The sequence below is a fragment of the Rhinatrema bivittatum genome, chromosome 6 (assembly GCF_901001135.1).
Source record: "Rhinatrema bivittatum chromosome 6, aRhiBiv1.1, whole genome shotgun sequence".
In the NCBI taxonomy this organism is placed as follows: Eukaryota; Metazoa; Chordata; class Amphibia; order Gymnophiona; family Rhinatrematidae; genus Rhinatrema; species Rhinatrema bivittatum.
Genome location: NC_042620.1, coordinates 109,118,294 through 109,372,676, shown reverse-complemented (window position 1 = coordinate 109,372,676; position 254,383 = coordinate 109,118,294). Strand labels below are relative to the sequence as shown.

The window sequence follows — 254,383 nt, the reverse complement described above, 5'->3', positions numbered from 1 at the left end:
AGTTATTATTGCCATGCGTAGTTCTGAAATACTGCATGAAAGAGAAGTTAATATTTTCTATTAACACTGTACACAATTAAATATATCATCTTTTCCTTGTGAACCAAAAGTTCACTGAAGACGAGAAAATGGTTTGCGGTCTACAATTTATTCCCATTGTTTTCTTCAAGAGACTGATTTCGTCTCTCGTTAGTTCTGGAAATTCGTTCTTCTGGGAGTCCAATACCCGATAAACTCAGGGCGTTTGGCATCTTTCTTGGATCTAGAATTCATTTAAAGCTCATGGACTAAAAACACAAAACAAATTGGCCACATTTTTATGCGATCTTTAAAGATAATAAATGCACACCCCAGTATTCAGCTAGTATAAGGCTTCCCAAGCCTATCCTGGGACTCCCACAGCCAGTTAGGTTTTCAGAATGTCAACAATGAATATGCATGAGATAAATTTGCATATACTGAGTCTCCATGTCTGAAAACCTGACTGGCTGTGGGGTCAGGATAGGTTTGGGAAGTCAAATAACAAGCCCTCGGTAAGCTGAAGTTGGAAAATCCCAGAAGCTCGAAGACATGACTTCAGCACCTTGGACAAAGAAAGTTGTGCGAAGCCAGAGAAGTAATATGTTTCTCAATTCAGTCAGAAACGCAATTCTTAAAATAAATTTCTCTCTCATCAGAAAAGCTGGAACAAGGCATTTTTTGCACCCTAGGCAAAGTTTAAAAATTTCATCCCCCCAACCTCCACCCAATATATAAGTACACAATTTTATTACTCAAAACAGTAATTTATTTATAATGTAGAAAATTACAAATTGTCATTGGTTGTGCTCCTGAACGTGCTGACTCACCTACTCCTTGTCCCAGCTTTGCTCATCACCTTTTCCAGATTTTGACTATATAATAAAAGCTAGTTTCTGTCTGTCATGCTCCCGCATAAAAGTAATGTGGTACTGTGCCCCAGGAATCTTACCCATACACACAGCTTCTCCCTGTCACCTAAACACACACACACACACACATGCACATACTCCCTCCCTATCTCACTCACCTAACCTCCCTCTTTCACTTCAACACACACATACATTTTCCCTCTTTCTCTATCATACCCATGCTCCTATGGTCAGGATGAGATGCCAGAAATGATTTGAACTAGGATCAATTAGAGGGAAAGGGCAGAAACCTTAGCTACTAGACCAACTGACTTTACAAGGCCAGCTGGAACTGCAGGGGCAAAGGCTGAGTCAGATAACTAGGTGGCCACTCCCCTATGGCACTGGGATTGACTGAAGATGGGTAAAAGGGGTTGATGAAAAGCAGGAAATGTTTCAGGCAACCAGAAAGCTAACCAGCTCTCATGCAGTGAACCCTCAGCATTTGGCTTGTATTAACTCTATCCAGCTTTGCTCCAGCTAGTTCCAGCTTCAGGAAATATTGTTATGATTGTGGACCCTTGAGCCATAGCGAGCGGTAATGACCACTGAGGGATTGCCCCTGATGGAACTCGTCTCCAGGAGGCGGAGATGGAGAAGAGAAGCACTTAACAGGAATGGTTCCAAAAGATCAGGCGGGATGGCCCTCCGAGGAGCAGAGAGCCTATGAATGCAGGAGAGCCCCCGAGGAGTGGATGCTCAGAGCATTCACCCAGCGAGTCAGGAACCAGGAACCGAAGCTCCACGGAGAAGTGGAATGGAGTCCAGGCAGAAGATCTGGGGCAGGCAGTGAAGAAGCGGAATGGAGTCACAGGCCAAGGGTCAGGACGGGCAGCAGACAATCAGAGACGAGAAGACAAGCCAAGGTCAAACCTGGAGATCAAGCTGAGGTCTGGGTACAGGAATGGAGGCAGGCACTGGATCAGGGCAGGAACCTGGAGCCATAGTAAGGCAGGGACTCGGAGGCAAGGCAAGGCAAGGCAAGAATTCGGAGGCAGCCAAGCAGCAACAGAAAAGACCTGTTGCAAAGGCAAGTTGGTTTAAATACCCCTCCTACTGGCATCATCTTCCAGTTAGCTGGGATGATTCTCCCACCATGGCCCCTTTAAGAGGTGGGGCCTCCCGTGCGTGTGTCAGGGGAGGCCCCGATGCTGCCTGGGATGATGCTGCCTGGTTTGCATGGCTGTGAGCATTCAGCCTCCCGTGGAGGGAGGGCCACCGCACCGGGCAGATGGAAGAGGTAGGTGGGCCTGGCTGGGGGCTGCCATGGCCAGGCGCCACAACAGGAAAAAGGACCAATGTATCTGGGTGCCAGTCACATGGATGGGACCCGAAGGTGGATGTGATGGGTCCTGAGCCAGACCCGGTCCCCCGAGTTAATGAGGGGAGCCGGATGGAGATGCTTGTCAGAAGTGAGTTTGGCAGAGTCAGCGGCCTTTTTCAAGTTGACATTGGTGGTCTCCCATAGGTCATGCATCTGGTCAGCAGTGAGTTGTGCTGCAGAAGAAGGCACCAACAGTGGCAGCAGTAGTGGAGGCCTAGGATGCCTCCCATAGACCACAAGGAACAGGGACAATCCAGTAGCAGAATGGATGTGTGAATTGTGTGAAAACTCTGCCCAAAGTAACAGGGAAGACCAACCATCTTGGCGGCTTCCCACGAAGGATCGGAGAAAGGTCTTCTACCCTCAATTAAGCTGTTCAGCTTGTCCATTCCCTTGTGGGTGAAAGGCCGTACTGAAATCCAAGCATACCCCAAATTTCCTGCATAAGGCACACCAGTACTTGGCTGTAAATTGAGGACCCCGATCGGATGCAATGTGCCGGGGAAGGCCATGCAGACGAAATATGTGCAGTGTAAACAGTCGTGCTAGTTCAGGGGCCAAGGGTAGTTTAGGTAGAGGAATAAAATGTGCCGTTTTAGAGAACCTGTCGATCATGACCCAGATCACATGATTAACAGCTGAGGCAGGTAAGTCGACCTCGAAATCAGTGGAGATACGTATCCAAGGCTCTTGAGGAGCAGGGAGAGGCTGTAGAAGTCCCCAGGGCTGACCAGGCAATGGCTTCTGCTGTGCACAAGTTGAGCAGGCATCAACATAGGATTTCATGTCTTGAGTCATCTGAGGCCACCAATAATACCGGGACAATAACTCCAATGTTCGGGCTCTGTCCAGGTGCCTGGCAGTAAGGGACTGTCTTTCCTCGAGTTGCAGTGTTGGTAGCTGCTAGGAGAACCTTGGCAGGGTCCAAGATGTATTGAGGTAACTCCAGTGAATTGTCAGCCTCGTGTAGTCTGGAAAGGGCATCTGCTCATGCGTTCTTAGCTGTGGGACGATAGCATAGTGTGAAATCAAACTGGCTGAAGAAGAGTGACCAGCGGGCCTGGCATGGGTTCAGACGTTGAGCCTTATTGAGGAATTCAAGGTTTTTATGATCAATGTAAACTGTAACAGGGTGCTGCGCCCGCTCAAGCCATTGTCACCACTCTTCAAAGGCCATTTTGATAGCCAGTCTCCGATTCCATAATTCCTCTCCGCAGAGGAAAATTTGTGGAAGAAGAAGGAGCAGGGGAGAAGAGTCCCTTGAGGAGAGTGTTGGCTGAGTATTGCCCCTACTGCGAAGTCAGTGGCACCCACTTCAATGATGAACAGGCGAGTTGGATCTGGATGATGAAGACAAGGGTCCTGCAGAAATGCTCTTTTTAATTCTTCAAAGGCATGGAGTGCCTCAGCAGGCCAATGCTTAGTATCTGCTCCTTTTAGTTAATGCTGTCAAGGGTGCTATGATGTGAGAATAGTAAGGAATAAAATTCCTGTAATAATTGGCGAAGCCAAGGAAGCATTGGAGTGAATGAAGACCCACAGGCCGTGGCCACTCCCAGATGCTGGTTAACTTGTCTGGATCCATTTGGAAGCTGGTGGTGGACACGATGAAGCCCAAAAAAGGCAGGGACTCCTGTTCAAAGAGACATTTCTCTAGTTTCACAAATAAGTGGTGTTCTCTAAGGCGTTGGAGAACCAGACGAACATCTGAGCGATGCGTGTTCAGGTCCTTGAAATAAATTAGGATGTCGACAAGGTAGACAATTATCCCCTTATGAAGCATGTCCCGGAAGATCTCATTCATTAAATTTTGGAACACCACAGGTGCATTGTATAGTCCAAATGGCATTACGAGGTATTTGTAATGACCATCACTCATATTAAACGCGGTTTCCACTCATCAACCACATTGTAGGCCCCACAAAGGTCCAATTTAGAGAACACCTTGGCTCTATGAAAACGGTCCAATAGTTTAGGAATCAATGGAAGTGGATAACGAACTCTTTGAGTGATCACATTGAGCCCCCTATAGTCTATACACAGTCTTAGAGACCTATCCTTCTTGGCTACAAAGAAGAAGCCTGCACCCGCTGGAGAGGAAGATGGGCGAATAAAGCACCTGTCAAGGTTTTCCTTTATGTATTTAGACATTGCCTGTGTCTCAGGTAGGGAAAGCGGATACACCCATCCACGGGGTGGAACTGTGCTGGGTAGCAGGTCAATGGCGTAGTCAAAGGACCTATGCTCCGGAAGGGTCTCCGCCTCCTCCTTGAAAAACACGGCGTATTTGCTGTACTGAGGAGGTAACTGAAGGGTAGTGCTAGCAAGTACCAACTGTGGTTGAGGTCTTTGTTGAAGGCAGGTAGAAAAGCAGTCTGAACTCCAAGCCGTGATCTGTAAGGTCTTCCAATCAATGGTGGGTGAATGCTTCTGTAACCAAGGAAGCCCTAGGACCACGTGATGAATAGATTTCTCGAGGATAAAGAAGGAAACCTCTTCCTTATGGAGAACCCCAGTTTGAAGTGTCACGGGAGCAGTGCAACGAGGAACCTGTCCCGGGAGAGGGTCTCTTTGGATGGACGAGATCAATAACGGTGGTGTATGAGACATCACGGGTAGCTGTAGTTGGTGAACTAGCTCGGATAGGATAAAGTTCCTGCCGGAACCAGAGTCGACCAGGGCTAGTGTTGTAAAGGATCCTCTGGAAAATTGCAATGTAACCGGAACCATACATGGAGGAGTGGGATTGATGCAGCCTAGGGTCACCCCCCCTGTGAGACCTAGGCCCAAGAGTTTTCCAGACGTTCAGGACATTGAGCCAACAGGTGTCCCTTGCTACTGCAGTAGAGACACAATCCAAGCCTCCTTCAGCGCTGTTTCTCCTCAGCTGTCAGGTGGCTCCGGCCTAGGTGCATAGGCTCCTCCCTGCATTCCGGCGAAGCCTCAGAAGCTGTTGGGGTAACCATTGGGCGAGAGAAGGAAGGAGCCAGGGGAATCATGCACCGGTGTGGCTTTAATTCCTTAGCGTGCTGCTGTAATCGCCAATCGATCCGACCTGCCAATTCAATAAGCGTCTCGAGATCATCTGGAAGCTCGCGAGCAGCTAACTCATCTTTAATGCAGGATGACAATCCTTCAAGGAAGATACCACGCCATCCCAGCTTGGATGCCAACATGCAGAATTCCACTGTGAAGTCGGCCAGCATGCGTGAGCCCTGGTGGAGGTTGAGCAGATCAGAGGTAGCAGTAGACTGGCAACCCAGCTCATCAAACACTTGGTGGAATGTCCGGATGAACCGAGGCAGGTCCCCCAAAATGGAGTCTCCGTGCTCCCAAAGTGAAGATGCCCAGGCTAGGGCTTTACCATCCAGCAAGGAGAGGATGAAAGACATCTTAACTCGGTCCGTCGGAAACTGCTGTTCCTGCAGGGAGAACCTTATGAAGCAGTAATTAGGGAATCCTCAGCACTGCTTGGATTCTCCAGCAAACCGAGGTGGGGCAGGCATATGGGTCACAGAAATCGAAGCTACTGGAACCACCTGAGGAGAGGTGGCAGCCTCGGGCCCAGAAGCGGACTCCAGGCAAGTCGCCAAGCCCTCTACTGTGGCGGACAAGATCTCAAGGCATTGCTGCTGCTGCTATAGTCATTGAGCCAGGCCCGGAATAGCCTGGAGGCCAGACAAGTCCACCAGGTCCATGGCCTTTGCAAACTGTTATGATTGTGGACCCTTGAGCCGGAGCGAGTGGTAATGACCAATTAGGGATTGCCCCCAATGGAACTCGACTTCGGGAGGTGAAGCTGGAGAAGAGAAGCAGTTCACAGGAATGGTTCCAAGAGATCAGGCAGAACGGCCCTCTGAGGAGCGGATAGCCTATGAACACGGGAGAGCCCCCGAGGAGGATTGCTCAGAGCATTCACCCAGCGAGTCAGGAACCAGGAACCGAAGCTCCACGGAAAAATGGAATGGAGTCCAGGCAGAAGATCCAGGGCAGGCAGCGAAGAAGCAGAATGGAGTCACAGGTCAAGGGTCAGGACGGGCAGCAGACGATCAGAGATGAGAAGACAAGCCGAGGTCAAACCTGGAGATCAAGCTGAGGACTGGGTGCAGGAACGGAGGCAGGCACTGTATCAGGGCAGGAACCTGAAGCCGAGGCAAGGCAGGGACTCGGAAGCAAGGCAAGGCAGGGCAAGAACTCGGAGGCAGCCAAGGAGCAACAGAGAAGACCTGTTGCAAAGCAAGTTGGTTAGCAGCTGTGGGGTTTAAATACCCCTCCTACTGGCATCATCTTCCGGGGCCGGGCTGATTCTCCTGCCGCAGCCCCTTTAAGAGGCGGGGCCTCCCGCGCACACGCGTCAGGGGAGGCCCCGATGTTGCCTGGGATGACGCTGCCCGGTTCATGTGGCTGTGAGCGTTCGGCCTCCCGCAGAGGGAGGGCCGCAGCGCCGGGCAGACAGAATAGGTACAGGGGCCTGGCTGGGGGCTGCCACAGCCTGGCGCCACAACAAATATTGTATTCCAGTCTTGCTTTGCTCCAGTTTATTTCAGTTCCTGGACTCACTACATTCCAGCCCTGCTTTTCTCCAGCTTGTGCCAGCTCAAGAACTCATTGCATTCCAGCCTTGCTCCAATCTGATTTGCTCTAGCTCATATTTTTGACTCCACCCCAGCCTCCTACCAGGTCCCTTCCTTACTAGTACTTCCCCATACCATGAATACCCTTACAGCAGGGAACCTGACAATTTGCCAGTAAACTTACCTTGTCCTAGGGTACCTGGGTTATAGCATTATGGAAGAACTCAGTACCACCAAGGCAACTGAATCAAGGACAGGTGACAAAACTGGCCATGAAAAATCAGATCTTGTAGCAGCAAGATGCACAAAAAGAATACCACTCTCTGCCAAGGCCCAATGCTACTAGCTGTGAAACCCTCTATTAGGGGTGTGCATTCGGATTGACCGCATTAGTGAAACGCAACTCATTTTTTTTTTTTACTTAAAAAATTGATTCGACATAAACGATCGGATTTCCCACATATCGAACATAGATATGTTCGATATGTGGGAAATCGCGATTGTTGAGCCAAAATAAAAATATAAACCCCCTCACCCTCCTTAATCCCCCCCCCCCGACTTACCACAACTCCATGGTGATGGAGCGGAGTGAGGACGCCATTTCTGCAATCCTTGGCGAGAAGCATGTGACGTCGGCGGCACGTTGAGTGACGCCGGCGTCACGTGATTCCCGGCTCGTTCGCGCCGGACGGCTCGTTCGGCCCAAAAAGAACTTTTGGCCAGCTTGGGGGGGCCTCCTGACCCCCTCAAGCTGGCCAAAAGTTCTTTTTGGGCCGAACGAGCCGTCCGGCGCGAACGAGCCGGGAATCACGTGGCGCCGCGTCACTCAGACGCGACGTCACGTGATTCCCGGCAAGTTCGCGCCGGACGGCTCGTTCGGCCCAAAAAGAACTTTTGGCCAGCTTGAGGGGGTCAGGAGGCCCCCCCAAGCTGGCCAAAAGTTCTTTTTGGGCCGAATGAGCCGTCCGGCGCGAACTTGCCGGGAATCACGTGACGTCGGCGTCACGTGATTGCCGGGAATCACGTGACGTCGCGTCTGAGTGACGCGGCGCCACGTGATTCCCGGCTCGTTCGCGCCGGACGGCTCGTTCGGCCCAAAAAGAACTTTTGGCCAGCTTGAGGGGGTCAGGAGGCCCCCCCCAAGCTGGCCAAAAGTTCTTTTTGGGCCGAACGAGCCGTCCGGCGCGAACTCGCCGGGAATCACGTGACGCCGCGTCACTCGACGTGCCGCCGACGTCACATGCTTCTCGCCAAGGATTGCAGAAATGACGTCCTCACTCCTCGCTCGATCACCAGGGAGTTGTGGTAAGTCTGGGGGGGGGATTAAGGAGGGTGAGGGGGTTTAAATTTTTTTTTTGCACATATGTACATATACCCAACTCATTGGATTTTTTTTATGTCCATATTGGCCGCAAGTGGGACCCCCTTTCGGACATAAAAAATATGAACATAAAATTTTGCTCTGCACATCCCTACCCTCTATTCTCCTATTGCCAGATGTTTTGATGGGAAACCCAGTGCTTACAAGAATTCCTAAACCAGCACCAACTTCATTTCTGTCTGTAACTACAGGAATTCCCCATTGATGAGGTGAAAATGGGATTGATAATCAGTCTACTCATACGGAAGGCTCTGAACAGGTCTTCCCCTTTGCTGGAGCATAATAACCCCCTTTTGGAAACTGAGAGGCTTTCCTTTGGTCCTTCTGCAGGACATTGACAACTCACATCTGGTCTGCAAGGCCAAAGCAGTGATAAGGCACTATGATATCCTACCCCTCCTGTTTCTGGCTACTATCTGCAAATACATTTTGGAATAAGTCTGCTTAATGGTACTAATTCAGAAGAAATCAGAGATGAGTTGGCTTGACTTGATCCCCTAAAGGGATTTATGCTTTCATTGACTTATATATCAAATTCATACCCACTTGTCCGAGAGAAGACAGGAAAAGAGGAAACAAAGAGGCAACCTTTTCCTGGCTAACCCAACACTGTGGGAATATGCCTTATAAGAACTCGTACAGATTGCTGCAGGATGATAGCTCCTTTCTGTGGGAAAGAGATGACAACCACATTTATGCTTATACTGAGGAGGGTTTGGGCTCTATACTAATTGTTGCCTTCAGAAACAACCAGTGGGAAATGAACTGGCCTGAGACAGTATAGGGTGAGCAGACTGGACCCACACCAGGAAGATGTCCTAAGCAGCTTCTTTCATAATCAGAAGTAGGACTCTGGGTGGCTCATTTTCTAGCCCTAGAAGTTGTCCTTTGTGTCTCTGCCACATCCTAAGAGAATTTAGTGGGCCATAATTGATTCAGGCACTAGTGCAAACTTTATGGACATGACTATAGCAGAGAAATTACAAATTCTTCTGTAGACCAAGGCAATTATTGTGCTGGTGGAGACATTTATGGGTCTGAGCTGAAGTCTGAGTTAATAACCCATAAGACCCTGCAGCTAGAAATGTGCTTCAAGGCCCACTGAGAGCTCATAACATGGGTCGTCATACGGGGACCAGAAACCCCTTTAAAAAGCCCGCGCCAGCTGCAGGCGTCGCGCGCCGGGCGTCGTGCGCCGAAGGAGCGCAACTAAGGGGCCTGCCCCTTTGTGCGCCCCTTTGTGCGCCATCGTGGAACCTACTCCTCAGAAGCCTTGTAGCCCACTGTTGCCTCTCCTACGATTGACTTCCTGTCCTCGACCCTCTCTGCGCATCGATCTCAATTCTGACCCGTCAAAGTCATTTCTACCTGCCTCTGCCCACAGCAAGAAACGCAACTCTCTTGCAATAAATAATATACCAGTAATCACCTATGTCTGAGAGACTTACCCACATTACACTCGGTGTCGCAGTAATTACATGTATTAATTATCAATCTGCATTTTGTTTACTTAGCTCCGTCTTTTGCTTTGTAGTTCAACTAGCACTGTCTTTTGCCTATCTGGTTTATTTAACCTTGCTCTTTAGCTGATCCAGCTTTAGTTTTTTAACTTATTACTTGTACTGTTACCTGTAGTAGTTAACGTTATTACGCGCCTATAAAAATTATTGTTCAGCTTCCCTTGCAGTTCTCCTGCACCCCTCCCCTCCCCCTACATTTCAGCTCCATTTTTAACTGACATGTGCTGCCTGACTATACCTACCCTGCATCACCCCTCCCTATGCAAAACCTACCCAGCACACCCTCATCCCTCAATCACTCGCAAATCATTAGTGCCCATCATGATCTCACCCCTCACCCAATTTCTAGGCCTAGCCACACTAGCCATCTACTTAGTCAATGCACAATCCATCCTTAAAAAAGCCCCCATCCTCCATGACCTGCTCACAGATCACAATCCTGATATCTGCGCTATCACTGAGTCCTGGCTAAAGGATTCAGATCATGTCTTCCTTAACCAATTCCCCCTACAGGCCTACGACATCTTCTCCATACCGAGACCCCAAAAAAGAGGTGGAGGGTTATTCCTGGCCGCCAGAAAACATCTCAACCTCAAACTCCAAACTACCCCCCCCCCCCAAATTAGAAATTGGGCTTTTTAAATCTAACACTCTGCAGGTCTGTCTCATCTATGCCCCCCCCCAGACCTACTCGAATATGACCCTTCCCCTATCATTGAATATATCACAGACAATCTTAAATCAGACACCCCGGCAATTATTCTCGGAGACTTCAATCTCCATATGGATGCCCTCCCTGCTACACCTGCATCTGAAATCCTTCTTGACACCTTCAAGGCCTTGGGTTTCAAACAGATCATCTCTGTGCCAACACATAAAGCAGGTCATACTCTCGACCTCCTCTTCGTTAACTCCCACTTTATTGTAACTACCACCCCTGTAGCCACCCCCATCCCGTGGTCCGACTACTTCCTCATTAACGCCCAACTTACCACGAATACCTCCCTTCCGGCTCACAAACTCATAGTAAGACAATATCCTTCCGTAAACCCTGTTCTTCAGAGGACCTTACACTAGCTTTTGATAATGTAGCCAAGATCCTTGACCTTAACAATCCAGATGCTGTGCTACACTCCTGGAATACCATCACCACCATGATAGCCGATGAAATCTGCCCCATAGTCCATAAAGAAATACCACTTTCACGAACTGATAGAAAACCATGGTACACCACTGAACTAAAAAAAAATAAAACAGGACCTCAGATCAAAAGAACGCACCTGGCATAGACAACCCTCCCCCACACACAAAGCAGCTTATAAACATACACTGCACACTTACCGACAAGCCACACTCCAAGCCAAATGAGATTTCTACTCAGCCAAAATCCATGATTATCAATTCAATTCTAATGCCCTCTTTTCCTATGTTGCAGATCTCACAAAGTCCACCCTCCCTACCGCCCGCAAAGAAAACATTGGCGATAAATGTGAGAAGCTAGCAAAGTACTTCCAGAGCAAAATCGCCAACATTCTCCTTCGCCTCCCCTCCAATCCTTCCCCCACCTCCCTGCGCCCTAATAACAACGAATTCAATATCAGGTCCCTTGACCTCACAACTACCCTGGAGATTGAAACCATCTTGAAAAAGATAAAACCCGTCACCCATATCTCAGACATAATCCCCTCGAAAACCCTCCTCTCTATCCCTACTGCCATCGCAAAACCTATTGCTGATATAATCAACTGCTCCCTCACATTCGGTAAAGTCCCAGACTCTCTTAAACTTGCTGTCGTCAAGCCCCTCCTAAAAAAACTTAACCTCGACCCCACTGACCCAGCAAATTACCGGCCTATCTCCAACCTGCCTTTCATCTCCAAAATCCTCGAAAAGGTAGTCAATATGCAACTCACTGATTTCCTCGAAGACCATAGTATCCTACATCCACAACAATTTGGTTTCCGTAAAGGTCGCAATACTGAAAATCTCCTTATAGCAATTACTGACACCATCCTCATAGGCATGGACCAAGGTAAACTGTAAATCCTTGCCCTCCTAGATATATCAGCAGCCTTTGATACTGTCAACCACCAAATCCTCATTTCCCGTCTGGCAGAGATAGGTATCTCCAACACATGGTTCACCTCCTATCTCACCCACAGAGAATACTTAGTAAAAATTGATGTCTGAATCTTCACACATTCCCCTCACTCAAGGTGTCCCCCAAGGATCCTCCCTATCCCCCACCCTATTCAACATTTATCTCCTGCCTCTCTGCAACCTATTCTCTGACCTAGGCCTGAAATTTTTCCTGTATGCTGACGATGTGCAAATCCTTATTCCTATTCAAAAAACACTAAAGGATTCCCTTCAATTCTGGGAAGACTGCCTTATCTCTATCAATTCCCTTTTATCCAACCTCCACCTTGCACTAAACACTTCAAAAACGGAACTCCTCATCATCTCTGATCAACCAGAACACACAAGACTTTCCACTCTCATAACTCTGCCTTAGTCCTTACCCCTCTGCACTCTGTAAGACTTAGGCGTCTCATTAGATCCCCACCTAAATTTCAAACCCTACATCAAGTCTCTTCTAAAGGGGGGCTTCTACAAATTCCATGTCCTGAAGAAACTTAAGCCCATCCTCCACACTCAGGACTTCCGTCTAGTTCTGCAGACAACCATCCTATCTAAATTGGACTACTGCAACTCCCTTCTTTTAGGCCTCCCTTCATCCACTATTAAACTCCTACAGATACTGCAAAATGCCATGGTGAGAATCATAACCAACACCCGTAAAAGGGACCACATTATCCCCATACTAAAGGATTTGCATTGGCTTCCCATTCCTTTCCGCATTCAATACAAAACGCTTACCATCCTACACAACACTCTCTACAAAGACAATCACTCCTGGCTCGAGGAAATGCCACATTTCTGTACCTTGAACCGCCCGCTAGAACCTCCCTTGTGGGCACCCTTCACATCCCATCCCTTAAAACTGCACATCTTACCCTCATAAGAGAAAGAGCCTTCTCCATTGCTGGCCCGACTCTCTGGAACTCCCTTCCCACTGATCTCCGTCTTGAACCGTCTTTACGCAATTTCAAAAAAGGTATCAAGACATGGCTCTTCAAGCAAGCCTACCCAGATGCTAACCAAATCTAGACAGTGCCATGCCTACCCAGAAGCCTACCAGACCTAGACAGTTCCGCTTTGCCCTCCCAGAACTCTCCATGCTTTATAGTTGTACCTCCAGCTATCTTATGTGCTCCTCCCATATAGTGTTATTAGTTAGAGTATTTAGTTATTTTTGGTTACTATCCGCTATTTTCTTCTTTCCTATAGTTACTTTGGTTACTTTCTGATCTTCCCTCTTACCTTCGACCCATTTTTCCTTCACTCCAACTCTTAGCTTCCGGCCCATATCCCCTTCCCCTGTTCTTGCCTGCTCCACTCTCCCCGATCCTTGTTCAATGTCACTTTCCTTTCCTTGAGTTAATTGTAAACTGGCGTGATGTGTTCTACGAATGTCGGTATATTAAAAGTTCATAAATAAATAAATAAAATAAAATAAATAATACCTATTTCTATAGTGCTACTGGATATATACAACACTTTTCAATAGTGATGTGTTCAGGTACAATAAGTCCCTATCCCAAAAAGCTTACAATCTAAATGGCTATCTAAGGCAATGGGAGATAAAGTGACTTGACCTAGATCTTAAGGGCTGTCAATGGCAGAGGTGGGATTTGAACCCTGACTTCTTTAGTTTTCAGTCTATTGCTTTAATCACTAGGACATGCCTTCTCCTCATTTCCCACATCTACCTCTAATCATTGTTCTCCTATGATGAGGACACAATTCCCTTAATAAGGGAAAGAAAGGAGGAGGCATGGCATTATATATAAAGAACAGTATAAAAGCAACAGCATTACTGGGCTTACGAGGTAAGCAGGAGGCACTGTGGGTTAACTATTATTATTTATTTATTTTGATGAATCATATTTCTTACATATGTATATCAATGTGATGTACATAATCAAAAACAAACATACCATACATTAAAGCTAATTTGAATAGAACAAATTAAAAATTCAGAATTTTAAAACTAAAATAAAATTAATCTGGAAATAGGGAATGGGACATCTGTTTATACTGGTGTAATATACAGACTTCCATCACAGACAGAGGAGATGTATAGTGAATTAATGTAGGATATTCACAGGATTGCAGTGAACGGGAAGGTGCTGCTGCTAGGGGATTTTAATCTTTCAGATGTTGATTGGAACAACCCAATTGCAGTATCTTCTAGAAGCAGGGAGATCCCGGATTCTCTGCAAACAGAACTATTCTGTCAACTGGTATCAGAACCTAGATAGGATAAGGCAATATTGGACCTGGTGCTTCTCAACGGGGACAGTATTTCTGATGTCATAGTGGTTTATTATTTGGGAACCAGTGACCAGTGGATGGTGTGGTTCAATATTAGGATGCAAGAGATGAAAGTTCATTTTAAGGTGAGGGTCCTAAACTTCAAGAAAACTAACTTTCTCAAAATGGGGCAGTACCTCCAGGAATCGTTAGCTGAATGGGAAATTCTAGGGGAAGTAGAAGGGCAGTGGGTAAAACTTAAAGGAGATATTATAAAGGCAATTAATCTTTTTGTTAGGAATGCAAATAAAAGGAAGAGGAAAAAGAGACCATTATGGTTTTCTAAAGAAGTAGCTGAAAAGGTAAGGGAGAACATAAGAACATAAGAACATGCCATACTGGGTCAGACCAAGGTTCCATCAAGCCCAGCATCCTGTTTCCAACAGTGGCCAATACAGGCCATAAGAGCCTGGCAACTTAGTACCTAAAATTAAGTCTGCTTCATGTTACTGTTGCTAGTAGCAGTAGCTATTTTCTAAGTCAACCTAATTAATAGGCAGGTAATGGAAGTCTCCTCCAAGAACTTATCCAATCCTTTTTTAAACACAGTTACACTAACGCACTAACCACATCCTCTGGCAACAAATTCCAGAGTTTAATTGTGCATTGAGTGAAAAAGAACATTCTCCGATTAGTTTTAAATGTGCCATGTTCTAACTTCATGGAATGCCCCCTAGTCTTTCTATTATCCGAAAGAGTAAATAACTGATTCACATTTACCTGTTCTAGACCTCTCATGATTTTAAACACCTCTATCATATCCCCCCTCAGCCGTCTCTTCTCCAAGCTGAAAAGTCCTAACCTCTTTAGTCTTTCCTCATAGATGAGTTGTTCCATTCCCTTTATCATTTTGGTCGCCCTTCTCTGTACCTTCTCCATCGCAACTATATCTTTTTTGAGATGCTGCGACCAGAATTGTACACAGTATTCAGGTGCGGTCTCACCACTGGGTGATACAGAGGCATTTTGACATTTTCTGTTTTATTCACCATTCCCTTTCTAATAGTTCCCAGCATTCTGTTTGCTTTTTTGACTGCATTCGCAGACTACAAGAGATCACAGGAGGAAGACAGGTGACAATATCTGGGAAAATTAAGAGAAGTTGGGAAAGTAGTCTGGAATATAAAAATTCAAATAGAAGAAAAAATAGAGAATACAATAAAATGGAGAGATGACTTCTTTTTAGATATGTTAGTGATAGAAGGAAGTGCAAAAGTGGCATTGTGAGACTCAAAGGTGAAGAGGAGGAATATGTAGAGACTGATGAGGAAAAAGTAAAATTGCTTAACACATATTTCTGTTCAGTGTTTACTGTGGAAGGGTCTGGAACAGGATCACATAAAACAAACACAAATAAGATTTGAAGTGAGGTAAAAGCCCAACTGATTTTCAGAACAGTATATTCATGAGGAGCTAACTAAACTTAAACTGGATAAGGCAATGGGGCTGGATGGTATATATCAGAGAGTACTATGAGATGTCCTAGCAGCTCTGCTGCCTGACCTTTTCAATAGTTCTTTAGAGTCTGGAGTAGTTCCGAAGGACTGGAAAAGGGCGGATGTGGTTCCTATTCATCAAAGTATGGAAGAAGCTGGGAACTATAGGCCAGTTAGTTTGACCTCTGTGGTGAGCAAATTAATGGAATTGCTACCAAAACTGAGGATAGTGCAATTTTTGGAATCCAATGGATTGCAAGATCTGAGGCAGCATGGTTTTACAAGAGGTAAATCTTGTCAGATGAATCTGATCAATTTCTTTGACTGGGTGACCAGAGAGTTGTATCAAGGGAGAGCACTAGACATTTCAGCAAGGCCTTTGACACAGTTCAACACAGAAGATATATAAATAAATCCATCCTTAGTATGGATCCTAGAGTGATTGACTAGGTTAGAAACTGGCTGAGTGGGAGGCAACAAAGGGTAGTGGTAAATGGAGATTTGTCTGAGGAGGGAGTTGTTACATTTCAACATTTTGTGAGCAATATAACGGAAGGGTTGTCAGGAAAGGTTAGATTTTTGTCTGTAACAGGGAGAACAGCAAGGAAGGAGTGGAAAACATGAGGAGGGATCTAGTGAAGCTCAAGGAATGTCTAATGTCTGGCACCTAGATTTAATGCTAAAGAATGCTGATGTTTGTCCTTTGACTGGGAATGGTGAACTGCCACAGGATATAATAAAATGAATCAGGGTTGTTTAGGCACTTACGGCGAGAAATAGCAGAGGCAGACATGATCTGAAGGAAAGGAAATAAGTACGTATGTAAATAAAAAAAATAAATTCTGCCAACTCCTTGTATACAGACAAGAACTCGGACTACACTTCGAATACGATTCGCTATATAGAGCAGCACACAACCTCTTACCACACTGTCTCATGTGTAACTGAATAGCCTAGACAAGTATGAACCTGTCGCTAGTGTCCAAGGTCATCCCCCACCCCTCCCCACTCGAGGGAGGTTTGCTCTCAGCCAATAGGAGAGCACTAGTGCTTCCCTCGATCCAGGCTCGAACCAGCCTAGAGTGGTCACATTAAGGGGTTCATTTATCAAAGTGCTATATGGATAACATCAAGCTAGGTTGAGAGAACATTGCACAAATCTCATCTTTGGGTTAATTTCCTCACTCCGAAGGTCATCAAATCTTCACAAGAGTGCACTGTTCTGTTCGTACGTCGCACTCTGAATGTCAAAGTGGCCCCTAACCCCTACACTAATACCTAAACCTCACCTCGAGTAACTAGGTGGGCCTTCTATAGAGGTGTAAATACCTACCTAGTATGAGGGCCTTATAGCTAATCAGTCTCTCTCTCTCTCTCTCTCTCTCTCTCTCTCCCTCCTCAGTGGTCATAGGTAGGAATTACAACAATTCTGGCACTTACCACAAAGTGCAAAAAAGTTATTGCAGTTTGCAGTAATACCTATATGAAGCACTAAGAACATGCCCCTTTTCCTATCGCATGCGATATATACTGCATTTTGATAAAGATAGGCTGTAGAGAAAAAACTTGACGTGATAGAAGAAAACTAACTGCAGTTTTGAAATCAGCATGCCTATTTAAGTCTAAAACAGCTGAAAAATCAAACTCAACAGGAATTATGCTAAAAATTGTTCCCCAGTAATTGTACTATAATAAGTAAAGGCCTCTATCCCTTACTATATGAGGGTGGCTTAAAAATAAAAACAGAGGAAGATGACAATCTTCAATGAGTTTGAAAATTACTACCCCTGGGGTTTTTTCTGGGAAAGTGATAGTGGAGCAAAAGCATGGACAAAATTGGTAATGTAGCCTTGGAATTCATAACACCCCAATTCTTCCATTTCCCAATACTTAACTTTTTCCACCTCCACTTAGACAGCTGCAACCTTCTTACACAACCACATCATAATGCCAATCCTCTGGCTGAAAGATCCATTGAATTTCATAGTTTTTGAGAGTCCTGTTTCCCCAATTAGGTGTAGCTGAACTAGAGCCACCATAAATAATATCTCAGCCAAAGTAGAAACCCTGACTAATGAAACTACTAATGGGATAGTGGAAGTATTTCTTCACGGAAAGGGTGGTGGATGCCTGGAATGCCCTTCCGGAGGAAGTGGTGAAGTCTAAAACTGTGAAGGACTTCAAAGGGGCGTGGGATAAACACTGTGGATCCATCAAGTCTAGAGGGTGTGAATAAAGAGGAGGCAGCAAAACACTGCACGGAGCGGCAGTAGCCACAGAGGCATTCACGGAGCGGGATGCCAGTGGTTGGTGTTCCACCTTCACGGAGCGGAAGGATGGAGGGCTGCCATCTCCAAAAAAACCCCAAACAAACAAAAAAAAAACAGGGGTGGGTAAGAGTATGGGGCAGGGGTGTGGCCTGCTTGTTACAGCGGTTGCTACCCCTAATTGAGCTGGATGTTCACTTGGATGCAGATACGGCGCTGCTCTCTACATTGGTGGTGGGGTGGAGGGGAATTAGGGCTGGAGGGTACTTGAAGCCAATAGTAACAGGTGGGAGAGAGAAAAAGGGGAAAAAAATGGATAAAGTGCGTAGCTTGCTGGGCAGACTGGATGGGCCGTTTGGTCTTCTTCTGCTGTCATTTCTATGTTTCTATGTTTCTATGAGAGTTTACAAACAGAAATAAAGTCCATATCCAGAGTAGTCTTATATCCATGCCCTTGTTGTGAGCCAGTACTGGAAGCCTATCCATTTCTCACAAATACTTACATTAATCTAATTGCACTCTACTTTGAATCATACTAATTTAATGCAATGTGGACAAATGACATCTGAGCAAAGAATGTATTCCTTGAGCAATACATTTTTGTCATTGTGGAGATCCTGGGGGAAGAGCCAAGATAGCTGCATAATTCAGCCATGATGTCCTGCTGTGTCTTAATTTATGTATACCCATTTCCTTTTGCTGTGATATCTTCCAAACAGATAGGGAAAGTGCACATTTCTCCCTCTGAAGCCAGTTTTTCCATGGCCAATGGTTCATCACAGACTTCATGGTTGCAGCTCCTGCAGAAAGGGACTGTTGCAACTGTCCCTTCCCGACGGCTTCACTCCGCCTACCTTTCTTTCTTTGCACCTCCTCTCACTATGGATGGACGCCTGGCTGCTGCGGCGTCTGCCTGCCGTCCTTAACAGGTCATTCATCATCAACAATCAAGGACAAGAGGGGTAAGCATAAAGTGTTGGGGAGAACTAATTTGAGTGGCATCTAAACCAGAGCCTTACCTTCAGCAAAGAGGCAGAAGGCATTAATTAAATTGCCACTGTGAGAACGCTGGTGAATGACCAAAAAGGTAGAACTAAAAGGAGCGGGGTAATATGGAGAATTTGAGTGCAAATCAAAACTGATTGAAAAAATAAAAAATAAAAAATCGGGTGTACAATTGGGAACAAGGTACCCACTATTGAACAAAAAGGCATCCGGTAATGAAAGAGCATAAGCAATCGGAAAGAAAAAAAGAAAAAAAGAAGCAATTATACAGCATAAATGGATGAGTTCACTTTTACGTCCGCAGCATAGAGGGCGGAGATGATACCATAAAGTAGAAAGCGCTCAATAGGTCTCTACCAGGTCCGCTGGAAATCCCGCAAAAAAAACAAAATAACAAAACAACAAAAATAGAGAAGAAAGATTTAATAGCATATAACAAGCAGAAAGACATCTAAAAAATAATTTCACAGTTAGAAGGGGATAGATGCAGGATACTTAGACAATATCATCATAAGGTAACGATGATTAATCTGTTATAATACCATGTGTGAGGGCAGTGCCCCTAGTTTCCCCTATTTACCTCTGCAGGACCAGATTAGATGCCTGCTCTATCTTAAATTCCTTAAGGAGAATATGCTCTTTGGGAGGGATCCTGTGGGGCAGGTGAGGCTCAGAGGATGTAACTACAGACTGGGGAATAAGAGCTGGGATCCAGGTGGGGATAATGAGACCAGGCCCAGGTCTCCAGGAGGAAGGCAACTCCTGTAACTTAACACAGTCCAAATACTGAGCTGACACGAAGCTGAGGTGTTCTTAAATACACTGTTCTGAAGGGAAGACAGTCTACTGTTATGTGATTGTGAAGCTGTAATAAAGACAAGTGTTTTAAGACAGGCTGGAATCAGACTAGTTTGTATCCAGACCTGTGGGAATCAACGCTTGTTCCCACGCCATGATTATAAGGGAAAGAGTAGCTCTTACAAGAAAAGTGGAGTTCATTGAGAATAATTTTGAGACATTTACATTTTCTTAATTTTCCTAAAGTGATTGGGGAGTTGCCATGAATTACATTGAGGAATTATTTAACTGAAGTTTTTGCATATTTCCTCTACGCCGACGATATTCAACTTCTAGTTCCCATCCAAAATTCGATCGAAGACCACCTACAAGAAAATCTCGACTCTACTTATTCAATTAAACATCTCCTAAATTCTCTGAAGCTCATAATCACATAGACAAAACTGAAATAATACTCATGGACAAAAAACCCAATCCAACTCCGCCACCACTGCCTTTACTTGACAAACAAATGAACTCTATACTCCCCACCACCCACACCAGGAACCTTGGAATTATCATCGATAAAGACATTCATTTAAGAACCACATATCAAATAAAACTAAAGAAGGATATCACAGACTTCTAACCCTAAGACATTTAAAACCGCTTCTTAAAACCTTATGATTTCAGAACGGTCTTACAACTGCTTATTTATTTTCTCCACCTTCGACTACTGCAACTCCTTACTAATTGGGAATACCTTATTCAAACCTCAAACCGCTCCAGATTCTGCAGAACTCAGCAGCCAGAGTTCTGACAGGAACAAAAGAAATGAACACATAACGCCCATATTGATCTCACTTCATTGGCTCCCAATTAAAGCATGCATCGAACACAAATCAATGACCATCATTCATAAAATTCTAAACAATGATCATCAAGGACTAAATGGCTTAAACATAACCCCCCAGAATCCTCAAAGAAACCTACGTTCAAACAACTCAGGATGCTTAAATATCCCCCCCCTCCCATCAGAGATGCACATCTAACAACAACAAGAGAAAGAGCCTTTTCCATTGCCTCCCCTAAATTTTGGAACTCCCTACCTAAAGATCTGAGAACCCAACCCAACCTCAAAACATTAAAAAAAAAGACCTAAAAACATTGTTGTTTCGCAAATTCTACACTGACCTTCATACTTCTGGACATCCTAACTCCCAATCGAACTTTCATCCAAAAATCTCAAAATAACTTCTCTCCAACCAGAACAAACAATCCCTCCTCCTCCCACATAATGATACTTTCTGGACTTGAAATGTTTAACCTCTGTTTAATATGAACATTGTTATACTTTTTCCACAATTGTTAAGAGAGTTACAATTTAAATTTTGTAAACCGTTATGATGGCTCTACCGAATGACGGTATATAAAACTCAACAAATAAATAAAATAAATATTTATTCAGAAAATATTCCTTCTTTTAATAAAGTATATTTTCTGACCTTCTCCCACTCTGGGGGGGAGGAGGGCAATCCCCTCAGATTTTGTAAATCTAACTGCTTTTTTGAAATCTTCCACCTTAAAGATATCTGAAAGGGCAATGTTGCTTGTTTCTTTTGTTTCTGAGCAAGATCTTAATCTTGTTCTAAGATGTTACTTTCAAAATATGAATGTGACTTTTCTGGGCCAGGTTGTATGGATTTTTCCAGATTTTGCCAGGGCTACTCAAGAAAGAAGAAAGGGCTTTTTAGCCCTGTATCAGGAAGCTTGGTCTTTAGATGTATGTTTTTGTTGAGATATCTATGTAAATGTGTTTTTAAATGGAATGCTGATTGTTTTATATTTTTTGTTCCAGAGCAGCTGGCAGCAACTCATAGTACCACTTCCAGGCCTCTACATAGGCTACTGAGGCTCTATGCTTATTTATCTTAATGTCCAATCATTCCAGCTGCATAAAGCTGGTCATTTTATTTTGCCAAAGAATCTTGGTAGGGGGTGATTTCTCTCTCTATAAATTCAAAATACTCTTGCATGCCAGATGTAATCCCACATATAGGAACAGATTTGTGTCCCTATTATGTTTCTGTGCAAAGTCTTGCTTTGTATTTATGATAAATAGTTAATAAATATAAAGTGAAAAAAATTGTCACATGGCAGCATAGATTTTTGTCCACTATTATCAAGCAATATTGGGAGTCCTTAGATTTTGGCATATGCATAGCATCTATTTGCAGTTGCACAAAGGGGACCCCCAATCTATTGAGGAATTCTGGCACTTGATAAAATGTTATGTTATGTTATGTACATATGTTTTGTACAAACTTTACGAAAAGCATTTTCTTCCTTCAGCAACATGTGCCATTTCTTGAAAAGGCAAAAGAAATTAGAGTAGTAAAGGGTGATCATGCATTATCAGAACACATATTACAATCTCTTGCAGGCTAATAGCAGCTTATATAGTAAAAAAGATATTTAATGAATTTGAAAGTGTTTGGGTTAGCATAAGTGTTTCTCTGGATGGTACATTTAACAATGCCAACCACAGCAGGTAACAAAACTGTGTCCAAAAGGAATAGTACTGAAAAACTATAAGTGAAATAAAATATGATTATGAAATTAAAACAGAAATGTCCAGTGCTCAAATAAATCATAAAACAGGAAAACATAATCATTCTGCAAAATTCAATATATTTGTTCACCTCCCAAGATTTTTATGCAAATAAAAATGATTTAAAACATTTGAAATAATTACGTCACTTAAAAAAAAAAAAAAAGAAGTGAGTGTCATTAACAATTGAATGTGTCCCATATTCATATATATTATTGGTAGATTGAAATTAGTGATACTGAATTTTTATCCAATCTTGGTAATGAACAATAATACCTTTTGATTTTTTCCCTAAAAATGTATCTTAAAGATTATATGGACATAAAGATAGGTAAATGATATTTTCTAATATTTCCAGCACCTCCTTGTAACTCTGACTTAACAACACAAAGTTCAAGAAAAACTACAAGAATCAGCCCTTGTAAAATACCTGGTTGTACATATGAAGATGTGTTAAAAACATACAGTATGTTATACAGTACATTTGCATATTGATGAATGTTTATGTAATATCCATGTTGGCATTTAAAATGTTTGAATATTGTTACCAATTTGTACATTTTCAATTTTTCAGCACTGTGCAACTTGTATTTTATTAAGAGCAATTTGGGGCAGATTTTAAAAGTTACGCACGTGGCCTACATTTGTGTGCACTACCCGGCGTGTACAAATGTACGCTCGATTTTATAACATGCACGCGCAGCCACGCGCATGTTACAAAATCAGGGGTCGGCGCATGCAAGGGGGTGCACACTAATGCACCTTGCACATGCCGAGCCCTCGGGGAGACCAGCTGGCTTTCCTCGTTCCCTCCACCTTCCCCTCCCTTCCCCTACCTGTCCCTTCCCCAGCCCAAACCCCCCCCCCCGTACCTTTTTCAGAGGCAGGTGTAACTTGCACACACCAGCCGACTGCTGGCGCACAATCCCTCAGCCCAGCGGCCTTGCAGAAGCCTCTCGCCATTCCTCCGCCCCGCCCCTGGACTGCCCATTTTTTGAAGCCTCAGGACTTACACACATCCCGGGGCTTTATGCACACCGCCGGGCCTTTTGAAAATAGGCCCGGCGCGCATAACCTCCCTACGCGCGTAAATCTTCCTGGATTTACGCGCGTGTGGCTTTTAAAATCTGCCCCTTTATGAATAGATGGAATGATTGTCACACTGTCATGTTCTGAAAATAGAAGTATCCAGATGTGAACATTGTCTTTTTAGAGCCCCTACTTAAGTTATTGCTATAAGATAATACAAGCAACATTAAATAATAGGGATGTGCAGACCAAAAGTTTAAGTTCATAAGTCCATAAGTCGAATGGGGGTCCCATTTGCGGTCAATATGGACTTATGGAGAATTCCATAAGTTGAGTCTATGTCCATATGTGCAAATAAAAATTTAAACCCCTCACCCGCCTTAATCCCCCCCCCCAAAGACTTACCAAAACTCCCTGGTGGTCCAGCGGGGTCAGGACGCCATTCCTGAACTCCTTTGCAAGGAGGGCGGCGGATTGTCAAAGAACCTTTAGTCTAAATTAGAGTAAAGGGAAATTATGTAACTTGCCCAGGTTAAGAAGGTGAGTGGTAAAGCTAGCATTTATTTATTTATTTATTTATTTATTTATTTATTTAACATTTCTTTTATACCGATATCCGTTCGCACATCGTATCGGTTCACAGTGAACAAAAAACCATTGGGCAGTGCCCGTACATATAACAGATAACATAATATAATATGATGAACTAGGCAACATATAAATAATTTTTGGGAGGAGCCCTTACATATAACAGGCATCAATGGGTAGATGCTATGGAATATAACTATAACTATATACATGATAAGGGAAAAGTGGCATAGACAGACAAGGCAGAAAAGCAAGGAGCAGAATAGATGGGACAGCATTTCTACCTAGGTCTAGAACTTTGACGTCTCTGTTTGTTGATTTGCTGTATATATCACTTGCATCTGTAATGTTGTGGACGTGGACACTTAGGCTGAGGCAGGATTGATGCAACCTATAGGAAGGAGCCCTGTACGTCTCCATCATCAGCAGGTGGACCTGGATGAGGCAGAAGCTCAACTGGAGCTTTGTCTTTACCATCCCATGTTCCTCTTGGGTTGAGCCCTTGAGTGCTGGGGCCAGCAGGTCTTAGGAGAGGATCTCTGTGGATGGCAGAGATTCATCGTATGTAGCTGGGTCAGAGCGGACTGAGACCAGGCATAACCAGTAGCAGGCTATGGGTCAAATGGCAGGTGGCAGTCAAGGGTATCCAGGCAGTGGGTCAGTGGCAGACAGAGGTCAAGCAGGTCCAAGATCAGGCCGAGGTCAATAACGGGTATCCATCCTAAGGGAAAAGTGGCATAGACAGACAAGGCAGAAAAGCAAGGAGCAGAACAGATGGGACAGCAAGGAAGACTTAGATGAAGTGAAGAACTGAAGTCAACGATGCTGGAACTGAAGAACTGAATCATGATGCTGCATGCAGACACAGGAATCGAAGACAAGACACTAGGCAACTCGCACTACCAATGAAGCAGATGGACCTGTTGCTGAGGCATTGAAGCAGGCTAGCAAGGCTTTTATAGGCCAGCACGCTTGATGCCATCCAGGGGTGCTGGGGGGCTTTTCCTGCTGCAGGCCCTTTAAATTATATGTCACACACACCTAAGAACCACTGGACAAGTGCAGGAGTAGCAGCACCTGCTGTGCATCGGCAGCATCTCAATGTGTTGAGGGGCGGCTGACTCAGCTGGGATCACTAGCGGTGTCCTGCCACATGCCTCCAGGACCGGGTCTGAAGGTAGGAATGGCAATCCACTGGGCAACCCCCGCAGACCCCTGATCATAAAATGTAGGTAAGTCCAATGTTTTGAAATCGTAAGCTATCCAATAATGCACTAAACATTGCCTAGCATCCAAACGTTATGGAGCTAAATAATTATGCTTCCATCTCTTGCAAAGGTTTTGTTAGACAAGTTTCTTTCCATTTGTCTATGGGAAGGAAATGAAAGGGAAAGCTCCCAGCCTATATTGCTCCAGCCAGAGGTCCGATGGATCGACCTATTCTCAACCATAGTTATCAGCACCTTTGTGCACTTCAGTGGAGGGCTCAACTTCATCGGAGGCCTCACTAAGCTCTGGTTTCAACCTTCCTCCGTTTCAGCCTAAAACTATTAGAACCTGGCAATCCTCCTCAATAAGATGAGTCTTCTCAAAATAAATTAGAGGTGGTAGAGAGAATGGATATAATGCCGTCAGAGGCTTCTGTGGAGCCCGCAATCCAGGATGAAGTAAATGTGAGTAAAGGTCTTGTTAATAATCTGACTTCTTTGAAGTTACTGTAGTAGGGAGCCACTTTAGTTTCCTCTTTCTCACAATATCTTGCTAGATCTACAAAAAGAGTCCCTAATACCTAATAATGTGTCATTAACTAATATATGGAATGTTATCTATAGGACAGAGAGAGCTGTGTCCTCAATTGAATCTCCAAATGCAAAAGATGTCTGAGGACTCTAATAAAAAATATTTGTATAAAGATTTATCATGCAGTTCCTCTTCTATGAATAACTTGATAGAAAAAAAAACCAATGCCTTAACTTGTAAGTGTAACCAAATAGAACTAACAGAAAAGTTTCCAGCAGGTGGCGCTACATCTCAACTTCTGTTTGTAAAAGTTAAAAAAAAAAAAATCCATAGGGAAATGCCACTATTCAGTTACAGGAATACTTCAAAGTAAAGCTTGAAAGTTTTACTGTTTGTAATCTAGTACATCTCCCAAACAAAACGATTTCCAGATGCATAATATACCTATTGTATTTGTCACTATTTAGAAACACACCGTGATTTATCTAATAAAGCACAATATAGCTAATGTGCATGGTAATGTTCATGAAATTGCATTTAATGCACGTATATTAATGTTGAATTAACATTAGCGGTGTTAATACCCCAAACTCACCTGCATTAAAAATAATGCAATTGCATTACCTGTTATCATGGCCACCAATTTAAATATGAAAATGCCATAGTAATAAGCCTAATTGCTGCAGTATTTGCTAGGGTGCATTACATTTACCTTGGTCACTTTGCTGAGATAAATATACATATGCCCATGGACCAGGTCAGCATGCTAGCAGTTAACCAGGGGAATGTGGTGTCCTGAGCTTTCTCCTAGCAGAAACCCCTAAAAATCAAAGCTTTTTCTCCATATCTCCAAAGTAAGACAAAACTAACTCCCCCTCTGAAGTAATGGAGACCTACATGCCTTCCCCATGTTTCCAGGATTAAGAAAGCATCAGGAGGAGGAGGAGAGTAGCCTACCTTGTTCCGTCACTTTTCAGGTCCTTTCCTAAATGCAGTAAGACCAGAATGTGCATGCAACATGAGTATCAAACTGCAAGGCGGCAAAATAACCATTTGGGTGAGGACCAGCAAAACGGCAGGAGTGAAGAAGTCTGCTTTTACTCCTCTTTCTCCTCCACTTGACACTTTTATGTGATGGGAGTGGTGGAGAAGGCACAGTGGGTATCGGTTACTTTGGAGAAATGGGTCAAGGACTTATACAGGTAGGGGGACACAGGTTTGACACTTGATTTAGAGGAGAAGTGGAGGTTCACATAACTCTAGTAGGAGGTGGGCAGAGAGCCCAAATGTTGGTGACCAGCCTCTTGTCCACGCTGAATCCCTTGCAGACCCTGCAGCTGGCCTATATTTACAGACCAGTTAGCTCATCCTTGATTCCATTCTGTTGCGCCGGAGGTGGACCCTGGACCGAGGTGGGTTTGCGCTTCCCGCAGGGCAAGCCCTACGGGTCCCCACCATCGGTAGGTGCAGCTGGCTGATTGACAGAGCTGGCTGGAGATTCGCCCATTACCAATCCTCCATTCCCCACAGGTTGAGCCCTTGGGTACCAGGGCCGGCTGATCTTAGGTAGGCCTCTCCATCCGAGGTCTTCCCGGAGGTGATGAGTGGGTCACCAGGGGCCAGCAGCGGTGACTGAGAACGGAGAACAGGTCCAAACAAGGCTGAGTTCAGGTGACCCAGGCGCCAAAGGAAACTCAGACAGACAGGGGGGCATCTGAGTAATAACAAGGCCGGAGCCTGAAAGGCCAAGTCCAGAGTAGAGTCAGCAGAGGCATCGTAGAGCAGACTGGAATCAGGGCAGGCAGCAGGCAAGGAAATGTGGGCAAACAAACACGAGTCAAACCGGAGTCAAGCACAGGATGGTCAGGGCAAGGCAAAGGTCAGTCCAGGAGTCAAGCATGAACATAATCAGAAGAAGCAGAGGTCAAGCCAAGTATCAATCAGAAGTGTAGTCAGATGAAGCAGGGGTCAAGTCAGCTATCAAACAGAAGCGTAGACAGATGAAGCAGAGGTCAAGTCCGGTATCAATCAGAAGTGTAGACAAACAAGGGAGACGCGGGACTCAGGAGCAGGAACAGGTACCAGGAACAAGGTGGGATCAGGAATCAGGAACACAGACGAAGCAGGAACAAACCAGGAACACAGAGGAACACAGGAACAAGCAACTAAGCACAACGACAAAACGTGGAGACCTGTGCCAAGGCAGGGAAAGACTGGCTGGGCCTGGCCTTATATTCCGGGACCCAGTGACGTCATCACCCGGGGCCGCAGGGTGGTTTCCCGCCGCGGCCTACCTTTAAAAGGTAGCCTGGTTGAGCCCCGCACGCTTCTAGGGAGAGGCATGGCATGAGATGGCGGCGTCTCCCCGTGGACCACACAGGGAAGCCTGCTTGCAGAGCTGGAACATCCGCGGTGGAGCTGGGAGCAACAGGAGCATCCCGAGCATGAGCGGCTACCCACAGCCGGAAGAGAGGTGGAACCAGGCACTGGAGCAGGCAAACGGGGGTAAGTGGGCCCAACCGTGGGCCTGCTGCGGTTGGCACACGCAACACATTCTTCAGTAGTTTGTGTGATTTTCACACCCCACATGTATTGTTGTGATTCTTGAATGCTGATTTAATAAAGGTGAACACAGGAGCAAAGGAGAAATTTTAAAACTATTTTTCCTCAGGAATTACATAAATATCAGAATGAAAAGAGGGACATTAATGATTTTGCTGGATGAGACTACCATTACCAAGCATTTCCTAATACTATTTCTTTAAAATAATATATATTTTTTCTTTATATAACCCTAGTTCCACCATGGCTCACTTTCCCAGTCTTGGGGATCAGTGGTGCTGCACCCCAATGTGGGCGAAAAAAATCTCTGGGGCCGTGGGCTGAGGACAGGATAATCTGAAGGGCCAGAATTGGGCCAAGGACACTCCGAACTAATAAACCAATGTCCATGTAATATGTGTACTCCAACATAAAAATAATTTGCTACAGTCTATTCAGAATAAAACATGGTAAAACAGCTCATGAAATAACAGTAGCCAAAAGAAATCTCAGTTCCTAATCAAGTCTTCTCCCACAACCCTGGCCCAAATTGGTTACTTACAATCAGGCCGATACAGTGCTCCGGCAGAACGCACGGTTAGCCCGCGTTTGGCCACGCGTTTTCGATGCACTAATTTTACCCCTTATACAGTAAGAGGTAATAGCGCGTCGAAAACGCGCGGCCAACCCCCCCGAAACTAATAGCACCCGCAATAACAAAAGTAAAATGTGCAGCCAAGCCACACATTTTACTTTCAGAAATTAATGTCTGCCCAAAGGTAGGCGTTAATTTCTGCTGGCACCGGGAAAGTGTACAGAAAAGCAGAAAAAACTGCTTTTCTGTACACCCTCCAACTTAATATCATAGCGATATTAAGTCAGAGGCCCCAAAATTAAAAAAAAAAAAGTAAATCGGCCGGCGGCCTGCGGGTCGGAAGACAGACGCTCAGTTATGCCGGCGTCTATTTTCCGAACCCGTGGCTGTCAGCGGGTTTGAGAACCGACGCCGGTAAAATTGAGCCTCAGCTGTCAAACCCACCGACAGCCGCCGCTCCTGTCAAAAAGGAGGTGCTAGTGTCCCTAGCGCCTCCTTTTACCGCGGGCCCTAATTTGCATAGGCCACCCTCCCAGTGCCAGTGCAAGGAGATTAGGCGCCCTAGGCGAGCCTTCTCCCTTGCGCCCCTGGTCTTGGCCCCAACTCCTACATCATTCTTGATCACGCCCAACGACTGTGTGGTTTTCTGGGTCGCGAGCAGGTTGAGCAGTGCTCGCGGCCCGCCAAATCACCACTCCTCTTTGCCGCCACTTGCGGCCCATATGGTTCGCACCTAGTGGCGCACCAGGGTCTCCAGCACCCGGGGGCTAATACATTTGTGTGCCTCTCCAGCATCCCCCTCTTAATCCTTCTTGTACTAATCTTAAGTACAAACAGAAAATCAGTGGCATCTCTAGACAGAAGAATTTTTTTTTTGGGGGGGGGGGGGGAGCCAAAATGACATTTCTTCATCACACCCACCTCTATAGCATGGATCCTGCTTTAAAATTGGTTCAAAAAAAAGTGTTAATAAAAAGTCCCAAGGGTCTTCTGCGTAACTTAAAAAAGCTGGCCAGGTTATCACCCTTCTAGTAAACGACTATAAAAATTGTTTGATAGCCTCATTCAACTAATTCTAATCATGGCTATGAGAGTTAAGTCTGGAATATATAGGAAGGGACAGAATGTCAATATAAATCTGCACCTCCAGTTCTCTAACTCTGTGCATCCACTGAAATTCCCCTAAACAATGAGCTTGGATGTTTCCCTACAGCCATCATACTAAAAGATATTTTCAAATTCTGGGTGTCACCTCACAGTAACGCAGTACAAAACAGCTTCCACTGCCAGCACATTGTGAACTAACAACAAAAACCTTGCAAAAAAAAAGACACTCAAAATCTTATACTGCAAATCCCATCGTAACATAACAGTAATAACACCAAGGACTCAAACAACAATAACCCTACCTGTGAATAAGCAAGGATAAATATTACACTGGGTCCTAGAATACCAATACACCACCTACTGAGGAAACAAAACAAACCCGATTGCTATAGATCCCTATACAGACACTACATGCTAGCAGAATCTCTCATCATGTTCACACACACAGAGCAGAAACAGACCCTCACCAAATACAGAATACAAAATAAAGGAGCACAAATTAGAAAAAACTGAAATGGAAACCCCAAGAAGCCAGACTCTGTGTATTAACAATGGAAAAACAGAACCACTATTCCTCATAAAACAAATAAAATCAAGAAACATAAAGCATCATGTATAATAGTAAAACCATAATAAAAAAATATTTTAAAACTACTGATAAATAGAATTTCTATTAATTAAAATCATATACATTTTTTACAATTTCCCAAACACCATTAAAATATTTCAAAACAGCACATATATCAAATAACATCCAATAATTAAAACTAATAAGGATTTTAAAAAGCCCCTGCTGTCCCCTTCTGTGGGAGCTCTTGATTTCCAGTCACCCTGATATTGTCAAGGATTAGGAGGTTATCCTCTCTCTCTCACACATACTCACATGTCCATTCTCTCTCACACATACACTGTCACATACATACACATTCATGCTCTTATATCCCACCATAACTTTCTCACTCTCACAGACACTGACACACTCTCAGGCTCTAAGACACCTCGCTCCCCTCCACACACACACACATCCCCCACACAACTCTCACTTCCCTGGATTTTCTCATACATACTCAAGCTCTCACACTCACTGGCTCCTCATATACACACAACACACACACCCAGGCAAGCTCCCAGGTCAAGTCTCACACACACAAACACACACACACTGACCCCCCAGGGCAGGCTCCCATTCATTTTCACACCACACTGACCCCCAGGCAGGCTCCCATTCATTTTCAACACCACTCCCTCCCATCCCCCAGGCATGCACACATTCATCTTCTCACACCACACAGACCCCCCAGGCAGGCACCCATGCATTCACACACATACACCCTCAGGCAGAGTCCCATTCATACACATGCACACACTAAAGGCAGACCCCCCTCTCTTTCTTTTGCCAGTAATCTCAGAACCTCTCTCATTCCTCTGCTGCCGCTGTCACTGCTGCCGCATGGCTATTGGGGAGGCGGCGATTGCTGCTACTGACACTGAAGCCCATTCTGCTGCCTCCTCTGTGCAAGCCCCGTGGGCTTCCACTTCCTCCATGCTGATCTTGTACATTGTGAGATCCGCATAGAGAAAGTGCTACTCTTGCACATTCCCAAAGATTACATGTGCCAATCACTAAAAAGTAATTTTTTTTTTTACCTTTGCTGTCTGATATTAGTTTTCTAATCGGTTGGTCACAGGCTTTTTTTCCCACCTTCCCTTTCTTATTTTTTTGCCAATTCCTTTTATATTGTCTTTTTTTCTATTTCTTTTTTGTCATCTTCCCTCAAACACACAGTCAGGTTCTCATTCTCACATGCTTTCTCTCTCTCTCACACACACACAGGCTCTCATTCTCACATGGTCTCTCTCATACAATCATTCATACACACAGTCTCTCACTGGCACATGCTGTCTGAGTCTCACACACACAGACTCTCTCTCACTCCCACATGCTGTCTTGCTGAAGCACAGGCTCTCACTGTCACATGCTGTCTCTCTCACACACACAGAGGCTCTCACATGCTGTCTCTGCAAACATTCAGGTCCTCACTCCCACACACAGTCTCTCAACTCACTCTCACACACACACAATCTCTCAACTCATCTCATACACACACACACACACAGGCCCTCAGCCTCACTCTCACCTCTGGGCCTCCTCTTCACTGGTCACCGCAGGATGGGCTCTGCAGCGGCCCTGCTACCGGGCCTCTTCCTCTTCTTGGGCCGCTGCGACTTGGGATTCGCGGCGGCCCGTAATCACTGCTCCTCTTCTGCATGCGCTGATGCTCCTCCTCCTTCCTGCCCGTGCAGCTCCGGCAACATTTTCTTCCAGGGCCTGGCAGGAAGGAGGAAGAGCACCTGCACGTTTAGATGCGATCTTCGGGCCGTGCTCCACCATGGCCCTGCCGATCTTCTTGCTGTGTGTATCCGGCACACAGCACAGCACGCGGCTGATGCTCCCTCCTCCTTCCTGCCCGCGCGGCTCTGGCAATGTTTTCTTCCCGGGCCGCGCGGGCAGGAAGGAGGAGGAGCACCTGCACATTTAAATGCGACTTTTTTCTTCGGGTCGTGTGACGTGAGCTCCACCATGGCCCTGCCAATCTGCCTGCTATGTGTCGCTGCTCAGCTGCCAGTGGGATGAGGTCCACCGGCGGCCGCATGAGCCTCCCTGCGCCCGGGGGCATTGGCCTAGTGCTTCCACCGGCCCTGCACCCTCCTGGAGGAGAGTGGCCTGGGCGCACGTTGGGAGAGCGGGTGCTCTCCTCGGAGCACCGGCTCTCCTGCGAATTTTACTGTATCGTCCCGAATGTGCTGATAACCTCAAGGAAGAAGTCTCTCTGTTTTGCAGACAGGAATCCTCCGAGCCTCATAGCAAGCCCCTGCTGGCACAGTTTGCCTTTTGGACCAAGCAAATTCCCCACCACAGTTAAAGTACACTTTTCTTTCAATCTTCAAAATAGCATCACAATATCTTAAGGTCTTGCCTTTAGGCTTCCTGAGATTCTAGGAGAGAATCTCTGCCTGAACTCCTGCTTCTCCCTTTCTAACCCCTGAGAGAGGGTCATAAGAACATAGGAAGTTGCCATATTGGGTCAGACCGAGGATTCGTGAAGCCCAGCATCCTGTTTCCAACAGTGGCCAATCCAGGTTGCAAGCACCTGGCAAGTACCCAAATATTAAATAGATTTGATGCTACCAAAGCTGGAAATAAGTAGTGGCTATTCCCTAAGTCAAATTAATTAATAGCAGTTTGTAGACTTCTCCAGGAATTTATCCAAACCTTTTTTAAACCTAGTTATGCTAACCGCCTTTACCACGTCCTCTGACAATGAATTCTAGAACATAATTGTGCATTGAGTTAAAAAGAATTTTCTCCTATTTATTTTAATTGTGCTACTTGAGAAATTCATGGAGTGCCCATTAGTCCTTGTATTATCTGAAAGAGGAAATGATCAATTCACATTTACCTGTTCAAATCCATTCATAATTTTATAGACTTCTATCAAATCTCCCTAACCTCTTTAGCCTTTCCTCATAGGGGAGCTGTTCCATCCTATTTACCATTTTGGTTCCCCTTTTCTGTACCTTCTCCAGTGCAACTATATCTTTTTGAAATGCAGTGACCAGAATTGCACACTGTATTCAAGCTGCAATCTCATCATGGAGCAATAACGAAGGTGTTGCACTTGAGGTGGACCCTTGACCTGGTGCAGGATTGGTACGGCCCTCCGGTCAGACCTGGAGAGCGCCTTCCACCAGGAGGCGGAGCACAGGAGGAGACAGAGGCTAGCTGGAGCTTCGCCAATAGCAACCTGGGGTTCCCTCAGGTTGAGCCCTTGGTTACCTGAGCCGCCTGGTCTTAGGTGGACCTCGTAGGGTCTCCTAGAGAGAAAGTTCAGAGGAGTGCCCACCACAAACAAGGGTGCGTGGTTGGTGTCCAAATAGGGAAGTCCAGAGGTCGCAGGAGGCCAGAAGAGAGTGTCCGAGTGTATAGCGAGGATTAAGGCCAGAGTATCAGTTCAGAATGGTCAGCCAAAGCAGGGGTCAATATCAGAAGTCAATCTGGGCACAGTCAGGTCAGGCAGAGGTCAAGTTCCAGGCAGCGATCAAGAGTAGTTGGAGTACAGGCAGAGGTCAGGTCAGGCAGCAATCAGGAGTAGTCAGAGAACAGGCAAAGGTCAGTACCGTGAGATCAGTCCAAAGGGTACTACCAAGAATGGAGAGACGAAGGAATAGGCTACGTTGGAACATGAGACACAGGAGATGCTGGAACAGGAGATGCTGGAACGGGAGACACGGGAGACGCTGGAACAGGAGACGCTGGAACAGGAGACACTGGAACAAGAGACTCTGGAAGGCAAACTAGTAACACTGGAGTGTATGACCCGATTGCCAAGGCCATGAGCTAGGGGTTGAGCTGTAGCTTAAATACCCTGCTCATGTGACGTCAGACTTGGGTGCCGCCCAAGCTTTTCCCACGCTTGGCCCTTTAACTTGGGAAGAGCTCTGCGCCCGCGCTCTAGGGGGCAGGGCCAATGCCTTCAAAGCAGCGAGAAACGCTCTCACACAACGGACCATACTCACGTGTCACAAAAACGTCATCTTTGAAGGCTTTGATTATAAGCTACATAAGGAGATTTACGGTGAGATTCTACTTAAATTTAGATTGAAAGTGGTATATACAGGTCATATCCTGTGATTTTGCAATATGTCCCTGAGGAAGCCCAGTCTTGGGTGAAACAAGGATCCGTTGTTGGACTAGATATGCAGATGATGGAAGAAAAGGACAGTTTCGTCTTTTTTGCGTGAATTGAGAAGCAGTGAAGATTTATAAAACCAACATTGGGAATACATAGTACCCTGATTAAAATATTGGAAACTCTATGAAAAAAAGTGTTCCTATATTATAAAAGTTTTGAGGCATTTGTGCACTTTAAGGTGAAAAATTGTATAAGTTATATTGTGTCATCAGTGTGTTGGTTTTAAGGTATGAATGATGGAGTGATTGTTTTTTGCTGATTTTAATTGTGTAATTGTTTACATGTTGAATAATAAATAATATTGCACATCAATTGTACATGTTATATATTTCTCTATGTGTATGTATAGAACATTATTCTCAAGGCATACAAGGAATATGACGGTTGGGCATGGCTCAATTATGACAAACACTTCAGGGTCAAAATGAAGGAGAATCGGTTCATGTCCTGGGGAACTCAAGATATTGGCTTATGGCTCAAACAGATGGTCAAGAAGGCTTCAGATGCAGGGACGCACACAAGGCCCCTTTTGAAAGGTTGTCAGCAGCCAGCTCAGGGAGCGGGACAAGCAGTGGTGCACAATAACAGTAATACGTGCTGGAGATTTAATAAATCATCATGTACTTTCCAGGATTGCAGGTTCAAGTACATCTGCTTCACCTGTTCAGCTTCACATCCCACTATTAGGTGCCCAAAGAAAAGCATTTCTGGGAGTTCTGCTAAAGCAAAATGCATCCGCCGAATTTCTGAGTGCCAGTGAAGATTGAGGTGATGCAGTCCTGGCTGTATATTTATCTGAAGAGGCAGGAGGCGCAGAGGCTGGAGGATGGTTTCAAGGAAGGTTTCAACATCCCCTTCCAGTGTCCAATTAATTCCATCGATGTCAGCAATGTCCCATCAGTGGTGCGGCAAGCACACATTGTGCAACTAAAGCTGGAGCAAGAGTTGGCCTTGGGAAGGATGGCAGTTTCATTTGGTCATCCACCATTTATGGAAATGATGCTATCACCATTGGCTGTCGTCCCTAAGAAGGAGCCAGGCAAATTTCGGCTGATACAGAACTTGTTGCATCTACATGAATCTTCCGTAAATGATAGCTTGCCAGCAGAAGAATGCAAGGCTCAATAAGCTTCATTCGATAGCGCAATAACCTTATTTTGGGAGTGCAGGCAAGGCATGCAGATGGCAAAAACCCACAAGACTTGCCAAAATTCCCTGGTGGTCCAGCGGGGGTTCGGGAGAGATCTCCTGTACTCAGGCCGTTGGCTGCCAGTGACTCCCACAAGACTTTCAAAAGTCCCTGGTGGTCCAGCGGGGGTCCGCGAGCAATCTCCTGCATTCGGGCCGTCGGCTGCCAGTAATCAAAATGGCGCCTATAGCCTTTGCCCTTACTATGTCACAGGGGCTATCGGCGCCATTTTGAATACCGGCAGCCGAAGGCGTGAGTGCAGTAGATGGCTCTCGGACCCCCGCTGGACCACCAGGGAGTTTTGGCAAGTCTTAGGTGGTGGGGGGGGGGGGTCAGGAGGGTGGGGGTTTTGTTTAAATTTGCTCCTTTAGACAGCCGAATAATTCGGTGAAGATTCGTTGTATTCGTGGGAATCGCGATACGTTTCACTTCCCCACGAATACAACGAATTTGGGCCTATACATTGCGGATTGCTGATACGTTGCAAATGAATGCACATCCCTAGCAGCCACCAGTGCAGTTCAAGTGGACTTGATCACAGATACTATTCAAAGAATCGGACGGTAGAAGTCATCTGCAGTGAATACTTATATCAGATTAGGTCGTGTTTAACCTCATTAACGAGCTTTTGTTTCAGATGTGCTCCAGGGGGGAAGGATGGTCTGGATTGTAGGACACTTGTGGGTGGCGAAAAGGGCAAATGCCCGGGTTTACCATCCGCACTCGGATTTGGCCAATCATGGGGTACTTATTACATGGATCGGCAAATGAGGAATGTGATTGGAGCAGCTTCTACCTATGCTGAGGCGCCGAAGGGACAGTACAGCAAGACTGGACACTATAATAATACATCTCAGCAGTAACAACCTTGGATCATTATCCTGCATACAACTGATCCAAAGCATAAAATCTGACATGGTCCAGCTGACTTCTTTATTCCCGCAAACTGTTTTGTTTTGGTCTGACATTCAATGCAGCAAATGGCATGACAGGAAATTATGGGGTCGTAGCCATATAAATGTGAACTGCCAGGCTGGCATATGGGCCCAAAGGCTGGGAGGGCAACAGTTCTGGCGCGAATGGGAAGATTGTTTTTCAGAGAGTCTGTATCAAGCGGATAGAATACACCTGTCTGACATCGGTTATGGCCTTTTTAATAATGCATTGCAAAGCACTATAGAGAGAATGCTTTGTTAGTTGCTAAGGCTACAGCTTGGTATGGGAGCATGAGGCACTATCTCATGCCAGTGGCAGGTTCTCGAGCCAGTGGGCTGTCGGTACTGTGGCACGGGTGGCCCCCCTTGCTTGGAAGCATGACGGGAGGCCGGGTTTCAAGATTGTCTTGCTTGACTAAGGCAGACAGTGGGTGGTGTATGACATGGCTGGTGTCATTGTTGCGATCCCTCCTGTGCTGCGCCACAGGAGGCATCTTACCTTCTCTTCTGGAGGCCGCTCCGAAGCCAGGGCCTCGCCTGCGAACTATTCAGGATTTGATCCAGGGCCTGGGAGGCCTTGCTGTTCTTGAGGCCTGCCTGTGGCTTGCTTGGCTCTGCTTGGACTTCCTGGTTCAGCCACGCCCTTCTCCCTAGGGGCCGGCCCGCGGCACTCCACCTCAGTTATAGGGCCGGTGAGGGGCGGTCCAGGTGAACTCCCCCCAGGGAGTTGCCTGCAAACAGCAGTATAAAAGGACTTTCACTTCAGTTCCTGTTTGCGTTCGGATTGAGTTTCACAGTTGTCTGTGCTTCTTCCTCGGTCCAGGTCCTCCGTGGTCTTTGCTTGTCTTGACTGCTCCCTGTCCTGTGTCTCTGCCTGTTTCCTTGATGTTGGTTCCAGATGTTCCTAGATGTTTGTTCCTGTTCCAGTTCCTGATGTTTCAACCTGCTTTAGGCTGCCAGGAGTGCAGCAACCTGCCTTAGACTGCCAGGAGTGCAGTAACCCTCTTCAGACTGCTTGTGCAGCGCTTTATCTTTCCTACGCTGGTCCCGCTCCTGCAGGTGTAGGACAGGGTGGTCCGTGACCTGACCAGTTGTACTGGCAACATAGGGTGCCCTGAGGGACAGTGCCATTGTTGCATCCCTCCACATTCCTGCTTGTTTCAGCGTCTATGATGTCTTTGCTTCAGCCCTTGTCTATGATGTCTTCTGTGTTCCAAGGACTCTGTCTGCCCTTGTCCTCTGTCCGGCCTGCTGCCCAATGCCATTACCCAGCGGCCGGTCCGAAAGGGCTTGGAACAGTCGGAGGACCGTTCATCAATCAACATTGCGTTGTTGGTTGCCGTGGGCATGCAGGTCCGACTGAGGGTCAGACTCTGTTCTCCAGTCCTTGCTTCTGCCTTGCCTGGTTCTCCATGCTCACACCGGCTCACCTCCCATGGTGTGGCTTGGAGCTCCTCCCTGAATCTCGCCGTGGCCCAAGGGCTCACTACACCTGCTCTAGAGGCGACAGCGCTTCTCGCGTTCGTAGCAGAACCTGAAGGCCTCCAAGCCCTCAGTTCGTCGGCAGCATGGTGGACGCGCTCGTAACAGTCATGACTAACCACATAGCTGGAGGACCTGAATTTGTTGTTATTGCTTATAATAAAGCTGACACCTTATTTATCCATTTCATGACTCCATGTGTATAATTGGCAGTGGAGGCAGGGAGGGAACGGACCGAGCATTTATAGCGCCTCCCAGTGTTATGACGAGGGTATGCGCCTACCTGCCCAGTAGCCCTCACTTAATATGGGGACACGGGCTCAGGCCTTCCTCCACCCCAGGTGACTCACCACTGTGGCTTGTCCCTCCCTCTTGCTCTGCAGGTACGGCGGCTAAGTAACATCATCTGGGGAGCGACTGTGCCGGCACATAGCTTGCACATCATCACAGTCTCTTAAGCCTGCTCCTGCAAGAGCAAGGCCTCTTTGTTCACAGGCATTCCCACCCACCCTCCTATAGCGATAATAAAAAAAAAAAAAAAAAGAAGCGCGGTGAGGAGGTAGTAGCTGGGACGAGTTGTAAAAGGGGTGGGGGGGGGGGGTGTTTCTCATTGTAGTTATTTCATTTTGTAAATGTCTTATTTAGTAGTGAGGGCGGCTATGTTAATTAGTAACTTTTCCGGTATTGTAAATATGGGGTTTTTTTTGTGCATGTCACAGCTTTTGTGGCAGGTGGATTTTCGAGCTGGTGAGCTGTCGGTAGCAAGGTGGGGGGCCAGGCATGAATGTTGTCTTGCTTGGCTAAGGCGGATGGCAGGTGGAGTATGACTTGGCTGGTGTCATGACTAACCACGTGGCTTGAAGACCTGAAATTGTTGTTATTGTTTATAATAAAGCTGCGGCCTTATTTATCCATTCAATAACTCCATCTGTATTATTGGTGGTGGGAGCAGGGAGGGGACAGACCAAGCATTTATAGCACTTCCCACTGTTATAGGAAGATTCCTCAAAATATCAATTTTCCTGTTTCATGGCTCAATTGTTTTATTGGTTATACTTAGTCCTAGGCCTTGTTCCCTTTCTCCTAATATACCATAACTCTCATGTTTCTCTGCACCATTTGGAATAAAAGCTACATTTCTCATCAAAGCCACACCCCTGTGTAAACCTTTTTTCCTCCAGGGTCACCTTCCAGCCCTGGGGAAGCTCGGGCAGCTTTCCCAGGATGGGAGCACACACACAGGCTGATGCAGTATCGGCACATAGAAAGGAGGCGCTCAACGCTGAGTGCCCGTTTTCTTAATGCGCACCCAAACACCTCTCCTGGGAACCTGATGTAATATTCAAATGACCTGCTGCGCTAAAAAGGACATGCTAGGGAATAATGTGCTTCCCTAGCGCCTCAGGTACCTAGAAGACATGGCTGGGAGCCCTGTCTGACCTGACCTAAGCTCCCCCCCCCCCCCCAAGGTCTGGCTTCCGATTGGTCCTTTCCCTGACATTTGACAGTGAAAAGGTCCAATCCCCTTTCAGGACAGCCTTCTGAAAGGATATTGGTCCTTTCACCAACATGTGACAGTGAAGGGACTAATCGACAATAAGTGAAGGAGTGAATAAATCAATATTAAAGTGTCGGGCACTTAATATTAATTTATTCATTCCTTCACTTTGCCGATTGGTCAGTTCACTGTCACATCAATGAAAGGACCAATCCATCTGAAAGCTATTATCTATGTGGGCAGGTGGGTGCACGTTTTGGACGCGTGTCCAACCACCCGTTGAGCTGTGCGCTGCGGCCAGCGCACCATATTACATCAGCCTGACAATCTATTGGGCTGTGAGCTGGGGCAGGATAACCTGCAAGGCCAAACCAGGCAGAGGACACACACACACACACATACACACAACCTGATAAATATACTCACCACCCACACCAATGGTTGTGCTCCAAAAAATAAAATAGTTTACTAGAAGAATTCAGTAGAGGAAAATCATAATATTCAAAGCCACAATTCTGAGTTAGTTCCACAGAGTCAGACAAAGAAAAATATCTAGATGCAAGCAAAAATAGTTTACAGTCCACTCCTCCTCTAGTAAGGGACAAAATTCTCCTCACTACTCCCTCTCCATCACTCGACCTATTCAGACCCCAGAACATAGTCTCTTGGCCCAACTTGTACTCAAAGATTTCCAGAACAGCTCTAGGCTCAGGTTCCTTATAAAAGGCTTCCCACTCCTGCCGAGTGCATAAGAAGTCCAGTACTTAGGAAAAATCCTTCTTTGCATGGGTCCCTGCAGAACATACAAAACATACTCCCATTCATTCCCTTCATTTCCCGCTCCTCCTATTCCTCCTCTTCCCTCTCCGTCACTCACTCTTACTCCCATTCACGCCCCTCTCACTCAATCCCCTTCCCTCAGTCATTCACCCCCTCACTCCTACTTATCCTCTTCTGTTTCTCATTCTCACCCCTTCCTACTGTCACCAGCCCCTCTCTCCCACCTACCCATTCCCTTCCCTGAGACTCACCGCCTCATCTCAGTCAATCACCCTCTTCTTCCCATTCACCATTCATGTCCCTTCCAGTTCACTCACCATCCTCACCACTTTCCCTTTCTTCCCTCTGTCCCTTCCCTTTCTCCCCTATTACTTACCACTCCTCACAGCAGCATGGGACCTCTCCTTCCTGGTAATTCATGCAACCTGACTCTCTGCCTGGTAACTCATGCAACTTGAAGCCCTTCTCCATCTTTGTCTGGTAACTTGTGCAGCCTGATTCCCCTGTCTATCCCTGCCTGATAGAAGAGAAACCCACCAGAGTGCAGATAATTGGGCTTCTCCTCGCTGGCAGGGTGAGAACCCCACCAGTGCACTGGCAATAAGGACTCCACACTGGCAGGGAGTAGAAACTCTGCCAGGGCCAGCACACTGGGTCTTTCCTGTCCACTCCCCTGTATAAGTGTTGTAAATGGCTCTTACAACAAATCAGAGTAACCGCCATTTACTTTTATACTTGCTTTGGGAGTATGATATAATTGCTGTATCCATCGTTAGAAAAAATCTCCAAATTATATCTTCCAGAGCAGTTGGAATAGAAACGGCCAGTGTACTAAATCGAAGGCTTTCTCTGCATCCAATGATAGGAATAGAGATGGAATTTTGCAACTTTTCACTAACCACATGATATCTATTATTTTTTGGACATTGTCCACTGCCATGCGCCCAGGAATGAAATCTGTTTGATCAGCATGTATGAGGTTAGTGAGGCAATTTAGTCTTGATGCCAATATTTTCACCAGGAGTTTTAAGTCTATATTTAGTAATGATATAGGCCTATATGGTCCGCAGACCATTGGGTCTCGGCCCGGCTTAGCTAATATGGTTATTCCAGCTAAATTAGAATTGGGTAACAGGGTTACCTGATTTCTCAGAGAGTTAAACCTTTCTACTAGCGGGGGTATTATCGTGGAACTGAATTTTTTATAAAAATATGGCGTGTATCCATCTGAGCCGGGCGATTTTCACAATTTCAGGGACTTTGTAGTGGCAGAGACCTCTGCCTCTGTGATCTCTTTATCTAAAAACTCTTTTTGAGACTCAAATAGAGGTGGTATATTCACTTTGTCTAGGTAGCCAACTATAGCTTCTTGCTGTATGGTGAGGTCTGCTGCATGTAGATCCATGTAAAATTGGGTAAATCGCTTCCTGATACCTTTATTGTCGGTTAACATATTCCCATTACTGTCTTTCATTTTAGTCATGTTGTTCTGTGCAACTCGTTTACGGAGTTGATTTGCTAATAATTTGCCCACTTTGTTGCCCCCCTTGAAAAATCTCTGGCGAGTGATTAGTAAAGAGTGTACAATGTTGGCAGAGTCTAGTTGGTCTAATTGTTGGCGCAGCATTAGCAGTTTTTTATTATCTGTATCAGAGAGGGAATTTTTATGCCTTTGTTCTAGGTTTTTAAGCTGTTGCAATATCAATGCCCGTTCACTCTTGTTTTTGCATTTTATATAACTGGCCCTGGAAATGAAGTGACCCCGTATTACTGCTTTAAGGTAATCTCATCGCACTGGTGGCATTATTTCTTCAACGTTATTGTGTTCTAAATACTCAGCTATTATCCCCTCTAGTTTTTTTTTTATTAAAATCAACATCCTCTAGCAGTGTATCATTTAGCTGCCAATACTGCAATCCCCTATCAGAAGGGTTGATAGATATTGTAACCCACACCAGCACGTGGTCTGACCATGTCATCAGGTCTATCTCTGGTGTACAGCTGAATAGAAGGTATAGTTCCATGATCTAGGAAACCTTGATTGCCATATATCTAGTAGATTCTCCTGTGTTATTATGTGCTTTAAAGCTGTTCTAGCTATTCTTGGGGTACAACTGTAACCTGCAGAGTTATCCTGAATTAGATTCAGCATTATATTGAAGTCCCCTCCCATGATTATGGGACCTTCTGCTTTTTCTCGTATGGTCTTGCCTAGGTTGTTGAAAAACCTTTCTTGATGGCTGTTGGGCGCATATACGCTAATGAGTGAGTAGATATCTCCTCCCAATAAAATGTTGATTAGCATATATCTTCCCTCCGGATCTGCATAGCTCGATTTGAAATAAAAAATCACATCCCTCCTGATTAATATCCCCACCCCCGTATACTTTGCTAATTGCGAGCTTGCAGAAAAAAATCTATGGGAAAAAGTCGCTGATTGTATTAATGACTCATACCTCTTTTTAAGATGTGTTTCTTGTATGAATGCGACATGAGTAGAAAGCCTATCTAATTCTTTATACAGTAACCGCCTTTTTTTTAGGAGTGTTCAGCCCTTTGACGTTAATGGATACAATTTTCACCAGGTCAGACATCATTGTTCCCGTCTTCCTCTGTAACTCTCAGCATGTGTCCCTCCCGCATAGGTGTGAGCACCCAGGTGTCCCTTACCAAACCCACTATTAAGATTAACAAGTAGTCCTATTCGTGTTATTCCCCATGTTTTTCCCTTTAGCTTAGAAATGTTTTCCCCCATCCCCTCCCCTCTGCCGTCCCCCTCCCCATCCCACCCCTCCAACGAAGTGTCCAAACCCCGCCAGTTTCTCCATTGGAGGAAAGTATCAGGTTAGGGCCGCTGTGCCCCTCGCCAGATCGCCATAGCTACAGGCTATAAGTCACCTTGCAATAATGTGCTTACTGCATTAAACTCAGTCCTTAGTCAGGAGATGTCTCTTTCCAAAGTGGTTACCATCCGTTTCAAATCCTTAGTTCCTCAGTCATTTGGCAAATGATATATCTGGACCGCAGTCACTGTTGTTACCTCATGTGATGTCTTTACATAGAAACATACAAACATAGAAATGACGGCAGAAGAAGACCAATAGGCCCATCCAGTCTGCCCAGCAAGCTTTCACACTTATTTTCTCATACTTATCTGTTACTCCGACCGGTGAGTTCAGGGCCCTTATTGGTAGCTTTTTGATTCTAATTTCCTTCCACCCCCGCCATTGATTCAGAGAGCAGTGTTGGAGCTGTATCAAAGTGAAGTATAAGGCTTAATGTTTGAGGGTAATAACCGTCATATCGAGCAAGTTACCCCGGTGTTTGTATACTCATATTGCTCAGATCAATGCCTTGTTAGATGTTGGCTGGATATAAATCCTATTTCTTCATTCCCCCTGCCGTTGAAACAGTGAGCTGCGCTGGATATGCATTTAAAGTGAAGTAACAGGCTTAAATTGGTTCAGGGTAGTAACCTCCACAACAAACAAGCTACTCCCATGCTTATTTGTTTACCTAGACTGTGCAATTCAGTCCTTGTTGGTTGTTGTCTGAATGTAAATCCTCTTTTCTTCATTTCCCATGCTGTTGAAGCAGAGATTTACTCTGGATATGCATTGAAAGTGAAGTATCAGGCTTAATTGGTTTGGGGTAGAAACCACCACAACAAGCAAGCTACTCCCACGCTTATTTGTTTACCCAGACTGTGCTACCTTGTTGGTTGTTGCCTGAATGAAATCCTCTTTTCCACATTTCCTCTTGCCGTTGAAGCATAAAGCAATGTTGGTTGTTGAATCATAGAGCAATGTTGGTTGTTGCCTGAATGCAAATCCTCTTTTCCACATTTCCTCTTGCCGTTGAAGCATAGAGCAATGTTGGAGTCTCATTAACCGTGTGAATGTTTATTGAATAAGGGTATTAATCACCAGGTAGTAGCAGTCATTCCCACAAGCCACCCCCATACCTCTTCTATTTATTCCTATCCTCCAGGCTTTATGGATCCACAGTGTTTATCCCACGCCCCTTTGAAATCTTTCACAGTTTTGGTCTTCACCACTTCTTCCGGAAGGGCATTCCAGGCATTCACCACCCTCTCCATGAAGAAATACTTCCTGACATTGGTTCTGAGTCATCCTCCCTGGAGTTTTAAATCATGACCCCTGGTTCTGCTGATTTTTTTCCTGAGGAAGTCGAGCTGAGAAAGTCGAGCTCGCCGAGTTGCATCGTCTCTTACCTCCTTTTGCATGTTTTGCAGTGGGCTTAGTTGTAGGTGGGACAGTGATCGTGAAACTCTGGTCTTTTAAGATTGTAGCCGCTTCCATGACAGTTTTTATCCTGTATGAGATTCCTTGAACCATGAATCCCAATCCAAATGGGAAGAGCCATCTGTAGTGAATGTTTTCTTTCAGGAGATAGCTGGTGATCTCTCTTAGGTCTTGTCTCTTTTTTAGTGTTATAGGGGAAATATCTGTGAACACTGCAATTTCGTTGCCTTCCCAGTGCCATGTACTTTTTTTGTGGGCATACACTAAGATCTTTTCCTTGCTGACAAATGAAAGAAAGCACACTATAATATCGCGGGTTTGGTTTTGAGCTCTGGGCCCCAATGAGTGGTGTGCTCTCTCGATTTGTAATGCGAGTGAGGCATTGTCATCAGGGCCATCTGTTGCCAGAAATAGTTTGAAGCATATTTTAGTGACCATGGCTGCGCAATCAGCATATTCCGTTGATTCTGGTATGCTGTGAAACCTTACGCTACACCTGCGGGTGCGATTGTCAATATCTTCTAATTTGTCAGCGATGCTCAGCTTCTATCGTTGTGGCCATTTGTTCCTCCCTAATCCACCGTTTTTCTTCCACATGGGCATCTGTGCAAATTTCTGTTTCGTTAATTCTCCGGCCTAGGTCTGAAATTTCTTCACGCAAGTTGTTAATTAGCTCATTGGTCTCTGTTTTCTGTCTTGAGTGGATTCACGGCCTAGCTCTGCTTCTGGACCCTCCCCAGGTGCCATATTCCCCTCAACAGCTTCCTGTTCCTCGGCGTTTTTAGAGTAGGAAAATTTGCGGATATCTATTAATTTCTTCCTTACCAGCATCTCTAAGGTTCCTACGTATGGTGAGAGGTAAGTTCATCGATTTGCAGGTATGGATGCTTTAATTTTAGCTTGGATCAGGCAATCTGGCGAGGGAGCTCAAATCCAAGCAACCATTCACCTCCTGTCTGTGTCCTGTCTTTTTAACCAGTTTGCAATTCACAAAAGGGCATCACTTCCTATCCCATGACTTTTTAGTTTTTTTAGAAGCCTCTCATGAGGGACTTTGTCAAGCATCTTCTGAAAATCGAAAGACACTACATTTACAAATTCACAGCTCAAAACTTGGTGAAAGGGACAAAGTTTTGGATATATTGAAGGCTGGGGCAATTTATGGAAAAGGACTCCATGTTAAAGATGGCTTACATCTGTCTGTGGCAGGAAAAAGGATACTAAGGGATAAGTTGGAATCCTATGCCATAAGGCTTTTAAACTAAAAGACAGGGGTGACAGAAGGACATTGGAATGTCATCCCCCAACAACAAAAACAAAACCAAAACCAAAAAGAAAATAAAGGAAAAGGGTGAAGGGGATAACAAAAGTCAGATGAATAAGGCAAAAAAACAAGTCCAAGAAAAGCAGTAAATGAAATGAGAGAAACTAGAAAGCTATGAACGCAAATGCTCGTAGTCTGGGCAATAAAATCCCAGACCTGCAAGCCCTAATGTTGGAGGCGGACTTGGATGCTGTTGCTATTAAGGAGACATCGTTCACAGAATCTCATGATTGGGATACAGCCATGCCTCTCTGTCCTTCCTTAACCATAACTTGTTAAGGAAGGACAGAGAGGACAGAAAAGGAGGAGGAGCAGCTCTTTATTATTATTTTATTTATTTTTAGATTTTTATATACCGGTGTTCCTATATGAAATAAAGATCACATCGGTTTACATTGAAACAGAACATGAAAATTGCCAAAAGGCATTACATAGAACAAGGTTATGAAACTTGGAACAGTGTACATAAGTTCAAAATTTAACAATAACGTTGTAACATTGATGACCAAAAGATAAAGGAGAAAAAAAAAAAAAAAAAAGACTTAAACAATTAAGTTGACAAAAATTTATGTCAAAAACAATATCCAGGCAACTTAACTGCAAGGAATAGGGGGTAGAGAAGAAGCATTATGGGCCATCCTAAAAAAAAAAAAAGGATGATGTATCCATTTTTACTGGAGTAGTTTACAGGCCTCTGAAGAACTAGACAGGTGGGATGGAAGGGAGATGTGTTAAATAAAATCTCCAATAATCTGCTGGATGTAGACTGGAGGATCCCTTCTGCGGAATCTAACAGAAGTAGAGAGATAGTGGATGCCCTGCAAGGGGCTCAGTTCAAACAAATGGTAATGGAATCCACGAGGGAGGGAGTTATTCTCGACTTAGTGCTTACAAACTGAGACAGCATCTCAAATGTCTGGGTGGGGGCCCACCTTAGCACCAGTGATCATCAAACGGTATGGTTTGATATTACAAATAGGATATGGAGAAGTCACACGAAGACCCAAATTTTGAACTAATTTTACTTCCTGGAGATGGAACTTGAAGACTGGAAGAAAATGGGAGAGGTGGAACAACTGTGGGCCAAACTAAAAGGAGCAATTACAAAGGCAACTAATCTTTTCACTAGAAAAGTTAACAAAAGCAAGAGAAATAAGAAACCTATCTGGTTCTCAAAGGAGGTGGCTGATAAAATAAAAATAAAAAGAACAGCATTTGAGAAATATAAAGGATCCCAAAAAGAGGAACACAGGGAAGAATATCTGGTTAAACTGAGAGAGACGAAGAAAGTAAGCAGGAAAGCAAAAGGTCTGGCGGAAGAGAGGACTGCCAAAGAGGTAAAGAGAGGTGACAAAACATTTTTCAGATACATCAGAGAAAGGAGAAGGGTCCGAAGTGGTATAGTGAAACTGAAAGATGAAAAGGATCAATATTTATTTATTTATTTATTTGAGGTTTTTTTATACCGACGTTCGTTAGGTACATCACATCGGTTTACATTATAACATAAAAGGTAGCAAACATTGCTGTGTAGAAAGAGACAAGGTAAAGGTGGAAATACTAAACAAATACTTCAGTTCAGTGTTCACTAAGGAAGATCTTGGAGAAGGACCATCACTGGTTAACAAGGCTGTGGATGGGGGTGGATTTGATTAAACTCTGTTTATGGAAGAGAATGTGTGGGAAGATCTAGGAAAACTGAAAGTGGACAAAGCCATGGAGCCTGATGAGATTCATCCTAGGATACTGAGGAAGCTCAGATGTGCTGGTAGGTTCGCTGAGTGACCTGTTCAATAGATCCCTGGAAACGGGAGTGGTGTCGAGTGACTGGAGAAGAGCAGTGGTGATCCCGCTTCACAACAGTGGGAGCAGAGAGGAGGCTGGTAATTACAGGCTGGTTAGCCTCACCTCGGTGGTGGGAAAATTAATGGAGACTTTGCTGAAAGAAACATAGTGAACTACCTATAATCTGGTGGATTGCTCGATCTGAGACAGCACGGCCTCACCAGGAGAAGATCCTGTCAGACAAATCTGATTGATTTGTTTGATTGGGTAACTAGAGAATTGGATCAGAGAAGAGTGCTCGATGTGATTTACTTGGATTTTAGTAAAGCATTTGATACAGTCCTGCATAGAAGACTCATGAACAAAATGAGAAGTTTGGGATTGATCGCCAATGTGGTGATGTGGATTACAAACTGGTTGACAGATAGAAGACAGCGGGTGATGGTAAATGGAACCTACTCTGAAGAGAGAACGGTGTTAAGTGGAGTGGCACTGGGATCGATGTTGGGACTGGTTCTGTTCAACGTCTTTGTGAGCAACATTGCGGAAAGGATAGAAGGTAAAGTTTGTCTATTTGCGGATGATACTAAGATCTGCAACAGAGTGGTCACACCAGAAGGAATGGAGAGAATGAGACATGATTTAAGGAAGCTTGAAGAGTAGTCGAAGATTTGGAAACTGGGATTTAATGCCATGAAGTATAGAGTCATGTATCTGGGATGCAGTAATCCGAAAGAACTGTATGCGATGGGGGGTGAAGAGCTGCTGTGCATGGAACAGGAGAGACACCTTGAGGTGATAATGTCTAGCGATCTAAAGATGGTGAAGCAATGTGAAAAGGCAATAGCTAAAGCCAGAAGAATGCTGGGCTGCATAGAGAGGAATATCTAGTAAGAAAAAGGAAGTGATAATCCCTTGTATAGTTCCTTGGTGAGGCCTCACCTGGAGTACTGTGTTCAGTTCTGGAGACTGTATCTCAAAAGGAACAGAGACAGGATGGAGGCGGTCCAGAGAAGGGCAACCAAAGAGGTGGGGGGTCTCCATCAAAAGACTTATGAGGAGAAGTTGAAGAACCTAAATATGTATACCCTAGAGGAGTGGAGGAGAGGAGGAGCAGAGGAAATATGATACAGACCTTCAGATACTTGAAAGGTTTTAATGTTGCACGATCAACAAACCTTTTCCACTGGAAAGAAACCACTAGAACTAGGGGTCACGAAATGAAACTCCGGGGAGGATGACTCAGAACTAATGCCAGGAAATATTTCCTCACGGAGAGGGTGGTGGATGCCTGGAATGGCCTTCCGGAGGAAGTGGTGAAGATAATAACGGTGAAAGAGTTCAAAAGGGAATGGGATAAAAACTGTGCATCCCTAAAGGCAAGGGAAAGGGGACTGTAGTAAGAGGCATGGGGGTAACTTGCTAGTGTGGTACTAACTACCCTTAATAAACCTTCATACTGTTGATGCAACTCCATCATAGCTTGCTGCTTCAACTGTAAGTGGAAAAGACGAAAAGAGAAATTTTATTCAGACAACAAACAACAAGGACAAACAAATAAGCATGGAAAAACAAATAAGCATGGGAATAACTTGCTTGATGTGGCAGTTACTACTCTTAACCAAAAATCCTGATACTACACGTCTGATGCAACTCCAACATTGCTCTCTGCTTCAGCGGCAGGGGGTGAAAGGAAATTGGACTGAAACAGAAATCAACAGGAGCCCTGACTTTGGCGGTCTAAGTAACTAATAAGTATGGGAAACTGATAACTATGGGAGCTTGCTGGGCAGACTGGATGGGCCATTAGGTCCTTTTCTGCCGTCATTTCTATGTTTCTATCCATTTGTTTATTAACCCCTTCAAAAAGGTGTAGCAGATTTGTGAGGCAAGACTTCCCTTGGGTAAATCCATGCTGGCTGTGTCCTATTAAATCATGTATATCTATATGTTCTGTGATTTTGTTCTTTAGAATATTTCCACGATTTTTCCTAGCAATGACATCAGGCTCACCAGTCTATAGTTTCCCGGATCAGCCCTGGAGCCCTTTTTAAATATCTGGGTTACATTGGCCATCCTCCAGTCGTCAGGTCCCAGCTACATCCTCCTTTTAGCTCTGTGATTCTGGAGAAGCCCCAGAACAAAAATAGGGTAATTATGACCTTCTATTTAACCCAGGCCCGTAAGGGCTGTACCAAGCTGTCTGTCAAAAAGTGTATGTAACACCCTCTGACCAAAAGATGACCTTTATTCACTAGAACCTTATCACATCCAATACTAAGCTCAGAAAATCACCACCTTAACGCAACAAAATTTCACATTATTTCACTGCACCTTTTTAGACTTCTCATTAGAGGAACATCTCCGTTTGCAATTGTGTGGCATATAAGGGCCACATTTATTACAGAAGTATTTCTAACCAATTTATTTAAGGACAGAAAAGTGTTTTTTTGGGGGTGGGTTTGGGGGAAGGGGAGGTAATTCAGTTCATTCTGTTTGTAGTGCCCTCGTACCTTGCTCTTTGTGCAGTCACATCATACTTTCATGCCTGTCATAAATTTGTAGCCGGGACATCTGTAGCCCTTCTCAACATGGCTGCCTCAGCCTGCTATTTTGTCATGGGGCTGCACTCCAACGGAACATAGAGGATATTGCAGGAAAATACATAGATCACAGCTTGTTAAAATGACTACATTAAGTTTAATGCATCCATTTTAATCCAGTCTCAATTTGCATCTCATTAGTTTAGTTGATACCTTGTTAAACTGCAGTTTAATGTTCTTTAGAAGACAGACCTCTATGTGAGTTCTTTTTTCCATTGTTTGGCCAATTCAGAATGGAAGAATGTGTTTGATAATGGGGCATTCGATGCTTACTCTGAGTGCTTAGTTATACTGTAAATGAAAAGGAAACCTCTTATCTGTGACATTTCTTTATATTAGTACAGTAAAATCCTGCAAACTGCATAAAATCAGTGCACAAAAGGTATTGTTTTAGAAGGTCTTTTGCCAAGACAGCCAGCTGGCAGTACTCAGTCAGATATCTTTGTGTTACAAAATAATTTTAATCAAATACCTCTGCGTCACTAGTTTAAGTCCGCTTTTAATATCTTGACACTGTTCCACTGTGATGGGGACATCACTGCGCAGGCCCCAGGAGAACTGGAAAAAAGATAAGGTTGCAGTTGTAGAAAAAAGAAACCCCAGAGCAAGATAAAATGGAGGCAAAAGCGGTGGAGATCACGTGAGGCAGCAAGGGAGCTGGATGTAGATCTCCAAGCTCCAGATCTCACCCTGACATCCAGCCCCATCCTTCGCTGAATTTACCTGCCTGCTATATTTCAATTACAGCAGGTGCTTTTCTATTCGGGGGACATTTATATTTTGCCGATGGCAACACGCACAATAAGTAGAGATAAAGAAAAAGACCGTGACAAGCTCCGGGGCCCAGACCCGCCATCTTCGCCTTTGGCCGGATTGCGGGCGGGGTGCCGGCTGTCGGGCTGGATTTAGAACACATAAAGATAGCGGTGGCAGAGGCCATTGGCCTGGAGCTGAAGACAATAGCGGATCAATTAGCAGAATTAACTACGACCCCAAATGGATATGAACACAGAGTGGCGGAGGTGGAGAATCAGGTCTCGGAGGTGCAGGACGACCTCGTGGTGGCGCAGCGGGATATTGTGGCGCTCCAGGCCTCATTGGCACAGCAAGTACAACCCGTGGAGGACCTGGAAAATCGGTCCCGTCGTTCTAATATTAGGCTAATTGGCTTGCCGGAGGCGCTGCGAGAGCAGGAAATGTCAGCGTTCCTTGAGAAATGGCTGCAAGATCAGCTAGCGCTGCCCAACACCAACGGCTCTCTACAGGTGGAGAGATCTCACAGACTGGGCCTGAAACAGCCTACGCCCACGTGAGCTCGACCGGTAATTGCAAAATTACTTAACTATGTGCACAAGATTGATATTCTCTGCGTCATACGGGGCGGCAAGTCCCTAAAATATGAGGGTCAATCCATCTTACTTTTTCAGGACTTTTCATAGAAACATAGAAACATAGAAACATAGAAATGACGGCAGAAGAAGACCAAATGGCCCATCCAGTCTGCCCAGCAAGCTTCCCTCATTTCTTCTCTCATACTTATCTGTTTCTCTTAGCTCTTGGTTCTAATTCCCTGTTTTTTTTCTGTTGCAGTTTCCACACAAAGACGTGCAATGGCGTCACACTGTTCCCAATTGATAAATCTGGGGCTCCGGGCAACGATTCTCTACCCAGCCCAGCTGCGGGTGGTCACTCCCGGAGGGGTTAAGTGGCTGGAATCCCCGGATGCAGCATGCACCTTTGTCATTGAATATAGAGCTCAGGTAGTGGAGCCCCCGAAGTGAGAGCCAGTTGCAGTTTCTGCAGAGCAATGGCGGCCTGATCTAGAGGAATAGGGATGTGGATCTGGCAAGTAAGTTTTGACATTATGGAGCGCGGTTTTGTCCCTCTAATACAGCAAGGGGCGATCAATTATCACTCGTTTGCAAGCGTGTTTGACTCATTATCTTCCCGTTGAAAGATCCTGGGAGTTCTTTTTACTTTTTTTCTGGTTTTGCTATCTCTTTCCTGGCGTATTGGTTTGAGGACTCATCGTGGGATGCGACCTTCACTGACTTTTTTGCACTGCGTGCTGCAGCCAACCAGGGGGATGCCCCCAAGAAATCTTACATTCTGGCAGAATTTCTTCAAGGCCAATACAGACAAAAATAGTCATTTGGATCAGCCGGACTTTAGGCGGGGACGAGAGAGCGGCTAACTTTTTTTCTTCAGTGCCTGCCATTCACTGGACAGCCTCTAATGTAAGATGGCAAACATGGAGCACATGTTGTGCAAGCGAGGCGAGGTGGGGTGGACTATCTAAACATTATCCGCATAAGGCACTGCCTTTTATATTTTTTTTTTATTATCTGCTACCCTGGTTAGGGGAAGTTTCAAATTTATGTCCCTTATGTGTTTTTTTCTCTTCATATGCTATTTACCTTGAGTGTGCGTCCCTCGATTTTGGGCTCACACATGCAAGGTTGTTTTCTTATTTTTTATAGATAAACTACCTGGGGGAAAAGTTCTGCTGGCAAAATGTTTGAATTGCACTACCTATTCCTTCAAAGAGGAGTTATGTTCTTTGTTTGTACTTGGATTAATACTTACAGATGCAGTGCAAGTTTCATGTTAAGCAATTGGATGTTTAACGCACATTGTTATGCACATGATTTTCTTCTCCCTGTTATTTGGTTTACAATTATAATCTTGGAAGTATGGGGCTGGATGAGGGAGGGGGTAGGAGGGGGGATTTGGCTTTCCTCTGTCTTAGGTGGTAGGACGTGATCTCTTCTCCCCGACGTTAGAGGGGGAGTGGGAAGGATTATAGGGGTACATATGGATTGGGAGATAGGGGTGGGGGGCTGTGGCATGGGGTGGTAGGAACGGGGAGGGGGAGAGGGGTTCCTGGGGAGTGGGAAGTGGGTTTTTTCCCCCATTCTGATATATCTCAGGTGCTGCCACGTAATGCCAGATTTTGTATGCAACGAGCGGGGACTCCGGCTGGGAGGGTCCAGGCTCGATCATTGGTGAAAGATCTGCTTCGTATCGCTTGGCTCTTATGTAATCTCTAGTAACCAGACTCGTGTAATTTCTTGGAATGTTTGTGGCATTCATTCGTCTATTAAACGTACAAAGATTCTAACTCATTTAAAAAGGAAAGGCGCAGACGTGGGGTTCCTTCAGGAAACCCACCTTTCTGATTTGGAGCATGCCAAATTATGTAAATACTGGGTGGGTGGTCTCTATTACGCCTCGGCAACCTCACACTCGGCAGGCGTGGCCATTTTATTTCATAAAAATCTGCCGGTTCAAGTTCGTAAGGAAATAAAAGATCCGGAGGGTCGATATATCATTTTGGTCACCGAATTGTATCATAAGGCCATGGTGTTTTGCAATCTCTATGCCCCTAACATCTTTAACCCAGGGTTTTATCGAACCTTATACCAACATTTACTTCCCTACATTTCAGATATGCTTGTTGTAGGGGGCGATTTCAATACCATCAGAGACCCCCTCCTGGATGCCTCTCAAACTCGACGTCGGGAGCTCGGTATGGGGAAAGGTCCTACACTGTTGGAAAATACATTACATTTAGTAGATACATGACGCACGTTGCATCCGGGGGTTAAGGAATTTACACACCTCTCGCGGGCACATGCTTCTTACTCTCGCAATATTTTCTTACAAGCGGTCATACTTTTGCAACGGTGAGTGAGGCAGGCGTTGAGAGTATAGTAATTTCTGATCATGCCCCCATGTGGATTGATTTACAACTCATGCCCGCGGTCTCTAGAACTTGGCTTTGGCGCTTTCCCTTTTATCAGGCTGAAGACAGTATGTTTCAGTCATACTTGCATGAAAAGTGGGTGGACTATGAAACTCTAAATAAAGAACATAGGGACGACTCCCTGCTCTTTAGGTACATGGCAAAGGAAATGTTGAGAGGAGACATTTTTTCTTGGCCGATTAATGCCCAATAACACGGGGTTTAATGTCAGAAATAATTATACCTATTTTTTTGGCGGTATGGGGAGGAAAACCTTTTATTGTGCACATTCAGCCATTACCGTGTTTTGTGGCTATTACCATGCATGATAATTTGGGGCCTTTTTGTAAACCAACCTACCAGGCCCTCCTGGGCCAATAAAAACAGCTGTTCCTACTGGCCTGCCGAGTAGGAACAGTTTAAAATCTACCCGAATGGGTCTAGACCCATTCGGGTAGATTTTAAACCGCCTGCGCTCATAAATCCTGGCATTTACGTGCATGGCCAGGCCTTGTGTGTGCCAGATGAATTTTTGAAGAAGCCCGCCACGCACGTAAATGCCAGTATGCAAATAAGCGCTGGGCCTCTTCAAAGGGGTGGGCCAGGAGGCTTGTTCTGGGTGGGGAGGGGCGGGGGGGCGGGGCGGGACAGTGCCATTGTTTGCTGTCCCGAAGACCCAGCTGCTGGTGCGCGCAATGGTAACATGGACTAGACTTAGTTTTTGGGTACTTGCCAGGTTCTTATGGCCTGGATTGGCCACTGTTGGAAACAGGATGCTGGGCTTGATGGAGCCTTGGTCTGACCCAGTATGGCATTTTCTTATGTTCTTATGTTCTTAACACAACCTCTACCTGGTACAAAATTAAACATATTCATAAACATGGCATGTTTTAGCTTATTTGTGTTTGAATAGGTGGTTTAATGCCCATGATAAGTTTATGCATAATGATCCCCCTCAGGTAGGCACGTAGGTGCCAAAACATTGCTAATATTGGGCTTTATTGTTAAGCAATAGTTTGGCATGCTTTTAGACTTGCCAGAGTCAATTTAAAGATATTGTTGAAGAAGACTGTTGGCTGAAAGCAGTGTCTTTAGGATAAGTAGTTCAGAGTTATCTTGTGGTATATATACAATATTAGATAATAGATAAGTTATTATAACATGAAGGGGTAATTGTTGATGATGGAAATTCTAAAGCCCATTGTGGACAAAAGACTATGGATTTCACTTAGCATTAAAAACTGACATAATTCCCATTATTTATATATTGTTTAATAAACTTTCAAAAAATTTTCATTTTTTGCATTTGTTTCACCTTGATTTGTTTGTATATGACTATCTTTGTATGAGGTGAGTGCTCTTGGAAGATATTGGTGAATAACAAATTTAACCATGACAATTTTCTGCAATTTTTAATTCAAAATTATTATTTATTGCTGAATTTTTCAGAATGAAAATAATTTATAAAAAAGTGAATATGGAATGTCCAAATGTTTGGATACCCTTCCCATTGATTCATTACAATTTTTTAAAAACACATAAGCTTGTTTATAAGGCATCTGTGATTTTTTATGATCCAAAATTACTTAGACAGCTTTTAAGTGCTAGGCTATAGGAAACTCCTAAAGTTGACTTCAGTAACTCAGGTGAACCCCTTATTCTGTTGTGTTAGGAACCAACTTCTAATTGTTAATGAATGTTCCTAAGCAGATGTATTTCTTTTTTGTGATTCGAAATAGTGTTAGTCTTCTTTTTAATTTCCATTTTAGCCTACTTTCCAAAGGAAAGGAAGGCTTATGAGATCCCAGTCTGTGTGACCCCTAATAACTTTTTTATTTGGTGTCCTATCTACACCAAATTTACAGGACATCTCACGAGTACATGAAGACTAACTGGAGTGTTTTGTTTCTTTTTTTTTTTCATACATATACACAGACCAGGCATGTGCTTGTCTTGGAAAGAAAATTCTGTAATTCTGTTTAGTACTTCTTCTTTCAGTTTATCATCTTTGCCTTCTATGTGATTTGTAGGGTCTTAAAGTCATTGGTAAGTTTATGTATTTCATTTTTCTGTAGTCACTTGTTTTAGGAATTTCTCTTTGTTGACATTTATGGGATTGTCTTGTCCATTATTAGGACAATGCAATAAAGTGCACTAAGCTTAGTGCACTACTTTACTTTAAGTTAAATGCATAATTTTGTGCGCTAACATTACTTCCCATGTAAAATACTTCTAGTCTACTTTATTGGAATTGAATGGAACTTAAAGAATCAGCTATTCACCATTAGAGGATCCTCAAGCTAGGGACCCAGGCCTTGGGTACTGATACCTACACCAGGTTGTTGGGCACTCTGTTCTGAAATCAGACCAACCCTGCTCTGGTACCCTTCTGGTTGCCACGTTGGGAAGGGTACCAGACCTGGGACCTGGGTACCAAGGACCCCTCTGCAACTAGGCAGATCCTGAGTCTGTAGACCCTGCTGCAGCTGGGTAGATCTGAGTATAAGGATCCTCCCAACCGCACATGGACCTATCCACTTGATGCGGAGGTTACTATCCTTAATCAAAAGCCTAATACTACACTTCTGATGCAGCTCCAACATGGCACATTGCTCTCTGATTCAACAGCAGTAGGGGAGGGAAATTGGTCTCAAACAGTAACATTGGAGACTGTCCTCCATTCTGGGGGTTTATTAGAAATTGATTAAAGACAGTCTGAGTGTGCGGTATTTTGGGCAGGTTGTAGTGAACTCAAACAGTAACCAACAAGAGCCATAAGAACATAAGAAAATGCCATACTGGGTCAGACCAAGGGTCCATCAAGCCCAGCATCCTGTTTCCAACAGTGGCCAATCCAGGCCATAAGAACCTGGCAAGTACCCAAAAACTAAGTCTATTCCATGTTACCATTGCTAATGTCAGTGGCTATTCTCTAAGTAAACTTAATAGCAGGTAATGGACTTCTCCTCCAAGAACTTATCCAATCCTTTTTTAAACACAGCTATACTAACTGCACTGACCACATCCTCTGGTAACAAATTCCAGAGTTTAATTGTACGTTGAGTAAAAAAGAACTTTCTCCAATTAGTTTTAAATGTGCCCCATGCTAACTTCATGGAGTGTCCCCTAGTCTTTCTACTATCCGAAAGAGTATGACCTTGGCAGTCTGAGTAACTGATAGGTATGGAAAACTGATAACTTTGGAAGCTTGTTGGACAGACTGGATGGGCCGTAGGGTCCTTTTCTGCTGTCATTTCTATGTTTCTATATCTAATATGACTCTTGTGTTTTATTGTTGATTGTCAAGATGTTTTGGACTGTAATGTGACAGAGTAATTTCTTGTCTTCAATGATCATTGATGTACCTCTTGTAAAATTCAATAAACATACATAAAGAAAAACAAAACAATAAAATAAGTATAAAACACAGCAAATATTACAAATATCTCGCTACTTCCACGTAACCACTCATCTACTCTACAGTTCATACAGCATGATTATCATTGCCTTCCTATTACCACCCACCTATTCCATGTTATATACAGCATGTATATCAATACCCTGTATTTATTCCCACCTACATCATATTTCTATGGCCAACCTTACTTGCCAATGTACCAGAGAGATCTGACCACCCAAGACAGACATCAAGAGTGTGAGAGGATGCAAAGCAATGCCTGAATGGGATTGCTAGCCCAAAAACTCCCAAGTAGGGAGTTAGCGAGGACTGAAGCTCACCCACACTCACCCTGTCAAGGGTAGGCCTATCCATCCAGTTCACAGGATAGCTCACGTGAGCAGGAAGGCACTTTGGTCAACCCAGTGAAGTATGACAAGCTAAAGGTAGTACTGGCCAGAACTTGGTGAAAGGACATGGAAAAAGTGATGTACCAATCCCTTCAGGTATACACTAATATATACCATGAATGCCCTAGTTTTTCTTCCCACTCCTCCGACATTCTGACTGGAAGTGGGAAGGAACGAAAAACACAATGAGGCAGACCCCCGGGGCTGCTGCAATAAGAAAAAGCCGCTAGGCTGTATTTAACATCAAACAACTCACTGCTGATTGCAGTAGAGAGTTTATACCCCCTGGGTAGACTTCTCAATATGACAGGAACAGCCAAAACTGAAAGCCAACATCCTGGGGAAGACATCCATCAGGGGACAGAAAGCAGGGATGCTGCAGTCCCCTGTAGAAACAGGATTTCTTTCCCGATGTAGCAACCGGAAGGGTACCAGGGCAGGGTTGGTCTGATTTCAGAACAGAGTGCCCAACAACCTGGTGTAAGTATCAGTAACCAAGGCCAGGTTTATGCATTCTTTCCCCTAAGGAATCAGCCAGTCCAGGAGATGGACAATGGTTGCCTGAACCAGGACTTCCCTGCCCTCAGATAGGGTTATCCCTAAAAAGGGATGTAGCTCACAAGCCACCGCAACAAAAGGGTAGCACCTCCGTTGCGTATTCCCTCATTCCCCAACTCACGCAGCCATAGATATGCCAAGAGGTTGAAAGGCACACCTGCCAACTGAGATGTAACTAGAACAGAACCCTTCCTACCAAGGTAGGGACCCACATGTGAGAAAGACTGGCAAGAGCGGTCATCTACGAACACCATTTTGTGTGCTCTGTAGTAAGAAAAGGGTGATTCCCATGCGGGAAAACTCCTAATCTTCACCAGGGAGTGGCCCAGAATCGCTTCTAAAGCATGATGACCAGTACTCATGTAACGGTACCCATCTTGCGTATGGCAGTGCATATATGAATCCCATTTCTGCAACTGAGGGTAGAATCCCACGGTACAGCAGGGACAGAAAACCACCTGTTAGAGTTAATGACTGCGCACTATGAAAAAGCAATCCAAAAGTGTGTGATGGCATCCTCCTTGCTAGTGTCCTATTTTACCCAAAAGTGTGAAAAGCCGAAAAAACTGATACCTCGGTGCGATGATGATGGTGGTTCTGCTACCTATGGCACAGTACAAGCCGACAGAATGCTGCCCGCCAGTCCCTAAGGCTCTTGGAGGAGTAGGCGACCCCCAACATTCCCGACTGTGCATGAAGCACTCCACTGTTACATCAATTCTTAATAAAGTCAGTAGATCCAGTGTGTCAATGGCGCCCCCAGTGCAACTGGGGATCTGACTATGATAGTCCCTGGTGGTAGGCAGAATTGCCCCCATAGTACCCACAGTACTTGACAACTCTCCAAGAGGCTAACTGCAGCCCTTGGATTGAGGTCATGAATGATTCACCTCCCTTTCCACCGGATAACGGTGGAAGGGAAGCCTATGGCAATCGAAAGTGCCTATGGTGCTTTGTGGTGGTGCCCTGCAGTCTCCGATCACGTCCACCAGTGACCACAATGACTATGGTGCTTCTGGTAGCAGTAGGGCCCTCGGTGCTTACTAGCAATGGATGCATCAGTGGACCAATGATGTCGCGCCCAGGGCTCAGATGGCGCTTAACTGCGCCACAAGCGCCCGGCATGCATGATGGCATACAGTGCTATCAATTTCGCCCCAGGCAACTGCAGACAGCGACAGCCCAGTGGCACTCATGGCACCCGAATGTGCTGAGGGTTGGCAGCACCGATGGAGACCGGTGCCTGAAGTTGTTGATGGTCTGGTGGTACCGTTGATGCCCACAGTGTCCAAAGGCAGAGGCCTTGTGGCACTAATGCACCACCAGATTCCCCCTTGCAACCAACACACTGCCTCGGTGCCCAACGGAAACAATGACAGTCAGTGGCCTCCATGGTTCCCCTTGGCTCAGCTATGTGCCTGAGGGTGTTGATGCTTCAAGCTCGATGGCGTCTATGTCCGTGCCTATGGCTGACACTAGCTGAGATAGCATGCCCATGCTTAAGGCTGTCGCCAGATGAGACAGCATCCAAACCTTGTGACCCCAGTGCATTTGGTGCTGTAAGGCAGCTCTGGGCAACTGACAGTTGTAAGCCATCAATGGCACATCTCAATGCCCCATGGTGCCTTCCTGGACACCAGCAAGGGGGCTCGTTGGTACCCTCAATGCTCAATAGCCTCGAGGACACTCATCTATGGTGCACCCTGGATGCCTCAGCCCTCCAGGATGCCTTGTGTCGATGGCAAACCCAGCACTTGACAGCACCACGACTGCCCATCCGAAGCCCCTATCGGCCAAGGGCTTCCATGGCACTCAAGGGCTCTCAGGAACTCCACACTCCCAGAGTCACTGGCCTCGAGGGCTATCAGGCGCTCAATGGCACTCTGGTGCGATTGTGCTTGACATCATTAAGAGCGGCCATAAACAGGGTATCACTGACAAATGCGCCTCCATGCGCTCGGTCAAGGGTGGCTCTGAACCTCAATGGCTCAAGGGCGGCCCCTGTACCTTGGTTGCCTTGAGGGTGGGCCCCGTACCTCAGCGGAATCAAGAGTAGCTCCGATGGCTTTGAGAATGACTATGGCGCTCGATGGCTGGCCTGGTGCCCGATGTGGTATGGACCGCGACACCAGACAATACTGCTAGCCCGGTGCATCGATGCTCATGGCAGTAGAGGATGCTCGGGTCAATACCACTCCTTTGGTGCATCAAGGCCCATGACACATGATGTCCATGGCACTCGAATCGACAGTGTGCATGGCACTCGACAATGACCACAGTCGATGGCCCTTATGGCGTCGATGATATAGAGGGTGAACATGGTGCCCAATGGTGGTCCTGATCCCCGACACAATCCTAATATCGACTTGTCAGATCATCGGTGCACTGGTCACAGATGTGCTCGGGCAACCGATACCAGGTATGGCACCAAAGGTGCAGCAGCAATGCTGCTTTCTCAGGCTCCTGCTCATCTTCTCTCACAAGGAGACTGCACTGCCATCACTGGCAAGCAGGAGGGGAGGCTACATCATCCAGGGCTCCTGGCCATGGAGACTAGTTTCTTAGAATGTGGGGAGGATGAGCTCTCCCCCCCCCCCCCCCCCACAGGAATGGTATGGCCCTTGATACCTTCACTGTCCGCGCCTCCATCGATGCCAATCGATCGGTGAAATGACATGGAACTCCTGAGTGGGTAGAACTCAGACGAGTCCCCAGGCTCAGGGGCCTACCCGGAACACCGATGGACTGCATTCTGTCAATCCTGTCAGCATCAGACGAAGGCACCAAAAACAGACAGCACAAGGAGAGGAACACAGAAACTAAACTGCAGATGCAGCATCTATTTATTAAGAATTAGAAGTAAACTCTGCCAAGCTACACAGCGACCAAGGCCCACCATGCAGTTGGCAGAAAGTTGAAAGAAGGAGAAAAAGTATAATGAGAAACAAAAATTACAGTAAGGAAAAGAAAAGAAAAACAGCTGCAGCGCCAGAAAAAAAATCACAACTAAACTGTGAGGAGAGAGCAAAGCTGAATATCGTGACCACATGGCTTCTATGGCCACAAGGCTCCATGAAAAAAAAAAAAGATTTAGGGATTCTGCTTAAAGGCAGGGTGATGAATACAGCTGCATATGCTCAGTAGTAGGGCATGTTTGATCTCAAAGAATTCTAGAGCTTTCAAAGTTCTGTGCCGGGCTCCATCTGTTCATGTCACCCATGTGTGAGGACTACCATCCTGCTTGGCCTTGGAGAAAATGCTTATAATTTAATTGAATAGCCTAAGAATGGGCCAGTTGGGTTAGAAACTGGATGAGTGATAAATGGAGTTGATACTGAAGAAAGAAGGGTCATCAGAAGAGTGCCATAGAGACTAATCCTGGAAATGGTTCTGCTCAATACTTTTGTTAGTAATATTGCAAAGAAGTTAGCAGGAAAGTTTGGTCTTTTTACAGATGATGCTATGAGCTACAACAGAATAGACAGAATGAGAAGCAATCTAAGAAGGCCTGAGAAGTGGTCAAGTCCTTGGTAGCTTTGATTGAATACAAAATAATACAGAGTCATGCATTTTGGGATGTGGAAATTCAAGAAAGAAGTATGTGATTGGGAAGAGGTAGGGAATGAGATACTGATGTATACCATTCAAGTAGCAATAGCCTTTATTGGACTAACTGAAAGTATCACCTACAACTTGCTGACCATTATTTCTACCTATAATAGGGGTGTACACAGAAATGTTTTTGTTTCATCTACTTAAAATTTTAAAAAAATCACACGAACAAAATTGTAAAAAAGGATGAAAAACAAAATATAAAAAATGTTGGGTCTAAAACCTACCCCCTTCCCCTGTCACATAGAGAAAAAAAATATTCTTCAAGGATCTCTCCCCATCCCTCCTGAACTTCTCTTTCTCCAGATCCTCCCCCTCTTTCCCTATGCCTCTAATCCCATCAATGTGGGTCTTCATGAGGCAGGAATAATCCTCAGCCCCCACTAGTACAAATTTCTGCCATATAGCAAAATCGTGCTGGCCGACCCACTAGGGATTGCTCCTGCTCCATGAAAAGTCTTCATGAGGCCATGGTTTGGCTAAGAGCTTGGAGAGGGTGAATCTGGGGACTCAGATGAAGGACTTTGAAGGGTTTTTTTTCATGGTGGGGCCAATTTGTCCGGCTATAAGGCATTTTTGGGGCCGAGTAGCCGGCTATGTGGCAGACTTGTTGGATGTTGTAATACCCATTACCCCTCTGTGGTGGTTGTTTGGGTGTGTCTCGCCAATTCGCATCCGCGATCCTGGTTCACGCATGCTTTTGCACAAAGCAAGTCTGGTGGGGAAGAGAGTGATTCTTTCAGTCTGGAGGTCCCCTGATAATCCATCATTTTGGGCCTGGAGGAATCTGTTTCATGAATTGATGACAATGGAAGCCTTGGCCTCTCAGACATCGCCCCGCCGTAGACAGCGTTTTATGAAGGTGTGGCACAATTACTTACAGTCTCTAACACATCGGGCACGTAGCCTTGTAGTTAATGATTAGCTTCTCTAAGTTGAAGCTTCTTTGGGGGGAATTCTACTACTCTGTGTGGGGTGGGGGGGGGGAAGGGGGAAGTGTGGGTTTTTTTCTCAATTGGGTTGGCGAATTATGTCTCGAATATCTGAGGAGGGACCAGAGTCAACCCCTCCTCAGTGTTGTATTTCTATGATAAAAGAAAAACCTAATAAAAATTGTTTAACCATAAAACTGAAGGATGTGTAAACAAAATTTAGTTTTTTTCTTTAATTTCATTTTAGAAATGAAACATGGGCAGAAACTCTGAAACAGCCATGCGTATGCACATGTGCACGCATATGCCAGCTCGCGCCAAAAGACATGGCCATATTATAACATACGCGTGTATATGCGCACATGGTTTAAAATAGGCTGTATGTGTGTACATGTGTGCACAATTTTATATGGACATGTGCATGCAAATGTTGCCTCTACTGCACAAGTGGGGGGATTTTAGTTGACACGCGCATTGACACAATTACCACTTTCCCTAGATCGTTCCCAGTTCGCCCAGGTAAATGATAGGACTTCCTATTTCCTAACCCCCTTAGTCAACTAGCCTACCTTTTTCACCCTGTTAGCCCTAATCCTTAAAACTCCACCTTTTGTATCAGGACTTACATTCCATCCATAGCAGAAGTAAAGTTATACAGCTTGTGCGTGTAAATGCTTATGCACAGATTTCAGTGAGAAATGTAGGAACGCCCACGCCCTCCCCTTCTTTTGCAAACAAAAAAATGTGTGCGCATACCAGGAGATTCATGCGTACATATGTGCTTTTTAAAATCCGCGCACTACTTGGCAGCCCAGCCTCTGTGCATATTTCACGGTTTTGGCACGTGTAGGACTTTTAAAATTTGCCTTTAAGAAAATAGAGAATTTCACTGAAATTCATTTCAAATGAAAACGCATCCCTAATTTATATCAAGGAAGCCATTGGCTAGAGAAGTCAGACCAAACAATTAAAGAGTACAAAAGAGACTTTCAGAGGTATAAGATTAAAATTGTTTTGCCAATGCCTTGTAATATTTCCCTAACTGGATCAACTTGCCTTTTTATATAGCAGCAATAGAATAGTAAATGATTTTTATAAATCTGTCTACAGATCAGGGGATCTAAACTCTAGTCTTCAAGGGCCACAAGCAGATTTGATTTTCAGAGGAACCAAAATATACAAACTAACACAGTTCTTGGACCCAATGTTTACAAATATATCTGATGAATATTCATTGTTGCCATCCATTAATGGTTCTTGAAGACCTGTTTTGAAAACCCTTGCTATGGAAGATTATTTGAATGAAAGCTTTCATCTCCAGGAAATCTTCTACCTCAAAGTTTATGAGAGGTAGTCCAAAGGAAGAAAAACCCTTGATAAATCTATAAATATGGAAGTATACTAAGGATATTAATAAGGATTATTAATGTTATTGACATAAGAGAGTTTGTTCCAAATTATTACAGTAACAATTTTTGATAGATGAGACATGAACAAAGTTGACATTTTGGAAATCTGATGCTTTGTTTAATCATATTTTCAGAACATTCATCCTTGAGTGGTATTATACGTCATCTTCTAAAAAAGTAGTAAACTGAACAACAAACAATGAAAAATATATGCAGAAAATGCAAAAATAGTTCATACTACTATACATGGTAAAATGTTAACATAATACATTTGCCACATTTTTAAAATCTATGACAGCATAAAATAATGTTCAAACAAAATATCTTTGTAATCACATAATAGAATTTATCATGAGCAGTATAACAAATTTGGCGCAAAAAACTGCTCTAGTATCAATGCTAAAAAATTTGTTACAGCTAACATTTTGTTTTCTATGATAATTTCAATTTCAGGAAAGAAAATAAAATAACCACAAAAGTAGTACACCTTGCAAGCAAACAAATAGCAAAGAGAGTTTGATTCATTTCGCAGAAGTCCAAAAATTAATGTGAGCTTCTTAAGAAGGCAATCCAAGTCTCAAGCAGTGCTGACTGGACATTTTGCTACTTCTGATACCTTTTTATTATTAGTCCAACATGAATATTATATAGAAGTATTGTTTTACATAAGTTTTCCAGATCACATTGGTCCTTTACTTCAGATGTTGCACAGCACAGATGATAAAGTTCTTTAAAAGGGTGTGACCCCTATTTATATAAAATATTCCAAAAGAGGCTGTGGGAAATTATCAAGAACAGTAATCAAGTTTACCAACTCATGAGGTTGTGCCCCACAGAATTTCCAGACGCTCCTTCCTGATCACTTAAATCATCAGAGGTTTCCTCCGAGTTCTCTTCACTTTCACTATCATCACTGGTGGTGTCATCACTTTCATCACTGCTGTCATCATCTGTTTCTTCATCATTCTCATCTCCAGAATTCTGCTCATTTTCTTCTGTAAGAAAATGTTATAATAAATTAACTATGCTTTAAGAAATTTGTTCAAGTATGTAAACTGTCTAAAGGCAACATTAGTTTGAAAGAAGCAAAAAGCAACATGAAATACTATAATACTGAAAAAGCAGAGTGTAAGAATTAAAATATTTATTACTACCCTTTAATAATTTAACAGCTCTGAACCTAAATAAGGCATGGTGGTATGGTACAGAATGATACCGGCTCTAATCCTTAAATATGGTTTTTGCTTTCCAGTGTTTATTTTTTTGAGAGATATTCCCTGGTGCAGGCAGCACTGAACTCCTACTGCATCTGATAGTTGCTGTAACAAAGCAGTTCTTGACACAAATCTTAAAAGCTAGATTTCCATAAAGAAAATCTGGGGGTAAACTGGATAATCTCTGAAAACTAAATGCTTGATCCTTAAGCAATTTCCTCCATTCGGTGCTGATGGAAAAAACAATGCACATACACATGACTGAGTCCTCAATAATGAATTTGATAGTTCACGCTACAATAGTGTGACAATATACTATAGTATTTATGTGCTTAACATGGTATGAATCCTATTTCAATAGCCAGTTTAAAATGCAAATCTAGAAAAATAATTTTTTTGAGGGCAGGAAACCAAGAGAAAAGGAATTAGCGCGCACACACACACACACACACACACACACACTGATGCAAAACATATTCAGTTATAGATGTAGATTATTTAGACACTACTTGGTATGAGTAGGAGGTCTTGGATGGTAGAAATGGGGAATCTGAAGGTACAGATTTGGTATGAGAATCAAAGAAACCTGTGTCAGGAAGGGAAGAAGAATGAGGATCAGAGTTGTGGGAAGATTCAATCCTCAGGCCCGAAGGCTGGTTCAAAGAGCCATGTTTTTGTAGCTTCTTGAAAGTTAGGAGATCTGGTGCTTGTCTCATGTCAAGGAATAGATAGTTCCAGAGAACTGGGGCTGAGTCAAAGATTTATTCTAAGTGCTGGAAAGCCATATTTCTTTGGGGGAGGGAATGCTGCGTGTAGGGGCAGAAGGGGGTATGTACCTATCGATATAGGACAGGATCCAGCCTTTGAGAAACTTGTAAACTAGAACCAGGATTCTGACCTTTTCACGGTAGAGAATTGGGAGCCAGTGTAGGGATTTCAGGACTGCAGTTATCCTGGTGAATTTACTTACATTTAGCATTATTTGAGCTGCTGCATTTTGGAAGAGTTGTAGATGTCTGTTCAGTTTCTTTGGGATTCCAATGTGGAGGGAATTAATGTAGTCCAGGTAGGAGATGATACATAACTGGATGACCATAGCAAAAACTGGAGAGATGGAGGTCAAAGAGAGGGCAGAGGTGGTGGAGTTGGTGGAGCTGGAAGAAGAGTGACTTAATCATCGCTCTGACTTGGACTTCTAAGGATAGTTGAGAGTCAAGAATGGCACCCAGGCTCCAGGTATGAGTAGCGAATGGAATTATGTTCCTTCTAGATCACTCTTGCAAGACTTTTTTTCCCAGTCCAGAGCGCCTCTGTTTTTTTGGATTCAGTTTTAGTGTAGCCAGGTTGATATCTCATCTAGGCAAGTGTTGAGGTTTGAGATTGCTTTGCCTGGATTTGGGCTGGGGGGATCAGTAATTCAATGTGGTCTGTGTAGGGAGTGGTAGGTTATATAATATTTCCTGAGGAGTTTGCCAAGGGGGACCATGAAATGTTGGAGAGTGTTGGTGATAGGATGGATCCTTGTGGCACACCACAGTGGAGGAGGTGGGTGTGATAGTACTTCTCCAAGTTAGATGATTTGAGTGTGATTGTGGAGGAAGGAAGAGAGCCAAACTAAGACTTTTTCTGCTAATCCATTATCTTTCAATTGTGTTATTAGTATTCCATGGTTGATGGTATCATACACTGCCGAGAGATCAAGGAATATCAGTAGTGCTGTTTGGCTATGATCCAAGCAGATTTGTAGTTCATCAACCAGTGTTCCTAGTACCATTTCTGTACTGTGGAAGGTCCCAAAACCAGCCTGAAAAGATCTAAGGTCATTGAGATGAATTCTGCTGACTGTAGTAGGGCAACTTTCACAATGATTTTGCCTAAGTATGGGAGATTTGAGACTGGGCAGTAGTTGTTGAGAACATTTGGGTCTAGGCTGAGTTTCTTTAAAATTGGATACATGATTACTGTTTCAGACAATCTGGTAAGTGACCTTCTGCAAGGAAGATGTTGATGAAGGATAAGAGATGGTAAAGTAGTCTGGTTTTTGCTTGTTTGACTAGCCAAGAGGGACAATGGTCATGAGGCAGCTTTGAAGGTGGTTAGGATGGAGTTGAAATCTTCTGCTTCTAAGGAGTTGGCTATTGCACTTGTGGTAAGGTTCTCCTGGATTCTTGGTCAGATATGATTGGATTTGTGAAATTTTGTCACTAAAGAAGGTTGGTAGCTTATTGCATATATTTCTATTGTTAGGGAGGGGCACTATGGGAGTGGACTTTATGAGCTTATTAATTGGAATAGTTCCTGTGGCAAGTTTTTTGCTTGGTGGATTGTAGCTATGAAATATTCTTTGTTTGCTTTATGATTGTCTTGTGATAGAGGGTCTGGTGTAGCTTACATTCAGCTCTGTCAGGTTGTGATAGCAATTTCCGCCATTTCTGTTACAGTCCTTTGCAATATTATGATAATGGCATAATATTATAATAGCAGCAGCTCGGTATAATGGCAGATAAAGAAATAGGCACTAAAGCCATGTTGGTTTTGTGGAGAGTATGGTTAACAAAACACAGGCTTTTTGGATATTTAGCTACAAAACACTAAAGTTCTTATATACTATGTGAAAAGTATTTAAATATTGACTTCTTCTGGAAGTAAATGATTGAGACGGCTGGTGGTTGCATGAGTATGCCATGCGTGTCATTGGCTAGTTGATACCTCCCAGTTCTAATAGAATGTGTGAATAGTAGTGCAATGTGATACAGCAAAGTTTTTTGTATACTTTGCTTTTTTTGCAGTTCTCTAAGTAGATGCCAAAGTAAGGCACTTTTTTTTCTGGTATTGAGATAAAGAAATCTGTCATTATAGTGAGCCACAGAGTAATGGTGAAATATTTTTATGCTTTTATTGGAGATGTGCAGAAACACTCTTTAAAAATTGGCAAAAGTGATTCTATCCACCTTTGACAAACAAGTTATGGCCAAGCAATAAAGTTTTATTTTATTCCGTCTGTGATGTTTGATCCAGTTTTCAGGGGAAGATAAGCATTCTTGGAACAGCTAAGGGGCTATGATAGCCATTTAAAATGGCTATCATAGCCCCTTAGCTGTTGGCTATCATAGCTAAGGGGTTATGATAGCTGTTGGCTATCATAGCTAAGGGGTTATGATAGCCATTTAAAATGTTTGCAGCTATCCTATATTTGCATATGTGCAACTTTCTGTGAGTTAAATTTTTGGTTCACATTGCTAAATTTTATTTTATTTGTGCATTTGTTGTTGTAATATTTAAAAATGCACACATATACATAAGTAATGTTGAATGACGATGTAAAATAGCATGCCTACTACTTGCATATATTTTTGCATATGTAGTTTCCAACTATGCCGCGGAACATCTCATTTTTCAGGCAATTGAAAGTCCACTTATGCAGATTCAGTAAATCTACCTACATAACTGCTTTTAATAGATAAAACCTGCCTATCCCATTGTTTATATAGTACTTAATATTGTCTATTGTACAATCTAAATTCAGATTTTCTATTATATATAGTTTTAAGAATAAAACTGCAGATAATACAAATGTCTCAAGGAGCTTCCTTCAGAATAACTTACACATCTTTACAAAATACATAGAATAATTTCAATTTTCAAACTTACCTATCTGCAACTTCTTTTCAATAAGCGGCATAAACTGAATGGCCTCAGGATTTTCTGGTTCATATATAAGAACTAAAATTTAATAATTATATTAGTGCAGCCAGTGTATAGATAACAATGTACAATATCAAATAAAATTGTGCTTTTGTACTGTGCCATGCAGAGAAACCCCAGTTTGGTTCCCAAAATGGGCCTTCTACACTCTGAATCAGCTGGGGTCATGGATGCTGCAGAAGCAGTGTTCCCAGCCACTGGAGGTGGGGGAGTTTCAATTATCATTAAATGCATCTCCCGGTGGCTGGATTTAGAACCTATGATAAAGGGTTCTAGAAGGGAGCCTTGGCACATGTTTCCTATTAATGCAATGACCAGATTAGAAAAGGTTGAAAGATGGGTCTATTAAAATAGTTGTGAATGAAGGCTCCGGCCCCAGAATCCTGGCAATGGTTCTGATTGAGCTGGAAGATAAGAAGGGTCCACTGGGCCTCCTCCCTCCCAAAAAAGAAACAAATTGTTTTTATAAAACATACATAACAGTATGTAATCAATAATTTATCTAAATCCAAAATATAATTAAAATATGCAATCAAAATATTGGTTCATGTATATTATAATCACAATATATTAATCCCTTTTTTTAAAACTCCAAATAGGCAAGTTCATAACTATCAGCTAGAGGATTGTTGCTGCAATGGCTAGGCTGGATGGATAAAAATTCCAGATAGTTGCAAATGGAGGCTCATGGCACCTTAGACCAGCTAGAGCAGATGCCAATTGAGCTGAAAGTCCAGAGAACAGAAGGTAGATGGCAGGACAAAGCGACTAACAAAAATCTTCAAATAAAAACTGTACAAGATTTTGAAGGAAAAAAGATTGGCAATGAAATGACAGACTTCAGGGGAAAATGCTGACCCATGAACTTAAGCTGATTGCCATACTTGGGATCAAAAGGAAAATTTCTTTTCACTGTGCTACAAGCAGAGTATTATTTTTCTCTACATTGGATTACTGCATTATAGAGTTTTTAGGAAATTAAAAGAAGATTGAACTTTATGGCTCCTGGTTTTCTTTCACCCTAATCAACTATCTATGAGGCATTTTACAAAACCATGAAACATTTAGTGAAACATCATGGGAAAGAAGGGAGAGGACTAACAGCAACCAAGACCCCCTTCCCTCCTAGGAGGAAGGAATGTGGAGAGGCCTAAAAGGACCTTCCTCCTCCTCTTCATAAGAAGAGTAAGAAAGCAGGGAGAGAGGCTTGACAGGCCCAGGCCCCTTCTACTAAAACATATAAACATAGCAATCTGATGGCATAAAAAGACCAAATGGCCCATCTAGTCTGCCAATCCACCCAATCAATTCAGCTTTACAATTGCCATTACTTCTTCAGAGATCCCCTATGTTTTGCCCATACTTTCTTGAATTCAGATACAATTTTTGTCTCTACCACCTCCACTGGGAGGCTGTTCCATGCATCCACTATCCTCTCTGTAAAGAAATATTTCTTAAGGTTATTCCTGTTTACCCCCTTTCCCCCTCATCCCATGATTCCTTGTTCTAGATCCTCCTTGCCATTGAAAGAGGCCTACCTTCCTTGTGCATTGATACCTTGGGGGTATTTAAATGTCTCTATCCTATTTCCCCTATCTCACCTTTCCTTTAGGGTATACATGTTTGGATCTTTAAGCCTGTCCCCATATGCTTAAAATGAAGAAAACTGACCATTTTAGTACTCACCCCCTGGACCAACTCCAATCAGTTTATATACTTTTGATAATGTGGTCTCCAGAATTGTACATAGTATTCCAAATGAAGTCTCACCAGGTACTTATACAGAGAAATGTAGACCTACCTAGTAATTTCCTTTCCTTTATTTCTGGTACATCAGTCCAGAACAATTGGGTTTAGTCGCTTATCCAGGTGATGGAGGCAGAGAACATTCTTTTTTTTTCCATCCTGTGACATCACTACTACATACGTGTGATGCAATGACAGTTAAAGCCAGTATTCTCTTGACAAAGCAGATTTTAAAACTTATGACAAAATATCTTCCTTTTTCTTTTTATAGAAGAAGGTACTGTTTAAAATTATCTTAAAAACTTTATATATTTTTTTTATCTCATTTACTAGAAAATCTCTACATTCTTTCATGTTTTAACTTTCCGGGTAGGTTTCTGGACAGGTGTAGCAGAAATAAAGAAAAGGAAATTATCAAGTAAGTCTAAATTTCTCCTTTCTTTGCTTTCTGCTACACCAGTCCAGAACAATTGGGAAGTACCAAAGCCCAATTATTCTGAGTGGGAGGATAATAAACCTGCATATAGAATGTTTGCTTTATAAGCAGGTTTCTTTTTCATGAAAACATCCCAGCTGTAATGTTTTGATAAATGTAATGTGGACCATGTGGACGCTTTACAAATCTTTGCTGAATATACAGCTCCTTCTTATGCCCACAAGGATGACTAATCTCTAGCTGAATGGGCTCTGATTTCTGATAGAGCCTGATTTCCTTTTAACATATATGCTGTTCTTATCAACTTCTTTGTTCAACTTGCTATGGGTTGGTTTAGTTGTCACCTAAACTTTTTATATGTCTCCAAAATGAACAATTTATCTGACTTTCTGTAAAAAAAAAATATTGAGATTTCTAAATATCTAAGTAAGATTTTGATTACTTCTAAGTAAAAGTAGAGATTACTTCTGGTTAAGTAGACCGAGATGGATTCATTGAATTTGTATTGCCAGATAAATTTAAAAATTTCTTGCTAATGTTTTTGACATTAGAATAATTGTTCTTTAGATAAGAACTTTAATCATCATCCTTTTAATAGGATCGAAAGGCACCATTATTAATGTTTTCATGAACAAATTCAGCATCCACAGTGGATAAAAATGCTCTTTAAGATGTGAATAGGTTCTAACTCTTATAAAGTAAGAGTTTCCATTGATTCTGCCTTTGTGACATAATAGCGCTAAGTTTAAAAGCCCGGCGTGCATTAATACCGGGAGTTATGTGCATGGCCGGGCCTTGCGCGCTGAGCCCATTTTAGAAAGGGCCCGGCCACATGCGTAACCCCTGGTACACGCCAAAGAGCCAGGCTAGTTGAAAGGTGCAGCTCAGGGGACAGGGCGGGGCGGGTGCCAGCTGGGACAGTGACCATTAGGACCTTTCCCGGGGGAAGCACACGCCAGCAACTGGCCGGCGCATGTAACTTACTTCTGCTCCAATGGCGCAGGTAAGTTTAAGTAAAAAAATAGGGAAGAAAAGGTTAGTTTAGGGGTCGGGGAGGAGAGGGGAAGAGGGAGGAAAGATATGGTTAGAGAAGTTCCCTCCCATCTGCTCCTTTATTGGAGTGGACTGGGAGGGAATTGGGAAAATGGCAGATAACATCACCACGCGTATTTAAAAAAAAACCAAACCCCGCATGCGTGAGTGCGGCACCCGTGCGCACATACATACCGCGATACAAAATCGGGCACATATGTGCGCGCGGCCATCGGATTTTATAACATGCACACCCCGGCGCCAACATGTTATAAAATGAGCGCATTCTTTAAAAAATCTACCTCAATATTACTGCTACTGCATCCAAATTTAATTGTATGCTTAAAATGTTTTACTAGATCCTTTTTGTAGAGAAGCTAAAATTGCAGAAATATCTAGGTGTTTGAAGTTTTATAAAATTCTCAAGAATGCCTAACATGAATGTCTGCTAAGGAAATGATCTTTTATTGTTATTATATTTTAATATTTTGCTTATACTAGGGATGAGAGCAAGGAGGACGAAAAGCTTTTATTAACTAAACCTAACCTCTTGAGTTATGTTGTAAGATAAAACTGGAAATTAGTCTTACAATGATAATGTGCCTTGGATTAGAAGATCTCTGGTTTCTAGACATTTTAGAGGTTGATCAAACCTCAGTTCCATTAAATGTGCATAATAAAGCCACTGAATCAAATTGGTACCACTAGTTCCCCCTTCATTTTTTTTTTATGTTTAAAATAGGTCCCATCAAGGGGCCATGGAGGGAAACACATACTTCCAATTCCAGTTCAGCCAAGTCTTTAATAGTGTAAGTAGCTCCTCGATGTCTCATGCCTTGCTTCCATAGGAAAAAACCGCTTCATCTTTGTATTTTGCTAATTAGTATTAGGACTGATACACTTCCTAAAGGAACTCCTGCTCATATGTATGGAGAAGATTTTGGCTTTGGGAATCAGCTTGTAAATTCTAATTTCACTCAATATGAAGTGCAGGAAAAAATCTTTTGTGACATTGGATTTCCCCTGACTGTACGCTTATTTATTTGTCTTTATAATAAATTGAAATCCCACCTAACAATAATAAACTATTGCTACACCTTGCTTGATTATACTTGCCTCTGCGGTAGCACTGTCATACAGAAATCTCTTTCCTTTATTCTTCTGATGCAGAAAAAGTGATATAACATTAAAACTTGTTGCTCTGTCCTCCATTCTGATAATTGAACTTAAGCAAAGTGATCTACACAGAGAGTTTCCCTGCCTGGCAAGTTTACATCTGTTACTAAAATCCATTGTCATGGATCTAAACATGATTACTCATTCTTTTAACCCATTATAACAGCCTTGTCTTCAAAGGAAAAATAAGGATAAGATAACTGTGATTTTGAGAACAAAGGTTTCTGTGTGACAGGATACAGCTCTGGAGTCATAATGGACCTGATTTTCAAAAGCAATTACACGCTTAAAATTGAATTTTACACATGTAAATGCACTTTACCCATGTAGATGGGCTTTTAAAAATTGCTACAATATATGCCATTGAATTGTCTACAGGATTTACCCATATAAGTACACTTTACATGGGTAACTCCTTTGAAAATTCACCTGTTTGCGAGCTCTGAACCTAGGTACTAAACCTACAGATGCTGCCTACAGTATCAGTAATATTATATAATCCCAAGTATTTGGGAATTCTTTTTTATTTTTTTATACTTGGTAATAATTATCAACTGTTTGAGGATACATAAGCATTTTGCTTCATAAGTATTCTTTTTTTTTTTTTGAGGAAACCACGCTTTTTGATACTAGGATTCCTTAGTATAGCAATGATGCTTTGATTAAACCATTATCAATTCTTTTCGTAGACATGCTGCTAAAAACCACCATTACTTCGGTGAATGGTCTTTGCATGCTTTGAAATAGAAAAGTTTCCCAGTTGTGCCCTAATAAAGAAATTTCTGATGATTTTCTATTATTGGAATGTGGAACTATATCTCTATTAGTTCTAGCTAATGTTAAAAATGTACCTTTCCGCTCTGTCTGCATTACTGAATGATGAGTTTCAATTCAAAAATATGGGGCAAGCACTGAATTCAGAACTGAGTCCACATGTTGTCTTTTATTGGAGTCACAAAGAATACTGAATACATATTATAGGTGAATTTTCAAAGAAAATCAGCACATATGCATGTAATTTATAATCATGAAATCAATTAAGAGAACTTTATAATCATGAAATCAATTAAGAGAACCACTAGTTTACAATAAAGCAACTCAAAAGCTTTACCAGTGCACTTCTCAAAGCTTACTCCTGCCAGTAAAAATATCTTGTTCTGATATAATTTATATCAAAATTTATAGTGAAAGGAAAATACCTCAGTACTGAAGAGAAATGCCACAGGCTGAATCCCCTGAGTATTGCAGGTATGGCTGAGAGGAATACATCTAACAAAGAATTTGCGAGTAGAGTGAAAAAAGCACAAATTTTGAGCTGTGGCCCAGATGCAGCGATTCCGCGAAATGTCAATGTTGGCGTTTCTCGGAATTAAATTGATGACAATAGATGGTGGCATGGACATAATCATATCACAAGGACTGTGTTACAAAGATAAGTAAATCTAAGTGATGAATTTAAATCTGAAGCCAGGTGCCCTTTAAATTCACAAAAATGTGAAATTTATGTACTGGGAAGAACTTGCCATTACAAGCAATTTGAAAAGATTTTTGAAATACCAGCATACTTCTGTGTTTTTATAAAAAAGAAGTTTAAAATTTAAAGTTAAAAAATCATTTACTAATAAAATAAACACTTTAAAAAGGAGAGGTTTTTGTGGACTGATGACTGTACCAACTGATTTGGGATTCAACCTGTCGCATTTCTCTTTACTACTCAGATCTTTTCCTCTCAATATAAATTTTGATATAAATTATATCAATCTTCAACAACCCCTCTCATATGACCACACCTACATATTATATAAAAAATTATACAAGATTACAAATTATATCAGAACAAGATATTTTGACTGGCAGAAGTAAGCTTTGAGAAATGCACTGGTAAATCTATTGTTATGCTACTTTTTAAACCTCAAAATATGGGCCAGATTTTAAGACGCCCAATTTTATAACATGTGCGTGCAGCCGCGCGCATGCTATAAAATCCAGGGTCGGCGCGCACAAAGGGGTGCACACTTGTGCACCTTGCGCACACTGAGCCCTAGGGGAGCCCCAATGGCTTTCCCCGTTCCCTCCGAGGCCGCTCCAAAATCGGAGCGGCCTTGGAGGGAACTTTCCTTCCGCCCCCCATCTTCCCCTGCCTTCCCCTACCTAACCCATCCCCCAGCCCTATCTAAAACCTCCCCTGACCTTTGTTTACTACGTTGCACCTGCCTCTAGGCAGGTGTAGGTTGCGCATGCCGGCCAAGTACTGGTGGGCGATCCCCCGGCACGGCCGCTGTGCCGGAGGCCTCGGTCCCGCCCCCGCCCCGCCTGACCCACCCACACCCCACTCCTTTTTTCAAGCCCCGGGACATACGCGCGTCCCGGGGCTTGTGCATGTTGCTGGGCCAAACAAAATGTGCTCGACGCGCGCAGGAGCAGGTTTTCACGGTTACGCGCGTAACCCTTTTAAAATCCACCCCTATATGTTATTTATTTATTTATTTATTTATTTATTTAATTAAGTGTTTTTATATACCGGGATTCGTTGGGAACATCATCTCGGTTTACAGGTAACTAAAAACAGCAAGGAGCTTTACAGAGAACAAGTAACAAAGTGAAACAATGGATATAGCATTGGGAGGGGAAATTAACAGGGAATACGAAGTATAAGTATGATACATAAAAATGGGAATATTGACTAGAATGGATATGCATGACATATTGGACAGGGGCATATTGGCTTGAAACATTTACAGTAGGGTACAGAAAATTAACAGGGAATACGAAGTATAAGTATGATACATAAAAATGGGAATATTGACTAGAATGGATATGCATGACATATTGGACAGGGGCATATTGGCTTGAAACATTTACAGTAGGGTACAGAAAATTAACAGGGAATACGAAGAATAAGTATGATGAATAAAAAAGGGAGAATATTGGCTTGAAAGGATATTCATGACACATTGGATGGGGGCAGATTGGTTTGAGGTATTTACAGTGGGGTACAGGAGGGGTTTAAAGGGGGGGTGTAGGAGGGGTAAAAGGGGGGTATTAGGTGAATGCCTGTTTAAAGAGCCAGGTCTTGAGGTTCTGTTTGAATCTTTTTTGACAAGCTTCTTGATGAAGACTAGGGGGCATTTTGTTCCAGAGGGCGGGCCCAGCGAGAGAGAAGGCACGTTGCCTGGTGGATTCAAGTTTGAACAGTTTGGATGAGAGAGTGTGTAAGAGTACGTGAGTAAATTTGCATGTGTGAAAAAGGGAATGGCCAGAGACATTCTGGGGTGGGGCCAACATTTACATGAGTAAGTTGCACTTTTATAAGGAATTTACATGTAAATTTGACAGCTTATTTGTGAATATTTACATCTGAAGTATGTGATGGACCAGAGGCAGCATGTCGGACAAATCTGATCGACTTTTTTGATTGGGTGACTAAGGAATTGGATCAAGGAAGAGCGCTCGATGTCATCCACTTGGATTTTAGCAAAGCTTTTGATACGGTCCCACACAAGAGACTTTTGAATAAAACGAGAAGATTGGGTGTGAGTGCCAAGGTGGTGGCCTGGATAGCAAACTGGTTGAAGGACAGAAGACAATGTGTTATGGTAAATGGAACTTACTCTAAAGAGAGAGCGGTGATGAGCAGAGTGCTGCAAGGGTCTGTGTTGGGACCGGTCCTGTTCAATATCTTTGTGAGCGACATCGCAAATGGGATAGAAGGTAAGGTTTGTCTATTTGTGGATGATACTAAGATCTGCAAGAGTGAACACGCCAGAAGTGGAGAGAATGAGATGGGATTTAAGGAAGCTCGAAGACTGGTCGAAGTTATGGCAGCTGAGATTCAATGCCAAGAAGTGCAGAGTCATGCATATGGGCTGTGGGAATCCGAAAGAATTGTATTCGATGGGGGATGAAGGGCTGATGTACACGGAGCAGGAGACAGACCTGAGGGTGATAGTGTCTAAGATCTGAAGTCAGCGAAACAGTGTGACAAGGCGCTAGCTAAAGCCAGAAGAATGCTGGGCTGCATAGAGAGAGGAATTTCGAGTAAGAAAAGGGAAGTAATTATCCCCTTGTACAGGTCCTCGGTGAGGCCTCACCTGGAGTACTGTGCTCAGTTCTGGAGACCGTATATATGAAGGGACAGAGACAGGATGGAGGCAGTCCAGAGAAGGGCAACCAAAAAAGGTGGATGGTCTTCATTTATGAGGAGAGACTGAAGAATCTAAATATGTATACCCTGGAGGAAAGGAGGAGCAGGGGTGATATCATACAGATGTTCAGATACTTGAAAGGTTTTAATGATCCAAAGTCAACGACAAACTTTTCCATTGGAAAAAAATCAGCAGAACCAGGGGTCACGATTTAAAATTCCAGGGAGGAAAACTCAGAACCAATGTCAGGAAGTATTTCTTCACGGAGAGGGTGGTGGATGCCTGGAAGGCCCTTCCGGAGGAAGTGGTGAAGACCACAACTGTGAAGAATTTCAAAGGGGTGTGGGATAAACACTGTGGATCCATAAAGCCTGGAGGATGGGAATGAAGAGAACAGGAATGGGGTGGATTGTGGGAATGATGGCTACTACCTGGTGATTAATACTCTTATTCAATAAACATTCACACGGTTAATGAGACTCCAACATTGCTCTCTGCTTCAACGGCAAGAGGAAATGTGGAAAAAAGGATTTGCATTCAGGCAACAACCAACATTGCTCTTTGCTTCAACAACCAACATTGCTCTATGCTTCAATGGCAAGAGGAAATGTGGAAAAGAGGATTTCATTCAAGCAACAACCAACAAGATAGCACAGTCTGGGTAAACAAATAAGCGTGGGAGTAGCTTGCTTGTTGCGGCAGTTACTACACCAAACCAATTTAGCCTGATACTTCACTTTCAATGCATATCCAGCGTAAATCTCTGCTTCAACGTTATCTCTGCTTTAACGGCAGGGGAATGAAGAAAAGAGGATTTATATTCAGACAACAACAAAGGACTGAATTGCACAGTCTGGGTAAACAAATAAGCATGGGAGTAGCTTGCTTAATGCGGTGGTTACTACCCTGAACCAATTTAAGCCTGATACTTCACTCTGAATGCATATCCAGCGCAGCTCACTGCTTCAACGGCATGGGGAATGAAGAAATAGGATTTACATCCAGCCAACATCTAACAAGGCATTGATCCGAGCAGTATGAGTATAGATACATTAGGGTAACTTGCTCAATACGAAGGTTACTACCCTCAAACATTAAGCCTTATACTTCACTTTGATACAGCTCCAGCACTGCTCTCTGCATCAGTGGTGGGGGTGGAAGGAAATTAGAATCAAAAAGCTACCAATAAGGACCCTAAACTCAGTGGTCGGAGTAACAGATAAGTATGAGAAAATAAGTGTGAAAGCTTGCTGGGCAGACTGGATGGGCCTATTGGTCTTCTTCTGCCGTCATTTCTGTTTCTATGTTTCTATAAATGGTGTTTTTTAGAATTATCAAGCTATCTGACTTAGCCAGAAAAGTGGCATTTTAAGACTTAGCCAGCTAAGTAGCAGCCACTACTTAGCCAGATGACTCAGAACTTATCTAGATAAGTACTGCTATTTAGCCAGATAAATCTGAACTTATCCAGATAAGTACAATATGAATTTGTGCAGTTTTTTAACACTTGCACATGTTGTAGTGTACACTTATGTGTATTTTATAATCTGTGTATATCATATATGTGCAGGTTATAAAATACAAAAGATTTTCACATGTCCATATACATGCATATATGGGTGCACATGCTTGTATGTTCAAAGTTATCCTCCCTATATTTATTCCTTGAATGGAATCCGACATAATGCTTTCAACATAGCAATTTGGTAGTTATGTTAGTTAGCCCTAATCCTTTTTTTGTTGTTGTTGAAAACATGGTGATACCCTGTAACTCTATTATAATGGAAAGTCTAGCTCTAGGGCATAGCTACATTGTAAGAAAGCCAGGACCCACTGGTCCATGATTTCTTTATTTTATTTGATTTATATTCCACCTTTCAACATTTCAAAGTGGATTATAGTCAGGCACTGCAGGTATGTCATTAAATGGAATCATTCTTTGTAATGTTTTCAAAGGCAACCGTCTATTGGCTTGCACAAAAAGAGGATCTGAGAGATATGGTACATGACCTAGATGTTCCTAGAGTTGATTTTCCTACTTTTTGAAAAGTCATCTTTTGACCTTTGGATCTTAAGGGTTGAGAAGTATAATGAATACATGGACTGTAACTTCTAGAATCACAGTATTAACTATGAGCTCTATGAAAGAAAAAATTGGTCCTAGGACTATCCTTTGTTGTTTTTTTTTAATTTTAGTTCTTCACAGAATTAGCCTTCCGCTGAAAGGCAATATAAAAAGTATCACTTTAGTCTAATAGCTATAAGGTAGTAGAAAGCCTTGACTGTGGGTAGAAAAGGTATGCGTATGCTGCAACAACCTTCCACTACATCAGGAATTGGTGATTATTTTTTCACCTGAAAGACACTTACTAGAAACGTCTTTCAGACAAAAAACATATTTCTGCGTTCACTTCCTTCAGACTTCCTAGATCATTTATTTTAAAAGCTACGGTTAAATACAGTGGTGCCTACTGTGACCATTAAATCAATATTCCTCCTCAATGTCTGCAACAGAAAGATTTATTGCATAAATAGTGGGAAGATTTCTTTTCTTAAATAATTTCCCTTTTGAAACTTTAAAGCTCCTAGGAGGTTACATAGGTAACACGCTAAATGCTGCTGAGGATTCTCTACTGCAGGAGATAAATGTGACGGACCCTTCGGTTACATAACTATTACAACCTGGGTGATCCCTTAGTTCAGCTAGAGTAATGGGTTAGTGTGAGGGGGAGGTTACCAGCCAAATGCAGCCTGTCCCCCTAAGAGTCTATATAGCAGCTCCTTACAGAGAGCTCAGGAGGCAGTCTCTTTAGGTTTGCTGAGAGTTAGGAGGCAGAGAGGAGCTTTGCTTAAATTGTTTTTTCAGGCCTAGTCAGAGGAGTCAGGTAAACCCTGCCTGGTGGTCCTGACCAGGGTCAGGAAGGGTTTCCTCTTCCAGTCCACTCACTGGCTGGTCAGGATTTTCCCTTTGGGTCTATTTTTCGGGTTTTAAGATTTTAAGTGGTAGGAGCCTCACTGGACTCACTGGGGTTTTCTTGGACTCAGGGCATGGGGAACCCTGTGTCTGGAATGCACAGAGACAGAAAAGACCTGCCCCTGAAGTGGTGGTGACCCATTGTGAGGAGGAACTCTGGTGTTAAATTATGTTGGGGGAAACAGACTTTGATTTCAAGATCCAAAAGGAAGTTTTGGCTGGCCTTCTTCCTGTTTGAAGCAGACAGCTGTTTGCTTCAAGGGGATCTCTGCTATCAGAGATCCAGAAAGAAGAAATAGAGATTGTGTAATAACCAATGAGATCCTGAATATCTGCTAACCATGAATTAGGGAAACAAAAAATCACTGTGGACACCCATCCGGTATTTTCATTAACCTGGGGGAGAGAGAGAAGGTTTACTCTCTGTGCCATAGACTCTTTACCATTTCTATCATATTGGAAGGGGTTTTTTGATCATTCTAAAGAGACCTTGCCCTCCTGGGAGATCCACTTAACCTAATCTATGAGAGTGGATGTTTCCCATACCCTGATATTTGAGTCCTGCACAGGTAAAGGAAAAGAGACTATAAGAAAACTCTGTGGTGCTGCAGTTTGAGTTATTGTGCCATTCATCATTGTTGTTTGACAGTAAAAACTTTAATTTTGGACACTCAATGATTCCAGAGTATTTCTTTCTCACTCACTGCATCATCCACTGGGAGGAAAAGTCCTCTGTCCCAAGGGAACACAAAGGAAATGGAAATGTGTAAGAAGGTCACCTCTGTCACATTGGGCCCTGGAAGTAAATCTTTCCCCCCACCTACAAAGGATCTGGCCCTGGAAATAAGAGGGAATGTGTAAGACCTAGCCGGTGAGAGATTCCAGCCTCATAGAGAAACAAAATCTTTTATTGCCCCACCTGTGCAGGACAGGCACACTGGGGTAGGGTTATATAAAATGGAGACCAATATGGGGCTGGGAAATATGCGGGGCGTGAATTGGGAAGATTTGGATGTGGAAACTGCTGTTTTACAATTGCGCCAACTTGTGGTGCGTTTGGGAGAAAAATCGCAAAATTCCAAAACCAAGGTCACCAATCCCGCCAACATTGCAAGCAACAAAGCAAAGTGCACCAAACACTTGCAAGGGAAAAGGGAGTGCATCAGCGTATGATGTCATCGAGTGAATTAGCAAACCTACGTATGCATGTCACTATACTGTTAGACAATGTGCATGTGGAGTGGCCTGCAAGGAAAGAGAGCGAGGCAAGCTGCGTGCAAGGCTGCAAGTGAAAGCAAACACCAAAATCACATTTTTTTTCTTCACCTTTTGTGGGGAAGGAGAGCGATACCATCATGGCAGAGTCCCTGAAGTCTGGGGCGGGAGGTAGCCTTCTGCTGCAGCTCCCAGAAGGCAAAGGTCCCAGCCTTTTATCTGGGTCCGAAGGACGATAGGATCACACAACCAACCAAGGATCATCAACTAAGGGTGAGGCTACAAATTTCTTCATCCCAAAGGGGAGGATCAAACTCATCCTCCGAGGATGCCAGCCTATGGGGGCCTTAGAATGCACAAACTGTTTTACTCTTCAGCATCTGCAACCGGTGAGTCTCCAATGTTGCAACTGTTTTTACTTGCAGTACCAAGAGACCAAGCCGAATAACACTTGCCCGGCACCCATCTCAAGCCAGCAATTAGCGGCGGCATTATAGCATGTGGCCCAGCGGGAGCAATCCTTGTTGTCCCCCCCCCCCCACCCCAAAATGTCTGATGGTAGTCGGGATCATAGCACAAAGTCAGTAATCAGCACCATGAAAGAAGTATCAGCTTTTCCCAGCGTGGGAGATACTATAATCACATTCCAGGAGGTTTTCCCAATAAAGCCTCCAGAGGCTACAGAGGGTGTAAAAGGAGCAACACCACCAGACAGAGCTGTAGAACATCATCAGCCCAAACAGCGGGAGGCTGAGAGTTTGAACGAATGAGGAAGAATATCTCTCAGGAGGCCTCTGACTGGTATCAGGCCCAGAAGGGGCACAACCTACTGCCCCTATGGTTCTCCCAGGAGGGGTCAAGGAAGATCGGCTGACTCTTTATCATCTTATTCCAGCTACTCCAGCTCCCCATCATTCTAGCAAGTGGACTGGTGTGTGGAATCCAAGAACTGGAATGTGGCGATTAGCGCCAGCATCGCAAGAAAAAGATTTTCAATAATGCTGCCTGAAGCTAACATTTATGGGCCAGATTTTAAAAAGCATTTACATGCATAAATCTGGGTTTTACGCATGTAAATGCACTTTACTCGAGTAAGTGGGCTTTTGAAAATTGCTACAATATATGCCATTGAATCGTCCATAGGATTTATTCGCATAAGTGCACTTTACGTGAGTAAATGGCTTTTGAAAATTGCTACAATAGTAGTTACATTTATGCGCGTAACTCCTTTGAAAATTACCCCCTATGTCTGGGAGCCCATGACCTATGAAGAGTATGCTGAACAAGCAATGGTCCGGTATATTTTGAAGTCCAGCTCTGGATTTTCATCTGGAGATACTTCTCAACAAAAAATAGCATCTCCCATCTCCACTTTCTCGATATCTCCAGTCACCAGTGAAATCTCTTTACCATCCTCAGCAACAAGGATATTGCCAAAAAAGGATTTACTGGAACATGTAATATATCCCGATGAAAAAAACCCAATCCTGGGTGGTGCCCAGCAAGGTCACTGATCCCAGAAGCCCCTCGAGGGCATCTCAAGCTGAGTGCATCATTTGGAGGCATATGAAGCATGACTTTGGCCTCTAATATCCATATGTACCTATCTACATCACAAATTATGTAGAGGAACACCGTGAAGTATGGATCCAGGAAGAGATGGACAGGAGGATCATCAAAAAGTCCAATCCGGAGTTTGTGAGAAGCCACATGGTCTATGGCAAGGAAGTCAACTGGAGAATGAAGGAAATACAGTTGGGAAGGAATATCCAGATACGTGCAGTGGTCTATAATCATCCTTTGGGTCCACCCACAGAATATCAAATAAACTGCATGCTCTTTAATGGGGTGACCATGTATAAGCCCCATCCAGAACATTATGAACTAGAACTCATCAAGTCAGCATCTCAGTAAATTTCTTTTGGGTTCTTATATTAAGGAAATTATATTGCTGTTCATATAGGGGCAGATTTTTAAAAAGTACGCCGCGCGCACTTTTGTTTGCGTGACAGGTGCAAACAAGATTACACCGGATTTTAATAGATACGCGCGTAGCCACGCGTATCTTTTAAAATCCGGGGTCAGCGCGCGCAAGGCTGTGCAAAATCGGCAGCCTGCGAGCGCTGAGCTGCGCAAACTGCCTCCGTTCCCTCCACCCCCCCGCACCTTCCCCTCCCTTCCTCTACTTAACCCACCCCCCCAGCCCTATCTAAACCCCCCCTACCTTTGTTTGAAAAGTTACGCCTGCCCAAGGCGTAACCCCCCCTACCTTTGTTTGAAAAGTTACGCCTGCCCAAGGCAGGTGTAACTCGCGTGCGCCGGCCAGCTGCCGGCGTGCAATTCCCCAGCCCGGGAGCAGTTTTGGAGGCCTCGGCCACGCCCCCGAAACGCCCTTGGGCCAGAACCACGCTCACTGCCACACCCCCGGATGTCGCGCCGCTGCCATACGCCCCCCCGACACGCCCCCCCAGGAAAGCCCCGGGACTTACGCGCGTCCCGGGGCTTGCGCTCACTGCCGAGCCTATTCAACATAGGCTCGGCGCGCACAGGGGGAGCTTGGGGCAGGTTTTCAGGTGGTACATGCGTTTCTTACGCGCGAACCCCTTTGAAAATCTGCCCCATATTGTTTATTTCTTAACCCAATTTGAGAAAGGACTAAAATGTTCATTTTGCATTATGTTTCATTGTCCTAAAATTGGAGAACTTATATTTTATGTTCATCATATGGACATTTCTCCTATTTAAAAGATCATCTATCAACAAGATGACCTGACTTGATCTGACCTGACAAGTGGCCTGGAAGACAAGAAGACCAGCGAATACAGAGAAATGTTGGGACTTTAACTTCAGCCACCATTCATCTCATTTGCCATTCTACTGGATGGCCTTATTCTCATGTCCTGTTATGTTTTTCTGTGATTTATAACACTATGGTATAGGATGGTGAGAGCAGGGCTGGCAGGTTTTTCACTTCACTTTGTCATTCTCAAACCATGTCTAATAAAATGTTGTTACACTGTCATGTCTAACTTTTTCTTTGAAAGATGCAGCTGGCAGGCCAGTATAATAATGCCTACACCAGGTCTACAACCTGCCTAGGGTTAGGCCTAGTAATCTGAGCAGAGATGGCTGCAATTTCTCTCTGGTGGTTTGTCTATTAATGCTATTTGTATTGTCTGAAGATGTATATTGTTATGCAATATTATATGGGAATCTACTGTAAAATCTGTGCAAGAGTTACCCATGCTCAGATTTTGAACAAGTGGGAGCGGGATGTGATGGGCCCTTCAGTTACATCATCATTAAGGCCCTAGTGAGCCCTAAGTTCAGATAGAGAAACGTAGGTTAGTGTGAGGGGGAGGTTACCAGTCAAATGCAGCTCTTCCCTTTGAAGGGTATGAAATGGCCATCCCCCTATGAGTCTATATAGCAGTTCCGTACAGAGAGCTCGGGAGGCAGTCCCTTTATGTTTGTTGAGAGTTAGGAGGCAGAGAGGAGTTTTGCTTGAGCTGTTTTTTAGGCCTAGTCAGAGGAGCCAGGCAATCCCTGCCTGGCAGTCCTGACCAGGGTCGGCAGGAGTTTCTTCTTCCAGTCCACTCACTAGAAGAGGAAATTCCTCCTAGGTTAAGATTTTCTCTTTGGGTCTATTTTTTGAGTTTTAAGATTTTAAGTGGTACAAGCCTCATGGGACACCTGGGCTTTTCTTGGACTCAGGGCACAGGGAACCCTGTGTCTGGGATGCCCAGGGATAGGGGAGACTTGCCTCTGAATTGGTGGTGACTCATTGTGAGGAGTAACTCTGGTATTAAATTCTGTTGGGAAAAACAGACTTTGATTTCAAGATCCAGGAGGAAGCTTTGACTGCCCTTCCTTCCTGTCTGAAGCAAAGAGAGAAGCTTGCTTAAAGAAGATCCTTTCCATCAGGGATCCAGTAAGAAGAAATAAAGAGAATGTGTAATAACCAAGGAGATCCTGAAGATCTGCTAACTGTGAGTAAGGGAAACCAAAAAATCACTGTGAACACCCATCAGGTGGTTTCACTAATCTGGGGAGAGAGAGAGAACATTTACTCTTTGTGCCATAGAATCTTTATGGCTTTTTTGACCATTCTAAAGAGTCCCTGCTCACCTGGGAGCTCCACTTAATCTAATCCAAGAGAATGGATGTTTCCTGGGTCCTGATATGTGAGTCCTGCATAGATAGAGGGAAAGAGACTGTAAGAAAAATTCTGTGGTGTTGCAGTTTGAATTATTGTGCTTTTCATTACTGTTGTTTGACAGTGAAGACTTTAATTTTGGATACTAACTCGGTGACTCCAGAATATTTCTTACGCACTCACTGCACCCATCAAGAGGATAAGTTCTCTCTCTCAAGGGAACACAAAAAAAATGGGAATGTGTAAAAAGGTCTACCCTGTCCTGTCACATTTTGCCCTGAAAGTAAATCTTCCACCCCACCTATAAAGGATTTGGCCCTGGGAGTAAGAGGGAATGTGAAAGACCTAGCCGGTGAGAGGTTCTAGCCCTGAAGAGAAACAAAATCTTTTATAGCCCCACCTGTGCAGGATAGGCACACCGGGGTGTGGTTATATAAAGCATCCTGCTTAGGAAGCACAGAAAGCTGGCTAAGAAATCAGAAAATTTCTTAGAGCAAACATTCGTGGAAAGGATGCTGTCTTTATAAGACTGATCCCATTTAATATAAAGTTCTAGTTTCAAAAACAGATGGGATGTGAGTTTTGCTTATATGCAGCTGTGCATGAGCTATTTTTAAAAAGGCCTCTGTTGTAAAAACAATGGATGAAATTGTTGATTCTAACAATACAGGGTAAACATATAACTTTTTATTTCTTTATAGCTTGTTCAAGGTCCTAAATATCTTATTTTTATATACTGCATACTATATTCACAATTTAATGCAGTGCAGGCTGTTCTATCTGCAGCGGCTGATCTATTGCTACCACAGGGAGCATAACACTGATAAAGTACTGGCCTATGGAGGGATTAAAACAGCCCTAAGAACTCTAAGATGAAGGCTAAAATTATTTTAAGCAGCTTGATACTCACTGGTTGAATGCCCTTTAGCCTTAGCTTTTGGCATTCAAGAGAGCATTTGTAACTCTTACCATCGAGAAATGAAAAATAGTGAAAATTTGCAAGATTCTTAGAGGTTCCTCTTCCATTTTTTTAAATATATACACATCATATATATATGCACATCATATTGGCTCAACCCCAAGAAACACTTTGATGAAAATGGGAGCATATCCAAATTTTGAATCATTACTCTGTAAAAATTACAGGTGCATGGCCCAAAACAAAATTCATGCCGTAGATATATACTTTTAATTTGCTTAACAGTTGTTCTTCCAACAACTGGAGACAGAGAATACTGCTTAACTGTCACTGTACCACACATATGTAGTAGTGATGTCACAGGATAAAAAAAAAGGAATGTTCTCTGCCTCCATTAACTTGATGAGGGACTAAACCCAATGGGGCCGTTTTAAATATTATGCGCGCGGGGTATATTTGTGCGCGCTACCCTGAGCGCACAAATGTACACCCGATTTTATAACATGTGCGCACTGCCGCACGCATGTTATAAAATCAGGGGTCGGCATGCGCAAGGGGGTGCACACATGTGCACCTTGCACGCGCCGAGCCCGAGGGGAGCCACGATGGCTTTCCCCGTTCCCTCCAAGGCAGCTCCGAAATCGGAGCTGCCTTGGAGGGAACTTTGTTTTTGCCCCCTCCCCCACCTCCACTGTGCCTGAGGACTCAGGAACGCCCCCTGCCCCGCCGCCACACCCCCTGCCCCGCCGCCACGCCCCCAGCCCACCGTCATGCCCCCGGCCCCGCCCCCGGTCTGCCCATTTTTTAAAGCCCCAGGACAAATGTGCGTCCCAGGGCTTGCGCATGCCACCGAGCCTATGCAAAATAGGCTCAGCGAGCGCAGAGATAGATTTTCGGGGGTTACGCGCGTATCTTACGCATGTAACCCTTTGAAAATCTACCCCAATTGTTTTAGACTGGCGTAGCAGAAAGCAAAGAAAAGGGGCAATATCACCTCCCTTTTTCTGCTGAGCATTCCACTCCCTATGCAGCCATGCATCTTACTGGCTTTTGCCGACACTTTATCTACTTGTTTGGTCACCTTGAGATCAACATATAAGATCACTCCCACTCTTTTGTGCCTAGAAGAATTTCATCCTATTTATTATACCTGTTCCTTGGGATTTTGTATTATAAATACCTAACTCTGCATTTGTTAGCATTAAATCTTAGCTGACAGATCCTAGACCATTCCTTGAGCTTCCCTAGATCCCTCTTCATATTTTCCACACCTTCCTGCTGTCTACCCTATTGCAGGTTTTGGTATTATCAGCAAAAAGACAAACCTTTTCCCGACAATCCTTCCCCAATGTAGATCATGAAAATGTTGAAAACAGTCCAAGAACCAATTCTTGGGGAACACCACTAGTAAAAGCCCCTATCCTCTATGACCTGCTCACGGACACCAACCCAGACATCTGTGCCATCACAGAGTTCTGGCTTAAGGACACTGACCATGTCTTTATAAACCAGCTACCCACGCATTCCTACAACATCTTCTCAATCTCTAGACCCAAAAAAAGAGGTGGAGGCCTCCTCCTCACCGCAAAAAAAACCTTAATCTCAAATCACAAAAGATCACCGCACCACACAAACTAGAAATTGGCCTGTTCAAAGCCAAAGAGCTTCAAGTCTGCCTCATCTACACCCCCCCGGGCTTCTCGATCAAGATCCCTCCCCACTCATCGAATTCATATCAGATCACATTAACATAGATACCCCAGCCATTATACTAGGAGACTTCAACCTCCATGTTGATGTTCAGCCACCCTCACTCTCTTGTGAACTTTTCCTAAACACCCTCCAGGCTCAAGGCTTCAGACAATTAATTGCAACTCGTACCCACAAAGCAGGTCATACCCTCGATCTCATCTTTGTCAATGCCAGTATTCAATCTCAACATACCCCTGACGCGACCCCGGTCCCATGGACTGATCATTCCCTTATCAATTCTCTACTCACCATAAATGCCCCTGTCCCCTTTCCCACCACCCTTACTAACACCATCTCCTACCGTAACCCCTGCTCAACTGAAAACCTCATCACTGCCTTTGATGAAGTCAATCGGAACCTTGACCTAACCAACCCAGACTCTGCCCTGCTATCTTGGAACAATCTCACCTCTACAATTGCCAACGAAGTTTGCCCTACAGTCAACAAAAAAATTTCCCATCACAAATCTCCAAAAAAACCTTGGTACACCATGGAACTAAAAAAGCTAAAAAATGAACTAAGAAACAAAGAGAGAACCTGGCGCAAACTCCCTTCCCCTACACACACAGCTGCCTACAAATCCACTTTACACACATACAATCTATGTTAAATGCTAAACGAGACTATTACTCCGCAAAATTCCACGACTACCAATTTAACGCAAATGCACTTTTCTCCTATGTTACAGAACTCACCAACTCGTCCCCCCCCCCACCCACCCACTGAAGAAAATGACAATAGTAAATGTGAGGAACTTGCTATGTTTTTTAGAAACAAAATCGCAATGTCCTTCTACGCTTCCCCACTAATCACTCCCCTGTCACCCCACTCCCCAAAAATACCGGCGCTAACCTCGAGTCCCTCGATCCAACTTCACCTAAGGAAATTGAATCCATCCTAAAAAAAGTTAAACCCGCCACCCACTCATCCGACACAATCCCCACTAAGACACTGCTTACTATCCCCACTATTGTTGCAAAACCCCTGGCTGATATAATCAACTGCTCCCTCTCTCATGGCAAAGTTCCCGACCCCCTCAAACATGCAATAGTCAAACCCCTCCTCAAAAAACCCAACCTTGATCCCAGTAATCCAGCTAACTACCATCCCATTTCCAATCTGCCCTTCTTAGCAAAAATTATGGAGAAAGTAGTGAATGCCCAGCTCACTGACTTCCTGGAAGAATGCAATACCTTTCACCCCTCTCAGTTTGGCTTTCGCAAAGCTCGCAACACCAAAAGCCTCCTTATCACACTCTCTGACATCATACTCAAAGGCATGGACCATGATCAATCTTATATCCTTGCCCTCCTTGACATCTCGGCAGCCTTTGACACCGTCAACCATAAAATCCTCCTCACTCACCTTTCTGAGATAGGTATTTCAGGCACAGCACTTCAACAGTTCTCGTCCTACGTCAACAATAGAGACTATTCCGTAAAAATAGCTAACTGTGAATCCTCACACATTCCCCTCACCCAGGGCATCCCTCAGGGCTCTTCCCTCTCCTCAACACTCTTCAATATCTACCTGTTACCCCTCTGCTACCTTCTCTTCAACCTCGGCCTAAAGTTTTTCCTGTATGCTGATGACGTTCAAATCCTCATTCCTATCCAAGAATCCCTCCCCAAAATCCTACATTTCTGGGAATCATGTCTTGCCTCTATCAATACACTTCTCTCCAACCTTCATCTTGCCCTAAATGCAACAAAAACGGAAATCCTTACTATCTCCAATCCTACACTCCGCACGCTTACAACACTAAGCAGCTCTTCCCCTCACATAGATGCACCCACTCTCAATGTGAGAGATCTCGGTGTCTCTCTTGACCAATAGCTAAATTTCAAACATCATATAAACAACACCATAAAAGCAGGCTTTTACAAACTCCACATCCTCAAAAAACGTAAACCTCTTCTACATTACCAAGACTTCCGCACAGTCCTACAGACCACTATACTATCCAAACTGGATTACTGCAACTCATTACTTCTGGGCCTCCCCTTTTCAACGATCAAACCCCTGCAAATGTTGCAAAATGCCATGGCTAGAATTCTTACAAATACCCACAAAGCCGACCACATTACCCCTATCCTAAAGGACCTTCATTGGTTACCCATCTCTTCCCGCATAAAATACAAAACCCTCACCATTCTCCACAACCTACTATACAAGAACAATCACACCTGGTTTGAGAATGCGCCACATTTCCGCTCCCCCAGTCGTCCATCCAGATCCAATCTTGCAGGAACCCTCTACATTCCCACCCTCAAAACTGCACACCTCACTTTCACGAGAGAAAGAGCCTTCTCCATTGCCGGTCCCTCCCTCTGGAATACCTTGCCCACTGAACTCCGCTTAGAACCTTGTCTGCGCATATTTAAAAAAGGAATCAAGACATGGCTCTTTAAAATGGCCTATCCAGATGTGGACCAAACATAGCTCAGACAACTGTTACTATGACACCCCCCTCCAGGACTCCTATCTCCTGTCTACCTCATAATAAACATAGTAATCTCCTCCCTTTGTCCGTTTTCCCTTGACCCTCCCTTTGTCCATTTCCCTTGACCCCCCTAGTCCCCAGTTGTTTGCTCCAGTCATTTACGCTTCCATGTGTAGCCCCACTCAACAATATGCATAATTTTCAAATCTATCTTGTATATTTACTTATATAATATGTTCCATTTATCCATGTATCCTTTCATGCACTCTCATGTATCTCATGTATCCATCAATATAATATGTACATATATCGATTTTCCCTTATAACATGTACATTTATTATTTCATGTATATATATTATACTTTTACAGTTCGCAGTTCTGTTCCTATCAATTTCGCTCCTTCTACCTTTCTTGCTTTTGCTTTCTCTCCTCTCTTCTCCGCTGCTCCCACTCCCCCATCCTGTTATTTGTATTTCTCCACTTGTTTAACAGTTGCAATGTAAACCGGCATGATGTACCCACAAATGTCGGTATAAAAAAGCCAACAAATAAAAAAAATAAATAATAAATAATAGTAATACCCCCCCTCCTTGGAGTGGCCTCTATTTATCAATTCATTGTGTTGCCTCCCACTCAACTAGTTCCTAACCCATTTGCATTTGCATGTTGCGGGCGCTATTAGTTTCGGGAGGGTTGGACGCGCGTTTTCAATGCGCTATTACCCCTTACTGAATAAGAGGTAAAGCTAGCGCATCGAAAACGCGCGTCCAAACGCGGGTTAACAGTGCACTCTGCCGGAGCGCACTGTACTGTATCGGCCTGTCTGTCAGTCACTCTAGAGCCCATACCAAAGGTGCTCAGTTTATTTGAGTTGCCTATGTGGCAAGGGATCTGGAAAGGGGTATAACAAGTGAGGTGATCAAATTTGCGGATGACACAAAATTATGCAGAGTAGTTAAATCTAAAGTGGATTGTGATGAATTGCAGGAGGACCTTGTGAGACTGGAAGATTGGCATTCCAAATGGCAGATGAAGTTTAACGTTGATAAGTGCTAAGTGATGCATATAGGGAAAAATAACCCTTGCTGTAGTTATACAATGTTAGGTTCTATCTTAGGAGTTACCACCCAGGAAAGAGATCTAGGCGTCATGGTGGATAATACATTGAAATCGTTGGCCCAGAGTGCTGTGGCGATCAAAAAAGCAAACAGAATGTTAGGAATTATTAGGAAGGGAATGGAAAATAAAACGGAGGATGTCATAATGCCTCTGTATCACTCCATGGTGAGACCACACCTTGAATACCATGTGCAATTCTGGTCACCGCATCTCAAAAAGGATATAATTGCACTGGAGAAAGTGCAGAGAAGGGCGACCAAAATGATATGGGGCATGGAACGGCTGCCCTATGAAGAAAGGCTAAAGACATTAGGGCTGTTCAGTTTGGAGAAGAGACGGCTGAGGGGAGATATGATAGAAGTCTACAAAATCATGAAAGGACTCGAACAAGTTAATGTAAATTTATTTACTCTCTCAGATAATAGAAGGACCAGGGGGCACTCCATGAAGTTAGCAAGTAGCTCATTTAAAACAAATCAAAGAAAATTCTTTTTTACTCATCGCATAGTTAAACTCTTGAATTCATTGCCAGGGGATGTGGTTTCTGCAGCTAGTGTTACTGGGTTTAAAAAAGGTTTGGGTAAGTTCCTAGAGGTTAAATCCATAAACATCTGTTACGGTAATTAATAAGCAATAGTAGCATGTGATCTATCTAATGTTTGATTACTTGCCAGGTACATGTGACTTGGATTGGCCACTGTTGGAAACAGGATACTGGGCTTGATGGACCCTTGGTCTGACCCAGTATAGCATTTCTTAAGTTCTTAACCATGTCAAAGGCCTTACTGAAATCCAAGTACACCAGCACTCTCCCCTGAACCAACTCTCTAGTCATCCAATCAAAGAAATTGATCAGATTCATCTCACAGGCTCTATCTCTGCTAAAACCATGCTGTCTCAGATCTTGCAATCCGTTGGATTCCAGAAACTATATTATTTTCTGTTTTAGCAGTGATTCAATTAATTTGCTCTCCACAGATGTCAGACTATCTGGCCTGTATTTCTCAACCTCTTCCTTATTTCCACTTTTATAAACAGGAATCCATTCACCCATCTCCAGTCCTCTGGAACTACTCCTGACTCTAAAGAAGCATTGAAAAGAGGGTCACACCACTCCTTTCCTCTTTAGAAGGAAACAATGAAGGAAAGGTATGTTGCACTGGAGGTGGACCCTTGGCCTGGTACAGGATTGGTACGGCCCTCTGGTCGGACCCAGAGAGCGCCTGCCACCAGGAGGTGGAGCACACAAGGAGACAGAGGCTAGCTGGAGCTTCGCCAATAACAGTCTGGGGTTTCCGCAGGTTGAGCCCTTGTGTACCCGGACCGCCTGGACTTAGGTGGGCCTCAGATAGTCTCCCGGAGAGGTAGCGGAGGGGTGTGCCCACCACGAGCAAGGGTGCGCAGCTGATGCAGAGAGGATGGACCAGATCCGAACTGGAAGCTCCGGAGACCTCAGGGAGGTAACAGTTCAGGAATGTTCTCCGGGTGAGACAGGAAGCACCTGCGGGTCTAGTCAGGTGAAGGAAGCGGGTGGATTCCAAGCAGGTTGGTCTGGTAGCCACAGTAGGCCAAAAGAGAGTGTTCGAGTGAAGCGCAAGGGTCAGAGCCAGAGAATCAGTCCAGAAGTGGTCAGCCAAAGCAGGGGTCAAATACCAAGGTCAGTCTGAGCATAGTCAAGGCAAGCGAGAGTCAGTTCCAGGCAGCAGACGAAGAGAATGGTCAGACAGGCAGTGATCAGTTCCAGGCAGCAGACGAAGAGAATGGTCAGGCAGGCAGTGGTCAGTTCCAGGCAGCAGATGAAGAGAATGGTCAGACAGGCAGTGGTCAGTTCTAGGCAGCAGACGAGAGTAGTCAGACAGGCCGACGTCAGTACCAGAGATCAGTCCAAGAGGTACTACCTGAGTGAGGATACGGGAACACATGGAGACTCGGGAACAAGGAGATGCTGGAATAAGGAGACACTTGGAACACAGGATAGGCAAGCTTACTACACCACGGTGTCGACCCGATTGCCAAGGTGAGGTCCTGGGGACAGGACCTTGCTATATATAGGGCTTTCAAGTGATGTCATCAATCTACACCCCCATCAGTGTTCCCACGCTTGGCCCTTTAAATTGGAGCACGTTGGCTGGGCAGGGCCGAGGCAGTCAAAGACGCAGAACCCCGACAGGAGCTCCGCTGCGAGGCCTGCAGCATGGAGGAAGCCGGAGATTGCCGTGGTGAGCAATGGGGATGACGAGAGCTGGCAGCAGCGGTGAGGCCGGAGCTAGTTGAGGGCAATGCGAGGTGAGCAGGCCCAGTCACAGCACCCACGCGGCCAGGACAAGCAACAAGGGAGGTCCAAGGATCTTTTTATCCTTATCGCTTTCCTAACCTATATCATGACATTGTTTTGTTAAGGCATTCTTGATATCACATAATGCACATAAGATTATTTGTAACTACAATAAGTTCTGAGTATAGGCACCAGATTGTATGGAACTCAATTTATGAGTCAGAACAAATATATATAAATAGAATGAACAAGGTGTTTGGCATTGATGATAATGTGCAAGACATGACAATATGCAGATTTTAAGCTGAATCCTTAATTGAGGACTGTTGTGGAAGTTTCTAAGGGGCCGATTTAAAATTTTGCACGCGCGGGGTACATATGTGCACACTACCTGGCGTGCACAAATGTACACCCGATTTTGTAACATGCGCGCACTGCCGCGCGCATATTATAAAATCGAAGATTGGCACGCGCAAGGGAGTGCACACTTGTGCACCTTGCATGCGCCAAGCCCTAGGGGAGGCCCGATGGCTTTCCCCGTTCCCTCCAAGGCCGCTCCGAAATCGGAGCGGCCTTGGAGGGAACTTTCTTTTTGGTCCCCCCCCCCCCACACCTTTCCCTCCCTTCTCCTATCCAACCCACCCCCTAGCCCTATCTAAATCCCCCCTACCTTGTTTTGTTGAGTTACGCTCGCCAGCTGGTTCCCGGTGCGCCAGGCCCTGACACAGGCACACCGGGAACTGCCCCCGGACAGCCGCCACGCCCCCAGACCGCCCCCGTACCGCAGCCCTGTCCCCTGACCGCCCATTTTTGCAAGCCCCGGGACATACGCGCATCCCGGAGCTTGCGTGCGCTGCCGAGCCTATGCAAAATAAGCTCAGCACACGCATGGGGGTTTTTTAAGGGTTACGCGCATAACTTACGCGTGCAACCCTTTTAAAATCCGCCCCTAAGAGTATTGCTATAAATTATGACTGAAGCCTATTACTAGTAAGGTTGCTAAAACTGATTTTAGTTAAGTTTTAAGGTTGTGTTAGAGTGCATAGTTCTTTGAACATATGCAATCTACATCAATTTAGTTTAGTACATCTTCTTTTGTGCTAACCAATGCAAAGTGAAAGAGCTGGTCATCTTAGGTGAAGTCCTTCACATCTAATTTCCCTCAAACCCAGAAAGGCCTTTGATGGCCTTATCTGTCCTTCTGATTCTTCCTCTGTGCTCAGACAATCCATCAACCCCTCTCCCCCCCATTTAAAACGATCCCCCTCAGGACTCAATTCCCCTCCTTCACAGCCCCAATTTTCTCCTCATCATGGTATCCTTTGGCTCCTTCAAAACTTCTCTCCTTCCCTTTGCTGCAACAGGAGAATTATTTACCTCCTACCAGCTCTGTCTCCATCTCATAAATACTGCCACAGTTCTAAAGTGGGAAAATGGAGGGGTTAATCAGGAGATAGTGACATTAACATCCTACAACATGGAGGTAACTGGACTAGACTCTATTGACCATAATCAAAAAGATCTTTCCAAGTAAAACTGGGTAATTCTATATCTGACACCTTCCAGTCCGATACCGGCATTCCCCAAGGCTCGACTCTATAGGCAACTCTTTTCAACATTTATATGCTCCTTCTATGCAAAGTCTTACAGACCTTGGAAACACATTCTTCCTGTATGCTGATGACATACAGTTCTACATTCCATTCCCCAAATCTCTTGAATACACTGAATCAACTCTGTCAACCCATATGAAAGCAATTCAGCAGGAGCTAAAACATTTAAAACTGATACTAAACCCTAAAAAACCAAAATTATCCGGTTAGGAAGAAACTCCCTGATCATCAAACCACCAGCTCTTGACCTCGGTAATTTTAAAATTATGCCCACTGACCAAGTACGGGATCTAGGCATACAACTGGATGAAAACCTCATGATGAAGAAACACATTAATAAGCTAATCACATCTGGCTACAACATGTTAAGGATTCTACAGTGTCTGAAGCCTTTGCTAACCTTTGAAGACTTCCGGACTATATTACAAACCTTAATTTTCTCAAAACTAGATTATTGCAACTCCCGATTTCTAGGTCTGCCCGAATACCTCCTAAAACCATTGCAAAATGCATCTGCAAGGCTCTTACCAGGAGCCAAAAAATTTGACACATTTCTCCAGCACTAATCTCATTACACTGGTTACCAGTTCACTTCCGAATCCAATTTAAAAAGGAGGTAAAAACATGGCTCTTCAAAAATGCATACAACTTAACCTGACTCAATTAGAAGAAAGGAGTCTCTAAACTGACACTTAATGAACTAAACAATCACATTCTCAATTCCCACTCAGATACACTCAACCTAAAGTGAAGAACATTTATTTATGCATACTCTATGTCATGAACTATGTCTTTTACTCACGTCATCTACTATTCCTCTTTCAAGTATTGACCGAGTTAAGAATGTATTGAACTGACCCATGAATGTATAGATAAACTCATCCTAAAGTGAAGAACGATTATTTATGAATACTCTGCATCATGAAATATGTCTTTTACTCACTATGTCATCTACTATTCCTCTCACAAGTATTGACCGAGTTATGAATGTATTGAACTGAGCCATGAATGTATAGACCCATGTCATGTACTATACCTCTTTTAAATATCGACCTGAGTTTTGAATGTATTGATCTGAACCCATGAATGTACAGACCCATATTATGAATGTCTCCTCAAACTATCGAATAGCCATGATCTCTGAATGTCTCTTGTGAACTGTTGTGATCTTTATTAGGAATGACGGTATAGAAAAAGGCATAAATAAATAAATATTGTGACACCCTACAGTCTTTACAATTACTCCAGGAATGAAATACTAAGAATTTCTGCATAATAGTAACAGAAGAAATTGTATTAGCATGTTATGCTTTATTTCTTATAAGTCATTCATTGTAAGGGTTAATTGGTTTAAAAGGAAGAACAATAAATACATTTCCTAAGAAAGAGAAAATTCATATAGCCTGGTTATATATTTAAAAAAAGAAAATTTAACCTACAGATGTTATGGTAATTAAAATGTCTGTTTGCCTTGGGTGTTGCTTGCTTGCCTGTTAATTAAATATTCAGAAAATACTCTAAAAGTGGGCAATAAAACATTCTGATTTAGAATGCTTCAAATTAACTAAGGGCCAGATTTTAAATGCCCTGTGCGTGTAAATCCAGCCGGATTTACACGCGCAGGGCCAGTGCCGGCGCACATATTTTGCATATGCCGCCGGCGTGCGCACAGCCCCGGGATGCGCGTAAGTCCCGGGGCTTCATAAAAGGGGCGGGGGAGGGGGCATGTCCGGGGTCAGGGGGTGGTTTGGGGGGGGACCGGGGGCGTTGTGCCATCCTGGGGGCGTGGTCGAGGCCTCCGGACCAGCCCCCGAGTCGGGTGATGGTGCGCCAGCAGCCCGCTGGCACGCGCAGATTTACATCTGCTTTCAGCAGGCGTAAATCTGCCAACAAAAGGTAGGGGGGGGGGGTTTAGATAGGGCTGGGGGGGGGGTTAGGTAGGGGAAGGTGCGGGGGGGGGTTGGAAATAAAGTTCCCTCCGAGGCCGCTCCGATTTCGGAGCGGCCTCGGAGGGAACAGGCAGCGCGCGCCGAGCTCGGTGCGCGCAGGTTGCACAAATGTGCTCCCCCTTGCGCGCGCCGAGCTCGGTGCGCGCAGGTTGCACAAATGTGCTCCCCCTTGCGCGCGCCGACCCCAGATTTTATAAGATACGCGCGGCTACGTGCGTATCTTATAAAATCCAGCATACTTTTGTTCGCGCCTGGTGTGCGAACAAAAGTACGCGCTCGTGCAAAATTATAAAATCTACCCCTAAGGGAACTTCATATGAACATAAGAAATGCCATGCTGGGTCAAACCAAAGGTCCATCAAGCCCATCATCCCTCCTCTGACAGTGGCCAATCCCAAAAAGTAGATCCAATTTCTTGCTGTACACTCCCTATGACAAGTAGTGGATCTCCCTGAATCACCTTGTTAATAACTATTTATGGACTTTTCTTCTAGGAACTTGTTCAAACCCTTCCAAAATCCAGTTATGCTAGTCACCTAGACCACACACTTGACCTTTTCTAATTCCGCTATATCCATTTTGAGAAGAGGTGACCAGAATTGCACCCTATCTCATAAAAATTATAGCAAAATTAGAAGATACAGAGAAAGGCAACAAAAATGGTTATAGGGTTGGAACAGCTCCCTTATGAAGAAAAGCTAAGGGCTCTTCAGCTTGAAGAAGAGAAGATTGAAGAGTGATAAGCTAGAGGTATGTAAAATCATGAGTGGGGTGGAACAGGTAAATAGGAAACAGCTATTTACCTTTTCAAACAACACTATAACTAGGGGATATTCTTTGAAGCTAACATGTAGCAAAACTTAAAACAAACTGGAGAAAGTATTTTTTCACTCGCTGCATAATCAAGCTGTGGAATTTGTTGCTGGAGTATGTGGTCAACGCAACTAGTATAGCTAGATGATTTTTAATGTTGATTTTATACATCTAATAATCGTATTAATCAAACCTTTAAGAAAAATACAACTGGCATCAAAAAATCTCAAAATAGGTTCCAATATTGTTTATATTTAATTTAGGTAAATCAACCAACATGGAGGCTATTTTTTTACATGGTATTTTTACAGTGGTTAGCATGGGGTCAATTTTCAAAAGCCCTGCAGAAACTCCCTTCCAAATATTTACCAATCTTACACAGGTAAACATGATCATCCATGTAAAACATTTTGAAAATTGACTACCCCATGGATGTAAAATTCTCAACACAGGAATAAATGTGTGCTGTCCTTTTTGGCTACTCTGGGCTTGTATGAACATTCCATGGACCTCAACATCGTGTGGAAGGATAGCACATTAAACAGCCTTCAAATCTGAAGAGGTAGTATAAAAGTATGTTCCCACAATATTCTGGACCCCATCAAATTACTTACTCATTTGACAAAGTTTGCTTGCCAGCTTGTAATCTTCATCCATTATGGCTGCCAGGAACTATAAAATAACATGGTTTTATTTAATGCAAGAAAGTGGATGTTAGTACTATACTGTTAGTTTAAGTCCCATTCTCAGTGATAGACACGTGTTTACATCACAAAAGCCACTATCAGAACTGAAACCTGAATGGAGTGTAGCACAGAAAAGCCAAGAAAAGAATATATGTCTATGGAAGTGGCCATCCCAAGACAGGGTTGAGGAACAATGGAATGACAATGTATGGAACATTTCATTGATGTTACCTCTGCTGTATCAATTCATGTATTGCACACATTGTAACATACACAGAAAGGAATTGAATTAGCACAATTTTAAATCTTGTGAGCACTAATTCCATTCATCAATTCAATTGCCTTGAAAATATATATATACAAAATCAAACATAAAAGTACTTTTTTCATTAAGGGGCAGATTTTAATACCAACGGGCGGGCGTAGATTTGTGCGCACATTTGTTCCCGATTTTATACATGTGCGCGCAGCCTAGGGGAGCCCCGATGGCTTTCCCTGTTCCCTCGGAGTGGCCTCGGAGGGAACTTTCCTTCAGCCCCTCCCTCCTTCCCCTCCTTTCCCCTACCTAACCCGCTCCCCAGCCCTACCTAAAACACCCCTGACCTTTATTTTACACGTTGTGCCTGCCTCTAGACAGGCATAGGTTGCGTGCATGGCTGAGTGCCGGCATGCGATCTCCCGGCCTAGTGGCCCTACGAAGGCCTCTAGCCATGCCCCACCCCGCCCCGGATCTCTCATGCCCCGCCCCTTTTTTTAAGCCCCGGGACATACGCGCATCCCAAGGCTTACGCGCGTCGCCGAGCCTATGCAAAATAGGCTTGGCGCACGTAACCCCCCTGAGCGTAAATCCAGCTGGATTTACGCGCATATGGCTTTTAAAATCTGCCCCTAAGTATTTAAATTATGAATGCTTATGAGAGATGTGTGATGAGACAGTAGTTAGAGTTAAAGTCTTGCTAATGCTACTGCTTACAAGCTCCAAACCTTTTACTACAAATGTTAAAAAGGAAAAAATCATGTATGCTCGGAAAACTATTCAGATTTCTTGCACCAGTTTGCACTAGTTGTGACAGTAGTAAACAAACTATATCTGCTATATTAAATATAATGTTTTGTGAAATAGTCGAAACCAGACATCATTCTAAAATTTAATATGCATAAGCTCTGTCAAGGTTATATGCCTACTGCTTTAGTGAACCTGATTCAAGCATTAACAGTTGTTTAAAGAAAAATCAATTCTATTATAAAACGGGAAATTTCAGGCTCTAAGTTATCCTTTTATTGCAATTAATGCCCTTATAACAAAACCAAAATAATCTAAATTCAATGAAAAAAAAGAGCAAGCAAGTTTCTTACTTGTAAACAGTGTTCTCTGTAGACAGCAGGATGAATTAGCCATTTTGCTAATTCTCAGAACCTACTGATCCTTGATCTAGGGCCATTTTAGGAAGGAATGAACCCTTCCCTCCCCCCCACCTGCGAAGGTAGGGATATGGATCTCAGTCATCAAATCTTAGTTCCCAAATTAAGCTGCATCTGTTGCTTAGCCTTAGGCTGACACCTTTCCCTCTGTCGGGCGGGCAGCTGCTGAAGAGTTGTAGGGGCTTGATACTGAAAAGAGCAGAAGGGGATGTCTTTGGAAGAATGGGCAGTTGTAAGAGAAGTACTGGCATTGAGTAGTGGCTGGTTGGTCCCTTGTTGCAGCTGATAAGAATTGTAATGTTGATTAATGCTATTTAATCAGAGCTATTGTCTCTTGAACATATTTATTGTCAAAGTGGAACCCTGTACAAAGTACATCAGCAAGATGATCATGCATGTCCTCTGGGAGCTGGCTTGCCTGCAACCATGAAAGCTTATGTGTCCTGTAGAAGTAGATGAAGTTCTGGCTGCTGTATCAAAAGCTTTGCATATGGAGTGGATAAGGTGCTTCTTATATCACTCAGTCTTCCACTGCTTGATGGAAGCCTGCCTGCTCAGAGTCTGTTTCTGTTAAGCTTCTGGACACATTTATACAAATACCGCACCATATAGAATTGGTTAGCTGAAATCCAGGCACTCTGCATGGAATCTTGAAAGACCTTCATCCCAAATGCAACCAACACTTTTGAGTCCTTCCCTAAGAACATAATGGAGTGATCACAAATACACTTAGCATGCTTCAACTCTGCTTCTAACACTACAAAGTGGTATGGCAATTGGACCATCCTAAAAGCAAGTCCAGTTTCTGGGCTAGCATTAGGTACAATGTAGGCATCTGCCAAATCCTCATCAGTAGATCCCAGAGAAGTCTGTGAACCGGGATAGCATCAGAGTCTGCTGAGGATTAAAGGAACTAAAAGAGCCCAAAGACATCCATTTTTGGGCCCTTTTCATTCTGAACACTGATAGACAGCGTCTTTGCCATCTTATCCAAGAATCTGGTGAAACCAAGATCTTCTGGAAGGAAGGTATGTTGTGGCAATTTTGGAAGGGGATCAGATGGAATCCCTGTGGAATCCTCGTCTTTTGACCAAGAGGGAACACTAAGCCATGATTCCAATGATGAAGAAGACAGCTGAGGCAAAGGCCTCTGGTGATCTGGTGGGGAAATGTCTGGAAAGAACTCAAAGTGGATGGAGCTCACTTTTTCACCCTCTAATTTATGAAGAGACTCCTCCAAAGAAAGAGGATCCATCACCTTATAGTGAGTGCTTACCATGAACACTGGAAGATTTAGAGGTAAAATATGCACTGTGTAGGACTTGGAGCTGTTCCACTATGTAGGAAAATTTCTTCCATCTTGGACAGGAGAGGTTCTAATCTTCCTCTTTGGTCTTCAGGCCTTAAGGAGGCAAAGACATTCTTTACTAGCTCAGATAACTGGTCTCCCACTGGCTGAGGAGCCCTCTGAGCCAGAGCTGGAGGACAGACATCCTTCTCAGGATCCCGATTGGCTTATGCTTGTTCAAAGCGGCCAGTAAAGCTGAAGAGGAACCTGGTGCCACATTAGCATCCCCTGCCTCAGAGGTGGTCATCTCCAAGGTACTCTGCACTGGTGGTATCAACAACTCTCATTAACTATCACCCTGCTACATTGATGCTGCCAGTAATTCCGTCCATGTTATGACAATCATTGTGGGACTCTTGGATGTACATGCCAAAGTGTCCACTCTGACACCACTGATGGCACTGTGATCTGCTGTGTTGTGTGTGTTTTACTGCACCTTAGAATGCGAGCTCCATATCAATCACATAGTGTTTCGATCAGCCCCAGGTCTGGATAAAACAAATGGCTAAATACTATAGGAATCTTTCATGCCATAAACAAAGACAGCACCTGTACAGATGAAGCTAAGTCCTGCCTCAGCATCGAGGAGGGTCCTGCTCTATTCTCTTTTTCAGTTCCTGGTGGGGGATGGCCCTGAATAAAGTCTCCCATGCCATGTCTATGCTCTTCTTTGCACTTCAGACTTCTGTGCTACTCTCAACCCCTGATGTGAGGCAGGTCCGTCGGCCTACACCACAAAAGGGAGTGCCTTCCCATGCTTGCAAAATCGATGGGAGGATACTTCCCACCTCAGTACATTGTGCTGGAACAATAAAATAGGAAGATTTAGAATTTAAAAAGTATGATGTTGAAGCATACTGAGAAGTCCAAAGCCAAGAAGCATGTGGTAAGCAGTTTTAAGTTCTGCATCTGTGGGTACCAGATGTCCATCACAGATATGCATTATCTTCTACCACTGTTTGGGCCTGAAATATGGTTCCTCCAACTGCTACAACTGTTGTCAGATGTCTCCCAGAGCACAGCAATACTGTACCTGGAAGATGGAGGCCCTAAAAAAAAAACCAAAAAAACCTGGCAAGTAAGAACCCCAAAGCATTGGAGCAAGTCTTTTACACATATAAATATGTCATCTAATCAAACACAGTAACAGCCATGGGACTATGACTTCCCAAGACTGTAGGGTATTAAAAGACACATACAGTACTGGAAGTATATACTGCTATACAGGAAAACAGGACTCATTACTACTGACTACTTACTGCTATCACTGCTACATTTATTTATTTATTTATTTTATTTTATAAAAAATTCTATACCGTCACTAAATTAGGTACCATCGTACATGCATCTATTACTCAATTGGACAAGGTAATGTACACATATCATTCCCCTATTTCACACCACATGTAGGATACCAGGTAATGAGCATAGTGGCCCTGAAATATCTATATATTAATGCAGAATCTCCATGTAAGGAACTACTGGTTTCCTTAGCAAAGGAATGTTCTAACAATCTAGGGAGATTCAGAGCTATTCAGTAAAATAGAGAGGTTTAGCTTTAACTCCCCCATGTGGGAGCTGCAGATGGTATGTACTAGCTGTTTATCACCACCAGGTACCATTTTAGGAGTGTGGATTTTAGTTTGGATTTCCTAAAGGCAGGAGCTCTTTGACTCCTGTTATTTATTTTTTTCTAATTTATTCCAGAAGGAACTTAAGAAAATAAGAAATTGCCATATTGGATCAGACCAAGGGTCCATCAAGCCCAGCATCCTGTTTCCAACAGTGGCCAATCCAGGCTACAAGTACCTGGCAAGCACCCAAAAACTAAGCATATGCCATGCTACTCATGCTAGTAATAGCAGTGGCTATATTTTCTAGGGGTGTGCATTCGTATTGACCGCATATGTAAAACGCTACTCATATTTTTTTTTAACTTAAAAAAGTGATGCGACATAAACGATCGGATTTCCACATATCCAACATAGCTATGTTGGATATGTTGGAAATCGCGATTGTTGAGCCAAAATAAAAATTTTAACCCCTCACCTTCCTTAATCCCCCCCCAAAGACTTACCACAACTCCCTGGTGATCGAGCGAGGAGTGAGGACGCCATTTCTGCAATCCTTGGCGAGAAGCACGTGACGTCAGCGCCACGTCGAGTGACACGGCGTCACGTGATTCCCGGCATTGTCGCGCCGGAACGCTCGTTCGGCCCAAAAGGAACTTTTGGCCAGCTTGGGGGGGCCTCCTGACCCCCCCAAGCGAGTTCGCCAGTTGGCCAGCTTGGGGGGGTCAGGAGGCCCCCCCAAGCTGGCCAAAAGTTCTTTTTGGGCCGAACGAGCCTTCCGGCGCGACCCCGCCGGGAATCATGTGACGCCGCGTCACTTGACGTGGCGCCGACGTCACGTGCTTCTCGCTAAGGATTGCAGAAATGGCGTCCTCACTCCTCGCTCGATCACCAGGGAGTTGTGGTAAGTCTGGGGGGGGGGGGGGATTAAGGAGGGTGAGGGGGTTTAAATTTTTATTTGCACATATGGACATATACCCAACTCATTTAATTTTTTTTATGTCCATATTGACCGCAAATGGGACCCCCTTTGGACATATGGACATAAACTTTTGCTCTGCACATCCCTAATATTTTCTAAGTCAACTTGGTTAGTAGCAGGTCATGGACTGCTCCAAGAACTTATCTGAACCTTTTTTAAACCCAACCACATTATTTATTTATTTATTTATTTATTTATTTATTTATTTATTTATTTATTTAAAATCTTATCTATACCCTCGGTAAGCGGGCACCATCACAATGGTTCACATTGGGGCACATAACTATATGTTGTATAAAATGTCTAGAATTCTAACAACTAAACAGGTGCCATCAAAATACTGTAACATAGTTTCATAATAAATATTACTTGGTGGGTGTTTATCTGCTACTAACCACATCCCCTGGCAATATACTCTAGAGTTTAATTGTGCATTGAGTGAATAAGAATATTCTTCGATTAGTTTTAAATGTGCTACATGCTAACTTTATGGAGTGCCCCCTAGTCCTTCTAGTATCCGAAAGAGTAAATAACTGATTCACATTTACCCGTCCTGGACCTCTCATGATTTTAAAGAACTCTGTCATATCCCCCCTCAGCCACCTCTTCTCCAAGCTGAACAACCCTAACCTCTTTAGCATTTTCTCATAGGGAGCTGTTCCATCCCCTTTATCATTTTGGTCGCCCTTCTCTGTACCTTCTCCATCGCAACTTTATCTTTCTTGAGATGCGGTGACCAGAATTGTATATAGTATTCAAGGTATGGTCTCACCATGGAGCAATACAGAGGCATTATGACATCCTCTGTTTTATTCACCATTCCCTTCCTAATAATTCCTAACATTCTGTTTGCTTTTTTGAATGCCACAGCACACTGAGCCAATGATTCCAAAGTATTATCCACTATGAAGACTAGATCTCTTTCCTGGGTGGTAGCTCCTAATGTGGAACCTAACATCGTGTAACTACAGCATGGGTTATTTTTCCCTATATGCATCACCTTGCACTTATCCACATTAAATTTCATCTGCCATTTGGATGCACAATTTTCCAGTCTTACAAGGTCCTCCTGCAATGTATCACAATCTGCTTGTGATTTAACTACTCTGAATAATTTTGTATCATCTGCAAATTGATTACCTCACTCATCGTATTCCTTTTCGGATCATTTATAAATATATTGAAAAGCACAGGTCCTAGTACAGATCCTTGAGGCACTCCACTATATACCCTCTTCCACTGAGAAAATTGTCCATTTAATCCCACTCTCTGTTTCCTGTCTTTTAACCAGTTTGCAATCCATGAAAGGACATTGCCACCTATCCGTGACTTTTTACTTTTCTTAGAAGCCTCCCATGAGGGACTTTGTCAAATGCTTTCTGAAAAGTCAAATACACTACATCCACCGTTTCACTTATATCTACATATTTATTAATTCCTTTAAAAAGTGAAGCAGATTTGTGAGGTACGACCTGCCTTGGGTAAAGCCATGCTGATTTTGTTTCATTAAACCATGTCTTTCTATATGTTCTGTGATTTTGATCTTTAGAACACTTTCCACTATTTTTCCTGGCACTGAAGTCAGGTTAACTGGTCTGTAGTTACCCAAATTGCCCCTGGAGCCCTTTTTAGATATTGGGGTTACATTAGCCACCCTCCAGTCTTCAGGTACAATGGATGATTTTAATGATAGGTTACAAATTTAAACTAATAGATCTGAAATTTCATTTTTTAGTTCCTTCAGAACCCTGGGGTGTATACCATCTGGTCCAGGTGATTTACTACTCTTCAGTTTATCAATCAGGCCTACCACATCTTCTAGGTTCATCGTGATTTGGTTCAGTTCATCTGAATCATTACCCATGAAAACCTTTGCTGGAATGGTTATCTCCCCAACATCCTCTTCGGTAAACACCGAAGCAAAGAAATCGTTTAATCTTTCTGAGATGGCCTTACCTTCTCTAAGTGCTCCTTAAACCCCTCAATCATCTAATGGTCCAACTGACTCCCTCACAGGCTATCTGCTTCGAATATATTTTAAAATGTTTTTATTGTGAGTTTTTGCCTCTACGGCCAACTTATTTTCAAATTCTCTCTTAGTCTGTCTTATCAATGTCTTACATTTAACTTGCCAGCAGTTATGCTTTATCCTATTTTCTTCTGTTGGATTTTCTTCCAATTTTTGAATGAAGATCTTTTGGCTAAAATAGTCTCTTTCACCTCACCTTTTAACCATGCTGGTGATCATTTTGCCTTCCTTCCACATTTCTTAATGTGTGGAATACATCTGGACTGTGCTTCTAGAATGGTATTGTTTTTAGCAATGTCCACATTTCTTGCACACTTTTTACTTTTGCAGCTGCTTTCAGTTTTTTCCTAACTATTTTTCTCATTTTATCAAAGTTTCCCTTTTGAAAGTTTAGCGCTAGAGCCATGGATTTACTTACTGTCCCCCTTCCTGTCATTAATTCAAATTTCATCATATTATGATCACTATTGCCAAGCAGCCCCACCACTGTTACTTCTCTCACCAAATCCTGTGCTCCGCTGAGAATTAGATCTAAAATTGATCCCTCTCTTGTCGGTTCCTGAACCATTTACTCCATAAAACTGACATTTATTCCATCCAGTAACTTTATCTCTCTAGCGTGTCCTGATGTTACATTTACCCAGTCAATATTGGGGTAATTGAAATCTCCCACTATTACTGCACTACCAATTTGGTTAGCTTCCCTAATTTCTCTTAGCATTTCACTGTCTGGCTCACCATCTTGGCCAGGTGGAAGGTAGTATACTCCTATCACTATACTTTTCCCCAACACACAATAGATTTATTTCTACCCATAAAGATTCAATTGTGCATTTAGCCTGTTGGACTCTATGCCATCCCAGACATAAAGCACCACCCCGACTCCCAGATGCTCCTCTCTGTCACTGCGATATAATTTGTATCCTGGTATAGCACTGTCCTATTGGTTATCCTCTTTCTACATGTCTCTGAGATGCCAATTAAGTCTATGTCATCATTCACTGCTATGCATTCTAATTCTCCCATCTTACTTCTTAGGCTTCTGGAATTAGCATACAAACCTTTCAAAGTATGTTTTTTGTTTGTATTTTCATTCTGCTTTTTAATTGATAGGGATAAATTGGAATCTTTTAACTCAGATGAGTTTTTAATTACAGGCACTTGGACTACTTTTTTTTAATTATTGGAACCTTACTGTTGGGATGCCTAATTCTAATGCATCATTAGTATCCTTTGAAGATACCTCCCTCCGAACCATGCGCTACTGAATGACTGTCCACTTTCTCCTTTGTTCTAGTTTAAAAGCTACTCTATCTCCTTTTTAAAGGTTAGTGCCAGCAGCTTGGTTCCACCTTGGTTAAAGTGGAGGTTATCCCTTTGGAAAATGCTCCCCCTTCATCAAAAGGTTCCCCAGTTCCTTACAAAACTGAATTCTTCTTCCTTGCACCATCATCTCATCCATGCATTGAGATGCTGGAGCTCTGCCTGCCTCTGGGGACCTGTGTGGAACAGGGAGCATTTCAGAGAATGCTACCCTTGAGGTTCTGGATTTCAGCTTTCTATCCAAGAGCCTAAATTTGGCTTTCAGAACCTCCCTCCCACATTTTCCTATGTCGTTGTTGCCCACATGTACCATGACAGCCAGCTTCTCCCCAGCACTATCTAAAATCCTATCTAGGTGACGTGTGAGGTCCGCCACCTTTGCAAGAGGTAGGCATCTTACCAGGTGATCCTCAGCCACCCAGCTGTGTACATTCCTAATAATCAAATCACGAACTATGAAGGCTGCCTTACTCTTGCCTCCTGGGCAGTAGCCCTGGGAAACACATCCTCAATGTGAGAGGACAATGCACCACCTGGAGAGCAGGTCCTTGCTACAGGATCTTTTCCTGCTGCACCAGGTTGATGCTTTCCAATCATGAGACCTTCTTCCTCCAAGGCAGCACCAGGGCTGCCAGTCTGAAGTTGGGGCTTGGCTACTATGTCCCCAAAGGTCTCATCTATATACCTCTCTGTCTGCCCCAGCTGCTCCAGGTCTGCCACTCTAGCCTCCAGAAATCGGACTCATTCTCTGAGAGACAGGAGCTCTTTGCATCGGATGCACACGTACAACTTCTCACCTGTGGGTAAAAAATCATACATGTGACACTAGATTCAAAAGACTGGGAGGCTCCCCTCTTGCTGCTGGACTGCTCCCTTCATCTCAAATTTGTTCAGTTCCTCGTTAAGTTTTAGATTGCTGTGGGAGTAGGAATTTGTCTAATTAGGGTTCTTTAAATGTATTAGTGTATTCACTATATATATGGTATTGGCCTACAAGGGAATGATCAAACTCTCAATGAAGTGTGGAGAATTCGTGAAGTGAAGTTATAGGGCTGATTTGTGTGTGTGTGTGTGTAAGTGACACCTGCCTATAAATTAAAGGATGAACTAGGGGTGGGTGGGAGAGGGGTGGGAGGGTTGGGAAACAAACACACTAATTATTAGCTGCTTTACTATTTAAAAACAAAACTAACCTGTTTAAAGGTTGTCTTACTGACTATTTAAAAACAAACACACAAACATACTAAATAATATACCCCACTAGTTTACTTCTCCCCAATACTTTAAAAAAATTTCCCAAGCAGAACTTACTGATTCCTTTCAGCCACCAGCAAGGTGATCCTCTCCTCTCAGTGGATTGTGTGTTACTGAGCTCTTCCCTTACAATATATCTTGGGCTTCTAGGTAAATTAGTACAAAACAATCCCTTTAGAGATTTACACTGTATGTTTTTCCCTTTGGCAGATCAGTTGTTCAACCTGACCTACTTGTACTTGCTTTTACTCTTTAAATCCATTTTGGGGAGACTTTCATTTGTGAGGATTGGTATGTCCCTTCAAAGGAAGGAAAGATTCAGACTGTGTGCTATAACTTCTCCAAGTTTTGGACCTGTTTGTGACCTGATGCAAAGAAGTTTCACGTTTCAGTTGTTTTTGCTATCACCTCATCTTGGAACAAGGAAGTTTTTCCACCCTTCCTGTCTCCAGTTTCTTTTCCCTATTTTTGGAGTAAAGACTATAATTTTTCCACCAGGAAGTGAGTACCCTAGGTATCAGATAATCAGTTTCCATTCTTTGGGAAGAGGCATCTTTCACCAAAATAGAGCCTGGAGAGTGAAGGTTTTTTCATCTAAGAAGTAGAGTCCTGTACCTTGCTGGAGGGAAAGAGCTGAGAGTATTCAATGACCATGTCTGCTGCTGACTAAAGTGTATTGCACTTCGGAGGGGAGTGCCCATCTGATGCTGCATAAGGAGATCTGAAGTAATTAAGAAGACTTCAGGAAAGGCATGAAAATTGGGACTTATGTTCTGATAAACTATTGGGACTTTATTCTAACCACTTCATAGCGGGGAGAAAGCAGTGATAATAATAGGAATTGAAAGGCAGATTGAACTATCTTCAATCTGAACAATCTGAGTAACGGGAAATAGAAAGATATCAAGTAGAAAAGACATTTACTTCCAAAGGAATTCAATGAAGTTGCAGAAAAGTGAGGTCACAAGTTTATTAATTTTTATGATCTATTATTTATTGACTATATTTGAAACATGAATTGCATGCTATAAATATTATTCAGTCATCTAATCAACTATCAGTAAAGAAGTTGGAAACCACATTGCTTGTGTTTTTTGGATGCAAAAGACTGTGATTATCATTATTGTTGTGATCAGAAAAGGAAAAGGGACTAATGCAAAAGGGCCTTGAGGTTAAGCCTCACTTCTCAGAGACCTCTGGAACTCAGGTGTGTAAAGCTATCTGTGGAAAAATTGAGAGAAACTGAGAGCAGATAGGGTCTATCTCTCTTCCTGTGTGCCCCTGAGTGCAGGGGCACACAGGGGCACACAGGATCCTTCCCACCCAAAGGTTACATTCATATGAATACATGAATGATTATAATATTTGGGATGGTAAACTGCAGAATAAAAGGTGAATTTTAAAAGCTGGGCATGTGCCAAAATTGGGAAATGGATGTGCAAGTAGCAGATGCGTGTTCACCCGATTTTATAAGCTGCCCACATGCGTGCACAAGTATCGATGTGCGACTATCTTGCATCAGAAATAAAAGGAGTGGGATGTGGGAGGGGCATGACCATTCTGGAGCAGGGCTAATAAATATGTGTGCAAGTAGCTACACATCTGGGCGTGTGTCCAGGTATAGTTGAGCGCAAATTTAGTTCTGCTATGGAGGAGGTGTAAGTCTTTATAAAACTATTTCCAGGCATCCCTGAAGAATTTGAGGAGTCTGGATTAACTGAAACGAGAGCAGGCTAAAGAACCAGAGGGATTTGGAGGACCTAGCTCTAGACTGCACAAACTGGTGGATGAATTGGTGAAACTGGCCATAGGCTGGACGCATGTCTGTTATAAAATTCTCTCACTTGTGGGTCTCAAAGCCAACTTATGCTGCTGTGCATGCACAAGTTTGAAATTAGGAGCACACATACACAAAGGGCTCTTTTATAACATATGTGCATAGGATATAAAATTGCCACGTGCCCATATACACATGAATATGATCGCTCGCACCCCCATTTGAAATTTACCATCCCGTGTAGACCAGTCCTTGCATGTGTTATGCTGTGAAATGTGTCATTGATTGTACATGAAGTTTTATGTTTCAACTCTCATCTTCTGGCTCAGAAGGGTGTTAAAATAGTGCCTATTATTGAATCTGTAGTCTGACTCCAGAAATTCCACTTTTACTACTTCAATCGCACTGCAGGTTTTCAACACTGACTCCTTTCAAAATGTGTAATGTGTATGAGAAACTTTATTTTTGTTTTCCCATTGACTCCTAAAAATCTTGGCTTCATAAATGTATTTTAAACATACTTAAATGAGGTGGTTGGTGACTGAAGTAAGCACCATAACTAAGGGTGGGAGAGATGGAGGCTTCCCAGGGTGCAAAGCCCCTTTGAGATGGAAAAATGACTGAAATGCAAGCATGGGCTGACAGTGGATGAAGAACCAGGAAGGAAAGAAAGCCATTTTCCTACTATCTAGGCTGGGGTTGAGAGGAAAAGAGAACTGGGGATAAAAGTGGACAAGGCAGAGGAGAGAGCGAGGATCAGTGTGGGAGATGGGAGAAGGAATGCAAATATGCTTGCTTTCCTCATATGCTAAAATGTCTAGTTACGATGGTGAAGGAAATACAGACAAGTATTTTTAACTTTTTTTCTCTTTATTGAAGCAGACATTTTGGAGCATGCTTGCAGCCTTTCTTCCACCCAGTTCCAGATGATGATGACATCAGAGACCAATATCTTAAAAGAAATTAGTTTCATGCATACTGTAATGAAGCTGATAGTATACTATGCAATTAAGAGAGGAAATCAGCATGTAAAATAGTTTATTCATTTCTCCTAGAATAATGCAGGACTTCTGAAGCACATTTTTCTGAGCACAGAATTTAAATAGTTTTATTCACTGAAGATCTTTATTAGTTCAGAAATTGATTTAAAATGATTCTAGTAAAAACACAATTTTGATGTGAAATAAAGTGGCTAGCTAAGTGAGCTGTCAGAATTAAAAGAAAGCTTCAGAGTTTTAACCACCTATCTTTGTAGACAGTGACCAGAAATAAACCTTTGCATCCAGTGCATTGATTATATGTTTTCATCCAATGATGCCTGCTAGAGTGTCAGCAAATCTTTTTAATCTGCCATAATAAAAAGTTTATAACTATTTCTTTGGATCCTCAACCTCTCTCTCTTTAAAATATACATCAAAATTATATTTTGAAATTCATGTTCCTTTATTCTATTAATCTTTTATTTTCCTACTGAACAACATTTTGAGTCAGTGGATTGGACAATTCTGCCCTTGTCTTAACCTATACAGTATATTTATTTATTTATTTATACACTTTTATATACCGAAGTTTAGCTAGATGCCTTCACTACGGTTTACAGGTAAAACAACAAAATACAATTGATGAGACAACTGGTATAACATTATAACAAGAATGAAAACGGATGAGGAAATAACTGGTATAACATCAGGGAACCGGTATAACATCATAACTAGAACAGGCAACTGGTATAGCATCATGACTATAAAGAAAGCAGATAAGAAGGGGTTATAGCAAAAAGCACAGAATGGTTACGGCTAGTAGCTTATTTAGCAACAGGTTGGGGTTATTATTACTGTAGAGAAATGTTAGTTGTAGAAAAGTTAACTATGCTTGGTGGTGTGTAACTATCCGAAATAGTATGTGGTGTCCTTAGCGGTGTGGTGTTTAGCCAATCCCGTCTTTGAAGGCTTGCCTGAAGAGCCAGGTCTTAAGCTCTTTTTTAAATATTTTAGTGTTGTTCTGTAGTTTTAAGTGTTCAGGTAGTGAGTTCCAGAGGCGGGGTCCTGCATATATTGATCTACCCCTTTGTAAATGGGGTTTTATTAAGTGTTATAAAAATCCGAAAAGTAATAGTTAAATCTGCTGGCAAATGTTGCGGTTCTGGCTGTGAGCGCCGCGACCAGACCCTTACCTCCGTGCTCCTGGACCTGTTCCCGCTTCTGGAGGCCTGGTTTGTGGCCTGTTTGGCGGCATCCCCACGGGGGCCGCACCGCCGGGAAGCTTCCCATAGACGCCCTGCTGCTAGGCGAGCGCGCGCGTCACTTGGGCGCTTTTCTAGGCCGTTTCCTGCCAGTGGTGACTCCGCTCAGTTCCTGACGCCAGACGCTGCGGCCTTGATAAGCCGACCACGGACACCCAGTCTTTGCCTTGCAACAGGTTTACCTCCTGGTTCCCTGTTGCGTTGTGCCCCGGAGTGAGCTGCCTTGGTACTCGCTCCGTTCCTGCTACAGTACCTGCTTGGTTCCTGCTTGCCTGCTACCGTACCTGCTTGATTCCTGCTTGCCTGCTACAGATCCTGCCTGGTTCCAGTATCCGAGTCTTGCTACAGATCCTGCCTGGTTCCAGTACCCGAGTCTTGCTACAGTTCCTGCCTGGTTCCAGTACCCGAGTCCTGTTACAGTACCTGTCTACTGTTCTAGTCTGGTTCCAGTTCTCAGTCCTGATCATCAACCCGCCTAAGCCCCAGCGGTCAGGCTCCTACGGGCTCCTCCCGGGGGGGCTTCGGCTTCCAAGGGTGAAGCCGCCTAAGTCCCAGCGGCTGGGCTCTTATGGGCTCCTCCCGGGGGAGTACCAGCTTCCAGGGTGAAGAACACCTCTATGTCCTGCTTGAACATCTGCCTCCCGGCCTGCCACATACTAGAGACATTGAACATCTTTCCCAGTCTCCTGCAGGTCGGCCCAAGGTCCACTAAATTGAAACTCCATAACAGATTGCAAGGCCATGGAATCGGCGGATGCGCCCGCTCCCTCGGACCTGCCCGTGATGGCCCGGTGGATGCTGCAACACCAGAGCTGCATTGATACTCTGGCTGCCAAGGTGGAACAGCTGTCCTCTCGCCTCCTGCTGGCGGGGTCCCCGAGGGACACAGCTCTTCTGTGACTCAGCTACTGGCACCCTCCCGCTACGCTGGAGATTTAAGGACCTGCCGCGGCTTTCTGAACCAATGTTTCGTACGATTCTCTCTGTTGCCTCGGCAGTTCCCCTCGGATGCGGTGATGATTGAAAGTGGCATATATCCTGTCCCCTGCTTGATAGGAAAGCCTTAACATGGGCTTCTCCCCTTTGGGAAAACAATGATCCCTCACTAACGAACCTACAACAGTTCATCTCGAACTTCTGACAGGCCTTTGATGAGCCCGCCCGAGTAGCTACAGCTACATCTGATCTGCTGCAACTCCGTCAGGGGGCTTGCTCCTTGGCAGATTATGCTATGGAATTCCAGACTTTAGCCCAAGAAGTAGGTTGGCAGAATGGTAGTCTTAAGGCGATCTTCTTGGAGGGCCTCTCTGGACGCATAAAGGATGAGTTTGCTGCCCGAGATCTGCCGGATGACCTCAACGCCTTGATAGAGATGGCTGCTCGCATTGACTGCCGCCTACAACAATGGGCCAAGGAGCAGCACTCCTCTCGCCACAGTCCTGCTTCTGTGTTGGCAAGACCCACGTCTTCTCCTAAGACTTCTCGTCCAGATGCTCCCACCTGCGAACCCATGCAGCTGGGACGGGCCCACCCTCTGCTGAAGAGAGGCAACGTCGCCGTTCATTGAAGTTGTGTTTGTATTTTTGCCAGAAGGGCCACTTCTTGGTACGCTGCCAGGAGTGAGCGGAAAACGCCAAAGTCTAGGAGGTCGGGAGGAGCTCCTCCTAGGCTGTGCTACAGCTCCTCAATGTACCATGCCTGTTACCCTGGAATACCCTGGAGGGTCCATTGAGATGATTGCGTTCCTGGATTCTGGAGCCGGAGGTAATTTCATCCTGCAGGACTTAGTCTCCCAGTTGTGAATCCCTATGCATAGATGGGAGGTCTCGTTACGAATTACCTCCATCCAGGGGATGCTCCTTCCAGGACCTGTCCTGATGTCCACGGCACCCATTACTGTCCGCACCGGGGCGATCCATTTGGAGGAGATAGCCTTCCTAGTGTTGGATAAGGCTGTCCACCTTGTGGTGCTAGGGTTGCCATGGTTACAGAAGACCTCGCCCATGATTCAGTGGGATACCCTACAGATTGTCAAGTGGAGCCCTTTCTGCCTAGCTAACTGTATGAAAGTGCCTAGGGCTCCCGCACTCCCATTGATGCATTCTGCCCTAGGTCTTCCTGCACCTTATGAGGACTTCATGGACGATTTTCCAAGACCAAGGCGGAGATCCTTCCGCAGCATCGTCCGTATGACTGCGCTATAGACCTGTTACCTGGAACCATGCCCCCCCGAGGAAGGGTGTATCGCTTATCATTACCTGAAACCCGGGCCATGTCCGAGTATATCTCAGAGAATCTGGCTAAGGGGTTTATTCGCCTGTCCAAGTCGCCTGCAAGGGCAAGCTTCTTCTTTGTCAGCAAGAAGGACGGCTCACTGAGACTGTGTATAGACTATCGAGGCCTAAATTCCATTACCAAGCGGGATCGTTACCCGCTCCTGCTAATCCCGGAGCTCCTCAATAGGCTCCAGAGAGCGAAGATTTTCACAAAGTTGGACTTACGAGGTCCTTACAACTTAGTCAGAATTCGTCCCGGAGACAAGTGGAAAACCGCTTTTAATACCAGAGGCAGGCATTACGAGTATCTCATGATGCCTTTTGGCTTATGTAATGCCCCGGCGGTGTTCCAGCACCTTATGAATGAGGTGTTACGGGACCTTCTGAACACCTGCGTAATCATCTACCTCGACGATGTGCTAGTCTACTCCCAGGACCTGCCTTCACACCATCAGCATGTCCGTCAAGTCCTCCAAATACTTAGGGAGCATGGTCTGTACGCGAAACTTGAAAAATGTAGTTTCAAGAAGACGTCCCTGCCATTCCTGGGCTACATAATCTCTGCAACAGGCTTTCAAATGGATCCTGAGAAAGTGGCGGCAATTACGAATTGGCCCCAGCCGAGGGGCCTCAAACGTTGTAACGCTTCCTCGGCTTTTCCAATTTCTACCGTCACTTTATTCCTAACTATTCCTGTATTGTGGCCCCGTTGACTGCCCTCACCCGAAAGGGGGCCAACGCGGTGGATTGGCCTGTTCCCGCCTGCCAAGCCTTCGAGACCCTCAAGGAAGCGTTCTTGTTAGACACCTGCCTTCGTCATCCGGACCCCAGCCGGCCCTTTGTGGTGGAAGTCGATGCCTCCAATGTGGCCGTGGGGGCCGTGCTGAGCCAGTACTCTGATTCTGGACAATTGTTACCCTGTTCATATTTCTCGAAGAAATTCTCGCCGGCAGAGAGCAACTACTGTGTTCGTGATAAAAAGTTGTTAGCCATGAAACTTGCTCTGGAGGAATGAAGACAGTGGTTGGAGGGAGCCAACCATCTGGTTACGATTTACACCGACCACAAAAACTTAGCATTCTTGAAGCAAGCCCAATGCCTGAACCTAAGGCAAGCCCGGTGGTCGCTGTTTTTTGATCAGTTCGACTTTACTCTACGCTACCGACCCAGCTCTAAGAATGTTCGAGCTGACGCGCTCTCACGCTCCTCTGAGGTCAAAGAGACTCCTGACACTCCCCAGTACATTCTGGATCCTGTGAAAGTGAGCCTTGCAGCAACCTTGGTGTCCTCCCAAGGGAAGACCGTCGTTCCACGTCACTCCTGGAGAGCAGTTCTCACTTGGGCCCATGACTCCCTCACTGGGGGCCATGCTGGCTATAAAGGGACCTTAGACTTGTTGAACCGATTCTACTGGTGGCCGATGGTGAGACAGGACGTCCAAGCCTTTGTGGGCTCTTGCCCTACCTGCGCCGTTCAAAAGCCACTCAGTGGGAGGCCCAGGGGTCTGTTGCAACCATTACCCATTCTGGTGGAGACTTGGACACACATCTCCACCGACTTTGTCAAGAACCTTCCCGTCTCAGGAGGTAATTCGGTCATTTGGGTGACCGTAGACCGATTCTCCAAGATGGCGCACTTTGTCCCCTTGCCAAAGTTGCCTTCTGCACCTGACCTAGCCAACCTCTTTGCTTAGCATATCTTTAGACTTCACGGTCTTCCACAGGATATAGTCTCCGATCGAGGACCACAGTTTACTGCTCGATATTGGAAAGCCCTTTGCAAACGCTTCAGTGTGCAACTTAGTCTTTCATCTGCGTTCCATCCTCAGAGTAATGGGCAAATGGAACAGACTAACTGAACCTTAAAGACCTTTCTCCGTTTGTTCGTGAATGAACGACAAGATAATTGGGCCAAGCTACTCCCGTGGGAGGAGTTCTCGTATAATAATCACACGCATGCTGCTACTGGAAGTTCACCTTTCCTCGTTGTCTATGGGAAGCAACTTCAACTGCCATTGCCTTCGTCTGAACCTAGTGCACTCCTGGCAGTGCAACTTTCAGCCCGCCAGCTTCTTTCCCTATGGACTTCTATCCAGAGAAAGATCCGTAAAGCCGCCCAGTCCGCCAAGAAATGGGCGGATAATCATCGTCAGCCAGTGCCTATCTTCCTCCCAGGAGACCGCATCTGGCTTAGTACTAAAAATCTACAGCTATGAATTCCATCTCGAAGATTAGCTCCGAGATTCTGTGGGCCTTTTCGAGTCGCCGAACGAGTGGGAGCAGTCTCATACCGATTACGCCTACACTCCTCCATGCGCATACATGACGTGTTCCATGTGTCATTGCTGAAGCCTCTTTTTTTATCCAGATACCACTCCCGGGCTCCTAAACCATCGGATCCTTCAGTACCGGACGATGTTACGATTCAGGTACGTGAGATCTTGGATGTCCGGTTCCATCAACGATGCTGGGAGCACTTGCTTGCCTGGGAGGGTTGCGGACCCGAGGATAATTCTTGGGAACCGGCCCGTAACATCCTCGACAAGGACTTATTACGGCACTTCCATCTGGACCACCCAAGTAAACCCGGACCGGCTAAGAGGGGGCGTAAGAGGGGAGGTACTGTTGCAGATCTGGCCGCGAGCACCGCGACCAGACCTTTACCACCGTGCTCCTGGACCTGTTCCCGCTTCTGGAGGCCTGGTTTACAGCCTGTTTGGCGGCGTCCCCGCGGGGGTTGCACCACCGGGAAGCTTCCCAGAGATGCCCTGCTGCTAGGCACGCGCGTCACTTGGGCGCTTTTCTAGGCCGTTTCTCGCCAGTGGTGACTCCGCCCAGTTCCTGACGTCAGACACCCAGTCTTTGCCTTGCAACGGGTTTACCTCCTGGTTCCCTGTTGCGTTGTGCCCCGGAGTGAGCTGCCTTGGTACTTGCTCTGTTCCTGCTACAGTATCTGCTTGGTTCCTGCTTGCCTGCTACCGCACCTACTTGGTTCCTGCTTGCCTGCTACAGATCCTGCCTGGTTCCAGTACCCGAGTCTTGCTACAGTTCCTGCCTGGTTCCAGTACCCGAGTCTTACTACAGTTCCTACCTGCCTGGTTCCAGTACCCGAGTCCTGTTACAGTACTTGTCTACTGTTCTAGTCTGGTTCCAGTTCTCAGTCCTGATCAACAACCCGCCTAAGTCCCAGCAGCCAGGCTCCTCCCGGGGGAGTACCAGCTTCCAGGGTGAAGAGCACCTCTACGTCCTGCCTGAACATCTGCCTCCCAGCCTGCCACATACTAGAGACATTGAACATCTTTCCCAGTCTCCTGCAGGTCGGCTCAAGGGTCCACTAAATTGAGACTCCATAAAAGGAAAAGCTATTTTAAATGACCTTGTACCTTGCATAAAATAAATTCTAGCTCTTTCATCTAAACTGTAACAATTATTCAGCTGCTACTTGCACTTTTGGACACACAGAGGTCAGTATTTAGCTGCAGGAAGACTGGGTAAATTATCTGGATAAAAATTGCCAGATAAGTTAAACCAGACCTTCAGTGATACAACCACACTGCTGAATATAACCAGCTAAATCAAAGTTATTTGGTTACATTTATCTGGATAACTTTAGGAATGCCTTGTGGGGTTATATGGGTAAGTTATCTTGATAAGCGTGGCCTGATTTGAAGCATCTCCAGAACAACATTGATTTATTTAATTTTTTTTAACTCTTTATTTATAAGAGTACAAATTCAAGTTAATATTCGTAATAAGTTAGGGCATTAACATAAACAAGAACAAAGCTGAGAGTGCATTCACTTCAATCAAGGCCATAAAATTCTCTATAACATCCCCATATTCGGTCATACTTGTCTTTTTCTCCCATCAAAAGAAAACGGAGAAGAAAACAGAGAAGTTCAATATCCACATTTTCTCTATATTGTCTTCACCAATAGTCTATATCAGGAGTATATTTCCAAAAAGGTGGCAATCATAAATCTCGTCAACAGAAGTTGAACCATTAACAGTTTATTCTGTCACAAAATCAATGACCCATCCCATCTTCAAGCAGACCAAGAAATGGAGTCATGTATTTCTTCTTCAATGATATCTGAAATTTCTTGCGTTATTTCCATCCATAAATGCTATAGCCCTTGACAGCTCTACCACATATGTTCCCTGGATCCATACCAACACAGAACATTAGCAGTGGGGAATAATTTAGAAAAATATACAGGCATTTGATATGTTCTATGTAAAAGGTTAATCATCAACTCGACCCTTCTATTACAAGTGATCTCATATCCAAATCTCTATTCCATTTATTAATCAGATAAAGGGACAAATTTTTATCATATTTAGCATGTAAAATACCCTAGTAAATAATAGAAATACCCTTTGTGGAAAGCCCATCCTCCCACAAAAAGCCCTCTATTTCATTCAGTTGCTACAGGGGTCTCTGCAAATCTAAAAGGTCACCCAACACATGCCAAAGCTGCAGATAAGAACTCAAGGAGTCATTACCCAATTCATATTCCTGCTGAAGATCTGAAAAAGATCTGAAACCTCCATCCTTGCATATCTGGGTTACTATACGCAGGCCACAGTCTCTCCATAGCTTAAAGTCATTGCCAAAGGTACAACTAGCTATACCTTTATTTTTGTAGGTAGATGCTAATGGCGATAGATGTTTTGATAACAAACCTAAAAATTGAAGGACCTGGTGCCAAACATTCATAGTATGAGCTAAAATAGGACTTGACAACACCACCATATCAAGAAGAGGATGGAAGAAAAGCCAGAGTGGCCAACTCATCTATATTTGCCTGCTTCCATTCCAATGGCAACAAGAATCGTCCTTATTGGTAGACCAAATGTTTAAACAAAGAAGTCGGGCAGCCCAGTAATATATATGAAGGTTTGGTAGAGCTATGCCACCCTGCACTTTAGCCATCTACAATTGACTCAAGCGAATCCTTGCTTGCATATGTCACCAGATGAACTTGGCCATTACACTGTGTAACTCAACAAAAATCTTAGCTAGATGGTAGATGCTGCAGATACAGTAATCTGAGTAAAATGTTCATTTTCAATAAATTACATCTCCCTGACCAAGTGATAGCCAAGTCCTCCCACTTGGATATATCCTTCTTAATTTCATCAATGGCAAATTAATACTTTTTTCGATAAAGTTCTTGGAAGTACTGAGTGATATATATGCCCAAATATTTAACTGCCCAAGAGGGTATAGTTCTAACTTGTCATACTTCATTTTGTACCCAGTCAGCAAGCCATAATATGACAATTCCCTAAGAGCAGGTCCAGACTGTAAGGGCCACATTACATATAACAGAACATCATCTGCATAACAGAAATATATTATGTTCATGGCCGCTTAGATCATGCCTCTAATTTTATCATTTTGCTGAATCGCTATTGCCAGAGGGTCAATAGTTAAGTCAAACAAAAGTGGAGATAACAAACACCCCTGTCTAGTTCCTCTGGCAATTTGAAAAAATGAAAACAGTGAATCATTAACTAACAGACGCACTCTAGGTCTCTCATACATAGCTCGTATCCAGGCAGGAAACCTATTCGGCAACCCATATTCTTCAGGACTATAGAAAAGACCAAGATATTCTATCAAAGGCTTTATCAGCATCCAACTACACCACCAACCCTGAGAGGCCCTTCCATCTGGCCATATGTAAAATATTAAACAGCCTCCTTGTGTTTGATGTGAAAACTCATCCTTTAATTAAACCAGTTTGGTCATTGTGAATCAAGTCAGGCAATATTGTCTCTAGTCTCATCTACAACACATTGACCTGGATCGTCAGGTATGAATTCAGGAGGGAGATGGGCCCATAGGAACTACTGTCCTCTTCAGCCCTCCCTGCCTTATAGATCAGGGAGGTATTTGCATCTGCCAGCTCTCCCATTGTTGCTTCCCCAACCCATGCAACACAATAAATACAATAGGTGGAGTGCCACTTCCAGCAAAAATTTCTTGCAGAAATCAATGTGATACCTATCTAGGCCAGGAAGCTTCCCACCAGGCAATGTTTTATTTGCTGCCTGAATTTCTAGTAGAGAGATGGAAGCCATGAATTTTTCTATATGTATTTCTTGCAATTTTGGCAAGTTTAATGAATCCAGAAAACTCTTCACATCCTGCACATCAATCTCTTTTTGTTGCAAATGTAATTTAGAAAAGTGTTGAATTAACTTGTGGTCTATTTTTTGAGGGTTAGATATAACCATCCCTTGTGCATTCTGAATTTTTAGTATATTATCCTTACATGCTTTCCTCTTAACTACTCTAGCCAAAAGAGCACCTGGCTTATTTCCATGCTCATAAAATCAAAACTTGGTGTACCTAAGGGCTTTTTCTATCTTTGTGGTCTCTAATGACTTTAGCTCTTGCCTGGCCATTTCCAAATGTCTCGAGGTAGTAGGGGAACAGTTCTGCTTCTGTTGATGCTCTAGATCTTGAATTTTCTTCTTTAGTTTGGCAATGACTTGTCTATGTACTCTATTTCTAGAATTGGCACAGGATAATATTTTCCCCCTCAAATATGCCTTGAACACCTTCCACCTCAGAACTAGCATATAATCATTTATAGGATTATGTAGATTATAATTCTCAATTGCTTCTTTAAGTAAGTGGGGAACTTCTTGTCTTCCAGCAATAATAAATTAAGTCTCCAGAACAAAGTATAAGAGACAAATTTGCCTAGATCTATTTCTACTGGATAGTGATCTGACAGGGAACAGATCAGTTTTTCACTGCCCATCACCTAGGGGGCAAAGTTAGCATAGAAAAAAAGTCTATCCTGCTGTACATTCTGTGTCTCGGAGAACAAAAAGTATGGTCCCTCTTATTGGTGTGATGCTCCCTCCAAACATCTGTTAAATAAAAAGTGTCTACCATCCCCCAAGTTCAACAGCAAGCCCGTGCCCTCCTCTGTGTCATGGAGCAGTGAGCTGGAGTCAGCACCCCCACAGAAGCAGGACAGGACCGCAGGGCTGGACTGGAGATGGTCTTCTGCCTAACCAGCCCCTTCCCGAGCAAGTTGAGCCCTTGAGGTCTGGGGGCCGGTAGGACTTGCCTTCTTGAGAACATCATGGTGCCAGCATGGAGTGGGAGCTGTGTACAGGCTGGGAACTGTGATCAGGCACAGGCTGGGAGCTAGAACCAGGTACTGCCTGAAAGTTGGAACCAGTTACTGACTGGAATCTGAATCCAGGCACTAACTAGGAGCTGGATACACAGCACAGAAGGCTGGAGGACAAAGGCAAGGCCTGAGGCAAAAGGACAAGAGCAAGGTCTGGGAAACAGACAAGGGACTGGACTGGACTGGGTAGTACAAGACAATACAAGGACTGAAAAAGGACAGTACTTAGACAAGGACTGGACTGACAGAACAGGCAACAACAGACAGGAAAGCCCAACAGGGCACAAGGCTGCCTAGGTGAACCTAGCAGGCCCAGAGGCTATAAGGTAAGGCAGGAAAACCCAAGAAGGCACTGAACATGACAGGTAGGAAAGAGAGGTCGCAAAGCAAGACCAGATGACCTAAAAGGGCTCAAAGCAAGGCAAGAGGCCACAAGGCAAGACAAGAGGCCTGGGTAGGCCACAAGGTAAAGCAGAATAACCAGACAAAGCAGAGTAACAAGGTAAGGTTGACCAGGTCAGAGAGCTGTGATGACTCAATGAAGAGACACTAACTTCTGGACAGGCTGGGTTAAGTAAGGTTAAGGCTGAGGCATCAGGCATTCAGGAAAGTAGTGACTTGTACAGCTGGGAGCAGGGCTCGCTGAAGACCCCTGGCAGAGGGGAGGCTGCACAGCAGGTGAAACAAAACATTCTGGTGAAAGACGTTTTATCTAAGACTGGGTCAGGACACACATTCTAGTACCCTCCAATACAGATCTTTTCCACAGGGAGCAGAGCCAGCTTATCTGCAGTACCCTGGTAGGATTCCCACTGGTCTGTATTTGGACCATAAATATTAACTAAAGCGAATGTTACTGACTATATAGTACAAACCAATATGCCATACTTGCCTTCTGCATTCCATAAGGAGCTGTGTATTTTGATAGGAAGGTTCTTATCTATTAAAGTAAAACCCCCACTACTCTAACAGTTATAGGAGGGTGAAAATATCTCTCCCACCCAACCTAACTTCAACTTACCATGTTCTAAGTTTCAGGCCGAGTCAGTAAAGTCCACGGGAAAGTGGGCGAACGCCCGCTCTCTCGGCACGCGCGATGCAGTATTTAAATTAGGACCGGCGGTAGAAATGGGCAAAAGGAGGCACTAGGGACACTAGTGCGTCCCTAGCCCCTCCTTTTGGCCTGGAGCGGCGCCTGTCAGCGGGTTTGACAGCCAACGCTCAATTTTGCCTGCGTTGGTTCTCGAGCCTGCTGACAGCTATGGGTTTGGAAACCGGTTTTCGACCCGACAGCCGCCGGCCGACTTCAAATTTTTTTTTATTTTATTTTTTTTTTTTTTACTATTTTTACCCTTCGGGACCTCCGACTTAATATTGCCATGATATTAAGTCGGAGGGTGCACAGAAAAGCAGTTTTTACTGCTTTTCTGTGCACTTTCCCGGTGCCTTTAGGTAGGCACTAATTTCTGAAAGTAAAATGTGCGGCTTGGCTGCACATTTTACTTACTGAATCATGCGGGCATACCTAATAGGGCCATCAACATGCAAATGCATGTTGATGGTCCTATTAGGTTCGGCGGGTTGGACACGTGTTTTTCACCCCTTACTGAATAAGGTGTAAGGGAAAACGCGCGTCCAATGACAGGTTAACAGTGCGCTCCGTCGGAGCGCACTGTACTGTATCGGCCTGTCAGTGAGACGTGACTCTTGCAACATAAGGATCTGAGCTGTATGTCTACAAGCAAACTGCAGAATTCTCTTTTATTTAATAGGAGTAGAAATGCCTTGCACATATAACGATATACATTTAATTATATGCAGGGCTGGTGCAAGGGGATTAGGAGCACTAGGCACCTTCTGCTTGCGCTGCCCCCAGCAGTCGCGCTCCCCCGCCCCACTTGCAGCTCCATCTTCAGGGGTAGGGACCACATGCCGCTGCTCCTCCACCTTCCCAAATATAAATAAAATAACCCCTCCACCCTCCTGACCATGTGACATAGGCCAGCCAATGGCACCGGTAGCCCCTGTCACATGGTAGGGGCTAAGGCCACTGGCGCCATTTTGGTTTGTGGCAGCCAACAGCCTGCGAGTGGCAGATTGCTCCCGGGCCCCCCGCTGGGCCACCAGGGGTTTTCGTGAGTCTTGGGGGGGTCGAGAGGGTGGTGCAACGAGGGAGAGGGGTGAGGCAGGGGCTGGGCAGAATTTTGAAGGGTCATTATTTTTGCCGCTTCAATATTCTGCTGCCTGAAGCGGTCGCCTCACCCTGCCTCACGAGCAGCAGCGGTGCTCCCTAATGGTCAGCACCCTAGGCCCAGGCCTAGCTCACCTAGTGCTTCCGCTGGCCCTGATTCTATGAAACACAGCAAATCAGACCTCTTTAAGAACAGACCCAGCAAATATATTTGGGGTAAAGGAGACAATGAAGAACAGTTTCCACCAAGCTCAACTTAGGAATATGATGAGTATTTTACTAGAGGTGAAAGTACTTAACGTACAGCTTATCTCATCTTCACCCTGTGTAATAATACTGTCGAGGTCATGCCAATACAATTCCTCTTTTGTAGGCCACAACCCCAACTTGGGCCTAGATATATATATGTGTCAGGTCAGAAAAATATACCTCACCCATTTAACATCCCCCCAACCCCACCCAACTATCCCTCCTAAATCTATCAAACCCTTCTACAAAACTTCTAGAGAACCTTCAACCGTCTGGTGGAAAATCCTTTGGGACCAAAAGGGGGATAACCCCACAAACTAACCCCCCCCCCCCAAAACAAAAGCCCTACCTCAATTTTCCCATCTCCTTACCCTACAACTCACAGAACAACAGGATTACAAAAATTTGGCACATCAAACCAGTGTAATGCAGGACTAATATCAACCAATAGGGTAATAATTATTTTGGAAACCGTATTCAGACAGGTTAAACATCAGGCATTAATATTGCATCAGGCTTGCACTAAATATGAATTCAAGAAAAATTAAAGATGACATTGTTCTGTTTTTGATCCATAGAAAAAATAAAAAAGGTGCAAGACAGTGTGTTTTTAGTCTCGATAGACGCTGGCTATCACAAGACAATAAACTCAAAATATAGTTAATTTAGCAGAGTTGCCGCTGAGATACAATACTGGAGATGACAAGTTTATTAAGATCAATGAAGGAGCATGGTCATAAGCAAGCCAATGATAAAAGAGTCTGCCTGAAGCTCAAAGCCTGACATGTATTCATTACAGACCTGTGAGGAACAGATAACACACTTGCAAAATGTTTCCAGAAAGAAAACTTTGAACTCATATAGTCTATAAAACATAGTACTGAGTAGTACTTTCAAAATAAATATTATTGTGTGCCAAAATAAATACAATTTGTATCTACATGATGCTTCCTTTAACATAGGAATCAAGATGAAGCAACTTCACCAATTGCCAACTGTCGCTGCTGCCAAAATAAAATGGCCACCAAATCTCCTTTATTTCACTGCAATCCATTAGGTTTTTATTGCATTCTGCTCTCTTGCTTCATGCAACCAGGCTTCTGTCGCTTTTATATTATCAAAGAAAACTGGCTTACTATTCGCAAATATTCTCAGTCTTGCAGGGTAAATCATCGTATAATGAATATTTAACTGCTGCAATTCCTATTTAACGTTTTGAAAAGCATGGCACTTGCACTGTAAGTCAGCAGAAAAACCTTGAAATAGCATTATGCAATGTCCCTGGTAGGTTAGGTCTCATGCATCCCTAGCCTCATTTAGAATCAACCATTTATCATTAAAGTTATGGAGCTTAACTATTTCAGCCTTGGGATGCTAACCAGGAGCAGGAGTGAGTGCATGATGTGCTCTGTCTATTTTAACTACTCCTTTGGGACATTCCAACTCCAGGATCTCAGGGAGTCATTTTGAGAAGAATTTTTTCGGGTTAACCTAAAATTCTAATATTACATCGCCTCGATCTGTTCTCAAGGTCATTCAGTTTTTCAAGTAATGATGCATGGTTTATCTCTAGTTTTTCTATTTTGCTCACTTGCATTGTTGTCACCATTTCTAACTTTGTTATCTTCATCTCTTGCTCCTCGATAACGCACAGCTTTATCCTGTACAGAGTCAACAAGTTGAGCTACTTTGTCAACGTTGATCCCCAAACATTTATCACATTTTTTAGAGATCGCTTCAACAAATGTAACCATAAGATTTTTAATGAGGGTTCACTTTCACCATTTTTAGACATCTCCAACCCCATTTTCTCCTCCGAGGCCAATTCGTCAGCATGCTCCAACAGCTGTCAGGCTTCTTATTTGACTTTTTACTCTTCTCAACCCAATCTGCCCAAAGTGATAGGATGGATCTGTTACCCAAATCTTTAGTCTGAGACCATATTTAGATTCTACAGCCCTTTTTGCAGTTATAATAAATCACTAAAGTCAGCAGGAGCTATGTCAGTCAGCAACTTCCCTACTCAAAGTATGACTGGAAATCTTACCTGAGTACATTTTATCTGGCTAAAATCTTACCCAGATAAAATGATCCTGGTCAGCACAGTGGGATTTTCAAATTCCACTATTTGTTTGGCCAAGTTCCTAATTTAGCTGGACAACTGCCTGAACATGGACCTCACACTGGATGCTGCTTTGGTATGTTATGTGGGAAGAGAGGATAAGAGGTTCCTTAAATGTAATAGAGATTACAGGACAAGGCTGGAGAGAGTTTCAAGTTAAAGTAGTAGTATTATATTGTGAGAACCAAAAAGGATAACAATGTTTAACAGCTCTAGTTTGAAAGTTAATGCTCTCAGTGACCATTTATAAGTGAAGTGCCACCCTCACAAAGGGAAACAAACCTTCTTTTTATCTGTATTTGCTACATAAAGCCTATATTGAAATATCTCTACACAAAGAGGTACGTTTTAAAAGCAGGGTGAGAGCCAAAATTGGGAGATGTGTGTGCATGTGTGACATGCACATCTCCTGATGTGCAAATATTTCACTTTGATTCAAAAAGGGGCATAATGAAGGCATGATTTTGGCGGGGCGGGGGCATTTCAGCGTGGGGCCAGGAGATATGCACGCAAATACTTAAACGCCTGAGCGCGTGCCCAGGTCCAGTGCCATGTAACTTTACTTCTGCTATCGAGAAGATGTAAGTTAAAAAAATAAAATACCAGCCATCCCTGAGGGGTTTAAAGGGTCTGGGGTAATTGGGGGGAGTGCATACTGTTAAACCAGGGGAGTTTGGAGAACCTAGCTCTACAGTGGGTGTATTGCTAGATGAACTGGTGAAACTGAAACTGGTCATGGTGTGGACGTGCACTGGTTATAAAATTCCCCCACTTGTGTGCCTTATACCTGGATGTGCGTGCCCAGTTGCAAAATAGGGCACACATATTTGCAAGCTCAGGCTATTTTAAAACATAGATGCATATGTTATAAAACAGCAGCTTCCCTGGGAATGCGCCAACACACATGCATCAATGTGCACCCACACACCCCTTTGCAAGTTCCCATCAAAACCTCTATAGAAAAATTCTGAAAACTGATAATAATAAATGCATAAAAGTACACAAATGTGGGATGTGAATTTCAGCAAAACCATATTTTGGACATTTCTAATGTAACTTTGAAACGCTCCTTTCCTCGACACTCTTTTACTTGGAGGCCAATTTACCAAACTATGAATAGCTTTGCAAACGAGATTATGCATGGAAAACAGCAAACAGCAAGCATGATCGCATTAGTATATTTTTATGTTTACTATTTGTCATTTTTCACATGTAATTTTGCGTTTGCAAAGACATTCACAAAAATCATGCAAAGTCTCCAGAGCTGAAGAATCATGCAGTCAGCTCATTAGCAATTTTCCAAAATTGTGAAAAAGTGGCAATTTTCCAGGGATGTGTCCATGATTTTGCACAAACTTTATCATAAACAAAATCCCCATGATGCCATTTAAATGAGTCAGTACTGCGAGAAAAAATGTGCATAGTATTGACTCATCCCTGCAAACCCACTCGTGGGTTAGTACATCGACCCCTTGGAATGGCTGAATAGTCATCCTACAATTCCAAAATTACCTAAGGTCACTCCTTGAAACAACAGATCAGTTATTGCTAATTATCAAGAAAACTATATTGTAGGGGCATTTGAGATTAGAGAGATCTGTTTGTAAGAGTTATAGTTAGAAAGGCCACAAACCACTAACAAATTTGTCTTTAAGATGAAGCAATGCTCAGACAGAGTTAACTCTTTTCTTTTATTTGTTTTCTAGTATATGTTGTGTTTGGAAGTGTCCACTAAGGTGGGCAATGCTTCTCAAACTATAAACCATAATTTTACCTCTCCCATCAGCTCTATTGGTGCTCTCTCTTTTTCATCTTCTTTTTCACTAAGATCATCACTGCTTTCCTCATCTTCTCCATCTTTATTTGTATTCTCTGATAGCTTCTCATTAATATTATGAATGTCAATAGAAGGTGACTGAAATTCAGGAGCAGGCCATGCAGTACCAGGTACCTTATCTAAAAGTCTTTCTTTTTCACCTAAAAAGCAAAATAAAAAAAGAGAGCAACTTTGGTGTATATTTACTAAGCCGCAATAAGAGTTTAATATGTGAAAAACAATATTTATCGCATATTATGTGATATTTTCAATATTGCACATGAAACTGTATCCTAAATCCACCCTTTATTTAAATGAGCTGCATTGCATGCAAAACACTTTCAAATGCATGCAAAGCAGTTCATCCATACTTAAATCTATGCATATAAAATAACAGCTTGCCAGCTAAGGAGGAAAAGCAGTGACCTGACCAGGGGCAGTTTCACAATGAGGCAGGGTGAGGCAGCCGCCTCAGACGGCAAGATTTTGAGGCAGCAAAATTACCCCCAAACCTCCCTGCCACAGTCACCTCACCCTGCATTCATAACCAGCTTTTGGGATTGTTTGATGTCATGACTTAGAGGGTGCCGCGGGCCAGAGCAATGTAATGGTTTTTCTCAGTCCCCTCTCCAACAAGTGCCTTTTTTTCTTTGATCTTTCATGTACCGATGGTTCATTGGCTGATCTCATCAGTAGGCTGCAACCGGCAGCCTATCATATTTGGCCCCTGTGGAAGTCAGGCCTACCTCTGCCTGATGCTACATGGTCCTCCTCCTGCCTGAAGCTACTAGCCTGGGAAAGGGAACACAAGGTGCATTGGAGGGAGATCGACTGATTTGCTATTGTAGGCCATGGGATAAGTTGTTGAGTGTCCTACTGCTGCTACATCCTGACTCCTTGATGGTAAAATGGCCTGTGAAACCATAATAAAAGTCACTACTGTAGCTGGGGCAATTGCATGGTTGGTATGTTCACAGCAACCCCATGCTTGTGGAACCATTGCAATCAACACTAGCCCCGCAGCCATTTTTTTCTGCAACAGGCATCTCTTCTTCTCTGAGACTCTCCTTCCTACTGTTACATTTTTTCCATGTGGAGGCAGCAATGGTGGCAGCTGCCCCTTCCCTGGGTCTGCTACCATTGCTCTGGTTGTTCCCCTCCCATTGCTGTAACAGCAGAAATTATTCCCGCTGCCTCGCCTTACACCTGCCCTGCATTGGCCAGTGGGAGACAGCGTTGTACTGAGACCTCCTGCCACTGCCTCGCTGCTGCTCTCAGCCACGGGCTTCCCTCATGCTGGGACCCAGCTTCTCCTCCCTTTCCACAGCATCTTTGGATTGGGAGGAGCAATAGGGAGCAGACCCAGTTCTTATTTTTTTGGGGCGCCATATGCTCAATTCTCCCCTGACCACCAATGTAAGTAAAAATATTTTGTATTTTTCTATACAGAGCTGGAGGGGGAGAAGAGTGAGTCAGGGAGTGTATGAGTCAGGGAGAATGTGCCCCAGTGTGCAAGGGATTGTGTGAATCAGGGAGAGCGTGTGTCAGTGAGTGCGGGAATGTATGTGAGTCACGGAGCTTGGGTGTGTCAATGTATGAGGGAACATGAGAGTCAGGGATCATGTGTCAGTGTGAAGGTGCATCAGGAAGCATGCGTCAATATTTGAGAGAGTGTGTGTGTCAAGAGTGTGAGCCAGGGAGTGTGCATGTCAGCATGTGAGAAAGTGTGTGAGTCAGGGAGCATATGTGTCAGTTTGGGAAGGAACGGGTGAGTCAGGGAATGTGCCTGTCAGTGTGAGATGCATTACATACCTTACACAAAACGCCTAAATTTATGGCCAGTATTTTCAAACAGAGATATTGGGCCAAATGTATTTCATAGTTTTTCCTATTTAGAGGGACAGTTTTATAACAGTGTGCATGAGTTGGCCGGCAACTACACACATAGGGGTAGATTTTCAGACGAGCGCGAACAGCCTACTTTTGTTTGCGCTCCAGGCGCAAACAAAAGTACGCTGGATTTTAGTAGATACGCGCGGAGCCGCGCGTATCCACTAAAATCCTGGATCGGCGCGCGCAAGGCTATCGATTTTGTATAGCCTGCGCGCGCCGAGCCGCGCTACCTCCCCCCGTTCCCTCCAAGGCCGCTCCGAAATCGGAGCGGCCTTGGAGGGAACTTTCCTTTGCCCTCCCCTCACCTTCCCCTCCCTTCCCCTACCTAACCCACCCGCCCGGCCCTGTCTACAAGCCCCCCCTTACCTTTGTCGGGGGATTTACGCCTCCCGGAGGGAGACGTAAATCCCCGCGCGCCAGCGGGCCTGCTGCGCGCCGGGCCGCGACCTGGGGGCGGGTACGGAGGGCGCGGCCACGCCCCCGGGCCGTAGCCACGCCCCGTACCCGCCCCCAAAACGCTGCCGACACGCCCCCGGAACGCCGCGACGACCGGGCCCGCCCCCCGACACGCCCCCGACACGCCCCCCTCCGAGAACCCCGGGACTTACGCGAGTCCCGGGGCTCTGCGCGCGCCGGGAGGCCTATGTAAAATAGGCTTCCCGGCGCGCAGGGCCCTGCTCGCCTAAATCCGCCCGGTTTTGGGCGGATTTAGGCGAGCAGGGCTCTGAAAATCTACCCCATAAGATATAGCAAGTTTCAAAGCAGACTTATGCTCACAGATCCACTCTGAAAATTATCCCAACAAAAATACATGCACCCAATTATACCTGCTCTTTGGTGCATTTAGTTTTTCCAAGATAATTTATGCACAGGGGTAGTAGCTTTCAAACAAAGTGCGCGGGTGCACTTTGGCATGGGTATGCCGGCTCATGTCTAGATATGCCGTCATTTTATAATTTACGCACATATATACATGCATATTATAAAATAGCCTGGGCGCATGCACATGTGCACATAGTTTTAAGAGTGCATGCGCCCAGGCGCATAAATCAGGGTTCTACCATGCAAGTCAGGATATTTAAAAAATGGCGAGTATCCATGCCATAACCAGTTTTACCAGTTTGTACACCAATTTATCCAGTGTTAAGCTAAGTCCTCCAAACCCCCTGGTTTAATAGCCTGCAGTACCCCTAGTTACCCCAGAGCCTTTAAATGGTTCTGAAATGGCTGTTTCTTTTTTGTTTCATACAGTTACACCTCCTCCATAGCAGAAGTAAAGTTACACAGCAGAGGACCCTGTAAGTATTTATGCACACATCTCTTGGCCATGCCCCGAAATGCTCACTCCCACACTCTGCCCAGATCTCACCCAGACCACCCCCCTTTTTGAAATCAAGGGAGAAGTGCATGCAGCGGGAGATATGCACATATCTGGGTGGCTTTTAAAATTCAGTGGGTGTGTGCAAGCCCAACTTGTGTGCCACACCTCCCAATTTTGGCACATGCTGGGCTGTTAAAATTCACCTTATACTTTTTAAAATCAAAAAGTAGTTGGGGTAAGTCCCAACTCTGCCCAGATTCCACCTCTTGTAATGCCTCTCTCCTCTGTATGTATAAGTGCCTGCATAGTGGGGCGGATTTTCAGAGCCCTGCTCGCCTAAATCCGCCTAAATCCGGGCGGATTTAGGCGAGCAGGGCCCTGCGCGCCGGTGCGCCTATGTTCAATAGGCCTACCGGCGCGCGCAGACCCCGGGACTCGCGTAAGTCCCGGGGTTTGGCGAGGGGGGCGTGTCGGGGGGCGGGTCGGCAGCGTTTTGGGGGCGGGTCGGCAGCGTTTTGGGGCGGGCCCGGGGGCGTGGTTACGGCCCGGGGCGGTCCGGGGGCGTGGCCACACCCTCCGTACCCGCCCCCAGGTCGCGTCCCGGTGCGCTAGCGGCCCGCTGGCGCGCGCGGATTTACGTCTCCCTCCGGGAGGCGTAAATCCCCTGACCAAGGTAAGGGGGGGGTTTAGACAGGGCCGGGCGGGTGAGTTAGGTAGGGGAAGGGAGGGGAAGGTGAGGGGAGAGCAAAAGAAATTTCCCTCCGAGGCCGCTCCGATTTCGGAGCGGCCTCGGAAGGAACGGGGGTAGGCTGCGCGGCTCGGCGCGCGCCGGCTATACAGAATCGATAGCCTTGCGCGCGCCGATCCAGGATTTTAGCGGATACGCGCGGCTACGTGCGTATCTACTAAAATCCAGCGTACTTTTGCTGGCGCCTGATGCGCCAGCAAAAGTACGCCAATTCGCGCGGTTTGAAAATCTACCCCAGTGTGTGTATGTGCAGATTTTATATGTATATTGGTCTCATAATTTTCTGAAGGGCCATTTCCAACGGTAAAGCACTACTTTAGCTGCAAAAGACTCTTTGACTATTATTCTCCTTGTGTCTATGAGAAAAATGTTAATTACACCTGGCCTACTGTATTCTGCTACAACTACTACTTATCGTCTGTATAGTGCTACTAGATGTACACAGCACTATTATTCCCTTATAACCTGCAATCCCCATCAGAATTAACAGTACAGATTATTCCTTCAATGTATATATATAATCCATTTTTCAGTTAATATGTGGTACTTCATTTATCTAATGCTACAATAAAAATAATTGGATCTTACCTGTATTTTCTTGCACATCATCACATGATATTAAAGCATCTGACTTTGGTATCTTATTTGAATTTTTATCCATATCCTTAGCAAAAATGCCCTCCCTATTTAAAATGATATATAAATAAATTATTTCAATAAAAATAGATAGGAACCATGCAGTCTTTTATACAGTGGCGAACAGATGTATAGCTCTATATGACCATATTTTAGCCAGTGGCATCTCCATTTGTAAACCAGTGAGCGATTTTAGGATAGCGATATTAGCAATTATATTTGAAGGCTAGGCAATATAGTGTGCCCAAGCTTCATCCTGTGTTTCTGACTGAATATGAACACAGGAAGGATAACTTTCAAAACTGCTCGCGTCCGCCCATTTATTATATGTGTATATGGGCATACGCAAAGTTGCTACTGTATTTTACAACCTGCGCGGAAAGGTCATAAAATACAAGTACATATGCAAGCACAAATGCTTACGTATGTACATAGAAACATAGAAACATAGAAATGACGGCAGAAGAAGACCAAATGGCCCATCTAGTCTGCCCAGCAAGCTTCACACATATTTTCTCTCATACTTATCTGTTTCTCTTAGCTCTTGGTTCTATTTCCCTTCCACCCCCACCTTTAATGTAGAGAGCAGTGATGGAGCTGCCTCCAAGTGAAATATCTAGCTTGATTCGTTAGGGGTAGTAGCCGCCGCAATAAGCAAGCTGCACCCATGCTTATTTGTTTTACCCAGACTATGTTATTAGCCCTTATTGGTTGTTTTTCTTCTCCCCTGCCGTTGAAGCAGGGAGCTATGCTGGATATGCGTGACATATAAGTCTTCTCCCAGGCCGTTGAAGCAGAGAGCCATGCTGGATGTGCATCGAAAGTGAAGTATCAGGCACATTTGGTTTGGGGTAGTAACCGCCTTAACAAGCCAGCTACTCCCCGCTTTGTGAGTGCGAACCCTCTTTTCTTCTCCCCTGCCGTTGAAGCAGAGAGCTCTGCTGGATGTGTGAAGTATCAGTTTTTCTTCTCCCCTGCCGTAAAAACCATGAGCTACACAACTTTGGACTTTTCTGGATTTATCGGCTAAGTAGCGGAACGTAGGTGGATAAGATCGAAAAGCGCTACTTAGGCAGACAAGCAGCACTTTTCAGACTTATCCAACTATGTAGGACTGCTTCTACTTAGCTGGATAAATCAGAATACAGCCAGATAAGTGCCATTACTTATCCAGATAAATTCAAATTTGTCCGTCTAAGTAAAGTGAAATTACTTAGCCAAAAAAACTGGAAATTACCCAGACAAGTATAAGCAAATCATATACCTGCGTATTTGTACTTCTAATGTTAAAAAAATATGCATGTAGTTTATTGTTAATTTGATGCTTTTACCCCTCCCCTCCTGTAAGTTGGCTTTTACACAAGTAAATCAGAGTATTTTAGAACATGTGTGTAGCAATCAAATAACCAGTTTATCATTAGTCTACCAATTTTCCCAGTCCATCTGCAGCTCATGAAGACCTCTTTAGGGGCACTTCAACCTGAAGTGCCCCTATTGCACCCAGACCCATTACCCTGGCAATTTTTCACTTTAATAATGTTTATGATCATTTACACCAGATATTGGGCATAAGTAAATATATGCAAATAAAAAAAAGCAGATTTGCTTAATGTAACAGGTGCTCTCCGAGGACAGCAAGATGTTAGTCCTCATACATGGGTAACATCATGGGATGGAGCCCGACATGGAACTTTGATCTCAAAGTTCTAGAACTTTCAAACATACTCTACTGAGCATGTGCAGCTGTAGTTATCACCCTGCCACCTAGGCAGAGTCCCTCAGTCCATGATATAGCTAATACATGGAAAACTAACTCCCAGGGGAGGTGGGTGGCTTTCAGCTTTATGGGGTAGCATAGGTTCACTTTCAATGAGGTCAATATTGAAAGATAAACATTTATGTAAGTTAGCCGCATAAAACTTATCCGGCTAACTAGCTTAAAAGTGTATTTTAAAAGCGATACAAACATCAAAAGTGGGAGATGCATGTGCATGTATTGCTTATTTGCAGCCGGCTGATTTTATAAACTTGCCAGATAATCACACAAGTATCAATGTGCGAATATCTCGCATCACGTAAAAAGGGGACAGAATAGGGGCAGGCCATGGGCATTCTGGGGCAGGGCCAAGAGATATGTGCATATGTAGTGAAGTGAATGAGGCATGCTTCCGCTTCATTTCAGTGCAAATTTACTTCTGCTATTGATCAAGGGTAAGTCTGAATAAAAGCATTTATGACACATATGAAATGCTTGAGGGTTCTGGGTAAACTGGGGGGCATGCAGGCTAAAGAACCAGGGGGGGGGGGCTTGATGACCTAGAAACAAATACAACTCGTTATCCCTGCAACAATAACAACCTTAATTAATCAGTCACCATCAGAAGAAATTATATCATGTGAATTAAAACAAGCAGTGATAAAACTGATCTTAAAAAATAGGTCTGGAAAAACTGTTGATTGGGTCAACTATCATCCAATATCCAATCTACCATTCCTAGCAAAAGTTCTCAAGAAAGCAGTATCCCAACTTGTAAATCACCTGGAAGATCAAAATATTCTCTATCCAAATCAATTTGGATTTAGGAAACATCACTCAACTGAGACACTACTCCTTTCATTACCGGACTCGGTTTTACAACACGTTATCTGCTTGACACAGATGAATCCTATTGCCTTGTGCTAACTGACTTAGCGGCCACATTTGACACCATGGACCATCAGATGAGAAACATAGGGATTGATGGCATGGTTCTCAGATGGTTTACTTCATTTTTATCTAACAGAACTTTCCAAGTCAAACTGGGCAGCCATATATCTGACAATTTCCAATGTGATACAGGAGTCCCTCAAGGCTCAGCCCTCTCAGCAACACTATTCAATATTTACATGCTCCCACTGTGTAAATTACTGACGAATCTAGGAATATCTTTCCTTTTGTTTGCTGATGACCTTCAGTTTTACATCCCACTCTCTGGATCATTTGAAAACACAACTTTGATACTCTCTACTTACATGAATGCAATATAACACAAACTATCACAGCTTAAACTGATGTTAAACCTGAAAAAGACTGAAATCATCTGGTTGAGCAGAAACTCATAGAAGCTAAAACCACCTGCCCTCGATCTGAGAAATTTTCAAATTAATCCCTCAAACCAAGTAAGGGATTTAGGTGTACAGCTAGATGAGAACCTCACAATGAAAATGCACATCAGTAAATTAATTAAGACAGGATACACCAAATTGCGTATACTACATCAGTTGAAACTATTAACTTTTACAGTCTTCTGTATTGTATTGCAGACTAATTTTCTCAAAGCTTGATTACTGTAACTCCTTACTCTTGGGTCTTCCAGCTAGTCACTTAAAACTACTACAACTATTACATAATACTGCAGCAATACTATTATTAGGATTTAGGAAGTATGATCATATTACTCCCTCACTGATATCAGTACACTGGTTACCAGTACAATCCAGAATCAACTAAAAAGTATTGATGATCATATTCAACATCATTCATGCCAATAACACTGGCTTACTAGGAGTGATACTACAATCTTACAATCCTCAGCAAATCCTAAGATCTTAAAATAAAGGACTATTATTAATTCCCACAATACGGTAAACACATCTGATGCAAATAAGAGATCAAGTGTTTTCAATAGCAAAGCCTTGGAATTCTATGCCTGAGGCATTACGTATTTTACCAGATAGAAAGAAATTTAAATGTGAATTAAAAACATGGCTATTCAAAAACACATACAATTTAAGTTAAAACATCAGAATATACAGAACCATAAAACAGGAAGGGCAAAAATATTAAACAATTCATGAAGAATAAATCAATGACAGAATGCAAGATTCTCATAACAACTCACTGAATAAGACATTAAAACTATCTTTACGCTCAATCACCTGTACTCCTTTCTTATGTAGTAGATCATTTTTAATATGCACTAGAAAGTTTCTATGGACAGATATCAATGTTGCGCGTCCTGTCCACACTAGGCTCGCGCCCGGGTCCGCTCACCTTGCCCCTGCACTAGCGGGTCCCGGGCTATCCTCTCCCGCTGCCGCTGCCAGCACTGCCCGTCCGCGGCGTCCTGCATCATCGTCTCTTAGGCCCTCCACTTCGGGCCTAGCTCCATGCTGGGGCTCCTTGTCCTCTCCGGCGCTGGCCCCAACCCTAGGCGTGCGTGGACCGTCCGGCCCTTTAAAGGGCCAAGGGCGGGAACCAGCTCCATGGCACAGCCTGATGATGTCAGCTAATCTTGATATTAAGCGAGGCCCTGTCCCCCAGGACCTCGCCTTGGTAATCGGATCGACACTGTGTGAATTCTGAGTTTGCCTTCTCCGTGTTCCAGTGTTTCCCTGTTCCAGAGTCTCCTTGTTCCAGCATCTCCTTGTTCCTGTGTCTCCTATCAGGTAGTACTTTCCGGACTGTCTCTTTGGTACTGACCTCTGCCTGCCTGACCATTCTCTTGTCTGCCGCCTGGAACTGACCTCTGCCTACCTGACCATTCTTCTGTCTGCTGCCTGGAACTGACCTCTGCCTGCTTGACCATTCTCTTGTCTGCCCCCGGAACTGACCTCTGCCTGCCTGACCATTCTTCTGTCTGCTGCCTGAAACTGACCACTGTCTGCTTGACTACGCCCAGACTGACCTTTGGCTTTGACCCTTGTTTTGGCTGACCATCCGTGGACTGATACTCTGGCTCTGACCCTTGCTATCCACTAGGACACTCTCTTCTGGCCTACTGCGACCACCGGACCATCTCGCCTGGGAACCAACCTCGGCCTTCCTTCCGCTAGACCCGCAGGCGCTGCCTGTCTTGTCCAGAGGACCCTCCTGAACTGTTGCCTCTCTGAGGTCTCCAAGGCTTCCAGCTCGGGTCTAGCCCATCGCCTCTGCATCGACTGCTCACCCTTACTTCTGGTGGGCACACCTCTTCGTTACCTCTCTGGGAGACCCCTCGAGGCCAACCTAAGTCCAGGTGGTCCGGGTAACCAAGGGCTCAACCTGAGGGAACCCCGGATTGCTATTGGTGAAGTTCCAGCTAGCCTCTGTCTCCTCTTATGCTCCGCCTCCTGGTGGCAGGTGCTCTCTGGCCCCGACCAGAGGGCCCTACCAACCCTGCACCGGGCCACAGACAATGTTTGACTGTGAAGACCTCCTCCATAACAAATCTTTGTTTGTCTGTTAAGTTAAAATTATGACTGTCACTTTGTAAACCATTGTGATTTTCACATGGATTGACGGTATATAAAATGTCTGAATAAATAAATAAATAAAAATTGACTGGGCAAACTGGTCATTTTCTTCACACATGCATGTTATAAAATGTCCTCATTTGTGTGTGTAAATGCCGTCAATTCCCTGCTGTTTGTGCAAATGATTAAAATTAGGGGCACACATACATGCACTAATCCTATTTTATAACATAAGCGCATACTTGCACACAGGATATAAGATTTCAGTGTATGCAGCCATGCACCCATGTACACATATATATGTGCGCTTGCACATGTATTTGAAAAGTACCATCTTAGGATATGTAGCAATATGCTGCTAAATATCATTGTACAAATCCCTGCTTAGCTGCATACGTTATATCTAGTTCAGTTAGAGCCCCTCCCTTCCCCTATCAAACCCACCCCCAGCCCTATCTAAATCCCCCCCACCTTATTTTATTTCTTACGTCTGCCTCAGGCAGGCGTATCTTGCGTGCGCCGGCAGCCTGCCAGCATGCGAACCACCGACACAGCCGGAACGGAGGGCTCGGGATACTCCCTCGGACTGCCATCATGCCCCCGGACCCCGGACACGCCCCCGGACTGCCATCACGCCCCCGGACCCGCCCCGGACCGCCCACTTTTGAAAGCCCCGGGACTTACGTGCGTCCCGGGGCTTGCGCGCGCCACCGAGCCTATGCAAAATAGGCTCGGCGCACACAGGGGCATATTTTCTCAGGTTACACGCATATGTTACGCGCGTAGCCTTTGAAAATCTGCCCCTTAGAGTGCTAACTTTACAGCTGGCCATCTAAATGGCTTTTGATGATGGACATCAAGATATATAATGTAGTAGTATAGAGAACATGGTATATAGTACGCCCACATAGCATGTACATACCTTCTCTGATGCAGGGCAAAACTCACATGCTTTCAATGTGTTCCACGGCAGCAGGACACCACACACAATAGTAGCTGTGACATGTCTTCAGTTCTGCTACATTGCAACACATTGATGGCTGTAGCTACAGGTATGCTACTCCCACGGTGTATGCTTGTTTTGCTCAAGAGAAGCTAGGGCTATTTGGCCTCGGATGAATGATACTGGGAGCAAGGAGTGCTTCACTTTGGCAGCACAGCTGTAAGGCCAATGATAACCTCCCAGACCAATGCATTTCCCACTCAGCTGCTACTTTGCCTCACAAGTATGTATGTCTCTGCCTGTGTGGCACAGTGGCCAAGCTACATTGTGGGAGTTGTAGATATAAGAACATAAGAAATTGCCATTCTGGGTCTGACCAAGGGTCCATCAAGCCCAGCATCCTGTTTCCAACAGAGGCCAAACCAGGCCACAAGAACCTGGCAATTACCCAAACACTAAGAAGATCCCATGCTACTGATGCAATTAATAGCAGTGGCTATTCCCTAAGTAAACTTGATTAATAGCTGTTAATGGACTTCTCCTCCAAGAACTTATCCAAACCTTTTTTGAACCCAGCTACACTAACTGCACTAACCACATCCTCTGGCAACAAATTCCAGAGCTGTATTGTGTGTTAAGTGAAAAAGAATTTTCTCCAATTAATCTTAAATGTGCTACTTGCTAACTTCATGGAATGCCCCCTAGTCCTTCTATTATTCGAAAGTGTAAATAACCAAGTCACATCTACTCATTCAAGACCTCTCATGATCTTAAAGACCTCTTATCATATCCCCCCTCAGCCGTCTCTTCTCCAAGCTGAACAGCCCTAACCTCTTCAGCCTTTCTCATAGGGAAGCTGTTCCATCCCCTTTATCATTTTGGTTGCCCTTCTCTGATTCTTCTCCATCACAACTATATCTTTTTTCAGATGCGGTGACCAGAAATGTACACAGTATTCAAGGTGCGGTCTCACCATGGAGCGATATAGAGGCATTATGACATTTTCCGTTTTATTAACCATTCCCTTCCTAAGTGAAAAAGATTGGGTAATCCCCATCTCGCTACCAGACCTCTGTCTGCATTAATGATAAGACAAGCGTATTACATAGTCAGAAATAGATAGGAATGAGGAAAGCAATGATCAGCCAGGGCAGCAGAGGGCACTCTGAAGGGAGTTCTAGGGAAGAAAGAGAAATAATATGGAAAATCTCTCTTGAAGAAGATGACTTGGAGAACAGGAGATCCCTGGGAAATAGAGTTTGGAGAGAGTACAAAGCTAGAGGGAGGCTGAAGAGGAAAATTACAACAAGAAAGAATAACAGGAGTGTCTGGATACACGTGAAGCTATTTAAGGCACTATCTAGAGAGTAAGATGGGCCTGGAAAATGGGAGCAAATGAGAGGGTCAGATAATTGGAACCTGGAATGGTTAAGCCTGGTCTGCCTTGGAAAACTGAAAGAGTCAGAAGACAAAGAACAATCTGCAAGAGGGTGTGTAGCCTGGTATGGTACATTGTCTGTGTCTCAGTTTCTCTAAGAAATGGAACACTAACTGGTGTAGACAGTGGTGTAGACTGGTGGCTACATAGTGCCAATGACAGGCAGATATCAACTAATCCGGCAAAGTGACACTGGATATCTGAACTATTACGCTACCAATATTTTCAATCCCATCTCAACTGAATGAATAGACAATGTCAGGCCCAGGTGAAATGTTAGGTTACAATGCGTTGAGGCTATTTTCTCCCCGCCTACACATTACAGTACCTAAGAACATAAGAAATTGCCATACTGGGTCAGACCAAGGGTCCATCAAGCCCAGCATCCTGTTTCCAACAGTGGCCAATCCAGGTTACAAGCACCTGGCAAGTTCCCAAACATTAAGCAGATCCCATGCTATTAATGCCAGTAATAGCAGAGGCTCTTCCCTAAGTCATCTTGATGGACTTCTTCTCCAAGAACTTATCCAAACCTTTTTTAAACCCAGCTACACTAACTGTCCTAACCATATCCTCAAGCAACAAATTCCAGAGCTTAATTGGTTGAAAAAGCATTTTCTTTGATTTGTTTTAAACGTGCTACTTGCTAACTTCATGAAGTGCCCCTAGTCCTTCTGTTGTCTGAAAGAGTAAATAACCGATTCACATTTACCAGTTCAAGTCCTTTCATGATTTTATAGACCTCTATCATATCCCCCCTCAGCCGTCTCTTCTCCAAGTTTTGTCTTGCAATAAAAACTTTTTTCTACCCTATCACAAATCAAAAGATTTTATTATATCTCACAATAATTCCAGCGTTATTATGTGCTATTGTTCCTCAAAATGCAGTACACATCCCTCATTTGCATAATTTTCCTGGTTTTGAATACTCATTATCTTATTTAAATACTAATGTGCGATGTGATAAATACCGTGCTTCTATTGCACGTTAGAACCCGTTTAACACGTGATGAGGCCCTAATGCGGATTGATGAACCTATTAGCCAGGTAAATCGCAACTTATCTAGATAAGTGCAGCTACTTGTCTGAATAAGTCCAAACTTGCATGGCTCATGGTGTTTACATACGTGAGCATTTGTGCATGCATATGTACTCATATTTTAAAATCTGCGCATATTATATCCATGCAGGTTATAAAATACAGTAGCATCTTTACATGCGCTCAAATACTCGCATAAATGGGTGCACATAGCAGTTTTGGAAGTTATCCTTCCACAGAATACGTTAGAAGTTGCTAATAAAAAATGAAAACCTAGAAAGTAAAATAACACTTTACAATTAAATATGGAAGCTTTAAGTGAGTGAAATATTTGAAGACTTAAAATAAAGACATGATTAGGATTTTAGACATGAAATTTTAAACTTGTATTTTCCATGCTCAGAAATTACACAAGTGTTTTTTTAGAATACCTAGCTTAGCCATTTAATTACTTATGGGTCACTTACTTGCCAGTGGAAGATTAATTATTTATATTAACAGGTACACTCCAAAAGAATTTCACTGAGAACTTAGGGGAGATATTCAAGAAAAGATGAGCTCCTATATTTAGGCCAATAAATTAGGTCCCTAAGGGGGTCATTTATCAAAGTGCTATATGGAGTTTTCGCATGCATTAAGCACCATAACGCATGATGCGATGCAAATCAGAAAAAGGGGAGGAGTTTGGGGCCAAGTGGGCTGGCTTCCACAATTTGTGAAGCCAGATTGCATGGCTTTAACTATACCTTTTTCATTTGTGTTAAGCTGTGTGATATGGCTTTATTGCAAAGTGTGATGTTTTTAGTATTTTAAGCTGCTAAAGACACAGCCTAGCTATCAGGGCCTGAGAGAGAGAGAGAGAGAAAGAGAGAAAGAGAAAGACTAGCCATAATGATCTCATACCAGGTAGGTATTTATACCTCTATATGAGGCCCACTTAGTAACTTCAGAGTGAGGAAACTCTGAATGTCATCAAATCTTCACAAGAGTGCACTGTTCTGTTCGTACGTCGCACTCTGAATGTCAAAGTGGCCCCTAACCCCTACACTAATACCTACACCTCACCTAGGTGGGCCTCATATACAGGCCGATAGAGTAAAAATCGCGGGAGAGCGGGCAAGCGCCCGCTCTCCCGGCACGCAAACAGGCCACTCTCCTGTGTGCGTAATTCAGTAAAGCAAAATTGCATACCTTGTAATAGGTGTTATCCCAGGACCGCAGGATGTAGTCCTCACATATGGGTGGCATCATCAGATGGAGCTCTGGTACGGAAAAACCTCTGTCAAAAGTTTCTAGAAACCTTTCGCTGGCACACTGAGCCTACTGAGGATGCCCAGCATGCCATGATATTCTCAGCCACAGGGGTCTCCCTTCAGTCTCGTTTGTAGCCGTATGTGTGAGCTAAAAAAATAAAATAATAAAATGTATCGGACACAACTCGGGGTGGCAGGTGGGTTCTGTGAAAACTACATCCTGCTGTCCTGGGATAACACCTATTACAAGGTAAGCAATTTTGCTTTATCCCAGGACAAGCAGGATGATAGTCCTCACATATGGGTGATTAGCAAGCTACAGGCTGAGTCATTCTTACATTATACCAACAGCATACAACTTGTGCAACGAGCACAACAACTGGTGTACTGCTGGAAAAATGAGGCAGCCTGAATCACAGCAGGATGGATGTAGAAGGAGTTGGAGTTATACTGGAAATAAATTCTTTAAGACAGATTGTCCAAAGGCTGAATCTTGTCATCCTTCTTTGTCCAAACAATAATGAGCTGCAAAGGTGTGAAGGGAACTCCATGTTGCAGCTTTGCATAAGTCAAGAATGGGCACTGAACGATAGTGTGCTACTGATGTAGACATAGCCCTTACTGAGTGTGCTTTTACTCGCCCCTGGAGAGGAATTTTTGCTTTTTCATAACAGAATTCGATACAGTCTGCTAGCCAGTTGGAGAGAGTCTGTTTTCCTACCGCAACTCCTGTTTTATTTTTGTCAAAAGAAACAGAGTGGACCACCGTGTGGTTCAGGTAAAAAGCTAGTGCACGTTTACAGTCCAAGGTGTGTAAGACTCTCTCTCCCTGGTGAGAGTGAGGTCTTGGAAAGAAAGTAGGTAAGACTATTGACTGATTGATATGAAAATCTGTTATCACTTTTGGTAAGAATTTGGGGTGAGTGCGAAGGACTACTCTGTCATGTAGGAACCTTGTGTAGGGTGAGTATGTGATGAGAGCTTGCAACTCACTGACCCTCCTAGCCGATATAATGGCTACTAAGAAAAGCACTTTCCACGTAAGGAATTTTTCTTCACAAGAGTGTAGAGGCTCGAATGGTGAGCGCATGAGCCTTGTTAGTACTAAATTCAGGTCCCATTAGTGACCGGTGGTTGAATGGGAGGCTTATGGTGAAGTAAGCCTCTCATGAACCTACTTACTAGGGGTTGTGCTGTTATTGGCGCATCCCCTATTCCCTTGTGGTATGCCGCTATGGCGCTTAGGTGTACCCTTACAGAGGATGTCTGGAGACCAGAATCCGACAGGTGGTATAGGTAATCTAGCAAAGAAGAAGTGGGGTAGGAGAAAGGTTCTATACCATTTTGTGTGCACCATTTGTAAATCTAGTCCACTTAAAGTGGTAGGATTTACGTGTGGAAGGCTTTCGTGAAGCTACTAGAACTTGAGAGACTTGTGTTGAAAGATTAAGTGGTTGCAGAACTAAGCTTTCAACATCCAAGCTGTTAGGGCAAGAGTTGTCAAGTTGGGATGATGCCACTTGCCTTGATTCTGAGTTATAAGAGTGGGCTCTGGGCCCAGGCGGATTGGTTGTGAGATCGAGAGGTCGAGGAGTATGGGAAACCATACTTGTCGAGGCCAGTTCGGGGCTATGAGGATCATTGTCCCTCTGTCCTGTTGTAGCTTCACGAGAGTTTTCGCTATGAGCGGAATTGGATGATACGCATATAGAAGACCTGTGTTCCAGGAGCGAGCAATTGCGTCCCTGGGGACTGTTTGTCGATGTCAGTGGAGGGAGCAGAACCTTTCCACTTTGTGGTTCAGTTTGTACGCAAAGAGGTCTATAGTTGGGCGACCCCAGCGTTGAAAGATTTTGCTCGCTACAGTGGGTCCAGCGACCATTCGTGGAGATTGAAATGTCGATTGAGATCATCCGCTAGGATGTTTTTTATGCCCACCAGATAAGTTGCTCGGAGATGTATGGAATGCTCTAGAGCCCAAGCCCAAATCTGTACTGCTTCCTGGCATAGCAGATAAGAGCCTGTGCCTCCTTGTTTGTTTATGTACCACATTGCTACTGTGTTGCCTGTTTGTATCAGCACAGTCTTGTTTGAGAGGCAATCTTTGAAGGCATAAAGGGCATATCTCATCGCTCGAAGTTCCAAGAAGTTTATTTGGTACTGCTTTTCGAGTGTAGTCCACGTCCCTTCTGTTTGAAGGTTGTTCACTTGAGCTCCCCATCCAAGGTTGGAGGTATCTGTAGTCAGGATGACTTGCGGATTTGCCTGTTGGAATGGAGGACCAGCTTTCAATGCAGTTTGATTCGTCCACCAACTGGTGGATGATTTGAATTATGTACGACAGTGGTTGGGAAGCTTGTAGCCATTGAGATTTTAAAGTCCATTGGGTTCTTCTCATGGCTAACTTTGCCATAGGAGTGACATGTACTGTCGAGGCTATGTGTCCTAGCAGCACCAGAATTTGATGGGCGGATGCGAACTGGTGATGAATTATAATGTTCGCCAAGCGTGCCAGATTGTCGGCACGGCCGCTTGGAAGAGAAGCTTTCACCACTGTGGTGTTGAGGTCTGCTCCGATGAATGTGAGGATTTGAGATGGCTCGATGTGGGATTTTGGATAATTGATGAGAAATCCCAGGAGGTGCAATAGTGTTATTGTGGTTTCCAAGGCAGAGAGAGCTCCCTGTCTGGATGGACTTCTGATTAACCAATCGTCTAGGTATGGAAAAACATGACTACTGTTTTTTCTTAGATGTGCGGCCACTACTGCTAGGCATTTTGTGAATACTCGAGGGGCAGAGGCTAGTCCGAATGGTAGGACTCGATACTGGTAATGATTCTTTTCCACAACGAATCATAGGTACTTGCGATGTTGTGTGGAAATCGGTATGTGTGCATAAGCATCTTGAAGATCCAGAAAACAGAGCCAATCTCCCTTTTGAAGCAATGGAAGGATGGTTCCCAGGGATACCATTCGAAATTTTTCTTTGTGTAGAAATTTGTTGAGATTGCGGAGGTCTAAGATAGGACGAAGGCCACCTGTTTTCTTTGGAATGAGGAAATAGCGGGAGTAGAACCCTTTCCCTTGTTGAGACCGGGGAACTGGTTCGATGGCCCTGGCAGTCAGCAAAGTAGAGAGTTCTACTTGAAGTTAAGGTGTGATGACTATGTTTGACCAAAGTGGAATGGGAGGAGAATGCGGGGGTATTGTTTTGAATTTTAGGCGATATCCCCGATTTAGTATGGCTAATACCCATTGGTCTTTTGTGATGAGACTCAATTGGTGTTGGAAATAATGAAGTCGACCTCTGACTGGTAGGGAGGGCATAGGGTTTAGAAAGAGGCTGCTGTTCTCTTGACTCGGTTCAAAAACCCGCTGCTGGTCCAGTTTGGGGTGGTGGCTGGGTTTTTTGTTGTTTCGGCTGATGTGGACATCCTCTTTGTGAGGGATGGTACTGACGTGCTGAAGAGGCAGGTGGGTAATACCTTCTAGGTCTATAGAAGGGTCACCTCGTGTCCCTGCGAGTTGGCCGTCTTGGGGAAGATGGCTGGTCTGCTGGCAATTTGGAGTGCTGTCGGAGTGTCTCATGATGGTCTTTCAACTGAGATACTGTGGCTTGGATCTTTTCTCCGAAAAGATTGTCTCCAACACAAGGGAGATCTGCTAGCCATTCTTGGACTTTCTGCCTGAGGTCCGAGGCCTTGAGCCAGGCCCATCGTCTCGCATTTATTGCAGAGGCTGATAGGCGAGTTGATGTTTCGAACACATCATAAGCTACTCTCACCTCATGTTTTCCAGATTCCAGTCCTTTTTCAACTAATGTAGCCAAGGCTAGTTGTTGTTGCTGTGGAAGGTTATCCACAATACCCTGCACTTGTTTCCACAAGTTTCTTTGGTATTGAGTCATATACAGCTGGTATGCTGCAATGCGTGCTACCAGCATGGAACCTTGATAGACTTTCTTTCCTAAGGTATCCAAGAAGCGTTGCTCCTTCCCTGGTGGAACAGATGAGTGAGGTTTTTGTTTTCGGGCTTTCTTCTGAGCTGATTCTACAACTACCGAATGGTGAGGTAGTTGGGGTTTTTGGTACCCTGGAGCATGCTGCACTAAGTAAGTGGCATCTGTTCTCCGATTTACTGCTGGGACTGAGCACGGATGTTCCCACATTTGTTGTTGCAGTTCCAAAAGTACTTCATGGATTTGGATAGCCATTATTTCTTTCGGTGCATCCACGAACTGCAGGACTTCTAGGGCCTTATGTCTGGTATCCTCCTCTGTGATCAATTCAAAAGGAATTGTATCTGCCATTTCTAATAAAATTTGTAAATGACAAATCTTCTGGAGGGGATTTCTTTCTCTCCTCTGGTGGAGAGGGCTCTGATTGCAGTTCCTATGACTCCGCATCTGTATCAACATCCTTCCAAGGAGTATATTGAGGATGATAAGGGGAGTCAGGGTCCTCTGGTTATATATGATGTTTGATTTAAACACAGCTTTTGTTGGTATGTGTTTTGGCATCGTTGGTAATGAGGGCATAGATGGGGAATCGATGGGCCTCGATGGCATCGATGGAAATCGATTCCGTGTATCCCCGAGGGACCTGGATGTATTGGCATCGATGGAGCCTTGAAAGGCATTGAGGGTTTTTCGGAACTCGATGCCGATGAAGCCCCTATGGTCCTGGGGCAGAATCGGAGTCCCCACCGTCCTCATCCGATGATCCGGGAATCGGGATGGCTGGATCCACCGGTGGGTGTATCGGCGTCGATGGTTCTATCGATGGAATCAGTGCCGTCTGTGTTGGAGGAAAGGCTCCTATCAAGGCATTGAGTCTATTCAGCAAAGGCTGAAAAATTGACTGATCCAATGCCGATGCCGGTGTCAGTGCCGGTACTGATGGTACTGTCGGAGGCTGTAGATTCCTTAAAGCCTCGACGATGGCTTGTTGGACTAAATTAGTCACCTCTTCCCTTGAAATCGGGGCAGTGTCCACTGCCACTGGGGAAGGTACTGATGGCGCTATTGGCACTTCCACGATGATTCGTGGTGGCGCATCCTCTGACACTGAGCCCGGTGGAGAGCGCCGTGGTTCCTCGTGTACAGCCGGTGGAGTTGGCTCTAGTACACGAACTTTCTTTGGCATCGGTTCGATAAGTTTTGATGCTGACGTCGATGCCTTGCCATCCGATGGGTTGATGAATCGGTGGTGATCCGCTTCTTTTCTCGATGACCCTTTGATGCTGAAGAGGATGCTATCGAGGATATCGACAGTGCCAGTGATGGACAGTCATCGGTTCTTTTCTCACCTCGATGTTTAGTTACCGAGGGAGGTGTTACCCTTGGGGACGACATCGACGATGATGAAATCTTTTTAAACAATTCTTCCATCTTCGGTGTCATCTGGGCACAAGTTGAGCAAGCCTGGATGTCGTGGCCTGATCCCAGGCACAGAACACATATATAATGTGGGTCAGTAATGGACATAGTCCGGTTATAATCCGGACATTTTTTGAAGCCGGAGGCCATGATAAAGTTGTGGCCTAATAACGGTCGATGACCAGTGGGAATCGATAGTGAGGTGACCGGAATCGACCAAAAGCTAACCAAAATATATACTCACCAAGACTATGTCGAAGGGAGACCCAATTATGAAGAAAATGTGACTGAAAATGTGACTGAAAAAGTTTTATTCCCTTAAGAAATATGAGGGAATTTTTTTTCCAGAGCTCCTGATCTGCTTTGCTACAGCAAGGCGGAAAAAAAGAGACTGAAGTGATACCCCTGTGGCTTAGAATATCATGGCATGCTGGGCATGCTCAGTAGGCTCAGAGTGCCAGTCAAAAGTTTCTAGAAATTTTTGACAGAAGTTTTTCCGTACCAGGGCTCCATCTGATGATGTCACCCATATGTGAGGACTATCATCCTGCTTGTCCTGGGATAAATTAATTTATTTAAATTAGGGCCCGCGGTTAAAAGAGGCACAAGGGACATTAGCGCGTCTATAGCGCCTCTTTTTGGACAGGAGCAGCGGCTGTCAGCGAGTTTGGCAGCTGATGCTCAATTTTGCTGGCGTCGGTTCTCAAACCCGCTGACAGCCATGGGTTCGGAAACCGGACGCCGGCAAAATTGAGCTTCCAGTTTTCAACCCGCGAGCCACTGGCCCATTTTAAATTTTTTTTTTTTTTTAAATTTTTAACTTTTTTTAACTTTTGGGACCTCCGACTTAATATCGCCGTGATATTAAGTCGGAGTGTGCACAGAAAAGCAGTTTTTACTACTTTTCTGTGCACTTCCCCGGCAGAAATTAACGCCTACCTTTGGGTGGGCGCTAATTTCTTGAAGTAAAATGTGCAGCTTGTCTGCACATTTTACATACTGTATCACGCGGGAATGACTAATAGGGCCATCAACATGCATTTGCATGTTGCGGGCACTATTAGTCTCGGGGGGGGGGGGGTTAGACACGCATTTTCGAAGCGCTATTACCCCTTACTGAATAAGGGGTAAAGCTAGCGCGTCGAAAATGCGCATCCAAGTACTGTATCGGCCTGATAGAGGTATAAATACCTATCTAGTATGAGGGCATTATGGCTAGTCTCTCTCTCGCTCTCTCTCACTCTCACTCTCATAGCTAGGCTGGCTCTCCAGCAGCTTAAAATGCTCTCTCTGATGAATCCTGCAGGGGCCACAGTGCACCAAATAGTACCACCATGAAAGGTAGTGCACTACTGCCAACAATAATGTTAGTAACATTATCACTGCCACAACTGCACCCCAATCTAATTTGCATGCTATCACATACAATACGCCTTTGATAAATGACCCCTTTAGGTTCCTAAGTTTTCAGCTGAAAATTCATATAAATTTAGGCTGGCTATTTATTTGCCTAGTTTTAAAAAATTAAGCTAAGTTCCTAACTTTGTTTTCCCACCTAACTCCACCCCCACTGCCACCAACTTTTTAGTTCCCTAAATTTAAGATCCTAATGAAACTAGGAGACTAAATTTAGGTACTCAGCCCCAGTAAATTTTCAAAAGGGATTATTTGGTAGCCTAAACTCTGAAAACTGGCCCCTTAAAGTATTTGCAATCATTTGTAAAAGTACAACAAATGGCATATATGAATTAAAACTAACCTTCCTGGAGAAGCTTTTAATGCAGATAATGAGATCTTCTTTGTTGGTGTATAATTTTTCTTGTTTCCTGCAGGTCCTTGCCAAGCTCCTATACTTCCTGATCTAAACAGAGAATGTTTTTAACATAGTGATAAAAACAAAATGATTATTTTACATTGGATACATCTTAAAGATTAATAAGATTTAAACCAAGAAAACAATAACATGTCATTAAACAACACTCAAGAGATGTAACACAGTAACAAGTTAGGGTCATCACTGATTCTGTTCAAAGCTCTTAGAGGGGACAGCCTGTTATATATCAAGAAGCTTGTACAGGAGAATATCATGGTGAGGTAATTAAGATCGATGAATGCATCTTTACTGGTGGGTTCTATCATTTAATGTAGCTGGTTGCAGATAACTCACAACATTGTCTTTTGGATTGCTGTGCCTTCTCTTTGAAACACATTGGGGCAGATTTTAAAAGTTACGTGCGCGGCCTACATTTGTGCACGCTACCCGGCTCGCACAAATGTATGTCGGATTTTACAACATGCGCACGCAGCCGCATGCATGTTATAAAATCAGGGGTCGGCGCGCGAAAGGGGGTGCACACTAGTGCAACTTGCGCGAGCCGAGCCCTCGGGGAGACCAGCTGGCTTTCCCTGTTCCCTCCGAGGCCCTCTGAGGCCCCCCCCCCACCTTCCCCTCCCTTCCCCTACCTGTCCCGCCCCCCAGCTCGAAAAAAAACACCCCCCTTACCTTTATTTCACTTGCACACACCGGCCGAGTGCTGGCGCGCGATCCCCCAGCCCAGCAGCCTTGCAGAGGCCTCTGGCCATGCTCCCGCCATGCCCCCAGACTACCCCGCCCCCGGACTGCCCATTTTTTCAAGCCCTGGGACTTATATGTGTCCCGGGGCTTTACGCACACCGCCGGGCCTTTTGAAAATAGGCCCGGCATGTGTAACCCGCTCCCCTACGCACGTAAATCCACCTGGACTTAAGCGCCTAGGCTTTTAAAATCTGCCCCATTGCCATTGACTGTGAAAGAGGTGTACTTTCATGAAAAAACTGAAGACCTATCTATTTTCAAAGGCATTTTCATTAACTGGTAAAATATCCCCCGATCAGTTCTGAATCATTTTGAAGGACTGTTAATTTAAATTGGATGAATATCTGCAAACCGTCTCTGGATAATCCTCCAATGTGTTTATTTTATATCATATATTTGTTATATGTAATATGTATTTTTTATATTCCTGCTCAAGATTATAATCCGCCTTGAGGAGATAGTTGGAGGTATAGGTCAGATGTCTCTCACGAACCACAGTTTGTGCACCAAAGAGCTGCATGGGGCTTGCAAAATGCTGGTTGGCCACCCCTGCCTTAGATTGTAGTAAATATAGCATCTTTGCTAAGATTCTTCAGCTTAGGCTTGATCAAATCATGCCTCTGTTAATTGATAAAGACCAAACCAGATTTATTAATGGCGGGAATTCTGTCAATAGTACAAGGAGATTATTTAATATCATACACTTGGTAAAAAAAACCAAGACCAGGTGAATTTTAAAAGCGCTGCACATGCATCAAATAGGGAATGTGCCGACCAATTTTAAAACGCGCCCAGATACATGAGTAAAACCTGTTGTGCGCACATCTAAAACGTTTCCAAAAAGGGACGTGGGTGTGGTTTAGACTGAACATCGGTGTGTTGTGGCCTAGCCAAGAGATGTACGCCTAAATACTTATGCGCTCCGGTGCACTGAGGTCCCCAGCTGCGTAACTACTTCTGCTATGGTTGTTGTGTAAGTTAGAAAATAAAAAGATTGAGCCATTTCAGAGAGGTTTAAAGAGTCTGGGGTAACTGAGGGAGTGTAGGCTATGAAACCAGGGGGGTTTGAAGAACCTAGCTGTTAACTGGGTGAACTAGTGGATGCACTGTTAAACTGGCAATGGTGTGGGCACATGCCCATTTTAAAATCCCTCAATTTATGCAGAAGCGGGATTTGTGCGCCCATGCATGCACTCACTTAAAATTTGGTGCATGGCCAGGCTATTTTATAACTTGTGCACATATATGTGAGCAAGTTATAAAATGGCAGGGTTCCTGGGCATGTGCAGACACACATGCACCAATGTGCACCTGCGTACCGGTTTAAAAGTACCTGTCTCTGGATGCAGACAAAGTCTTTGACAGAATTTCTTGAAACTACTGTTAAACTCCACAGTTGCAGACGGCTGTAACCACTGTTACTCACCTCCTTCTTCTCTGCCTTGGCCCCGTTGGGCAAACTTGCTGCTGCTGCTAGCTACCACCGGCCTTTCGGCCTCCATTCCCGGGCTCTCCTGAGCAGCATGGACGCTGCCAATCACCATCTTACCCTTGGGGTTCCCTAGACGCACGTGCACACTCTGGGCCAGCTTTAACCATGTTATGGCGGAACCTCAGGGGCGTCCTCTTCAGATGACGTCACTCGTCTTGCATATTTAAGCCCGCTGGCCCAGACAGCCTATGACTTGGCAATGAGTTCGACTTGCTGAATCCATCTCTTCTCACTTCAGCGTTTGTTCCTGTTCCTGCTTCCATGACGTGAGACTACCAGGTACCCGCTCCTTGGGTATTTGTTTCCTGTCTCTCGGCCATCCGCTCCTTGGAGGGCCTTCGCCCGGATTTCAGCCTGCTTGCTTCCAAAGGCTTCCTGCGGAACTACTATCCTGTCTTCTGCCACTGTGAGTACTACGCTGGGAAACTACTCTCCTGATATCCTCTGTGATCTCTCCGGTGTACCCCGCTCCGCGGGCCATTTATTTATTTATATTTATTTTGGTTTTTTTATATACCGACCTTCTTGTAAAAAATTACAAATCAGACTGGTTTACAATGAACAAAAACAATGCAAAAGAGCGTTACATGGAACAATGTGAGAGAACGAATAATTGAATAGGAAACCGGGGCTACGAACTTACCCATTGTAAAAGGAACAAAACTCTAAATAGTTAATAACATCAATAAATACATAAATAGTTAGCTACATCCGAACAGGCATTGATCAGAGCTTAATAATTTGAAGTTAACAGGAATTGTCTAGGGTATGGCTGGAGTGAAGCTGGATGGAGAGCAGAGAATTATGCTTCTGGGAATGCTAGTTTGAAGAGCCAGGTTTTAAGTTTTTTCTTGAATGACAGATGACATGGGTCTTGTCGGAGGTCTGGCAGGAGAGCATTCCATTGAGAGGGGCCTGCTATGGAGAGGGCTCGTTTTCTAAAGGATGTTTTTGCTGGGGGAATATGAAGTCTGCCTTTATAGGCTCCTCTGATTGGTCTGATAGAGTTGTGAGGACGAAGCTGGATGGTAAATTCGATAGGAGAGAGGTTGTTTAAGGATTTGTGGATTATAGTGAGGACTTTATAGAGAATTCTGTATTTGATGGGAAGCCAGTGTAGATTGTAAAGGATAGGAGAGATGTGATCTCTTTTTTTTTGTGTTTGTCAAAATCCTGGCTGCTGAGTTCTGCAACATCTGAAGAGGTTTGATGGTGTTTGCTGGAAGGCCGAATAGCAGGGAATTGCAGTAATCGATTTTTGAGAAGAGTATAGATTGAAGTACCAGACGGAAGTCGTGGAAATGTAAGAGGGGTTTCAATTTTTTTAGAACTTGCAGTTTGAAAAAGCATTCCTTGGTGGTGTTGTCAACATATTTTTTGAGATTGAGATGGTTGTCCACGAGAACGCCTAAATCTCTTACGTGGGGCAAGTGATTAAGGTTATGAGGATGCGACAATAATGGAGCATTGAGTAGGGGGTTGTTGTCATCTTGGGAGATAATGAGGATTTCTGTTTTATTTGAGTTGAGGACGAGATTGAGGCTGGAGAGGAGAGTGTTAATTGATTGGAGGCAGCTATTCCAGAAGCTTAGGGTTTGCTGTAGTGATTCGGTGATCGGTAGAAGAATTTGTATATCGTCCGCATAGAGATAGTGTGTAAGCTTTAGCTTAGAGAGAAGGTGGCAGAGAGGTAGGAGGTAAATGTTGAAGAGGGTTGGTGAAAGGGAAGATCCTTGTGGGACTCCATAGTTAGAGATGACCGGGTGAGATTCTTTATTGTTAATTTTGACCTTGAAGGCTCTGTTGCAAAGGAAAGATTTGAGCCAGTTGAGAGCCGTGCCAGCGATGCCTATATCTGCAAGACGGTCTAGGAAAATTATGTGGTTGACGGTGTCAAAAGCTGCGGAAAGATCTAGGAGAGCCAGTAGGTAGGGTTGACTTTTATCCATGTTCATGATGATGGAGTCTGTAAGGGAAGTCAGAAGGGATTCTGAGTTAAGAGATTTACGGAATCCAAACTGGGAAGGAGCTAGAATCTTGTGTTCCTCCAAGTATTCCGAGAGTTGTTTATTAACAATTTTCTCCATAATTTTGGAAATGAGAGGTAAGTTGGCAATAGGACAGAAGTTTGCAGGGTCATCTGTTGGCAGGTTGGGTTTTTTTAGTAGAGGTTTTAGGATGGCCAGCTTTAAAGAGTCAGGAACTAGTCCTTGAGTTAGGGAGCAGTTGATAATTTCTGCAATAGGTTTAGCAACGATGTTTGGGATGGAGATGAGGAGATTCGATGGGATGGTGTCTAAGGGGTGGGAAGAGGGTTTGAGTTTCTTTAGGATGTTTTCTATCTCCAGTGAGGAAGTTGTTTCTAAGACTGTGAGAGTTGCGGAATGGTGAGGGGAAGAGGTGAGGTGGGACAGGGGAGCTGGGTTGGATGAAGAAAGAGTGTTGATGAGATTAATGATTTTGTTCTCGAAATAGTTTGCAAGTTCTATTGCTTTACTGTGAGGGTGGTTGTCTGGAAAAATTGGAGGAGTAGGTTTGGTGAGAGCTGAGACATAGGAGAAGAGAGCTTTGGTGTCAAAGATGAAGTGGTGGATTTTTTTGGCGAAGAAATCTTTCTTAGTTTTGTGAATGGTGTTTCTGTATGCGTTTAGTGATGCTTTGTAAGCTGCTAGAGTGGTAGAGGAGGGGTTTTTTCGCCATCTGTGTTCTTTATTTCTGAGCTCTTGTTTAAGAGACTTTAATTCAGGTGTGAACCATGGTTTTCTGTTGTCTGAAAAAGGGTGACACGCTTTTGTGGTGAGAGGGCATGTTACTTCTGCTACTTTGTTGGTTATTTTGAACCAGGATGAGATGGTAGCAGTAGCGTTTGAGAGGTCCAGTTGTGTTAGTTCCTTAGAGAGATGGTTACCTAGAAGGTCCGCAGAGCAGAGTTTTCTGAATTGAATGGTGGTTTTAGGTAAGGTGAGAGGAGGAAGGTTTAAAGTCTGTAGGGTGGTAGTGATGATCTGATGGTCCGACCAAGGGACTGAAGAACCTGTGGGATTGGAGGCAAGAGAGAAACCTTCATTAATGAAGATTAGGTCCAATGTGTGGCCTGCTTTGTGAGTAGGGGTGTTGACGATCTGTTTGAATCCCATGTAGCTAAGGGATGAAAGAAGGGTATCACAATTGGCTGAGTGCGGTGAGATGTCCACATGTAAGTTGAAGTCTCCCATTATAATTGCAGGAGTGTCAGGTATGAGATGCTTTGCGATGTATTCAATGAGGGGAGAGGGGTCAGATTCAATTATTCCTGGCGGGGCATAGATTAGGCAAATTTGAAGGTGGATGGATTTGAAAAAGGCACATTCTAGATTGGAAACTGAGGTGAAGTGTTGCAGGGTTAGTCTAAAGCCTTTTTTTGCTGCTAGAAGCAGGCCACCTCCTCTTTTTTTGTCTTGGGATTGAGAAAATGTCATATATTTGCGTGGGAAGTTGATTGGTTAGAACAGTGTCCATCGGTTTTAGCCAAGTTTCTGTGATTGCACAGATATCTGGATTGGAGTCTAGGAGGAAGTCGTTAAGGATGTGAGATTTTTTTTGAGAGAGATTGGGCATTAAACAAAGTTAAGGAGAATAAAGACAAACCCAGAAGCTGTGTGATGGGTGAGATCATGATTGGAATAAGTCTTTTTTGGTGGAGAGTGTGGTAAAATGAGAGATTGGGTTGAGTTCTGGAGAGGTTCCTGATAATGGGGATGGGGAAGGTACTCTTCATTTGTGGGAATATAAGCACTAGTAGGAGGGAGGGAGGCGAGGTCGATCTGCAAGGGCGACAACAGGTGAAGGTCGTTCGAGGAGGAAAGGTATGAGGAGTAAAGCACCTAATTTAGAGTGAGGGGCAGCCCTGCGGGGCTGCACAAAGGGGCCTGCTCCTTTGACACGCTCCTTCAGTGTGCGGCGCATGGCGCGCAGCGCCGGGCTGGAGCTTAGATTTAAAGCCCTTCAAGGGCGTCCGCTGATTGGCTGTCCGGGAGGTGGGGACCACGTGGATTGGCTGGTCCCGGTATGGGGCGTCTGCGTCGGGCCTCGCGGTCGCGGTCAGAAGTGGACGGGAAGGTGGCTGAAGAGAGCTTCATGGTCAGCGCCTGGACGGCTGCAGGTAAGAGTGGATTTTTTAGGGCCTTACCCCGGCGGGTCTGGACGCCGAAAGCGCAGGCATACCTTCGCACTCTGGTCTACTGTGGAAAGGACTGGCGCCGGGCTGGAGCTTAGATTTAAAGCCCTTCAAGAGCGTCCGCTGATTGGCTGTCCAGGAGGTGGGGACCACGTGGATTGGCTGGTCCCAGTATGGGGCGTCTGTGTCAGGCCTCACGGTCGCGGTCAGAAGCGGACGGGAAGATGGCTGAAGAGAGCTTCGTGGTCGGTGCCTGGACGGCTGCCGGTAAGAGTGGATTTTTTAGGGCCTTACCCCGGCGGGTCTGGGCGCCGAAAGCGCAGCCTATCTTCGCACTCTGGTCTACCGCGGAAAGGGATATCTACCATTGCCGTGATATCACCAGAAGAGACCTCGCCGGTCACTCCACTCTGCGGACCTACACTGTGATATCCGAGAGGAACCCGATGGACCACCGCTCTGCGGACCAGTACTGTGGAATCCTTGAGGACCCTCGACGGTGTACCCCGCTCTACGGACCACTGCCGTGACCCTACCGAGGGACCCTCTTGTGTACCATCTTTTCGGATCCTGTTTAACCACAGTGACTATTCTTGGCTCACCCGCTCCTCAGGTATTGCCATTCCTTCACTAGTGACTCAAGTCTGTCTGGGCTGAGTCTGATGTCAGCACCTGCGCTGCTGTCCTGTGGCCCACCTACAGGGGTCACTCTCTCTTTCTCTCACTCTCTAGACTACCTCTGCTGTCTCCTATCCCACAGCCAAGACCTCACCTCCCCGATGGTGAGGCTCAGTGGAGCTCCTCCTCTGGGCAGTACCACCTTTCACCTCGGCCCAAGGGTCCACACACACACACATCCTAACAACTACATGTTTACTGTATTCAAATATTTCAATTTCCCTGAAAAATTTACAGGGTGAATTTGAGTTCTTTATCCGAATCTCAGAGCCGGGTTGTGCTGAATGGCTGGTACTATGATGCATTTGCTATTCAGAGGGGAACTAGACAAGGATGTCCCCATCACCTGTTATTTAATTTAGAACTGGAGCCCCTGCACAAAAGCTTAGAAAGTCACCTATCTTAGGGTTTCAATTTGGTGATTCCCCTGAAAAAATAGCCGTATATACAGATGATATTCTTTTATTCTTAACTAATATTGATAAATTTATCCCAGCTCTGTTTCACCTTTTAAAAATGTATATCATAATTAACAACACCAAATCTATAGCTATGGATACTGGACTAAAATTTAAGCTTCCCAATAGTATTAGTAGTTTTCCTGTGACAAGTTCCTCTATTTAGGTTTAAATGTCTCAGCCAATCTAGTTGAACTTTATATGTTAAACTTTCGAGAGACCATTCAGAAATTGAAATTAGACCTTATCAGATGAACACCCCTTCCTTTATCATTCCTAGGGAGGGTGTATTTAGTGAAGATGATAATGTTACTACATCTGCTTTATTTGTTTCAACACCTACCATGTAATGTGCCCTTGGGGTTTTCAATTCTCTCAAGGAGACTATTATCTCTTTTATATGGAAGGGTAAAACCCCTCATATTAAACTTCCAATTCTACAACTGCTGCAAAATTGTGGTGATCTTGACATTCCTGAATTATATTTTTATTCCTTTGCAATCAGACAGGCCAATCCCCACAAATGGGATGTTCCAAAGCTACTCCAGAACAGGGTGGCAGGCTGCTCCTGGACAAGTCAACACCGCTCACTCTAAAGCAGCACCCTCCCAAACCTAAACATCCAAGCGGGAATGCTTGGAAAAAGTGTGTAAAGAGGACCATGTTGCCACTCGGCAAATCTCGACAAGAGACAAAAATCAAATCTATGCCCACAATACTGCCTGATCCCTTTTGGAATGCGGTCTAATCTGCTTCAGCAAAGGAATATCAACATCCATATAGGCGACCATGATGACTTCCTTAATCCAACGGGCTACAGTTGCCTATGTCGCCGGTTTACCTCCACCATGGAGCACAAACAACCGATCAGACTTCTGGACAGATTTAGTAACCTCCAAATATAACAGCAAATGATGCTTGACATCCAGAGTACACAGAAGTCGATACTCACTCTCATCTCTATCCCTGTCCAACGTGGGCAGGGAAATGCATTGTTTCAAATGAAACTCCGAAAACACTTTTAGCAAAAAAGAAGACACAGTCAGAAGCTGTACCACTCCCGGAGTCATACGTAGAAAAGGCTCTTAGCAAGAAAGAGCCTGGAGCTTGGAAACCCAACATGCGGAACAGATTGCCACTAGAAAAACTGTCTTCAAGGTAAGTAGCTGCAAGGAAAGGCCACTTAGTGCCTAAAAGTCAGGCCTGCCAAGAAATTCAAGACCAGATTAAAGCCCCACAGAGGCACCAGCAGTTGCAAGGGAGAAGGAAGATGCTTAACTCCCTTCAAGAACTGAGATACAACAGGATGGGAAGACAAGGGCCCACCATTGACCTCCCCTCCTATAACAAGCGAGGGCTGCCACTTGAACCTTCAAGGTGTTAAGGGCCAAACCTTTATGCAATCCTCCCTGTAAAAAGTCCAAAATCAATGGTCTATCACTATAAGAGGCTGAGAACCTCGTTCCATACACCAAGCCTTGCAAATTCTCCAAGCTCTCACATAGGCCAGAGAAATAGAAAATGTCCTGGCTCAAAGTAAAGTAGAAATCACTGCAGGTGAATAACCATGCTTCAACAACATAGCCCTTTCAAGGGCCAAACTGAAAGACAAAATCAACCCGGATCTTCATGAAGAATGGGTCCCTGCCACAACAGTTCCTTCCAAGGAGGCAGTCTGAGAGGACTGCCTACTAGCAATCGCTGTAGATCGGCATGCCATGGCCTCCAGGGTCAATCCAGTGCCATCAAAAGTATGGTGCAAGAACTGACTTGTAATCTTCTGAACAATACTGCCTATCAGAGGCTAGGGTGGGAAGGCATACAGCAGGCTGCCAAGCAGCCACAACTGAGCGAAAGCATCAATGTCCAGTGCCTTCGGATCCCGCCTGCAATTGAAAAACCACGGCACTTTGTCAATGTCAGAAGCCACCAGCAAGTCCAGGTATGGGTGGCCCCAGTGATCCACTATAATCTGAAAGATTTCATCAACTAATTCCCACTCTCCTGGGTCCAAACTTTTCCTACTGAAAAAGTTGGCTCTTACATTGTCCTTTCTGGTAATGTAGGAGGCGGATATGTCTAGTAGATATTGCTCTGCCCATATCATGAGCGCATCTATCTCGTCTGATGCCCATTGACTTCTAGTTCCACCCTGATGATTGATGTAGACCACTGCAAACATGCCAGTTGTACCACCCGTGCTTCCAATCGGTTGATGCTCCACTGCCTTTCCTTGGCATTCCAGCGATCTTGCACCAACTCCTGACAGAGAGCCCCTCAACCCAGGAGGCTCACATCCGTTGGGAGCACTAACCAATCCAGTGTCTCCAAGGAATCACCCTTCCTGAGATGATCCACCTGCATGAACACCTGGATGTTCAGCTCCAATAGCAAGAGAAGCCTCACCGCATAGTCCTGTGACTGCGGACTCCAGTGGAAAAACATATGTTGAAGAAGTGGCATATGTACCCTCTCCCAGGGAACAACCTCCAACACGGCTGCCACCAAACCCAGGACCTGAAGATAAGCCCACACTGTCAGGCGAACAGATCTTCTCAGGGTTTGAACTTGAACAATCAATTTCTGAATCCAATTCTCAAGAAAGAAAAGCTCTGTCCTGCTTCATATCGAAGTAAATGCCGAGATAATCCTGCATCTAAGATGGCTGTAAGCTGCTCTTGGCCAAGTTCACCACCCAGCCTAGGTCCTGCAGGAAGGAGACCACCTTGCGAGTGGCCCAGTGACTTTCTTCCATGCTCTTGGCATGAATCAACCAGTCATCAAGTTATGGGTGAACTAGGATTCCATCTTTGCGCAAGGTTGCCACTACCACCACCATGACCTTGAAGAAGGTCCTGGGTGCAGTGGTCAGCCTGAAAAGCAAAGCCTGAAACTGTTAATGAGGACCCAAAATGGCAAAGCTTAGGAACTGTTGATGTTCCTGGTGAATGGGAATATGCAGATATGCCTCCTTCAGATCCAGAGATGTGAGGTATTCCTGATTGTACTGCCATTTAGGGATGTGAATCGTTTTAGGACGATTAAAATTATCGTCCGATAATTTTAATATCGTCTTAAACCGTTATGGAACACAATACAATACAGATTCTAACGATTTATCGTTATAAATCGTTAGAATTGTGAGCCGGCACACTAAAACCCCCTAAAACCCACCCCCGACCCTTTAAATTAAATCCCCCACCCTCCCGAACCCCCCCCCCAATAACTTAAATAACCTGCGGGTCCAGCGGCGGTCCGGAACGGCAGCGGTCCGGAACGGGCTCCTGCTCCTGAATCTTGTCGTCTTCAGCCGGCGCCATTTTCCAAAATGGCGCCGAAAAATGGCGGCGGCCATAGACGAAAAAGATTGGACGGCAGGAGGTCCTTCCGGACCCCCGCTGGACTTTTGGCAAGTCTCGTGGGGGTCAGGAGGCCCCCCACAAGCTGGCCAAAAGTTCCTGGAGGTCCAGCGGGGGTCAGGGAGCGATTTCCCGCCGCGAATCGTTTTCGTACGGAAAATGGCGCCGGCAGGAGATCGACTGCAGGAGGTCGTTCAGCGAGGGTTCCGGCGCCTCGCTGAACGACCTCCTGCAGTCGATCTCCTGCCGGCGCCATTTTCCGTACGAAAACGATTTGCGGCGGGAAATCGCTCCCTGACCCCCGCTGGACCTCCAGGAACTTTGGCCAGCTTGTGGGGGGCCTCCTGACCCCCACGAGACTTGCCAAAAGTCCAGCGGGGGTCCGGAAGGACCTCCTGCCGTCCAATCTTTTTCGTCTATGGCCGCCGCCATTTTTCGGCGCCATTTTGGAAAATGGCGCCGGCTGAAGACGACAAGATTCAGGAGCAGGAGCCCGTTCCGGACCGCTGCCGTTCCGGACCGCCGCTGGACCCGCAGGTTATTTAAGTTATTGGGGGGGGGGTTCGGGAGGGTGGGGGATTTAATTTAAAGGGTCGGGGGTGGGTTTTAGGGGGTTTTAATGTGCCGGTTTTTCGATTTTTCGATTTTTCGATTTTTAACGATTTTTAACGATTTTTCACGATATTTTACCCCCCCAAACGGCAACAATACGATTCCCTCCCCCTCCCAGCCGAAATCGATCGTTAAGACGATCGAGGACACGATTCACATCCCTACTGCCATTATTACAGAGCGTATAGTCTCCATTCTGAAATGGGTGACCCACAAATGACAATTGACTCCTCTGAGATCCAGGATGGGTCAAAAGGACCCCTCTTCCTTAGGTATGACAAATAGATAGAATAGCATCCTGTATTTTGCTGTGATTCAGGAACAGGAATTACGGCCTTCAAGTCCAAAAGTCTTCTCTGTGTAGTTTCCACTGCTACCCTCTTCTGAGAGGAATTGCACGGAGAGATCATAAAGGTATCCAGAGAAACCATCCCAAATCAATTCCAGGATTCACTGGTCCGATGCGATCTGCACCCATCTCTGATAATAGCTAGACAGATGGCCGCCTATCTCCTGCACCAGTAGGTAAATCTGCAAATTTTCTTGGGAAGACTGAGAGCCTCCACTCCCAGAGCCCTCATCCTTCTGAAGCCTTCTGGGGCAAAATGACTAAGAGCTACTGAAGGAATGGAGTCTCTGAGAGGAAGCATCCCTATAAGGACGAAATCACTTGAAATCTTGAGAGCAGCCACTTGCCCGAAAAGGCCATGAAGTCAGCTTCTTAATCTCAAGCATTCAAGGGACTTGGGCTTCTTCCCATCTGTTTGCCATCTTTTCCAACTCATTGCCAAGCAAAAGAGAATCCCTGAAGGGCAGTTTGGCGAGATTGGACTTAGAAATAGTGTCTGCCAACCAATTGTGCAGCCACAACTGATGACTAGCTGCTATTACAGAAGCAACACCCCCGGTGGCAGTGCGAACAAGGTCACAGCTTGCATTAGTTAAAAAGTCCACTCCCAGTTCAATTACCATTCTCCCAGACTCCTGAGAGACACAGTGTAGCTCAAGCTACCAGGGAACAACAAATGACAATTTGCAAATTCATCACCATGGCCTCAAAAACTTGCTTAAGGATAGCATCAATCTTTCTATCCTGAGCATTCTTTAGAGCTGCCCCTCCTTCAACTAGTATGGTGGTTCACTTGGTGACAAAACACACCAATGCATCCACCTTTGGGAAATGAAACTGTTTTCTTGCCTGAGGATCCAAGGGATATAAACCTGCCAAAGCACATCATCCTTTATAATTTGCTTCTGACACAGTCCATTCAAGGTCAATTAACTCTTGAATCACATCCAGGAGGGGAAAGAAACATGAAGCCTTGTATAGGGTGACCAATATGGAATCCTTCTTCTGCACATCTGAAGAATCACTCCCAGCCACCCCAAGGATCTTCAGAGTCTGAGTAATCAGATCTGGCAACTCCTCTCTGTGAAAGAAACAGAGAAGAGTTCTGTGGCTCTAAATCTGGGGGAATGTCCCCTTCCTCAAGAGAACAATCCAAATCATCATCAATGTCATCTTGATCCATATCCCCTCGAACTTTGTCAGGTCTTCTCGCACCATGGCATTTGCACGTAGTGGCGGTCACAGGAGAGCTCCAAGCAATGCCGTCTCTGCAGGATGCCTCTGCTTAAAGCTCTGTAGTCCCTGGAAAAATTCCACCCAGAAAAAAGAGGATGGATCCATATCAGGCTCTATTGGTCCAAACCTGATGTCCTATGAGCGAGACTCTGCTGAGGACGTCTCTGCCAGTGGATCAACCGAAGAAGGGGATACCCTTGTTTTGTTGCCTTCAGCCCCACTCCCCTCAGACCGAGGGGATGGATCAGCGTTGGTAAAATCAATAGGGAGCAAATTACCTCTAGCGTCCAGGAGTTTGACACAGGCTCACAGAAAGCTCTGGCGGTATCGCTCTTATATAACATGCAACACAAATAGCTAGACTTCTTTGACGCTAGTGCCATGAGGCCTTCTGGTCTCCACACTCTGTAATAAGATATGCGGTCAAGATACTTCAGCTGACAGCTATGCAGGCAGTTGTGCGATTGAAATATTTGAACAGTTATGCACACAATATGCACTCAGCTACACACCCAGCTATGCGCTTAACTGAGTACACAAGTGCAACATGTGCTCCGCACAACAGGAAGCGCAAATCCAGGCGCACAAGAAAGTGTGCCAATGTCACCCACACAAAAAGGCAAAAAGGAACCACAGAGGCCTACCTCGTGACCCAGAAAAAGAAGCCTGGAAGAGGGGGCCTAGCCGAAAAGGGCTGCCCAACTCGCCGAGCCTGTGCTGCTTCCACACCTCATTAACTCCTCAGAGATGTGAGCAGGAGAAGCTGAACGCCAATGCTGAGAAGGACCCAGTAAGAAGGAAGGATAGCCTCACAAGAACTTCCTCATGCTTTTCTTTTTTTTTTTTTTTACCTGAGCTCAGACCTCTTTGGCCGAAGGCAGAAAAGGTCTCCGACTAGGGAGGGAGAGGGTGAAGGCCTTCACTGCCGTCTCAGCCTGCAACCACTTTTTTTTTTTAAGTCCACGCCAGAAAAGGCTATCGGACTGAAGGCTCTCAACTTGAGGAGGGACCTAAAACTATCACCTCAGGAGGCAAGCGGTGCTTTTCAGATGTCTCATCTTCTTTTACCTTGTCTTTTTTTTTTTTTTAACAGGCAATCCCCTAGTAAGGAAATGCAAGTCCACCATCTACTGGAGACAGAGAATACTGGCAGACTGATGTCTGGGTAGGGCTATATATACATGACGTCAGCTTTTACTTCATCTCCATCTGCTGGTAGAGGTGCATAACTCACTTGTGGGTATTGGCCTGCCTGAGTGCAGAGGAATCCAATTTTATCTCATATTCTTAAGATCTGGTCAGTTTTTAACAAAGGTCAAGATTGAGAAGGGTAGTTTTTCTGCTTTTTCCCCCCAATAATCCACAGTTATCCCATGTCACCTTTTCCTTGGACTCCAAGGGTAGGAAGAAAGGGGGCTAAAATTCCTAGGATAGATATGGAAGGGCAATACTTTTAGATTCTTTGAGAATTTGTTGGAAGAATTTAGTATCTCATCCCATAGTCATTTCTTATATTTGCAACTACATAGGGATGCATTTTGCAATAAAGGAGTCATTTGCAAGCTGAGGGGGGAAAATGGCCTAGAAAAGATTCTTTTAAATTTTATTGTTATTTACATAGTAAGTTCCATAAGACAAAGATTAACAATACTTTAATTAATAAATTGAACTCTGATCTTTCTCTGAGTCTTGACACAGAGATTGTTACTCTAGTTGGTGTTTTACTCAAAAGTTATCAATCTGTAACAAAACAAAGAATTAATATTAAAGCATCTACACAGGTCCTACTGATATCCATTGTATTTTTCTAAGTTTTTCAATTCAAGTATGCATTTTTGGCAGGGAAGTGGATTTGATGCATCTTATCTGCACATGTGGTAGAAATGTTCTATAATGAGCATGTTTTGGATGGATGTGCATGAAGAAATCAAGCCATTGTGGGTCACATCTTTAATTTGTCTTCTCGGTTGTGCCTTTTAGGATGGTGGGAGGCCAATATCCTGGCTGTTACAGTTAAACGGCTGGTTTCTCATTTATTGCATGCAGCTAGAATCACTATAGCTTCCTTATGGAAATCAATTCCACATATGGACTATTGGAGGATTGTGATGGCTGAAACAGTGCCAATAGAAAAATGATCTATATGCTCAAGAACTGATTGGAGGGCTTCGAACAGTTTGGGGCTCCTGTTGGACTTGATGGAAACTGTAGTTATAGATGGTTGGATTGGTTAATTGCCCCTTTTATGTTTGTTTGTTTGTTTATATTTTTTTATTTTGTCTTTATTTGTTATGCTTGGGAATCTTTTTTCTTCTCTGTTATATATTTTAGACATTATGAAATTGTGCTGTTCCATGTGTTTATAAAATAAAAGGTTCTAAAAAAAATAATGTATGATATTTAAAATATCACACAGTATTGCTAAATTAAGGCATTTTAGGTATGGTAAACACCTTTTACGTGCAGTAAACACCTAACGCAGCTTAGTAAATGACCCTCTTAGATTGTAAGCCCGCTGGACAGGGAAACTACCTACTGAACCTCAAATGTAACTTACCTTGCACTCTGGTTAGGAAAGGTGAGCAATGAAATCAAAATCCAGTTAGTGTGCATCCTTTGTTGCAATAAGTGAATTTTTCCTTTGTAGGTAATCTTTGTTCTATGGTCATATGATCTTATTAATTTATGAGTGATTTCTTTTTAGTGATGTGTTGACATGTGCTGATAGTCTTCTCCTGGCATCTGTAATAGCTATGCACTAATGTTTAGTAAAAAAGCTAGAATATATTGGTTCCTTACTTCAGGATATAATGTTTGCCATTACCATGATCAGTGTTATTATGTTGCCATGCTTTCAATTTCTCTTGAGGGCTCAGTATTAATATGTGCCATTCTGTGTCTCTTGCTCTACCTTCATCTGATCACATTGCAGGGTCCAAGTTAGCCACTATCCATATTAGAATACATTTTCAATTACAGCTTGCATAAACCAAGCTGATCTTCAAACACAAACTGCCTTCACAGTTTGAGTTTGAAGATTGTGTTGTTATCTGCATATTTTAAGCCAACTCAAATGAGTGACTGTGTAGGTTTCTCCCCTGACACGTTATGTACCAGGGACATTTCTTTTTACTGGTGCTAAAAGTACATGCACACTTTTAGCCAGCAGAAAATCCGATTAGGTGGGGAGCCCCATCTGAGGAGAGACGCGCTGTGAGCCTGATCAGCGCGTTGGGAGCCGCACGGCCGAGAGGGACGGAGCGACGGAGGAACGGTGACCTGCTCCCGCCTACCTGTGACGTCATCTAGGTGCCGCTTGCACCTATTTAAATCGGAGTGCAGCGGCGCGGAGGTGGGAGCCCCATCCGAGGAGAGATGCGCTGTGAGCCTGATCAGTGCGTTGGGAGCCGCACGGCCAAGGGACGGAGCGACGGAGGAACGGTGACCTGCTCCCGCCTACCTGTGACGTCATCTAGGCGCTGCTTGCACCTATTTAAATCGGAGTGCAGCGGCGCGGAGGTGGGAGCCCCATCCGAGGAGAGATGCGCTGTGAGCCTGATCAGCGTGTTGGGAGCCGCACGGCTGAGGGATGGAGCGACGGAGGAACGGTGAACTGTTCCCGCCTACCTCTGACGTCATCTAGGTGCCGCTTGCACCTATTTAAATCGGAGTGCAGCGGCGCGGAGGTGGGAGCCCCTTCCGAGGAGAGATGCGCTGTGAGCCTGATCAGTGCGTTGGGAGCCGCACGGCCAAGGGACGGAGCGACGGAGGAACGGTGACCTGCTCCCGCCTACCTGTGACGTCATCTAGGCGCCGCTTGCACCTATTTAAATCGGAGTGCAGCGGCGTGCAGCCGCCAGCGCACTGCCGAAACCACGCGCCAAAGGGGCACGTCCCTGGGAAAGATTTTTGTCATAGACTAAGTCTTATTGAGCAGAGTGAAATTGAATGGGAAAAAAGAGGAAGGCAAGGATGGTGATTTCTACACCAACCAGGAGAGAGGTCACCGGACCAATGGATCAACATCTCATCAGGAGGGTGAGTCAGACCACCAGGGAGGTTATTCCGGACATTTCCTTCTCTTCGGGTGCCTCAGTCAGTCCCGCCATAGACCAGGACCCCGACGTGTCCTCTGGAAATAACGGGGTCAGTAAAGTTACTGAACCCGAAGTAGTGGCATTAACATCACCTGATTCCAGAGGCCATCTCCCAGGGATTCAGGATGGGTCTCCTTCTCTTAATGTGAGAGGAAATATGTTGTCTGATAGTTCATTTGAACTAAATGCTGAAGTAGCTCCTCCTGATAACATCACCCTGGTAGATGTATGGAGGATGGTCACTAAAATGGAAAAGATGTTATCTCTGGCCATGGCTCATTCCACCAATTTGGCTGCGGAAACTAAGAAAAACTTGGAGGACCACAGTAAACGAATTACCCAATTAGAGACTTTGAGTGAGTCAAGTGTTTCCCAGATTTCAACATTACAAACTACTGGCGCTGCTTTCATAAAGGACTCGTTAATTGTTTATAAAAAACTAGAGGGTTTTGAAAATGTATTAAGGAGAAAAAATCTAAGATTTTTGAATTTCCCATGTATAAGATTGCTGTCAGCTCAGGAATTGTTTAATAATTATGTTAAAGAAATCCTGGGCATAACTAAGGAGTTAACTATCTCTAAAATGTATTATTTACCAACTAAGAAAAGAGATGTATTGGCCCCTGAGGGGGGAATTGATGTTTTGTCTCCAGATAGCCCTAATTTAACAGCTTTTTTAGAGACCTTGATGGATGATATCCAAACTAGAGCCACCTTGTTAGTGGTGTTCAGTTTGGAGAATGAGAAAAATCTTGTTCTTCAGAAATATTTTAGAAATAAGGAATTCATGTTCTGTGGTCAGAAAATTCAAGTTTTCCCAGATGTTTCCAAAGAAACCCAGTTAAGGCGGAAACAGTTTCTAGTCTTGAGACAGAGAGTGTTGTCCCTAGGGGCCACCTTTTATCTCAAATTTCCATGCAAATGTTTAATTACCTTTCAAAAAAACAAATTCGTATTTCTTGAACTGCCTCATCTTGAATCTTTTCTTGTTGATAAGGGTGGATAGGCATAGTAAACCCCCCCCACTAAAGAGGGGAATAAACCTGGTATAAGTAAGGCTTTCTCCTAGTAAAGTTCATGTTTGATATGAATTATTTTTCTTTAAACAATTTCCTGGAGGGCTCCCCATTAAGTGGGCTAGATATTGTATTTGCATAATAATATGGGGTAAAATATTTCTTAGTTGATGGATTGATGATGTGAATCAATATTTTCTTATTTCTTTTTTGCATTGTATAAATGTTAAAGAAATTTAATAAACTATAAATAAAAAAAAAAAAAAAAGAAAATCCGATTAGGTGAAGTCAGATATTCTAGAAAAAAAAAACTTGTCTTTACCCTTGTAGATACTCACCCCATTATAGCCATAGTAAACTGTTTCATAAAGTTTGTTTTCATTTATAAACTATAGAATGATGCTCAGTAAGGAGCCATTAAAGGAAGATTAGACCCCACCTCCTTAACACTAGTTGCAAAAGGTTTGACAGGTGACAGACTGAAGTCCTCCTCTGAGCCACATTTATTTATTTAAAATTACTTCTTTCTCATATCCTCCAAAGATCGTGGTGGGGTACATAGTTACATACATAAGTCAGACAAAAATAACAATGAACTTAACTTAATATGACAACAAAATAAAATAATAAGAAATTAAAAAGTATCTACTCCAATAAATCATTCAGAATTAAAGGCTGCAGAGAAGAAGTAAGTTTTTAACACTTTCTTAAAATTCTTTCTATCATGGATGTTAAGTATCCAGAGCATGGTTGCAAGGTGCGCTTGTCTAAAAGAAAGAATTTCGAGGAGATTCTGAGAGGATGATAGTAATGTTTGCATTTCAATGTAGCACTAAGCCATGGGGATGTGATATTCTTTAAAAGGTTGTGTTTTATTACTGCAATTTTGTACTGGATCCACCATTGTACTGGCAGCCAGTGTAGGGACTTGAGGTCCAGTATAATGTGATCATAGATCTTTGTACCTGTTAAAAGTCAGCCACAGAGGTTTGTACAATTTGGCGTGATCTAATAGTGTTTTTTGGGATACCCATGTATAAAGAGTCACAATAATCTAATGATGAAAATACCAGTGATTGCAATACTGTTCTAAAGTCAGACAGAGCAAGGAAAGGCTTAAGGTGCTGAAGCATTTTAGGTTTTGTAAAGGTGCTTTGTTTAGTGCTTTTTACCTGTGGCTGTGTGGATAGTGTTGGATCAAGAATAACTGCCAAATTACGCAGGTTCCAAGAGTGGCAATCAGATCTGGAACTCTTCCGACTTCGGATCCCAACGAGAAAGAAACGCTCTTTGCAAAGGCCTCATATGGGCAAAAGCCCAAGGGACTAGTTCCAGAGTAGACGCCATAGAACCAAGCACCTGCAAGTAATCCCACACTCGGGGTAACGGTAGAGACAATAGCTGATGAACCTGTGCCACCAGCTTGGTGGCCTGCTCCTCCGTGAGGAAGACATTGCCTATCGTCGTATCAAACCGAGCCCCGAGGAAGTTCAGAACCTGGGACGGAATCAACTGACTCTTGGCATAACTGACGATTCACCCGAGAGATTGTAGCCGGCAGATCACTGACTGAACTGATGCTCTGCACAGCTCCTCCGACTTCACCCGGATCAGTCAATCATCCAGGTAGGGATGTACCAAAATCTCCTCCTTCCGTAGCGGGTAAGCAAAATCCAAAGCGTAACCGTGTTCAATGATGCCTAGCACCCACTGGTCCATCGTAATCTTGACCCATTCCTCGAGAAAGAGAGAGAGGCGGCCACCTATCACAGGGACCGAGGAGTGGGTCAGCACACCTTCATTGTGAGGACTTACCCCCAGAAGATCCCTGAGGACTCCCATCCCAGGGAGGCCTGCAGCCTCAAAAGGAAGAAGGCCAAGCCTGTGATCTCTGCGATGGCTGCCGGGACGTGTAGGAAGAAGAGAAGCCCTGCCCTGATGAAACCGACACTGGCCCCTGAACCTAGGGCGTGCAGAACCAAAGGTCCTAGGAGTTCTAGGCTTGTCCTCCGGTAACTTGTGCACTTTGTTTTCGCCTAGGGACTTAATAAGGGCCTCCAGGTCCTCTCAGAACAAGAATTTCCCCTTAAATGGGAGATTGCCAACTGAGTCTTGGAGGAAACATCGGCCGACCAGTTGCGTAGCCACAGGAGCCTTCTGGCCTAAACCGCAGACGTCATATTGCGTGATGACGCCCGCAGAAGATCATACAAGGCATCCACTGTATAAGCCACAGCTGCCTCCATACTATCAGCTTGCTCCGCTTCCGCCAGAGGCAATTGCTGCATGGTAAGCATCTGATGTACCCATCTAAGGGTCGCCCTTTGCATGAGGCTACTGCACACCGCCGCCCGGACGCATAAGGCCGAGACCTCAAAGATGCACTTGAGAAGGACCTTCAGTTTCCAATCCTGAAGATCCTTAAGGGCGGTCGCCCCTGCCACCGGGATGGTCGTACTTTTGGTGACAGCCAAAACTACCAAGTCCACTTTGGGCACTTTAAGGACTGCCAAGGCATTTCCCGGTAAAGGGAAGAGCTTTTCCATAGCACGTCCCACCTGAAGGCTGGCCTCGGGAGTCTCCCACTCCCATGTCACCAGCTGCATCAACATCGGGTGAAATGGAAAAGCCTTCGGAGGAGCTTTAAGTCCTGAGAGAACTGGATCCCCTTTGGATACCTCAGCACTAGGTTGTTGTGCCTCAATATCCAGCTCCTCCAGCACTTTGGGAATCAGATGCTCCAGCTCTTCCTTCTGAAACAGCCTAAGAACCCTGGGTTCATCCCCTTCCACTGGGGCGGCCTCATCAACGTCCCCGACTCCATTCCCAAGGAAAAGGTCCTGCGCCCCAGGACCTGGTGGATTTGGAGCTGAAAACCCCGAGGGATTAATGGCGTTCCAGCCAGACTGCCCCCTAGAGGTATCCAATCCCCCTGATGGCCTGGGGACCTTGGGTGGAGGAGGTACCGGCTCCTGCAACTCAGCTTCCGCTTCTAAAAAAGCTTTGTCCATTAGAAGCACAAACTTAGAAGAAAAGGACTGCTGTCTCTTTAAGGCCCCCCGGGGGAGGGGCCGTATCAGGAGGAGAGGCAGGCCCTAAGTCGATAGGCTGCACAGGGCTCAAATTAGGAGGCGACAGTGTAGGAGGGATCTCCCCTCCCCTGCAGCCAGCTCTTCCTCCCTTCTTGGGGAAGGCAAAATGGCCGCAGTTCCCACATTAGATGGGGATGGCCCGGCCTGAGCACGGCAGGAGTGCAACCCTGCATCTGCCCCTCGAGAACGGGCTGACAGGCTTCCCCTGGCACTCCCCAATGGTCCTTCACCACCGGGGAGACATCTAGCACAGAGGCCATCGCGGAAGAGCCGTCGGACTGGCTTTCCGCAAACAGAGCAGGTGGCACCCTGCGGCATGGCAGAAGGTAAGGTCAGCAATCCGGCGCCAAAAATGCCCCTCCAGAGCCCCTGGAACCTGCATGGCATGAATTTAAACCTCTAAAGGTTTCTTTTTTTTTTTAAACGCTGGACCACTAACACTGCAGGGCACACCCAAGGAATGCGTACATCTCAGGGTGAAGGGAAGAGAGGGACTGGCCCCCCGGTGAATCTCCCCACTTACCAGTCGTCGGGGCTTCGGGAATGCGGCTATTGGGGCGTCCCACCACAGCCGAGCCACTACCGAGGTGACTTGGGAGGCGTATCCAACTTCAGCAAATTACAAAAGTAACTAACTTTAACTTTTTATTTTTTTAAGTAACTTGATGTAGCCAAGGAATCCTTCAGAAAGAACAGGCTTTCTAGTAAATTTAAGTCAAAAACCCCCTTTCTTTTCTTTTCTTTTTTTTACAGGATCAGGACCGCATGGTTTATTTATTTATTTAACAGCTTTTTTTATACCGACATTCATGGGTACATCATATTGGTTTACATAGAACTAAACCCCAAATCTCCAAACCCCGTCACTTAAAATTGGACACCTTACCACCACCAGGGATAGAGCCTTCACCATTGCGGGCCCCACCCTCTGGAATTCCCTCCCCGCCAAACTCCGCCTAGAACCGTCCCTGAGCCATTTTAAAAAAGGAATCAAGACATGGCTCTTCAAACAGGCATACCCCAATTCCTCTCAAACCTAGTCCTTTCCCTCCTCGAACCTCCTCAGCTCCCGCTCAGCCTACCTACCTTCTCCCTGACCTCCCCTATACCTTCCCTGTACCCCCCTCCTCCCTCCCCTAGCCCCCCTCATCCTCCGCCTACCCCGCCCTCTTCACCCCGTAGCAAGCTCTCCCTGAAAATACCCTGGCTCAATTGTACCACTGTTTCTTCCCTCCACACCCCCCTGCTCCTTTTCCCTTTCTCCTCTCCCTTCCCGCTCCCTCCCTCTCTTCCTCCCCCCTGCACCAGCATTTATCTGTACATACGTGCACTTGCCTCCTTCATACTGTAAATAAGTTCTATATGCTAAGTTCTTAAGTGCACATGCCCCCTTAGCATTGTATATATTTCACTTGCATATCTAACCCTAGCATGAATGCAAAAGTTGTAACTCTGCTCGTTGACTCTCCTCACCTGTACTTTTATACATTATCCTGCTAGCCCCCTTCCCCGTTCGTTGTAATTTCCTTTCCTAGTTACTTGTAAACCGACATGATGTGTCCTACGAATGCCGGTATAGAAAAATGTTAAATAAATAAATAAATAAACTATGAGAAATACAGAGAACAGGGCGGGGGAGAAGGGGAAAATGAAACAGCAAAGAGGGAGTGATCAACAAAGGCGAAAGGCATAAAGGTGTTTAGATAGTTCCAATAACATGTGACATAACATAATAAGTAATGTAATATAGAATAATAAATAACATAGAAAGGCATCAGGTGCATGTGATTAGACAGTTCCAAGTAACAGGTAAAATAACATAATAGGTAATGTAATATGGTATAATAATAAATGACATAGAAGTAATATAACACGGTAGGATGACTGGGTGGAAAAGGCAGGGAGACCTATGCTGGATATGCTTGCTTAAAGAGTCATGGTTCTGTCACCCTCATCTGCTAGAGTCAGAGAAAATACTGAAGGATCGCAGGTGGCACACCAGTGTAAGAGGGGGTGCCTTTCAGGTTTTTTTTCTGACTCCATCTGCTGGAAGGGAGACACAACCCAGCGGTCTGGACTGATCCTGGTACATACAGGGAACTGCAATTTTTTTGTTTTACAGATTTAATTCAATGACACATGTTTGCAAGTGCTCTAAAGATTTCAAAATCATTCTATGGATCAGTTATACAAATGAAGACATCTTACCGTGGGGCTGTTTCAATTGACTCAATAACCAACTCTTCTGCAAAATACAAATGAACAAATAGCATTCTTTAAATTTAATTCCATATAACTAACTATCCAAACCAAGAATTAAGAAAACAAATATATTAAATCTATGAAAAAGTTGTGCTGTGCTTTTATTCAAACTATGTTCTACTAGTAAATTTGTAATTCATCACCTGTTGTACCAAGCACCTGCAATTTACCATTTTGTTTATCCTTTGAATCCTAAAAAACAAAGACAGAAACACTGATTGTTATAAAAAAATATGCTTATTTAGTATAGGGATGCTGTTAATTAAAACTAAAATTTTTCTTATATACTTTATAGGAATTACAAACAATATAAAAATATTTAAAAATGCAGCACCACAATGTTAAAAAGAAATATTAAGAGGAAAGAGTACAATTGTAAGAAAATTACCTTTATGACGTCCATTGTTTCTGATGAGTTCATTCTGTAAAAATAGTAATTTTAAAGCGAGTTGTAAACCTCTAACTGACTGGCATGTAACAATGTATATCTAGTTTCACGAAAATATATCCTTTATGTTCAAAAGTTCTCGTTTCTATGGGATCCAAGCAATTTTAAAATCCTCAAGAACACTTAGCAAAAAGATTAGAGTAACACATGCTAATGATTATTTATGTACAGAGGAATATATCACTGGGCAACAATGAAAGTGTTACTGACCTAAAAAGGTCCTACTCTCTAGTATCTTGATGTGCTGAACACGAATATGACCATGAAAAGTTTTTATTGGCTCTCGTTTTGAAGATATTTAATATAGTTCACTTTCTATGTTTAATCATGTAAATTTATCCAGTAGGACTGTAAATAAGCCTAGAATGATGTAATATTGCATCATATTGCATAATACCATCATGCACACATCATCCAGAGTTTATTACATCATTTTCTGATGCAATGCAGTCCTACTGCCATGCTGCTGCTGAGTAAGCTGACGTCAGCAGTGTTCTATATGAAGCCCAGTCAGAAAGGGTGAGCATTTGAAATATTCATGCTGGCTGACTACTGCTGGACACTCCGCAGAGATGCTCCCGAACAGGTGTACAAGAGACAAGCAAAGAAATCTAAGACGTAGTCTATGACTTCATTTTTCAAACGGTATTAACCGTAGGTCTCCTACTATTGGCATACAATTCAAGATGTAATTATATTATTGCATATTACAAAAACACTAGAGCCAATTTTGCATTTTCACAGTCACATTCATGTTTAGCACATGGAAATTTATAAGAATTGACTAATTTCATTTCAGTAACATGACTTTTGTGAAAATTTGTTGCCCAGTGTATTTAATACATTGTGTCTTTCATGACCTCAAATATATTTTTGTGTTCGCAATTACTGCATAATAAAAAATGACTTCTAGAGGTTTCATGGTATTCTCCCATTTAAGATCCCTAGGGAGGGCAATTTTAAAAAATCCTGATTTGCCTGGGTAAATTGACTATCTAAAAGCAGACGCAGGGAACAACAATGCATGGACTTTTAGCTGGGCCCAGGGAAGGGAATAATATGCATAGATTAATTTCAAATATACATGCTCATTTCTAGGGAAAAAGTACCCACAGAAAATGCAGGTGTAAATGTCTGCCATATCTTTGCCTAGGACAATTTTCAAAGGGGAACTGGTGCAAAGTCCATGGGTAAAAGTACTAAGGACTTTGCATCTATGTAGGCAGATATGAAAATGGCCACTATAAGAATAAATAAATACCTGTACAGAATTCTGTATTTAAAAAAATCAAACTATTCTGGTCTGGTGGTTCAATGGCAGTGCTGCACATTGGCATGTGGAGGACCTAGATTTGATTCCTGGGTTAAGTCCTTCACTCACCAAGTTGGCTGGGGATGCTGCCGAGGCGGAGTTTACAGCCCTTAGGGTGGAGGGAGTCTCAGTTATCATAGGCTGGATTTTGGGCCTATGACTGCAGTGTTCCAGAAGGAGCCCTGGTGCAAGGCCACCAGCCGAGGACTGTCACTTTAATGACTGGGCCATATGAGTTGGAAGGGAATATAAACTTGGAGAAAAATTTCCAGGTCTTTCTGAATGAAAGCTCTATAGCCCAACAAAAGCTGGTTCTCATTGGGCTGGAAGCCCAAAGGAGGAGGAAACCGGGTTGATGCGACTACCAGTCGTGAAAGCCGGTATAGAAAATAATAAATAAATAAATAAATAAATGTTCAACCAGTGAGCTGAATATTTACACTGGACACCCAATTTACATGTTTTAATAAAGTTATGCTGAGCAGAAATTTCTTAATAAGTGCACAAAGGAGACATTCTGAATCTGTTTGAAATGAAAGGCTAAACCAGGCCCAGAAATAAAAAAGATATTAAAAAGCTTTAACTACTATTCCCATTCTCTTTAATAAGGTGTCAAATTGGGAAGATGAAGAGTATTCTGAGCAACAAAAAAAATAAGTAATGGTAAGAATTATTTAAAATCTTTTTTTTTTTTAAACCATTTAAGGTATGTTTCTTTTTAACCAAGGACACATGCCTGTTGGCATCACAATATCTCTCCACCCATCCATTCATACATATGTAAATGGTGGACAGATATAGGTGCTGGGCTCCAGGGGATAGCCCCATGCTACTGAAGGGGAGAGGAGGAAAAGTAGCAACAGCAGTGGCAGCAGCATGAAGTGCCAAAAGGATCCTCAATTTCCAAGGTGTGGGCAGTGAGTGTAGTGAAATGGTGGCTTCTGCATTATCTGTGTTGTGACTCTGGTTCAGGCAAAATGTGGGGAACACCACCTCCAGAGTAGCATAGGATGGTGGGCAAGGCTGGAGCAGGGTTTGGCTGGAGCAGAGGTCAGGTAAGGCTGGAGTGAAGGGTTGGACTGGAGCGGAGTGCAGGTAATGCTGGAACCAAGGCTTGGGCTGGAGCGGTGTGGAGATAAGACTGGAACTTCAGGTACAGTGTGTAGGCAAGGCTAGAGCTTCAAGAAAAGCGTACAGTAAGACTGGAACTCAGGAACAGCATGCAGGTAAGAATGGAACCGAAAGTCTGGAACAGAGTGCAGGTAAGAGTGGAACTAGAACCCTGGAACAGAGTGCAGGTAAGAGTGGAGCTGGAACTCTGGAACAGGGTGCTGGTAAGACTGGAACTCTGGAACAGAGTGCAGGTAAGAGTGGAGTTGGAACTCTGGAACAGGGTGCTGGTAAGACTGGAACTCTGGAACAGAGTGCAGGTAAGAGTGGAGCTGGAACTCTGGAACAGGGTGCTGGTAAGACTGGAACTCTGGAACAGAGTGCAGGTAAAAGTGGAGCTGGAACTCTTGATTAGAATGCAGGTAAGAGTGGAACTGGAACCCTGGAACACAGTGTAGGTAAGAGTGGAACCGGAACTCTGGAACAGAGTACAGGTAAGAGTGGAGCTAGAACTCTGGATTAGAATGCAGGTAAGAGTGGAACTTAGAAGAGAGTGCTGGTAAGGCTGGAACTCTGGAAAAGTGTGCAGGTAAGACTGAAACTCTGGAATAGCATGTAGGAAAGATTGGGGCTAATGCTGGACTGGAATGGACTAAGACAGGACAAGACAAGGACAACACAGAACATGGAACATAAAGCCCAAAGGCAGAAATACAGGAAGGGCCTGAGAGGCAAGACAGGGAGAGGCCTAGAGAGGCCACAGAGCTAATCAAAGCCTGGATAGGCCAGAGGTCAGGAATAGGCCTAGAAGGCTGCAGAGAAAGGAATGACTAGAGAGACCAGAGCACAGGAAGGCCAGATGGACACATGACAAGGCAAGGTTGAGGTCAGAAGGCCTAGAGGCCATGAGACAAGGTAAGGCAAGACTGGGATCAGAAGGCCCAGAGGCCACGAGGCAAAGCAAGGATAGGCCTGAGAAGTCCACAACACAAAGGAGGCTACGACAGGGAGCCAAAGGAAATTTGATGTAGAAGCATTGAGGTAAGGGAGAGACAGGGTTAAGTAGGGCTAGAGTCTAAGTATGGTATAGGCAGGGGGGAGGACCTTGGCCAGCCTGGAGAATGTGCACATAGAGATCCCCTGGTGGAGCAGAGGCTGCAAGAAAAACTGAGGCATGGGACCAGGGACATGCTGGTTGAAACAGTCCTGAGCAGAGCTCACCGGGGTCCCCTGGAGAAGAAGAGGCTGCACGGTAGCCAGAACCATAATAATTTTACAGCGCCTCCTGAAGAGGATGTCACCCAGCTTGGTCCCCACCCTCCTCTATGGCTGGAAGGTCCCTTGGTGTGTGGTTATGGGAAGAGGTGCCAACAGGATCTCCAGGGAACAGGAAGCTTTCCTTTGGATTCTCATCTGGAAAGAATTAAAACCCTGGCTGGAGCCTGCTATATCAGGCCTGTGTAGTATGAATGCCTTGCCAAGAAAATCTGCCTATAAAACATTTCTAATTTCTACTATATGGCTAGTTTACACTCTCCAGCTTGTTTAACAATAAACATAAAGACAATGTATCTTTCCAATGCAAACTCTTATAGAAGTATATCTAGAAGGAATAATACAGGAAGGCCCCCAACATTGTGTATGTTTCATGTAAACTGCGCAGAACACAATGTTATATAGAAGTTTGTGAAATAAAAATATTTCTTACTTACAATGTTTCAAGTATTTTTATTTATTTTATTTTATTTATTTATTTATTTATTTTTATATACCGGTGTTTGATTTTACATATCACATCGGTTTACATTTAAACAAAGTTTGCAGGAACTCATGCGTTACCTTTGTCAAATACATTAAACATTTAAATATGGGGATTGTTAACAAGGGATATATAAGAACATGGGGAATGGCTAACACTACGGGATGCACGAAGGAGTGCACAAAGGGGAGTAGACTATTTAAACTTGTAAACAAGCGACCATCATACAGCACTGGGTCCAGTATATCTTATCTGGTAATTCATAAGCATAAGCTTCTATGTGCTGAGAAATATAATCATCAGTGGCTTGAAAACTAGATCATTTTTGTTTTTGGTTTTGTTTTTTTTTTTTGCTCTTTTGTGCTGAAAACCTTTTTTTTTTAAAAGAAAATGCACTTATCTGATGATTACAGCTGTGGCTTCATGTTGATCCAGAAATTCTTGGCTTCACATTGATTCAAACTTTGGCCTGAATTTATCAAAATGCAGTAAATATCACATGCGATAGGAAAAGGGGTGTGTTTTATGGTAATAGGCAGTGTATTGCAATTTGTGCTCATACCTATGTGAAGTGCTATCTTAGCACAAAATTGCAATAAGACATGTGCCAGAATTGTTGTATTTCCTACATACAACTATGAGAGAGAGAGAAAGAGTGAGAAAGATACTAGCCTTAATGCCCGCACACTAGATAGGTATTTATATCTCTATGGGAGGCCCACCTAGTAACTCGAGGTGAGGTTTAGGTATTAGTGTAGGGGTTAGGGACTACTTTGACATTCAAAGTGAGACGTACGAACAGAACAGTGCTCTCTTGTGAAGATTTGATGACCTTCGGAGTGAGGAAACTCACCCAAAGATGAGATTTGTGCAATGTTCTCTCAACCTAACTTGATGGACTCTCTACCTGGGTAACATTACTTAGCTGATGTTGTAATTCTTGTATTGTATTGATGGACTCTCTACCTGGGTAACATTACTTAGCCGATGTTGTAATTCTTATATATAGTCATTGGTATTCATAATTATGGTAGCTCCCCCTTTGTCAGCTGGTTTTATAATGATGTGCTCATTTATTGACAAAGTTCTCAATGTATTCTTCTCTACAGTGGACAGATTGTAGTATGTATGATGTGTGCGATGCTCTACTTCTGATAATTCCTGTAGGACTAAATTTTGAAAAGCTTTGATTTGCGAATCCAGTAGGCACGGGGGCATCCATTGTGATTTAGTTTTCATTATTGACATATCCTGTGGGGAATCTCCTTCTTCTGCAAAGAATAAATTAATTTTTAAAGTGCGAAAGAACCGGTGTAATGATATTCTACATTCAAAAGGATCATGCAAACAAGTGGGAACGAAAGATAGGCCTCTATTTAAGACTTTTTCTTCTTCCCATGTGAGTATATAATCTGACAGGTTTATAACCAACGATTGTTCTGAGTTTGTGATCTGGTGAATGGTTTGTGCCACTGGCCTTCGTTGTCTACTGGATATTGATTGGTGTTCTTTTTGCCGTATCCGCGTGTGGATTTGAATGGTTGCCGACGTCTGTCTAAAAAATTGGATCCCCCTTGCAGGCGTGAATGTTTTCCTTCTTTATTATCATCTGACCTACTAGAGGAATCATCCGATGATGCAGAAGCTACTTTCTTCTGTTTGAAGCCCGAATCTTCTTTATGATTTAACCTAGAATAAACATTGGATGTTTCATAATCCTGCTTGTCTCTCTTAAATTTGGATATTTTATTCCGTTTAATGTCTGTTTTAAATGTATCCATAGACACCTGCAGCTCCTCTAAGGATGTTTGTACCACTTCCAAAGGAACTTTTTGTTTGTACTCTTCCTCCAAAGTTATTATTTCCACTTTAATTTCTCTGTAATAATCTTAGTATATTCAATTATGAGGAGCATGAGGTCTAGGAAGCATTTGTTTAGAATAGCTGCCCATTTAGATAAAAGAACCACTGATGTTTACGGACAGAGCAGATTTTTTTACCTAAATGGGCAGCTATTCTAAACAAATGCTCCCTAGACCTCATGCTCCTCATACAAATTTTTAAATAAATAAATAGGATTGCTTCACAGAATAGCAAACCATTTAAAAATGATTTTGAAAAATTATTAAGCAAATTAATGACTTTTAGTAACAATATATTAGCTCATCTTGCCTTACCGTGATACAGTCAGGCAGGGCTCAACAACAAATCCATCTAAAATATAAATAATTTTATTTACCATTTTATAAAGTGTCCATGATGCAGAATAAACCTTATTTCACAATTAAAATTAGTCACAAAAATACCTGGCTAGCAACAGGTACAAGTCCTCTCTCCCTAGCACCAGGTCCCAAACTCCCACCTGTTTCTCCCTCCTCCCTGCCCAATGGTAGATACCTGTCCCATTTGCTTTACCCCCCTAACTAGCATCAGGTCTGTCTCTCTCTGACATACACTCACTTTCTGACTATGCACTGTTTTTATCTTAGTTTTATCTTACTTCTGAAATACAAAATTGTAAACAAAATATTAACAGTTTCATAATGCAAAGAATAACGCCTGGAAAAATTATAGCACTTGATTAATTCATAATGTGTGATGAAAAAACTTATAAAAGCACTCAATTGGGATGTCCAGTGATGGTCCTGATAGAGTTCTAAACTATCTGAACACTCTAGGAGCTCTTCTTTCTGAGATTCTGCAATCTCAAGTAGTGGAACAGATTCCACATTAAGGTTTAAAAGTACAATTTTATTTATCTAATGTTATTTATATACCACTTTTTCAAGCACTTCGTGTATTTCAGTAAATTTCATGGCTAAAGTAGTGTGCTAGTCATGTTAGTCCACTGTAATACATGAAAATAAAGGTGATACCTTTTCATTGGACTAATACACTTTGAGGGTAATTTTCAAAGGGACTTCTGCAGGTAAAAAAGTATTTTACATGCAAAACCTGCCATTTACAAAATTACCCATTCAGTATGTAGGTAACTGTATATGCATATAGTCTGTTTGAAGGTAAATTTACCCAGTCTGAGCAGAGGCATTCCTGGGGATTGAGGGGGAAGGAATTTGGACTTACATGCATACTTTATTATTTTAGGAAGTATGCACATACATTTTCATGACAAATTTGTGCATACATTTTAGCCGCTATGTGTGTGCAGGTAGATTTGATGGGGATAATTTTCAGAGCAGATTTATGTGCATAAATCCTCTTTGAAAACTGGTGTAGCTTACATGCTGTTACGCTGGAGGTGGACCCTTGGTCTGATGCAGGAGAGGTGTTGCTAGGAGGTGGAGCACAGGAGGAGACAGAGGCTAGCTGGAACTTCGTCAATAGCAATCCGGGGTTCCCTCAGGTTGAGCCCTTGGTTACCCGGTCCGCCTGGACTTAGGTGGGCCTCGAGGGGTCTTCCGGAGAGGTAGCGTAAAGGTGTGCCTACCAGAAGCAAGGGTGCACAGTCAATGTTCAAGCAAGCAGGTTCAGGAATCACAGGAGGCCAGAAGAGAGAGTCCGAGTGGATAGCAAGGATCAAGGCCAGAGTAACAGTCCAGAAAGTTCAGCCGAAGCAAGAGTCAATACCAGAAGTCAGTCCAGGAGTAGTCAGGTCAGGCAGAGTTCAAGTTCCAGGCAGCGGTCAGACGTGGTCAGTAGACAGGCAGAGGTCAGTTCCAGGCAGCGGTCAGACGTGGTCAGTAGACAAGCAGAGGTCGGTTCCAGGCAGTGGTCAGGTGTGATCAGTAGAAAGCAGAGGTCAATAGAAAGCAGAGGTCAGTATCATGAGATCAGTCCAAAGGGTACTACCAGAAGAGGCGAAGGAACAGGAGACGCTGGAACAGGAGACACTGGAGAAGGCAAACTATCTACACCAGAGTGTATGACCCTATTGCCAAGGCAATGAGCTATGGGCTGAGCCCTGATATTTATATAGGGCTCAGGTGACGTCAGAATCAGGCGCTGCCCAGGAGTTTCCCACGCTTGGCCCTTTAAAGTTGGAAGAGCTCTGTGCGCGCATTTGCTAGGAGGCGGGGCCAATGCCAAGCCCCGGCGCGATAAGCGCTGCAAGGAGGAAGGCCCCGATGGGCCTGGGAACACTCATGGAAGCCACGGAGGAGCAGCGTTGGGATTGAAAGAGGAGCTCGTAGACAGTCACACCAGGTGAGCAGGCCCGGTCGTGGCACCAGTGTGGCCGGGAAGCGCAACAGTACCCCCCCTTCTAGGCCTCCCCCTTACCGGCTTGGGCTTCTCAGGATGGGTCCGGTGGAACACGGCGAGGAGGTCCTTGTCGTAGATGTGGTGAGAGGGCTCCCAGGAGTTTTCCTCCGGCCCGAAGCCCTTCCATGGCAGGAAGTACTCCCAATGGCCTCTACGGTGCCTAACATCCAGGACCTCTTTTACCTGGAGGATGTCTTCGGGTTCAGCGGCAAGTTGGGTAGGTGCAGGAGGCCTTCGGGAAGGCCAGGTCAAAACGAATGACTTCAACAGAGAGACATGGAATGTGTTGTGAATTCCCATGGAGGCTGGAAGTTGTAGCTGGTATGTAACCATTCCTATGCGTCGAATGATTGGGAACGGTCCGATGAACCTGGGAGCCAATCATTGTGACGGAAGACGTAGTCTGATGTGTTTGGTCCTTACCAGACTTTCTGGCCAGGCCAGAACAGGGTTGCGGTATGATGATGAACATCCTTAAAGCGTTTGGCACGCTCGGCCACCTGACCCAGTCATTCTTTGACCTGATTCCACAGGTGGCTTATTGTCTGTGCCATGGACTGGGCTGCGGGAGAGGGTACGGAAAGCGGCACTGGTAGAGGCAGGCGTGGCTGGTGACCAAATACCACTGCAAAGGGTGAGACGTCAGTGGCTGAGGCGACGTGAGTATTGTGGGATAACTCAGCCCATGGTAAGAGGTCGGCCCAGTTATCCTGTTGGTCGTTGACGTAAGCTCGTAGGAATGTCTTCAAAGAGCGGTTTGTTCTCTCGGCTTGGCCATTCGCTTGAGGATGATAGGCCGATGTCAGGTTCAGGGTGATATTAAACCTTTTACACAGGGATTTCCAATATTTGGCCACAAACTGAGGCCCATGATCAGAGACAATCTCTTTAGGTAAACCATGCAAGCGGAATATATGAGTTAGGAAGAGTTTAGCTAGTTCAGGAGCCAAGGGGAGGCTATGAAGTGGAACGAAATGGCTCATTTTTGAAAAGTGATCAATGATAACCCAGATCACTGTGTTGCCCTTAGATAGGGGTAAACCGACTTTGAAGTCAGTGGAGATGCTTGACCAGGGTTCAGTAGGAGCCAGGAGAGGTTGAAGGAGTTCCCATGGATGGCCAGTTGGGGGTTTCTGCTGCGCACAGATAGGATAGGAGTCCACATAAGCACAAGAGTCTTTTACCATACTAGGCCACCAAGAGTGTCTTCTTAGTATCTTGAGGGTCTGGACCCGACTAGGATGGCCAGTGAAGGTGGCGCGGGACCACCATCTTCCCAGCTGGTACCATGTGGATAACGGCGATTGATATGCATGCCGGGTCGATGATGTGCCTCAGAGTTTCAGGCGTATCCTCTGGTTCGAGGGAGCAAGAGAGCGCATCTGCCCAGAGGTTCTTTGTTGCTGGGCGGTAGCGGAGTTCAAAATTGAAGCATTCACAGAACAGCACCCGTCAAGCCTGTCTAGGATTCAGTAGCTGGGCTTCTTTTAAGTGTTCAAGGTTCTTGTGGTCTGTGAATATTGTAAACTTATGCTGTGCTCTTTCTAACCAGGGGCGCCATTCTTGATGGACCAATTTCACAGCTAAGAGTTCACGGTCCCCAATCGTATCATTTTGCTCCACGGCAGAAAACTTGTATGAGTAGAAGGAGCAGGGTACTAAGACCCCCTTGGGGGAATATTGGCTCAGGACCGCCCCAGCTCCAATGGTGGAAGTGTCGTCTTCGACAATGAAGGGGCGGTTAGGGTCTGGATGCCGTAGACATGGACCGGTGCAGAAGGCCACTTTCAAGGCATGGAAGGCAGATTGAGCCTTGGGGCTCCAAACTTGGTTACTTCCTTTCCTAGTCATGGCCGTAAGTGGAGCAGTTAGTGTGGAATAGTTAGAAATGAAGCTTCTATAACAATTGGTAAATCCGAGGAATCTTTGTAAGGCACGGAGGCCTTCTGGTTGGGGGCCATTCTCGAATACCTCGGAGTTTTTCGGGATCCATAGTAAATCCACGATCGGATTTAATATAACCCAGGAAGGGTAGGCTGGGTTGATTGAAGATGCATTTTTCTAATTTAGCATAGAGATGATGGTCCCTGAGATGTTGGAGGACTGTCTGAACATGGGAACGGTGAGATTATAAGTCCTTGGAGAAGATGAGTATATCGTCCAGACAGACTATGATGAACGAGTATAAAAGGTCCCTGAAGATCTAATTCATTAGTCGTTGAAAGACTGCAGGGGCGTTGCAGAATCCAAATGGCATGACCACGTACTCGTAGTGCCCGTCTCTTGTATTGAAGAGGTCTTCCAGATGTCTTCAGGCTGGATTCGTACCAGATTATAAGCGCCCCTTAGATCCAATATCGTAAAAATTTGTGCGCCTTGCAGATGATCAAATAGTTCACTGATATCAGATAGTTCACTGATAACAGATATCGGTCTTTACAAGTCACAGCATTTAATCCCCGGTAGTCTCTACATGGTCTTAGACCACCATCTTTCTTTTTTACAAAAAAGAATCCAGCACCTGCTGGGGAGTTGGAGGGTCTTATGAACCCTTTGGCTAGGTTCTCCTTGAAATATTAGGACATTGCTTGAGTCTCTGGACGTGAGAGAGGGTAAGTCCTGCCTTTACGTGGCATGGTCCCTGGGAGGTGTTCGATAGGAAAATTGTACCTCATCCTCGGTTCACTTGCATAGGTTCTTCAGGAGGTTGAGGATGTGCTGGTAAGGCCTTCAATTGAGGGCTCACCGAACGGGGTATAGTGGGAGGCCTGGTGTCGTTGCCAAAGGTGATAATCAATCTTTCCAACCAGAGAGATCAGGTCCTCCAGAGATGTGGGAATCTCGCGGGCGGCTAGCTTGTCCTTGAGAGCTGGAGATAGTCCCTCAAGGTAGAGGACCCACAGGCAGTCCTCTTGCCAACCCAACTTTGTGGCTAGAGTTCTAAACTCTATCATGTATTCCGCGAGCAAGTGTGAACCTTGACAAAGGTGGAGTAGATGATGGCCAGCGACCGCCTGTTGACCTGGATCCTTGAAGGTGCATCGGAAGATGGAGACAAATTGAGGGAGCTGGCAAAGAAGAGCGTCAGAACGCTCCCACAGCGGGGAGGCCCATGCCAGGGCCTTTCCCTCAAAGCGTGAAAGAATGAATGTAACCTTAGTTGTTTCATCCGGAAATGACAAGGACTGCAGTGAGAACTGCATAAAGCACTGGTTTAAAAAGCCTCGGCAGAGGCGAGGATGCCTATTAAAACGGGGTGGAGCTGGGAGGGTCAGCGGTGCCCATGAGGGCTGGGCAAAAGCCCTTGGGTTGACCATGGCGGACTCTTCTAACTGTGATCGTAGTTTCTCCACTGAGGAGGCTACTGCCTCCAAGACTAATTGCTGTTCTCGGACACGAGCAGCCAGGCCAGGAATGGCCTGCAGGGCCGGGGACTCCGCAGAGTCCATGGCCTTGGCAACTTGTTGCGCTGGAGGTGGACCCTTGGCCTGGTGCAGGAGAGGTGTTGCTCCCTGGTCGGATCCAGAGAGCCCCTGCCACCAGGAGGCGGAACACAGGAAGAGACAGAGGCTAGCTGGAACTTCGCCAATAGCAATCCAGGGTTCCCTCAGGTTGAGCCCTTGGTTACCCGGACTGCTTGGACTTCGGTGGGCCTCTAAGGGTCTCCCAGAGAGGTAGTATAAAGGTGTGCCCACCAGAAGCAAGGGTGTGTGGTCAATGTTCAAGCAAGCAGGTTCAGGAAACACAGGAGGCCAGAAGAGAGAGTCCGAGTGGATAGCGAGGATCAAGGCCAGAGTATTAGTCCAGAAAGGTCAGCCGAAGCAAGGGTCAATACCAGAAGTCAGTCCAGGAGTAGTCAGGTCAGGCAGAGGTCAAGTTACAGGCAGCAGTCAGACGTGGTCAGTAGACAGGCAGAGGTCGGTTCCAGGCAGCGGTCAGACATGGTCAGTGGACAAGCACCGTAAAAATTGCCGCCGCCATATGGCCCAAGACTTATAATACTTCTCGAGCCATAGGATGACGTGTCGCTGCTAGGGAACGTAGAAGTCGACAGAGAACCTGTTTACTGTCGTCTGGAAGAAACGCTCTGTTGCGTGTAGTATCCAGCCGAGCTCCGATAAACTGCAGAATTTGAATAGGTTGCAGGATCAATTTTTGAAAATTGACCACTAGTCCTAAAGTCTGCAGACAAGTAATTACTGTTTGCAGGTGTTCCAGCAGGAGGTTTGGGGATGAGGCCACTATCAACCAGTCGTCCAGGTATGGAAAAATAGTCAGTCCCTGCTGTTGAAGATGGGCCACCACCACCACCATGCATTTGATGAATACTCTGGGTGCCAAGGAAAGGCCAAAGGGGAGAACCTTGTATAGGTAATGCTGGCGGTTGTGTTGAAAACAAAGGTATTGCCAGGATGGGTGTATTGGTATGTGGGTATAAGCATCCTTCAGATCTATGGAGCACATCCAATCGTTTGTTTGTAAGAGGGGAAGGATTGATTTCAAAGATACCATCTTTAATTTTTCCTTGACTAGTAATTTGTTCAGTTCTCGAAGATCCAGAATTGGACACATGCCCCCTGATTTCTTTGGAATGAGGAAGCAATGGGAGTAAAAGCCCTTGAAACGGGCTTTCGGTGGAATATGTCTGATTGCCCCTTGTTTGCGAAGTATCCCTATCTCTTGGGCGATCTGAGGATGAGATAGTTTCGGTGTTCGCATGGATAGGTAAGGAAGGATGGGCTTGGATTGGAAATGGAGTTGATAACTGGTTTGGACTATGTCGAGTACCCATTGGTCGGAGTTATGGCCTTCCAGGTGGGGAGATAAGATGTGATTCTGCCTGGAGGGGCTGTAGGGGATGGTGGTGGCTGTGCACTTAAAAAGACTGTTGTGTCTTCAAAGTGGTTGTTGATGGTTGCGATTGTTGTCTTTGAGACCTCGGTTTACCTCTTCTTTGTTGTTGTTGAGGTTGATGGGGCAGAGGTCTTTGATAAGAGGAGTAGGATTGTGTTCTGTATGGTTGGTATGACTGATATGGTCTACGTGAGAATTGTTGGCGATGCGAACTGATGGGGTACCATCTAGTATTTGAGAAGTTTGTTGGAGTAGTTAATGACTGCACCGCTAAGCTTTGGTCTTTGAGATTGCTAACTGCTTCCTGGAAGCGATCTCTGAAGAGATTATCTCCTGTGCAAGGTAAGTTAGCTAGTTTATCGTGCAATTCCTCCCTTATGGTACTAGCCCTGAGCCATGCCAATCTGCATCACCGTAGCAGAGGCTCTAGACGATGTCTCAAAAGCTTCATAGACGGCCCTTAGAAGATGACGAGAGCACTCTTCCATATCCTGTAGCGGGGATGAAACATTCTGCCCCGTGAAGGAAAGCATGCCCTTAGTTGCCTGTATGCATTCGTAGATGTATTGTATCATGTAGAATAGATGATTTTGAATGCGGGCAGACAGCATTGCATTTTGATATATGCGTCTGCCGAAGTCATCGAGAGTCTTATTGTCGCAGCCCGGTGGAGCAGAGGCATGCGATTTTGATCGTTTAGATCTTTGAAGTGCAGACTCAACCACAAGGGAAGCATGTGGAAGTTGTGGAAGGGAATATGGTGGATTGTTACATTTTAAATCCGGTTTTCTTGACACCGCCGGCAAAGAGTGTAGATTTTCCCAGGATTTCTGCAATACACTATGCAAAACACTTTGTGGGGGGAGAGATGTAGGTTCCCCCAGAGTGTCAAAAATGTTTAAAAGATCAAGTGTCTCCGCTCTAGGATCTGGTAGTTTTTGTACGTCCAGATGTAGTATAGAAGCCATTTTATCCAAATATTTAGGGTAAGAGAGATCCTCCGGAGGAGAATAGGGTTCTGGTGGTTGCTCTGGCAGGTCTGAAGGATAACCTGTCGAGGAGGTAGGAGAACTTGAGGGGGACATGATGTCTCCCTGTGTGGGTTCAGTGTGCGTTGGAGATTCGGTGACCAGGGGTGCTGGATGGGGTAATGGTTCTATAGACGAGTTCTCCCCCAGTAAGGCAAAGGAGGATTATAGGGACTCAAAAAATCCTGAGAGCGAGTGAGACAACTCCAAAAATGCCTGTCTAGCTTGTGGTGGCATTTGAGATTTTCCTTGTTGTGGCAACTGTGGTATTGTCAGTCGAGGAGGAGGTTGCGGTGTTACGTGTCTCGTTCTCTTTTTTGAGCTAGAAATACTAGGGTTGTCATGTTTTGAGCGAGAACTAGACTGTTCCATCCACTCCGATAAGCTGTGAGAGTGGGATGAGGCTGAAGAAGATGGTATAGGAATAATTTCTTGTTCGGACAGACCTATCGATCTTGATGTCGATGGTTGTCGGGAAGATCTGGATGTGGAAAGACTGACCTCTGATAGTTGAGTCATGGAGTGTTCCCGATGATGTCTGTGACCATGTTTATGATGGTGACTGCCATGGCTGTGATGGTGAGTCCTGTGTTGTCTTGAGCGTTTAGTATCCCTTGGAGGAGATAGGGACTTGTGGCCAAGACTCGATGTGGAGCCATGGGAGGTGGAATGTCTCAACGACAACCTCCGTCTTTTTGATGAACTTGATGCCAACTGTGTTTCCCCTGGCATCAATTGTTCAGCGTGAGTTCTTTTCTGCGAGTGCGCAATCTTCGATGCTTTGTTTTCGACTTCTGGCATTGTATATGTCATTTCCAGGTTTGATTGCGCCGTCTTCGGCGCAGACTGCGGCATTTTCGGCACTGGCTGTGCCATCTTCAGCGCTCGGTGCTTCAGCGCCAGCTGTGTTGTCGTCGGCGCTGGGCTCGCCGTCGATTGCGTCGTGTACGGTGCCAGTTACACATACATCGGCGCCGGTTGTGACATTTTCGGCGCCGGATCTCACGTCTTCGGCACTGGTTGTTCAGATTCTTGCGCCGGCTGCGCTGTTTTCGGTGCACGTTGCATCGGTGTCAACGCTCCGTGCCTCTGTGGCGCCGGTTGGGTCAACTCCGGTGGTAGTTGCTCCCCAGGTCCCTGGGTTTGAGCAAAGTTCTTACCTCCCATTTTGGAGGCCTGAGGGTCCCACAATGATGCTTTTCGTCTGATGTGGCCTGGTTTTTTAGTTGGCCCGGGGGACGAATGGGCTTCCAAAGGCGGATGGAGCTCTAACATTTTGTAGGCCCGATACCGCTGGGCCCTTGGTGACATTCTTGAACAAAATTCAGTCTTTTTGATTGTCAGAAGGTCCCAGGCAGTGGTAACAGCAGACATGACCTTACCGCGGAGACAAGGTTTGAAGCCGGATGGCTTTTTCGATTTAGACATGTTGAGGAGAGAATAAGCTCCGCGTGCGCTCCCGCGCGCGGAAAGAACAGACTGAGGAGAGTTCGTTACTTTCCAGGGCGGGAACATACGTGCAGCCACAGAGACTCAAAGCTCTAATCTCTGCTTGTTAAAGCTCCGCCTCCTGGGCCCTGATGGACAGTTCCCATGACAGCATGGATAATTCATCCCTGCTATCAACGGGAAAATGCTATGTTAACAAGATTCATGCAAATTACTATATAAAACATAGTACAGAGTTTACTTAAGTTTAATTTAGCAAAATTGCTTACCTTGTAATAGGTGTTATCCCAGGACAGCAGGATGTAGTCCTCACATATGGGTGACGTCACTAAACGGAGCCCAGGCGGGAAAACTTTCTGTCAAAGTTTCTAGAAACTTTTGACTGGCCCAGTGAGGCCACTGAGCATGCCCAGCATGCTATGATATTCTCTGCCACACGTGTCTCTCTTCAGTCTCGTATGTAGCAAAAGCGTTAGCAAAAAGAATAATCAAGGTAGAAGGCCCAACTCCGCGGGGTGGCGGGTGGGTTCTGTGAGGACTACATCCTGCTGTCCTGGGATAACACCTATTACAAGGTAAGCAATTTTGCTTTATCCCAGGACAAGCAGGATGCTAGTCCTCACATATGGGTGATTAGCAAGCTAGAGACTGAGTCATTTGGTAGTGAAATATTGTTTGTTGAAATGAGTCAGCCGAGGATCACATAACATTGGATGTAGAAGGAGTTGGGTTTAAGCTGAAACAAGTTCTTTAAGACAGATTGTCCATAAGCTGAAATCTTGTCTTCCTTGCTTGTCCAAACAGTAATGAGCTGCAAAAGTGTGAAGTGAACTCCATGTTGCTGCTTTACATATGTCAAGTAATGGCACTGAACGATAGTGTGCAACTGAAGTTGACATTGCTCTTACTGCGTGTGCTTTTACTCGCCCTTGGAGAGGAAAAGCATGCTTGTTCGTAACAAAACTGTACAATCTGCTAGCCAATTGGATAGAGTATGTTTACCCACTGCTTGCCCTGGTTTGTTTGGGTCATAGGAAACAAAGAGTTGATTGGATTTCCTGTGGACTGCAGTGCGGTTTAAGTAGAAAGACAGAGTACGCTTGCAATCCAAGGTGTGTAAGGCTTCTCTCCTTGGTGAGAGTGAGGCCTTGGAAAGAATGTGGGTAAAACTATAGATTGGTTTAAGTGGAATTCCGTAACTATCTTAGGGAGGAATTTAGGATGAGTATGGAGAACCACTCTGTCATGTAAGAACTTAGTGTAGGGTTCATATGTGACAAGTGCTTGTAACTCACTAACCCTTCTAGCTGATGTAATGGCTATGAGGAAGATAGTTTTCCATGTAAGAAATTTTAGATCACTGGAATCTATGGGTTCAAAAGGAGAACGCATGAGTCTGGTTAGAACCAAATTTAGATCCCATTGTGTGACAGGGTGTCTAATTGGTGGTTTGAGGTGAATTAAACCTCTCATAAACCTGCTGACAAGAGGTTGTGTAGAGATAGGTGCATCTGCTACCTGATTATGGTAAACTGAAATTGCACTTAAATGTACTCTTACAGATGAAGTCTGTAAGACCAGATTCTGAAAGATGGTACAAGTAGTCTAGTAAAGACTTTGTAGGGCAAGTGAAAGGATTGATGTTGTTTTGCTTGCACCACAAAGTGTATCTCTTCCATTTGGAAGCATAGTTCTTCCTTGTGGAAGGTTTACGTGAAGCTATAAGAACTTGGGATATGTTGGATGAAAGATTGAGTGGTTGTAAGATCAAGCTTTCAACATCCAAGCTGTCAGGGATAGGGATTGGAGGTTGGGATGGTGCACCCGACCCTGATCCTGAGTTATGAGAGTGGGAGCTACTCCCAGTCGAATGGGATCCCTGACTGAGAGGTCTAGAAGTGTGGGAAACCATTCTTGTCGAGGCCAATATGGAGCTATGAGTATCGTAGTCCCCTTGTCCTGTTGTAGCTTCACTAGAGTTTTGGTTATGAGCGGTATTGGAGGATACGCGTAAAGTAGGCCTGAGGTCCAAGGGCGAGCAAATGCGTCCTTGGATGGCCTGTTGTTCAGGTTGTATAGGAAACAGTAGTTGTCCACTTTGTGATTCAGATGTGATGCAAAGAGGTCTACTGTTGGTTGTCCCCAACGTTGAAATATCCTGGTCACTATTGTGGGATCCAGGGACCATTCGTGTGGTTGGAATTGACGAGTGAGTCTGTCCACCACTACATTGTGAATGCCTGCCAGATAAGTGGCTTTGAGAAACATGGAGTTGTTCAAGGCCCATCCCCATATTTGAGCTGCCTCTTGACAAAGGAGGTACGAGCCTGTCCCTCCTTGTTTGTTGATGTACCACATGGCTACTGTGTTGTCTGTTTGGATCAGCACAGTCTTGTTTGTAAGGCAGTCCTTGAAGGCATGCAGAGCATAACGTATAGCTCGAAGTTCCAGGAAATTGATTTGAAATGTTGCTTCGAGCTTTGTCCATGTTCTTTGTGTTTGGAGATTCCCTATGTGAGCTCCCCAACCCAAGGTGGATGCATCTGTAGTCACAGTTATTTGTGGGACTGGTTGTTGAAAGGGTAGGCCCTTGCACAAATTGTCCTTGTTCACCCACCATAGTAGAGAAGAACGTAGTTGGTGGGTTACTTGAATTGGAGAATAAAGTGGTTGAATGGCTTGGATCCATTGTGATCTTAAAGTCCATTGAGTTACCCTCATGGCTAGTCTTGCCATAGGAATGACATGAACTGTGGATGCCATGTGGCCTAGTAATGTTAGAAACTGATGAGCTGTTGCTTGTTTCTTGGAGTGAATCGAGTTTGCCAGTAGGGAAAGTGTGTTTGCTCGATCTTCTGGGTAGAAAAGCCCTTTGAGAGGCTGGTGTTCAAATCTGCTCCTATGAATTGTAGGAGATGGTTTGGAGTTAGATGTGATTTTGGATAATTGATGAGAAATCCCATGGAGTGTAGTAGAGCAATTGTTCAGTTGAGAGACTGTATTGCCCCTTGTTGAGATTGGCTTCTGATGAGCCAATCGTCCAGATATGGGAAAACATGTACACCTTCTTTGTGTAGGTGTGCTGTTATTACTGCCAAACATTTGGTGAACACTCTGGGAGCAGAAGCTAGTCCGAATGGTAGCACTCTGTATTGGAAATGTTGAAGGCCCACCATGAAGCGCAGATACTTGCGATGAGGAGGGAATATTGGTATATGGGCGTAAGCATCTTGAAGATCCAGAAAACAGAGCCAATCTCCTGCTTGAAGAAGTGGGAGCATTGTGCCTAGGGAAACCATCCTGAACCTTTCTTTCTTTAGAAATTTGTTGAGATTTCTGAGGTCGAGGATGGGACGTAGGCCTCCAGTTTTCTTTGGAATGAGGAAATATCTGGAGTAGAATCCCCTGCCCTGCTGTGACCTAGGCACAGGTTGAATAGCCCTGGCTTTCAGGAGGGTGGATAATTCTATTTGTAATTGAATTATTGGGAATTTTGTTGTGGGTAGGAAGTTGGTGGGAATTCTGGAGGAATTGAGAGAAAATTTAGTTTGTAGCCGTGAGCTACAATGGAAAGTACCCATTGGTCTGATGTTATCTTTTCCCAATTTGAGTGGAAATATGAAATTCTTCCTCCCACTGGTATGTGTTGTTTGGGGTTTAGGAGGGAGGGCCTGTTCTCTGGACTGTTGTTCAAAAACCCGTAGCTGGACCAGTCTGTGGAGGAGGCTGGGTACGGGCTGTTCTTGGTTGCCTGGATTGAGAGCGCTGAGTAGGCCTAGAAGGTCTAGCCCTTGCAGGCTGATTGTAGTACCTTCTTGGTCTGTAGTATGGTCGTCTAGGTTCTCGACGAGGAAGATGCCTAGGGGCCTGAGTTGTTGGTTCTTGTGGTAATTGGGACAGCTGTCTTAAGGTCTCTGTGTGATCCTTAAGTTGTTGGACAGCATCCTGTACTTTTTCCCCAAACAAATTATCTCCAAGACATGGTAGATCTACAAGCTTCTCTTGCACTTCAGGCCTGAGATCTGATGCTTTCAACCAGGCCCATCTTCGTGCTGTAATGCCAGCTGCTGCTGTTCTTGAGGCTGTGTCAAAATTGTCATAAGCAGCCCTTACCTCATGTTTCCCAGCCTCCAGGCCCTTAGCAATGATGGTTTGTGCAGATTCTTGGAATTGTTCTGGGAGAGAATTTGTAAAGTGTTCCATTTGCTTCCAGAGATCCCTTTGATACTGTGTCATATACAGTTGATAGGCGGAGATTCTGGAAGATAGAAGTGCACCTTGGTACACCTTTCTGCCAAGGGAGTCTAGAAAGCGATGATCCTTCCCTGGAGGAGCTGAGGAGTGTGGACGTACCCTTTTGGATTTTTTCTGGGCAGATTCTACTACCACAGATTGATGTGGTAACTGTGTCTTTTGAAAACCTGGTGCTTGCTGCACTAGGTAGGTAGTGTCCACACGTTTGTTAACTGCTGGAACCGTGCATGGGTGCTCCCATACTCATTATTGTAGGTCCAACAGCACTTCGTGGATAGGGATCCTAGAACCTGTTTTGGTGGGTCCACAAATTGCAGTACCTCTAGGGTATGTTGCCTTGAATCTTCTTCTGATGAAAGCTTGAAAGGAATTGTGTCTGCCATATCTTGGATGAAACTGGAAAAGGATAAGTCCTCTGGTGGGGATCTTTTCCTTGATTCAGGAGGTGAGGGTTCGGACATGAACTCCTCAGAAGAGGTGTTTGACCTTTGATCATCCCAAGAATCTTCTTCATCTGGTTCTTGATAGGGAGTTCTTGGGGTTTTTCTTAAATTTGTGGAGACACCCGATGGTCCAGGTAAAGGTTCATCGATGGAAATCATTGGAGGGATGTTTTCTGTGGTTTTCTGAGGAGTTGTGTCGATGACTTTTTGGTATTTTTGTAGAAGACGTTGAAAAAGTGCTAGCTCCTGAGGGTCACTATCATCTGGTACTGTTGGTATCGATGAAATGGTAGGTGGCCTCGATGTCGTTGTCGACGGCGGTACCATCGATGTCATCGGTATCGATGAAAGAGATGGGATTTGAGCATATATCGACGTCGATGACGTAATAATCTTTGGTGTCGACGTCGATTCCCTCTGCACCGTCGGAGTCAAGAATGACCCCGGCATCGGTGTAACCACCGGCATCGGCAAGTTTGCCGGCATCGATGTGGTAAGCATCGGCATCGACAGAGAAGTCGGTACTGAAAATTGATCCTTCAGAGCCTGTGAAATCGCTTGTCGGATTAAATCTGACAATTCCGGCCGCACAACCGTTGGGAGCAGAGCGGTTGAGGACGGTGGCGTAGGCTGAAGCACAAGTTCCTGAGACGTACCTTGTGTTGGATCTGTCGCCGGCAATGGAGTCGAGGTAGGCCGAGGCGTTAAAAACTCCGATGTGTCCTGATGTTTAGCCCGCTTCGCTGTCGAGGCTTCCTGGGAAGCAGAGTCAGACAACGAGGGGCTTTGATGCCGGTGTCGATGTTTCGACTTCGATTTTTCTGTCGATTTTGTCGACGTCGAGGACGATGAAGGGGACGAATGATCCCCCGATGGTCCCGGGCGAGGTTTTTTAAGTACTATGCGCTTAGTCGCTCCAGCCGGAGACGACTTCAATGACTGCGACGGAGAAGGTATGAGTTGCAGGCTGAATAAATGTTCCATTTTTTCGAGCCTGGTTTTCCGGGTTTTTGGCATCATCTCCGCACATTGTGGACAATTTTGTACATCATGTTTTTCACCCAGACACAACACACATTTGGTGTGTGGGTCTGTAAGTGACATTTTTCTGGCACATACAGGGCATTTTTTGAAACTTGTTGACATTTTTGTAGCGATCGACGGCCGTCAATTCAACTGAGGAGAAAATTCTTTACTCCCCGAAACAGAAAATTTGAGACTGGGTTACTTACCGGCCGGTAAGAAAAGACCCCGAGAGATTTTTTGTGAGAGAGAATATCAAATTTATGACTATTAAGTCGAGAGAAAAAGTTGAGAAAACACTCAACGGCTCCGGACCCGCGATGCTAACTGCAGCGCGGAAAAACGAAGACTGAAGAGAAACACCTGTGGCAGAGAATATCATAGCATGCTGGGCATGCTCAGTGGCCTCACTGGGCCAGTCAAAAGTTTCTAGAAACTTTGATAGAAAGTTTTCCCGCCTGGGCTCCGTTCAGTGACGTCACCCATATGTGAGGACTAGCATCCTGCTTGTCCTGGGATAATAAATTTTATAAATATATGGATAAAAAATATTTCAGATTAATTTTACAATAATCCAGTATGAAAACCCATGTTAGACATTAGAAGATGTTAATTTGGGCAGTACTCTCATTTTCTAAGCTATGCTATACTTGGCTATAAGGAAAGTAATGATATAGGAACATAGAGTGGCACTCCCAACATACAGTTACCGAGCTACTCACTCACTGACTCTGAAGAATCAGTAATGCTAGTCATAGAGGGACTAGGAAAAATAACCAGAACAAAAAAACAGATAAGATTTAAGATCATAAATTAAAATATTAATCAAAAGGCTTAGGGGTCAATATGCTTGTTCTTTACATTTATTTATTCAGGTAAAAATTATTATAAAATACTTGAGACAAAGCAACCACTATGATGTATCATGTATCCAAATCTTTTATTTTAATTCATATTGATTCACGCATAATAAATACCTTCTGGATGAAGCACTTCAAGTCTTCCAGGACCCTAAAATATATAAACAATAAATACAATAACATTAAATTTGGGAAAACAGGTTGTTCCACATTTCTTTTATCAGACTCTGCCATATTTATGCAGCAAATTAACTTTCCTTTTAACTAAAATAACCTAATCTATGCATAGAGGAAAAGGATAAATGTCAGTGAGAAATAGGTCAAAAAAATATTAATTTTTAGAATCTAGAAATATTTATATTGTTCTGTGAGCTGTAGAGACTAAACTATGAAATCTCACTCTCTTGACTTGCCAAAAAAATGGATGACGGTGTCCTGAATGTAGTATCCCCTCCATCAAGTTCATGTGTTAGGCAAAATACTGTGGTGGCCGAAGTAGTGTACTTGAACATAAGGGTCCACAACCAAGATGTAGGTGACACTTTTGTATTGGAACTATAACTAAATCAGGTCACAGCTGAATTAGTCACTTGCAGTTCGTTTATGGACCCTTATTTCTACCTGTTCATATTATAACTATTTTTTCATTTTTTTCATTTATTGATTAGCACCTATATTTGGTTAAGTGAATGCATTTATATACCTTTAATTATTATAGATAGAATGGACTGTGGGCTATGTACTTGAAATGCCTTGAAAAAGTCCTCAGGTGTTTGAGGCTTGCATCCCTTATTTGATTAGCCAGGCTTGATATTTGTTATCTAATTTTAAAATAGTTTGTATAAAGGGTGTATACATATTTTTAAGAACATAAGAACATAAGAAATTGCCATGCTGGATCAGATCAAGGGTCCATCAAGCCCAGCATCCTGTTTCCAACACCGGCCAAACCAGGCTACAAGAACCTGGCAAATACCCAAACACTAAGAAGATCCCATGCTACTGATGCCAGTAATAGCAGAGGCTATTCCCTAAGTCAACCTTATTAATATCAGTTAATGGACTTCTCCTCCAAGAACTTATCCAAACCTTTTCTAAACCCAGCTACATTAACTGCACTAACCATATTCTCTGGCAACAAATTCCAGAGCTTAATTGTGCACTGAGTGAAAAAGAATTTTCTCCAATTAGTCTTAAATGTGCTACTTGCTAACTTCATGGAATACCCCTAGTCCTATTATCCGAAATAACTGATTCACACCTACTCATTCAAGATTCTCATGATTTTAAAGACCTCTATCATATCCCCTGTCAGCCGTCTCTTCTCCAAGCTGAACAACCCTAACCTCTTCAGCCTTTCCTCATAGGGGAGCTATTCCATCCCCTTTATCATTTTGGTCGCCCTTCTCTATACCTTCTCCATCGCAACTATATCTTTTTTGAGATGCAGCAACCAGAATTGTATACTAGGGATGTGAATCGTTTTTGAACGATTAAAATTATCGTCCGATAATTTTAAAATCGTTCTAAACCGTTAGAGTACACGATACAATACAAATGCCCACGATTTATCGTCAGGAGCATTTATATTGTATCGTTAAATAGGGCACGGGAATTATTTGGGGGAGGGTGGGAAAACCGGCACACCAACACAACCTCTAAACCCACCCCGACCTTTTAAAACAAATTCCTTACACTCCCCCACCCTCCCGAACCCCCCCAAAATGTTAAATTACCTGGTGGTCCAGTGGGGGGGGGGGGGGTCCCCGGCGCGATCTCCCGCTCTCGGGCCATCGGCGCCATTTTGGCTACCACTGATAAAAAGGCGCCGATGGCCCGAAAAAAAAAACCCACCTCGACCCTTTTCAAATTACCCCTTTGCTTCTCCCACCCTCCCGACCCCCCCAAAAACCTTTTAGATGTACCTGGTGGTCTAGCGGGGGGTCCAGGAGCCATCCCTTCAATCGTGCCGGTGCCGGTGCTGGAGGTTTCAAAATGGCACCGATCGCCTTTGCCCTTAACTTGTCACAGGGAGCGACCGTCGCTCCCTGTGACAAGGTAAGGGCAAGGGCGATCGGCGCCATTCTGGCAGTCTATCGCCTTTGCCCTTACCTTGTCACAGGGAGCGACGGTCACTCCCTGTGACAAGGTAAGGGCAAAGGCGATCGGCGCCATTCTGGCAGTCTATCGCCTTTGCCCTTACCTTGTCACAGGGAGTGACGGTCGCTCCCTGTGACAAGGTAAGGGCAAAGGCGATCGGCGTCATTCTGGCAGTCTATCGCCTTTGCCCTTACCTTGTCACAGGGACGCTCCCTGTGACAAGTTAAGGGCAAAGGCGATCGGTGCCATTTTGAAACCTCCAGCACCGGCACCGGCACGATTGAAGGGATGGCTCCTGGACCCCCCGCTAGACCACCAGGTACATCTAAAAGGTTTTGGAGGGGTCGGGAGGGTGGGAGAAGCAAAGGGGTAATTTGAAAAGGGTCGGGGTGGGGTTTTTTTTTCAGGCCATCGGCGCCTTTTTATCAGTGGTAGCCAAAATGGCGCCGATGGCCCGAGAGCGGGAGATCGCGCCGGGGACCCCCCACCCCACTGGACCAGGTAATTTAAAAAAAAAAATTTTGGGGGGGGGGGTCAGTGGGGTTTTGTTTATCTGCTCAGGCCTCACTAAAAATTTAACAATGTGAATTGGAATCGGAACGATTCCAATTCACAATCTCTAACGATCCGATTTTTCCCTCCCACCATCCGAACCTGATCGTTAAGACGATCGGGCACACGATTCACATCTCTATTGTATACAGTATTCAAGGTGCGGTCTCACCATGGAGCAATACAGAAGCATTATGACATTTTCCATTTGTTAACCATTACCTTCTTAATAATTCCTAATATTCTGTTTGCTTTTTTGACTGCTGCAGCACACTGAGCCGATGATTTCAAAGTATTATCCACTATGATGCCTAGATCTTTTTCCTGGGTGGTAGCTCCTAATATGAAACCTAACATCGTTTAATTATATATTTTTCCCTATATGCAACACCTTGCACTTGTCCACATTAAATTTCATCTGCCATTTGGATGCCCAATCTTCCAGTCTCGCAATGTATCACAATCCGCTTGTGATTTAACTTCTCTGAATAATTTTGTATCATCTGCAAATCTGATAATCGCACTCGTCGTATTCCTTTCCAGATCATTTATAAATATATTGAAAAGCACTGGTCCAAGTGTAGAGCCCTGAGGCATTCCACTGTTTACCCTTTTCCACTGAGAAAATTGATCATTTAAGCCTATTCTCTGTTCCCTGTCTTTTAACCAGTTTGTAATACCTGAAAGGACATCACCTCCTATCCCATGACTTTTTAGTATTCTTAAAGCCTCTCATGATGACTTTGTCAAATGCCTTCTGAAAATCCAAATACACTACATCTACCGGATCACCTTTATCCACAAGTTTATTAACTCCTTCAAAAAAATGAAGCAGATTTGTGAGACAAGACTTCTCTTGGGTAAATCCATGTTGACTGTGTTCCATTAAACCATGTCTTTCTATATGCTCTGTGATTTTGATCTTTACAATAATTTCCACCATTTTTCTGGCACTGAAGTCAGGCTCACTGGTCTATAGTTTCCCGGATCACCCCTGGAGCCCTTTTTAAATATTGGGGTTACATTGGCCACCCTCCAGTCTTCAGTACAATAGGTGGTTTTAATGATAGGTTACAAATTTTAACTAATAGATCTGAAATTTCATTTTTTAGTTCCTTCAGAACCCTAGAATGCCTACCATCCAGTCCAGTTGATTTGCTACTCTTTAGTTTTTCAAACTGGTCTACTACAAATTCCAGGTTCACAGTGATTTGGTTTAGTTCATCTGACTTATCACCCTTGAAAACCATCTCCGGAACTGGTATCTCCCCAACATCCTCATTAGTAAACACAGAAACAAAGAATTAATTTAGTCTTTCCACAATGGCCTTATCTTCCCTAAGAGCCCCTTTAACCCCTCCCCCTTTACATGTTCTTGGTATTGTGTAAGATTTTTTTTTTTAATTTACCAGTGCTAGCAGTGAGAATTCTTTATTATGTGAGCTTGTTTAGATTGTAATAGAAAATTCTAGAGTAAATTTACTTACTGTAAATGATGTTCTCCATAGATAGCAGGATCAATTAGCTATTATATGAGGGGAGATGTGGTCCAGCGGTGCTGAATGAACTTGTCTCTCCAAGCTAGTAGAGATTTGATCATGTGCGGAAGTTCCTGTGCAGGGGTTGCCTCGTGAGCCTCCTCAAAGCTAATCTAACTATGTAGTTGACTCTCCAGGGAAGCAGGCAGTTATTCCATAGCTAATTCATCCTACTATCTATGGAAAACTCCATTTATGGTAAGCAAACTTGCTTTTTCTGTTGATAAGCAGGCTGAATTAGCCATTACATATGGAGAATCCCCAGCTGAGAGTTGCAGTGGAGTGTTTATATTGTAAGCAACCTGGTCCACACCGTGGAGAGTGGACTACAGCGAGAACAGATTTTGCAAAACTGCCTGTCCACATTTACCTATCAACCTTTGAAAGGGTATCAAGACAGTAGTGGGATGTAATGGTATGAACGGAAGATCGAGTTGCAACTTAGCAGATTTCTTCAATATGTATTTCTCAAAAATAAGCAATGAAAGAAGCCATGGCTCTCTCTTGATAAGCCTTTACAGAATCTGTGACTTGCAGTCCTGCTAAGATGTAGCAATTGTGAATACAATTATCCAGCCAATTAGACAAGATATGCTTGGTGACTGCTACTTCTAGTCTGTTAGTCGAGAGGTTTTATGATGTGGTTGAGTTAGTTTATTGTACTATGCTAAAGTCCTTTTGCAGTCCAAGGTGTATAGGGTGTTTTTGACTTCATGTGCATGGGGCCTAGGAAAGAAGGTAGGCAATATGATGGATAGATCACTATGGAAAGATGAGACCACTTTTGGTAGAAATGTCGGGTGAGTATGGAAAATCATTTGTTGTAGAAGAATCGCAAGTATGGAGGGCAGTGGATATGAGCTTGGAGTTCGCTGACTCATCTAGCTGAAGTCACTGCAACAAGAAACACGAACTTCCATGTCAAGTACTTTATACAAATTGGCTCCCATGGCTCAAAGAGTGTCATCATTATTTGGAAAGGACCATATTTAGGTCCCACGGAATAGGTGGCTTTTGTACTGGGGGCTTGACATTCTATAGACCTTTCATGAAACAAGATATCAGTGGATGAATTGAGATAGGTTTGCCATCCAGTTGAGTATGGTGAGCTGATATAGTGCTGAGGTAGCAAAACCTGTGTGAGAAAGGTGAAAGCAAGTATTTTAGCAGATGGTTAGGTTCACAAGAAAATGGGTCCAAAGCGTTTTGTTGACACCATTTGGAGTACCTATTCCATTTGAAAGCATAATTTCTTCTAGTTGAAGGCTTTCTAGATGAGAAAAATATATGTCCACAATTTCTGTTTTTACAGTTGTGTTCATAAGTTTACATAATCCTGGCAGAATTTGTAAGATGTGTAGCCTTTTAAGAAAATGTGAGTGATTAGACAAAACATGTTTTAATGTGTTTCAGAATAAACTATTATGCATCACAGAATAGCACAATCATTAAATAAACCATAGCAATAAAGGAAATAATAAAACGGTCCTGTTCAAAAGTTTGCATACCCTCAAAGGTGAATTTTAAAAGCCCAGTATGCACCAAAACTGGGAGATGCATGCACAAGTCGACCAACACATGCTGAGTAGATTTTAAAAGCTGCCCAACTAAAAGATCGATTTTAAAAGATCTGCATGAGTGTCCAAGTGCGCGCAGTTCGTGGTGCGTGCACATGGACGCAATCATTTTATAACATGTGCGCATCGGTATGTGCATGTTATAAAATGCAATATCCGTGTGCACATGCACGCTAGATTTTAACATCCACACGCACATGTGTTGGCGACCCACGACTTCCCAATTTTTTTTTATTTTAATACTGCTTCTCCAGAGAAGAAGTATCTTCCGCGTGCTGAACGGCTGCTGGCATGCACTTCTCTGGGACAGGGCCGCCCAGACCCCATCCCGTACCTTTTCATTGGCTCGGTATTTCTGCGCCTAATGGGGCTTATGCACGTGGCCGGGCCCGTTCTAAAATGTCCGCGGTGCATGTAAAGCCCGGCCGCAGTTAACCCCCATTTTTTACACGCACGGGCCTTTTAAAATCGGGCCTTCAGGGTGAATCTCCTGCTGTGCGCACAAATGAAAAGTTCCCAAAAAGAGATGTGACATGTGCATGGTCTGGGCAGGACATGGGTATTCCTGGATTTCGACTTCAAATTAGCATGTAAATACTTATGCACACAAGCACACATCGGGGTCCCCTGCGAGTAACTTTACTTCTGCTATGGATGATGTGTAAGTTAAAAAATAAAGATAAATAGACAGGTCGGCGGGGTTTTAAGGGTCAGGGCTGAGAAGGGAGAAGGAAGGTTATTAAGCTAAGGGGTTTGGAAGTCCTATCCCTTACCTGGGTGAACTGGGAATGGATTGGGAAAATTGGTATTGGTGTCGGCATGTTTGTCTTTTTAAATCTCTCTACTTACGTGGTAGAAGCAGCTTTTGCATGCATAGGCAAGCATCCACTTAAGATGGCATGCATACATGGGTGTGGTCAGGCTATTTTATAACATCCATGTATATACATGCATACATTATAAAATGAATTCAAAAAAAGACCTGTTATATGGATGTCAATAATCTGAGTGTACCTTCATACGATGCTGTAAAAAAATACGGCTATCGTGACTGTGAAGCCTATGTGTAGGCTTTAAAAATCATTAGGTACCCCAGTGTTGGAATGCAAACTTTTGTAGTGCTCACTGTCCACTGTGCAATTGTTGCTAAAATGATCACGTGGATACTGTTGCAATATTCACTTATCTCAAAATTGTAGTCGGTCTTGCCTCAGCCGACATCCTGATGTTTCGGAGGCTGGCTCCTTCTTCAAGGGCTGGATATGCGCAAGAGAGACCGGTATTCCAGTGAAACATTAGATGTTGTGACAGTGAATCTGGTAGAACACAGGTAAAGTGTGCAAAAAAAGAGACATCTTTTAGTTATTGAAAAAACAATTAACTTAGGCTGAAATGTAGAGAGATACATACTTGATTACTGTGCCAGCAATGTTCAACTTGTTAAGTTTGTTTAGCGGTCTGTGAAGCTCCGCTGTGGAGGAAATGAAATGACCAGAGAACTGTTTACTCTGTCTTAACTGCTGTAATTGTTAGCCTGCTTGTTAAAACCTGCAAACGGGCAGAAAAGGCTGCTGTTTTTTTAAAACTTGAAGTGGTAAAAGTTGTGCTCAAATCTCGGAGTAAAATTTAAAGTACTTTGTTTATCAGTCCTGCCCCTCCCACTTCTCACAGCTGAGGTTGCTTTGTTTCACATGGCAAACGTCATTCATTTTCAGTCCGGCAAGTTTTTTTCAGCACAGCAGCCAGTGACGCCCCACAGCTCCGCCCTCTTTCCTACAGAGGGTTCTCCCTTTAAATATGGAGTCTTCTGCCGGCGTTTCTGACCCAGCACAGAGTCGTGGGAGCAGCCGCTTGTTTTTCAGTAAGTACTTTAAATTTTACTCCGAGATTTGAGCACAACTTTTACCACTTCAAGTTTTAAAAAAACAGCAGCCTTTTCTGCCCGTTTGCAGGTTTTAACAAGCAGGCTAACAATTACAGCAGTTAAGACAGAGTAAACAGTTCTCTGGTCATTTCATTTCCTCCACAGCGGAGCTTCACAGACCGCTAAACAAACTTAACAAGTTGAACATTGCTGGCACAGTAATCAAGTATGTATCTCTCTACATTTCAGCCTAAGTTAATTGTTTTTTCAATAACTAAAAGATGTCTCTTTTTTTGCACACTTTACCTGTGTTCTACCAGATTCACTGTCACAACATCTAATGTTTCACTGGAATACCGGTCTCTCTTGCGCATATCCAGCCCTTGAAGAAGGAGCCAGCCTCCGAAACATCAGGATGTCGGCTGAGGCAAGACCGACTACAATTTTGAGATAAGTGAATATTGCAACAGTATCCACGTGATCATTTTAGCAACAATTGCACAGTGGACAGTGAGCACTACAAAAGTTTGCATTCCAACACTGGGGTACCTAATGATTTTTAAAGCCTACACATAGGCTTCACAGTCACGATAGCCGTATTTTTTTACAGCATCGTATGAAGGTACACTCAGATTATTGACATCCATATAACAGTTCTTTTTTTGAATTCATAATTTTTTCATGTTACATTGTTTGGGTTTATAATTTTACATTATAAAATGGCCATGTCCCTGAGCGCAGGCCGATGAACGCATGCATCGGTTTAAAAATTACAATCCCAGTTCTTAATATCGTGTATTGCCCTTTTTTGCATCAATGACAACCTGCAGTTTTTTGTGATTGTTATAACTGAAGCCCTTTATTTTCTCATGAGGTAAAGCTGCCCATTCCTCTTGGCAAAAAGCCTCCACTTCCTGTAAATTCTTTAGTTGTTTAGCATTAGTGAATTTGAGTTCTCCCCAAAGTGGCTCAATGATGTTGAGGTCAGGAGACTGTGGTAGCCACTCCAGAACCTGTACTCGTCCTGCAATCAAATTCCCTGTACTGCTATAGCTCATACACTGCCAAAACAGCAGAGATCCACCTCCATGCTCCACAGGAGGGATTGTGTGCTTCTCTTCACAGGCCTTGTTGACTCTTTTCCAAATATAGTATTTATGGTTGTCATAAAGTTCAATGTTTGGTCTCATCACTCCAAATTACTTTGTTCCAGAAGTTTTGAGGCTTCTCTAGGTGCTTTTTGGTGTATTGTAAGCAGGCTTTTTGTGGCGCTGGTATAGCAATGGCTTTTTTCTGGCAGCTCTATCATACAGCCCATTTTTTTTCAAGTATCTCCTTATTGTGCATGCTGAAACACCCACACCACTTTGTTTTAGAAAAGCCTGTATTTCAATAGAAGTTGCTTGTGGGTTTTTCTTTGCAGCCTGACACATTTTCCTGGCAATTGTGTCTGAAATCTTTCTTAGTCTACCTAACTGTGGCTTGGTATTAACAGAACCCATAATTTTCCACTTCTTGTCAGAGTTTGAACAGTACTGATTGGCATTTTCAAATTTTAAGATCTTTTTTTTTTTCCTGATTTATAAAGTTGAACTACTTATGCTCACAGATCCTTTGACAGTTCTTCTCCTTTCCCCATGCTTCAGTAACCACTAAAGTCAGTGTAGCCCTGGATGAAATGCACAAGGTTTTCTCAAGCACTAAGAAACTCATTGACTATTTATAAACAGACACTAATTACAATCAAAAAAAGGCACAAGTGTGGATACCTATCCTTCATTGCCATCTCAACCTGTGTGTCAGTGTGTGTCAACTTAAGTGTATATTATCAGCCCAAACATTCAAGGGTATGCACACTTTTGAACAGGACCATTTTTTATTTCATTAATTGCTATGCTTTGTTTAATGATTGTGCAATTTGTGATGCATAATAGTTTAATTTGAAAAACATTAAAAATAACAGATATGTGTTTTATCTGTTCACTTATATTTTCTTAAAATGCTACACATCTTACAAATTCTGCCAGGAATATGTAAACTTATGATCACAACTGTAAGTAGAGATCAACAATCACTGAGCCCTCAACATCCAAACTGTGAGTCTGAGGGCTGAAAGGCTATGATGAAACAATGTCCCATTTCCTGTTAATAATGCAGGGTCTGTTCCCAGATAAGTGGGAGGACTGCTGGAAAGTTGTACAAAATAAGCATACCAGATCTGTCTGGGCCATGCTGGGGCTATGAAGATCAGTCAAGTGCAGTCCTGAAGAACCTTTTTCACTATTCTGGTGGAAAAGCGTACTCAACTAAGGAGGAAAGTGTCTTGAGCTAGTCTGTGATCTCTTGGCAGAAATGATTTAGTTTTGTGATCTGCTGTGATGCGAATAGGTCCACAGAAGGTAGACCCAAAAGCTGAAAAGTTTGTCGGCCGCTGATTACTATAGAGATCACTCGTGTGGTTGAAAACACTCTGATGAATCAATTTGCCAGCCTGTTGGAGATACTCTGCAGATAAGTGGCGTGCAGAACAGCTTGATTTCTTTCTGCCCAATTCCAGATTTTTAGGGCTTTCTAGCAGAGGCCATGATCCCATTTCTCGTTTGTTGACATAAAAACATGGCAAAACTGATTGTCTGAATCAGGATGCCCTTCCCCTGAAGTAGATATGCAAAGCTCTCAACTCTAGTAGATTTATTTGATAGTAGCTCTCTTGAAGAGTCCAGATGCCTTGTGTTCGAAGAGCCCCAGTGTGTGCTCCCCACCCTTTGGTGAAAACATCCATCGCCAGTACCACTTGATAAGGAAGCGAGTGAAGAGGGGGTCCTTCCTTCAGAATTCAGAGGCACAGCCACCATTGTAATTTCTGTTTTATAATCACTGTGATTTGCACTGGAGATGAAAATGGTTGTGATAGTTGATCTCACTGGGTATGCAGACCCCATTGGAGGTAGCGGATATAAAGACAGGTCAGCGGGACAACATGGATAGTCATTTGAAGAAGGACTACGAAGTAACTTGGCTGGGAGGCAGGAATGCTCTTTCCTGCAGCAAGTTTATTCAAGCACCACTGAATTTGAGCCTCTAAGTGAAATCCATGCTCAATTTCTTGAAATTGACCAAAAGACCTATTCTCTAGCTCAAGGAATAGAGAACTTTGTCTCGTGATTTCGCTGTGATGAGCCAATCATCCAAATACAGGAAGACTTTATTCCCTGGTGACGGAGATGAGCTGCCACCACCGTGATGCATTTCGTAAAGACCCATGGGTTTGATGCAAGGCTAAATGTGAGTACTTTGTGTTATGAACGCTGCCCGCGGGTGTTCCCCGCGAGCAGGCTCACTTACCACGCTGCTGTCTCTTCGCCAACGCGGCAGGACGCTGCCATCGGCCTGCCCACGCGGCCAGGAGGCCGCCCTGCTTCACCCTGGCTTCCGCGGCCGGAGCCGCGGCCTTCCACGGGGCTGGGACCGCCCCCGATGTTGATTCTATCTTCGCGGCGTCCAGGCCGCAGCCCCGGGCTGGAGTAGCGGCAGGAGCCACCCCCGGGGCCTCCTGCAGCGGCTGGAGCCGCTGCCAATGTTGGAGCCTGCGTCCAGGCTCAGTCCTGCCTCTGTTTACGCTCTGCTGCGACTACGTCGGTGCAGGCTGCTGTCCGCGGTCCTGCACAGCTTCCTGCTCTTCTTAGGCGCACGTCTCTTTGCAATATTTAAAGGGCCAGACACAGGAAGTGTCTGGGCCCCACCTTGATGACTGTTTCCTGTATCAGCCCTATAAAGGGCTGCTCCATTTGTTGTTCCAGGCCTTGCATCATCGTGAGTCTTCGCTCTGGAGGCTCCGGCCTGCCAGAGTCCATGTAAGGTCTTCCAGTCTTCTTCTCTTCGTGGAGCTCCTCGTCTTGTTCATTGTTCCATGTCAAGTCTTCGTGCCTGAGGTCCATGTCCAGGTGTCTTCGTGATCTCCTTCATCCTGGTGTTCCTGCTTTCCGTGATGTTCTTTCCTTCATCTCGCCTCATCTTCGCTCTCGAGCCTTCTGGTACTGGTAGGCCGGGGGTCCCTCAGATGCAGTTCTCCTGAGAGGACTAGCCTGCCGTCATGTCCCGGATGTGTGTTCTTGTGTTGTCCCGCTCCTGTCGTGGTCCGTGACCAGTCTGCAAGGGCTGTGTAGGGTGCGTAACGGACAGGGTGGTCCGCGACTCAGTCCCGCAGGTGGCCTGAGTAGGGCGCCCTGAGAGACAGTGCCAATGTCCATGCCTCGTGTTGCCTCTGTGGATGTCAAGAGTCTCACCCCTGGATGCCGTTGCATCAGCCATGTGTCTTCACCCTGGATGCCGTTGCATCAGCCATGTGTCTTCGTCTAGATGCCGTCACATCTCTCCATAGTCATGTCTTCATGTCAAGGCCCATCTGCCCTCAACCTCAGGCCAGGCCTGCTGCTCCATGCTGCTCGCAGCAGGTCCGAAAGGGCCCGGAATGGTCGGAGGACCATTCACCTTCCAACATCCTCGGATGTTGGCCATGGGAGCTTGCCGGCCTGGCGGAGGGTAGACCGTCAGCCATGCGGGGCCACTGTCAACCCTTGGCTCGGTCCTGAAGGTCTGGGTCAGGCTAAGGCCCATGGGCACACGAAAACACCAGATATAACACTTTGTACTCATATGGGAAGATCCACTTGGAAGCGGAAGTAGCACCAATGGAAGGGAGGATGGTAGGGATGTGCATTTGTTTCATTCATTTCATACATTTCCCATTGCATGTCAATTAGATGTGCATTTGTTTCATACTTTTCATACTACATGCTTGTATAGGAAACGTATGAAACAAATGCGCATCCCTAGTAGATGGCATATCCAGTATCTAAAGAAGACCAAAGAGTTTAGAATAAGGGTTTTTGTCTTTGCAGACATGGATTCCAAGTGCTGTACCCATCTTTTCCACAAACTTAGAATAGGTAAGATCCTCTGGTGGTGAGGTGTGGTCCAGAGGATCTGGAAGTGAGTCAAAGGATAAATCAGTAGAATCATCATCTGAGCCTAAAGGTACTGGCTCACTTATCCAGGACTCTAATAATGAAGAAGGCAAACTGGGGACTTCTAGTTCACTCAGGAATGGTCTAGTCTAAAACCTATGACCTACTAGAATCTCTGTTACGATAGATGATGAAGGACCTCTAATCAAAGGTTCTGATTATGAGTTTACTCCTATAGACAAGATCAGGACTCAAGTCTGTGATATCGCTGTAGCAACAGTGGAAAAGAGAAGCTGGAACATTCCTTCCATCTCCTTGGTCAGAGAGGTAAAGAAACTGTTCACCAAATCGTAGATTTGGCTGAGCAACTGATGTATCCTCTGGCTTGGTGTAGATGGTGGAAATCCTCATCCAAGACCAGGATAGGATCTTGCATGAGAATGGGTGGCCTGTTAGAAGCAAGTGGTACTATATATGATACCAATTCTGCCATCTCCAAGCAAAGTGCTTCCACCACTAGTCTAGGTGAAATGCCCTGGTTATTAGAGATGAGAGGGGCAATCTGACCCCTTCTCCTGAAGATCTAGGAAGAGCTGTGTTGAGCTGTGTTGGCAAAGCAGTCTGATAAATTGAAGCCAGAAGTTGATGCATCAGTGGCTTTGATGGGGTAGAGTGTTTGGATGCCTTGGTATGCTTCAATGGAGACACAGATCGAGAAATGCAGTACGGGCCGATGTTATTGCGTTGGTTGCATTGCAGCTGCACCATATGTTCTTGCACTGTGCATCGTGGGATTGTATGGTATAGGATCCTGAACTCTGTGTGACCAAAGAATAGAGGCATCAGTGTGCATCGAGTCTGCATGCCTCAGTGGCATCTAAGCACCGAGTATCAAGAACACCAGTGTGGCATGCATCAAATGCATCAGTGTGTCAGTGAATCAAGTGCATCAGTTCATTGTGCATCAAATGCATTGGAACTCTGTGTGTCGAGTGAATCGGAGCTCCGTGTGTCGAGGAATGTCATGTGTCGAATGAATCGGTTGAAGACGTTTTGGGTGATTCAATGCATTGTGCATCATGAATGATGATACTTTTTGTGGCAGTGGCACCAATGATGCCTTTTATTTATATAGTTATTTTAAAATTTTCTAACCTGTACATATCACTTTAATTCAAGGCATTATACAACTAAAACATACATAATTCATGTATCACATAACTTAAAAAACATTTTTAAATAATGACAAAAAAGAAACACAGCCACATTTTGTTCAGTCATGCTGGAATTCCAAAGTCTTTGAAGGCTAGGATGAATAAGTGAGTCTTTAAAGCCTTCTTTAAAGATTTAAAAGATTTAAGTAGAATGGAGTGCGTTTGGTAGGTTATTCCAAAGGCAGACGCCAGCTACTGAAAAGGCTCTGTCTCTTGTAATATCAAGCCTTGTTAATTTTGGAGCTAGAACATCCAATGCGTTTTTGTTGGCTGATTTCAAATGTCTTGTGGTTTTATACGGTTGGTGTGTAGATGCCAGCCATGTTGAGGAATCATGGTTGAGTTGTTTATAAATGAGGGCCTCATCAATGATGCCAGTGCCAGTGCAACTTGCTTAGAGTGTTAGTGCTTCTTTGACGCAGGCTGCCATGGCTCCAGTGACTGATGACACTTTGTCTTTGATGTAAGGCAGCTGGTGGAACTCGACCCAGTGCTTCAGCCTAAGCAGATAAGGGAATTTTAGATGAGTGCCTGCTCAACTCTTTTCCCTGTGAGGTAGATAAGCTAAACTATGGGACAAGGATCAAATGGGACTCTGGAGAGATTTATGCAGTTCCTCGATGCAAAGCATCTGAGAATGCTGCAAGTATAGGGACATTCATCCAAAAGCATAACTGTTCATCTGGTTATTCTCTGAGCCAAGGCTCTGAGCCAGGTCATGCCTGTCGGTGAGAGACAATCTTTCAACAGATGCAACTACTTTTTGTTGACTTCTTCTTCTGGCCGGACATGATGGAAGAGAAGGCCATGTTTCTTTGTGGGTTTGTTTTTTTTTGGTAGCACTGAAAAGTGCTGTTGTAGGGCTGCAGAGGCAGCAAGGCAACTTAATAAGAAGAGATTGAAGTATATTAGCATAGCTCTCTGCTTCAACGGCAGGGGAGAAAGGCCGATACTTCAAGCATAGCTCTCTGCTTCAACGGCAGGAGAGAAAAACTGATACTTCATGCATACCCAGCATAGCTCTCTGCTTCAACGGCAGGGGAGAAAGACCGATACTTCACGCATAGCTTTCTGCTTCAATGGCAGGGGAGAAAGACCGATAATTCACGCATATCCAGCATAGCTCTCTGCTTCAACGGCAGGGGAGAAAGACCGATAATTCACGCATATCCAGCATAGCTCTCTGCTTCAATGGCAGGGGAGAAAGTCTGATACTTCACGCATATCCAGCATAGCTCTCTGCTTCAACAGTAGGGGGAATGAAGAAAAGTGGATCTATATACAGACAACAACCAACAAGGACTGAATTACATAGTCTGGGTTAACAAATAAGCATGGGTGTAGCTTGCTTATTGTGGCGGTTACAATCCCTAACTAATTAAGCTAGATATTCACTTAGATGCAGTTCCAACACTGCTCTCTACATTAATGGTGGGGGTGGAAGGGAAATAGAACCAAAAGGTTACTAAGAGCCAAGACTAACAGAAGTATAAGAAAAAAAAAATAAAAAGTGCAAAGCTTGCTGGGCAGACTGGATGGGCCATTTGGTCTTCTTCTGCCGTCATTTCTATGTTTCTATATTGAAGTTAAAAGGTTTTAAGGATTTTTAGAGAAAAATTATTAGGAAAGACTAACTTCACATCTGTGTTCTGCTCGGACAAAACATTATTGAGAAGGCTCATGAAGCAATATCCATACTGTTTCTTCCACACATGCTCTGAAAACTCTACGAGCCTGGAGAGCCAAGTCCGTTCGTTGCTGCCAGATGACGTCACCCCCACACATGAAATGGCTAATTCAGCCTGCTCAGTGACAGAAAACATATTTTTCTTTTTCTGACACTTTCACTAAACCACCCTCGTTTAAAAGCATTATTCCTTTCTAACACTGCCCCCTCCAAACCCACCCTGATTTGGGGGTGCCCTTCTTACAGTGGGAGATATATAGAAAGGTTAGATTGTCTGTCTGTCTGTCTGTCTGTCTGTCTGTCTCTCTCGTGTTCAGGATCCCTCTGGCCATGTTCAGCCTTGCAAAATTCAGGGGTTGCCCCGCCACTTTTCTGCCTCCTTATTCTTGACGTTTTCACAGCAATGTTCATGCGAACTTCCTGACTTTTTAAAATTTGCGTTGCTCACTCATGGCCCACATATGTTTACTGGGCCATTTTTGTGTGAGCAATGCTTTTAAAATCTACCTGTTTCTAAAATCATTTGTTTTACATTCCTTAATATTTGTTCTAAGGCAAAAGCAATATTTAACAAAGATAGGAACTCCACGGTACTCATGCACGGAATGCTCTTGCTTTAGGGCACCTGGTTTTCTGAATGAAGATGCTGGACATTGTAGTGGGGTATCAGGTCCAGGGCAGCTTAAGGCAATCTGCTGCCTAAAGCGAGGTATGAAATGGCACCCCACTTCTCCAAGAGGGTGAGAGTGGGGGGGGGGGGGGGGGGAGGGGTTTTTCTCCTTGGGGTCTGGCCCTTTTGGTGATTTGTAATGCTGGGGAAGGTGGGGGTAGTGACAGATTTAGGAATTTTGCACTGTTGGTGCTGTCACCCAACCTCCCTGCTCCCCTCCCCCCAAACAAGGGATAACAGAACAGAAAGTGTAAGGATGCTGGGCTTGATGGACCCTTGGACTGACCCAGTATGGCATATCTTATGTTCTTATGAGTTTATTATCCATTAAAATCATAACAAAAAAAAATATCCTTCGAAAATATCTATAAATTTCCAAGGGAAAAGGAATAGGATATTTGATTTACCTACAATATCCTATTCCTTTTCCCTTGGAAATTGGTTTCATAAGAGAGAAATATGGTTTCATAAGAGAGAATACATCAGTGTTAAGATACAGTAAAACAAGTATTTAAAAGCAGGTGCAGAGCGAACGGTGATATATTGTACTACACATATACACACTATGATAAGTGATGAACTGAGTCTGCAACACACTGGCCAAAATCCAGGTTGTAAGTTCTTGAGTAAATGTCATTTTTCCCATGTTTTCAGCTAAGAAGATACTTAATTAAAAAAATATTTGACAACTTTCATATGCATATTAAGCAATTTTAAAACAATAAATAATAAAAACAGATGATATGACTTCCTGAGACAAAGGGGTATTCAGGCCAAAAATTTTGTTGTGTCGTATCATGTTGTTTGGGGCAAATTTCCATATCATTTAGGTTCTTCCCAATTTATTTTTTTGTTTTTTTCAGTTTTCGGAAATAGTGCATACTAAAAATGATGGAAGTAAAAACTTGAAATTTTGTGGTTTTTCCTATCATTTCATTTTGAAAATGATATAAAACAACATAGACAAGTTTGTTCACATTATCTATGTCATTTCAAATGAATGTACATCCCTATCTTCAAAACAATTTCATGTCTGTACTGCTATTGCATACAGCCCTTACAACAAACAACCCCCAATACCTGGCCCAACACTCCCTCCCCTGTTTTCCAATCTCTACGAGCAAATCCTCCATTCTCTCTGAGCTCTGAGAGTGAAATCTCTGTCTACACCTTCTGGTACTGCCTATGGGTACCAAAATCTTAAATCCAGCCTTGTGTACTAGCATCATGGATCATGGCCAGGATGCAGTGTGTTTTTGTAACCGTCATTTTCAGGTGACTTCATGCTGGCCCCAGGAAGGAGGCAGGCAAAAGTTTCTGTTTCCATTGCTTGCATAGCTTTACCCTGAATGTGCTTGTGTCCTCTGTGCAGCACTTCTTGCACATCCTCGGTAACACCTGGACTACAAGCTGCTAGACTATTTGTCATCCTACCACTATCTGCTCACTCTCACTCACTTTGCCCTGGAGAAGTTCTACCTGAAGGAGGAGAATTTGCCAGAAATGCCTTCCCCTTCCTCTTCCACCCCTTGTGCATATGGACATGCAGCTCCTACAGCAGAGTACTTGTACGTGGCATAAGCAGCAGGAGAGAGCAGCACTCTCCACTGCCACTTTCCTGGCCCTGCAGTGCATGCTGGATCACCATAGTAACCTAAGATTATCATAGGAACATACACCTGATTGGTCCAAACAGCCATTGTCTGCAGGTCTTCCTGTGAGAGGCAACTACAAGCTATCTGAAATTATTTGCTTATTTGTCATATCTGGGCTAAGTATATTCCTTGTCTGTTTTTTGTAATATTTGTGCGGTATTTTGCTTATGAACAAAAGTCCAAACATGTGTATTGGGACTAAAAAGAAAAAAAAAAGACCCATACATTTTACCAGTGTGTCTAGGGGAAGGGGCTTTTTGTAGATTTCATTTGCCTAGAGACCAACATTTGGGAGCAGAAATTAGCCATTATCTGCAGGTCTTCCTGTGAGAGGCAGCTACAAGCTATCTGAAATTATTTGCTTATTTATCTTATCTGGGCTAAGTATATTCCTTGTCTGTTTTTTGTAATATTTTGTGTCTTTGAAGGTGGGGGGGGGGGGGGCGGGTATTTTACTTGTAAACAAAAATCCATATGTTTGTATTGGGCTGAAAAAGAAAAGTCCCATACATTTTACCAGTGTGTCTAGGGAAAGGGGCTCTTTGTAGATTTCATTTGCCTAGAGATCAGCATTTGGGAGCAGAAATTAGCCATTTGTTTGCAGGTCTTCCTGTGAGAGGCAGCTACAAGCTATCTGAAATTTGTTTTTTTTCCTGCAAGTAATCTCAACTATTTAGTTCCCTCCCTCCCTCCCTACCCCTTTACCCACCCACACCTGAGTTTACTTTTCTTATATAGTCTTCCTTGGACTCATAGTTAATTACCTTCAAGAAATTCATCTCCCATTACAAAGTAGTTCCTTACAGCTCAGATAATAGGAACTTAAACTGTCATATTGCTTGTAAAAATTGGTTTTCATATTTTACCTATTAATCTTTACTGGCTAACACTAATACTTTTAGTTTTTATTTCAAATACATTTTAAAAAGCTTTTGCTAGAGCCTAAATTTTACCATACCTTATCCATAGGATTTTAAGTAATTAGTGATAATTTAACAAAATGACTTTCATTCAATGCAACAATTGTAGTACTTATGTCCCAAGGCCTATCATTTGGAGAATCAAAAGTTGTCCCTTTTGCCTTCACCTGTCTGCAATTAAAATAAAGCTGATTGTTAACCATTGGCAATAGATATCCTCACCTCTGGCGGAAGACGTGATACAACGGCTATGGACAGTTCATTATTGGTATTACTTGACAGCCACCCAGACTGACACAGTGGAGAAACATTTTCAAGTTTGGGAGCCATTTCTACGATGGTATAATAGTCTCTAACTTGTGAGAGAAGCACCAGGTGATCTTCTAGAACTTAAGCTGTATTGTAATCCGGTTCCGCCAGCAAGAGGAGAATGATCTCTTTTGACAATTTTTTATATAACATATTTGGCCAAGCCCAGGACAACATATGTTACTATATTAGGATTCTTACTAGCCTTGTGCGACCATGTACATAAACTGGATGCCAGACCTCTTGCTACTAGAATAGACTGCTCAGAGTCAAAGCGAGTTACGAAGCAGAGGGAGGGATCGGGTGGGGGAAGGGGGAACGGAGGTATAATAATGTTCTCGGGTTGGGGAGTTGTTGGTGGTATGTGGAATGATAACCTATGTTGTATTTTGATATTGTGTTATATGAAATTTAGAGTTAAAATATACATTAATGCCAATGCGAATAAAAACTTAAAGAAAAATAAAGCTGATTCATCTAAGGGAGGAATTGTCCAGGTTTCAATTAACCTTCCCTTCCTTGAACCATCCAGTATCTCTTATCCATCTCCCACAGAGGTTTCAGAAACTCAGAAAAAGTGGGTTACAGTGGGCTCTGGTAAATTAAGACCCATTTTTCCCAACTTTGCAGCAATCTGTGCATCAACCCCCACTCCCACCAAGATGTCGAACATCCAGGATTCAAAAACCCAGGAACAACTGGTTAACAGTGGGCTCTGGCACAATAAGGCCAGTGATAGACACCCACTCTCCCCACAGTTACCCCTACATAATGACTTTTCTGCATTGGGGGAATGAAGAAACCTCACCAATAGATTTTGACGTGATTTCTAAATGAGAAGTCACCCAATACACCCAGAAGCCCTTCAACAGAATCAAATGTCATAAAAGAAAGCTGCTTCTGCTAGAAGACTCAGTCATCAGAACTGAAAGGTTCAGCTACAAAGGTAAAAAGTGTGCAAGAGACGAGAACATTCTTCAAAAATACCATCTTAGAAGCACAGACCAGATGTTTTCCATGCATTAAGAAAGGTGGAAGGAAGGCAAAATGATTACCGGCATGGTTAAAAGGTGAGGTGACCCTCCTAGGAGGGAACACCCTTTAAGTGAAACCAAGGGCCGACATTTTCTGTGCACTAATCTTCACATGTTGGATTTATGGAGAACTTTGCATCCTGGGGTGTTCGATTTTACCCATTTAGACTGGGCCTATCCCTCCAAAACCCAGATCGATTATTTATTAATCTCAAAATCTCTGCTCCATAGATTTACTACAGTCTCTATTGGGGATCTGATTATATCAGACCACTTTCCGGTGACAGGGAGTATGACTCTGGGTGAATGGCAAGGTAAGGGGCAATGGAAGACACCTGCTAATTTGGCCAGAGATCCTGAGTTTCTGGGCTATCTGCGGTGTAAATGGAACGATTTTGTACAGTTCAATGGGCAACACCTCAATCAACCCACTCTATTTTGGGAAACAGCAAAAGTGGTGCTCCGAGGTGACATTATTAGTTATAGATCCCACAAATGGAAAATAATGCAGGCAGAGATAATACGCCTAGAATCACGCATGAGTACTCAGAAGCGTACTCTGCCAGTGAACTCTTCAGTTAGAGACTTGGAAGAGTTCAAGGCCACTCAGACAGCACTCAACTCCATTCTTCGTGAAAGGGTGCAGGGATTGCTTTGCAATTTGAAATATCAACTGTTCCAATTTGGGAACAAATCTGGACGTTTAATGGCACAGCTATTAAAAAGCCAGGAATCTTCCAAATTTATTCCAAGTATTCAGGATACAAATGGGTGCCTCAAAACATTGACCAGATATAGCACAAGTGTTTTCTGATTTTTATCAAAAACTGTACTCTGCAGACCTAGTTAATTCCGATGATATTAATAAGTTTTTACAACATATTTCCTGTCCAACCTTGTCTGATGGGGCATTGCAGAAATTGAACCAAGACATAACCCTAGAAGAAGTCTCTGAGGCTATAAAATCTCTGCCTTCATTAAAAGTCCCTGGTCCCGATGACCTTGACTCTTATTTTTACAAATCCTTACTCCCTGACATTTCTGAAAAGCTTTCTGTTTTATATAAGGATATCTCTACGCAAGGTAGTATGCCTGTAACTATGAGAGCAGCCACAATAGTAGTTCTACCAAAACCGAGTAGGGTAGCCAATTCCCCTCTTCATACAGACCGATCTCCCTTCTAAATTTAGACATCAAAATATATGCTAAGATATTAGCAAATAGGTTGAAATATGTTATGCCAGTACTTACCTCACCTGACCAAATGGGCTTTGTCCATGGGAGGCGCTCGATAGTTAACATTCATAAGGTGCAGGCAGCCTTGGAGTGGTGTGACCTTGGTGCTATACCAAACCCTCTTTTGGTTAGTTGCGATGCAGAAAAGGCGTTTGATCATGTGGCATGGCCTTTTTTGCGAAGCGTACTAGACAAATTTGGTTTTGTGGGAAAAATCTTTCAATACATATAGGTACTTTATTCTAACCCCACAGCCAGGATCCTGGTCAACGGCCTCCTATCAGAGGAATATTCCCTCTGTAGAGGAACTCGTCAGGGCTATTTATTTTAACAGTAGAACCCTTAGTTTTTAAATTAAGGAAGTCCTCCGAGGTCTCAGGAATAACGGTGGGACCTCACCAATATAAAACCTTTTTATTCGCTGATGACATTTTGCTCCTCCTCTCAAATGCCAAGAGAGCTCTCCCAGTGGCCTTGCAAATTTTTTTCGGAATACCAGATGATATCTGGATTTAAACTCAATTTAGACAAGACCAAAGCACTGGATATTTCTGGGCATCTGAGATTCTATTAAATACTTGGGAATCTATCTCCACAAACGTCCCTCTCAATGGTATAATATTAATATTCCCCCATTGGTAGAAAAAATGCACCAGAAGTTAGTCAGCTGGCAGAACCTCCCTCTGTCCTTGCAGGGTCACATCGCAGCAATAAAAATGGTTTGGGGCCCCAAACTCCTATACCTCTTCTTGATGCTCCCAGTAGTATTGCGGTCTACGGAGTAACATATATTACAGAAAAGTATGAGATCCTTTATTTGGAGAGAGAAGTGGGCGAGGATATCGTTCTAGACATTATCTGCCCCATGGGCTCAAGGTGGGTTTAGTGTCCTGATTTCAGGGCTTACTTATGGGCGGCCAACCTTCACTTTCTAGGAGACTGGTTAAATAACACTTCTGAATACACTGATTCGGTCCTGGTATCAGTCATTACTGACCCTATAAACTCTAAATTTGTCCTCCATGCTTCCGGACATGAGCTTCAAGAGGCTGGGATTCATTCTGGGTTAGTGAACACAACGAGAAAAGCCTGGTTAGAGAAATGTACACATCTGAAATTATCTCCCCATGTATCCCAAGTTCCAAATCAAAGGGAACCCACGTTTTGCACCACATAGTCTGCCCAAAAGACAATGTCTCTCAGTTTCCTCTGACTTGCTATTTCGGGAGTTTATGGACCCAGTTTCAGGTCAATTTTACTCATTTGAAATGTGCCAGGAGAAATTAGGTATTAAGCCCACACAATTTTTATTATATGGCCAATTGAAAGCTTTTATCACTCACCATATGAGCAACAATCGGGTGCATGACAAATTCAGCTTATGAATCTTTTTTTTTTTTTTAATAATTTCTTTATTGGGGTATGACAACAAGACAAAACCAACCAACAATCAAACTTTCCACATGTACATACCACCAAGTTTTCAAAATTACATATAAAGCCTACCACCCTTATCCCACCCCCCTTGCAGAGAACCTCACTCATAAACCCTCTGGTAGTTTCCAGCATCTATCTTCAACTAAATATATATGAAGAAAATGCACCTCTGAATTGCTATTGGGCTGAGCTTGTGCCACAGAGTAGTAATTAACCCTTTCCAATTATTACACTGACTCCTCCAAGGGTGCTAGTGCCTTAGTACATTGGGGGAGAGCATTATAGTAGCTCCCCCAAATCTCTCAAAAAAGGTGTCTTTTGCGTGGATCAAAATGCTTGTACATGGAACCATATTCCAATTGATATAGCTCCTTCATTAAGGCATTCCAAAGATCCCCAGTAGGTGGGTGCTCTTCAAGCCATTTTAGTAATATGTACATTTTAGCAATCAAACATGCTTTGGACACCAGACCCATATTGTCTACATTTAAACTAAAGTCTCCAATGTCATTGTTCAAGATGCAAGAGGAAAAAGACCAGTGAATATCAGCATGAAATAGATTGGAAAGTTTGCCTCGAACTGTGTCCCAGAAAGCTGATATTGCTGGATAATCCCAGAGACGGTGAATTAATGTTGCTGAAGTCTGAGCACATTTTAAACAGGCGGGCGAGGCAATGCTACCTATCTGGTAGGCTCGTGAAGGTGAGTAGACAATGCGATGAAAAATCCTCTGCTGTAGTTCGCGTAGACCAACATTGTTTGTAATCTGCATTATGGAGTGATAGCTGGATTTAAGCATGTGTTCTTCCAGTACTTCCCCATAATCCCTAGACCATTTTGGAAGTAAGGTCGCAAAAACAGAGAACACTATTACAGAATTGTAAAATTGATACAAACAAGACAAAGAGCCCGTCTTGGCTTTAAGACAGTCCAGTAAAGAATTATAGATAGAGTTAGTAACATTCTCCCCTGCCCCTTGTAGTGCAGCATGCGCAGATGCCTTCAAATGGCCATAGAGGAAAAAGTGATGAGACTGGAGACCCAATTTCTCCTGACACTGGGCAAAGGTGTATATCTGGCCAGTAGTGTGGTCCATCAACTCATGGAGAGGCCAGTTAGGTGTTATGTTGAAATTATGATGAGCATCACTAGCGACTCAGGAGTGGAACCTCGCAATGGGAAGTGATAAGAGACATGCGATGGTAAACCCAAGAGTTTACGAGTGAGACCCCAGATTTTCCTAATAGTTTTTACTAATCTGTGGTGCGTGGGCAGTTTTTCACCCATGTGGGCAGAGACATGTATAATATAACATGGATCAGATGGTGAACACAAGGCCCGTATCAATTGGGGATCTGTATACTCCTGAGTGCCCAAAAGCCAATCCCCCAAAAATCGCAAATTTGCTGCCCATGAGTAGACTATAAAATTTGAAAGCCCATAGCCCCCATGAGTTCTCAGGGCAGTCATCGTTGAATAGGCTAGACGTGCCCTCTTAGCATTCCAAAGACATTTTCACACTGCAGTCTGAATTGTCTGATTATCTTTAGTAAGAAGTATGAAAGGGAGCATGGATAATTTGTATAATATTTGTGGTGCAATAACCATCTTAATCACAGCAATACGTCCTTGTAAAGATAAGGGAAGGGCTCGCCATTCTGCCAGTTTTTGAGTCGCTTTATCAATCACAGGAGGCACATTAAGACTGTACCACTTCTGAGGGTCAGAATGGATGGTGATGCCTAAATATTTAATAGTGGAATCAGCCCATTTCACAAGGAAAATCTGGCCATGTTCCCCGTAAGGCCCCACCTATATCTAATGCCTCAGTTTTATCCAAATTCAATTTGAACCCTGATAAGGACTGATATAATCGAAAAATGGTTATAGCTTTCAGAAGGGCCCTACGGGATAACAGAAGCAGTATATCATCTGCAAACAATAGGGTCAGGTACGATTGGGCCTGAGGGACTACAGCCCAGCTGGGCGCTTCCAGCTCACTACTGCCATCTTTGGTGGTTTACTATATTGTCTAATAAAAGAACTAGTGTGTGTCTGTCTCCTATACTAAGCCTGACCAGTGGTCCCTCTCGGGATTTCCCCCGAGGGCGTAGTCACCTGCCAGTGGTCCAAGGATCCACCAACAACTATTCTAAATAACTACAGATTGCTAAATACCAGCTTTAACAACAGAGCTTTCTGACAGATTGCTAACTCCAAGGATCCGGCTTCTGTCCAGGGTTCCGGTTAAATCCAAGGATCCAGCTTGACTACAGGTTTCGGCTTGACTCCAGAGTTCGGGTAACTACATGGATCCAGCACAACTCAATGCTTTGCAGGCTATACCGGCCTGGCCCAGCGCATTGCGGAACAACAGGATGCCTTGGAAAAACTTACTTCAGCTTTTCATCAACTACACACACAGAAGGTTCAAAGTACTGCTTCTAACCATGAAAGTAAGTTACAGGAGGTAACTTTAAAGACTGCTGTACCACTGGCAGCTCCGATCCGCTTCTCTGGAGAAATACAGAAGACTTGGGGATTTTTAAACCAGTGCTGCATGCACTTTACCTTACAACCATCTTTATTTCCTACTGCTCTCTCCAAGACTACCTACATCCTTTCTTACTTGGATGATAGGGCCTTGTCTTGGGCATCTACCTTGTGGGAGCACAAGGATCCTATTTTGCAGGACATAGAAGGATTTTTTGGACTTATTTAAATCCATTTTTGATGACCCTGATCGAAATTCTGTAGCCGGTTTTGCTTTGGTGGATTTGAAGCAAGGCAACAGATCATTGGCTGAATTTGCCATAGAGTTTAAAACTCTTGCGGCAGAGCTTTGCTAGGACCCCAAATGTCTCAAGACTCTCTTTTTCAGAGGCCTGGATACCAGTTTAAAAGACGAGCTGGCTGCTCGTGAAACACCTGACTTGCTGGACGAATTAGTAGCCTTGGCTACTCAGATTGATCACCGGCTCCGGGACAAGGTGAAGGAACTCCAGCCTAGGATGTTATCTGGGTTGGATCAGGCTAGCTCTATTCCTGCACCTCGAAAGGTTCCAGTAATTTCTGCTGCTGATAAAGATGAACCAATGCAACTTGGTCATGGACATTTGACTTCTAAAGAGAGAAGATTTCGGAAGAAGTGCGGCCTCTGCATGTACTGCGGTCAGCCTGGCCATGATGTCTCTACATGCTCCATTCGTCCGGAACAGACGGGCCTAAGTCCTGCAGGAGGACTGTTCTTAGGCCTTACGGCGTCCTCTCCTCCACTTTCTCTCCCAGTCTCCTTGACCTATGGACCGATATCATTTCAGATTCCTGCCCTGGTGGATTCAGGAGCAGGAGGCAACTTTATTATCAGAAGTCTAGTGGAATATTTGAAGATTCCCCTTATCAAATTGAAAGATTCACTACTGTTATATTCCATTCATGGAGAACCCTTACTGGGCAATGTGACTTGCGAAACTGTACCAGTTACTCTTCGCACCGGAGCACTCCATACGGAATCAATCTCCTTCTTTGTATTGGAAAAGGCTATACATCCTATCGTCCTGGGGTTACCCTGGCTGCAAGTACACCAACCCCAATTTGACTGGGCCTCCCTGGATCTGTCCCATTGGGGCCCAGAATGCCATGGGAGATGTCTTGAGGAGATATCGCCTGTTGCTTGCATGCCTACTACTCCAGTGATGCCAGGACTGCCGCCCCAATACGCATCCTTTGGGGATGTATTCTCCAAAGAGGCGGCTGATATTCTTCCTCCACATAGGTCTGTGCCATAAGACTGAAGCCCAATACTGAGCCACCGAAAGGAAGGGTGTATCCTCTTTCAGCTCTTGAGAATAAAGCTAGGTCGGAATACATTGAAGAAAATCTCCAGAAGGGCTTTATTCGACCATCTAAGTCGCCAGCCGGCGCAGGCTTTTTCTTCTTGGGGAAGAAGGACGGTACCTTATGACCATGTATCGATTACCGAGGTCTAAATGAGATCACGATCAAAGAGCGTTACCCCTTGCCGTTAATCTCGGAGCTGTTTGACCAGCTGCAGGGGGCCAAGATATTTTTAAAGCTTGATCTGAAGGGGGCCTACAACCTCATTCGCATTTGGAGTGGCGATGAATAGAAAACGGCCTTCAATATGCGAGACGGCCACTTCGAGTATCTGGTGATGCCGTTCGGGTTGTGCAATGCACCCGCCATTTTCCAAAATATGATGAACAACATCTTGCGAGATCTGCTGTACAAGAACGTTGTGGTATAACTGGACGACATCTTAATCTTCTCCCAGGATTTGGACACCCACATTGCTGACGTCAAGTAAGTACTCCACCGTCTCCGTGAACATCGGCTGTACGCCAAACTCTCTAAGTGTGAATTTCACAAAGACTCAGTGCCTTTTTTAGGCTACATCGTGTCAAAGAAGGGCTTCCAAATGGACCCTCACAAGCTTGAAAGTATCAAGAATTTGTCCCAACCTACCAACTTGAAGGCTTTAAGGAGATTCCTGGGGTTCACCAACTACTATCGAAGCTTCATAAAGAACTATACTTCTTTAACTGTATCCTTGACTGCGATGACCCACAAGGGTGCCAACATCTCAAATTGGTCAGCGAAGGCCATTTCTGCGTTCGAGAGATTAAAGACTGCCTTCTCCACAGAAGCGTGCTTACGGCATCCAGACCCCAACAAGCCCTTTACTGTAGAAGTTGATGCTTCAGATGAAGGTGTAAGGGTTGTGTTGAGCCAAACAGGAAACTCGAAAGCCTTACATCCCTGTTCGTTCTTCTCAAGAAGATTTTCTCCAGCCGAGAAAAACTAAGGGATTGGCGACAAAGAACTCCTGGCAATAAAGCTCGCATTTGAGGAATGGCGGCCTTGGCTTGAAGGTGCTCAACATCAAATAACCGTATTCACGGATCATAAAAACTTAGAGTAACTCTGCCACGCACAACGTCTAAATTACAGACAGGCCAGATGGTCTTTATTTTTCAATCGTTTCAATTTTGTGCTTAAATTCCATTCTGGAGATCGAAACACCAGAGAAGATGCTCTGTCACGCTCCTTCCATTCGGAGGATGTGCCGGATGAGCCACAGCACATAATTGACCCGAAGAAGATATTCTTGACAACTACCCAGTCCATATCCACTGGCAATGCCATCAATTCTCATCCAGCTTCATGCACTGGATTGTCGCCATCCATACTCAGCGAATTGTCTTCCAAATCTCAAGATTCACCTATCATCAATGCAGAAGATGATTTAGAGATTAAAATCAAAGAGATACTGGATGTTCATAAAAGAGGCAAGAATTTTGAATACCTTCTAAGATGGGAAGGGTTTGGCCCCAAAGTAAACACTTGGGAGCCTCAAACCAATATCTTGGATAAAGAGATGCTTCGTCGATTCCATCTTGCGCATCCTTCAAAACTCAAACCTGGTACCCGAAGAGGAGATCACCCTTTGAAGGGGGGTACTGTTGTGTCCGTCACTGTCCGACGTCTCTGCTTCGCTCACCTTACCTCATTGGCGACTCCCTTCGGGGTTGATGGAAGGCTAGCTGCTGCTGCTCCTCCGGTGTTCCCAGCTTGATGCTGCAAGCCGCCATGTTGACCAGATGCCCGACTGATGTACCAGTGTTGGCATGAACCTCAAGGGCATCCCCCTGAGATGATGTCACCAGCTCCAGATATTTAAGGTCTCAGTTTTCGCTAACAAAACGAGTTAGCAAGGGATTGGTTTACCTAGCTTCCTCCTGGTCGCTGCAGATGCAGATTCGCTCTCCGCAACCCTAGCTACTCTGCCTCCTCGGACTTCACTAGAGGTACCCGCTCCTCAGGGGCTTCGCTCTCTCTTTTTCTTTTCAGGTCGCAGTCCGGAACCGGTACTCGCTCCTCGAGGGCCCACATCCCGGACTTGCTCCTGGATACCACTTCTGCTAAGAAGTCATCGCTGCTTAGAACATCAGTGAATTTCCATCTATGTCTCAGAGCTTTCCCTGGGATCAGGTACTCGCTTCTCGAGGGCCTAATGCATACCATCTCCTGGGCTGCCTCAAGAGGCTATTGTGTGAGTGTTACCATCAAGGACTTGTTCCTGAACGCCGCATGCTTTGCCTACTCACTTTCTTAGATTCTCTACAGCTCAGTCACCTTGGGATCGCTGTTCCAGAACCTGAGGGACTACAGCCCAGCCAGGCGCTTCCAGCTCACTACTGCCACCTTTGGTGTTTTATTATATTGTCTAATAAAAGAACTAGTGTGTGTCTGTCTCCTACACTAAGCCCGACCAGTGGTCCCTCTCGGGATTTCCCCCGAGGACGTGGTCACTTGCCACTGGTCCAAGGATCCACCCACAACTATTCTAAATAACTACAGATTGCTAAATACCAGCTTTAACAACAGAGCCTTCTGACACACCGATGGCGCCAATTGCGCCTGGACGAAGGTTTGCAGACCTTTAAAGAATTCTACCCAGGAAAAGGTTCCTGAGTTTTATAAAACCCAGGAAAAGGTTCCTGGGTCTATACTGAACCCAGCGGTGTTCCCTGAGGGCCCCGTCTGGAGGGCCGAGCTGGGGATAGAGAGGTCCAGGGTACTAACGGTGGATCCAATTTCCTGTACTGACTGGGGGGGACCTTGCCCTGGTTCTCCTAGAGTCGTCTCGCACTATAGGCATAGGGCAGTAGCCTTTTCATGCTGCGCAGCTCTTATGTGGCAGGCTGGGCAGAGGGCTTGTGCTTTGGCTTTCTTGGCCAGTGGTGCCATGGTTTGTGCGCGTAGGGGCGTTCAAGCCCGGTCTGTGCTTTTATATGTGTGCGCCGGGAGGCTTAGATATGCACTCCGGGTGCGCCGAGGGTGTGCGTGTAATCTGCGAAGGTATGCATGCAGGCCAGTATGTGCACTTACGGAGATGCGCACGCCGCTGTGCGCGCAGCCAAACTTGTGTGCCTGGAGCTGTTGAGCGTGTCACTATGCGCCCGGCACCCTCGTGCTTTTTTTGTTTGTATTAACAACCTGCTTTTCAGTTGATTTGGATAATTTGGAATTCTTTAGCTCAGGTGATTCTTTACTTATAGGCACATGGAATCCTTTTGCTTTTATTGGAACCTCTCTGTTGGGATTCCCTAACTTTCCTGTTTCATTACTATCCTTCAAAGATACATTCCTCTGAACCATGCACTGCTGAGTGACTGTCAGGTTTCCCCGAATTTTACGATTTGGGGAACAAATAAACATGGGGATAACTTGCTGATATGGCTTTTACTATCCTTAATCACTAAGCCTGATACTTTTGATGCAATTCCAACATTGCTCTCTGCTTCTACGGAAGGGTTAAGGGAAACTGGAGCACCCGAGGGCCCTGACTTTTATGGTCTGGGAAACTAAGCATGGGGTTAACCTGCACAGTGCAGCAGATACTGGCATAAGCATAATCTTTCTGGGCAGACTGGGTGTGTTGCGCTGCGATGGGGGAGAGCACCAGGGGGCGCTCACCAGCACAGGATGAAATGTGTGCCCTTGCGAAGGAAAATTAGTTTCTTACCTGATAATTTTCGTTCCTGTAGTACCAAGGATCAGTCCAGACTGCTGGGTTATGCCTCCCCTCCAGCAGATGGAGTCAGAGAGAAAACTAAAAGCACCCCCTAGATATACTGGTGTGCCACCTGCGATCCCTCAGTATATGTGATATCAAAGCAGAAGTAATGAATTGACCACTTCAGCCACTGCCCCCAATAAATTTTCTTTGGTTATTATTATTATTATTATTTTTTTTAAACTCAGTGACCAGATCAAGTAGAAACCTCCTTGATAACAGGAAAACAAGTATGACACCAAAGAGTGTACAGTAAAACACCAAAACAACAACTAACTTACCATGGAAACTTTTCCAAACGTTGTGAATATAATCTGCAATTGAAGAGTATCGAACACGAGCGGACTCCCAGAAACCGTGGGCGGGGCGTCTGGACTGATCCTTGGTACTACAGGAACGAAAATTATCAGGTAAGAAACTAATTTTCCTTTCCCTGTACGTACCAGGATCAGTCCAGACTTGTGGGGTGTACCCAAGCTGCCTTAACTGGGGTGGGACCCCGAGAGTCCCGCTCGAATCATGCTGCTCCAGGGCGGCCAGGATTTCCAAGTGGCCGCCCTGCATATTTCTTGGCAAGACACCAATTGATTTTCTGCCCACGAAGTCGCTTGAGAACGCAATGAATGAGCCTTAAGCCCATCAGGGACAGGCTTACCACAGCCAATATACGTGAACGCGATAGCACCCTTCAACCAGTGTGCGATAGTAGCTTTGGATGCCTGAAGTCCCTTCTTGGGCCCATTCCATAACACAAATAGGTGATCCGACCTTCGAAAGTCGTTGGTAACCTCCAAATACCACAAAAGAACCCGACGGATGTCCAAACGCCTCAAGTCTCTACCTTGAGAAGACTGCAGCTCCTCCTCCGAAAAGGAAGGCAATTCCACCGTCTGGTTAACATGAAACGCCGAAACCACCTTAGGCAAAAAGGAGGGTACGGTTCGTAAAGAGACTCCTGACGCAGAAATACGCAAGAACGGTTCTCTGCATGAAAGAGCCTGCAGCTCCGAAACACGACGAGCCGAGGAAATGGCCACTAGGAATACCGTCTTGAGGGTCAAATCCTTCAACGAAGCTGTCTTAATAGGCTCAAAAGGGGCCGCACACAGCCCACGGAGTACCAAGTTCAAGTTCCAGGAAGGACAGGGAACCCTCACAGGAGGACGCAAGTTCCTAACACCACGCAAAAACCGGGCAACATCTGGGTGACCCGCAAGGGAAAACCCCTCGACCTTACCTCTCAAGCAGCCCAGAGCCGCCACCTGAACTCTAAGCGAATTGTACGCCAAACCCTTCTTTAGGCCATCTTGTAAGAACGTAAGGATCTGTCCCACGGACGAACGTCGGGGTGAAATACTTAGAGCACCACACCAGTCGTGAAAAACCTTCCAAACCCTAGCATAAGCAAGCGTAGTGGAAGATTTGCGCACCCGAAGGAGAGTAGAAACAACAGCGTCCGAATAACCTCTTTTCCTCATCTGCTTCCGCTCATAAGCCAGGGCGCCAGACAAAAGTGATCTGCCAGATCGAAAAATACTGGACCCTGACGGAGGAGATTGGGAAGATGTCCCAGACGTAGTGGACCGTCCACCGCCAGATTGACGAGATCCGCAAACCACGGGCGATTTGGCCATTCCGGCACCACGAGAATCACTAGACCTTGATGGGCCTCTATGCGCCGTAACACCTTCCCCACCAGGGGCCACGGAGGAAACACATAAAGAAGGATGCGACGGGGCCACGGAAGCACCAACGCATCTACACCTTCCGACCCGTGTTCCCGTCTTCGGCTGAAGAAACGCGCCGCTTTCGCATTTAGCCGAGTCGCCATCAAGTCCAAGCGCGGGGTCCCCCAACGCCAGGTGATGAGATGCATCGCCTCTGCCGACAGCTCCCATTCTCCTGGATCTAGATGCTGCCGACTGAGGTAATCTGCCTGAACGTTGTCCACGCCCGCAATGTGGGTGGCCGCGATGCGCGATAAATGACGTTCCGCCCAGTCCATCAACAACGCCGCCTCTGTCGCCACTGCCCGACTTTTTGTGCCGCCTTGCCGATTTATGTACGCCACGGTGGTCGCGTTGTCCGACAGAATCCGTACTGCTCGGCCACGCAAAATCGGGAGGAGACGCAAGGCCAGTCGTACTGCTCTGGTCTCCAAGCGATTGATGGACCAGGTGGACTGGAGCGCTGACCAGGTCCCCTGGACCGCTCAGGACTGACAGACCGCCCCCCAGCCGGAGAGGCTGGCATCCGTCGTCACCACTATCCGTCCTGGATAGTGGTGACGACGGATGCATCGCGGCCACCCACATTGCGGGTGGTGGACAGAGGCTCCAGGTCCACTCCCTGCAGGAGATGGTCCGGAGTTAGCCACCGGGAGAGACTGGAATGGGCCGGCTCCACCAAAGGCAACTCCAGCCCGTAATCCTCGGATCTGGGATCCCAACGAGAAAGAAGCGCTCTTTGTAACGGCCGCATATGCGCAAAAGCCCACGGCACCATCTCCAGAGTAGACACCATATGACCAATGACCTGTAAATAATCCCAGGCCGTAGGAGTCGGAAGGTCCATCAGGCTCCGCACCTGTGTCATGAGATTGAGCATGCGTTGGTGTGGCAGAAAAACCTTGCCCACCAAAGTATCGAAACGGGCGCCCAAAAATTCCAACTGTTGGGTCGGTTCGAGTCGGCTCTTCGCGAAGTTGACTACCCAACCCAACGACTGAAGTTGTCGCACCACCAAACAAACCGCCCGTTTGCAGGATGCTTGTGACTTCGCCCGGATGAGCCAATCGTCGAGATAGGGATGTACTAGGATTCCTTGACGATGCAGGGAAGCCACAACCACTACGAGAACCTTGGTGAACACTCGCGGAGTGGTCACCAGCCCGAATGGAAGGGCACAAAATTGGTAATGGTTCCCCAACACCATGAACCTCAGGTATCTCTGATGACGCTCTCGGATTCCAATGTGAAGATACGCCTCGGTCAGATCCAAAGAAGCCAAATACTCTCCCTTGTGGACGGCCGCAATAACAGACCTTAGCGTCTCCATACGGAAGCAAGGCACGCATAACGCCTTGTTCACGCCCTTTAGATCCAAGATTGGTCTGAAAGCGCCCTCCTTTTTGGGAACCAGGAAGTATATGGAATACCGACCCGTCCTGTGCTGGGCCGGTGGAACCGGAACTACCGCACCCAGAGCCCACAAGCGGTTGACGGTTTGAGCGATAGCCAGCTGTTTTTCCGGCAGACCGCACGGCGATATCATAAAAAGATCCCGGAAGGGACATGCAAAATCCAACTCGTAACCATGCCGAACCACGTCGAGGACCCATTGATCCGAAGTTATTTTGACCCACTCCTCCCAAAACTGGGACAGCCGACCCCCGATAAAGTGAATGGAGGAATGGGCCCTGCGCGCCTTCATTGAGCGGGCTTGCTGGGAGCGAAACCTTGCGAGGATCCCCCGTGCTGAGGCCGCCTGCCTCGAAAGGAAGGCGACCAGGACTGGGACCTTGTCGACTGCTGCTTCTGGGAAAAAGAACCACCTCTTCCCATACAAAATCGCCGTTGACCCCGAAAACGAGCTCTGGCATTCCCAAAGGACCGAGACTGACGAGGCTTATCCTCAGGCAATTTATAAACTTTATTTTCTCCCAGGTCCTTAATGAACTGGTCTAACTCGTCGCCAAACAACAACTTACCCTTAAAGGGAAAAGAACCTAGTCGTGCCTTGGAGGAGGCATCCGCCGACCAACAACGGAGCCACAGCAACCGCCTTGCGGAAACTGCCGAGGACATAATGCGAGCTGAGGTCCGCAACAAATCATATAAGGCATCCTCTGTATAAGCGACCGCAGACTCAACACAATTGGCCTGCTCCGCCTCGCCCGGTGGAAGCTCCTGTGTAGTAAGAAGCTGTTGGACCCAGCGCAGGTTGGCCCTCTGTACGAGACTGCTGCATGCCCCCGCCCGGACACCTAAGGCCGCCACGTCAAAAATGAGCTTCAACAATATCTCCAGCTTGCGATCCTGGAGATCCTTTAAGGCTATTCCCCCTGTAACAGGGATAGTCGTGTGCTTGACCACGGCCGTGACAGCCGAATCCACTGCGGGGGTCTTCAAGAGATCCAGGGATTCCGCCTGTAGGGGATATAGTTTTTCCATAGCCCTGCTCACCCGCAACGAGGCCTCTGGCAGTTCCCATTCCTTTGAGACAATCTGCAAAACTTTGGGATGGAAGGGGAAAGTCTGAGGGGGGGCCCGCAGGCCTGCCATAGCCACATCCCCCGTAGAAGTGTCCGCATCCTGATGTGGAGCCGTAAGCTCTAGCTCCTTCAGGACGTGGAGAATGAGAAAGCTTAACTCATCCTTCCCGAATAATCGTAGTACCTGGGGGTCGTCCCCCTCGACGGAACCCTGTTCGTCCGCTGTCAGCAAATCCGGTGCCCCCGGAGTATCCGGAGCGGGCCCCGGGTCCACCGGACCCTCAGGCCCCCCCCCCTCCCCAGCGCGGGCGGGTGCCACGGGCTCCCGTGGTCCCCTGACCCAGTGAGTTCCCCTGATCCAGGGAAGTCTTGGGGACCTTCGGAGGAGAGGGACCTTCGGAGGAGAGGGACCTTCTGCCTCCCAGCAGGCCTCTGCCTGCAAAAAAGCTTTGTGCATTAACAGCACAAAATCTGAAGAAAATGGCACTGACCTCTTTAAATCTTTCCTCGTGGAGCCCGGAGGGGGGGGGGGGCTCGAGGGTCCTCCGAATCGGGCGGAGATTGCGGGCTCAAGTCAGGAGGAGAAGGAGGAGGGGAGGTTCCCTCCTCCGACGCTGACAGCTCTGCCTGCCGCGTGGCCAAGATGGCCGCCGCCCTCCTCTCCGAGGGAGGAGGGGCCGGAGAACAGCTGCCCAGAGCTTTGCGATGCCGCGCAGAAGAGGGGAGAGAGGAGCCGCTGCGGGCAGTGCTCGGCCCCCGAGAGGGTCCCTCGCCCCAGGGAAGACATCGGGAGCAGAGACCCTCTCGGGAGAGTCGCGCCCCCGCCCCCCCACAGGCCGAGCAGGCCGAAGATCGCGGCATCCCGGGCAGAAGCAGAGCAGCAAGAGAAAAGCGCGCCAAACGAAGCAGGTGAGAGGATCTCACTAGCAACTCGCGCCGGGTGAACCAGCCACCCCCTCCGGAGTCCTCAGAGGCACTGGCAGGCCGGGGCTATGAGGAAGGAGCTCACTGCCTGTCCCCAACAGGACTTAAGTGACTCCGGAGAAATGAAAACCTTTTTAATTTTAAACTTTTTCTTTCTTTTTTTTTTTTTTTTAAGCCCCCTTCAGGGAATAACCCCTGGGAAGATGGGGGGAGGGTGACCGGCCCACCGGTAAGCTCTCCCCCAGCCTCTGGGACACGCTAGTCCGGGAAATCTTAAGAGGGCAATACCCTCTGTGCCTGCCCCGCAACTAAGCTCCACGCTGCGCTGCGCAAACAGACAACAGGAAAAGAGCTAACATAAGCGAGAGAAGGGAAGAGACTAATTGATCTTGTCCCAAATAGTGAATTCCCAGTACCAACAAACTGACCAGGCCAGGACCGCAGGTTATGCCTCTCAATCTGCTGGAGTCAGAGAAAATACTGAGGGATCGCAGGTGGCACACCAGTATATCTAGGGGGTGCTTTTAGTTTTCTCTCTGACTCCATCTGCTGGAGGGGAGGCATAACCCAGCAGTCTGGACTGATCCTGGTACATACAGGGAATGAGACGATCCTAAGCTGGAACCCGGGGACCTGTACCAGGCCTGCACGCCTCCGTGAGACCACCATGCAATGGTGGTCTTTGAATAGTCCTCCGACCGTTCCCAGCTCTTTTGGACTCGCTGCAGGGAGCAGCAGAGGCAGCAGGCTGGGCAAGAGGCAGAGATGGACAAGGACCAAGAACAGGCTTGGACGAAGGGCAGACGTGGACGAAGGTTAGACATGGACAAAGGTCAGACATGGACGATGATCAGATGTGGGCGATGTTCATATGTGGACAAAAGTCAGACATGGACGAAGGTCAGATGTGGACAAAGGTCAGACATAGACGATGATCAGACGTGGACGATGACATGAACTCTGGCAAGGCAAGACATGAACTCTGGCAAGGCAAGGCAAGGCGACTAAAATCATCAATAAAACTCAGGATGGAGAAGACTCCGGGATAGAGTGCTAACACCCACAGACAGGAAGGAGGCTGCAGTGGCCAGAAAGACCCGCAGGCTATCCACTGGAGCACTGCCCCCCCTCCCCCCTCCTGGGGGCTAGGCAAAGCCGGAGTCCAGAGCATCGGAGAACTATATACAAGCACATGAAGATCCTTGACTCTGACGATGAGAAGACCCACCAGCACCCTACACACCCCAGCTGGGGTGGTCACGGACCACTGGGCCGCAGCACGTCCTACCAACCCAGTCGGGCTGGTCGCGGACCATGCTGGGAGGGATCCGACGAAGCCTTGGACATCTGGACATGACGGACATCAGACAAAGACTAGGTCGAGGAACATCAGGAGTGGAAGACATCAAGGCTGGAACGAACATCAGGAGTGGATGACATCAAGGCTGGAACGAACATCAGGAGTGGACAACATCAGGGCTGGAGCAAACATCAGGAGTGGACGACATCAAGGCTGGAACGAACATCAGGAGTGGATGACATCAGGGCTGGAGCAGACGACAAGACAAAGAACGTCCAAGGAAGAGACTGGGAACAAGATGACGAGGAAGCTTCAACAATGAAACAGGAACACCCGGCAGGAGCAGAGAACAGGAAGTCCAAGAGAGAACTTACTCCTTGCAAAGGCAAAGCTGGAATGACTGAAGAACCCTTTTATAGAGTGAAGCAGGAAACACCCAAGGCGGAGCTTGCAGATGGAACCAGAGGGACCACTCCCTCCTGGCCCTTTAACTCAGGCTGAGAGATGCGGGCCACCCCTAGGGAAGAAGCAGGAAGCAGTGCAGGACCCTGGACAGCGGCCCTGCTGCAGGAAGACTGCAGGGCTGAAGCAGAAGCTGGAACCAGGCCTCACAGCAGACCCCAGCGCAGGAGGTGAACCGAGGGCGGCTCCGGGCACCAAGCAAGCCCGGGGATGTAGGCCCTCTCCCCACGGAGGGCCCAGGTAAGGTCAGTGGTCTCCGGGCCACATGGGAACGCTGTTGATGGCCTCCGGTCCACATAGAAACTAGCGACGTGGCTCCAGCCGCGTGAGGAGCGGGGCAGCGGCCTCCGGGCCGCTCAAGAGGAGGTAGGGCGGCTCCTGCTGCGAGTAAGACACGTTGGCGGCCTCCTGGCCATAAGGAATACAGCCACACGGCTCTGGCCGCGAGAGAGTGCCACGGTGCGACTCCAATCGTGCCGTTACGATGGCAGCCTCCTACTGTTGCAGGAAATTCCGGCATGGCTCCTGCCATGCCGGTGACAACATCGGGGGTCGGGCCAGGGCCACGAGCAGGATCATAACAGGGTGAATCATTTGGTCCTTTTCAGGGCCGGCAGAACCACTAGGCGAGCTAGGCCTGTGCATAGGGTGTCAAGATTTAGGTGGCGCCGCCGCCGCTCGTGGCCACTTCAGGCGGCAGAATTTTGAAAGGGCATAAAATGCCCCTTCAAAATTCTGCCCAGCCCCCCCCCCCCCCCCACATTGTGCCACCCTCCCAACGCCCCCCTGGTGGTCCAGCGGAGGGCCCAGGAGCGATCTGCTGCTACCGGGGCCTCAGCTGCTACTAACCAAAATAGCGCCGGTGGTCTTTAGCCTCTACTATGTGACAGGGGCCAACCAATGGCACCGGTAGCCCCTGTCACATGGTAGGGGCTGAAGGCCACCGGCGCCATTTTGATTAGTGGCAGCCAATGACCCGGGAGCCGCAGATCGCTCCCGGGCTCCCCACTGGACCAGGTGTTTTGTGAGGTTTTTTTGGGGGGGTGGGGAGAGGTTGGAAGGGTGGGGGAGTAGTGGCATGTGGTCCCTGCCCCTGGAGTCCAGGCTGCGACCAGGGGCAGGGCTGGGGGCGGCACGACAGGGGGCGGGGGGGACCAGTGCAATGCCTAGGGCGTCCAATCCCCTTGCACCGGCCCTGGTCCTTTTCTGCCAACATTTCAATGTTTCTATGAGCTGGTAAGGAAGTCCTAAGGGCTGCTTGTTGAATCAGAGAGCATTTCAGCTGAGATCATAAATAAACTCCATGTGTAAATTCAAGAATGAAATATTGTATACAAGAACTTGATATTGTTATGTGTTTTGGCTGAAACTGTATTTGAATTTTCTTTCGCAATGGCCAATTTAGCTGGCCCTTCTGGTATTTGCCAGGTCCAGCTATAATATATCCTTTACATGATATTACAGCCGCAGGATGACATTTGGCACAACTTTTCAGATAACTCACCTCCCTATGGTACCATCCATGCCAGACCTGGTACTTCCATTTGGCAAACTAAACAGTTGCCTACAGTGTCAAAATATTAGAGATGGCAAAATCTCATCAAAACGAGGCCTAAAGGAGTGTTTTGCCAGAGCCAATACTGCTGTGCTGGAGGTAAATTGAGGGAGGGTAGTACATCATAGGTTTGCCTAAGGCACACAATTATCTAGAGGAGCCCTTTCCCCTACCTCAGCAACCTTGGCATGTTTATGCTACCTTGCTGTACAGCTGCTAAGCCCCACTTTCTGATTTTTAGGCCCCTTGGATATCTTGTACGTAAAATGAAAGTGTATAAGCATGAAAACTCAGGGAATTTACACGAGCAGGCTAAAACGGCTGAGACGGCTCTGTTATGGATTTACTAAAAGCAGTATCTTGCCACCGTTCTGGTTTCCAATGGCCCTGACTACTGCAGCCCTACAAGCATTAGGAAGTCTCCCTCCTGAGGCGCAGGAAGAATTCGTGCAGTGTCTGCTGCTAATGGAGAGCAGGAGTCCTGCCCCGACGGCGCCAGCGCTCAGTCTTACCTTCATCGCCGGGTTGCAGGCAGCAGCCGTGCCCCGAACCTCCACCCTGAGAAAGAGAGAAGCAGCTGGTTTAGTGCTGGACAGGCACAGCAGAGATCGTCCCGACAAACACACATCTTCTCCTCTTACCTATTCATGCCGTCGCCTCCCTCTGTGCTCACTACTATACAGGCCGACCGGTCGATCTCCCCTTTCCCTGCATAGGAGACAGAAACAGAGACAGCCGCCAGTGCCAACCGGGCGAGATAACTTCCCGGTAGCAGAGAAAAGTTACGTGTTTCCCTGCGCTAAGCTGCCGCTTCTGTTCCCTGCAGGCCGGCGCCGGCTCAGACGCGGCCCCGTTTCCATGGGAACCGACGCTTTCTCCCGGGACTGCGGCTGCGATTCAGACAGGGCCTAGCTCACCCCCCTAGGCCTAGGCCGCGGGCTCTCGCCTTCCTCTCCGGATTTAACCCGGCTTGTTCCAGTTTGACTGCCGGCGTCTCTTGAAGAAGGTACCTGCTAATGGGGGACCTCTAACCAAGCCCTGTTTTAGTTATTTAACCAAAAAGAAAAATGGCAAAAAAGTATCCTTAACTACGAAAAACCAAAAAGTTACAATGACCGACAGAAAGAGGTTTTCCCAATAAAGTACACCAATCCAAACTTCTATTATGGTTTCAAATCAAGCAACATGTAAAGATAAATGTAAAAATAAAGTGAAAATACAGCCAAGCTCATACCTACACTATATTTCAGAAAATACTAAAGACTGTGTTAAAAACAGTAATCATTGGCTACTGTGAAAAAACACTAAAAAATAAATTTTTAATAATGTATATCTTTTGCTAAACATTTTTTTAACCGTAAAACCCAAAAAGAAGCTATGCCAAAAAGTAAATACTAATTTGTAGTGAAATGTCACAAACCATTGGATATGTGTCTCATTACAACAGTAGATTTCTGCTTTGATATTACAGTTCACTAAATCCTCATATCATGTCCCTATAGAGAGCTCTTGTAATGCCATAAACAATGGCTTATTCAGGGGTACAACTGATATAAACTACTTATTTGGCAATGGATCTCTGAGTGTCCACATTGTAAACACAGGAGGGTAAATATTTCAAAAATATCTGTTTATGTAAGTTAGCCAGCTAACTTAAAAGGGATATTCAGCTGAATAGCCCCGAATAAATTGCTGCTTAACCCGATAAGTACTACCTGGCTAATTTTAGGTCAACCGGTCATAGTGTCAGGGCCCAGCTTTCTCTCTCCATGCTGGGGAAGCTTATTAATGTTATGTGTTTCTACAAAGCACTTTCCACTAGGGATGTGAATCGGGCTTCGGACGATTGAAAATATCGTACGATATTTTCAAAATCGTCAGAAATCGGGGGCTCCCCCAAAACGATAGGAAAATCCCACGAAATTGTTCGTGGGGGTTTTCTTATCGTTTTGGGGGAGGGCGGGAAAAAGGCACACAAAAATAACCCCTAAACCCACCCCGACCCTTTAAAACTAATCCCTTAGCTTCCCCCACCCTCCCGATCCCCCCAAAAAACTTTTTACAGGTTCCTGGTGGTCCAGTGGGGGTCCCGGGAGCGATCTCCCACTCCCGGGCCGTCGGCTGCCACTAATCAAAATACCCTGTCACATGGTAAGGGCAAAGGCCTTCGGCGCCATTTTTATTAGTGGCAGCCGACGGCCCGAGAGCGGGAGATCGCTCCCAGGACCCCCACTGGACCACCAGGTACCTGTAAAATATTTTTGGGGGGGTCGGGAGGGTGGGGGAAGCTAAGGGATTAGTTTTAAAGGGTCAGGGTGGGTTTTTTGTTTATCGGCTCGGGCGCAGCCGATAAACAAAACCGCGATTGGGCCGGACGAAAAAAAAATCACGATGTGAATCAGAACCGGAATCAGAACCGATTCCGGTTCCGATTCACATCTCTACTTTCCACCAAGGACAGTGTTTGACCGAGCACTACAAACTTTCAACTGGTTAGCTTCAAACAAGTGGCCGTTCAAATCAGCTCTCTTGGAGCTGTTGAAAATTCACTTTTCTACCCAAAACGTTTTGGGTGCATGGTGCAGGGACTCCCAGGTCAGGCGTGCCCTGTTAGTGCTCCGTCGGCCCTCAGATAATGCCCATATCAATATCCTGTCTGCGGTGCTTCGGCTCTGACAGCTACGATGTCAGCCACAGTTTGTCTTCACCATCGCGGGAGTAGATGGGTTCAAGGGAAGCTGTGAGAGTAGCCTTTTGGGACAATGCTATTTAATGTGTCATGTCTGACAGAAGTGTACCTCTGGAGGATATACTGCAGAACAGCCAGAGACATGAACAATCATACCACAAGATTGATGTCTTTCTGCAATGATATGTGTAGCGGCTGTGATATACAGCTTTAGTGTTACAGGAGTGCTAGAACAGGGTAGAGCTTGCTTGCTTGTGAGGGAAATGTGCACATTTTGGATACTCCCCAGATGCATGATTCCATTCATGAAGATCTGACACAGCGTAACAAAGTTTTATAGCGTACATGTGGTGTTCCCATAAAAAGCGGGTGGGACTAAGGGGTTTGGAAATAGTTTGGTCTGCCTCACGTCAAGCTAGAGCTTTGCTTCTAGTGTCTTATAGCATGCTGTGGATTGACAGCAAAATAACAAAGTCAGGAGAGTGTGAGTGATGCTGCCATCCTCTAGAGATGAGCTTTGTTTTTCTGGCTCGGGTCGGGTTTCGGTTCAGGCGCTTTGTGGGAAAACTCGTTTTCCCACGGATCATTTTTTGACAAAAACGAAACTGGAACCCGAAACCGGAAAAATGAATAAAAAAAACAACACAAATCAGAAAAAAAACCCCGCGAATCAGAAAAAAACCCACACCAACCCTTCACATTTACTTTCTTATAACCCCCCCACCATCCCGATCCCTCCCTAAGACTTACTAAAAGTCCCTGGTGGTCCAGCTGGGTCCCGTGAGCAATCTCTCCCTGGACTACCAGGGACTTTTGGCAAGTCTTGGGGAGGTCAGGAGTCCCCCCCCCAAGACTTGCCAAAACTCCCTGGTGGTCCATGCTCCTACCATGTGACAGGGTCTGACCAATGGCACCGGTAGCCCCTGTGACATCATAAGGGCAAGACTATTGGCGCCATTTTGAGTCATAGCAGGCCCGACAGCCTGACGGCATGGAGGGAGAGATCGCTCGCCGGACCCTGCTGGACCACCAGGGACTTTTAGTAAGTCTTGGGGAGGGATCGGGATGGTGGGGGGGGGGGGTGTAAGAAAGTAAAATTGAAGGGATGGGGTGGGTTTTTTTGGGTTTTTTTTAATAATTGTGCCCCTCCCCCCGCACTAACCCAAAAAATGAATTTTCCCCGAAGCTCGGGGAAAATCTGTTTTGTGGTTCAGGTCCCCCCCGAACCACAATGAATTAGGTAATTTCGTTGAAATTGCCTAATTAGTTATAAACAAATGCACATCTCTACCATTCTCTCTTTGGCATAGGAGATTCTGGCTATGTGTTGTGTCTGTCGATTCCCGATGCCCTCTCTCCACCCTCCTTACCTCTTTGGCACCTCTCTCTTCGACCGCGGGAAGATTGGCTGCCGAGGCGTCCTCCTGCCGAAGTCCTCCAGCATCCCCGGACCGGCTAGACGCTGCAACCCGCCATGTTTCCTGGAGGCCTAGGGACGCGTGGTGGCACGGCCCTGACTGAAGTACCGGCGATGGCGCGAATCTCAGGGGCGTCCCCCTGAGATGACGTCACCCGTGACAGATATATAAGGTCTTAGAGTTTGCTAGCTATTCGAGTTAGAAAGGAATGGAATGGACTCGCTTTGGATTCCAAGCTTCTCTACCTAAGCTACTCTGCCTCCTCGGACTTACCAGGGGTACCCGCTCCTCGGGGGCCTCGCTCTCTCCTTTGTTTTTCAGGTGACAGTCTGGAACCGGTACTCGCTCCTCGAGGGCCCTCGTTCCCAGACTTGCTCCGTATTCTCTTCTGCCTGGAAGTCATCACTGCCAACTACATCAGTGAGGTACCATCGCTCTCTCTGAGCTTTCCCTGGAACCAGGTACTCGCTCCTCGAGGGCCTGTACATTCCAGCTCCTGGGCTTCTATGAGACATTGTGTGAGTGTTACCATCAGGTTCGGTACATGAACTCTGCATACCCTGCCTACTCACTATATTTCAGTTTCTCTACAGCTCAGCCTCCAGGGATTGCTGTTCCAGTATCTGAGGGACTACAGCTCAGCCGGGCATTCCAGCTCACTACTGCCACCTCTGGTGGTTCAGTATACTGTCTAATAAAAGAACTAGTGTGTGTCTGTCTCCTAACTCTGAGCCTGACCGGTGGTCCCTCTCGGGATCTTCCCCCGGGGGCATGGTCATCTGCCACTGGTCCAAGGATTCACCCACAACTCTCCTAAATAACAGCACCCGATTCTAATTTCTCAATTGATGTTGCTTCTCATCCCAATATCACTTTAATGTAAGATAAATAGATCTAACTATAATTGACCTTCCACCATCCCTTTACAACTACTATCAAAATATACTACTTACATCAACATTCACATTTTCTGTTCATGTCCACCAATGATTTCACTTAATACCACCTATAAAAATAGTTTAAACAGTTTATTAATTGATATAACCTCTATCCAACCCAAGCTCCCAATTCAAAGAAACATAATATCTTACTCATCCAAATATCCTCAATACCCGTCTTATTCTGTATGACTCTTCAATAATTAACTCTGCACACATTCCATCACAATTTCTTCATTAATCTGGCTCAGGTTCCATTCGCCTACTCGAATCGCGCATAATGCAAACAACAATGTTTAAAATTAACTAACTGCAGTATTAATTATCTTTAGCCAACACAACATCCATCTGACGACTATCCCATATTACCTACCTTCACTATTCATCAATGAAGTCGGTCCACAATATCTCAATTCATTTGTCTCCACCAAACCTCCATTTCCCTTCGCTCAGGAAACCAAAGTCACAGCATTTTTCTCACAACTGTTCCAAAACCAATTAGCTACCAAACCGCAAAAGTTATCTCACTACTGACCATCAAACAAACAGTGTTTAGACAAGGCCTTAAGATGGTGTCTTCGACCGATCACGGCACAGCCACTGTCTAATAAAAGAACTAGTGTGTGTCTGTCTCCTAACTCTGAGCCTGACCGGTGGTCCCTCTTGGGATCTTCCCCCCGGGGGCGTGGTCATCTGCCACTGGTCCAAGGATCCACCCACAACTCTCCTAAATAACAACAGATTGCTAACTCCCTAGCAGGTCGCTAACTCCTAACAGAACACTATGGTTGCAGGACCTAGCTTATTACGCCTGTTGCTCTTCCAAACAGGTACAATGAGGCCTTATTTTCTGCCCGCTTGTCATACATTGCAACTTCGGAGTTCTCAAAAGTAGATTTCACTGGAAAAATCAGGGGAGCTTTAATGTATGCCCCACCTAGAGTGGCTGAGATAGTACTGGTCTGCTGAGTATTCCATAATCTGGCTCTATGATATGTTATCCCAGTTGACGTCATTCAAGATCTACCAGAGGATCCCATGTCCCCCCGCAGAAGCTGAGGAGATCACAAGGACTGGCAGCCAGCTTTGGCAAAGTGTCATGCAACATTACTTTGCCTGTTAATACTCATCTAGTCATTCCTCACCATGGAAGAGAGTTCAGCAGAGTGGTTCTCGCTGGTCTCATCTCTATCTTTATTTTACTCACAAGTTCTTTGTCTAGGTCACTATGTAACAGAATCCACTTACGCCTAGTTAGGCAACATTGTGATAATAGAGCAGTAGGTGCTAGAACAGGGAAGAGCTTGCTTGCTTTTGAGGGAAATGTACACCTCACTGAACCAAAGACAAAGCAGTGTTAGAAGCAATGACCTAGCCTGCATTGTCACTGGAAGCCATTAGGAGATGTCAGGGTGCTGCAAGGCCCTTTGCCTGTCCAGCTTAGGGCTAGTTATGTTGTCCTACTTTATGTAGGTACATAGAAAACCTGCAGAGTACTTTGTTTGTTCTGATTTCCAGGAGCAGTTACAGTCTTTATCTTATCTGTGGCCACCTTTAAAGCACATAGGCTGAGGACTCCAGGGGAGACAAGCTAGCAGAATGGTCTTTTTCCAAGCTGAGTCGTGACCTATCAGGTCTTTTCAGGTTTGAGGCCCTTGATTGTCCACATGGCTGCCCTGACTTATGGCCAACAGTTGAGTTGCTGTCCTATAGGATGGGTATCGTGTGTTGTTTGAGCATTTTTGAGTTAGTGGATACTGAGACCAAGGCAGGTGTGCTGATAGGCTCTCAGTCATCAGCTCTATGCAAAGCATTAAGGCGAGAGAAGGTGTTGTCAGCTGATGACCTCATGAGCTAACAACAAGCTTCTTTCTGAAGCCTGCCACTGTGCAAAATATATAGACCAATAGCTCCCAGAAATATTATATGATAGGCATGATGTCTTCTGCACTTTCAGTGTTATGTAGAAAGACAAGCATGTAAGGGCACCTGAGTCTGGAAGGGCCCACATCTGTAACAAGGACAAATCAGTGAGCATACATGCTTCCGAAAGATGCCTATCAGTCTGCCAAATGTAGACAATCTTCTGTGAAGAGTAATGACTCTGACTACCTCATTAGCAGGTAGGGACAAGTTCAGAATAGACATCATTGATGGTTGATAATAAACTTATTGCATTGGTTGAAGGTAGTCTCTGAAATGATTGGATAGTCAAGCTGAACTGAGACAGTTCCACTCACTAATCACTATACATAAAAAATTCAAATTTTTATCACCTCAGTAACAGTGACACAAACTCGTTCCATTAGCAGGCAGGTGAAATAACACAAAATCCTGCAAAAATGTCACTATATAGCAAACCTGCCATACCAAAACAGCAATAACTCCCAACAACTCTACTTATGAAAAGACAACTCAGTACATATTATATCTGGGTCAGGGGCAGCAGGGACTGAATCTGCAGCCCTGGATGTTCAAGGCCAGGAGATCCTGCAGTGGAGCCACAGAGGCTCTGAATCACAAGAATCCTGAAGAAAATACTAAGTAAAGCAAAGCTAGGGTGACCCATCTCCAAAGGCTTCTACTAACCCAGCATTAGGTGTGTCCCAAATAGAGGGCTGTATAAGGAGATTTAGCCTGGCATACCTTTGCTGGTCCAACAGTCCACACAGAGTTCTCTATGCGATAGTCTATTGCCTGGCCATTTTTTCCCTGTGATTTCTGGTTCCTGCTCCAGCCCTGGTCTTCAGCTATACTTTTGGTTTCTGCTCAGGTATGACACTGAGGACCACAACTGGGAACCAACCCAAAATGCTCATGCCAACCAACTTTGGAGAAGTTTAATTTTTAAAGCCAAAGAATGGTATGGATAGATCTTGGAGATATGATCTCCAATCTTCAGGGTCTCTGTTCTGTCTGCTCCAGCCTTACCCCTTCCCCTCACATTTCCTACAGTACAGACTAAAGCGTGGGAACAAAGATGGAAAGCTCAGGTCCTGTCAGAGCTATAGCCAGAGTTAGTAAAACCACTTAAAAAACAAAGCCATGAAGAAGAACAGTACGTGGTGTGCCGGTTTATTTGTGCACATGAAAGATGTGAAGACAAAGTGATTAAAAGCCATAACTGCTCTATTAAGCTTATGTGGCTGTCAGGACCTGTTGGTTTGCTGTTGCTATTGCTGTTGTACCAACTATTCTGTCTAATGGTTAATCTGCCCTTGAGGTTCTAGAAGGATCCCTGACCCATGGCTCCTGGCCTCAGAACTGCTGCTGCAATGACTAAATTAGAAGCTGTGGGAGAGTGGTCTATTAAATCAGGGGGGAAATCCCCAGGTAGCTGAGAGTAAAGACTCGGGGTACCAGAATCCCAATACTGGTTCCTGTTGAACTGGAAGGAAAAGGGGAAACTATTAGGCCAAAAATAAAATGAAACATGCCAATACGCTGAGCTGAATAAGGTTTCATTTGACTACAGCAACCTGAACTGAAAAAAAAGAAAGTAAAAACTTCTAACCTTTGTCTTCAAATCATCAAAAATAAATCTGACAATCATTTTCAGTGCTGTAGCATCTTCAGTGCTTGTGTGGTTGTTTGTTGTACAAATTTCTTTAATATTAAACAGCTTTTGTTTGTTGACTGTTATATATATCTTCACTTATAATGTGTATAGCTCTTTAAAAATTGCAATGAAATCCAACCAGTTTAGCAAGAAAATGAATTAGTTGCATTAAATTACATGTCAATAGACTAGATGTCACAATTTGCCGAAGAAGCCTGCAAACAAAGCAGTGACTGCGCTTTCATCTGCAATTTGAACTATGATTGCTGATCAGAAAATTGTTTAATACTGCCTATGTGGTAATCAGCCACAAGTCTGACATTACCCATCATTCCGTTGAATGTTCTGTTTCACTAATCTGTTAAATAGTAAATGGATTCTCTACTCACTTCATATTTACAATTAATAGAAGTCATCCAACTGAGCTTTCCATGAGCTTAAGGCTTAAAAGAATGCAATAGATACAGTAGAATCCAGCAGAAATATTGTGTTTAAAAATGGAAACAAACTTGACTTTTGATGCAGCGAGGTAAAGCCATTACTGGTTCAGCCTGTTCAAGCCAGCTGTCAACTCTAAAAGTGGCATGGGAACTTCCCTTCTGCTCCTTTGGATTTCCAGCTTGATTGGAACCAGGACTTGGATCTGGTGTGATGAGGATTTTTCCCTTATTTTGTGTTCTTTCCAAACTCCCTTTAATCCAGCCTTTGCAGTGCATCCTTGGTCAGGGATCATATATCCAGGTCTACTTCTGGAACCCTGGCCTCTGGGTGCTACTGTTGCATGAAGACTATGGCTGCCTCTTCCCAGGGACTGCAAACTTTGCCTCTATAGCATCCCCCAGCCCCAATTGGCATGGAGATCGGAATCAGGAATCAAACCCAGGTCTCTCTGCATGGTAGTGCACACCCATGGCTACTGAGCCACCAGGCTGGCCCCAGAGAGAATATTTTTGTTACAAACAGGGTGCATCTGTAACAGAAGCCGTATATCTTATGTTAAACATTATAAAAATACAAGAAAACTGCAACCGAATATTTTGTTGATTATACTATTACTGCTTTAAGGACTAATGAGTAGTTTATGGTTTCTTGTCTTTTCAAAATTCCTGAGTAACATAATCAATCAACTTCTGGAAATATTTGACCTATGGCACTTTTCTCATGCTACAAAAGGTATTCAGGCCAGATCGGGGGAAGGTCATCTCCCCACACATCCCTGTATGAGATTTACCCTGTGCATAATTTTTTTTGCACACTTCTGAATATTTCAGCATGCAAGCCTATGTTTCAATGCAGTCACTGCTGGGCTGGCACAGAAAGGATAAATTTCCTAATGTTCTTGTCAGGAAGTTAATTTATATTGTGTGAATTAAGAGATAAGATTAACTTTGTTATGCAGTTGTATGGGGAAATTGTAATCTGTTTGTAAATATGTTGTGGTGCAATATCAATCAGTGAAGATGTATCTATAATCAATTCTCCATTTCTTTTCAACTAGCAAGAAAGTAAAGAAGAACATGAAAGATAAGAAAATGTAAATAGAGAATATGAGGGGAATGAAGCCATAATGTAAGGAGGCAGGAAATGTATCAAACTTAGAAAATACTAGGTAGGAGATTTTACACTGAAACCTTGGATGTATTATGAAACATATTAGCATATAAATCCAGCACATGCAAGTATGAAAAGTCACCTGAAAATGAAGAAATTAAGACCTTCCTTTCCATGCAATGTATTTTAATGATCTCCTCACATAGGGGTAGACGCAAGAGCACATCAGGAAATATCTGTTCATGGAAAGGTTGGCGATTCATGGTGTGGCCTCCCAGTGGATGTGGTGGAGACCCAAATAGTAATGGAATTCAGAAAAGCATGAACAAGCACAAAGCATCCTTATTTGGGGGAAAATGTGAAGGGAAAGCCAATGAGTGCCTGAGGTCTATGTCATTTGCAATAGTACAGTGCTCTTCATGGTAAGGCCTGGACTCCAATGGCAGCTCCCACTGCCTCCCACATGTAGCTTCCTGACTCTCTCCCCACCCCTCAACATTGACTTCTTCAGAGGCTTGCTGCTGGTGCTATCTGCAGAATAACTGTTGGTAGTGTTTTTCTGGCTGTCCAAACTCCTGTTTTATTCTTGCAAGACCATGAGAAGGGCAGACGTTTAGGCATCACATGGCTCAAACTCACTGGAAACTATGCTCCAGAGGTGACACTAGCAGCACTGTAGAAGCTGAACTGTGGGCCGTGGAAGAGAAAGTTGGGGGTTGAGACTGGCTGGGTTGGGATTGGGGGAGAATGTTTATTGTGAGAAGTGTGTGTGTGTGGGGGGGGGGGGAAGGATTTGGAAAGAAAAGGTGTTAGAGGAGATGAGCTGGGGAAGAGTGGGTGGGAGAAGCAGACTTTGTTGTAGTTATTCAAACTGCTTGGATTGCATCTGAATAGCCAGGCCAGCTGCATCATTGAAGTGGGGAATGCCCCTCTGCCCCCCACCCCCACCCCAAGCCAGTGTGCTCTGGCCATTATTGGCACTGGCTTGAGAAACAGTGAAGATCACTGCACTAGAAAGTAAATTGAGCAGACTAGCTAGACTTTACATTGCTTGTGTTGTCATATTCTATGTTTCTAATTATGCTGCCATACACATAAATACAATGCCCCACTCTGGAATACTATTCATACAATACAGATAATCAGGGTTCAATTACTGTGTCCGCATTGGGCAGGATGGTGCCGGGGCTGCATTCACAGTCCTAAGGGAGTGGGGGAGGGTGAAGGAAACCTTTCCATCATGAAATAGCAACACCTCTCCACTGGATTTAGAGTGCACATGTACCAGGCTCCAGAGGAAGCCACTGTCTGTGGATTTTGCCAGGGACTTCAGTAACTAGAGGGAAAAGGTTGAGGTGAAAGGCCAAAGGGGCTGAAGGAAAGTGCTGGGGTAAAAACTAAATAAAATAAACTACTATTAAATTGATAGAGCTACATGTGTTGCTTTGCTGAAGAGGTACTATTTTAAGAACATAAGAAGTTGCTATACTAGGGGACCGAGGTTCCATCAAGCCCAGCATCTGTTTCCAACAGTGGCCAATCCAGGTTAAAAGTACCTGGTAAGTACCCAAACACTAAGTAGATCCCATGCTACTGATGCTAGTAATAGCAGTGGCTATTCCCTAAGTCAGCTTGATTAATAGCAGTTAATGGACTACTCCTCCAGGAACTTATCCCTACCTTTTTTAAACCCAGCTACACTAACTGTCCTAACCACATCCTCTAGCAATGAATTCCAGAGCTTAATTGTGCGTGGAGTGAAAAATCATTTTCTCCGATTTGTTTTTAAATGGAATTTGTTGCTGGAGAATATGATTTAATTTATTCCACTTGGTGTGAATGAACCAGACCTTCTCATACAGAACTAATCCACAGTAACTCCTGAAAACATCACAAAGGGTCAGATGTGCTAAATGTTTTGCCCATAGACAAAGTTTTCTATTTACTTTTTAGTTAGTGTGAAAGAGCCAATTCTGATTCAGAGTATGCCAGGCACTTTAGGAAGAGTGTTTTCCTGAGTTTATGTATAATGAGAAACCAGTGGGGACACTTTTTTTTTTTTTTACCATACAATTAAGCCTTCAAAGAACCAATAAATCATTCAATATTTCTTTCACTAGGACCTGTACTACAGTACAATTTATATACCATGCTTCAAAGGAGAGCACAGAATGGTTCACAACATCTGCAATATTCTGCAAAATTCCTAAATTGTGCAAACAGCCAAATATGTGAAGATGTCCAACCCATACCATTATTTTTGTGTGACAAATGTGGGTAGACTCTAATAATATTTGGGGCTGTACCATGCTGATGACGCACAAGTTTTTTCATACTTCCAAATTATATGGAATATAAATCTATAATGAACTTGATGGAAGATTTAAGAGCAAAACAGTAAGCGGTACAGTATGAGTGTAAACCTCAGCTTGCAACAGAAAGGTACAGAACCTGAGTTGTAGAGCAATTATGTTGGCACTAAATATGCCCCAGAATTTACTAAGCAATCTGAGAAGCCACTCACCCTTCAGATTAGGAACAAAGTAACCTGTTATTCAGAAGTGTAAGCTGTTATCTGTTTTAAAAATATTGTAAAACCCACTCTATGGAGCAGATGCACTAAGAGAAATTCAGTAGTTCAGGCAGCCTAATGGACTTTGGGTCTAGAGGTTTTCACCAGTTTGCTATGTTATTTCAGATTGATCAACCAAAAAACAAACAATCTCATTTTCAATGGAGAACAAACTGATTCAATATTTGAAGCAGAGAAAAACCAGTGCAAGTCTTTAATAAACCAGCCCCTTTGTTAAAGCTTTGCTTGAGCCACAGAATAAGAAAAAATATCTCTTTCCCTCCTAGGATGTGTATTGTGGTACTTATAAATTAATTTTCAAGTCACCTAAAGAGTGTAATTGGGGAAAAAATGGATTATACATGAAAGGTTAACTTGTTTAAATGTTTCAATTACTTGATGATGTTATGATGCTTAATTTTATAAAACTATATATAAAAAATTTTTAAATAAAAAAAGATATTCAATTATTTGAAATTAAAAAATAGCAATTTGTTATTCCTGTCCATGCCCTAAAAATTAAAGAACACCATTTTCAAGTTTTTATTCCTTTCCTGCCTCAGAAAAAAAAAAAAAAGAAAACTTGAGGGGTAACTGAAAATTTAGCAAGTATATGCTTTTTGTGTGCGAGTGTCTAGTTGATAGTATGTGGCCCTGATTTGTAAATTAAGTTTATCCTACATAAGCCTTACTGTACTTTTGAGGTCTGTCTTTAAAGAGCAATTCCATTTTCTTAATTTCAGAAAAAGAAAGGATGTCTTCCCTGTGTACCTAAGCTATGTTAGAAGTAATATATGATTATATGGAAGTCAAATAGTCCTTTAAGTCTTTTAGTTTTTGGCTGTAGTAGATACACTAAAAGTATTATATTGATTTTCTTTACCTTGGCCTAGGCCCTGGTTCCACTCATTTTCAAAGGTATAACTCTAAATATATATATATTCTCCTTTTTCCCAAAATGAATTACCATATGAAAAAGTATTACAATGTTTTAAAGTATATTTATACATTAAGACTGTATATGAAACTAAATGAATATGCAAAGTTTAATAAAAACATTCTTACACTGTACATTTCTGTAAAGTACATTACAGAAATTATCTTGGTGGCACAATATTGTCTGCAGATGGATAATTGAGGGCACATCACTATTTAATTTATTCTGTTAATTTAGTTTTATTTTACTAGTTCTTTTCCTTTTGGGAACGAATTTCACATTATTTTCCAGTGGGAAACTAAAAATCTCTCATCTAAGAATGTTCTGCCCTTATATGTTGGAAGGACTCCTTCTAGATGCAGTCTCAACAATATATTTAAGAGTTAGGGCGATGGAAAAGGAACAGGTGAAAGGGTTCTTTCTGTTTTCTTGTCTGCTTATGGATCCATACTCTAAACCCTTCTAGATCTTTTTCAACACTTGCTGAAGTTGTATGAAAAAAAAAGTTGCTTCTAAATACATGTGAGACATCCTATTGTGAGTTTACTGAAGTAGAAGGCACTGAAAAGGGCAAACGCAAAGGCGGAACTACAAGCCACACAAGGAAAAATCGCATTTTCTTTTAAATTGGATCACAATGCTCTACACATCTAACAATTTCAAACCTAGAGCAAAGCCTGATCCTAGCAATATATATTTGTAAATTTGTAACCACCTAAAACCGCTGTGAATGATCGTCTGGTTGCTATTACTTTCTTCCAGACTAAATAAACTTAAAAATAATTCTGCCAAAAGAAGCATTTCCAGGCCTCTTGTTCTTATTTAAAAGCCTTCAAAAGAAGAAAAGATCAAATGAGACCGACTCAGTTGGGATCTCGGAAATGTGACCCCAGTGTTAATTTATTTATTGTCACAGGAGTTCGGGTCTCTTTACAGGAACATCGCTGGGTTAAAACATGCTGAAGCCCCTGCATGGAGCCAAGGACAATAAAACACTTGTATTCAATCAACCGATTAAATAATCTGTATACAAAACGTTAGCCTTCCACGGAAGAACGTCCGCAAAATTCAAGATCCATAAAGTGAGATACTCAACGTTTCTTCTGTAAACGCACACATTATGTGTTTGTTTTGGGGTAAAAATGTTACAATTTTATTCCAAAGGTGGAGCTTCTCCCTCGCTCCCCACTTATCTCTCGAGAACGGAAAAAAAAAGTTCCTTGAAACCCGTTCTACCATTCTCTTCTTTACAACAAACCTGGCTTTTGGAGGTCAGAGGTGTCATTGAAACAGGAGAAGCCACCGACGACGATTGCGCTGCATAGGATAAAGAAAGGCCGGCCGGCCAGGTCCCCGGGATCCTCGCCCCCGCTCTGTCGGGAGGCCGGGCCAGCAGCAAACCCCCGCTAACGCTCCCGGCCGGGCTCCTGCTTCACGCCCTTCTCGGCCCCTTTCAGCCTCTTGTTCTGGTGCGTTTTCACGTGCTTGGCCAGGTGGTCGCTGCGCATGAACCTCTTGGCGCACTCGGCGCAGACGAAGCGCTTCTCGCCCGTGTGCGTGCGCAGGTGCCGCTGCAGCTCGTCCGAGCGCGTGAAGCTTTTGCCGCAGAAGAGCCAGTTGCAGACGAAGGGCCGCTCGCCCGAGTGCCAGCGCAGGTGCGCCTTCAGGTGCGACGTCTTGCCGTACACCTTGGCGCAGCCGGGGATGTGGCAGACGTGCTGCTTCTTCTTGCCGGGCTCCTCCGCCGGGCCGGCGGACTGGCAGTTGGGGCACCGGCACCGCCGGCACCTGCGGGCCGCGGCCAGGGGCGACTTGGTCTGCAGCAGGGCGGCGATTTGCGTCTGATACTGGGCGAAGTCCGAGTGGCCCAGCACCAAGCTCCGCGGGATGGGGAAGCGGTGGTGGGCGTGAGCGGCGGGAGAAGGGCGGCTCAGCGGGGTGGCTTGCTGGATGCTCCACCAGGGGATGTCTTCGGCGGGGTTGGGCGACAGCTGCCTGGGCTGCTGGTGGAGCAGGCCGGCGTGGCCGGGCACGAAGGCGTGCATGGCCGCGGGGAGAGGAGCCGAGGCGGCGTAGGGGAGGTAGGCCGGCGGACAGCCAGAGGGCAGGGCTGCCATGGAGGGGGGCAGCATCTTGACGGAAGAAAACTCGTAGGGGTAGGAGGGATCGGCCGGGGGCGTCAAGGGCAGTTCGTGGGAACCGAAGGAGGGGGGGATGTGCGCTGCCAGCGGGGGTTTCTGGGGGGCCAGGCCCAGGTTATTGCGGGGAGGCAGACCCCCGGGGGAGTGGGCCGGCATCTCGTTAGTCCACGGGTGGAAGATCCTGGAAGGAGACCCCAGAGTTGGCTCGTAGGAAGCCGGAAGGAAGTCCGGATGCGCAGCTCCTGGTTGTCCGATGCGGCTACAGGTGGCAGCCAGGAGAGCCAAGGGCGAGTGCTTGACCAGGTCCGGGGAGGCGCTGGGAGTGCGATCCTGGGACAGAAAACAAAAAGGAGGACACAGCTGTCACACAGTGCAGTGCATTCATCATGTCCTGGTACAAAGTGTCCGATTACAGCAGATTTTACATTGCCAGAAACAGGGACACATCGGCTGCAAGGCAGAACACAAGAACCCCCTAAATCCACAAGTGGTGGGCAAGAGCAAAAAGCCCAAGTTACCAAAAAGTGGAACCATTCCTGCTTTTGGAAGTCAAAAATAGTTACACTTAGTTTGTGTAAAAAAAAAAAAAAAAAAAAAAAGGAGCAATTTGGAAACTCCATTACCAGCAAGTTTTGGGGTTTTTTTTTGTTTTTTAATATTTCTAATTTATGGATGTTCTTATGTGATCCGCGCTGGACTAAAATGCTTTGGGAAGAGACGGAACACAAGATTTTAAATAAAATAAATAAAATACAGTTTTTGCTTTCTAAGCAAAAAAAAATAATACTGTAGCTATATACCAAATAGAAATCATAACAATATAAAGATAATCTCTTTGAATTCAAACGCATGCCACGAGATAGAGAAATTGAACATTCTCCTTCCTGGGGGGGGGGGGGGGGGGCAAGTGCGTCAAACCAAGCCAGATTAAGAAACTGCAGAAGGCAGCCCGAGCCGAGAGGTGAAGGCTGCGACGCCGGCAGCCCCAGCCCCAGGGCAGCGCAGCCTCCATCCTGCTGCTGCTGGAAAACTTTAAGCGCGCCTCCTCTCCATCAGAGTCGGGCAACCTTGCCCCCTTTTTCGCTTTTCCCGCCGAGGTTCTCCTCCCCACCCCCGTCCCGTCTGACCTGGAGGAAAGCCTGCAGAGGGTCGGAGCGCAGCACGGCCACCGCCGCCATGGATCCGGCTGCAGGAGCTGGGCGAGAAGCCGGTCCGGGTGGAGGCCCCTCGCCTAGGCTCCGTCCCGGGGCGCTGAGCTTCCTGCTCCCCGGCGGCTCTCTCCCGACTGCGGGGAGGTGGGGGCGGGGGGCGGGAGGGGGATCCTCGCCAAGAATTTGATAAGGACTTTGCCGAGCCGCCGGCCAGTCAGAGCGCAGATTTAGGGCTTTGAAGTTCGCCGCTGCCCAATCATCAAAGAGCGGCGGCTCTTTCAGAAGCGAAAACAAATCCTTTGAATCCACAAAGCTCCTATGGTGTGTTTGTTGGGCTGGATAAAAAGAACTGATTATTAGGGGGGATGGGCAGGGAGGAGATAAAGGCGGGACAATTAATGAAGTAATCACTATGTGGGAAATGTATATACACAAATAATTGGATTTTCTTGATCAAAGGGCCCCCCTTACCGCCTAGAGACCAGCGCACCGGGTGCACAAGACACCCAATCCCCCTCCCTTTTGCTTTTGTTGCAATTAAGGATTTGTAGCAAAGTCTAAAGTGACCATGTGTCTCTCTTATCTTGGTACAAATCTGCCTCGCTTATTCCAGGCTTGGGTTCGTTGTTAGAGCAACATAAAAACGACTTGTTTTCCGAACAAAAAGTTCACTTGGGCAGTACTTGGAAGATTCCACCTCACAAAAAAGGACTCTTGTACAATTTTTCCACACTACTTTTTCTAAGGAAAGTACAAATAAAATGAATACATGTTTCGCCAAAAAAAAAATAAAATGCGGTGCTTTGCTTTCATCAATCACAACTTTATTGGGCATCTGCTGGTACTGCTCAACTTGGCTGAGCTCAGCAGTGATGCCTTTGATTTATATTATATTTATGAATTTTGTCCACTTAAAACAGTATCGATCAAAAAATAA

At 44.7% G+C, this 254,383-nt stretch overlaps 2 protein-coding genes and 1 long non-coding RNA gene across 9 annotated transcripts; 1 reads left to right on the top strand and 2 right to left on the bottom strand.

Annotated features, from left to right (window-relative positions):
- Positions 1-64,629: 64,629 nt before the first annotated feature.
- ERICH2 (glutamate rich 2) lies at positions 64,630-237,331 on the bottom strand. Of its 6 annotated transcripts, XM_029605741.1 has the most exons (13): positions 237,132-237,331; positions 237,003-237,048; positions 197,793-197,826; positions 181,721-181,757; positions 175,303-175,336; positions 175,058-175,106; positions 174,861-174,897; positions 151,292-151,393; positions 134,220-134,314; positions 129,628-129,830; positions 99,837-99,894; positions 69,405-69,476; positions 64,630-65,534 (listed from the first exon to the last, which is right to left on the bottom strand). In XM_029605741.1, exons 1-13 carry the CDS (start codon positions 237,137-237,139, stop codon positions 65,347-65,349), a joined length of 963 nt encoding a protein of 320 aa, XP_029461601.1. In that variant the 5' UTR covers positions 237,140-237,331; the 3' UTR covers positions 64,630-65,346. The 6 variants fall into 6 exon arrangements, with proteins under 6 accessions (XP_029461601.1, XP_029461602.1, XP_029461598.1 ...); XM_029605742.1 differs by lacking the exons at positions 237,003-237,048; positions 237,132-237,331 and adding an exon at positions 219,996-220,055; XM_029605738.1 differs by lacking the exons at positions 237,003-237,048; positions 237,132-237,331 and adding an exon at positions 215,303-215,452.
- On the top strand, positions 205,143-205,756 carry LOC115093657. The gene is made up of 3 exons (XR_003857372.1): positions 205,143-205,303; positions 205,472-205,532; positions 205,627-205,756. It is a non-coding gene; the product is annotated as an uncharacterized LOC115093657 (long non-coding RNA).
- Positions 237,136-253,673, bottom strand: SP5 (Sp5 transcription factor). 2 transcript variants are annotated; one of them, XR_003857371.1, is made up of 3 exons: positions 253,423-253,673; positions 251,413-252,625; positions 237,136-237,198 (listed from the first exon to the last, which is right to left on the bottom strand). XR_003857371.1 is itself a non-coding variant. In XM_029605737.1 (2 exons), the coding sequence occupies exons 1-2, from the start codon at positions 253,471-253,473 to the stop codon at positions 251,561-251,563; spliced, it is 1,116 nt and encodes a 371-aa protein (XP_029461597.1). In that variant the 5' UTR covers positions 253,474-253,673; the 3' UTR covers positions 249,850-251,560. The 2 variants fall into 2 exon arrangements, 1 of the variants encoding a protein (XP_029461597.1); XM_029605737.1 differs by lacking the exon at positions 237,136-237,198 and having other exon boundaries at positions 249,850-252,625.
- Between the last annotated feature and the right edge of the window lie 710 nt (positions 253,674-254,383).

Excerpts from the sequence above, each read along its gene's own strand:
- ERICH2 (XM_029605738.1), bottom strand. The coding sequence starts at position 215,389 with ATGTCCATATGCACAAGGGGTGGAAGAGGAAGGGGAAGGCATTTCTGG. Across the intron at positions 174,898-175,057 it reads GCAGGTGCTTGGTACAACAG|AAGAGTTGGTTATTGAGTCA; the intron begins GTGATGAATTAC and ends TGTATTTTGCAG. Across the intron at positions 65,535-69,404 it reads TGAAAAGAAGTTGCAGATAG|AAGAAAATGAGCAGAATTCT; the intron begins GTAAGTTTGAAA and ends ATTTTCTTACAG.
- SP5 (XM_029605737.1), bottom strand. The coding sequence starts at position 253,473 with ATGGCGGCGGTGGCCGTGCTGCGCTCCGACCCTCTGCAGGCTTTCCTC. Across the intron at positions 252,626-253,422 it reads CTCTGCAGGCTTTCCTCCAG|GATCGCACTCCCAGCGCCTC; the intron begins GTCAGACGGGAC and ends TTTCTGTCCCAG.